General features: G+C 38.6%; 4 long non-coding RNA genes across 7 annotated transcripts; 1 reads left to right on the top strand and 3 right to left on the bottom strand.

Annotated features, from left to right (window-relative positions):
- Positions 1-30,391: 30,391 nt before the first annotated feature.
- LOC111090025 lies at positions 30,392-165,542 on the bottom strand. 3 transcript variants are annotated; one of them, XR_005370453.1, is made up of 7 exons: positions 165,303-165,542; positions 117,269-117,309; positions 115,447-115,494; positions 107,594-107,646; positions 100,995-101,247; positions 34,560-34,698; positions 30,392-33,129 (listed from the first exon to the last, which is right to left on the bottom strand). It is a non-coding gene; the product is annotated as an uncharacterized LOC111090025 (long non-coding RNA). The 3 variants fall into 3 exon arrangements; XR_005370454.1 differs by lacking the exons at positions 30,392-33,129; positions 34,560-34,698 and adding an exon at positions 96,153-97,588; XR_005370455.1 differs by lacking the exons at positions 100,995-101,247; positions 107,594-107,646; positions 115,447-115,494; positions 117,269-117,309; positions 165,303-165,542 and adding an exon at positions 37,199-37,360.
- Positions 47,904-86,298, bottom strand: LOC111090024. The gene is made up of 3 exons (XR_005370457.1): positions 86,231-86,298; positions 85,434-85,477; positions 47,904-48,237 (listed from the first exon to the last, which is right to left on the bottom strand). It is a non-coding gene; the product is annotated as an uncharacterized LOC111090024 (long non-coding RNA).
- On the top strand, positions 119,859-131,270 carry LOC111090026. Its single transcript, XR_005370456.1, has 3 exons — positions 119,859-120,092; positions 127,284-127,344; positions 128,938-131,270. It is a non-coding gene; the product is annotated as an uncharacterized LOC111090026 (long non-coding RNA).
- Positions 165,543-173,315: 7,773 nt separating the features above from the next.
- Positions 173,316-207,020, bottom strand: LOC111090027. Of its 2 annotated transcripts, none has more exons than XR_005370458.1 (4): positions 206,865-207,020; positions 205,294-205,483; positions 173,876-173,984; positions 173,316-173,444 (listed from the first exon to the last, which is right to left on the bottom strand). It is a non-coding gene; the product is annotated as an uncharacterized LOC111090027 (long non-coding RNA). The 2 variants fall into 2 exon arrangements; XR_005370459.1 differs by lacking the exons at positions 205,294-205,483; positions 206,865-207,020 and adding exons at positions 192,068-192,216; positions 193,082-193,925.
- Between the last annotated feature and the right edge of the window lie 81,338 nt (positions 207,021-288,358).

A 288,358-nucleotide genomic window follows, 5' to 3' on the forward strand; every position in this document is an offset into this window, starting at 1 on the left:
AATCCTGATAAATTTGTGTCTATATTTCAGTGTTAAAGTATGGCTAACCCTGTAGTAATTAGGAATTTACAGTAATCTGAATAACCACAAACAGATTCAGAAATAATGATAAAATTCTTTTAAAATTTAACATAAAAAGCCATAAACCTATTCAAGGATTTGAACCTAAAGAAATAGTTCAACAAAAGCAAAATATTGTATCTAGGAAAATGTTTATTGCAACATTATAACATTTCCAAATTAAAGGTTATCTTAAAATCCAAAAAGAGAAGAGTGATTTAGTAAGAAGCTCTACATATTGGCTTCTTTCTTTTTCTTCAAACACATCAAATGCATTCCCAGGACAGCCTTAGCCTTGAAACATTTATCCACTAACTCTTTGCATAATCAGCTACTTTTCATTCATTAGGACTTAACTCAAAAGGCTACTCCTCAGAGGGTATGTCTCTTATTATCCAACCTAATTTCTTATCACTGTATTATTATCATATCACCCTTTTAATTTCTTTTCTAGTATTTTTCATAATCTAGATTATCTTATTTGTTTACTTCTTATTGCCTGTCTCTTTCCCCTGGGATATAACTATGAGAAAAGGCATTTGCTGAATGATCACCACTATATATTGAGGGGCTAAAATAGTATCTGGCACACACAATAAGTGGTCCATCAATATATGTTTTTTAAAAAAAGAAGAATGAGAAATACCTGCATCTAAGAAAAATTTAAAAATTTAGTAGGGAATATAAAGAAATTAAATCATTATCTTAGCTAGATGAGATTCTGATTATTTAAAAGTGTATTGCATATATTTGCTATATTATTTTTATAATACCTTTTCTTTCTAACTTAAGCCTCTAAAAGGTAATCCTCAATGGAAATTGTTGGTGCCTTGGTTTTCTGTCATCATACACCCAATTCAAATATGAGGTCCAGTAGCCATATTTCCTCATTATCATTCCTCTAATTTTTCTTACATGCAAGCAAACTGTTATATAAGAATAGCACAGGATTTATAATATTCTTGGAAGTACCATTTTATCAGCTCTATGATCTTGGACAAATTACCTAACTTTTCGGGGCCTCATTTTCATACTTCATAAGGTCCAGCATCTCATAAGGTTGTTGTGGGAATTAATGAGACAGTATATGACTCACTAAGCACAGTTCTTAACACATTGTAGCTTACTAAATTGATTTCTGTTACTACCACTGTCAGCCTTTTGTAAATCATCAAATTGATATTGAATCCTGTTTTCTGTACTTGGAGTATGAAAAGCAGAAACATGAAAGAATTTTATTAATATTCCCATTTTTGAGTTGATTCCCTCAGCTCCCTTTGTTCTACCCCAAACCTAAGTATCAGATTTACATGAACAAGGACATTTTCTCTGAAATCCAGTAAATTAAGCACAGGGTTTTATCCATGCCTGTGCTATGCAATTCAGATGCAACATCTTACTATTCGAGATCGGACACATCCTTATGAGGAAACAGAGCACCACTGGCCCGATGTTTTGATCTCTTTTATCTGAATCAAAGAACCAGTAACATGATAAAAAATTTTAAAGCTGGATATGTCTTTTACTTCACTTGATCAATGAAAATAAGAGACACAGAATGGAAAAGCATCTTGCCCAGGGCTTGCCTAGGGTAGCCTAAGGCTCCCCAGTCAGTATCAAAATTGGGAGCATAGCCCACCCAACTCCAGACCAGGCCATGGTTCTTTTTACCATACCACCAGAACTTAATATTTACAACATGAAAATGAAAGTCAGTCAATCAGTCAGTCAATCAATTCTGCAATTACTTGAAAAAAGACCAATGCCACCAGATATATGGCCTAACTAACTGCTAAACATTTTGTTTTGGAGTGCCTGGGTGGCTCAGTTAGTTAAGCATCTGCCTTCAGCTCAGGTCATGATCCCAGATTCCTGGGATCCAGTCTGACATCAGACTCCCTGCTCGGTGGAGAGTCTGCTTCTCCCTCTACCCCTCCCCACTGCTTGTGCTCTCTCTCTCAAATAAAAAATTTTTTTTAAAAAAAGGCATTTTGTTGTGATGCTTGTTAAAAGGCTAATCTGACTTGGCATGAAGACAACATTTTGAAGCTTTTGAGTGGGGAAAAAGCTATGCTTCTTGATTTAATTTCAACATTTTCTGTTGTAATCATTCTGAATTTTCAGAGATTAGAATGGCTCTGGTCTGAACTCTATTAAAATGCCTAGCAAGTCAACTTCGTTCTGTCATGATGGGCTGTGACCATCACCATCTGACATTTAGGGTTCTTTCTGTCCTTTTTTCATCAGTTTAAAGAGAGTTCTTTTGAAAAAAATAATCTCAAACTCATCTTCTGTGTTGGTGGGCACCCTTCAAAGCAGAATATCTGTGGGATTTCATATTCTTTGGCTGTTCTGTGGAGTAGTACCATTCATAAGTAGATCATGAAGAGCGACAGATAGGAAACATTAAAACAAACATAATAGCATGCAATTAACAGAGAAGACAACTTGTCAACCAAAGAATTTTTTGGCTCTTCCCATTAAAGAACTTGCTTGTGTTTCTCTAATTTTATATGCACTTATTCGAATATACAGAATCTTCCCAAAGAAAAGCTCTCTGGGAATTTCCAGGATAGTGATAACACTGAGCCTTTGTATGCTGTGACTTCAAAGTCTAGCAAATTGAAGATTGAGCCAAAATTCCATAATTATTTTCTTCTCTAATTGAGGCCAAAGTCAGGTTATCTCTGGTTGCCACTAAATTAATTTAGTAAATATATTCTTGGCCTCATATTGATACTCCCAAATTCTTGGCTCATGGTAAATTTTCAGGCATGCCAATATTGACAAATACATGATAATCTATCATTTTCTTGAGACTTTATTTTCCTTAAACTATATAGGTTATTACAGTTGAATCAGTTTTACAAAAGCAAGCTATGTGTCCTTCATTTTTTGTCAGTATCTACTCAAACATGCACCATTTCATAGGTTTTTTTCTTACACATTTTTTCTTATTCAAACATCTTGAAGCGTAAATCATAATTTTTTTCCTGAGAAACCATTTTTGTCAGTTCAGAAGTGATGGAAAAGACCTACTTTCAGCATGAAGTATTTTAATCTAATGAAATTCCAACTAATACAACTCGAAAATTCTAGAATTCCAGTCAATATTTCTGATAAAGCCTTTTAATTCTATGAAAGGAAATATGGGGAGGGAGGTGAAGCCCTCATTGAACATGTTTATATTTAATCCAATTTTGTGACACTCCTTGCTAATTCTCAATTCAGAAAGATGTATCTTGGAATGCATAGGTACAAAGATTCAGAATTATTTTTGTGGTTAAAAACTGAAATCATTTTAAAAATTAGGTATAATTTACCTTTTGTAAAACCTATGGAGTATTAAGAAGTTATATAAAATTGATCCCTGTCTTGCTGACACATAAGCATAGACTCTCTGTTTTCCAAGGATACCTCTTACAAGTAATGAGGCATTGAGTTATCTAGCCATTGCTCAACACAAGTTAAACATTTATAACTAGCCAGAAACAGTTCTAAGCTTCTAGGACACAATAGTATCCCCACCCTCTGGGAGATTACATTTCTAGGGGAAGGTGATATATAAACAGAAACATTCCATACAGTAGGAAAGGACTGTATGATGGAGATAAGTGCAATAAACTATGGGAATACATAGAAGGACCTCTAACTCAGTCCTAGACAATCAGTATATTCCTGCTGGAAATGACATATGAGCTGGAACTTTAGGATGAATAGGAGTTAGCCAAGGCACAAGGGACTAAGTGAGTGTGTACATGGATGTTTAGGTGTATGTGGAGAAGGAAGTTTTCCTGAAACTAATAATAGTTCAATATGCTTGTGCATAAATTGGCTTGAGGTAGCATGCGTATGTTTGTTGATAGGGTGGGAGTTAGAAATCATAAGGCTGAGTAAGGAGTTAGGTAATAAAGTTTTTTCTATTCCATGACAAGCAATTTGGATGTTATTAAGTGGACAGTACGAAGGTGAAAGGTCTTAAGCCTTTGGAGGTGGGGGGATGGGGACAGAGGTGAACAACACTGTCAGGTATGAGTTTTAGAAAGATCAATTTCGAGCTACAGAGAAGAGGCTGGATTGCAGGGACACATGAGATATGACACAAAGCTGGTAGGTACTTAACATCACTAAGGTTAGTTCTGAGGTTGCTCCTCTGTTCCTCCAAATCTGTCTCTTGTTTGCTACACATGAGAAGCAGGAATATTTTCAGATGATTACACAAGTCTGAGGAGCACCATTCCCTTCCAGCCCTGTTGAGTTGTCCTCCCATACAGGCAGGATACAGTCACCAGTGTAATTAGGGCTCAACAAGCCTAACACGTTCACCTGTTCGCAGCCATTTCTTTCTCTGAGGCACCTAAAAATGAGCATTAGTTTTTTTTTTTTTAATATTTTGGGTTGCTGTAATTTGGGGAACAGACACCTTGATTTTACTTATATCACAAGGCTACTGGGAGACAAAACTAAGGATACACATGTAAACATAGCTATGTAAAAAAATAAGGGATGGGGAATATGTGGGTGGCTCAGACAGTTAAGCATCTGACTCTTGATTTCTGCTCAGGTCATAATCTCAAGGTTGTGGGATTAAGCCCTGCCTCAGCCTCTGTGCTCAGCCAGGAGTCTCCCTGAGATTCTTTCTCTCCCTCTCCCTTTATCCCGGCCTGCAGCTCTCTCTCTCTCTAAAATAAATAAATCTTAAAAATGGAGGTGCAAAGTACAAGAGAATATTGTTAGGGGTTATACTTTTTGGAATATATATTGTCAGCATTTTAAAAAATTAAAAGTATATAGTCAAAATCAGGATTAAATACAATTTATAGGCCCCAAATTTTTCTCTTCATAAAATAAAAGCATTTTAAGTCCCAATAGAAAGATATATTCTTATAAATGCATTATACATTAATGCCTCAAAATATCCCCTTAAGGTAAGAATTATTATATCCATTTCCAGTGAAAATGGGTTTTGGGGCACCTGGGTGGCTCAGTTGGTTAAGCTTCTGACTCTTGATTTTTTTTGGCTCAGGTCATGATCTTAGGGTTGTGAGATGAAGCCTCGTGTCAGAGCCTGCTTAAGATTCTCTCTCTTCCTCTTCCTCTGTGCCTTCCTCTCTGCCCACTCCCGCAAAAAAGAGAAGCTGGGTTTCATTAAGTTAAAGTGAGTTGTCCAGGGTACGTTGGGGTAGTACAATTAATGACAAAGGTGGGCTAGAATTAGTTCATTTTGCTCACCACAACAAAATGCTTACTCAGTGCATGACACCATAAAAGGTGCTGAAGATGTAAAGGTAAGTGGATCTCCGCCCATCATTATCTTGGGCTTCCTCCTATGTGAGTAGGATTTTCTCTCTGTTTCGCCCACAGTGAGCAGGAAAGTTGTAACTCCAAAACTGTACATAGGGCCACTACATTCCTAGATAGTGAGGGATTCATTCTGTGCTAATTCGTTCTGTTGATTCACTCTGTCCTGATCTCAATGAATCCTCAACCTGCTGCAGGACTCAGTATGGGGCTGACTATCTTACCTTGCAATCCCCTGAAAGCTATAGCTTCTGAGAAAAAAAAAATCATGAAATTAATTTCTGGAATTTTTATTATACTATTCTTAATCTTATATGTGATAAAAGTTTGCAATTAAAATTTGCTAGGTGAGTCTTGGTTTGCTTATCACTGATCTAGACTTTAGACTCTGAGGCAAAATGTAAACTTGATTATTTTGCCTATGATCTACTCTCCAAAAGCATACAAACCCAGTCAGGGGTTACTTGAAATACATACTGAATAACATGCAATTTGGATATATGAGTATGGGAAGTATTGTTTTATATTATCCCTGAAGTAAAAGGCATATTATGGTCCCAAAGTGTGCTCAGGAAAGCCACTCATGTGATGATAAGAGATGTAACATCTTTAAAAAACTCATGCATACCATTTAAAAGTGATTGAGATATAGCTATCAATCATCAAACAGGCTAATTTGGGGGCAAAGTGAGTTTTGAAAAAAAGACGTATCAATCAAAGATTGCCAAGATTTGTCTCCAGCCACAACTTAAAATTGATTTTATAAAATTAACCCGGTCAGCAACAATTTAAATAGCATCTTGTATACAACAACCTGTGAGAGTATATGTCAGTAGCTTTTTCCTAAGAATCTGACATAATAGAGCAATGAAGTCAAAGGATAGTTTTCATCTGATGATCACTTAGGCTTCAGAGTCTATGAAATAAGTACCAAAAGCAAAAAATTAAAAACCACCACTTTTGTAGGGTTTAAAATATAGACTGTCTTAGGCTATGATGTACTAAAGTTAGCAAACCATATTTTTACATCTTCTTTTGTACAGAGAAGCAAAAATGACACAAAATCTACTCTGTGATAATAATATATTTCAACCTTTCCATTATTCCCTGAAGATCCAAATATCTGTCATTCTCACACTCTCAGAATCTCTCCATCAAAGTAAAACTAAGAAAAATGCATGTGTCCCACTTTCTACTTTATAATATTGCTCCTGTCAGTCAGATTTACCTGGGGAACACACAGAAGTTAACAGGAGTGTGTGAAACAAATTAAGTCCTTCAGATAAGAACCAATTGAAAAAAATGCATAAATATGTAATACAAGAATATCTTTAGGGTGTTTACATGCACTCCTTATGAACCTCATTGGAAGGATTGATGCCTATAAAGTTCTAATCAGAATTGATAAAAAAAAAAAGAGCAATGTTTGCTTGTAAAGTTATCTTCATGCTCAGGGCTGGCAGGTGCTCTTATGCCAAATCTATTAGATAGTTCTGATTTGACCCAATAGATAGCATCTATAAGTTCCAAATTTCATTACCACTTAAGTGATGAGGAAAAGCATCTAAATTGTTGAGTTCGTTAGAGGTCTAAAAAGTAATATGATAAATCTAAACTCCCCTCATAATTAACAAGTAGAACAAAAGGAAGGTTAAGATTCTACGTTAAGCTAAATTTTTCACATTTTACATTTCTAGCAAAGAGTTAAATTAATTGGAAAATTAAACTAGTGGGAATTTTGGCAGTAGGACAATTAAAAAATGACAAAGAAAGGAGAGAAAGACTGAACGATAAAAATGGGGAAAACAAGGAAATGGGGAGAATATGAGTATGAGGGATCTCTGCATCGTCACGTAGTGAGATTCAGAAAGCTGCTTCTAAAGCCATTTTCTCATATATTGATTATGCAAGATTCCAGAGACAGGATATTGATTCCTTGATGTGGACACTTCTGATGCTTTCCTGAAGCAATAAGACACACTCTAGAAGGCACTTCCTTCCGCCAGTGTCAGAAGGGGACAAAGCGTGCTAAAACAATGCTTAGTTGTCTTACAGTTGAGTGAGTTTGGGGAAATGTTTCAGAATTAAAGGCGGGAAACGCTCACTGAAGGGAAAGCTTTAAATTCCACCTGCCCTTGTTGAAGGAATAAAATGCTTCGTTGAAGAGAAGAAAACGTTCAGAAATAGAAATAAGCAATTTCAAAATAGAATGTGATGAAGGAAATGGTAGAATGGAAGACATCAAAGAGTCTAAAAAGGAAAACAAGAGAATATTTTGCAAAGCAATTTCAAAGGGGGTCTGTATTTCCAAAATAAAAATAATTGGTTTTGAGGATGAGCTCATCCAAAAGATCCTTAACTAGCTCCTGGAAAGAGAAGCCTCAAGACGAAGCAGAGAAGTCAGGAGGAATGTTTCACAAACCAGGCAGCCTGTGAGAGAGAATGTAAACTCTCAAGGCAGAGGTGAGAAAAGAACCAGGAAAGTGGCTGGGAGTGGGTAGGGCTGTAGGGAAGGAATGTTTGGGGTGGAGGAACGGAGGGGGCCACCACCACTTAATTTCCTAATGACCACAGTAAAAGATTTTGCAAACTATTTGTCACAAATTATAGGTGGCAGTTTGAAGTGGAGGAGGGGGATGGAAGACAGCCAGGCAACTAGAGCTATAAAGCAAGAGCCCATATAAGTTCACATTCTTTACCTCGGCGCATAAACTTCATGATCTGTCCCGCCCAATGTTCAGGCTCTTCTGTTTTTCCCCACCTCTCTGCATATTATTTGTCCCTTCCCTATGCCAGTTTGCCCTTTGCCTTGAGTACATTTCCTTCTCTCCTGTCACCTTTTTGGAAAAAAATTTTCCAGATGTTTTCTCACTCCAAAATGACTTATTCTGAGTTACTGTAGCTTGTCCAATAAATATCATAATATAATAAACACCACCACCTCTATTAAGCATGTATTATGTTTTAAACTGTAGTTGTTGCTTTATACATGTTATGCCTAATACTCATAAAAACCAATAAAGTAGGTACAATAATCTTTAAAGATAAGCAATCTGGGGCATAAGGAGCTTTTGTAAAGTGCCTGAGGTCACACACCTGGTAACTGTTAAGATTTGAGCCCAGATCTGTTGGGCTCTAGAGAACATTCTTTTCCACTTCACTCGGCTACCTTTTGCACTAGTCTTACATATTGTAATTTTTTCTACATGTCTGTATCCCTTTCCAGACTGTGAGTTCTTCCAAGCTGAGATAAGACTACTCATTTTTGCCTCTCCAACACCAAATACAGTGTCTACTCAGTGTTTAATAAATGTTTGGTAATATACAAATGAAAGAATAAATGAATGCATGAATGAATAACAGAATGTCCATGGTGATTCTAAAAGGAAACTAGTGGATGTCAGTCATGTAATTTAAATATATAATGGTATCCAGCTCTAAATATCTAATTAGTGTTTAACTCTTTTTAAAAACTAATTTTAAAATAGAACATGCAAGTGTGTTATTTATCAAAATTCAAGACAATGTAAACCGCTTTTTATAAACATATGTTGCCAATCTGACTCTTTTGACTGAAACTTTGGCAGAAAATTTCTCCTGCCATGTCTGTGCCTATCTTTGAACTTTACTATAAATGTGTCATTGATTCTGAAGAGGATTGCTTGGCATATTTACACGATATTTCTACTTCAATGAAAATTCCAATCATTTAACATAGCTCTAAATGACAGGAAAAAAAGAAGAGAATCGCTGGGGCAATGAATCAGCAATTTTGGAAAATATATCAACATGATTCATCCAGGGAAACAGGCATAATCCTATATAGATAGAGACTAGGCTTTTTCAAATGAGCCGCAAACACCATATGATAGGCTGTATTATTGTTTTGCAATTATTACATTGCAATATTTACCTCCTCTTTCCCTATTTTCCCTCTTTTGAACCATTGCTACCCTCTTTGTAGTTATTTTATATTTTCCTGCCTTTTTGATATCAGGCTTAGCCGTTAGACTTGCTTTGACCAGTGACCTGTTGGAAGACACGGATGTTTGCCACATCTGAGCAGAAGCAGAAGTAGATATCACCTGTCTCCTCTAGCTTTCTTGCTCTTCTCTCACTGCTATGAAAATGGAATGTCCCATACAGGGGCTGAAATAAGAGGATACATAGAGCTGAGCCAAACAGAGCTAAGCAGCTGCAGCTGACCCACAAATGCGGACATGTAACTTGACCAGGAAATAAATGTTTTTGTGAATCACTGAGATTTGGGGGATGTTTGTTACTGAAGCAAAACTAACTAATACGAATTTAATGGAAATAAAAGAGCAATGTTATCTTGCTTATGAAAGTGGGAATAGCCCTCTCCCCAGGGCTGCATAGAATTTTGCCCTTGTGTCCCAAAAGAAGACTGCCTGTACCCAAAGTCTCAAAAAAAAAAAAAAATCACTCAGTCCCTTCTATCAGGTCTTTATGCCAATTCAAGGTGGGGTTAGCTCCTTTCTTGTTTTCAAATGACAAAGCTCAAAAGTCAAAACCAAAACAAACAACAACCTTCTCTTTTACCAGAAAATACTGATGCATGTCAATTTATGCAAGTAGAAAATAGGAGTAGTCACCAGCCAACTAGTCCTGCAAACAGCCAAGTTCTGAAACCCATCCAGATATACTCTGGGATGTCCTGCCCTATCTTGGTTGTTTTAGTTTTTGATGAAGAAACTGAAGCTCGAAATGATTACCATGGTAAGTTTCCAAGGTCACTGTTATGGGCTGAATTGTGTCCATCTGAAACTCATTTGTTGTAGCCTTAACCCCCAGTACCTCAGAATGTGATTGTACTGAAGATAGGGCCTTTAAAAAGATGATTACGTTGAAGTGAGGCTATTAGGATGGGCCCTAATCCAATGTGACTCGTATCAGATTCCCTTTAAATAAAGGGAATTTGGACATATAAAGAAATACCCTGGAAAGACCAGGTGAGAACACAGCCAGAAGGCACACATCTGCAAGCCAAGGAGAAAGGCCTGGGAAGAAATCAAGGCCAGTGACTAAACCTTGATATTGGACTTTTAGCCTCCAGAACTGTGAGAAAATAAATTTCTGTTGTTTTAGCCGTTTAGTCTGTAGTATTTTATTATGCTAGCCTTAGTAAATTAATACAATCACAGAGTTAATAAGTAGCTGAAGTACATTTCAAATTTGATCTGCAAAACTCCAAACCTTTGCTCCTTCCACACTAGTGATTACCTGCCTTCTCCTAACCAATATTCATTTATTACTTGTGTATGTCTATAGAAAGCCGGGAGTCTACTGATAATAATAACTAAATCACTTCTTATTGAGCTCTTCCTCTGTGTTACTATGTGAAGAGCAATGCATGAAAACAGGCTGGGCTGGATCATGTTATGAGAAGCAAGTAATCTATTAAGTAAGGAAGTCCAACTGTCTTTCCAAATCCAGAAAATACCAATGCATATCAATTTATGCTCACCAGTCTCAAAATCCTCAGACTTAGTTAAACTGTACTCACCAATCCAGATTCAGTTAAACTCTACTTCCTTTTGGAAAGATTCATACTCTACTCTAATGTAGATACCCATTGAGGATTTCCTACAGGGTCTTGTATTTACTTACTTAATCATTCTCCTCAATTTTTTTAAATTGCTTATATTTGTCCCCTTACTGGGTACTGATTTCTTAGATATCAAGGTCTGTTTTCATTTCTTGATTACACTACTTTGCATAATATTTGGCATATCACAAGCACCACTTTTTTTGTTTTTCTTGAATTGAGGCTTTATGGCTGTTTATTACCATTTCTTATCAAAGAAAACTGACCTGATAAAATATTGTCTAACTGACCTGAAATAGTTTTTACATTTATCATCCAAAAGTAAGCAAAATTCTTTTCTTTCCTTGGAAGGAATGATCCACTTCAATGTGTAGCAAATAATTTTGAGCCATTTTGAGGAAAAAATTTGCAGAATACAAAACATTATAAATCAGATAACAATGACCTCATTTTTACCACATTTTTGCTGCCTTTGTAGACTTTCTTTAATCATTTTTATTTCCATTTAAAAACATACTATCAGGGATCCCTGGGTGGCTCATTTGGTTAAGTGTCTGTCTTCAGCTCAGGTCATGATCTCAGGGTCCTGGAATGGAGCTCTGTCTCAGGCTCTCTGCTCAGCCAGGAATCTGCTTTCCCCTCTCCTTCTGCTCCTAACCTCCCCCACCACCACCACCACCCCTTGTGGTCTCTCTGTCTCTCTCTCAAATAAATAAATACAATATTTTTAAAAATGTACCATCATAACATCTTATTGGGAAGCAAAGAATTGTAATGATAGATTTTTAATTTTTTTTTCAAGGACCAAGATAGCTTAACATATAAATCATCCTTTGATAAAGATTTGATGAATGAATGATCAGAGGTAAATACAGATATCCCTTACTTCTCCTTAGGTACCATAATCACCTCCAGCAACCATCGTATTTCTTTACTTCACAGAAAATCTTTTTAAGTAAGTTACTACCTTCACTGTCCCCATCTAACCACCTCAAATTTAGTGTTTTTTTCATTCCAGATAGACGTCCAATCTTACTACAGCGCTAACACCTTTGAAATCCTCCATGTTGCCCAATCCAAACAATAACTCTCGTTTTTTTCAACTTTCAATGGCTTTTCACACAGGTGACCAATCTATCTTTCTTGAAACACCTCTCACAGGCTTCTATAATAGCCTTATCTCTTCTGCTTGTAAGTAATAGGAACATAACTCAAACCAACTTGTTCAAACACAAAAGGAATTTATTGGCTCTTTTATCCAAGAAGTTTAAGAAATAATCCTGGCTGAAGGCCTCATTGGATCTAGAAGTTCAAACAAAACTATCAGAAATCTGTTTATTTTTCTCTGTCTCTCACCTTGTATTTCCTCTGTTATTTTGTTTGTTAGGCAAGTTCACCTCATGTGGCAACAGAGAAGTCTATTGGCAGTTCTAGACTTAATGTCAATTTTCTTCTCTTTGTTGGTCTTAATTAGGGGGCAGAAGAACATGCTTCCAAAGTCATGGGAAAACTTCAACTGAGCAAGCCTGGTGCCATATCCAATCTAGAATTGGTAAGGATAGTCAAGTGTGTTAGGAAAGAATTAGCCCCACTGAGCTGCACAGATTGAGATGCAGGGGAAAATATTCAACCTACAAAAAAAACACATGATACATAGATTCTATAACAGATCTCTTTCTCTTCTGTTTCTTATGATTCGACCCGTTCTTCCTCAGTCCCCTTTGTTGCCTTTGCTTCCAGTGTCCAAACTGGAGCTTTGTTCTGGGTCCTCTATTCTTCTCTATTCATCCTCTCTTCCTAGCTGTTGACTAAAATTCTTCTAGATTCAAAGTTTAAACTTACTGATGAAGTTGATAACTCTTCAAATGTATGTCTCCAGAAGCAATCTCTCCTCTGCATAGCAAATACAGGCTTCTAGCTGCTTTCTTAGAATTTCCTCAGAGATATCTATGTGCATCTCAAAATGGTACGCTTTCCCCTCTCATAAGACCTATTATTTTCTCCAGTCTTTAACATCTCATTAAATGCCACCAGCATCCATCAGTTCAGTCTAAAAATGTAGGAAACACTCTTGCCTTCTATTTTTCTGTTAATTCCCATATTGAATTCATCAGGAAATCACACCATGTATGGGTCCAAAATGCACTCAGATTCATTCATCTAAGCCACTCTAATTTCTCACTTTGACAATAGCAATAGCCTGCTAAATTAAACTGCCTTCTTGCTTCTAACTCTTCCCCCTCTATAAGCCTCATTTTCTACTGAGCAGTTTGAGTGAACTTTTTCTCATCTCTGACCTCATCTCATTAAACTTTCCATCTCCTTCACTATACTAGAGCCATGCTGGTCTCCCTTCTATTCTTCTGGGAAGCTAAGCCATTTTCTGTTTCAAAATCTTTGCATTTTTCTTCCCTCTGACTGGAATGTTCTTCCCCTAGCTCTGAATTTTTCAGTTCTTAGCTTAAATAGCCTCTCCTTAGAGAGACCTCCTTTTGCCACTTTATCTAAATTTATTTTCTTAACTCTCTTAATTCATCACTCACTGGAAGGAATGTAAGCTCAGGGAGCATAGGGACCTTGCCTATTTTGTGTGTCACTAAATTGCCAGAACCTAGGATAGTGTTTAGGCATTCAAAATCTATTTGAATAAAGATTCTCATTTATTTCCTTCATGGAATTGATTACAGTTCCTTTTTTGCTAACCTTTTTACTTGTTCAATGACTATTTTCTCCACTAGAATGTAATTTTCATCAAGGCATGGTAATCTCACTGTATCTCTAATGCTTTGTGCTTATTAGCAGGCATTAACTGAAATGATTCTTATTAGTGATTGCTTTCTGAACTTAAGCAGAGACCATCACTAATAAGGCATTCATCTTGAATCTCCCACCTAAAAAGAAGACATTATACTAATTATGATTTAAAAGGAATACCTATGTGTTTGCCAGTATTTGCCATTTTGAAATAGTGACTGGAAGTGTTAATAATCACTAGAATATGTTTCGGTTCAAAATCTGTAAAAGAGCACACAGGGCTTTGTAATCACATTCTTGCCTTCTTGGTCTCTGTGCTCCTATAGACACCGTATATATTCAAAAAATACCAATCTGTCATTTTTCCTGTATCTCTCACACCTCACTGTCATTTTGCATTTTGTTCTTTCCATTCCTGTAGTTTCTTTCTCCTCCTTTCTTTACCTAGTGAATTCCTGTTTACTTAAACATGTTCATTCTGTGGAAACCCTCCTCCGATTTTTTGCTCTTCCTTTCCCTGTTTCACAATATTTTTGCATATACTTATGATAATACTTATTAAATTGTATTTTTGTACACACATATATGCATGAATGTGTGTGTGTGTGTGTGAATGTATCTTGTCTTTTAATTTTTGTTAACTTTCTTCACCTCCTAAACTCTCACTTCTCAAATTCTGGGCCCCAGATTCACTCATTGTTTTTGTTTGTTTGTTTTTTGTTTTGTTTTGTTTTTTTGAATATCAATAACTACTGTGTCTCTGACATGTAGTTGGTACTAACAAATGTAAGTGAAAATAGAATTAACGTGGCTGTCCAATTTTATCTAAAATGGTTCAGTGATACTTGTTGTAATCAATAATTAAAGAGGCAAAAACATCAATTTATATTTCTAAGTCATTTCTAATTTTTCATCCAAACACTTGCACATCAATTCTTTTATTTTCCCCCTTTATAGCATCTATAATAATAAATCATTTCCATGTTATATTGTAGCAAAGACAGATTAAGTCCTTGGTCTGTGGTCAGTAGCTAATAACTGGCATTAAAGAAAAAGACTTTGGTTTCTTGACTCCTAGTCACAGATTCTTCCAATTGCACTGAGCATTCATTTTCAATGTTGGCTCAAGTCAGAATTGTTAGCACTTGTATTGATATTACAGTGATTCTAAAAATGGCAACTGGTTACCAAAGAGGGAAATAATACTTAATTGGAATACTAATCAAAGAAAAAATCAGTATTTTTTTTCTTATTAAATTAGCATTAAAATGATACTATTGTAGAAGGATATGGTAAAATGAGTATTGCTTTTTTTAGTGTTAGTAATAAAAATTGATTTAAAAATATCCTTTGGGAAGTAATTGACTATGCTTTGTAAGAACCTTAAGCTATTGGAAAGTAATTGACTATGTTTTGTAAGAACCTTAAGCTATTTAAACACCTCATAAACCCACTTCTTGGAATATATATAATGATAATAATATGAGACATAGTTTTATGTACAACTTTTATTATAGATAATATGGCATTGTTTATAACCACAGTAAAAATGGAAACAACCTAAGTATACAACAATGTAGAATGACTAAGTGATTTGAGTATAAGGCAACGTTATGATGCCAGTAATTATATTCACAAATCAATTTTAGTAACGGGAAAATCCTTTCTTATAATGTTAATTTTTTTAAGACTTTTATTTATTTATTCATGAGAGACACACAGAGAGAGGCAGAGACACAGGCAGAGGGAGAAGCAGGGTCCCCGCAAGGAGCCTGATGTGGGACTTGATCCCTGGTCTCCAGGATCATGCCCTGGGCTGAAGGCAGATGCTCAACTACTGAGCTACCTAGGTGTCCCTTATAATGTTAATTTTAACATGATATATGTTTTAATAATCTTATACTGTAGAAATATTCATAGAAATAAAATTTAAAATAGATTTCGAATGCAAATAGTGGTTCTTTTGTTGGTGGGACAAAGGGAATTTTAAGTTATTTATTTGTATAATAGAAAAAGCAAAATAAAAAACAGTTTTAACCTTTTTCAATACATCATAAGGGCTAAGACACCATGGTAGCATACCCACTACAACTGAGAAGAAGGTGTGATGATAAAATTTTAATCTCCCTATTGTCTAAGAAATTTGTCCATTGAAACATGGTCATTTCCATGTGAGAAAGAAGGGTCAGATCATGCAACCAGCTGTGAAAGTCAGGGTTACTCCTGAGACACAAAAGGCATGTGGCCATGGAAAGACAGATAAGAAAGAGACTTTCAAGCTGTGGTGTAAAACAAGCCCGTCTCCCCAATGATAGGAGGTAACAGTCAGAGCAAGATTGTCCACCTGAATTATATAGAATCCTGTGCCTTGGACAGCTAGGGTGGCTCAGCGGTTTAGCACCACCTTCAGCCTGGGCCATGATCCTGGAGACCCCAGATCAAGTCCTATATCAGGCTCCCTGCATGGAGCCTGCTTCTCCCTCGGCCTGTGTCTCCCCCCCCCGCCCCCCGCCGTTTCTCATGAATAAATAAATAAAATATTTTAAAAAATCCTGTGCCTCTTTTCTTATCACGTTCTGCCTTCTGCATTGTTATTGATGTTCATATTAAACCTCCTAAATTTTCTGTCTAGTGACCAAGTAATATGATCTTTGTAACTTCTCAGTGCCCAAAATGGTTGGTACCTCTCATATAGTAAGCTCTTGAGAGTTTATGGAATTGAATTAGATAAGCACTCCTATAAAGTTTCAAAGCAAGGGAGATTTTTAGGAAGGGGGACGTGGTAGTGGTGCATAAAACAATTAAAGTTCCGAGAGGCTGGACTTAGGAAGCTTAGACAATTTACAACTACAGTATTTTAGGTACAAAGGGTTATTTTAGAATGGGCTTCAGGAGTGAAATAGGCAACAGTGATAACCAGCGCATTTAGCAACCTGTGCAGCAAAGGTACTGACAAGCCAGAAGAGAGGCTGGCAGAACAGGGGTTCTAAAGGGTCCCTAATCAGGGTCAGGTATAAACTCTGGGGCTGCTGGATTATGCAAGGTTCTTGGGGGGGTGGGGAAGGGCAATAGAAAGGACAGAGTGGTGAGGTAGGGTGAGCATTTGGGAGATTCAGGGCAAAAGTAGAGGAAAACATTTTAACACTTCAAGGTCAATACAGCCATTCAAGTGCACATCACCTGATGTGTGCCTGGGATAGAAAGGAAGATTGCAAGGAGCATTTGGGGAGAACGAGTTAAAAGGACTTGACAACTGGTTAGAAAACAAAGATGTGAAAAACAGAAGTATTAAAGAAGTTTTTAGCATATATGGGAGAGAATATTTTTCCTTTTAACAAAAAAGAGGAATGGAGCTAGTTTTGATAATAAATAGTTTTATACATGTTTAAGTTTGAAATGATAGTAGGACATCTGAGTGGAACTAATCAAAGGAGAAGATATATGATTTAAAGGGAAGGCTAGCATTTGAACATACTAAAATGGAGAGTAACTTCCACCCAGCGGTGCTAATTGGCGAAGCTACTAAGGAGGGAAATCCACTGGAGTTTGCAAAGAGAGGGGAGAGAGATCTTAGCAGACAATGTTAGGGAATGCTCAAATTAGGGGCATTTGAAGAGTTGTTTTCTTCCATTTTTCTGAAGCTTCCATATTTTCTATAATAGTCATGGTATTCTCTTTATAAATGGTGGGATGTTTACCTTTAAGTCTGATATTATTTTCACCATATATATTACTTAGAGAGGTATAAAGTGTGATCTAAATCACAGATCTAGCTAATTCAAATTATTATTCTTTTTGTTTCAGGCCTAATGAATCAGGACTTCAGTGGATGGTGCCCAGGAATCTGAATTGTCAACAAACTTGCCAGGGCATTCTTAAGCACACCGAAGTTTAAGAGCCAATGACCCAGAGTACAGCTGCATGGACCCTAGGTACGTTTCCTTATCTCTCTTGGCATTGATGCTAATCAGTCTGCATTGCTCCTATCTGGAGTTTGGGGCCTGGCTCAGCTTCACTGAGCACAGAGCTTTCTTGAGCTCCCAAATTCTTTTCAGAATGTCTACTGTGTTCCTGTCTGAGAGAGATTATTCAGTAAACCACCTTGGTTAATGTGTTCCAGGTAGGCGTAGATAAATCAATTGGCCCATTAAAATCTTTTGCCCTCTTTAAGGGATAGAATTTTGAGATTTTTTTGTGACCAGTTATCCTTTACCTTAAGTCTCATCTTGGTACAAACTGAATCCTCTATTCTTTGATTTTCTCCATTAATAATGGTGATAAAAAGTGCAAAAACAAGCCTGGCATACAGACACATGCATCATCGCAAACAATGAGATGACCTCGCAGTTGGGTCAGGCCTGCCTTTGAGGAAAAAAATGAACAATCAGTATTTAATGACTTTATTTACACACATACACACACTGCACATGGCCCTTGTCCAGGACCTATTATCCCTCATCCTAATTTAGAGGACAAAAATGTAAAAGATAACAAGAATCTTTCATTCTAACAGTTGTGATAAATTATTAAAAGCAGTGTAATTCCTGCTTGAAAAAAAAAAGATTTAAATTTGAATTATTTGAGAGGGTCATTAAATGTGTAAAATCATTCTTACTGGGAAAAAACATTTTAAAATCAGGTTTCTTTTTTTCTCCACTCAAATGTAGATATCCTCTTGAAGATTAAAACACTTTTTGAAAGTGTATAGTTGGGGACTAAAGGGCAGTTTTGAAATCACACATTGAGCTATGCTAGCAAATAGTTGTAAGGGTTATTTTCTCACATCGATGCCCTCCAGCAAGATCAGAGACAAGGTTATATATTCCCAAATGGAACCAGTTAGCTGCGGTATCCAGTGTGTGGTACTAATGAAGCTAAGGTCAGGGTTCAGTTCCAAAACAAGCTGGTTAGCGTGACAAGAGTGATGGCCTTCTCAACCTGGCTACGCCAAGCATTAGTCACCTAGGGATTTCTTTTTTTTTTTTTTTAGATTTTTTGTTTGTATTATAAGTTTCTGGGCTTTATTCCAGATCAACCAAATCAAAATTTCTGGGACTGGGGCAAGAAACCTATACTTTTAAATAAGTACCCAGGTAATTCTTTTAACAGTCGGATTTTGAAATTAATAAGCCCAAAAGAGCCAGCCCAAGCAAGAAGTAACCCAGCGTGACTGCTTGGTGTTCCTTACTACTCAAAGCTGCAAATTCTAAAACTGTATCAATTGAGAACTCTCAGAATTTCCAGAGAATTTTCTCTTCTGCAACCAAGGATTGAATTTCTCTGGATAAGCGATGAATACATGAAAATTTCAAGTCTTAATGACAAAGAGCAGGCCTGGAATCTTAAAAATAGTCCTTTTACATACTTTTGTTTTCATGTACACTTCACTGAGCTTTTATTTGCAAACTGACAAAACGTACCTTTCCTCATCTAACCTAAGGCATACAGAAGAGATGCCCCCCTCCTTCCCACTCCGTTCTGGGAAATGGACACTGATTGCAAATTCAGCTCTCTAAGATAATCTGCTCTGAGAGTAGTGACCACTTTTCCTGAATCCCCAGATATGCTTCTGGAGAAATGAGAAAGAAAGATATCTTTTCTGGGAACTTGGAAAGTTTTTCATGGCTGGAGTAGTTCCAAACACAAAAATTAGTCCCTGGCTAACACCAAAACAAATCAGGGTGGGCTTGAGGGCAATCGTGTGAAAACAAATCCAGTGATAAATCCATGTCTCTGAAGAGGATTTGTGTTGGAACAGAGGGGAAAGGTTCTAGGGCAGTGGATAGAGAATAGGGCAATAGGAGGTAGGTGCAAAGAAAATCCAGAAAAACTGGTAAATGGAGTAGAAAACAAAACACCAGCAAAATAAATGATTTTTTTTCTTTCTGACCAGCTGTGCTGAGGAAAAGTATATGTAATCTGTGTTTGTTATATTCTTCAAGTCCAATAGATAACAAATAGCTATCAGAATTATACACAAATGCATTGAGATGAGGAAACTGTGTTTATCTTAAGGCACAAAATAAAATTCATCTTTTTTTTTTTCAGTTTTAAGGCAATTTTTTTTTAAGTTTAGTTTTGGAAAAGTTCAATTTTAAAAGGTTCCTCCCACCTTTGAAGCTGATATTAACCTCCTCTCTGTCAGAAACTGGATGTGTAAACTCCTCACCAGCAAAACCTTCAGACCTAACCCAACTGGCTCAGCAAATACTTGCTTAAATTCAAATAACACCACCCATTTCCACTGTCATCTAGCACGCTAAAATCCAAAGCCAATAAGATCTGCCTTTGCAAATTTTGGCAACTGTAGTCGACATTTATCCACCATCCTGTCTGTTACATATTTGGATACTTAAAGAAAAAAAAAACGATAGACTTTTTCTCAATGCCTCCTGTTCTAAATATTCTCCAAAGCTGGAATGGGCCTGGAAGAGAGAGCTGGCACACAGCATTACACGCTCTGAAAGTTGCCAGGCACCTATGCTTCTCAAGAGTCAATGCTTTTAATACGATGTTCTTCTCTAGAGAATCTTAACATTAAAGGAGTCTCCACTCTGTTATTAGAGTAAAATGATGCATAAAATCATCTCTTTCCTGAATTCAGTGGGCTCTTGACCTGTCAGGCTACAAAGAGAAAAGCTTGGTTGCTGTCATTTCAGGACAATCAGCCAAACTGTTTTACAAAAAGAAGGAAGCTGTGGGTAGATGAAAGTTCTGCCTATAAAGTGGATGTTACTACAGTGCATTGTGGTTGTGTTATGTGTGCCCAAAGGATAAAGAATTCAGGTGTGAAGTGGTGTGGCAAGAGTTGCAAATTAAATAAGCCGTGCTTCGGGGGTTTCTTCCTTTAGTGTGCTGCGGTAACATGCCCGTGGCTCCGGGGAACTGTATGATTAAGTCCAAACAAAGCACTCATGCCTCATGTTAAATGTAGCAGAGGAGAGGTTATTAAATATTTCTCGGCAATTAATTACCTGAGATACGCCCTTTTTTCACAGCTTTGGTTTCAGGTATGTGGGAAAGTTGAAAATCTTTAATTGCACCTAATTTGTTCTGCAGTTTTAATCATTGTGCTGAAGTCTGTAACCTTTGTGAAGAATTTGTAAGGGGGCTTCATTTTGACACCCCCAGAGGAAGGGATTTTTTTTTATTTTTGTGCAATAATCATACCTCATCTTTGATCTGCTTTATTTGAAATTAAGGAAATTTTGAAAACCCGCCAAATGTGTAATGAGTTAAGTACAATTGGGAAAGAAAATTCTTCCTACTGTTCCTGCTGTCTTTCCTTAATTAGACACAGCCATTTTCCTCGTGTCCACCAACCTGGCCCAGCTCTCACAGAAATTCCTACCCAGAAAGAAGCAAAAAGAGAGATTAAGGGTAAGCATTCCTTTGCACCTGGCCCTTTTGGAGGTATTCTGTTGGCCAGTCTTTTATTATCAATCACTTGAGATCTAATTATTCCTCCAAATCTTGCTGGCTTCCTATTTTCTAGACCTTTTATTTAACTACTGCTTTTAAGAAATTTCACTTGCTGGCTTCAAGACATCCTCTTTGGACCCTCTACTTTTCTTCCTAGCACTTAGTAATATCTAAAATCATATTATTTATTTAATGACAACTTTTTTCTCATTCAGTCTCTCATTAGAATTCCTGTCAGACACCCAAAACCATAACATACCAACGAATAAACCTAACCAAAGAGGCAAAGGATCTGTACTCAGAAAACTACAAAACACTCATGAAAGAAAGTGAGTAAAACAGAAAGAAATGGAAAAACATTCCATGCTCCTGGATTCGAAGAACAAATATAGTTAAAATATCTATGCTATGTAGAGAGATCTATACATTCAATGCAGTCACTATCAAAATACCATCAACTTTTTTCACAGAGCTGGAACAAATAATCCTAACTTTTATATGGAACCAGAAAAGACCCCAAATAGCCAAAGGAACGTTGAAAAGAAAAACCAAAACTGGTGGCATCATAATTCCAGACTTTACAAGCTCTATTACAAAGCTGTAATCATCAAAACAGTATGGTAACTGACACAAAAACAGACACATAGATCAATGGGACAGAAGAGATACCCCAGAAATGGACCCTCAACTCTATGGTCAACTAACATTGGACAAAGCAGGAAAGAATATCCAATGGAAAAAAAGAGAGTCTCTTTAACAAATGGTGTTGGAGAAATTGGACAGCCACATACAGAATAATGAAACTGGACCATTTTCTCACACCATACACAAAAATAGACTCAAAATGATGAAAGGCCTAAATGTGAGACAGGAATCCATCAAAATCCAAGAGGAGAACATAGACAGCAACCTCTCTGACCTCGGCCACATCAACTTCTTGCTAGACACATCTCCAAAGGCAAGGGAAACAAAGGCAAAAATGAACTATTGGGACTTCATCAAGATAAAAGCTTTTGTACAGTGAAGGAAACAGTTAACAGAGTAGGAGAAGATATTTGCAAATGACTTATCAGATAAAGGGCAGTATCCAAATTCTATAAAGAACTTACCAGGGGGATCCCTGGGTGGCTCAGCGGTTTGGTGCCTGCCTTTGGCCCAGGGCCTGATCCTGGAGTTCCAGGATCGAGTCCCACATCAGGCTCCCTGCATGGCGCCTGCTTCTCCCTCTGCCTGTGTCTCTGCCTCTCTCTCTATCTCTCTGTGTCTCTTATGAATAAATAAAATCTTTAAAAAAAAAAAAAAAGAACTTACCACACTCAACACCCAAAGAACAAATTATCCAATAAAAAAAATGGGCAGAAAACACAGACATTTCTCCAAAGAAGACATACAAATGGCCAACAGATGCATGAAAAAAATGCTCAACATCACTTGGCATCAGGGAAATACAAATCAAAATCACAATGAGACCTCATACCAGTCAGAATGGCTAAAATTAATAAGTCAGGAAATGACACATGTTGGCAAGGATGCAGAGAAAGGGGGAATGCAAGTTGGTGCAGCCATTCTGGAAAATAGAATGGCATGAGTGGTGCTGCTCCTTTCACCATCCTTAGAGCAGATATGGCCAAGCTCACCACAGATCCTGCTATAGTCTCGGAGTGCTTTTTCAACACTGGTCTTGAGGCTGAGTCAAAGTAGAGCTACCCTACAACCCAGCAATTACATGACTGGGTATTTACCCCCAAGATACAAAAGTAGTGATCCAAAGGGGCACATGCATCCCAATGTTTACAGCAGCAATGTCCACAACAGCCAAACTATGGAAACAGCCCAGATGTCCATCAATAGATGAATGGGTAAAAAAAGAGGTGGTGTATATCCACATCAAAAATGAAATCTTGCCATTTGCAACAATGTGGATGGAACTACAGGATATTATGCTAAGTGAAATAAGTCAATCAGAGAAAGACAATTACCATGTGATCTTAAATCTTAAATTCATTGTATGTGAAATTTAAGAAACAAAACAAGATTGATCATAGGGGAAAGAAGGAAAAAATAAAACAAGACAAAACAGAGGAGAACAAACCACAAGAGACTCTTAACCAAAGGAAACTGAGAGTTGCTGGAGGGGAGGGACATGGGGAAATGGGGTAACTGGGTGATAGACATTAAGGAAGGCACGTGATGCAATGAGCACTGGATATTATATTAGACTGATGAATTACTGACCTCTACCTCTGAAACCAAAATACATTATATATTAATTGAATTTTAAAACCTTTTAAATTGCTAAAAAAAAATTAAAAGAAAAAAAAGCCCCATGAGAGAACAAAGCTTATTCACTGTTAAATGTCCCCATCTGTTCCAGGATCTAACACAGAGTTTGTGCTCAATAAGTATTGGATGGATGGAGGAATAGGAAGCTGACTTTTTCTACATTCTATTCAAGACTGGTTCATTTCCCTGATCAACTCCAATAGCATTTTTCATAGAACCCAGACTACAAGGCATCTTTTAGGCACTTGCCAGTCTTTGTATATACAGTACAGAAAAGAGATAGAGAGAATTAGGAAATGTAAAATCTGCTAAGAAGTCTCAAGATAAATAACATCTAAATGATAGTTGGCCAGAAAGGAGTCACAATGACAATCACCAATATGACAGGTGATGAGACTAACTCAGATCCATGAGTTTTGGGAGAGCAAATTAAGCATCAGGACTGCTCCTAGTGCCTTTGTCCTAGAGGCAACAGAGAGAAAATAAGTCACTATTTTCCAGATCAAACTGAATTAATATCTTTCACTCAGTGGTACATCTAGACCAAGCATAAATAAGTGCAAAATAATAGAAAGCACTTTAAGTCAAAAATTTTAACTGTATATAAGCAAATGTAGAGAGATGATGAAGGGCTCTTTCAGCCAGGGTAAGATTTCACCCATTCTTCATAAGAAAACTATCAATGAGACAATGCCCAATTTTGTAAAAAAAAAAAAAAAAAAAAAAAAATGAAAGCTCAGATAGACTTATTAACCTGTCCCAGGTCACATGGTGATAAAAATGTGATTCAGACTCAAGTAAGTGCTCTTTTTTTTATTATACCAGGAAAGGCAAATGGGTATCATTTTCCCTTTAATACTGGCTGACTGGTAGCAACAGCCTCAAGACCAGTGTTGAAAAAGCACTCCGAGACTATAGCAGGATCTGTGGTGAGCTTGGCCATATCTGCTCTAAGGATGGTAGCAAGGAGCAGCACCACTCATGCCATTAGCCATTTTTGCATGTTATTTCATCATAAGAGATTCCAGACAGCGTTTCTAAGCTGTTTGGTAATTTGGAGGACAAGGATACTCTAGGAAGAATGACTAACAGGCTAAATATAGGCAGTAAAATTGATGAGACATTTCTTCCATTTAAATAGGTCAACTCATGCTTTATGGGGCAAGTAGCAGGAACCTCTGGCTGGGTATAAAATGAAGTATTTATTTTAAAATTCCAAAAAATAAAATAAAATAAAATAAAATTCCTTCATTTTTATTAATTATAAAGAAGTATATGCTTGTAACAAGTAAAAAGTTACAAAGATCTATAAAGAGTTTAAATAATCTCCCTCCATTCCACCAATCTCCTTTTGCCATTTTAACAAATTGGTGCATTTCTTTCTGCACACATACAACCAGCATGTGAGTGAAACAAACAAAAATATGTAGGCTTTGTTCTTTCCAAGAGCTACAGCTTCACAACCTCAGGGGTACCCCAAGCTCTGCTGACTTTAATGTATTATGTACACTCTGCCAGATTTGTCATCTCCCTTTCTTAATCAGAACCTAACTGTGGTACTACCCTATTTATCTAATGAATTAAATTTCAAACTTCTAGCCTGATTTTCAGCACTGTTAGTGTTTTGGCCTCCAACTGCCTTGCCAGCCTTATTCTCCCACAGCCTACGAAGGTTAATCCCTTTAGATATCTAACAGAATGTCTTGCATATCATATACCTAATAAATATTTGTACAATGGCTGAATGAATGCCTCTTAGATAGGTTTGGATATGGGAAAAAAGAGAAGAGTGCCATGTTATATAAGATCTAAATTGACCAAATCCTAGAATAAAGAAAAAAGATCCTGGACATTATTCTAAGGCAGGGTGTGTAGTGAAAAACATACAAGATTAAAAATCAGGAACCCTGAGTTTAAATCCAGCTCTTCCATTTTTAAATTGAGTGGTTTTAGATAAATAACTTACTATTAATCAGATTAAATTTCTTCATTTATAAAGAAGAAATGAAAGACTCAGAGAGCATTACAGTTTTGGGTTTAGGAGATAGGAAATAGCTTAAAGACAAGGACTAATAGGCCATGTTAGGACATTTATTAATAACCATACATACTTAAATAGAAGAAGCAGTAAATGTGAACTGAGCAGGAAACTTTTAACCTTCTCTAATCCTTTCTATCCACCCTTGGGGAAGGTCTCCAAGCAAAATGACTAAAAGGTCAGAAACTTCATCATGGCTTTCCTTCCCACCTAGATTTAAAAGGCTTCTATTAAATTAATATTCTCCAGATCTTTGACTAGAAATATGAGGGCCACATGCTTGTACATACATCACTTCTAAAAACATGTCACTGCTGTAAACATGTGTGTCAAATATATTTGAGATTTTTCTGCATTATGCATTAAGACAACGCTGAGAAGGGAACATGTGTGTCAAATATATTTGAGATTTTTCTGCAAATATGCATTAAGACAACGCTGAGAAGGGAAGCTATCAGCAAAAAGAGATTAATGCTGATAGCTTCCCTTCTCAGCTTTGTTACAGTCCTCATGACCACCTTCTAGTCAACTGGATCTGAATAGTAGCGTTATTGAATCAAAAAGGAAATGCAAATGATAGGAAGGGACTTAGAAATTTAATGTTATTGTGTAGCTTAAAAAATCTTGGTGAAAGACTCTCTAGAACTACATCATTCAATACAATAGTCATTAGTTGTATGTGGCTATTGAGCAGTTGACAAAATATGCTATTAAAACTAATTTTAATAAAAAAATAAAAATAAATAAAAATAATTTTAACTGTTTCTTTCTACTTTTTAAATATGGCTCTAAGAAAATGTAAAATTACATTTATAGTCTATATTTGTGGCTCACATTTCATATCAATTGGATGGTGCTAATCTAGAAGCCAGGTTTATTCAGTTGATGGCTAACTATCATGATGTGGGAGCTGCCATGTGCCCAAATTCTCTAAACTTCTGTCAGCCAAATGGTCCCTGCTTCCTATTTTCTTATGTAATTAACTTCCACATCCTAGAGTCTAAGACTACAACAAGAAAATGGGTACTGATATCATATACATTAATGTCATACAGAGAAAGAATCATCCCCGTTCAAGAGAAAGATGAGGAGTTTTGTTGTGATCATGCTGAGTTTGAGGTAGGACATTTCAGAAAGAATGTTAAAAAGAAAAATTGAAGATATAGAAATGAAACTCTGGAGTGAAGGTAAAAACCTGAGAGGTCAAATTATGGAACAGAAGCAAAAAAGGTTAAGGACTTATCAAGGCCTGTGTTTAACTATCAACACCTCCCAATATTCAATGTTTGGTAATATACAAGTTCATTTTTCAAAAATGTAAATTCTAGTGTCCTTATTTTAATTCTAGTGTCATACAGTATTTTATTAATTTCAGGTGTGCAATATAGTGATTCCACAATTCCATGCATTATTTTGTGCTCTTCATGACAATTGTGCTCCTTAATCCCCATCACCTCTTCAAACCATCTTTCTATCTCCCTCCCTTCTGGTAGGCATCAGCTTGTTCTCTATCATTAAGAATGTTTCTTTATTTCTCTTTTTTTTTCCCTTTGTTCATTTGTTTTGTTTCTTAAATTCCACGTAAGAGTGAAATCATGTAGTATGTGTCTTTCTCTGACTAACTTATTTTGCTTAGCACTGTACTCTCTAGCTCAATCTATGTCATTGCAAATGGCAAGATTTCACTTTTTACGGATGAATAATATCCTCTTATTCATACATATATATGAATATATATTATACATATGTATATATGTATTGTATATTATATATAATAATGATGCATATGTATACATATACAGGTTATATATATACACCACAACCTCGGTATCCTTTCATCTATTCATGGACACGTGGGCTGCTTCCATAATTTGGATATTGTAAATAATGCTGCAGTAAACATAGGTGTATGTGTATCTCTTTGAATTATGTTTCTGTATTTTGGGGATAAATACCCAGTAGTACAATTACTAGATCATAGGGTAGTTCTATTTTTAGAACTATTTTGAGGAACCTCCATACTGTTTTCAATAGAGGCTGCACCAGCTTGCATTCTTACCAAAAGTGCAAGAGGCCTCCTTTTTCTCCACATCCTCACCTGTCATTTCTTGTGTTTTGAGTTTTAGCTATTCTGACTGGTGCGAGGTGATATCTCATTGTTTTGATTTGCATTTTCCTGATGATGAGTGTTGTATGAATTTATTTTTCAATTACTGAGACTCAGTTTCTCAGTGATAAAGTAGGAGTAATAATCTCTATCTTTCAGTAATTATTACTGAGCCCCGGTGCTAAAGATGCTATAATGAACACGGCTCATCCCTGACCTCCAGAAGTTTTTGATCTAGTCAGAAGCAATTTCCTGTTTTTGTGAAGGGAAATGGGTAACAAATAGCAAGCTACTGTCAGAGTTGTCGCAGTCTGGGTAAATACTTAAGAACAGCAAATTCTGTATTGAGAGGTCAAACTTCTTCACTCTGATAATTTATATTCAGGTTTCTTCTTTCTTCTGAAAAGTCTTCACAGTCGCCTTTCCACATCCCAAGTATTCACCTTTTTCCCCCTGTACACACTTCAAGTAGCATCTATGATCTATAGAACCATTATTTTTTCTTTCTTTGTTTCTCTTTCTCTAGTAGACCAGAGGAGAGAGCTATTCTAGATTCTTAGAATACTTTGAGTGCCAAGTAAATATTTTCTCTTTTTCCTTTCCTTTTTCTTCAATTAGAAGTAAGAGTTGAAGCCTTAAGAGCAGGAATGGCTGTAAAAGAGGATAAGTAATGCAAAATATAGAAGGTTTAGGAATGTTCTTAGGGAGAATTTTCATTTTAGGAGAAGAGAGTTCCATGTCATGGAATTTCTCAAAAAGATTGTGGCAAACAACACTACCAAATGCTGCAAAGGTATCATGAAGAATGAGATTGCAAAATGACTGTTGGATTTGGCAGTTGAATTTTATTTATTGTCTGAATTCAAATCAAAATACTATAGAACAATTTTCCCAATGACTTCTTCAGTCCATCAATGATAACTCTCTTTCTCTGCCCATGAGCATTATGAAGACCTTTTGCCCAATGAGAACAAAACTGTTTTCAAGTCTTGTAGATGCCTATGGTTAACACACAATGAACTCTCAGTGGCAAGGGAAGTGAGGTGATTCTGTTGTTAGCATAAGCCATGACATGACTGAGCACTATTAAGAAAACAGCTTCAATTTCTTCTTTTAGTAATTTCTAGCAGATGACAGAAGCAAAGATTCAAGAGTATGGGAACCTCAATGAATCCTACATCCTCTCTTGTTTCCCCTAGACTTCGTACTGACCCAAGGATCTTCATGCATCAAACAAAATGCTATGATGGGGAAAAAGGCCTAAGCTCACAGAGACCTTATTCCAAATCCTGACTTTGCTATTATTTAACCAAGAGCAAGTCATTTCTGAGGGTCTCTGTTTCTACATCTGCAAAATAGGTCTTCCCAATAAATCATAAACCCTTTGAGATTAAGCACCAACTTTTGTCTCTTCTTATCCTCATCCCTTAGATAGTATTTTACAGAAAGTAGACACTGAATAAGAATTCAAAAATTTAGATTCCTGGTATTAATGTTGGGTATCTGAAATTCAGGTATTTACTTAAAATTTTTAAATGTCTTTTGACTTTCAATAATAGGTAGATATATTTCTTTAATGCTATAGCCTCAACAAACTATGGCCCAAGGGCCAAATCTAGTCCTTTCTTGTTTTTGTAAAATTATACTAGAACACAATATCACCCATCACTTACATATGCTCTGTAAGTGCCTTTAAGCTACCAAGCAGTGTTGAGTAGTTGCAGTGGTGACTGTCTAGCCTGCAAAACCTTACATAATTACTATCTGACCTTACAGAAAAAGTTTGGCAACCCCTGATATAGACTGTTGTTGACTCTGAATACCTAGAGAGCATGTTGGACAAGATCCAGGTGAGCCTCTGAAGACTGTCTTACACCCATGGGTATCCTTCCTTTCAGAGGATACTCAAGTCTATGTTTCGAGAGAATGATCTGTGGTGGTCAGTAAACATAACTTTATTTGAGGATATCCTGTATCCATAGGGTCTGCATGCTCAAGAAAGGTGCCCAAATAGGACACTAAAAAGTAAAAAACAAACTTAACTCTTAAGCAATAGCAATCCAATAATGTCTGAAAAGTAGGTCAATCAACATACGGTGCAAAAGCTATTTTTGCCTGGCTAATTTCTCTTCACATTGAAGAGCAAATGATAATCTCAGCAACTCTAGGAAGCACTATTAGAAGCATACCTGGCATATTTAAATTGTGTATTTTCATGACTGGCTCTCCTTAAGACAATTCGATCCTCAAGGGATCATTTTTCTATTCCCAGCATACAGCACTGGGCTTGGCAGAGCATGTGATAGATGTTCAATAAATGCCTTTAAACCAAACTGAACGTATGGGTTTCAGGTGGGACATCTACCTTGGCCTGAGTTGTTGAACTGATAGCAAACAAATTGAAATATTTATTTCCAAAATTAGGGGACAAATACTAACTTTCCCAGATTTTTTCCCATGACCTGTCACCACTTCGTAATCTGATAACAAAATAATAATGAAACCATACAAAAACCAAATATTTGCTGGGTACCTACTCTGTTCAAGGCAAATGAAAGCAGATATAATCCCCTTTGGTCTCATTATATCATTCATTTTCCTCTTAGATTCCCTTGAGGTCAGTTAAGTCTCCCATTAAGCTGAGGGCATGAAGACCTGCCAACATTGACACGGCCAGATTAAAGTATAAGCTGAATAGCCATGAAGGAGAGAGGGCAATCAGAGTCCATATCATGCAGTCTTCACCCAAGGAATCAGAGTAAAACACCCATTGCTTTAAGTTGGCTGGGTGAAACACACACCAATGAACGATGGGACAATTGGTTCAGATAAAAGCTTTTAATTAATGAATCATTAAGGCACACACTTTAGGAACATGGAAAAATCATGAGCCATGCAGCATGCACAGAAGCAATCTTTCAGTTATGTGGCTGTGCTTAAATGCAATGCTAATTTCTGATCACCTGCCATTTGTAATAGCACTGAGATAAATCACGACGAATTTATGAATGTGATCCTGCATCGCCCATTACACAAGCCCTCCCCTGGGAAAATGAACCATCCTGACAGCACCTCCTAATAAGTAGAAATGAAGTGTTACTGTCCCTTGCCACCAGGAAAAAAACAAAAAACAAAAACCAATAAATATGTCTAGGCAAGGGGAGAAGGGATGCATAACTTGGTTGTACATAAAATAGTAAGAAGGGAGAGAGACCTGCATCTATTTTGAGCTTTTGTGGCCTGACGAGCCACATTTCCACCTTGCTCAAAGCCAGGAGCCCTCTCACACCGTAAATAATTCAAAAACCCCACAGCCAGTGCCTGGAGAGGAGGCCTGCTTCCTGAAAGCTGCCTCCTTGGCTAGTCTTGGAGAAGCAATGGATCACCCTGTAGTTCAGACAGAAATCCTGCTGTCCACCTCAGGATTCTGAGCAAGACCCTTAGCCAGGGTACATCAGGAGGAAATCAACCCAATCCTGTCATTGTTTGTGTTATTTATAGCTTATTGTTTGAAAAAAATGGAAATAACTCCTTATGGCACACTTAAGATCTTGTGCATGAACTCGGCAGGCACTTTAACTGAAGCAAATTTAAAAAACAAGTTCAATGTATCGCACACTGTTCCAGAGAAATGGCAAACCAGAAACCATTCCTTTCCAGTATGATTTTCCGTGTCTCTCCAGTGTCTTCTTCTGACTTTTACCCAGAGTGAGTTAAATGAAAGGACAGTAGGCTTTCTTTTTCCAACTAATCCCCAATTTTTCTGTGCAAAACCCAAGGAAGCAAAAAGCTCAAATATCTCCTGTTTGATGATTAATCTCTGAGTTTAGCCTTATCCCTGTAATGCTGAGATATTTATATAGAAGATTAACGAGACATGGTCAATATATAATGGACAAAATACAATTTGTGATTTATACAATACCACCAAGACAAGATACTCTTACCTCAAGCAACCAAAACTACATTTTTGAGTGGGTGAGGTGTTTTGTGTTTGTAACCCAGATCTCAGCCCACAGCCCCTCAAAAGCCTTATTTTTCAGGGTGTTTTTAATTAATAAAGGACATTGGCAAAGGTGATAAGAAAGATGGATTGCCTGGGAGTTCGCCAAGAACTTGAAGTCAGTAGTTACACATGTAGTTTAGTATGAAGGATGATTTCTGCAAACTTTTTAAGCTATCCAAGGTTGCCACCACATACAGTTGAATATCAAGATGCTACTACATTATTTGCTATAGAACGGAAATGAGATCAAATTCCTTTGGGCCTGAAAATGTGTGTCCCACCTGAAACGCCTCTCTAAATCTGCAAAGCAGGTAGCAGGTGTTCTGGCCCCATCCTGACTCCTCTACACACCACCTTAAAAAGAACAAGCAGGAAATATTCTTTTATACTTTGTATTTACTGGTTCTGCCAAATGGTTATTTGCCTCTAAGGGGCATTTCTAAAGACTGCAAAACAAAGTATTTCAGCTCTTATGGCTGTCAAACCAGATGGCTCTGAAATAGGAACAGAAAAGAAGAAAGGGAAAAAAAGGTCACTTTGATCAAGTCAGCTTTTATTGCTACAAGCAGAAAAAGGTCAAAGTGGTTTCTGAACTGAACTGAGAGATGAGAAAGAATAACTTTTTTAAATCAATCATTAAATCGTGAATCATTTAATTCATTCATTGAAGAATTCTTATCTAGCTAATTTTCTTGGATAGACAGTCTGTGATCTTTGACCTAAGACAAACACCATAAAAACAAAAAAAGTATTATTAGAATAGCACTGTCAATGCCACGGGTTAGTATTACAAAGGTCATATCAATTCACGGAAAAATATAGGAAAGACTTAACCTTGATTGAAAGAAGCACCTCCCATTTTTTTTAAAAGCCAGTGTTCATTTTGAAAAGAAGGAAGGTGTTGCAATACTTGGAAATTCACTATTGTATGTCAAAAGACATATTATTTTGAACAAGCTCTTCAAAACACTAGTATTGATATTATGACTTAGTGTTACAGCAACTTTATTATCTTCCAGGTTCTGTTGCCCAATCTATTAGTTCTGTTGCATTGTCAGTCACTTTTAACATCTTACTTTGTTCTTCTTTAATATACTTTATACTTCCATACTGCCTTTTATCTCCCAGCATATTGCAAACGTCAATTAACTAAGCTACCTAACACCCCTGTGTGGGTAGAGGAATACTATTATCCTCATTTTGAAGCTGGAAAGAGCAGGTTCAGTGAGGTGAGGTGACTTGCCCAGCCGGCCAGTTGTTGGAGGCAGAAATGGCCTCACAGTTTGTGATGCCTGGTTATCTGCTTTAACTAGTAGACCATGATTGCTTCTCACCTCTAATCATCTCATGGCTGCCCGTTGTGTGGGGTGAGGACATCAATACTGAGGTCCATTAGAGGAACCAGTCAGATTCTTGCAAAACACATTCACTTCTGCTTTCCAAACAAACAAATAAACAAACAAACAAAAAATGATTTCTGTTGAAAAACTTCAAGAGCCCCTTCTACCATGTGAATCTTAACTCTGACGTCTCTGGGTAACTCGGCACTGAAAAGTGATTTGGTGAGGACAAACTGGTTCTACTCACACCTGTGAACAGATCAAAGAGCAATGAGTTTTTACAAAGAAAGATCCAATGAAATGGACTCTTTGCTAATAATAATAAAAACCACCATTTATTGAGTTCTTAAGCTGGGGCCTACATGCATTTTCTCATTTAATGCTGACAACTCTATAGGGGAGGACTATTCTTGTTCCTACTTGAGAAATGAGAAAATTAAAGCACATAGAAAGGTTAAGATGAATTGTACAAGATCAGACAGCTAATAAGCAAGGGAGTCTGGACTTGAATTCAGGCATTCTGTCTCCAGAGTCCATGCTCTTAACTATTTCACTGTAATTATCCTGTTGCCTGGGTGTGATGCCATTTACTTTTTCCTCCCATTAAAAACTGCACATTCTCTCTGGCCATACAGTAAATGTTAGTGGGCATTGTGCCTGCACTCTATATCACACTAGGAGCTCTAAGGAACATAAGAGTGAGGTGCACCATTTCTCCTCAGTAACTATATGCCCTTCGGCTGATGACATACTAATTTTTGTTTTTAATTATTACTCCCATATCATAATTTTGAGGGAAGGGATTAGGTCTCCTCCCCCCCCCGCCCACCAAACTCTCAAGACAGCCCCATACAGTACGATGCACTGAACTGTTTTCGATTCATTTGAATTTAATTGTTTTTTTTTTATTTTCTCCTAATGCCCCCTGTGGATGATCTTGGAATTCTGAATGTGTTTCTTTTTAATTTCGCATTTTACTGACATTGGCAAATAAAAGGACCATGCCTGATACCTCCAAGTTAGAATTTCTGTGCCTCTTGGAACCACTCATGGATCTGCCTCTACAGCTATGGCAGGTACAAAAGCTACTAGCACTAGCAAGGACATCCTAGCTGAGGATAAGTAGCTGAGACCACTAGAATTCCTATACTCTGATTCAGAGCCTACCTCTTCCCTTTCTAACTCCCATTCCAATGGCCAAGATAATCGTCATTCCTATTGATTGTTTATATTGAGTTTGGCCTTATGCTCAGTGCTTTACATGCATGACCTTATTTACTCCTTCTCCAAACCCTATAACATGAGACCGTTATTATTATTTAAGTATGAGAAAACTGAGCTACAGAGATAGTAAATAACTCTCCCAAGACAGCATGGCTGTAAATGTTGATACAGGCATTTGACCCAAGCAGTCTGAGCCTAGAGCCCAAAAGTAGAATCTGTATAGTATTGTTTCCCATCTTTTGATTCCTAGAAAGCATCCTACCACTTAAGACATTTGTATGCCAAGATTCTTTTTATAATACCTTAGACTAACTAAAAGTATCCTAGGCATTTTCAATTAGTAGCTAAAGCAAACAATAAGAAAATAGCTTTTAAAGAGGCACAGGGCTTTCTTTTGCAACAAAAGGTCATTGGGTTGCATTGTGTTTGCAGCTAGGAAATGAAAGTGGCCATACAGAAATCCCATAGTGCCAGAGAAGAAGGTGAGAGGAATTAGGTCATCTTAGTTGGCATCTCAGGAACAATCACAGGCAAGAAGAAGCTGATCTATATTTTCAAATTGATTCCAAACTCTTTGTAGGTGAAATCCAGTCTCTGAAAGACAAGGGGAAAAAATGAGAGGGAAGCTGATTAAAATTTATATATCTAAGATGTGTGGGTTCACCCGATTAGCGACTAAAGAGATGGCTTTTAAGGCCCCTGGGGGAGGTTTGAGTTCATCCTTGGTTATCTTTTACTCCCGAATAGCTGTATAAATTCCTGGGGAGCAGAAGAAAGCTGCCCTACAAGACAAAGGCACAGGAGTTGCTTCTTTTCTTTATCAGATGGAAGAAAAGGAACTCTAGGAATCCTTTATAGTTAACTATTAAAATTGGTCTTTCCTTTTTGCTTTTTAAACTTCTTTAACCTCAGTCTCTAAGAGCAATCAAGCTTCTAAGAGCAATCAAAACTTCTCCCTAGGTGAGCCAGAAGCACCAAGGTGGCGCACCTTATTCTCTCCTCTTCTAAAGCCTGTACCCAGAACAATGGCTTAAAAGAAAGCTACCTTGCATTCATTTGCTAAAAAAGGATCTCAGGATGAGGTTATATTTTTAGCTTTGGTGTTGACCCCCAAATATAAGGTATTCTTCAGGGTCTATGAAAGAGGGGTCAGAGTAAAGAGGATAAGACATGTATGAACTGCTTTATCCCTATCCAAAGACTATACCTCCTTCCAGATCCCTGCAGTTTAGGGGAAATTACCTGGGACAACAAAGAGATCTAGGGATAGGAGAAATAGATGTGGGGGAGGGTAGGACCAAAAGAAAACAGAAATGTGTAAAGGTGACTAAAGGGGAAAAAAAGACACAATTTTGGCAATCATTTCAGAAGCATGGCAAATATAGAAAAGGCAAGAGGAAGATAAAAAGAAATTAGTTACTTTAGATAATAGTACACTTGTGTCATGATTTTATTCAGCCAATTATCTAAAAAAGACCACAGTCCAGGAGATCTTCAAAACAATAGAGGTTCAAAGATGAGTGGGATATAATCCTAACCCAAAAGAATTCACAGTTTAGGTAGGAAGATAAACATGGAAATAAATAATGACTATACATATCTTAATGATAGTTGCACTTTTTGTCCTTCAAATGCAACAACCTTTCATGGATTCCATGAAAGGGCTTTTGCACCTCTGGTCCTTCGGTTTGAAATGCTCTCCACACTAATTTAATGTGCTTGGCTACTGACTATTATTTCTCATCTCCAACTGAGTTGAACCAGCACACCCAGTCCCTTTCTACACTAACCCACTGTGTCTTTTCCAAAAGTCAAATGTAACATCTAAAATTATCTTAATTTTTTATTTTTGAACAGGTTGAAAATTTATCATTCTGCACTAGTACTTAAGCTCCTCGGGAAAAGGGGCTCAATGATAGGTCATATTTAATACCTTATAAATATTTATCGATTGTCTAACAGATGGACATAGTGTAAGGATATTATAAAAGAGATAAGCATATGATTCTGCAGTGGTGGAAGATGTAGAAAATTCCATCATGAGCACATTAGGGATGGCCTCTCCAAAGAGGTGATTTTGTTGTTGCTGAATATTTAAGGTGGAATAGTGTGTTCAACAAATAGGCAAGGGAAGCAGAGCATTCCAGCCAAGAGCTCACATAATGACAGTCACAAATGAGCTTTGCTCTTTCTGGGAACTGCATTCCATTTAGTGTGTCTAGAGTACAGACGATGATGGAAGAATGCAGCACTAATGGCAGAGTAGTTAAAAGCATGAGTTTTGAAGATAGACTTTTTGAAAGTGAATCCTGGCTCTTCTAATAATTAGGTAATATTAGGCAAGTTATCAGTCTTCTCTGTGCCTCAGTTCTCTTATCTGTAAAATTGGGATTCATTTGATTTATATCACATCTACCTCAGGGGATTCTCAGGAGGATTAAGTCAGCTATTTAGAGGAAAGTAAGTACTCAGAAATGTGATAGGAAAAGGTAATGATATCAGTGTGTGAAGGCCCTATTTCATTCTAAACACTATGCAGATTAACTAATTTAATACATATACCCTATGAGGTGCCTTGGTGTCTCAGTTTGTTAAGCATCTGACTCTTGATTTCGGTTCAGGTCATGATCTCAGGGTTATGAGATCGAGCCCTGTATCATACTCCACACGAGATGTGGAGTCTGCTTAAGATTCTCTCTCCCTCCCCTTCTTTCTACCCCTCCCCCTTCTCTCTCTAAAAAAATTAAATAAAATAAAATACATATACACTTATGAGGAAGGTACTCTTATTGCCATCTCACAGATGAGGAAACTGAGAGACAGATTGTCAAGCATCACACAGCAGTCAATAGAATGGCTGGATCTAAATCTAGGAGGTCACACTTTTGAATCTTGCCTTTCGCCATTACACTATGCAACCTCTTTGAATACCTAATTCATAGGGATCTTGTGAAGAAAACTGAAATAAAGTATATAAATGTCTCATCATGGGCCCTGGCATGTATTAAACACTCAATACAGTATATTTTTTTAATGTCTGCAGAACAGTAGACCTATAATTAGGATAAGTCAAAATTCAGAAAAATATAGTTACCTGTGGATTTATGGAAAGACCCCGTAGAACCTGGAGAAGACAATTAAGAACATCTAAGCACTCAGTACCTCATCGAATTACTGCCAAACAGGCAGTTGAAAGGTGGAATAGCCAAAATCACTTGCTTGACCTTGATTTCTGATGGGAGTACTGAAGGCTCCTTGTACATCAATCTTTGCCCAGCTGTACTTCTTAACTAATTAATTTTTAAAAGATCTAAGTCAATTAATTATAAAGTAATGGGTTGTCCCTTCCAGCTGCCAATTTATCTACATTGCAAACTGTAGCTAATTAGTTAGCTTATTCTATCTCTTTCATGGAAACATACTCTTTGCCTATTTACATTAATTTATATACATAAGTTCTGTGAATAACAAGTTATATGTTATTCTGTAATAAATTATGTACCTAATCCTTTTGTGGACATTCACCATAAAAACAGTGGAATGACAGAGGGAAAGTACCTCTAACCTACCTAAAATCAAAGTTAGTAAATAAGCAAGCAAACAAATTTGACAGGAAATTCCATAATGGCACATTAATAAGTGCCTTTAAAATGCTGTATAAAACTAACCCCAAACTGGATGATTTGGCGCTATCATGAAACTCTTGACCTTGAGGAAGATGGAATAAAAGCAGACTTAAAGGTGGAATTCCATTTATTTCATGTGAAGCACTGGATAAGCTGTAACACAAATGTGACGAGATGTATTTTCTTTCACAAAGAAGCTATTATTTCCCTTTGTCCCTCTCTTCCTTTTTTACCCTCTCTCTTAGAAAAGGTGTGTCCCTCTTATCCAAGCCTGACAACCTCCATCAAAGCTCTGAATCTCATTCCTACCGCCTCTCCTGAGATTCTGCTGCATAAACAATTTATTTTCTTTTGCATTATCAATTGTTGCCTCTCTTGGCCTCTTCTCAGCCTACAAATGTGCTTACATCCTTCTGCTACTGAAAAAAAGCTTCCCCAAGGCAGAGCACTGCCACCAGCACCACTGCAAACTGCTTCCCTAGTCTTACTTCACCCCCAGGGGAGTCTCAACTCCTGTGTCCACTTCAGAGTTTGTGTAAAGCCTTTCTAGGAAGATAAACTATCATCTGCTTGAATGCAGCACTTTGCTCATAATCCACATGACAGCCTCTGCATAGTAAGTACCAGTAAGAATTAGATGTTGTGACTGTTGTCACTGTCTTTTTCAGTGATGCTATGTCATACTTCTTCACAGTGCAGTTTCCAAAATCAGAACATTGCAGCTCAAATCCTCGCTTTACCTCCTTGAACTGTGACCACAGACAGGTTACTTAATTTTTGAAACTTTGACTTATTAGTTATTTTTTAAAAGATTTTATTTATTTATCTGACAGAGAGATACTTATCTGACAATAGAGCTACCACAAGCATGGGGAAGGACAGAGGGAGAGGGAGAAGCAGGCCTCCCGCTGAGCAGGGAGCACAACATCAGGCTTGGTCCCAGGACCTTGGGATCATGACCTGAGCTGAGCCACCCAGATGCCCCTAAACTTTGGCTTTCTAAATATAAAATGTAGATCATGTAAAGTCAAAAGAAACAAATGAGATTAAGTGCCTTAGCACTATGCTCAGAACATAGCAAATACTTAAATATGCCTTTTAGATAGCCAATACTGTTAGTGTATATTTTTTATTCATTCCTCTCACTTCTGATAAGTACTATGAATTTCCTTCGGGGAATAACTTTTTCTAATGCAGAGTCCAGGAGATTGGCTTCTACCTTTGATAAAAATGATGAAACATGTGACTCAGGTCTGGCCAAAGTACTGAATTCCCTTTCTGGGAATCTTACCCAGATTAACCAGCCTCGTTAATCAGAACACTGAATCCTCTTTCTGGCCATGTAACCCATGCCTGACCAGTTGGAGCCCTGAATTCTCTCTGTGGGTCCTATGATCCAGCTTCACCAACCATCATAATCCCACTACTGTGGTGTCCTTGTTCGGTTTTTGAAAGGGACTTGCCAAATTGTTTCTATCAGAACGGATTCCCAGGTTAGGACAGGAATTATCAGTAAGAAATATTGTCTCTTTACCCCACCCAAGAGGATGTGATATGGAGAGCTTCTGGACCATCTTGCCATCGGGTCAGTCTAGAAAGGAAGTCAACTCACAGAAAAGAGCACAGCTAATTCAATAGACCTGACATTGTTTGAGGCCCTAGATCCAGCCAAGACTGATCCCAGTCTGCCTGTATAACTTTCATTCATTCATCAATAGATTTACTTCTAGTGTAAACTACTTTACATTGTTCTGTCACTTGAGACTGAAACTGGTATAAATGCTTATCATGTTTTCCCCAAGCTAGCCATATTTGCATATTATCTTGGGGCATAGTAGAGCTCAGTGGATGCTCAATAAATAGATGTTGCACCAAGGTGAAAATATCCTGTTGATGGTGATAGAGGCATATAGTATACACGCCAGCCTCATTATCATGCTCACCATTTAGACAAGGCACAGACTGCATGACTGCCTGGATTGATAGAAAGATCAGCCTAAAATGGTAGTGGTCACAGAGACCCACAGGAAAAGCTATTCCTTCACTGAGAAGATTATAGCAATACAGTCCTTCCTCCAGAAGCAAGAAAAATCTCAAACAATCCAAACTTACTCTCCATAACTTTCTGAGGGCCTGGAAATTTTTTTGCATTTGAAATGCCCCCTCTTTCAGCAGCTATAAAAGGAAACAAATAGTCTATTGAACAAAGTCCTTCACTGAGCACCCTAGAGGACTATGTCAATAATAATCTTCAAACAAGGTAACACTTCCCTTGACAATGGAGAACTGTGTGCTTCCAGTTTTAAAAATCTGTCTTCCATGACTTTTTAAAGACTATCTTTCAGGACTGATCATTTTCTTCAAAAGCAGCATTTTCCCCAAGTTTATCTTGGGAACCAGTGGAGTCAAAGAATAAAATTTACTTTTCAATCAACTTTTCAAATTTCATAGTTCTTGTGGAAATTGGGAGACACTTTTAAGGTGGTCCTGTCTAGCTAAACTGCACCTAAAAATAATTTAACAATCCTGTACCTTGGAAAGAAATAATTCTGTTCCCTCTGCTAGATGTCAGGATGAGAAGGGAAGGAGGCAGGCATATGGACAAGTAAAAAGAACAAAGGATTTAGAGAACACGTATTTAGGTGAGGAATATGGGGCAGCCAGGGGGAGGTTGAAAAATGAAGGACATTAAACTATTTATGTGAATTGTTTGCGTGAATTGAAGGCACTCAAACTGAATGTTAAAAAAAAAAAAGTTATTTTGATGCAGATGGCAATAGAAATACATTCTGAGAAAAAAACTCCCTGCATGCCATCAAAAGCCCTGCAGGCATATTCCCATTCCTTCTGTTGCTTTTGCAACACAAGAACACAACAAAAAGAACTGGACCCAGTTAGAAAATCATGGCAACCAGTACAACAGCCACGGAAGGCACCTTCCCATGTTCTGCTCAGTCTCTGGGATCTAAGAGGGTTTTCATTCCCAAAAGGGCTATATGGTCAAAATAATAAGCCCACCCCTCAAGGGTAAAAGAGGTTGTTGTCTTTTCAAATTGGCATGTGCAGCTGCTGGTCTTTTGAGTCTTTGCTAGTCAGGGCCCCTCCTCTTTCTTGTAAAAGCTGGCATCATTTTAATTATTTTTGTAAATTTCTCCCTTCATTAACTCCACCGTGCTGGGATAGAAGGGGGAAAAAAATCTGTAATTTGAGGATTCATTAAGCAGCTGTTGTTACTTATTTGGGGCAGTAACTGCCCAAAGTGTGCTGGTTTGTTGCATTGATGTAAGAAACCATAATATCTCAGCCAAAGGGGTTTTGATTTGTTACACTTTGAGGTCAAGCCACTAGGGAACATAGATATCCAGCTGGAAAATATATTGATATTTGTTTTTTTTTTTCTTAGAAGGGTATACATTCATTCAACAAATATTATGGACTACTCTATGAGAGAACTCTTGTGATACTGCATAACTGCCATTTCATGGAGAAAACTTTGCTGTGAGAAAATTTTTTTTTTTTCGAGGATAAGTGAAAAAGGCTCAAAACTGGCCCCTTTAAGTATACTGATTTTTATTTATAATCCACATAAATACATACCATTTCTCTCCTTTTTACTTTTAAAATCTTTCTTTCTTTTTTTCTTTCTTTCTTTCTACTATATACATTTTTAAATTTAAATTCAATTAACATATACTGTATTATTAGTTTTAGAGGTAGAATTTAGTGATCCATCACTTGCATACAACACCCAGTGCTCATTACTTCAAGTGCTCTCCTTTAATACCCATCACCTAGTTACCCCATCCTCCCACAATCCTCAGTTTGCTTCCTATTGTTAAGGGTCTTTTACGGTTTTACTTTCAAAATTTTAGCAAGGAGAGAGAGGCAAACCATTCTTCCAAACTGTATAGCTACACAGTGTTGTGTCCCTTCTGCATGTAAGTGCAGGAAGTCAAACATAAGCAAGGACAGTGGCTTGTAGGAAGTGGGAGGTCAGACATCCCTTCCTCAGGACTGTGCAGTTCTACGTCTAGGATGAGTACCTAAGATCCCCTCAGAGCCAACCTCCTCCTCCTCCAACTGAAGCACAGGAGAACTCTTCAGCCAAAAACGCCATCAAAAAAATCATTACCCTCTGCCCTCGCTTTGAAGAGTAGTCTCTGTGGTCCATTTTTGATGGATTAATCTAATATTTTGTTAAAAAAGAGATAAAGCTCCTTTCTGGTTTTTAAATATATACAAAAATGGCAGCTTCATATTGTGTGTCAGCCTTCTAAAATATTACAGATTCGATTCAATTCATTTATGAAGAAAAAAATAGCAAGAGGGAGCTTCCCAGGTAAGATTGACTACTGCGGGCAAAACATTTGCTCTTAAACATCAAGTGATCATCCCTACAAAAGACGCTAAAAGGAGTATTCAATCAGGGAGCTGGAATTCTCTCCATTGGCGAGAAATTGGCACAAGCTGGAGGAAAAAAAATCTTCTACAGTTTCGGTCTCCAAAGGTCACTCTTGGCCACATTTTGTCTCTGAAGGCAGAGAACCGAAATATTATTTGTTCTTGTGAATTATTTTTTGTTCTTTTATTGGAATTCAATGGAGTAAAAATAACCGCTGCCCATTATCCGTTGCCTGTCAGCTCTACCTGGGCTGAGGTGGTGGGAAAGGACAGGAAGAGCTTTTACAGATGTTGAATAGAAGAAAGCTTTTTGGAATGTGTTTGCATGACTCATAAAGAACAGTTATTCTTAGCCTTCCCGTCACAAGAGATAAAGCTCTTTTGTCCCATAATACAGGCTCCTATTTAAAAGGAAAACCCAAGGTCCATTCAAAGCTAGAGCCCAATAATAAGCTCTCCTAATAGTACCTGCCCCAAACCCCTGGAGTTATATTGTATTACTCTTTACAAGCGTAGAATGTAATGCAAAATTTTATTGTGCGTGGCTTTTTCATTTGTTAGAGTTGTGCCACCTGGAACAATGGGATATACTTAATGTAGTAGCAATAATTTTAATTCAGTTATAAGAATCACCAGTTTAGCAGTACAACTCAATACAATTAAACATGCTATCCTCTAGAGAAAACCCATCACCTTTTTGGATCACTTCTTTAGAATCAGATCTCCTACTCAAACTTCAATCTAATATTATTTTATGTTTTGGGTCAGCCTATCTTGCTTCCCAGAACCAATAAACCAATAAAATTTGGAAGCCATTTGCTAAAGGAGAGAACCACTCTTTGAAGGATTTAATAGCACGAGGTCAAAGGAGACTAAAAGGACTTTGTTTGAATTAAAACATATTTTATTTCCAGTTTGCTTCTGAACTGGTTTCTTGCACATTCTTAGACTTTTTTCCAAAAGGAAAAGTGTAAGCTGGACCACTGTACCAGGTCACTGGTACCTTTTCCCCTTGATTCTTCTAACCGGTTTTTTTTAATTATTATTCTTTTAACATTTATTAAACATTTTTTAACACTTTGTGCAGTGCTAGCCGGGCATTATAGACAAAGTGATAGAAGTATTCCAGGAACTGTCAACCTAGAAGGGAGGACATGATGATGTTACAATAAGATGGTGGTAAGCTATGAGAATGGGAAGCTCACAGGATTGTATGAAACTCGAGGAAGATGCCCAGAGCGCCCCTAGGTCATAATAAGCCTTTAGTAAAGGACTACCACTCTAATTCGTAGAAAAGTAGGGCAACATATGCATCCATCAATTATTCCTGGAGTCAGTCAAAAATAAGAGGATGGTTCTTATATGTGCTTCTCTTTCTGACTAGGAAACTTCCTGGACTATTCCCCTTGGTCTCACTTCATCAGCTCTCTGAGGAAGCCGTGTCTGACCACCTCTTTCCCAAGTCTGGATTAGGTACAGTTTCCTTACCTCCTGGAATACCACCTTGAACTTTCTCCTGCAGTACTTGTAATGCGAGTAAAACAGGGTATACCCAATGACTTATCTGTCTCAAAACTATAGTTTTATTTTATATTACCTCTGGAATCCCTATTCTTGGGATGGGATGGGATGGGATGGGATGGGATAGGATGGGATGGGATGGGATGGGATGGGATGGGAGGAAATTTGTCAATTGAAGATAATTCAGCCTCTTTCAGGTTGAAACAGTTTTCTACGTGAAAATATTTTTGTCAATCCAAAGCTCCAATTCTACACTAGGGCTGTGTCTGCCTTATCCAAAGAAGGAGTCTTTCTGGACTTCTCCCCCCAGATGGCATATGAAGGAGAAGCTTATTATGTTCATAGTGACAGAGCAGAGCTCTTGTCCACATGTCCTCTGGGTCTTCATTTGCCTGAAAGAAAAGTCTGTCATCTCGTTAGGTCAACATTCTGGTGTCCCCTAACATGTGGCTAATTCTTCTGATTCCTGCGTTCTTCATTGTTGTTTCTTGATGGAATATTGAGTAGTTACAAAATGTTTATATATATATATATGACAAAGATTGTCTATGTATATATATGACAAATCTTGTTCTATTTCATATATATATATATATATATATATATATGAAATAGAACTCCCATTTACCCACCACCCAATTTAATAAAAAGAACTATACCTTATTTTTGGCATTGTTGTCTGCCATTTGCCTTTCATCTTACCCATTTTTTCCCTAGTCAGGGGGAGCATGATGTTGAATTTTGTTTTATCACTGGCTTATTTTTATTTATAGTTTTACCACATATGCTGGCATCTTCAAATTTGTTTTTTCACTAAATGTTACGTTCCTGAATTCATCCAAATTGTTGTGAATAACTGTAATTTATGAATTTTTCTCAAATACATAGTACTTGATTACATGAAGATATCAGAATGTGTTTATCACATCTACTAATAATGGGCAATTGGTTAGTTTCTAGGCTTGAGTTTTTGTTGTTGTTTGCTTGGTTTTTGGTATCTATAAACAGTATCTCCTAGTGAATATGTGTAAACCTCTTTTTAGAATACATACCAAAGAGTGAAATTGCTCTATTATAGGGTATATACATTTTCAGCCTACTAGAAAATGTTACTTTTCTCCCAAAGTTGTTATACCTATTAATATTACCACTATCAGTGCATAAATGTTTTGGTTGTCCCATAGGTATCTCATTATGGATTTAATTTGCATTTTCCACATTGCTAATGAGGCTGAATATTATTTTTTAAGTTACTGATCATTTATAATTCCTCTTGTGTAAAGTCAAGTATTTTGAAGTCTTTTGTCCACTTTTCATTTCTTTTGGATTGTTTTATGGGATGGGTGATATGTAGAAATTCTTTATATTTTTGGTATACATCCATTTTGCATTTTGTGTTTTGCAAATACATTTTCAAACCTATGGGTTTTCTCTTCTTATGGTATGTTTCAATAAGCATAACTTCTAATTATAATATAATCAACTTTGTATTTAATTTGGTAGGCATAATTGGAATATCTTATTTAATATATTTCTTTTTTAAAATTTTTTAATATATATTTCTTAAGACAAGAGTATCTTATTTGGTCTTCTCAATGTTGTATTGTTCTTTTACATTTAAATCCTTAACTCACATAGAAGGAAATGAATTTACCTTATCTACTTAATTCCTATTTGGAAGGAGATGACTTTTGTAAATTTCTTTTTTTCTACATGAAAAACCAATTGTCCAGCCCTACTTAATAAAAAAACATCATATTCTTTCTCCAGTGATCTCAGTACAATCCTTACTATAAATCAGTGTTCCATACTGTCTGGGATATGTTTCTGGAAACTTTTTTTTTTCTATTCCCGTGGTTCATTTGTCTGTCTCTGCACCAATGTATACCATCCTAATTATAAAGGTTTTATTGGTTTTCAAAACTTATAATGGATGCTCGATTTCAATCATTGATCCTTTTCTTCAGGAGAATTTTGGCTATTCTCAGGCTTTTCTTTTCAATATAAAATTTAAAATTAATTTGCTAAGTTTCACAAAAATATCCACTGAGAGGCACGCCCGGGTGGCTCAGTGGTTTAGCACTGCCTTCAGCCCAGGGTGTGATCCTGGGGTCCCGGGATCGAGTCCCACTTCAGGCTCCCTGCATGGAGCCTGCTTCTCCCTCTGCCTGTGTCTCTGCCTCTCTCTCTGTGTCTCTCATGAATAAATAAAGAAAACCTTAAAAAAAAATCCACTGGGATTTTGAAATTTACATAATATTGAGGCTTTGAAGTCATAAAAGTGGTCTGTCAATGCAAATTTCTTTAATATCTTTCAACAAAATTGTAGTTTTTTTTCTATTATGGTCTGACACATCTTAAGTTATACCTATGCCTAGATATTTAATGTTTATCAAAGATATTATAAGTGGCATGTTATTATTACATTTTCTTCTTTCTTGTTGCCTGTGCTTAGAAAACTATTTTTTTATTTGATTTTGTATCCAGAAATATTGCTAAACTCCATGTTGCAAATAATATATTTTTTTCTTTCTTTGCAATTTTTATAACTCTCACTTCTTTTCCTGCCTTATTGCCTTAGACATGAAATTGAACAGAAGTGGTGCTAGAAGTGGTCTTTTATTATCTGAAAAGGAACATTTTTAATATTCTACTCTTGAAATATTTGGGAAGAGTTTTGTCTAGATTCTATTTATTTGTTAGAGTTCTTTTTTATTCCTTACTGGGTGTTTTTATCAACCAATGTTCAATTGCATCAAAAGCTTTTTATGAATCCATTGAGATAATAATCTAATATTTTATTTTTTAATTATTTTTTAAAGATTTTATTTATTTATTCATGAGAGACACAGAGAGAGAGGCAGAGACATAGGGAGAAAGAAGCAGTCTCCATGCAGGGAGCCCGATGTGGGACTTGATCCTGGTCCCCAGGATCATGCCCTGGGCCAAAGGCAAACGCTCAACTGCTGAGCCACCCAGGCGTTCCAATAATATATTTTAGATTTAATATTAAAAACTACTATAATTGACTTGCTAATGTTTTTTAAATATTTTTACTGACTTGCTAATGCTAAAGTTTGATTGCTAGAATAAACCAAAATTGTTCATGATACATTTGCCTTTTAATATATTCCTAGTATTTTTTTGCTAGTATTGTGCACAGAATTTTTGAATTCATGTTCATGAATAAGATGATTCTATAGAGAAAATTCTTTCTCTTTCTGTTCTTTCCAGGTTTTGTTACCCGAGGGTAATTTGGCCTTCTAGAATTATTGAGGAAGATACTTTTTCTTTTTCCATTTTGTACTCTCTGCAATATTATGTGTGGAATCAAAGCCTTTGCTCCTTGAATGTTTGATAAAACTTGCCTATAAGACTGGATAAGCTGTTTTAACTTAGAGAAGGTTTTAATTACTAATTCAATTTATGGTGTTTGCATTCTGTACAAATAGTTGGAATTTGCCACATATTTCTTCAAGTTTATCTGTATTATCTAACATTTCCAATCAGATTGTTGCGATGACTCTCTTATTTTTTTGTAATCTTTGGTACATCTCTGATTATAGCTTCCTTTTCCATTTCCCACCTCTTTTATTTTATTTGACCAAGCTTTCCAGAGGTTTCTCAGTTTTGTTTTGTTTTTTAAGGATTTAGTTTAGTTAATAATTTTTGATGTTTGTTTCCTATTTTTTTAAGTTTTTCTTTCCATTTTTATGAGAGTGGCTTATTTGTGTTTTAAATCATTTAAGGTGGGATTTTTGTAGTAAATTTTTTTATTATTTGCAACCATTCATATCCTCCTTCCCTATAAAAGGATTGTATTTCTTTGCCCACTGATTGTAGTCTAAACTCTGTAACTTGCTTTGAAAAATGGAACATGAGCAGAAGGGAGAGGGTGCCAGTTCTTTTACTTCCAATTCTGTGTGGAAGCTTTAAGAGGCATTGAGAATTGCTGGCACAGAAACCAAACTTTTAGTCACAGAATGGGAAGACAGCAGAGCAGAGCCCATCCTATTTAAAGCGTGTAGCTGAACCGTGGGTGACTCAACATTCTGTGTAACATGAGCAAAAAATGAATTTTTGTTGGTATAAGCACTAAGATTTTGAGCTTATTTGTTACTATATAGCAAAGTTGAGAAAAACAGATATTGGTATCTTAAGGTGACATGCTCCTGTAACAACAACAACTAAAATCTATGTATTGACCTTGGGACCAAAGGACAAGTTATAAAGGAACCATTTATTAGAAGATGGAAAAGGAGCCACAGTATGCAGTGGCAAAGCATTTAGCAAACTGTTACCTGTAGTAACTTAGCAGATGATCTACCCAATGAATGAGTGGCTTTGGGAAAATAGGTTTCAGGATTTCTTCTTTAGAGGTGGTGATGAATATAGTTTGATTCCAGAAGGGAGGAAACTGAATATTTTTGATCAAGATAGCAGGCGGTAGTATATTTCCTTGTAACACATCTCAATCCACTGACTTTGAGCTTGGGCCTGGACTTGCTTTGACAATGTGCCAATTCTGAGTAAAAACTGTGAGGTGCAAATGAGTTTCCACCAGCTCTCTGGTTCTTCACCTTAGCTGTAAAAACAAGAACAGACTGGTCTCCATAGAGGGTCTTTCAGCCTAGATCTTGGAATAAGAAGACACATGGAGCAGAGCCACAGGCCAGAGCAACATTGGGGCCAAGCAGTAGCTCATATCCAACTATATGTACTTTGAGAAAGAAAGAAATTTTTATCATTGTAGAATACTAAGACTCCTGACTGTTTTGTTACCATAGAAAAACTAACCAAAATAGATGCTTAGCTCATTATTTTTCATACTTTCTTCTTTCCTAATTAAAAAAATTCAAGTTATAACATTTTTAAGTATTGCTTTAACTGCATTCTATAAGTTTTGATATATATAGTATATTCATAACCATTCCATTCTATTTCTAATTCCTATTTTCATTTTTTGTTCCATATCTAATTTAAGGTGAGTTTCCTAATGTTCAAATATGTGGGAGAGTTCTACTCATTTTTTTATTGATTTCTAATTTGACTATATTTCAATAAGAAAAGGTATCCCAAGGACGCCTGGGTGGCTCAGTGGTTGAGCATCTGCCTTTGGCTCTGGGTGTGATCCTAGGTCTCGGGATAGAGTCCCACATCAGGCTTCCTGCGAGGAGCCTACTTCTCCCTTTGCCTGTGTCTCTGCCTCTCTCTGTGTCTCTCATGAATAAATACCTAAAATCTTTTTTAAAAAAGAAAAAAGAAAGAAAGTAAAGGTAGCCCATATTATACCAATCTTTGAAATCTCTTGAAGCTTTCATCAGGGCTCAGTGTGATACAATTTTAATAAATGTCACAAGTGCAGTAGGGAAGAACATATGCTGGTACAGAGGTCAAACCAAGCAAGCAAGCAAAAAAAACCAAACAAACAAACAAACAAAACAACAACAACAACAAAAAAAACCGAACCAAACAAGCATACAAAACAACAACAACACAACAAAACCCGTTTGTATCTTCAAAGTGATTGATACATATGCTTCACCTACATTCTCCAGTGTGCATCAAGGAAATTTTCATCTGGAACCAGTGTGTAGAAAACCCTCTGCCAGGAGAAAGGTTTAGTGCTAATAAAAATTATTAAAACATTTATGCACTCCAACAAGGGGTTGGATGGGCTGGAGGGAGAATGGTGGGAACAACCACTGGCTTGGATAAAGAACATGGACATATTTGAAAGAAATATGGATTTGGAGATGTTACCATGCCTCTCCCTCATCCATCCTCCTCTCACCAATTCCCTATGCAGTAATTGAAACACTGCCAGTCAGGAAGAAGAAGTAATCATGTGATTTTCCTTCCTTCCCTCTCTCCTTTCTTCTCTTTCTTTCTCATTTATTGGATATCTATTGTATACTAGGCACCATGATGGATATGAAGATGAATGAGTCTTAGCTTCTACCTTCAAACTGTTATACATTTATTAAGACACCAATAACAAGCATACAAGGCAAATTTATCGCAAGGCACAATGTTTTGGGGAACAGATGAGAATCCAGCCAGAATGCCCCAGATGGAGAAAGGGTGCTAAATAAGAATTTGCCTGGATCCTTAAGAAAATAATCTTTCCTAGAGGAAGGAATAGTTGGATAATTATAGTGTTTTGATATCTGCCAATGCCGTAAGTTTTCCTATAGATAATTACACAAATTTTCTTTTATTCATTAACTTTCTACTCCAGATGTGACATATATTAAAAATGATCTGTATTCTTTATAAAAGTCCTTTGCAATAGAAGTATATAGTGAGCCACATAGTTAATTCAAAACCTTCTAGTAGAAATATTTTTAAAAAGTAAAGAAATAATTAAAATTAATATAAAGATATATTTTGTTGAACTTAACATGTTCCAAATATTATTTAAATGTGTAATAGTGAACACGAAAATAGTAATGATAGTTTATGATCTTTTTTGTTATATTACATCTGATATTCAGTGTATATTTTCCATTTACACTATATTTCAATTCACACTAGCCTTATTTCAGGTATTTATTAGTCACATATAGCTAATGGCTAGCATATTGGATAGCCCAGGTTGAGTAATTAAATCATGGCTAAATAGTTAAATATTTATATTGTTTATAACAGAGGTAGGAAGGAAGAAAATACAGTAATCAGGAAAACAGTTTGTGAAAATCAAAGAGGTTTGTACATTAAATGTCTAAATAAACTTGAGAACAACAACAAGAATAAAGGCTATATATAAAATTCAAGTTCAGGTTCAGAAATAAACAGATCTCTTTAAGAAACTGATAAATTATTGTTTCTCCTATTTATATGAGATGACTTTTGTTTTTTAATTTACGTCAATGAGTTTTAAATTGTCTTGTTTACAGGGTGGAGAGTTCTTAATATAATAAGTCATCACAATAGCAAATGCAATGACTTTTTGGCCTTGCAGAGAGGAAATCCTATACTATAAGGGACTGCGGGACTTCAGGGTGGAGCCCTGTTATTCTGCAGAATAAACCAGTCAGGTTAATCAAGGCCTAATTCAGAGCCAAAATGAAAATAATGACTGCTTGGGTTGAACCCCGTGTGATGTTCTGAGAATAGGGCACACATTTGATCAAATCCTAAACTTCATTAATTGAGCAACTGACATATTCAGTGCACTTTGTTATTTCCTGGGATTAGTAGTTTTATAAACCAGTTTCTCATCCACAACTAACCAAAATATTCCAGAATGTTAGCAGTTTGTGTTTTTGTTTTTGTTTTTTAGGGAAGACTCAAGAATAAATCAAATTTCTTTGGTGATCAGCATACCAGACTTCAATGAATGCAGAATTATTAGAAAAGAAGTAGATACAGGTAAAAGGAACATAATTTTCTGATCTCTGCACTATGAATTTTAAAGCAAAGTCAGACTACTAACAGAAGATATGAGAAAATTCTGGAATGTATGACTAAGGGGTAGACTGAGGAGATAAATTCATGTGAGCCATGTGACAAAGGAAAATTTAAATTGAGATTATTTGAGCTTTGAGTTAATAGTCCCAGTATATCCTAAGATGTGATTTTATTCACAGTCATTCTCAATTTATGAACCTAAACAAGAAACACCCAGACTTCATCTAGATATTCTGAAACATCAACCTAAAAATCCATTTGCCAACTCCTTCTGGGGCTCACTTGTTCATAGATTCAAGAATGACTTTGATTGGAGATCAAAGTTTCCAGGTTATTCTTGTTTTCTAATAAAAGTCATAGTCCGTGATAGAATCTTGGTACAACACTGCCAAATTCTTCTGCATCTCAAATAGAGCAGAGTGTGAGATAATCACCAGCATCACCCAGATGGTCCTCAAGGAGCCCTAATTAAATGCCAAAACACAAAAGGTCATACGCTAAGCAGATAGAAGATAAATATCATCACCTCATCCTCATAGTGGCCTCCCAGGCTTCTGTGACACACTAGCAATGTTTGAATTGTTGTCATCAATATATATTAAAACAACAACAACAACAAAACTTTGCACAGGACTTGGTGTCCTTCCAAGTTTCATGTAGTATGCAGTTTGCAAAGTGAGCCCAACCTTAACTGTACCCCCCAGCCTCTCTCACTAATTATTCATTAAGCTTATTTCCCAGCCGACTTCTCATTTCCATAACCTATTTTCCTCTTCACCTTTCTACCTCTCTGCTCTAGTTTTAAATTTTTTTTCCTTTCTTACTTTCTAATGCAAAAGTACATTATGTCCCTAGATAGCACATTTTTTATATTCAGGTTAATATTCTTAGACTAAAACATTTATCTATACCACCAATGGTCCCTGAAGCAATCTTGAGATGGCAATCCATTTAAAGCAGAACTCCAGTCTAGATGCAAAGGCACCATCCCTCAGCTATAAAAGGGGTCCAAATTGCATTGTAGTTCTTGTTCATGTTATTTATTTTAAAGACTATGGAGCTCCTTGCTTAACATGTAACCAAAAAGGTCATCTTTGCCTTTACATTTTTGGTAAATTAAGTGGTTGAGGAAGGTAACCACCTTGGACAGGGAATCTTGTCCTCTGGTACAAGCCTCCAGCATATTATTGGCTGCTGGATCATGAAAAATTCATTCACCTTCCCCAAGCCTCTGTTTCTTCATATGTAAAATGGGAATAATAAAGTACCCACATTAGCATTCTTGGGAGCATACATGAAATAGTATGGAGTTCCTCAGACATGAGGAGGACTCAAGAAATTAGTTGTGTTATCCTACCATCATTACTATCATTAATAATACATTGGTATTATTGTAATGAGCACATCATCATTGGGAGAATAAATCTCCATGGAGTCCATTCAGTGTCCAAAATACAATCTTGAAAAAGGATGATCAGATGGTGGGAGCTGTGACTGGGGGCTGGAAAGAGGCTATCCCAGTTTGAATAGAAAATAGAATATAAATGCTTGATTCTTTCCCCTTATTTACCACCTTGCACGTTACGTTTGGTTAATCAATCTCTTAAATCTATTTTAGTTGATAGCCTTCTCCATTTTATCCTCTTGATATTTATTTGTTGGAAAAATTGAGTCATTAGATCTTTAGAGTTTCCCTCAGTCTGTATTTTGCTAATTGTATCCCTATGGTATAGTTAGCAGGTTCCCGTGTTCTCTATCAGATTTAGATTTGATCTTTTTTTACAAGACTTCTCTATAGGTGATGTTGAATTGTTCCATCAGGAGGTACACAGTCTTTCTTTTAATTTTATAAGCTGCCAATGATGCTCAATGTCTGGATCGCTGATAGGGATCAGTGGGGTGCAAGGGGCAGTGAAAAGGTAATGCTGCAATTCTTACCATTCGTTTATTTATTTCCTAGAATATTTCAAAAAAGAGAAATGGTCTCATCTACCACTTGGTTTCCCAAAGGTACAAAATAGGAAAGGCACAGTATATGCTTGATCCCTAACTCCTCTTCTATTTTTTACCAGTCCTAAAAATAATGAGGCTTCCTAGCATTCTGGGACCAGTAGATTTTGCTTATCATTATTGACTTATTTTTTGTAAGTATTATCTGTAAGTATTATTATGAACCTGTTGATTTAAGTATATTTGGTAATTAAAGTTATTGCAGTTTGCATCCTATTGTTGATCAAATTGTTTCATCTTTTTTCTGATAACTGATTTACTGTAATATATGGTTACTTGCACAGTAACTAAAAAATCAGAAAAAAATAAATATAAAGAGACTTTGAAAATAACAGAGTTTACATAGTTGTATATGTGAAACATTGTTCAAACAACTATATCATATTTTTTTCTAATATTATTAGAATTGTTCCATCTTTTGCCAATGGATCCTCTTTAGGTTGATTCTTGAATCCTATTAACATGACCTTCATAGTATTTGATAACTTCCTTGCTAATTAGTGTGGTAAAATATTTCAAACTCATGCAGCACATTTTTTTGTTTCAAGCACTTTGGTTTGTTTTTGTGGGAAACTGTATTTCAAGACAAAAGCCTGGGGATCCCTGGGTGGCGCAGCGGTTTGGCGCCTGCCTTTGGCCCAGGGCGCGATCCTGGAGACCCAGGATCGAATCCCACGTCGGGCTCCTGGTGCGTGGAGCCTGCTTCTCCCTCTGCCTGTGTCTCTGCCTCTCTCTCTCTCTCTGTGACTATCATAAAAAAAAAAAAAAAAAGACAAAAGCCTGAGTGCAAGGGAGCTCATTGCTCTTTGATTAGTCATGTCTTTTAGGCCTTTCCATTAGACTAAATAAAAGTTCTGCACTCAGTATCACCATGGGGGTGGGAGGTGGGGCATGGGTTCCCCCACACATCTAACAAAGCAATTTTTAGACACCATATGGATGTCTTCAATTTGACTCAATTCTGACACCACCTATCCAGAGATAGCATCAGATTCTACACTACAAAATTGTACCTCAACACAAATACTTCAAATGCCAGTCACAAGCCCAGGTTGTTACCTGTGCTCCTGAATCACCTGCTACAGATTAGAGGTTCCAACAACTCCTTCCTTGAGTTTGATTAATTTCCTAGAGTAGCTTTTATCCTACTTACTTACTTTTTAGTAAGAGAAACATTTTACTTACTAGGTCACTGGTTTATTATAAACAGATGTAACTCAGGAACAGCCAAATGGAAGAGACACACAGAGTGAGGTACAGAAAAGGGCTTGGAGCGTCCATGCCCCCCAAGTGCACCACTCTTCCAAACTTGCACAAGGTCACGAACCCAGAAGCTCTTTAAATCCTGTCCTTTTGGGGGTTTGTAAAGGCTTTATTATACAGGAGTGATTGATTAAATAATTGGCTATTGGCAGTTGTTTCAACCTCCAGCCCCTCTCCCCTCCATGGAGGTTGTGGTCAGGGTCAGGGAGTGTAATTGAATGTTCCAACCCATTAGTCACAAGGTTGGTTCTCCTGGCAGCCAGCCCCATCCCTAGACGAGTTCCAAAAGTCACCTTTACCACAAAAAATGCCACCTTTCTCACTCTCATCACTTAGGAAATTCCAAGAGTTATAGAAGCTCTGTGCCAGAAACAGTGGACAAAGACTAAATATATATTTCTTATTATAAATTACAGTATCATACAGAACTAGGATTTATTTTTAAGATAAATTACGTCAAGATCCCTACTGTTAGAACTGAATATTTGTGTCCCCAAAATTCAAAAGTGGAGATCCTAACCGCCAAGGTGATGGTTGTAGACAAGGGCAGATCTTTGAGGTGATCAGGTCATAAGGATGTGATTAGTTCCCTTGTAAAAAAGACCCCAGAGGATTCTCTAGCCCATCTTCACTGTGTAAGGATACAACTAAGACAACCATCTTGCACATGAAGAAGTGGTCTCTCATCAGACACCATATCTGCCAACATCTTGATCTTGGACTTCCCGGACTTCAGAACTGTGAGAGATACATTTCTGTTGTTTAGGCCACCCACTCTGTGTATTTTAAATAGCAGCCTGAACAGACTCAGATACCTATTGTATCTTCCTATTTAAATTTGAGATTGTAGGGTTTGTATTTAACTTCTCCTGTCTTATACTTTTATTTCCTGTCTCCTATTATGAGGATGGCGGTCTGACTCTCAAGGACACAGGGTTAGCTGAATTAAATCATCACGTAACTACTGACTTGTCTATTTCCAGATTAACATATAACACTCTTAGAATAAAATGCCAGCAGAATAAAGCCAGGGGTTTTAAAGTCACATGAAATGAAATACTTCTTCACTGTGTGGCTGTGCCACAAACTGAATATACATATGCAAGTTTGTGTATGTGTGTATGCCTTTTTAGTGAATTTTTAACTCGGTCAAAATTTTTAACTCGGTCAAAATTTTTAATAATGCAAAATGTTTATGTAGTTCCAAAATCAAATCTATGAATAAGGTATATTTAAGGGTTTTATTTATTTACTTTAGAGAGAGAGAGAGAGTGCTTACAAGTGGGAGGAGGGAGAGGGACAAGTGGACTTCAGCTGAGTCTGGAGCTCAGTGCAGGGCTCAACACAGGGCTTGATCCTATGATCCTGATATCAACTCTGAGGTCATAACCTGAGCTAAAATTAAGAGTTAGAAGCTCAACCAACTGAGCCACTCAGGTGCCCCAAGGAGTCTAGATTTTATCCCTGTTTTCTCTAATCTATTTTCTCCTTCCTCTTAGAGGTAACCTTTTTTTTTTTTTTTTTTTTAATGTTAGGGTTTTTTGCTTCATTGTTTTATTTACATAGCATACTATACTTAGATAAATGTAGTATACCACACACATTTTCTCCATCTTGCTTTTCACTTCACAGTATATTCTAGACATATCCATAATACTGTATGGGGATTTTCCCCATTCTTTTAATAGCTGCATAGTGCCCTCATTGGATGGTTATGATATAGTCTACTCAACCACTTCTTTTTTTATGTATACTTGAGGTGGTTCCAGGATTTTGATAAGATAAACAGTCTTTCAATAAACAGTCTTGAGCAGATGCCTTTTTAATTTGTGCTAGTGCAACTTTAGGATTGATTCCTAGAAGTGGAGTTGCTGGGTCAAAGGGTAAACGCATATGTGATTTCTAGATGCTTCCAAACTCCTTGCCATAAATATTGTACCACTTTGCATTCACATTGGCAATGTATGAAAGTACCTATTTTCCCACAGTCATGCCAACAGAGCACATCACCAAACTTTTGGATTTTTGCCAATGAAGCAGGTGAGAAATTTTATCTTGATGAGTTTTAATCTGCATTTCTCTTACTATGATCAAGTATAATCATCATTCCGTGTTTTAAAAACCATTTGCATTTTTTAACTATTCATTTTTCTAGCTTATTTTACCTATAGAATCATTGGTTTTTTTAATTCTGTGGTTATTTAAGTATTAGGAATGCTTGTGAGATAAACTGAAAGTATTTCCCTCAGTTTGTCATTTTTCTTGTGTCTTGCAAAAATTATGTATGAGTGTGTATGTAAAATATATATAGGCATGCATATATACATATGTAATACATGTGTACAAACACACTGTTTTATCTACTCTATCATTTTTGGATTTAGAGTCATATTTAGGAAAGTTTTACCCACTTCTATTTATAAAGGAATTCACACATATTTCCTCCAGTATATATATGGTTTCAAATTTTTATATTTAAATCTCATAATGTGGAATTTATCCTAGTATATGGTTTGAGGAATTAATCCAGATTTATCTTTTTCCATAAACTATTTATCTTGATATCATTTATTTTACGAATTCCTCTTCTTCTGTTATTTGGGATGCCATGTGTAGTAGGTAGAATAATGTCTTCTCCCCACAAAGATATCCATGTCCGAATCCCTGGAACCAAAGAATGTATATACATGGCAAGGGATAATGAACTAACAGATGGAATTAAGCTTGCTTATCAGCTGACCTTAAAATAAGGAAATTACTCTTATCCAGGTTGACTAAATGTAATCACAGGGTCCTTTAAAGTGGAAGAGGGAGGCTGAAGAGGAAGTCAGAGTAAGAGAAAGATTTGAAAATGCTACTCTGTTGGCTTTGAGGGTGAAGGAGGTAGCCAGGAGCCATGGAATGCAAGAGGTCTATTGAAGCTAAAGAAAGAAGGAAGTAGATTCTCTCCTAAAACCTATAGGAGGAATGCATCCTTGCAGACACCTTGACTTTAACCCACTGATAACCATTTTAGACTTCTGACCTACAGAACTGCAAGATACTAGATTTGTATTGTTTTTAAGTTACTAAAATTGTGGTAATTTGTTACAGCAGCAATAAGGAACTAGTACATGCTCTTTATCAGAAACTAAATTTAGGAATCAATTTGGTTTTATTTCTGGATTTTCTATTCTGTTCCATCATTTAGTCTGTTGTTCCATGTGCCAATATAACACTATTTTAACTATAGAGGCTTTATAGTAAGTCTTAATATGCACTGGAGATGCCATCCTCTCCCTTTCTTCCCCAGTGTTTTCCTGGCTATTCTCACTTGTTTATTTTTCTAAGTAAAGTTTATAATCAATTTGTCTAACTCCGGGGGTGAGGGACTTAATGGTAGTCTTAGTATCAATAGCCTTTTAATCTTGGAAAATCACATACTTGATTTATCATGGAGACTTAGTGATTCATACAATGAAAAATAAGACAGGTGTACCTGGCATAATATGCCAGGAGCTATGGTTGAAAAAAGAAGTGTTAAAAAAAATTACTTGAAATTAGATGTGTAAACAAACAATCCCTTTATTATCAAGATTTTTTAAATGCCAAGTGACAGAAAACACATTCAAACTAATTTAAAGGCAAAAAATATTAATTGGCTCACACAACTGAATATTGCAAATGAAGTTGGGAGCAGGTATTCAAGTGACATCACAAGCAAGTCTAACCTCCTACTTTCTCATTGCTGTCTTCCTGCACACACACACCCCTTTCATGTCCTGGCTGCCTGTAGCTGCAGACATGTACTTTACCAACTTAGCAACTCCTGAAAAAAGAGTGTCTATAGTTTTAGCAAAAATTGAAAAATTGAATCTGTCTAGCAAGGAAGTGCAAAAAGATTTCAAATAATGATATAAGAATCTTAAAGATTAATGATCTTTCCAAGTAAAGAGAAGAGGAAAAGACTTTTCAGGGAAAAAAAAAAAAAAAAACATGGCAGAGTGAAAGAACGTGTTATGTCTGAGAAGCTCTGAGAATTCCATGCAGCTGCTACAGAGCTTGTGCAGGGAGATGTCAGGACTCAAGCCCGGAGAAGTAACAGATGGATCTTTCATGCCAGGTTAAAGAGTTTGCACCTGATCCTGAGTATTATCAGATGGTTTTAAAGAGGAGAAAGTTATGATGAGATTTTGTTTTAAGAGAACAGCCATATTGATTATTTCAAACTGGATTGAGCAGGAGGATAAAAGCAGATGACCCATGGGAAGGCTACTGGAGTAGTTTTCAGCAACATATGGAGAACAAGAGTTAAGGAAGAGTCACTGTTGTACACCTGAAACTAATGTAATACCAAGTATCAACTATACACCAATTAAAAAAAAAATGTTGAGGAAGTGAGAGGATTAGGTCATCTTTGTTTTCTCTGGAGAGTTTTCCAATTCAGCTAAATATTAAGGTATTATGTAAAACAAAACAAAACAAAACTTGTAGCCAAATAAACTGAGGTCACTTTGTTTACCAGGACTTTTTAGAACATTAGATATATTAATGTGTAAAATCAACCATTTCAAAACAGTAACTTTGTCAGTTTCATTCTTTTTGGTCATCATGCTAACCAGCTGTCTTTTTCAGCACTCTTTGAAAATATTGGATTACAGAGTAGAGAAAAAGGTACTAAGATATAAGATATATATGATAAATAATATAAGAAATAATATTAAAATAGGAAATAACAGAAATAGAATATGTAATTTATAATATATTAAATATAAATAATATATTTTAGCATGACTCTTCTCACTAAAATGTTTGATTGGATAATGTATGGCAAGTGTGTCAAAGAGCCTAAAAGTCAGATTGTAATAATTTTAAGTTGTAGCTCTTGACAGGATGTTGGGTAATAAAACATTTTATTTAGGAAAACTCATCTGTTTTTGCCAGAATTCTTTCTGTTCTTCAGTGTCTAATGCCCTAGTGCTTCACCAAATGCTATTGCTTTTTAAAAGCATTTACAACAAATATTTTTTAAGAAAAACAATATGATATAGTACCACAGCCCACCTCACCATCCCAAATAGGTAAGATTTCTTACTTTGCACTTCCATGCAGCCAGTGATAGCCACCCTCCAAGAGGGGCCTCCTGGCAATGATACTCCAAGCAAGAGCCAATGAGGAACTAAAGCCTCTTACCAATAACCATGAGTGAGCTTGGAAGTCCCAGTCAAGCCTTCAGAGTCTGTAGCCATAGCTGGTGTCTTGATGGCAACCTCATGAGAGACCCTGAGCCAAATCAGCATTGCCTCATGTGGTTCCATTTCTCTTACTCATTCTATCAAATTTCTAGTCACTGAGTTTTAAAGTGTTAGAGTCAACTTTATTCTGTTCCTTCATGCCCATGTCCATCATAAGGTATAGCTTCCTACTCTCTTCCTTTGTATTCTGGTGGCCTCTATTCTAACTGAGCTCTTAATACCTATTAGCCTATCACAGTAAATCCGCAGATCCCTTCCCTACCCCTCATGACCCTTCATTATCCTTTTCTCCCCATTTCTTCTGCACACAAATCCCAGATTAGTCATATTTACTTTAGCTGAGTCAGCATTTAAGGCCACACATGCTCTTGCTCCAGCTAAATTCTCCAGATCTGGCAATGACAAAAGCTAGCTTTGCAGGGTCCCTACGCATGTCTGTTCATTGGCCCTTGCCTGCCCCTACCACTGCCACCATGCCACCCTAAAGTTAATAATAAGTTAAAAGGGAATGCTCACTATGTAAATGAAACACGAAGATGAGATCTTAGCAACTACTTCACCAGATTTCCACTAAAGTTTTTTCTTTGTGTAGAAATTCTGTATCTATCCTTTTTTTCTTTTCATTACTTTTCTTCTTGTATACATGTTTTAAGTAATCTGGATTCTTCAGGGTATAATGAATTGAGTTCCTTTTTCCCCATTCCTAGAATCATTTTCTCATATTGATTCCACATGCAGTACTGTGGTGAAGAGCGTGGGTATGCTGTTCACACTGCCTGGAATCAAAGACCTGCTCTACCATGTACTTATTTTATGGCCTTGGGCAAGTTAATTAACATCTTTGCACCTCTGTTTCCTCATTTGCAAAAAGAGGATAATAAAAAGACCTAACTTACAGAATCTTTGTGAAGATAAGCCATTAGTTTCCAAAATATTTAAGGAACTCATACATCTCAAGAGGAAAAAAAATAGTTCAATTAAAAAGTGGGCTGAGGACCTAAATAGACATTTTTCCAAAGAAGACCTACAAATGATCAATAGATACATGAAAAGATACTCAACATCACTAATTGTCAAGGAAATGCACATCAAAACACAAGGAGATACCACCTCCCACCTGTTAGGATAGCTGTTATCAAAAAGATAATAAATAACAAGTGTTGGCAAGGACACGTAGAAAAGGAAACACTTGTATACTGTTGGTGGGAATTTAAATTGGTGCAGTCACTGTGGAAAACAGTATTGGAAGTTCCTTTAAAAATTAAAAATAGAACTACCCTATGATCCAGCAATTCTATTTTTGGGCATTTAGCTGAAGGAAATGAAATCAGGACCTCAAAGAAATCCACATGCATATTCATTGTAGCACTGTTCACAATAGCAAAGATATGGAAACAATTTGAGTCTTTACAGATAAATGGACAAAGAAGATGTCACACACACACACACACACACACACACACAGTGGAATATTATTCAGCCATGAGAAAGAAGGAAATCCTGCAATTTGCAACAACTTAGATGGACCATGAGGGCATTATGCTAAGCAAAATAAGACAGAAAGCAAAGAGTGCATGCTATCACTTATGTACAGTTTAAAAAGCTGAACTCATAGAAACAGAGCAGAATGAGTTTTGCCAGGTGCAGTGGGGAGGAGGAATGGGGAGATGTTGGTCAAAGTACAGTCTTCTAGTTATGAAATGAGGAAGTTTTGGGGAATCTAATGCACAGCATGTTGATGATAGTTAACAATGCTCTGTTATATACTTGAAAGTTACTAAGAAAATAGATCCTAAACGTTCTCACCACAATAAAGACATGGTAATTATGATAGGGGATGGAGGTTTTAACTAACCCTACTGTGATAGTCATCTTGCAATATATGCATATCTATCAACAGTTGTATATCTTAAATCTATACAATGTTATATGTCAATTGTATCTCAATAAAGTTGGAAAAATTAATGAAAAATCTATATTGACTAAAGCAATATCTGAAAAAAAGACATAGAGTGAACAGAATGAAGAATAAAAGTAACAAGAAAAGAAAGTGAACCAGGAGATCACAATTTAAATCAAGGGCAAACACATTACATGGTCCTTGAACTAGTGACACAGAGGGTCCAGAAGTGTGTCTAGAGTAAGGATGTAGACCCCAGAGAACTGAGCAAAATACATGTTGACTGTTGTCAGACTTTCATACTGGGTACACACAGCTCTGCTTCTATGTAGGGAAGCAGTGGAGTATGGTGGAAGGGGCTCTGGCTTGGAGCAAATTCAGTAATATAGGGCCCAGACTCTGCCACTCACTAGCTTTGTGATCTCTGATGACCCGTTTCCTCATCCAAGAGGGGGTAATATTACTGTCTTCAGAAGATGGTCATAAAGATTAAATAACTCTTCCATCGAGAGGGAGGATAACTAGGGGCACCTGGGTGGCTTGGTTGGTTGAGCGACCAACTCTTGGTTTCAGGTTATGATTTCAGGGTGGTAGGATCGAGCCCCATGATGGGCTCTGTCCTCAATATGGAGTCTGTTTAAGATTCTCTCCCTCTACCCCTCCCTAATTCCTTCCCCAAAAGTCAATAAGTAGATATTAAAAAAAAAATCACAATCAATCACAGACAATTATCATATGACCCCACTCATATGTGGAATTTAAGAAACAGAGGATCATAGGGGAAGGGAGGGAAAAAGAAAACAAGATGGAATCAGGGAGGGAGACAAACTGTCAGAGACTCTTAATCATAGTAAACAAACTGAGGGTTGCTTGAGGGAAGACGGGTGGTGGGGTGGGGAACTGGGTGATGGACATGAAGGAGGGCACATGATGGAAAGAGCACTGAGTATTATAGGAGACTGATGAATCATGGACCTCTACCTCAAAACTAGTAATGCATTATATGTTGGTTAATTGAACTTAAATTAAAAAAAAAAACAGGGATCCCTGGGTGGCGCAGCGGTTTGGTGCCTACCTTTGGCCCAGGGCGCGATCCTGGAGACCCGGGATTGATTCCCACATCGGGCTTCCGATGCATGGAGCCTGCTTCTCTCTCTGTCTGTGTCTCTGCCCCTCTCTCTCTCTCTCTCTGTGACTATCATGAATAAATAAATAAAATCTTAAAAAAAATAAAATAAAAAAAACAAAAGAGAAAGAGTATAACTAGTAATCTCTAACTTCCATACTAAGACTCAGATTGTACATATATTATTAACCATAACCCTATTTTTTTATTACTATCTCCCTACCATTAGAAAACTCAGAAGTCTCTCACACAAGTTGCTAGGCACACAATGTTTTTAGTGAATTTATTATTATATAAGTGATAATGGCAGCCTAATAATTAGGGGTGGCAAAGTGCAGGTAGGTAACCTCCACTTGTCATGAACCAGGCAGTGCTGTCCTTCTTACAACATTGTCATTGAGGGAGAAAATCGGCCTGATTTCAACACAAAAAGAAATATTTACTTGAAAACCTCTTAATGTTTAAATGTTGGCAATGATTCAAATATTTAAACACTTGTTTAGGCCACATGACGCCTCTCTGCAGGTCCAATTGCTGCCCCTAGCCATGAGTCTTTTTCCCTTCCATCTTCACCTTAATCCTTCTAGGATTTCAAAAGAGGACAAAAATATCCTTTAAAAGACTGAATGGTAGACTTCCAGGTAATCCTCCAGTGAAGAACTTGAGACACATAGAGGGCAATACATTTTCAGCACCCTCAAACCAGTTATGTAGACTTTCTTTTACTTTGCCTATTGTATATATGAAAGGTCTATTTTGGACCAAGAAGGCCTCTCTGAGGAGTTGACATTTCAACTGAGATGTCATCACGTAAAATCTGGAGGGAGACGACTGCAGAAAGAAAAACCCTAAGGTGGAAGAAGCACAGAGCATTCTAGGAAGATGAAGGAGGCTGGTGAGGCTACCATACAGGGAGTGACAAGGAGGGACAGGTACAGGGCACCTCTTGTAGGGCCTGGCCTGGAGGAAGCTTGGATTATAGTTTGAGTACAGTGGGAAGCCGGTAGCAAATGTTAAAAAGGTAAAAATATGACATAATTTTAATTTTGGAAGATCCCTTAGGCTACTGTATGAAAAATGTGCTAAAGAGCAGCAGGAGCAGAAGCTCCTGTGTTTCCAAAAGCAGTCAAGAGAAAATGATGACTTTGAGTAGGGTGGGATGATCGGAGCTGGAGAGAGGTGGATCAATGCAACTGCATTTTGGAGAAAAAGTCCCAAGATGTGACATGTGCATGAAACCAAAGGGCAGAAAAAAAGAAAGGAGTGTTGCCAGGGTCAAGTACATTTAGGAATGCAGGGGTGTGTGAGCATGTGTGTGTGTGTGTGTGTGTGTGTGAAATGTCTTCAGAAGCTGGTGGCAAAAGGTTGCCCATGGAATCATTTTCCCCAGAAAATGTCTCTTGGGATTTGTGTACCCCAGAATATGCTTTTTTAAACATCTAAGTATAATTTCAAAAAGTTAAAAAACATGGTGTTTATATATTCAACTCATTAATTAAGGAAACAGTAGATGGCAAAATTAGTTTAAAGAGCTTTTGAAATAGGTATTTTTATTCATGTGAATACAATTTCTGGGGCATCTGGGTGGTACAGTTGGTTAAGCATCCAACCAACTCTTGGTTTCAGCTCAGGTCCTGATCTCAGTGACTGAGATCCAGCCCTGGGTTGGCCTCCAAGCTCAGCAAGGGGTCTGCTTGAGATCCTCTCTCCTTCTCCCTCTGCTCCTCCCCTGCTCATGTGCACGTGCTCTCTTTCTCTCAAATAAATAAATCTAAATAAGATAAATAAATAAATTTGCTTGGATACAAAACCAATTAATGTCCTTACATTAATAATGTAGTCTTTGGGATTTTCAATTCTGTGACTCAAAAATCATTTGCTTCTCCACCAGACACTATTGTCCGAGTGTAATGATTAGTAGCATCCTGGTTTTGGAGACAAATTATATGGTTTTTCTATTTACTAAGTTCACATGTAAACTCACAAAATCTGGAGATTTAATCAAAAGTAAATAGCAAGTCCAACAAAGGTGCAGCTCCCTAAATATTAGGTAAATAATGTTTGGGTAGGCCTGTTAAAGAATGTTCTCTTATAACATTGAAAAGACATGCTGCTCTCTATTTTTCTTATTTCCAAGTTTGGGATCATTTATCTTAACAGACACTTTTATGATCATGAATAATCTCCAAAGATTATCCATGATTTACCATGAATACAACACACACACACACACACAAATGATGGTCTTAATGTGTTCTGGCTATCTCATTTACATAGATACAACACAAGATTTTAGCCTCCTTGAATATATAAAGCCCTGTGGTGTTAAGAAATTACTGAATTGTCAAATCACTATGCTGTACACCTGAAATAAAACACTATATGTCAATAATCTTCAAGAATAAAAAATTAAAACTAAAAATTACTAATGTCTGAGAATTATCTTTCATGTGGAAATATGTATAAGGAATCTAGGATTGTACTTTGAAAAGCTTCTGTGTTGTTAGTTCTCAGTACAGAGGCTACAAAACCAAGCCTGAGAAAATTATCTCCATAAATTTCACCTGCAGTAACTATCAATGTGGATGAATTCCTCTCTCGTCAAGGGTCCCAGTATCTGTTACACTACTAGCCTGACAGAGACCCAGGGAAGCCTGGGATGGGCTTCTCTGGTGTTGATAATTCTTCCCACTTAAGACAAGTATAGCTCTTACTGAAATGTTGAGCTATTTGAGAAATATTGAATGTACTAAACAAATATAATGGTTTCCAGCATCCCTCTTATTATAAGGTGAAAGAACAAATTTCATGATTGCTCTTGTACTCTCTGGGAGGACTCAATAATAATTTCAAGTATACAAGATATATTTAATTCTTACCCCCTCCCCCAATTTAGGGTCTTGTCTTGGAAGACAAAACCAAGGCATTAAAATATATTTGATCACTTAATTAACATAGGATCATGGATACCTAAAAAGAATAAATCATGTAATATTGGCTATGTATCAACAATAATAATAATAATAATATAATTTTAAGTACAGAATTGTAAGCAACATTAGCTTTTTTTAAGTAAGGAGCTCTTTGTTTTTTTTAATGATAGCAAGATACAGAATATCTACTGAGGAGATTACATAAAACATAAAACATAAACTTTTATTACATCTGCAAAGAGTAAAATATGCCAAGTCACACTCCATCTTCATAGAGAAAACCAGATTTTAGTGTTGCATGAATATAATATTTAGCAGTAAAAGATACACAAGCTCCTTTTTTTATAAATTATCTTCTGAATAAGTCCTTCAGTACTGAATATATTTTGCTGAAATTTAACATGTTCTATTTTCAGAGTCATTATTTTTAGAGATTATAAACTAAGGGAGTAAAATTTACTTTCTACAAGCCTTTTACAACTTCCTGTAGCCATACAAGTTATGTCTTTTACTATCCTCTTTCATTTTCTGAATAACCTGACACTTTACTTTGAGTCAAAATTATAGTCCCTTACCCTTGATAAGCCAAGGTACATCCATTACATTGATACACAGTTGTGCTCCTTTGTCATCATTGTTCCTAACATAATCTCCACCATTGTGCAATAATAGAAAAATATTTAGTGGTCTCTGCCACTGGTTCCTGGCACAGAACTTCTAAACCCCTTTAATTTCCTAAATGATAAAAGCACTAAAGCATCTTTTGTTCTAATATTTGGTCTTTGACCTTCGTTCCTGACACAGAGCTCCTAAATCCCTTGAAATATCCTGGATGATAGGAGTATCTTTTACTCTAACAAGCTGTTTCTTGGTGAGGTCCTAAATGAGAGCTGGTCACCAGAAAGACCAAGCCACGATTATAAGCTTGAAATTTTCAGCCCCAACTGCTCATTCTCCAGACACAGACTAGAAGTTAATGACCCATGATGCCTATGTGATGAAGCCCCCATAAAAATCTCCAAGGTATGGAGTTTGGAGAGGTTCTAGGTTGGTGTACACATCCAATACCAGAAACATGGAGCACCCCTAACTCCATGGGAACAGAATTTCCTGTGCTTGGGACCCCTCCAGACCTCACCCTATGTATCTCTTCATCTGGCTGCTCATCAGTATCCTTTACCATGTCCTTTATTATATGATAAACTGGTCAATGTAAGCATTTTTTGAGTTCTGTGAGCTGTTCCAGCAAATAATTGAATCCAAGGAGAAAGAGGTCATGAGAAACTGATTTGTAACCAAGTCAGACAGAAGTTGTGGGTATTCTGGGGACCTGCTACTTGTACCAATGGGCCAGTCTGTGGGAATGAGCCAACTCCAGTGATATGTGTCTCAACACCAGATAGTGTCAGAAATGAATCGAACTATAGGATGCCTCACTGATATCATGGAGAATTGCTACAGTGTAGGGGAAATTCCCCATACATCTGATGTCAGATATGGTGTGAGTGCAGCAGTAGATACGAGAGTAAAGGAGAAACACAGGCCAAAGGGTGACATTGTCCTTTACAACTGCCCATATTAATTATAATTTTGGCCAGATTAACTACCTTTCCATAGAAAGACCAGGGAGATAGGTAATTGTGACTGTGTGTCATCAACAAGCATTTTAGCATATTAACAAGTCTCGTGAATGGAAAGGAGTAAGAATTTCTGTTGGACTGTGGGGTGCCTGGGTGGCTCAGCCCATTAAGCACCCAACTCTTGATTTTGGCTCAGGTCATAATCCCAGGGTTGTAAGATTAAGCCCTGTCTTGGGCTCCAAGCTGGATGTGAAGCCTGCTTAAGATTTTCTCTCTCCCTCTCCTTCTGCATCTATGTTACTTAAAAATTATCTATATATCCAAGATTATCCATTAATTACCTTGATATAATAGTACTTCAAGAATTTTTGAAAGAAATATTTACCAATTTTGGAAATTTTTCTTAAGCTGACACATTATAGAACATAACTACTATTTATATAAAAACATTTGTCAAAAGTGTAATTTAGGGGCAGCCCAGGTGGCTCAGCAGTTTAGCGCTGCCTTTGGTCCAGGGTGTGATCCTGGAGACCTGGTATCAGGTCCCACATCGGGCTCCCTGCAAGGGGCCTGCTTCTCCCTCTGCCTGCGTCTCTGCCTCTCTCTCTGTGTCTCTCATGAATAAATAAATAAAATCTTTTTTAAAAAAGTGTAATTTAATGTAGTTGAACACATGATTTTACATTTTTTTCCTAATTTTCAATGTTATATGGAAGAAGTAGTAGGAAGTAATGTTGGCTTATCTGACTGGTAAAAATAGATTGGAATGTTAAAGAATTCAGGTTAACTAATTTCTTCAACTAAAAAAAAAACAACTTTGAATGTTATATGAAATAAAATATATGCTTGTATTCTACTCCACGTTGATAAAGTCCAGAAAAGACATTACCTTTTATAAAGAAAAATAATTAAATCAGCATATTTTGTCCTAACATTCACTTTATTTACAAGAACTTGAATTATGATTTAAAATATAAGATAAAAGACTACAAAAATATGGAATTACATATTATAAGAAACTACAAAAATATGGAATTGGATAATATTAGATTTATGTAAACATTCATGAATTTCTATTAGCCAATCAGAACAGGACTCTTTTATTTTGAAGCTTTATAATTTTCTAGAGACAGGAGAAAACTTCACATTCAAAAGATGAAAGAGGCTTCTGTTATTTATTGCTGCCTAACAACCCACTATAAAACAGAGTAGCTACAGACAGTAACTATCAGTTATTTGGATCACAAATCTACAATTTGGGCAGAACTTGGCATGCAGAGTTGGTTGGGGTAGCTTGGCTGAGGCTTAGAGGAGGCACTTCCAGCAGGTCTCACTCTCGTGGCTGAGAAGTGGGTATTAGCTGTTGGCTGTGAGCTGGGACCTTGTTTCCTGTCATGTGTGTCTTTCTGCGTGAGTAGCTTAGGCTTTCTCACAGCATGGTGGTGGGCCCCCATCATAAGAACAAATTGTATCACCTTTTGTGACCCAGCTTTAGAAGTCAGATAGTGGAAACACTGCTCAAATTTAAGACTGCAGAACACAGACCCTGCTTCTCAATAGGAAGAGTGGCAAAGTCATATTGTAGTAAGAACCTGTTGGATGGGAGAAATTGTGGTGGCTATTTGGGGAAGATAGAATTCGTCAAAAAAAAAATTCAGGCTTTTCTCAAATGCAGTCACATAGAAACACAGAGAACTTACTGTACGGCCTCAGCCATGGGTCAAAGTAAAAACAGAACACAAAAACACACTCGTCCAGATCTCACTGTTTTCTCCTCCTTTCCAAGGGGCCTGAAATATTTCTTAAATAACTTGAGTTCACATATAGACAACCAAACAAACACATTTTAGAAAGGTTAACAAATCAGATTCTCTGTCCTTTCTTGCCACTTACCTGAGTGGCAAGATCATAAAAGCAGATTCCTCATCATTGCTGCCACCAGTGGAGAATAACTTATCAGCCATGTGCCTCTGACTGTCGAAGAGTAATTGTTAACTTGTATGGACAAAAGTTGCCTTAAGTGCAACCCTCAGGAAAATAGAAGATGTTTGAATTTCACAGTTAAGTCTTTTACAAATGGTGTTTTCTAACAAGAATCCAATATCAGCGAATATGATTTTTAAGCCAAAACTTTGAATCAACACAAGCTATATCTGGTCAATAAAAAAACAAAAGAGAAATAATGTTTAAATTATTTTTCCATCTTTATGGCTACTGATAAACTTTTGATCATTAGAAATAAAGTGTGGGCTTTGGAGTTTGGGTATGGATGCAAGTACTGGCTCTACTACATACTAGCTACGTGTTCTCGGGATCCTCTATAGTCCTTTCCTCCTTTTGGTGCTCAAAAAGGGAACAATAACTATATCTCAAAGACTCAGCATGAGTATTAAGTAAATCATTTTGGGTAAAACACTTAACGTGATACTTGGCACACAATAACCTGAGGAAATGCTAAATATGAGTACTATATAATTACGAGATGATAGTAATATAATGTAGTATATATTATACACATAGTATAGCAGATAGTATATTATATACCATGTACATAACCATGTATACTATATGTATGATATAGTGTATATTAATAGCTATATTAATATGTCTATAGTATTATAAGTATTACTATTGCTCCCCAGTATTCATATCCCTATATAGAAGCTAGTGTGACATCAAGAGAGCTATTAATCTGACCCTTGGATACTCCAAAAATTAAAGTGATAATAAGAAGTCTCCACAGACATTTAATATTTCAACCAGAAAACTAGAGAAGAGGGAAGCCCCGGTGGCTCAGTGGTTTAGTGTCACCTTCAGCCCAGGGTGGGATCCTGGAGACCGGGGATCAAGTCCCACTTTGGGCTCCCTGCATGGAGCCTGCTTCTCCCTCTGCCTGTCTCTCTCTCTCTCTTTCTCTCTCTCTCTGTCTCTCATGCATAAATAAATAAAATCTTAAAAAAAAACTAGAGAAGAACACACTGTCATTCAGTACCTTTCATCTAAATTTACATGTGGTACAAGTACGTTGTGCTTTTGCACGAATTTGAATCTCTTTAGGTTTGAAACTACATCAGGAAGAGCAAGTTGTTTTTGCTGCTGGGAATTGAGGAATCCCTATTGCATGAAAACAGAAACCTAGATACAGTCCCTTATTAGACATGTCATCCATTCACTCCAAAAGCTATTTTGAGGCATTGAACTTGCAGTCACATAAAGGTGAGGCTGATCCCCTGCTCCTACAAGCAGCTGCAAGTACAAGCAGAATTCTAGCTCTTTCTCCTTATCGTTTTTCTCTTATGCCTTGTGCCCAGAAAGGGGACACATGTGTTCCCAAGCAAAGGCAGCATTTTAAAAATTTCCCTCTTTAGACACTGTAGACTCACATGTCAAAAGCCTGTCCAGAACCCCATAACCCTTCACATTGAGACTAATGAAAACTCCCCTGTGAGAAACTCAGTGAATAGCTAAATACACTGCAACCACGTCACTAGCTTATCCCAAGTATTGCCTTCGTTATAACACAGGGCTCTGGATCTGTAGGCAAAGAACTAGAAGAAACATAATGATAATAGGAAACAAAACACCAGCATTTTGAAGGCATAGTGTCTTCTATTTTTAATAAATGACCACTAAACTTACAGCATGTCAAATCCAGCATCCCCATTTTCTGCACGAGAAGGACGACTAGTGGTGAGAAGAGGTACTCGTCACTTAATTTCTCACGCCTTGAATTCATAGTCAAGTATTTTGAAATTAAATTTACAAATCATTTAGTTTAGGTTTATCATGGAGGAGACATGAGGCCATGAAAAGGAGAAGTGGAATTACTTACTCAGTGTGTCCTGTGTATTAGTGCCAGATCCAGGTCTCTATTTAATACATAGCCTCTCTTAGATCAAGTTTTGTCTATGAATATGAAGTATAAAGTAATTAGCTTGGTCTCCTTTGGTGCAGTTCAGAAGAATTTGGTTCTTTGTGCAAAGACTAGCTATAACCTGGATTCTCGAGCACCAGGAACCTTACATCCTCATCTTCCTAAAGAATTCCAGTAGAGGTTTGTCTTAGATTCCACCTGGTTTTGAGCCTTCTGAAAAGGAGTAGGTGTTATGTATTTATGATGGCCATATGCGTGCATTGAAAGTTTTCTAACAGTGTTATGGTTGAACAAGTAGATGGAAACCTGCTGTGCAGTACCTGGATATAGCTCCTTGTCCCTCTTAAAAAAAAAAAAAGATTTATTCATTTATTTGAGAAAGACAGAACACAAATGGGAGGGGCAGGGAGAGGGGGAAAGACTCAAGCAGACTGCACACTGAGTGCAGAGCGTGATGGGGTGAGGGGGTGCTCAGTCTCATGAACCAGAGATTAAGACCTGAGTCTCCAGCAACCAAGAGTTGGAAGCTTAACCAACTGCATCCCTAACTCCCTGTCCTTCTATCCACAAACCTAAACATCTCAAGAACCCAGTCACCAGGGCCATGCATTCCTCAGGCTATGACCAAATGTTGACACTCTTGCCTGAGTGTGTGTGTCTCAGAATAACCAGAATAATTTGTGTACCAACAAGTTCATAATTTCTAGCTAAATTTAATTGTGTTTTGGAAAATTGGAACAGTAAGTAGGAAATTGAGTGTGTCTGAAAACAGTTGTTTTCAATTCCAAACCTAAAGAAAGGTCTCTGCAAATTATCTAGACATTTTCTTTTCATACTTCAATCAAGGTATTTCTTAATTTTAACACAAAATTGTCCTGTGGGCACAAGACTCCCATACAAGAGGAAAAAAATCTTGGAGGTAGGTAATATAAAAACAATACAGATTCAAGCTCAAAAAACAACAACAACAAAAAAAAAAAAAAACAAAAGAAAACAGAAAGAAAAAGGAAGGAGAGCTAAGAAATATTCTGTTGAAAGTAAACTGGCTGCTAAATTGGCAGCCAAGACATGTGTGGGTATGAAGTAATTATGGCATTTCTGATGCTCATAGATGTTCCACATTTCACATTTTCTTGTGTATACAATTGATCTCAACAGTGTTCTCTCCACAGTGACTACATTCTCTGGTATAACCAACAAATATGGGGGGGGGGATGAAATACAGTTGATCCTTGAACAACATGGGTTTGGACTACTCACATGTAATTTTTAAAACATAAATACAGTACAGTACTTATGTATATTTTCTCTTGATTATAATTTTATTAATAATGTTTTCATTTCTCCAGATTACTATACATTACTATACATTATACTATACAATTACATTGTATGTAATACATACACCTACAAAATGTGTGTTAATTGACTGTTATCAGTAAGTCAGTAGTAGACTATTAGCAGTTAAGTTTTATGGGAGTCAAAAGTTATACATCGATTTCTTTATATGTATAGTGGGGGTCAGCATCCCAATCCCCATTTTATCCAAGGGTCAGCTATTTTAATGTTGGAAGACTGTGGGATATCACAAAGGTTTAAGTAGATAAGAGGAAAAAGAACCCTCCTCAGGAAAGACAATCATATGAGGAAAGGTTAGTGGCAGAAAACACTATGGTTCATATGACCCCTTCTATAAAAGTATTTTCTCATACATGATACTGAAAGTGCTCTTTTTTTCTTATTTGAATCATCAGTCTCTACCAATTTCTCTTGTACAAAAAGGGTCAATGCTTTGTCCAAGGTGGTAGGTGGTAGCATGTCCTGATTGATGTACTTTGAAGCACTTAACTGTGTGCCCTGAACTATTCTGGGTGCTGAAGTCATTAAGTAACTACAAGCTTAGTAAGGGAGCCAAATTTTTAAAAGTTCCAATGCTATGGTGTATATACTCTGACAATGTATACATACCAATCCAATGGTGTGTATATATATCAAGCAGACGTTTATTGATAGGAAGATCATATGTTCAGTTTGCCCATCTTACATGTGTTGTCCCAATGGAATGATTAATAGTGTTCCAGTTTGGAAGGCAAATTATATAATTACCCTATTTATTAAGCAACTCATGCATGCTAAGCCCTAGAGACACAAGAGAATCTCTGCCCTTGAGTTCAGTATCTATTAGAAGAGATAGATAATTATAATTCCTATATTTCCACATGCTTTTCTAGATAAACAATTTTAATAAGTGTGATAAGTGTTATATATTGTGTATATGTACATAGAATTGTCTTCAAAGTTTATTCATGTCATACCTGGTTCAGACCCAAGGTAAGGAATATTTTACAGAGCTCAAAGAGTATATAGTAGGTAATCCTAAAGGAAAAAAAATAGGGGTTAGTTAACTGAGGAAAGAATGCTCCAAACAGAAGGAGGTATAGTTTTGCCAAGGCAGTGGAGCAAGAGAGCAGAGCAATTTTCAGGAGCTAAAAGCATTTGATTGGTCTAGAGCATCTGCAAGCAGGGCAGGAGCTAGAGCTGGTGAGGATAATAGTTGTATCATGAAGGAACTCATATGCAGATTTAAGGTCTGAACTAAATCCTAAGGGATGGGAAGTTATTGTTACATAAAATATAGGACAGTTCTGGCCACAGCATGGAGCATAAAATAGAGGGTGCAAGACTAATAGGGAGAGGTAAGCAGGTGTTTTGGGGTGGGATTTACATAAAATCACATTACTTGAGCTTAAATTTGGCATGGGCCTCTTTCTTCCTTTCCCCTTTCCTGTTGCTTTCTGTTTGGAATAAGAATGTGATGGCTGGATTCCAGCAAACATCTTGAGACCTTGAGGAAGGAAGTGACACATAGGGTCTAAGCAAAAGCAGAATAATGAGCCTGGATTTCTATGACTTTGTGAATTCATCTTACTAATTTTAGATCACCTCCTTTGCACTACACCATCCTTTCTCCTCTGTCCTTCCCCCAGAGTTAACCATGATCCTAAAATTGATATGTATCACTTCACTAATGTTTTATATTTTACCGCATAAGTATTCAAAAATAAATTTATCACTTTGTATTATATTAATTAGGATACATGTTAAGCTGCTATAGCAAAAGAATTAGCAAAATGCAACGGCTCAAAAATGCCATGGAATCCAATGATGGACTTAGCAACCCAGGCCAGATGACCTTACCCACAAGTTTATCCAGGACCTAGGTTCCTACTCTTGGTACTGAATCATCATCTTAGGTGTCTATATCGGTGAAGCTGGTATCTGCATTTCAGCCATCAGAAGGAAAAGAGAAGTAGTGGTGGGTGTGCAACAACCTCACACATTTAAGTATGTAACAATGATATTGCACACATATTTCTACTCCTATCATATTGGGCAGAATTTGGCTCATGGCTATACCTCACTTTAAGGGAGGCCAGAAAATATCTGGCCACATGATCATATACTCATATACTCTGCCAAATCTTGGGTGAGGAGCTCTTCTTTTATTAGAAGAAAGAAGGGTAAACTGAATCATGAGTAACAATTAGTCACTGGTATGTTTTAACATTCATATAAGTTGGTCTTGTGTGCATCCTTAAGAAATTTAAATATTTTAGGTTTATCCCTGAGGTAACATAAAAAAAAACATTTTAGTCATTTTAATAACTGTATGGATCCCATTATAGATATAAATGGCACTTTAATTTATTTACTGATGAAAGTTTAGTTATAAAAATCTAGGAAATAACACTCATTGTCTAACCAAATGAACCAATTGAGAATTGATTTTATCATGTGGGAAGTTATCTTCTTACATGAAAGACTCCAAATACACCCCTAGCAGAGCTATCCCAGAGGCCATGGAACAAAACCATTCACAGACCAAGTTAAGTTGTTCAAATCACATGGCTTACTAAATCAATATGAAACACACGATGAGAAGCAAGGGCAAATTTTCTAAAAGGGTAGATTTCAGGTACTCTTATCACAAGCACACACACAAAGGTATCTATGTGAAAGAAAAAGACTGCATGACTTCACCTGGAGAATTGAAAAGGGTTGAATACATAGAAGCAGAGAGTAGAATGGTGGTTTCCAAGGGCAGGGAGGTGGGGGAATGAAGAAATGTTGGTCGCAGGGTACAAGGTTGCAGTTATGAGTGATTCTAGAGATCTAATGTACAGCATTATGATTTTTGTTAATAATACCACATTGAGGGATCCCTGGGTGGCGCAGTGGTTTAGCGCCTACCTTTGGCCCAGGGCACTATCCTGGAGACCCAGGATCAAATCCCACGTAGGGCTCCCTGCATGGAGCCTGCTTCTCCCTCTGCCTGTGTCTCTGCCTCTCTCTCTCTCTCTCTCTCTCTCTCTCTCTCTCTCTGTGACTATCATGAATAAATAAATAAAATCTTTAAAAATAATCATAATAATAATACCACATTAAATTAGGTTGGTTTTTCTGAAATCTGTGCCTATAGTGACATAGCGAGGCCCAGGAACTCATGTGATCCCGAGGGGGATGTCTATACTGTTTAAGTGTTCTAACCTTGAGTAGCATTTGTTTCTGCTTGTGCGTGTGTGATGTGTGGGTATGTATGTAGGGGGTGTTGTAATAATGGATAATACTGTAATGCTTAAGTTCTTTTTTTAAAAAGATTTTATTTATTTATTTGAGAGAGGGCATGCAAGAGAGAACATGAGCAGGGAAGTGGCAGAAGGAGAGAGATAAGCAGGTTCCCCACTGAGCAGGGAGCCCAAATCAGGGCTCCATCCCAGACCCCAGGATCATGACCTGAACTGAAGGCAGATTTAACCAACTGAGCCACCCAGGTGCCCCTATAATGCATAATTTCACTTCTGGTACATCTTTGTGGAAGATTCTAGAGGGTGTGTAAGCAGCTTGTTTGGCTTCTTAATCATTCCTTTTCCTCGTCTACTTCATGAAGGACTATAATTTTGCTAGCCCTGAGTGTCTTTCACAAATTTGTGGTTTAATTTCTGACACAGACATTCAGTTTTCTAGCATTTTCCTGCAGATTTGGTTTTGCATTTTTTTCTTGACAAGAGATATGAAATCAATTTGTTCTGAACCTGCTGAAACAATCCACTGTTCAAAACCTTGTCCACTTTCACCTTTCCTGGTTGAATAATCTCAACTGGAAGATGTCTCCTTTAGCTCAACCTTCAACCAGGGCTGGACTCAGCCTATCTTTGCACTGCCTATTGTTTCTTTAAACTTTTATCATGTGGGAAATTATCTTATCTGTGCCTTCCTTTACAGTGCTAATTCCCTAATTTTCTCAGATCCGTTTCCTCTTAGAAGACCTTATCTTTGCCTTCCTTTAGAGTGCTAATTCACTAATTTTCTCAGACCCATTTCCTCTTAGAACAAGCAATTCCTATATTTCCACATGCAGAAACTGGCACCTGGAAAACTCTCCCCATAATTATTTGAAATACTGATCTTTCTCATTTTCTTCTCTGGAATCTGTCCAGACAGTTCTGCAGGCACTCAGGAGAGCTGTTCCAGTCCTTAAGGGGATCTCATCTTTAAGTTTTCCAAAGTAATATTTCAAATGACTTCATCTAAGGGATAAGATCATAACAAGTTGCTTTTCTATACAACTTTAAAAATTTGCCTCTTGACAGTGACCTAAATCCTGGCCTTTCCTGGGGCCACTATTCATTTGTTCCTTAAGTTTTTACTTTCTTCCCTGGGTCCCAGTTGATGCTTCTGACTGGGCAACAATGAAGGTGGTGCCTCCCCAGCCCCCGCAACCCCTTTTCAAGGCCTCCAAGAGACTGAGTTTGAGATACATCTCCATTTTCTTTTAATATTTTCTGTAAGTTCCACCCTTAAAATCTTAATTTCTCTTTTATATAAATTTGCCTATTCTGTAGAGTTTCTACTATTTTCCTAAAGAAATTTCTCTTCTCCTAGTTCAATCACCCTGTCTTTCTGCTTATTGTTGTATTTTTCTTTTTTACTACACTGTGTTTCAAACTTCTTCAGTTTCTTGAATCCATAAGGAGATTAGTCTATGAAAGACAGATTATTCCAGGCATAGGATTCTTTTGTTGTCTTCCTAATTATTGGGTCTGCAATAATTTCATTGAGTTCTCTACTTCAATCTCCCCCACTCCAAATGGCATATCTCTTTATAACTGGTGCCCTGGTCCTTCTCTTGATTGAAAATAATAGCATCTGCCACAGATTGGATCTCAATTCAGGTCCAAATTTCCAACCCCAAAGTGAATATGAAAGCACATGGTGGGAAAAGTAACAATTGGCTGGGGGTAGGGATGAGGATGAACCCTAATAGGGATTACTGATTTCAGAAGCATAAATGTTCCCACCATTGTGACATCAAAGCCTAGTAAAATTAATGAAAATTTAACAATCATTCTCTTGAGTGGTATTAGCTAGCTTTGGTGTGCCACTGAGTGGCCCCTTTGCCTGTGAATACTCCCAATAAATCCAAGATATCCAGTATGAGCTACTCTAAAGTTCTATAGTCTTGGAAGCAAAATGGAATTTGAAACAGTGATCCGGGGCTACCTAGTTAGGTCTAGTTGTAAAAGTTTAAAGCTAGACTCTGCTAGTGTTCCATAATTCTTGTGGAGTTCAGTCTGCCTTGCACTTTAAAATCAGCAAATGCCATTATGTTCAAGAATGGCTTAGAAGATTTAATTTTGCCTCAGCTTGACCTATGATAACTGGCCCAGATACAGGTACAGGTCAAGCTGGCAATCTGCATTTTTAAGTCCTCATCATTTGATTAAGATGTCACCCTGGCCTGCACTTTCTGAAGCTGATAGCCTGCTGAACAGTTGCTTTTGCTCAGTGGAGGGTAGAGCTACATGATGTTTGTTTCAGGCTTCATGGGTGTAGTCTTGCCTTTCTAAAAACAGTCATATGCATGGCATGTACAAAGCCACTGTAAGCTGAAGAAAACCACTAAGGTAAAAATCCCCCACGGCCACAGCCTACTGTAATATCCCCAAAGCATAGATCTGTCTGCCCTGGTCATCTGAGAGCCTCTTTATTCATATATCCTTTGTTCCCAAATTATATTTCTTACTTGTTTCCAGTGTTGAGATTCAAGTGGCCCAATAAATAGCATACATCTATACTGACCCATTCAAGAAATGAAATAAAGGAGGATGGCAGATGGAGATCAGAATGTCATCTTTTTACTGATAAAACTGAACTGAAGACTATGGCTTATATCTGTGAGCCAATGGACTTCCTAATTCTGAACCCCAGAACCTAAGTTACGGGCAGCAATCACCTAGCTCCATCTTTCCTACACCACAGTGCAGGACTATAAATCTTTTGGAATGAAGCAGAGCTTATGCACTTTTGCATGGAGAAATATTAATATTCCCAAGAAAAGAGAGAGAGGAGCCAAGCTTTGCAAATTCACTTCCTTATATCAGACTCCCCAATAGTTTTTTCCTCTTCCTGTGCAGAGAACATGAGAGGCTGTGATAATTAACGTTGCTCTGTTGGAGCAAAACATCTTCCTAATGGGCTAAATGTTGATAACTTAACAATAAACAATACATTGCCTCCCACTTTTTTCACTATTAAAAACAATGCTGCAAAGTAAACCTTAATACTTATATTCTTAAGCAATGGGAACAAGCGTCCTGGGAATATACCTAGGAGAGAATTTGCTGGGTTATATTATAGTATCATGTGATATATACTATTAAGTTGCTCTCCACAATAGTTGAGCCCGTGTATACTTCCACTATCAGAATATAAGTTCCCATTGATCTATATCTTTGCAAAAGGTTGATATTGTAAAAAACAAAACAAAACAACACCAAAACAAAAAACCAAACCAATAACGAATCCCCCTCTATTGCCCCATACACACCAAAGCCAGTCTCCTGGGTTTAAATGGTATCTCAGTATAAAAATAGTATCTCAAGATGACTTTGATTTGTATTCTCATTTTTCCCCATGAAGTTGAAGTTTACGTTTACTTGCCATCCATATTTCCTTTCATATGATTTCCCCATTGATATTTTTCCTCATGCTTCCATGCCTTACCCTTACTGATTTACAAAGGGTTTTAAAAACAAATTCAGAATACAAATCTAAGATCAGTTCCATATGCTGTAAATCTCTTTCTTTTGTGTTTTTTAGCCGTTTGTCTCCCTATAATGCATTTTGAGGTGGGATTTGGTGAGGGGAGGCAGTGGGTAGGGCTCTATTTTCCTGTTGACTCTTTTCCTGTTTGTAATCTCTGTTTAGCCCATCAATCAGGTTGAAACATCAGCCAGCATGGGAAGAAGAAAGACAAACTTCAAGTCAAATGCACGTCATAGCAAAAACTACTTTATAAACATCCCTCTTTGGCTCAAGCTCATCAACTTTATTACTTGGCCACAAGTCTCTGAGTCTATCTATTCCTTTTTAAAAAATTCTTTCCATATTTAACCTCTCCTAATTGCTTTTAATTCTCACAAGGAACTTCTCTCTGCCCTGACCTTATGTTGTTGATTCTGAAAAGCAAAAGTCATGAGGTTAACTAAACCCCAATGCCTTAGAAGGCAACTTGATGACCACATGTCCTCTGTTTTCAAGCAGCATCTCAAAATATTCATTCAGCAAAAGAGAGGGTTCTGCTGTAGGGTGGTCAACAGCAAGTCAGTAAGGACTTGCCCAGCACTGAGTGAATGACAATGCCATAAGGGAGGGGGGAAAGTCCCCAGCCAGACAGGACACTCAAGTCACCCTATTTTGTTTCAAGTGAAACTATACGTATTTTCTCCATAACAATCCTACTTGTTATTTTTCTAGGATAAAATTTCGTATATGGAATGACTAGGTCAAAGAGCATTCATTAAGGATTTTCACAAGTATTGAAAAAAGTAGCCTTCGAATATAATTTAACCTATGTTCAATCCCACGGGCAGGAGCAATGACTTCTAGAGTTTTTCAGTGTGTCAGAAGAGAATCCTCAGCATTGGAGAGCCACAGGATATTAGAGACTATTCAACTGAACATATGAGAAATTCGACAAGACTGTCCCCAACATTTGTTTAGGACATTTAGCATCCTGACCCCAAAGTAGAACCTCCACTCACACACACACATCATTAAGATCATTCCACAAATGTCTCTAGGGGGCTTGCAGGCAACACTTGCCTTGAAAAATATCATACTATAGTAGTACCATCTCCAAAGCCATTTACTTAACAGTTTTCCTGTGCTAATTATTCTGTACCAGGTACTGTGTTAGATATTAGAGATCCAAGTGAATCAGAAAAAGTCACTACCTTCAAATCTCATCTGTCTGGGGGAGACAAGCATATAAAAAATACTTAAAGTATCTATCATCCAAACTTTAACTCCCAGAAACAATTACACACTTTCAGAACACTGAGGAAATAAGTAATAATAGAGATTTTTCTTTAGTAATTACAATAGAAAATTATGTGTTTTCTTATTCCAACTCTAACTCTCAAATTTCTTAATTTTCTGGTTTGCATTTCTAGCAATTATATCCATTGTGAACCCATTTTTCCATAAACTCAAATTCAAAAAAGAAACTGAATTTTAAAATGTAACCTATATTTTATAAGAAATCATCTCAATGGTGATGCTGATAATGATCCTAATGGTGGGCTATAGACTTTTTATTAAGTAAGTGGCTTTTATAGTTAAATTATGAAGGCTTGATATAAACCAAAGAAAGCAGGTCTGAGTACATTTCACCTTTTAAACTGGTCAGAGAATAAGGCTCATGATAATTTACACAGAAATTGAAAAATGGATTTAAAAATTAAAAAAAGAGGTAGCCCCCTAAAGGAGTAATACAAACTCAGTGATTAAATTGGGAAGGAAAAAACCCCACAAAAGTACTGTGTGTTAAGTGATGCACATCTTTACACTATTTGAGCAGTTGGGTTTTATATATTTTCTACCACTATCAGTCCTTTCTTTTCACTTAGCTTAGATCCTCCTAGAAGGTCTGGTTTTCTCAACTGTGGCTGAGCACCTACCACCCAAATCTGTGATTACTGGCAGGGTGGATATCAGTTGAATATGCTAAGTAGCAGTCCTGATATTTTCATCTCAACTCTTGTAGTTGGCGATAATTCTAAAACATGCTACTCCTTTTCCTGTGAGGAAAAGCAGCCTTTCTGAACACAATTGAAACTTTCTTGAGTGATTATGAAGATTGGTGCCTCAGGGACATCCTCTGGAACAACAGTTTCCTTTGCCCAAAACCATAACTGTCAAAGGTGTAGGAGGTTGACCTTCTTAAACTTAATTCTTTGTTCCAGATGGTTTTCTTATCTTCCAAAAGAGGGGTACAAAAAAACCCCAGACTTTCCAGAAGCATTAAGCCATGGTCAATTATAACTAAACATTCCATAGAACCCCAAATTGTAAATGCTTATAATCTGTTCGTTCTGGGAATTAGAGTTGCAAGCATCGCCTTTGTTAAAGGATTACATTTGGGAATTAGAGTCGCAAGCATCGCCTTTGTTAAAGGATTAGCTTGTCTATTCTAGGCAACCAACTTCTTTCCTAATATGGCCAGTTGCTTTGCAGAAGCATGAACTAGACTCAGCTATGGATGGATTCACACACATCCATCTTTGCTGAAAAAATTAACAGCTCAATGAGCATGTACTTCCATTGCTTTTTCAACATATGAGAGATTCCACTAAATATTTGGCCATCTACCTGGCACTGGGCCATTAGGTAAACAATTCAATTCAACCAACATTTATCAAATACTAACCTACCGCAGCAAGTACCAACCATTTGCTTTCAGTGTGCTTGAGGGAACTGAAAAATTAGATCAAAAACATGTTCCACAGCCGTAAATACCTGTACATCTTGTGCTGGAGCAAGGAAAGGGAGCTAGTGCCATTATTGGAGAGCAGGGACAGCTTCCATTGTGTGTTCTGAGGGATATCCCAAGGTCTCTCCAAAACTGTCTTCTTCCTTAGTATGAAATTCCTACTAATAAGGTTTACTCCCCTGGGACAATCAATAACTATGCATCCATGTACCTATTCACCTATTCATTTTTTTTATTTATCTGTCTTCCTCTAGGGAGATTATAAGCTGCTTAATAGCTGCATGAAAGGTATTCATTAATGGTTGCTTAGGCAATTAACTGAAGATGAGGAAGTGGAGAATAAAGGAAATATTAAAGTTCATAGTCTTTCTTTGTCTCTCCCTCTGTGCCTCTTGAACTTTTGATACTTCATAGCCTAAGAATCTGTTGTTTACATTCATATCCCCTGCAATCCCAAAAGCAGGAATAGCCATAAGCCCAAACCATGATGTACATAATGTGTGTCTAGGGCAATAGTTTGCTTCTTTTCTCCTTCACTGTTTTCCACCAAAGGTTTCCAGAATTCTTTAAAATTATGAACCATCAACCTAGCTGAACAAAAAATTATTGGCTGAGCAGCTACTATGTATAAGGCTGTATTGTATTGGTAAGCATTCTATTTATGTTATCATGAGTCTTAATGACAATTTAGGAAGGAAGATGTTGTTAATCTTGTCCTACATATGAGAAATGTGGAGGCTCAGAGCAAAGTTGACTCACTCACCCAAGGCCACAGAGTGGAAAAATGACAGAGCCTGGCTTTGAATCTAAGACTTCTGACTTCAGAATTCTTTGTAACTTTCATTGTTGTAGCATCCTTGCCAAGGCCTCACTCAGTCACCTGTACCTTGTGGGTTTTATGTTAGATAAACTTGAGTTTTCTTTGAGTTAACCCTTCAGGGTCTGCATTCTGTGATCTCATGTATTTGGCCCATGGATTTAACATGTATTTGGCCCATGAATAGTAAATTGAGATCCAGAGGGTGAATTAACTTGCCCAAGACCAGTAGGCTGCTCAGTGTAACCCAAAGACCAGAGCCTAGGTTTCTAATTTCCATCCTCAATGTGTTTAACATGGGATATACTTAACCTAGTCCCTGATTTTTCTACCTTGTCATCTCTTTCTAGCATCAGCAAATTCCACCCCTCCCTCTACTCATTACATTTTGCCCACAGTGACTAAAATTACCAGATCTTTCCCACTTCATACACATGCTATTCCTTTGTCTGTCTGGTATACTTTTGCCCTCTGTTTTCTTCCCCACACCTCTGAACCTGGATAATATCGATTGTCCTCCAGGTCTAAGTTCAGATATCATTTCCTAAAAGTAACTTTCCTTAATTACTCCCTCCTCTAGTCCACACACATAGGGTTGCCAAATAAAATATAGAACCCCAGTTTAATTTGAATTTCAGAGAATCAACAAATAAGTCTTTAGTGTAAGAATATCCCAGATACTCTATGAGGCATACTTACACTGAAAGATTTGTTGTCTCTCTGAATTTCAAATTTAACTGGATCTCATATTTTATTTTCTCAGCATGGCAACAATACATATATACTCCCAGATGAGGTCTGTCCCTCTTACGATACACTCTTAAGAGTGTAGTTGAAAAAAATAGGCAAAGAACTTGAATGATATGTCTCCAAAGAAGATACAAATGGCCAGCAGATATATGAAACAATGTTCAACACCACTAATTATGAGAGAAATTCAAATCAAAAACCACAATGAGCTATTTACCTCCCACCTATTAGGATGGCTACTATCAAAAAAACAAAGGTATTGATGAGGTTATAGAGGAAAAAAACCCCTTTTGTACACTGTTGGTAGGAATGTAAAATGATGCAGCTACTATGTGAGATAGTATGGCGGTCCCTCAAAAATTAAAAATAGAATGACCATATGATCTAATAATCCCACTTCTGGGTATATGATATGTAGTTATATGAAACTGGGATCGCAGAGAGATATCTGCACTGTCATACTCACTGAAGCATTATGTAAGATATGTAAAAAACCAAAATGTCCATAATGAATGAATGAAGAAAATCTGGTATGTACATGCAATAAAGTATTTATTTAGTCTTAAAAAAAAAAAAAAAAAAGAGGGGCATCTGGGTGGCTCAGTTGGTTAAGCATCCAACTCTTGATTTTAGCTCAGGTCATGACCTCAGCATTGTGGATCAAACCCTGCATCAGGCTCTGCATTGGGTGTGGAGCCTACTCGAGATTCTCTCCCTGCCCCTCTCCTCCCTCTAAAAAAAAAAAAAGGAAGAATGAAAAAAGATTATGCCATTTGCAACAACATGAATAAACCTGGAGGACATCATGCCAAGTGGAATAAGCCAGGCACAGAACAAATATTGGGTAATTCTACTCATACAAGATATCTAAAATAGACTCCCAGAGAGTAGAATGTTGGTCGCCAGGGGTTAGAGGAGGTAAACGAGGAGCTGCTATTCAACAAGTAAAAAGTTTCAGTTATTCAAGACGTATTAGTTCTAGATATCTGCTGTACAACATTGTGCCTGTAGTCAACAATTTTGCATTGTGTTTCAAATGTGTTACAACAGTAGATCTTATGTTAAGTGTTCTTATCACAATAATAATAATAAAAGAATACCATCACCATCTCCTTCACAATACTTAAAATTGTACTTAATAATTTTTTTATGATTCTTTGTTTCTAAGTAGTTTCTTTTTTTAAGATGTATTTATTTATGATAGACATAGAGAGAGAGAAAGAGAGAGAGAGAGAGAGGCAGAGACACAGGAGGAGGGAGAAGCAGGCTCCATGCCTTGGAGCCTGACGTGGGACTCAATTCCAGGACTCCAGGATCGTGCCCTGGGCCAAAGGCAGGTGCCAAACCGCTGAGCCACCCAGGGATCCCCTCTGAGTAGTTTCTATGCCACTCTAGATTCTGGGTTCTGTGAGAGTCAAGACTGTGTCTATTTTGTTAATTAACTACTATATTTCCTGCATTAATATAATGTCTGCCTCATAGTCAGTATTCAATAAATACTTGTATAAAAGAACAAAGGAAGAAGGAAGGAAGGAAGGAGAGAGAAAAAGAAAGGAAGAAAGAAAGAAAGAAAGAAAGAAAGAAAGAAAGAAAGAAGAAAAAAGAAAGAAGAAAAAAAGAAGAACGAAGGATTAAGGAAGTGGAATTCCTTCCTTCCGGCCGTACTCCCCATCCCTCCTAACCCCCCTCCCGCCCTCCCCTCCCTACTCCCTCCCTCCATCCCTACTCCTCCCTCCCTCCCCTCCCGCCTATCTAAAAAGAAGCATTATCTCAGTTTTCTCCTGGGATGGGGAGAGTTCACATTAACATGTGTGCAACATCATGATTGTAGTAAATTATTACAACAATCATTCAGAACCTGCTGCACTAGAGCCCAGGCACAGTGCATATATGCAATATCTTCATTTCTTCCTCACTTTTTCTTTCCCTGCCTTCCTTACATTACCCCAGGACCTATCTGCATGTGTTGATGTGCTCAGAAACTTCTCTCAAACAGAGAAATTTTGGCACATCAAGGTATAGCAAGTTATCACCATTCTGCTCTCACCATTAGGCTTCATGGGCAGAAGATCGGACAAGTGGGAGCCAGATCTGAAGAGGAAGTATAAAAAAAGGTCAATGAGGTGGCTGCAACTGACTAACCTACTTGTGGGCAAATGAGAGGCACCCTTCTGGGGTACCTAGAAATAACTGAGAACTCTTTATGAGTGGCGCTAATGTAAGGCAAGCAATCTTGAAATCTTTAAGAGTGTTCAAAACAATATCATTTGATTTTAAAAAGAAAAGTAACCTTTTGTAGCCTCACACTAATGAAGAATACTTCTGGTTGAGCTACTGGCGTAAATAACATTTCTAGCATTTTCTAGGTGTTTCTTCTCACCATCTTCAGCCTTATTCTGTTAAAGTTGTCTAATTACCAAGAATAGTTTTCTCTTTACACCTAAAGCTTTCTAGGAGGTTGGGTCATATAATGAGTCCCCTGTATATCCTCTAATGTTTGCAAAACTCATAAAATCCCACTAAACTAGATCCTGCAAATCTAGTCATTTCTCTCCCACCTTCATATTTTAAACACTTTCCCCTACCCCCTGCCCCAGAATTTACTTATCAGCCAAGTTTATTCTGTGTGATTCCTAATCCTTTGGCTTCCTGATTTTTCCTCACCCTGCCTCAGGCATAAATGATCATAGGTTTGCCTGAACAAATGCAGTTGCTCTTACTTTCTTACACAACCAACCAAACCAAGCTGCATCATGGGACGCTAGGCTCTGAGTTACATTGGGAAAGACAAATTCCAAGAGGTTAGAGACCAAAGAATAACAGCAGGGGTAGGAGGAAGCATACCAAAAACAAAATTTAATGTTCCAAATTACAAGTTGGGCTGGCTGTTCTCTGTCCACCTGGAGACCAAGCACAGTCACTTAATTCCTCAATTGTTTCCTTTAGAAGGGAATTGGCTCCATGGCAACCAGGAAAACACAGCCTGGGGAAGATTTTGCAAAGCTAAGCCCAAGAGAAGCTGTGCCAAGAAAACACCAGATATTTGCAGAAGCATTTTATTCTACCCATGACAGTTTCCTGTGTATATATTGGAAGAACAACGCCCTCTACACCTCTTCCAAATATCCTTGTTGTGTTCCATTGCGGAAGAACCTTTGGTCTTATGAACCCAAGACCCTGTTTTATAGAACATTGACATCCACAGAAAGATGTGTGTGTGTGTGTGTGTGTCTTTTTATAACTATCTATATCTATCTCTATATCCATCTATCTTTACCTCATTTCAATTTAATTCTACCTGCCGGTCATCTAATGAACCTTTAGTGCACACCAGGCACTGACTGTCCTAGGCCTGATCATAAAATGATTCAAATCCTGGTCAGCAGCCTTAATCAATTTATAGCTTGGTAGAGGAGATACACAAGACAGTGGAAGATACCATGCACAGTGATAGGTGCTGTGATAATCACAGCAGAACAGAGGAAGTGATTAGCTCTTCCCGAGGAACTAAAGAGGACTGACTACTCAGATGAGGACAATCTTCAGTAGAGATTTCAACGGTGGGAAGCAATTTGCCAGGTAAAGCATGAAGGAATTCCAGGTAGAGACAACACCTGGTCAAACACAGAGACGTGTGAAAGGGCATGGTGATTTGGGACATGTTTTGGGGAGTTTTGTTTTATTTTTTTATTTTTTTATTTGAATTCAATTAACAAATAATTTATTATTAGTTTCAGAGGCAGAGGTCAATGATTCATCAGTCTGATATAATATCCAGTGCTCATTACATCACGTGCCCTCCTTAATGTCTATCACCCAGTTACCCCATCCCCGCATGCCCCTCTGCTCCAATGTCCCTCAGTTTGTGTTCTATGATTAAGAGTCTTTTGTGGTTTGTTCCCCTCTCATATTTCATCTTATTTTTTCCTCCCTTCCCCAGTGATCCTGTTTTGTTTCTTAAATTCCACATATAAGAATTTAGGATTGAAGGGCAGCCCCAGTGGCCCAGCGGTTTAGCGCCACCTTCGGCCTGGGGTGTGATCCTGGAGACCCGGGATCGAGTCCCACATCAGGCTCCCTGTATGGAGCCTGCTTCTCCCTCTGCTTGTGTCTCTGCCTCTCTCTCTCTCTCTCTCTCTGTGTCTGTCATGAATAGATAAATAAAATCTTTAAAAAAAGAATTTAGGATTTAAGATCATATGATAATTGTCTTTCTCTGATTGACTTATTTCACTTAGCATAATACCCTCTAGTTCCATCCATGTTCTTGCACATAAGATCTCATTTTTTGATGGCTGAGTAATGTTCCGTTGTGTATATATACCACATCTTTATCCATTCCCATTCATCAGTCAATGGACATCTGGGCTCTTTCCATTGTTTGGCTATTGTGGACATTGCTGTTGTAAACATTGGAGTACAGGTGCCCCTTTGGATTGCCATATTTGTATCTTTGGGGTAAATACCCGGTAGTGCAATTGCTGGGTTATAGGGTAGCTCTATTTTCAGCTTTTTGAGGAACTTCTTTACTATTTTCCAGAGAGGCTGCACCAGCTTGCATTGCTACCAACAATGTGAGAGGGTTCCCCTTTCTCTGCATCCTCGCTAATATCTGTCATTTCCTGACTTGTTAATTTTAGCCATTCTGACTGGTATGAGGTGGTATCTCATTGTGGTTTTGATTGGTAATTCCCTGATGCCAAGTGATGTTGAGCATTTTTTTCACGTGTCTGTTGGCCATTTGTAGGTCTTTAGAGAAATGCCTGTTCATATCTTCTGCCCATTTCTTGACTGGATTATTTGTTCTTTCGGTGTTGAGTGTGTTAAGTTCTTTTTTTTTTTTTTTTTTTATGATAGTCACAGAGAAAGAGAGAGAGAGAGAGAAAGAGAGAGAGAGAGGCAGAGACACAGGCAGAGGGAGAAGCAGGCTCCATGCACCGGGAGCCCGACGTGGGACTCGATCCCGGGTCTCCAGGATCGCGCCCTGAGCCAAAGGCAGGCGCCAAACCGCTGCACCACCCAGGGATCCCTGTTAAGTTCTTTATAGATTTTGGATACTAGTCCTTTACCTGATAAGACATTTGCAAATATCTTTTCTCATTCTGTTGATTGTATTTTGATTTTGTTAACTGTTTCCTTTGCTGTGCAGAAGGTTTTTATCTTGATGAAGCCCCAATAGTTCATTTTTGCCTTTGTTTCCCTTCCCTTTGGAGACATGTCTAGCAAGAAGTTGATGTGGCCGAGGTCAAAGAGGTTGCTGCCTATGTTCTCCTCTAGGATTTTGATGGATTCCTGTCTCACATTTAGGTCTTTGATCCATTTTGAGTCTATTTTTGTGTATGGTGTGAGAAAATGGTCCAGTTTCATTATTCTGTATGTGGCTGTCCAATTTCCCCAACACCATTTGTTAAAGAGACTGTCTTTTTTCCATTGGATACTCTTTCCTGCTTCGTCCAACGTTAGTTGACCATAGAGTTGAGGGTCCATTTCTGGGATCTCTCTTCTGTCCCATTGATCTATGTGTCTGTTTTTGTGCCAGTACCATACTGTTTTGATGATTACAGCTTTGTAATAGAGCTTGTAAAGTCTGGAATTATGATGCCACCAGTTTTGGTTTTCTTTTCAACGTTCCTTTGGCTATTTGGGTTTTTTTCTGGTTCCATATAAATGTGAGGATTGTTTGTTCCAGCTCTGTGAAAAAAAGTTGATGGTATTTTGATAGGGATTACATTGAATGTATAGATTGCTCTAGGTAGCATACACATTTTAACAATATTTGTTCTTCCAATCCAGGAGCATGGAATATTTTTCCATTTCTTTGTGTCTTCCTCAATTTCTTTCATGAGTGTTTTATAATTTTCTGAGTACAGATCCTTTGCTTCTTTGGTTAGGTTTATTCCTAGTTATCTTATGGTTTTGGATGCAATTGTAAATGGGATCAACTCCTTAATTTCTCTTTCTTCTGTCTCATTGCTAAATGTAGAAATGCAACTGATTTTTGTGCATTGATTTTGATCCTGCCACTTTGCTGAATTCCTGTGTGAGTTTTAGCAATTTTGGGGTGGAGTCTGTTGGATTTTCCACATAGAATATCATGTCATCTGCCAAGACTAAGAGTTTTACTTCTTTGTCAATTTGGATGCCTTTTATTTCTTTTTGTTGTCTGATGGCTGAGGCTAGGACTTCTAGTACTATGTTGAATGACAGTGGTGAGAGTGGACATCCCTGCTGTGTTCCTGTTTTCTTAGGGAAAAAAGCTCTCAGTTTTTCATCATTGAGAATGATATTTGCTGTGGGCTTTTCGTAGATGGCTTTTATGATATTGAGGTATGTTCCCTCTATCCCTACACTGTGAAGAGTTTTAATTAAGAATGGATGCTGCAGTTTGTCAAATGCTTTTCTGCATCTATTGAGAGGTTCTTGTCCTTTCTTTTATTAATGTAGTGCATCACATTGATTGATTTGCAGATGTTGAACCACCCTTGCAGGCCAGGAATAAATCCTGGTCATGGTGAATAATCTTTTTAATGTACTGTTGGATCCTATTGGCTAATACTTTAATGAGAATTTTTGCATCTATGTTCATCAGGGATATTGGTTTGTAATTCTCCTTTTTGATGGGGTCTTTGTCTAGTTTTGAGATTAAGGTATAATGCTAACCTCATAAAAAGATTTTGGACGTTTTCCTTCAATTTCTGTTTTTGAAACAGCTTCAGAAGAATCAGTATTAATTCTTAAAATACTTGGTAAAATTCCCCTGGGATACCATCCCATCCTGGACTCTGTTGGAAAATTTTTGATTGCTGGTACAATTTCCTTGCTGGTTGTGAATCTATTCAGGTTTTCTATTTCTTCCTGTTTCAATTTTGGTAGTTTATACATCGCTAGGAATGCATCTGTTTCTTCCAGGTTGCTTAATCTGTTGGCATATAGTTGCTCATAATATATTCTTATAATTGTTTGTATATTTTGTGTGGCTCTTTTTTCTTTTTTTTTTTAATTTAAATATCTTATTTAAATTCAATTTGCCAACATATAGTATAACACCCGTGCTCATCTCATCAAGTGTCTCCTTTTTCATTCATGATTTTATTTATGTGTGTCCTTTCTCTTTTCTTTTTAATAAGTTTGGCAAGGGATTTATTGATCTTATTAATTCTTTCAAAGAATCAGCTCCTAGTTTCGTTGATCTGTTCTCTTGTTCTTTGGGTTTCTATTTCATTGATTTCTACTCTAATCTTTAATTCTCTTCTCCTGCTGGGTTTAGGCTTTATTTGCCGTTCTTTCTCCAGCCCCTGTAGCTGTAAGATTAGGTTGTATATTTGAGAACTTTCTTGTTTTTTCTCTCTTAAGACCACCTTCACTGCATCCCAAAGGTTTTGAACAGTTTTGTTTTCTTTTTCATTTGTTTCCATGACTTATTTTTAATTCTTCTTTAATTTCCTGGTTGACCCATTCTTTCTTTAGTAGGATGTTCTTTATCCATGTCTTTGAGTTCTTTCCAAATTTCTTCTTGTGATTGAGTTCAAGTTTCAAAGCATTGTAGTCTAAGAATATGCAGGGAATAATTCCAGTCTTTTAGTACTGGTTGAGATCTGATTTGTGACTCAGTATATGATCTATTCTGGAAAATGTTCCATGTGCACCTAAGAAGAATGTATATTCTGTTGCTTTAGGATGGAATGCTCTGAATATAGCTATGAAGTCCATCTGGTCCAGTGTGTCATTCAAAGCCCTTGTTTCCTTGTTGATCTGCTTAGATGATCTATCCATTGCTGTGACTGGGGTGTTTAAGTCCCCTACTATTATTGTATTATTATTGCTGTTGTTGTTGTTGTATTATCAATGTGTTTCTTTAATTTTGTTATTAATTGGTTTATATAATTGGCTTCTACCATGGTAGGGACATAAATACTTACAAATGTTAGATCATCTTGTTGAATAGATCCTTTAATTATGATGTAGTGTCCTTCCTCATCTCTTATTACAGTCTTTGGTCTAAAATCTAATTTACCTGACATAAGGATTGCCACCCCAGCTTTCTTTTTTTTTTTTCTTCTAACCCAGCTTTCTTTTGATGTCCATTAGCATGATGAATGGTTTTCTACCCCCTCACTTTCAATCTGGACGTGTTTTGGGGTCTAAAATGAGTCTCTGGAGGTGTTTTTTTGGGGTCTAAAATGAGTCTAATATGAGAAAGCATACTGATGTGTCTTGCTTTTTTATCTAATCTGATACCCTGTGTCTTTTTTATTGAGGTATTTAGCTAATTTACATTCAGAGTAACTATTGAAAGACAATTTAGTGTTGTTGTATTACCTGTAAAGTCACTGTCTGTATATTATCTCTATTCCTTTCTGGTCTATGTTATTTTTGAGTTCTCTCTTTGCTTCAAGTATCCCTTTTAATATTTCTTGCAGGGCTTGTCTAGTGATCACAAATTCTTTTATTTTCTGTTTGTCCTGGAAACTTTTTATTGCTCCTTCTATTTTAAATGACAGAGCTTAGCTGGTAAAGTATTCTTGGTTGCATATTTTTCTCAGTTAGCATCCTGAATATTTCATGCCAGTCCTTTCTGGCCTGCCATGTCTCTGTGGATAGGTCTACTGTCAGTCTAATGTTTCCATACTTATAGGTTACTGACCTCTTGTCCCGAGCTGCTTTCAGGATTTTCTCTTTGTCTCTGAGATTTGAAAGTTTCACTATTATATGTCCAGGTGTTGACCTATTTTTATTGATTTGAGGGGGGGTTCTCTGTGTTTCCTGGACTTGAATGCCTTCCCCAGATTAGGAAAATTCTCTGTTGTAATTTGTTCTGGTGTACTTTTTTTTTGTATATTTTTTTATTGGAGTTTGATTTGCCAACATATAGCATAACACCCAGTGCTCATCCCGCCAAGTGCCCCCCTCAGTGCCCATCACCCAGTCACCCAACCCCCCTGCCCACCTCCCTTTCCACTACTCCTTGTTCACTTCCCAGAGTTAGGAGTCTTTTGTGTTCTGTCTCCCTTACTAATATTTCCCACTCATTTTCTCTCCTTTCCCCTTTATTCCCTTTCACTGCTTTTTATATTCCCCGCATGAATTAGTTGTTATACTTTCTCTCTCTCTCTCTTTCCTCTTCTTATGGGATCTCAATAATTCTAATATTGTTTCACTTTATGGTATAACTTATCTCTTGAATTCTTCCCTCATGATCCAGTAGTTATCTCTCTTTTTCTCAGCTTCTTTGTTCTCCATCATTTTGGCTTCTATATCACTAATTCTCTCTTCTGCCTCATTTATCCTAGCAGTTAGACCCTCTTTTTTTTTTATTGCATCTCATTAATAGCCTTTTGATTTTGACCTGATTAGATTTTAGTGCATTTCTCCAGAAATGAATTTTCTAGTATCTTGTGTGCTTTATTCAAGCACAGCTAATATCTTTATAATCATCATTCTGAATGCTAGTTCCAACATCTTACTTATATCCATACTGATTAGGTCCCTGGCAGTCAGTACTGCCTCTCGTTCTCTTTTTTGAGGTGAGGTTTTTTGTTTTTTGTTTTTGTCTTGTCATTCCTCCAGAAGATGGTCCATTTTCTATTTGTAGAGTCACAACTTATTCTTTTCCTAGCCCTCTAGTTGAGTTCACAGGTGTTCAGAATGATTTGATAGTTATTTACCTAATTCCTAGGACAAGAAGAAAGTAAGGTCTTCTACTTCTCCACCACCTTGGAATCCTCCCAGGACATGGTTTTGAAGAGTAATTAAGAAAATCCAGGTAAAGCTATTCACACAGCACATGATACTCAGTCATGTGGCACTTTTCTGGAGTGAGTAGGGTAGGTAGCAGACTAGGAGAGAGGTAGAGGTCAGATTGCACTCACTATGCCATCCTGATCTGCTTGGACTTCACCTCGAAAACCACAGAGAACCATTGGAAGGTTTTAATAAGGGGAGTAATGTGCTCAGGTTTTTGTAAGAATTTTCATACTTTAGGGAATCCCTGGGTGGCTCAGCGGTTTAGTCCTGCCTTCGGTCCAGGGCATGATCCTAGAGTCCCAGGATTGAGTCCCACATCAGGCTCCCTGCATGGAGCCTGCTGCCTGTGTGCCTGTGTCTCTGCCTGTGTCTCTGCACCCCCCCCCCTGTGTCTCTCATGAATAAATAAATAAAATATTTTTTTAAAAGTTACCTTAAAAAAAAGAATTTTCATACTTTATTAGATATAGACAGAAGGTCTTGACATTAATATTATAAAAATACATCTAAAATTTATATTTTAATGCCCAGATTCAAGATTGCAAAATAAAAGAAAACAAGAGAAAAGATAGTGCAGAACATCCTCCATTAAGACAGCTGTTCATGTTGCTACTTAGAAACATGCATTTAGGATCTTCCCAAGCATCTGTAGCTCTGGTCACCACCCAGAGAACACTAGTGTCCCAATTTCTGACCCAGAATGCCACAAATTCTCTCCAAGAACCTGAGACCCACCTTTACCTCAGGTCCATAAGCCTTAGATGAGAGCCCCTGTTAGCCTTGCCTCTTCATAAAGACTAATATATTAGTGAGAGAAAATACCAGATACTTTGAAGTTATATTTGTACTAGCATAAATTTCTCATCAACTACTCTTCTTTTTTAGGCCATGTGTGTTCATGTCTTTATGTGCATCCACATGAACACGGAATAGGGCTAGCATAAGAGAAAACTAAAGAAGGTTATCAGAATGGTCTTCAGGATATTATATACACAAATGAATAGAAATAATTTCAGTTGATTTCAGCCAAACAGATAGTTATTTTGGAAGAAAAAAATGAATTTATTTAGTCAATAGCTAGATAGTGGGTTGGCTGCATTTGTTTATTAAAATGAACAAACATGCCCACAATAATTAGTTTGCAGATAATTGGGAGCAACTGCACCACTTAAATGGGACTTAATTTTTTTGGTCATGCATCAGTACATGCCTTTAAACCTCATTGAGCAATGTGATTCCTAGATTTGGAAGTCTGGCACTTGAAATAATACTTTAGAATATTTGTTTGTCATAATAGCTTCCTCTTTGATGAATGGCCTCATTTTAATGATATTGGCATGTTAACTGGGGCTGAACTGGGGCTTGGCTTGCCAGCTCTTGCTGCCAATGAAATACTTCTCATATGATAACCTCAATTTGCAAGGGTTTAAAGTTCACAAAGCTGACTTTTGATGGAAATGGTTGTGTTTTCACATGGCTCCAGGGTTTATTTACCCTTTAGACCTCAGCTTATATTTTATTTCTTCAGAGAGGCCTTTCATGACCACTCCATCTGAAATAGGTCCACCTTCGCCCCAGTCCATTGTTATCATTCTACTCTGTGCCTTGCCCAAACAAAACTATCAGTTTATTCATTTACAGACGTGTGTAAATTCCCTGAGGCTGGCACTTCCTCTATCCTAATTCAACTGTTTTCACAAGAAAACATAGAACAATACCTGGCATAGCTGTTGGTCAATAAATATTTCTTAAATGAATGAACGAAAGGTGAAGTGCAGGAATGAGTCAGCTGATAAAGGGGCCAGAATTGTTGCTACCAGGAAGTAAAAGAGAAATATTCCCTTACGGGAAAGGGATCAATCACTTCAGAATAAGTAATTTAGCACGCAAAAGCAGGCCTAAATGGGCATTTGTAGAATGAGGTCTCATTTGAACTTTTTTGAAGAAGTTCCCTCAATAATTTTTATTTTGACATTTAACAAATGTCATTACACATGTTTTGTGTAAGGAAGAGCCAGATTGGATTTCCCAAGATGTAATCTTCATAATGCAAATGAACCTTTTGGGGAACACTTTTCTAAAGAAAAGAGAGATCCTCTTACTTGCAAATGACAGAGATTAAACAGATTGCTTAGCCCCCATAAATCAATCCTTTTCATATTTATTTCTTGAAACTAGCGAATAGTAAATCTTAACTCGAGAGGACTAATAAAATAATAAAATAGCTCTGAGTTCTTCAAAACATGCCCCAATTTCTGACCCAGAGAAATGAGTCTCAGAAGCTGACATTTAGAGGGCAACCCCCAGTGGCTCAGCAGTTTAGCGCCGCCTGTAGCCCAGGGTGTGATCCTGGAGACCCTGAATCGAGTCCCACATCAGGCTCCCTGCATGGAGCCTGCTTCTCCCTCTGCCTGTGTCTCTGCCTCTCTCTCTCTCCTCTCTGTGTATTCTCATGAATAAATAAATAAAATTAAAAAAAAAAAAGAAGCTGACATTTAGGGCACCCGGGTGGCTTAGTCAGTTTAGTATCTGCCTTCAGGTCATGAACTCAGGGTCCTGGGATAGAGTCCTGAGATGGGATCCCTGCTCAGTGGGGAGTCTGCTTCTGCCTCTGCCTCTGCCCCTGCTCATGCTTTCTTTCTCTCTCTCAAATAAATAAAATATTAGAAAAAATAGGGATCCCTGGGTGGCGCAGCGGTTTGGTGCCTGCCTTTGGCCCAGGGTGCGATCCTGGAGACCCGGGATGGAATCCCATGTCGGGCTCCCGGTGCACGGAGCCTGCTTCTCCCTCTGCCTGTGTCTCTGCCTCTCTCTCTCTCTCTCTCTCTGTTACTATCATAAATAAATAAAAAATTAAAAAAAAAAAGAAAAAATAAGAGGCTGACATTTTATGAGTGATTGCTCTAGCATTAATAACCACAATTGAGGATCAGAGGCTGCACAGTAGAAGAAAAGAAATGGCAAAACTTGCCCTGGGGAAAGTAATTTATTACAAGGACACTTCTAGAAGATTATGCCCAAAATACAGTTTGTGGATATTCCAAACATGGTGGATAGCTGAAGGTAGTACAGATCAATCAGAAGTAAAGCCGTGGGAGTTGGATTTCATCTCCAGTTTGAAGAGAGCTAATCCGTGGGAGTTGGATTTCATCTCCAGTTTGAAGAGAGCTAATCCTAATCCTCATTTCTAGCTTGAAGAGAGCTAATCTCTCCTGATGTTGTATTTTTTTAGCCATTGAACTTGACCCTATCTTTTTGGCTTAGGCCTAACAGCTGGATCCTTGGCCAGCAAGAAATTCTTGAGACTATCACACCAGAAGGTCAGGTGTCTTTTCAAAGGAATTTCAGCAAGGCTTTAGCCACTTGTCAGGAATAGTTGTAGGCAAAATTAAGACATTTGGACTAGGGATGTATATTTGGGCTTGTTTCTGTTGAATAAATTAAGAGATTAAACAGATTAATTAAAAACATTAGAAACAAAACACATTAAATAATGTACTAGGTACTGAAACATGGGGAGATTTCTAGTAGGGAGCCTCAGCGTTTTGAAGTTAACCTTCTTCTAGCCAGCATTTTCAATGAATATTCAAATTAAGACACAGAAGCAATTTTTAAAATACCAGAAAATCAGAATGATTTCTTTGATGAAAATTTGAATTTAAAAACTGAGAAAGTGTCAAAACCAAAAAATCCAGTGCTTTAGCTCAAGAGAAAAGTTTAACTGCAGCATTTAAAGAATATAAGAGACTTGACAGCAATTATGGTTGTAGAAATAGATTTTTTTCTTCAAAGTTAGTGTAATGTATTATTACCATTCTTCACTCTAAGAATGCAAAAGATACCCTACTAACCAGATCTGTACACTGAAATAAGAATATATTTCTAATTAAGTAGTCATTTTCTTAAAAAAAATCTTTTATTTATATAATGTTGCATATATCTAGAGAGAGCAGGTTTGTGCTGAGCCACAGAAGTTCCTTCTAGAGCTATGTCAAATACTACTGTACTTTAAAAATGATTGTAAAAATGAATTTGTCCAGCATTTGGGGGGCTTTCTGTTCAATTTCAAGCAATTTGATGAGACACATACAAACAAAACAGGTTTGAACATAATTGCATTTGAGGAGGGACGGAATTTCATTGAGGGTAGGGTTCATCTTTTCTTCTGTCTCTGTTAGATGGAAGTTCAGAAGACTAAATCCAATCTTCACATTCATAAAAGTTTTCTTTTTGGGCTCAGGAAAGCAAAGGAACCACTACAAATGTCCTCATTCATGGCAATGAAAAGAACATCATGTTTCCCCCTTAACTCTTTCTTAAATCGGATGTATTAGTTTGAATGGAGCCAAGTTTTGTCGACTTTTAACATATTGAAATTCTGGATTTTGTTTATTTCTGAGGAAACAAGAGGTATCCTTTTTTCAACCAGAAGGAAACAGGTGAGTTGTTTCCTTCCCCCTAAGATGAAAAAAAGAAAGCACATTGGTTAAGAGTCAAAATGCCTCTGATAAAATGTCAGCTCTTCCACGTGTAGACTTTAGGCATGCACGTTAAATCTTTCTAAGCCCCAATCTCCTCAGCTGTAATTTTTTTTAATTGTTACTCTGATTTTTTTTAAAAAAATTTTTATTGGAGTTCATTTTGCCGACATATAGCATAACACCCAGTGCTCATCCCACCAAGTGTCCCCCTCAGTGCCCATCACCCAGTCACCCTATCCCCCCGCCCACCTCCCCTTCCACCACCTCTAGTTCATTTCCCAGAGTCAGGAGTCTTTATGTTCTATCTCCCTTTCTGATATTTCCCACTCATTTCTTCTCCCTTCCCTTCTATTCCCTTTCACTATTATTTGTATTCCCCAAATGAATGAGAACATACAATGTTTGTCCTTCTCCGATTGACTTACTTCACTCAGCATAATACCCTCCAGGTCCATCCACCTCGAAGCAAATGGTGGGTATGTGTCGTTTCTAATGGCTGAGGAATATTCCATTGTATACATAGACCACAGCTTCTTTATCCATTCATCTTTCGATGGACACTGAGGCTCCTTCCACAGTTTGGCTATTGTGGACATTGCTGCTAGAAACATCGGGGTGCAGGTGTCCCGGCGTTTCATTGCATCTGAATCTTTGGGGTAAATTTCCAACAGTGCAATTGCTGGGTCGTAGGGCAGATCTATTTTTAACTCTTTGAGGAACCTTCACACAGTTCTCCAGAGTGGCTGCACCAGTTCACATTCCCACCAACAGTGTAAGAGGGTTCCCTTTTCTCCACATCCTCTCCAACATTTGTGGTTTCCTGCCTTGTTAATGTTCCCCATTCTCACTGGTGTGAGGTGGTATCTCATTGTGGTTTTGATTTGTATTTCCCTGATGGCCAGTGATGCGGAGCATTTTCTCATGTGCTTGTTGGCCATGTCTATGCCTTCTTTGGTGAAATTTCTGTTCATGTCTTCTGCCCATTTCATGATTGGATTGTTTGTTTCTTTGCTGTTGAGTTTAAGAAGTTCTTTATAGATCTTGGATACTAGCCCTTTATCTGATAGGTCATTTGCAAATATCTTCTCCCATTCTGTAGGTTGTCTTTTAGTTTTGTTGACTGTTTCTTTTGCTGTGCAGAAGCTTTTTATCTTGATGAAGTCCCAATAATTCATTTTTGCTTTTGTTTCTCTTGCCTTCATGGATGTATCTTGGAAGAAGTTGCTGTGGCCAAGTTAAAAAAGGGTGTTGCCTGTGTTATCCTCTAGGATTTTGATGGATTCTTGCCTCACATTTAGATCTTTCATCCATTTTGAGTTTATCTTGTGTATCGTGTAAGAGAATGGTCTAGTTTCATTCTTCTGCACGTGCAATTTTCCCAGCACCATTTATTGAAGAGACTGTCTTTTTTCTAGTGGATAGTCTTTCCTGCTTTGTCAAATATTAGTTGACCATAAAGTTGAGGGTCCACTTCTGGATTCTCTATTCTGTTCCATTGATCTATGTGTCTTTTTTTTTTTAAGATTTTATTATGTATTCATGAGAGACATAGAGAGGCAGAGACACAGGCAGAGGGAGAAGCAGGCTCCCCGCAGAAAGCCCAATGTGCGACTCAATCCCAGGACCCCAGGATCACGACCTGAGCCAAACACAGAGGCTTAGCCACTGAGCCACCTATGTGGCTATGGGTCCCTATGTGTCTGTTTTTGTGCCAGTACCACACTGTCTTGATGACCACAGCTTTGTAGTACAACCTGAAATCTGGCATGATGATGCCCCCAGCTACGGCCTTCTTTTTTAATATTCCCCTGGCTATTCGGGGTCTTCTCTGATTCCACACAAATCTTAAGATGATTTGTTCCAACTCTCTGAAGAAAGTCCATAGTATTTTGATAGGGATTGCATTAAATGTGGAAATTTCCCTGGGTAGCATTGACATTTTCACAATATTAATTCTTCCAATCCATGAGCATGGAATATTTTTCCATCTCTTTGTGTCTTCCTCAATTTCTTTCAGAAGTGTTCTGTAGTTTTTAGGGTATAGATTCTTTACCTCTTTGGTTAAGTTTATTCCTAGGTATCTTATGCTTTTGGGTGCAGTTGTAAATGGGATTGACTCCTTGATTTCTCTTTCTTCAGTTTCATTGTTAGTGTATAGAAATGCTACTGATTTCTGGGCATTGATTTTGTATCCTGCCACACTCCTCAGCTGTAAATTAAGGATAATCTTACCTACTTGACTAGGTAATGTCCTGACTGAAGACGATGAAGAATATAGTGACTGGCATAAACTACATGTGCAATACATTGTGGCTAATGTTCAAGGTGGAACATAGGTGTTTACACATAGGCCAATGCTGCATCCCTGGAGGGAGCCACGTGTCTCTTGCCCTGCCCTTCTAGAAAATATATCAAATTTCATTTAATTATTCTATGTTTTTTACAGCTTCTTGTATTTACTTTCTTCTTTCTAAACTAATGGTTTAGCTTTTTTCATTTGCCACTTGTAAAGGCACTGATCTTTAAGATACAAATATACACAGACAACCACACACACACACACACACAGATATTTATTTTTATGAAACTCTGAAGTTAATTCTATTTTGGAAATAAGCGTGTTTACCAAGTCAGTTCAGTCACAGATAAGCATTTCCCTGAATCATTTACAACTATAATTTTCTCAAACTGGGAGTCAGACCTATTTGCTCAGCTGTGACAATATGATTTCTTTTAAGGCACATAGATATCCTAATACAGAAAGAATTCAAAGGAATATTTAAAAGTTAACATCTGGAATACAGTTTTGCATTCCCTTTACGTGAACATTACATTTTTAAAAACCAAGATCTGCAAGTTTGATATGTAAAAGACAAAAAACATTTGCACTTTTTAAAAGTTTCTATGATGCATCTCAGAAGAGCCTCTGAGATCACCTTCAGAGTGATGGGGAGTGCCTCCTGAGGCAGAAAAGATAGTCATCTTCCCAGGGATGAAACTCTAAATTCTCATTCACTGCAGAGAGCCACAGAGGAGAAAACATAACAATGCTGCCATTACACTACTAAGCCCACACACTAAGCAACTGCATACATCAACACTCCATCCAGATCCCCTTTCTTACTCAGGGGCTGTTTTGTTGTGAAATCACACAAGTCTCCCCAAATCCCAGGGAAATAGAATCAGCTCTTCTGATAGGCACAAAGGAGAATATTGATATTTATCAAGCACTTGACCTTCGTTGGCACTGCGCAATTTGTCTTGAAGGTTAAATTAGAAAGCACTGCTAATTTGCAGTGCTTAGAAAGCAGTGCTTTCTAATTTAACCTTCAAGACAAATCTATAAGGTAAGTTACACTGTCCTCATTCTAAACATAAGTTACCTGAGGTTTCCTGAGGTCAACTGATTTGCCCAAGCCATGCAGCTAGTGAGTGGTGAACCAGTGCTTCTCAAGGTGTAGTCTCAGGGACCCAAACACTTGATCACAGAAGGCATCTTAAAACAACAGATTCCTCCCACACCCAAACCTGCTCCATCAGAATGAAGGCTGGCGATGGAGCAGAAGCTGCATTTTAAAACAAGCACGTCAGGTGATTCTGATCCTTTTTAATTAATCACTATGGTGGGCCAGGTCTCTGAAAAAAAAAAATAAGAAAATGTCCATCCTTAGATCCATCAGTGATTTTCTTTTCTTAGATTGAAATAATTTGTTTTACTTTGCATTAAACAACAGCTTTAGGTCCATTATCCATTATTGCTAATGCAATACCTATCCTAGGTATTTTCTCAAAAAAGAATTAAAAGCAAGTACTCAAGTACATGGACATTGGTGTTTGCAGCAGCATGATTCACAATTGCCAAGAGGTGGAAACAGCCCAAATGTCCATCAACTGATAAAATTTAAAAAAAAAAAGAAATTTTAAGATTTTAAAAAAAGTGGTATATACATAGAAAAGAATAAAGTACTGATACAATAATGTGATGAACCTCCAAAACATTATGCTAACACAAAAGAAGCCAAACATACAATATGTGTTTGTGATTCCATGTATATGAAATATCCAAAATAGACAAATCCATGGAGACAGAATTCGGGTTGGTAGTTTCCAAGGGTTATAAGGAAAGGTGTAACACGGGGAAAATGCTTAATGAGTACTGGGTTTTGCTTATGAGTGATGTAAATGTTCTGGGACTAGATAGAAAGGGTAGTTGCACATCACGAATGCACAAAATGCCAGTGAATTATTCGCTTTAAAATGGTTAATTTTGTGTTATGTGAATTTCACCTCAAAATATTTTTTAAAAATCAGGGATAATACTATTAGCTCCCAGTTTCCTCTCATATTTGTCCAAGTTTGCTAAGAGCATTGTCTTTTTTTTGGAGAAAGCAATAGTGATGATAACCTTTAGAATAATAATAATCTTATATTAAATGCCTGGAACTCTATGGCCAACAGATGGCGCTCCAGCCTCAGTTGTCACAGAAGTTCTCTGCAACTTTCCTATAAAGGACTCCTCGGTTTCCATTAGCTGAAAGAGAAGGCATGTGCTCAAACTCTTAGGTATAGAAAAACTAATGTTTCTCCATTTTCCTTAGAAATTGCTTTCAACCTAGTCATAAGTGAATGTGCCCAAGAAAGTGAATATAAAGCAACAACTTTGAGTACAAAAATCATACATGAAAATTTTAAGCATGACCAACAGCAATGATGGGTAGAAAAGCAGCAGTTTTACAAGCAGGCAGACCTAAATTCTAACTCAAATCCCGCCGTTTGCCAACCATGTGCCCTTGCTAAGCCAAATTGCTGAGTCTCTTAGAATCTCAGTTCTCCTTTGCAAAATGCTGATAACGCATAATTCCAAAGTTGGTTGTAACAATTAGGAATAATGTATTTGTCAAGTGCTTTGCAAAACATTTAGTATATAGTAGGTACTCAATAAGATTTAACCATTCTAATTAGTGGCAGATTTTATATATATTTATATATTTTTTAAATTTTATGTATACTTTTGTAATATATATTATTAAAAATGTGTGTATATATATAATACACATATACATACACACACATACATATATATAAAATATATACATATAGGATTTCTTTGCCTTGGGTCATATGTATTTAATTGAATGCAATTCAATACTATTACTTGGATATTAAAAGCATAGAGTTTGGGACGCCTGGGTGGCTCAGCAGTTGAGCATTGACCTTCAGATCAGGGCGTGATCGTGGGATCCAGGATCGAGTCCCACATTGGGCTCCCCCCATGAAGCCTGCTTCTCCCTCTACCTATGTCTCTGCCTCTCCTTCTGTGTGTCTCTCATGAATAAATAAATCTTAAAAAAAAGGAAAAAAGCATAGTTTGACACACCAGAGATCCATTTGTAAATTATCAGAGTCCACTGGAAGTCTCAAATACTTACGCTTTCTCTAAATCAAATATTAAACTGACATTATATTGATGCAGCAGAAGGTTATTAATATATTTTTAGGTGGAGAGAGAAAACAGATTATAAAATGGTAGTAGAGTTTAATCCCAATTTGTTTAAAAACTGTATATATAGTAAGATAATACATCAATATATTAATGTTGGTTATCTCTGGGTCATAAAATTGTAGCTATTTTCAATGTTCTTAATAACTTTATATGTTTTTTAAATATTTTCTATAATGAATATGTATTAATTTTTAGTCACACAAAAACCCCTTTTCATGTACTACTATGAAGCTAGGAATATATCAGATATGGACACTACAAGGCTTCCTCTATGAACCAGTTGAATTCATAGAGGAATCACTCTCAGAGCTTAGATATATATAGTGCCCTGGGAGCGCCCTCTTAGAAATCTCCATTGGGGGAAAAAAGAAATGGAAAAAAAAAAAAACCCAGCTGTGTTTCTCTTTGCCAGTTTTTCAGCCAACATACATAAACAGTATCTGTAAGATGTTCAACAACTGATTGGAAAGTAGAAAATTCAGTTCACCTCAGAATTTGGAATCAGGTCAAACACCCTCTTAAAAGTAAACAGACATACCAATGTCAAAATTTCTTACTAACCTTAACTCATAAGATAAAGTTTTGTATTCATAATGATTTGGGAATATTCATCAAAAATTTTAAATACACAAATACTTTTGACCCAACATACCCCTTTTCTAGGACCCTGTCCTATAGAAAGACATATACGTGTACCAAGAATCATGGTCAAGTATTATACAGGGCAGCATTGCTTATAAAACAAAAATTTCCACTAATGGAATGATTTTTACATTATGAGGCATTCATACTACAGAATGCTATGCAGCTATTAAATAGAATGCTATAGATTTCTAAATATGGTCAGGAATGATCTCCCACACACATTAAGTGGAAGGAGAAAGAGTAAGAGAGCTATATAAAAAATAAGATACCGTTTATGTTAAAAAAAATTCTGTGTGTGCACGTATATGTATTATGTATACATATTTAAATATGTAAAGACATATAAATATAGATAAAAGTCTAGAAAGGTAAATATCTGATTATTGACAATGATTTTAAGGAAGGTTTTTTTTTTAACTTTATATTTTCTAAATTGTTTTAATTACTGTCTCTTCTCTCTCTCTCTCACAGGCACATACACACCATGCATACACACACTAATACATGTGTTTACTGTGTGCTAGGTTCTGATGTAAATGCCAAGGATATATTAGCAATCTACACCAAAAATAGCCCATTCTTATGGCAGCTCTCAATGTACAGGTTCATCCCTAGGGATTTTTACAAACGACTGGCTATATGGTCTCGTCAATGAATAATTGTTTCTCCGGGTTGATAGGACAACTTGTGCTCCAGGGCCCTCTCTCTCCCTCTCACTAAGGGAAAAAAGAAAGAAAAAATGAACCCAGATTAAAATATAAGAAATAAAACTTTGAAATCTTTGGAAGAAAATATGAGTAGGGGCACCTGGGTAGCACAGCGGTTGAGTGTCTGCCTTTGGCTCAGGTAGTGATCCTGAGGTCCTGGGATCTAGTTCAGCATCAGGCTCTCCACAAGAAGCCTGTTGCTCCCTCTGCCTGTGTCTCTGCCTCTTTCTCTGTGTCTCTCATGAATAAAATCTTTTAAAATATATATATATTCTTGAAGTTTCCTTTAAAAAGATACCCAAAAAGCATGAATCCATAAAGGAAAGTGTTGATTAATTTGACCATATTAAAATTTAAAGTATATTAAAAGCATTAGGAAAAAAAGGAAATGTCACAAACTTAAAGAATGTATTTTCAACACACAGAATCAGTTAGGTAATAGAAGCCAGAATCTGTTTAAAAACACCTGTAAGAAATAAGAAAAAAAAACAAACAACTCATGAGAAGAAAAAAAAAAAATGAAGAAAAGTCATAAAGATGTTTTTTATGGATGGGAATCACAAATCCTGAATACACATAAGAAAAGACACTACACTTTATCAGTTATTACAGAAAGGAAAATTAAGACCACAATGAGATGCAATTTTTAAAACCACTAGTGTACAAAAATACAGGTCTGATATTGAGAAATACTGGTAAGGATTTGAATCAACAGATATTCATACACTGCTGGTAAAAATGTAAACTGATTTTATCACTTTGGAAACAGGTTTGACACCTTCATATATTTTTTTTTAAGATTTTATTTATTTATTTATGAAAGACAGAGACACAGGCAGAGGGAGAAGCAGGCTCCCTGCAGGAAACCAGATGCAGGATTTGATCCCAGGACCTCGGGATCACCACCTGAGCCAAAAGCAGATGGTCAACCACTGAGCCACTGGTGCCCTGATGCCTTCATATTAAGTATTCTATATTCCCAAACGAAGCAATTTCTCTTTTAAATATACACCCTAGAAAAATTCTCATATATGTATGCAAGGTAAAAGATTACGAACATTTAAGACATTATTATTCATATATGCAAAAACATGGAGAAAAACCTCAAATTTCCGAAAAGTGAGTAACTAATCAAATTAGAGAAGTCACGTGATGCTCTATTAGGCAGACTAAAAGTGAACGAACTGTAGCTCCTTGGGAGCGTGTGAATACATTGTAGAAATGTAATGGGAAATGAAATAAGCAAGTCATAGGAGGTTACCTATAACTTATAATATTCAAACTCAAGAAATATCAAACCATGTATTGCTAGGGAAACTTCAAATTAAAAAAAATAGACTATTTTTTAAAACTAGAATGGAAGGATTTCAGGAAAGGAGTAACCTCTGAGGAGGATGCATGGAGAATGTCTCTGCTATATGCAGTCTGCTACAAGCAATCAAATTCTCGTTCCTAATATCAGTGGCAGTTTCACAAGTACCCATTTTATTACTATGCTACTCGCTTATATTAAATGTTACTGTGATTTTTATGTTTCAGTTGTTACATCTTTTTAAAAAAATGAAATAGCCCTATCAAAAGAGAAAAATAAAATCCTGCGGTGGGGGGCGGTATTCGGGTAGTATAGTGGGTTAAGTGATGGCCTCTTGGTTTTAACTCAGGTCATGATCTCAGGGTTGTCAGATCAAGCCCCACGGGGAGCCCAGCATTGGGTTCCATGCTCAGTGCAGACTCTGCTTAAGTTTCTATTTCCTTCTCCTTCTGCCCCTCCCGCCTTGCGTGCACAGGTGCTTGCTCACTCGCTAGCTCTCTCAATGTAGAGGTTCATCCCTAGGGATTTTTACAGACGACTGGCTATATGGTCTCATCAATGAATAATTGTTTCTTCAGGTTGATTGGACAACTTGTGCTCCAGGGCCCTCTCTCTCCCTCTCAGTAAGGGAAAAAAGACAAAGAAATAAACGAACCCAGATTAAAATATAAGAAATAAAACCTTGAAATCTTTGGAAGAAAATATAAGAGTAGGGGCACCTGGGTGGCTCAGCGGTTGAGTGTCTGCCTGTGGCTCAGGTAGTGGTCCCGAGGTCCTGGGATCGAGTTCAGCATCAGGCTCTCCACAAGAAGCCTGCTGCTCCCTCTGCCTATGTCTCTGCCTCTTTCTCTGTGTTCTCATGAATAAAAATTTTTTAAAAAAAGAAAATATAAAATATTATATTCTTGAGGTTTCCTTTAAAAAGATACCCAAGATCTCTCTAAACTAAATAAATACATTTAAAAAGAAAGAAGGAAAGAAAGAAGAAAGAAAGAAAAGAAGAAAGAGAAAGAAAGAAAGAAAAGAAAGAAAGAAAGAAAGAAAGAAAGAAAGAAAAGAAAGAAAGAAAGAAAGAAAGAAAGAAAGAAAGAAAGAAAGAAAGAAAAAGAAAATCCAAAGACTAATCATAGTACATATTCAGGCATGTTTCCCAGTTTGCTTTTCACCTGTACTTAATGTTTTTTCTTTTACTGCTTTCTTAAATAGACACATTTCAGACCTCATGCTCTTCAGATTCTTTTTTGTAGAACAACATTTTGTCAAAGGACAGCAGTAGAATAGAAATAGGTGAGAAAAATCAAAGAACACTTCTAAGTACAATAGGAACCCAAAGAGTCAACTTTTAATTTGTCTCTAGATGGCAAATCTAGTGACAAATTAATTTTACTTTGCTTGGAAAACAATCATAGGTTCTGGTTGTTCAGGCTAACCTGCCATTATGAGGTTAGGCTCTAAGGTCCTGCAAGTTCTAAAATTTTAACTTGAAACAGGAAATCTTTGCTAGCCTTCAGAACATTATCGTAGACTTGTACACTATGATGGAGTTTGTGTCTGAATTTTCTACTCCCTGTGATTAACAAAACTCACTTAAAATGATTAAAGACTCAAACAAAATGTGCTTATCTTTGCATAATATAAGGTTTAAATTCTAATTTTATTTTTGGTACTTAGCAGATTCACTTTTTATATTTGACACACTAGACTCTTCAATTTATGCAAAGACCTCTGTAAATTTGGATCAAAAGCAATTTAGCTATAGCTTTGTATTTCAGTATAATATCTTTCTCAGCCAGCCATATTTGATCCATTTCTTACATTACTTTTTCTCTGGATGTCAGACCTCTTCTGTCAGACCTCTTCAGTAGATGCTAAAGAATAACAGTTTAGGAGAAAGAATACAGGATTTAGTGTATTAGTACATGAGTTCAAGTTGGATTTACTTAGTAACTAGGTCAAGTTATATAACTTTCCTAAGCTTCAATTTACTCATCTGGAAAATGGAGAAAATGATGGTATTAGGCTCTTTTGTCTGCAATTCACGTTTTCAAACTCAATTCAAGATAGCTCAAAGAAAAAAAAAAAGCTCAAAGGACATATTCAGGGACTTGGCATTCTGAAAGTTCAAGAGTCAACACAAATTAGATCCAGAATGGCATAAGCCTTTCTTCTGATCCCTCTTTCCTACCTCTCTCCAAAGACTCGCTTTCTTATGCAAACAAACCTTCATCATTTGGTAGGAAAAACTATTTCCTATTGACCCAGAGCCACATTTTTCCAGTTTAGCAAACACAGAAGGGATAAAAAGAGGAAGGAGGAGATTTTATCACCCAAAACCATATTAGTCTTTCTTAGGCCTTATGCTCACTTCTCAGCCAATCACTGTTCCAGGAATGACAGGCTGTTATAACTGGTCCACCTGGGATCACGTGTTTATCCCCAAGAACAAAGGAGAAGAACAGTGATTGGCAAAACCAGGACCACTTGCATTAGATAATCACAGATTTCCATGGCACACAGGAGTGGTGCCTACCCAAAAATAACAACTTCCCAGTGCAATAATAATTCCTCTAAGTAGGATCTTACTAGAATTGAAAATTGGGGACATAGAGCTTTGTATATTGTAAAATACATTAAATCTTGGGTTAAAATGATTGTTTTGTAGAAAAAAAATTACTACGAAGAAGTTAAGAGTACCATAAAATTGGATTAGAATGAGGCATCTGTTCAAAACAAGTCATTTCTTGTGTTAAATTAGGAAAATTGTTGTATGTCCTTTACAAAGTAAATTATCTACAAAATGAAGGAAATAAATATTAGTTTTATGTGTAATATAGATTTTTTTAGAAATGAGAGCTGCAATAAAATCTCCAATGTCTTTATGTGCCCACAATAAATGTCTCATTTTCTATCAAGAACTGAATGTGCTCAGGGGTGTGAACATGTCATGATCGCTTAGCTTAATGGGTGTGAAGTAAATGCGCTCTTTTCTGGAGGGAAAATCTTTTCTAAAGATCATTGTAACATTTACAAAACTAAGCACATTTTTATAAAATTGGACAGTTGGAAGTGACCTGCAAAGTTCATCAAATCTATGCCATGGCTTTAGAATGACAATCAAAACACCCCAGGGAAATAATATCTTGAAATAGGTTTTTAAAATGTCTTCCAGGGAGAGTCTCTCTGGGGAATCTATGTTTCTCCCAATAAATCAAGATCTACCTTCACCTCTTTCGTTCATGCTGCCAGAAAATAATTGGATTACACTACAGCTCCCCTGGGCAGTGGTTCCCAAACCTGGTTATTCATCAGAACCTCCTAGGAAACTTTGTAAAATACAGATTTGGGGGCCCCACTCTAGACTTATTGAATCAGGGCCCCAGAATCAGTTTCTTGTTTGCTTGATTTTTTTAAAGCCTCTCCCAGGTATCTTTATTCAGTCCCGTTGATCTGTGCACTGACTTTAAGGAAATCACAGAGTTCAGGAAGAAGATGATATTTAATCATGACTCTAATGCCATTGCAAAGAGAAATATTGTAGCAGACACTGGAGGATAAACAAGTAAGGTGTTTTAACTCTTGAAGCTCTAACTGCATGAAGGAAGTTTATGAATTTCTACCTTTCCTCATTTTATTTTTGGAATATTGATGCTTATAACTCTGAATATTGACTATTATATCCAGTTTGAAAACATCTGTAAACAGAGGCTATAGGTTCCCTAAACATGCTCTGAATGTTGGAAAGTGCTAGAAAAAAAAATGACATTATGATAGGAAGAAGAATGAAGAAATAGACAAGCTTCTATCATTTTGTATTAGTTTTCTGAATTCATTTAAGAATGGCTCCATTCTTTCTGAAAGGGTTATCAGTTCATATCCAAATGATGAACTATCATGCAGTTAGTTATTAAGTAGCACTTGTACAGAATTTAATGAGACAAAACTGTATAAAGGTTTTGCATTCTGACCTTTTCTTTTTGCATTACATCATAAGTATCTTTCCATGCAGTTATAATTCTTCACATATATGTTGGCAAACACATGGTAAGTATGAGCATGCATACACATAGTCTGTTTATAAGTGCTTTCCAATGGCCTTCACTTATTTTTTCAACAAATACATTTTAAATGCTTCTTCTGGCACTTACTAATTAACAGGAGAGAAAAAGGAGCATCAGGAAACAGATAAATAACAATGATTGGCAGATTGGGATGCAAAAGTGGGCCAGCACATAGATATTTCAGCTGTTTAGAAGATGAAGTAGTTAAATGAGGAATAAGGATATTTGACACGAATTTCTGTAGGAGAGGAAATTTAAATTCATCAAAAGGGATGGGACTCAGACAAGAAGAAAATGAAAAGAAATTTTCTTGCAGGGGATTGGAATTAGTTAATACTTGAAATTGGAAATCTGCATATTCTTTCCAGGAAATGATAAAACAAGTATAAAGAGAAATTTTGGATTCCCAGGTAGCAGTGAGACAGTAGATTTTGCTTTAATTCTCATTTAATTTGGTTTATGTTTCATCAATATGAAACATCAAAAATTATGTAATGTTATATAATAGACATCTCTGTCTCCACTGCAGACTTTAAGCAGATGCTAAAGTTTGACATATGTACTTGATTCTTGGGCATTTTTTAATGCCATGGGTTTGAGTTTGGTGCTATAGGCTTAGCCTGGGCTTATCAACCTGGAGGCAGTCATCAAGTTGAAGAGGATCAATGTGAGGTTTCTTTAACTCTAAACTATATTTTGAGATTGGGGAGGTAGGAAAAAGAGAAGTATAGTAATTTTCCCAGGATAATTTTAAACATTTTAACATTCTTTAATACTGATATGTTCTGGAGGTAAATAAAAGGCTGATGTGAATGTTTAATTAAAATTAAGAAATCAAAGGAAAATTTCACCTGCTACAAGCAATCAAGGGGCACATCCCTAGAGCCCATGCCAAGAGTGAGACCCTACTTCCCACAGGGATATCCCTCTCCCCATCTTTGGCTGTTAGAAATGCTTCTCTGATATAAGTGTCAGATGTTCTCTTCTAGATTATAGGAATCCACTGAAGTTTAACCTAAAATAGGGCTTGACATTCTCAATAGTGAAATTACACTGTTTGCAACTTAAATGGACCACTGTCAATTAGTTCATTAAGTAAAAATGAACAGAAACCATGGGGCCTTCTGCAGTTTTCAAGGAACAAGGAAACATTGCCTGTAGTGAATCAAGTATAAAAGAATTGTGGAAGATAAAAAGAATATTGAATGTTCAGTTTACTAGTTATTTACATGAAACAGTCGTGACCCCTGGTCTTCTTCCTTCTGTGTGTGGGTCCAGTTCTCCAGGGCGGTGTAAAGGACAACTGGCGGAAATCTAAGCAAGAGACTCTCCACATGCTCCAATACTGAGCTGGGTTGCTCAGGACATCCTATAGATGAGCCTGAGTTTCTGACTTCTCCCTCTCCAGAGTGTCCTCCAGACCCTGATGTCAACCATGCAAAAATAGATTATACAATGAGAAAATAAAGTCACGTAATTTATTAATGGTGATGCCTTCACCAGAATCAGCGGGAGAATAACCCCAGAAGTTATCCAACTCTCATACTTTGATTTACAGGGATCATGGTGTAATGCTTAGGATTGTAGACCTGGAGCCTAAGTACAGAGACCCAGTTCTGCCACTTACTGTGTGCCTCAATATCTCCTTTGTAAAGTGGATATATTTTATCCTATAAAGGATTGCTTTGAGGATTAGATAACTTAATACATAGAATGTACTTAGAACAGTGCTTGACATTATGTGCTCAATTAATGCTAGTTTTGTTATATGTTTATATAAAACCAAGACCTCTTCCTTCCAGTCTCTATTTGTTATTTTGAATCATTTCAGATTCCTGCCCACAACCACCCTTTGAGCACATTGCCTACTTCCAGGCCCATACTAGGCCTATGCCTCCACCTCCCAACATTTACAAGTCCTTCTAATACGTTGGGGTGATCCAGTGGTCCAAGCTGTCTTGTTTGATAATGCCCTTGCTGTTTTTCCTTAGTGATAACTCTAATAGTAATTGGTTTTCTCAAAAAAATATCATAAATATCTATTCCATAATAAGATTATTTTTTTAACTGTGAAGTCTGATTGAGAAGGGGTTGTGGCTAGACATACTTAAAGAGCAATTAGAAAAACCACATTTGTGGGAGGGGGGTGGGGGTGACTGGGTGACAGGCACTGAGGGGGGCACTTGATGGGATGAGCACTGGGTGTTATGCTATATGTTGGCAAATTGAACTCCAATTTAAAAAATTAAATAAATAAATAAATAAATAAATAAATAAATAAATAAATAAAAAGAAAAACCGCATTTGAGACCAACTGATCTCTAATGCTCCTTCTAGGCCTTAAGTGGAACACAGCAAACACTCCCTCCACATCTCTCAAGACCTAATCTTGTTTTACCACTTTTTTTTTCCTTTATCTCCCACATATATTTATTTAAAAAATATGTAAACCATTTCATCTTCCAAACTGAGATCTTTAAGAGCCAGCATCAGAAAGAAAGACAACAGCCTTACAGAAACTGGCTAACCAGTCTCTACAATCACTTTGGTCAAATTCTTGCAATAAATCATTTACTGTGTGCTTGTGTAGGTGGGCATGTGTGTGCATACTTTTCATTGACTGAATTCTTCTCTGTTTGGGCTCTGACTGATACACAGTACTATCCCTGGACTTTTCCATGATACAAATCAAAATGTTCCCTTTAATGTTTAAATCAGTGTGAATTTGGTTCCTGTCAGTAGCTGCTAAAAAAATCTAATATGCAAACTTATCATATTTTAACCAAACAGTTGATACCCTGGGGGCAAGATCTATGCTTCTTTCATTCTTATGTCCCTAGCTTCCAGCGAACTGGCACATATACAGTAGGCACTTGACCAACACATGTTGAATGAACTAACAATGAATGGCTACAGAATAAAAATGCTCTCCTGGGGACCCAGAGTTAAAGCCTCACACAATGTGAATCATGCGGAAGATGAAAAGCAGGATGAGAGGAAACTCCAGGCCTCTGGATAAAGCCACGAAGATCCTGGGTCTATGGAGCAGCTGAGTCTCCCACCTGGCAGCCAGGGAAGGGGCAGCACCTGTTAGACATCTCATGTTCGCCACCAGCACAACAGGTGTCCCAGGGCTGGCCAGCCTTCGCACGGAAGTGAGCTTCCTGTCACTCCTGCCCAAGATTCACTACATGAACATAACAGAAGTGGCACAGGGAGGTATTTTTTAAATAGAAAATCTGAAAGCATATCAGTTTCCTAGAAAAGAAAGCTTCCGAGAAAGGTGGTTTTATAGTAAAAAAATAAAAAATAAAAAATAAAAAAATAAAAAAAATAAAAAAAAAACCCATGAATCATCTAAAGAATTTATATCTGAGGTAAAACATAAATTCTAACTATCCCTTGTGACTGCCTACAGCACTTTGACAGATCCTACATAAGTAAGGAGTTCATGGGAACTACAGAGACGGAAATTTTTGAGCAGACATTTTCTGAATGTTTTGACTGATAATAACCAGAAGTGAATTAGGCAATGAACCAGTTTATTTCCAAGTCGAAACCTTCACAGGCAAGAACATATTGAATTAAACTGGTGAAAGGATAGGATAGGCTCATAGTGGCCCCAAAGATATCTCTTTTCTCATCCTGAAACCTATGACTATTATCTTGTATGGAGAAAGTGTCTTTCTAGATAGGATTGTGTTAAGGATCTTGAGATGAAAAGAGACTATCCATTTGTAATTATGCAATCACAAATGTCCAAAGGGAGACAGAATAAGATTTAACTGCAAAGGAGAAGGTGATGTGAAGAAGCAGAGAGAAATTTGAAGGGTTGGTCCTGAAGATAAGAGCAATGGGGCATGAGTCAAGTCAATATAGCAACATACAAGATGGAACGGATAAGGAAAGGGACCCCCCCTCAAGAACCTCCATGGAGAGAACCTCAGTTTCAGTCTCATAAACCCTGTTTTGAACTTCTGAGCCCTACAAGTGTGAGGGAATAAATGTTGCTATTTTAAGCCATCAAGTTTGTGGTGATTGGACCACCTAACGTGGTCTCTATTTGGACATCTTGAGCACATCTAAGGGAAGCCCAAGAAATATGTGAGTGAATCAGAACAGATGAAAAACTCCAATTTGGGTTCCTTGTCTGACCATCTGAGTGGATTAGGAGAGTAGACTATGAAGTCAGATGTCCTGGATTCAAATTATTGGAAAAAAATTGTTTTTCCTCTCTGTGCTTCAGATTCCCCATTGTCAAGTGGGGATAATAATAGCAATGAACTACCTAATAGAAAATTGTGGAAAACAGCTGAACACACACTTCACAAGAGAGCATATCTAAATGGCAAAAAAAAAAAAAAAAGGAAAGAAGAAATGTTCCACCTCATTGATCATCAATTCAACCCACAATGAGATGCCACCAGTTACCCAGTGGAATGGCTAAAATAAAGAAGACTAACAATACCAAGCCTTGATGAAGAAGTGGATATTCTGGGACTCACAATATTGTTCCCAGACCCAGTCAAGAGGGATCCACTCTTGGAGTTCCATCCTATGGAGTAAGGAGTCCATGGAGCCCAAGAACATACCCAACTAGAACCTGTGTCCCTTCCTCCCCTAGATAACAGTCCAGACACTCAAGACTTCAGAATTTCCTGCCTGAATGGTCCTTTCTTACATCCATTTTTCAAGCGGATCACATTCCGAGCATGTGCAAATCTTGATCCTAGGGGTGGCCAAGGGGTGATTGTATTTACAAAGCCTACATATGCATATTAGGCTTGTTGCAATGCAGGACAGAACCAAGGGCAGGCTGGACTAGGGGATAAGAGAGAAGTCTCGTCATGCCAAAGATAACTGGCACAATCACTATGGACAATGGTTTGGCAGGGTCTGCTAAAGCTGAACATAAACATATCTTACAATTTGGCAATCTCACCCCTAGGTATGCAAACCAACAGAAATCAACATACTATATATTATATATATATATATATATATATATATGAGCTAAGTATATAATCTCACATGTATATTGTTAGACAGAAGTAGCATCACTATTCGTTATAGCCTCAAATGAGAAACAGCTCAATTTATTTTTATTTTTTATTATTATTTTTTTTTAATTAAGAGGTGTGTAAACAAATTTCAGGGTAATCATACAATGGAATAGTAACGGCAATGAAAATGAATAAATTACTGCTCCATGCAACACTGTAGAGAAATCTCACAAATATAAAATGTTGAGCCACAGAAGCCAGATGCAAAAAGAGTATCAGATTCATTTATATAAAGAGTATATGATTTCATTTATATAAAGTTGAAGAATAGGCAGACCTACTTTATGATAACAAGTCTAGAGAGTGATTAGCTTTGTGGGGGGAGGAGATAATAATGAGGTAGGGCTGCCTCTGGGATGCTACCAATGTTCTACTTCTTTATCTGAGTTAAAATTGCACAAGTATGTTTAATTGATGAAAATTCATTGAAATGTACACTTAGGACTTACGCCCTTTTCTGTATGTGTGAGATATATATAGAGATAGACATAGTTATAATTTTTCTTCAAAAAGAAATTATTTAAAAAAAAGAAAAACTGTAACTTACCTTGTAGTCTTGTTGTGGAGATTAAATAATTCAATATTCACCAAGCTCCTAGGACAGAATACGATAGAGCAAATGCCATGCTGTTGCTGTCATCATTACCTAAGATGGCAGTGCTTTCTTTGTAAAACCAGCCCTGATTCTTCCACTGTTCAGTTTCAAGCACCTGCTGATGATCTCCACTTGGTAGAGTGGCTCAGCAGATAACTAAGAGTAGCATTTGATGAGCCCCAACTAGTTGTCAACTACTTTGCTTGGGTTCATGCATGAAACATGGTAGTCATGGACTCCAGTCTAAATAGGAAGGGAGCTCAGGACCTCCCGACCCCCACTCAGTACAAAAGCCACACACCCTAGAACATCTACCCAGAATCTCTAGAAGCATTAGCACCCTTTCTATGTGCTCCTGTTGCTTTGAGTGTTCTCTAATAGCGATTGTTGCCTTTTATAGGTGTCTCCCCTGTGTACCATAGGCTATGTGAGGGTAGGGACTGCCTTTTTTATTTCTGTCTACCCAATGCTTGGCATTATGTCCGGCACATGAATGACTCTCAATAGCTCTGAATCAAAGAAAGAATTCCTGACCCATGGCAGGCATGTAATACATGTTAATACCATCCCTCCCCATCCCTTTCTCTCCTGCTCTTTTTAAACTCCTTCTATCTGCCTCTAGTTTTTCCTTCCAGCCAGAGGAACCTATATGAAACAGAGACTTTTGAGTCTTTTCAGATGAGACCCTTTATTAACAGTCTAAATGGCAAAGTCTATACAGTTTAAAGCAATCTAGTGACTGAGCCTGCCTGAAAGTGACTGTGTACCCCAAGTGTGTACCATGATTTCATTCTGTAATTGGACAAATGTGTCCATGAAAGAAATTCATCACCGACTTGTTGCTTAAGCAACAAACACCTGCAGTTTATGGAGTCTTTTAAGACAGTGGGTAAAACTTCCAAAGAATCCTCCATGCTATGTGAAGTAGAAGATCAACAAATTCAACAGCTGGTAGCAACACAACCCACTTCATCTGATGACAAACAGGTACAGCTAATGCATTTTACAGGCTGCCACAAATGCCTTATAAAATGTTTCCAACAAGGGAAGGAGGATCAGGAAAGAGAACTCAGTATCCGAGGAATACTTGCTACTGGTGCACAAGTACTGGTCTACATTTTTTAATTTATTTTTATTTTTATTTTTTTACATTTTTTTTATTTTGCGCACAGTATTTCAATTAAACAACAAAATTATTAACACTAATGTGTAATTGGCTGTGAACAAAATTAATTTCTAGGAATCTTTCTATATGAATACATATGTGCACAATGATAAATGACAAGAAAGTTCATGGAATAATTGTTTCGAATAGTGAAAAATTAGAATCAATTGAAATGTTTATCATTAAAAGAAAACTCAAATTCTGATACCACCATCATATGGAGTGATGTGCAGCTGTTAGAAGAGCAGAAAGTGCCTCTGTATGGATTGCTGTAAAAGGATGTCCAAGTTATCCAAGGGGAAGACACTACAGAACAATAGGTAATCTCTTTACATGGAATTTTAATAAACATGTTTGAAAAATGCACAGAAAATCATCCAGAGGGATTCATGCCTAAAGAGTAATAGTGATAACCTCAGAGAGGAAGAATTAGAGAAATGAGAAAGTCAGGGAGTGGGGGAGAGAAGAGGATGGCATTTTAGTTTTCCTTGTTTATATTTCTGACTTGCTTAAATCTTTCACAGTCAGCTTGTATTAGTAGATAACTTTTTAAAACTTCAGCGTATTGGATTATGTTGGAAACAGATTTGAAATAGCTCTACTGTTTACCTTGGGCACTTGCTCCATCTTTCTATGTATCAGTTTCCCAACTGTAAAAGAATAACAAGTGTTACTTCATGGCATGGTAGCAGGAGCTGATCTATGTAAAACTTTTATATTTATTTATTTATTTATTTATTCATTCATTCATTCATTCATTCATGAGAGACAGAGAGAGAGAGGCAGAGACACAGGCAGAAGGAGAAGCAGGCTCCATGGGGGGAGCCCGATGTGGGACTCGATCCCAGGACTCCAGGATCATGCCCTGGGCCCAAGGCAGGCGCTAAACCACTGAACCACCCAGGGATTCCCTATGTAAAACTTTAGCCCATTGCCTGATACGAATAACACTGAATTGTGTAGGTCAACCATTGCTGTGTTATAAAGCATGACAAATATCAGTGATTTAAAATAACAATTTATTATCAGTCATGCAACTATAGCTTTGCTGTGGATAGGCTGATGTAAACCAGGCTTGGCTAGGCTGCTCTACTGAGTTTGGTCTCCCCCACACACCCCTCATCCTCCTTGGACCAAAGGGATAATCAGGGTGTGTCCTTCTCATAGTGATGGCAGAGGTACAGACAGCGCAAATATGTAATGTCTTAATGCCTTACGCTCAAAATAGACACACTGTCATTTCTCCTTCATTCTATTGGCCAAGCAAGTCACATGACCAACCCCAATGTAAAAGGATATAAAAATATACTTAGCTAAGGGTGACCAATAATCCCAGGTTTCCTGAGATGAAGGAGCTTCTGAAGACAGAAATTTTAATGCTAGCACCAGGAAAGGCCTAGGTTAACTAGGACCAATCGGTCACTCGATGTCTCTCTACTCTTTCAGTAGGAGGAACTTCAAAGTCATCCAACAAAGGGTATAATAGGGACAAGATGAAGAATTGGGACCAATTATGCAATTTACCACACTCTTAATAATGTTATCATATTCAAATACTAGACAAACAGTAGGTAGACAAAATTATATTTGGTAGATTTGTTTAGGTTGGCCAAACAAAATCAGATCCTCTCACAGTCTCCATCAACAGAGTATTTTCCAAAATATTCTCCTCAAATAAAACTGAAGATGTTTCTGTAGCAGTGTGTTATAGCACCTATCTGAATAGGTGAGTAGGCTAGATTCTCAAAAAAGCTTAAGTCTCTTCCAATCCGATTCTAATTTCATTTGACAGATAGTAAGTCTGCATAAGACCAATAGGAATCCCTAATACAAACTTCTTTCCTTTTAGAGAAAATGCTTGGCTTATAACAGCCTCTTAGCAGGAACAGCTTGTTTGCATGTGACCATTAATATTTATTTAGCTCCCTCAGCTTTACTAATCTTTTTTAAATGCCAAGACCCATAGTATGTGGTTGTCTAGAGGTTAAATCCACAGAACCACAGGGAGCTCTGCTCTGCCTGTTGTTTCCTGATAGCTGTCACTTCCCTCTTCCTGTCTAGACTGTTTCTCCTCTGAAGTCAGGCCCTTACTGGATGAGATCAATGAGCAGCCACAAATCATAAAGAATGATTTCTCTCTCCTCAGAGCCATTTTCATTACCTGAAACACACCAAAGAGGGAGGCCTATTAGAGCCCACAGGTGTTTAGGTTTTTAAATCTTAAAAAAAGAAAAAAAAAAATTAAAGGAAAGCAGAACTCTAGACATTCCCAATAGGAGTTAACTGTTAAAATCCCTCAGGGTTCATTTTCATATGAATTTAAAGAATAAAACAAAGAAATATTAATATGCTAACTAAAATGTGTCCAACAGAGACAGCTGGGAGCGGAAAGAAGCATTGGAGGGGCCAGCATGTCAGGATGTTTTGCAACTGCGGAGAAATCAATTAGGGTTGAAGTGACTGGAGCAAGTACCTGGACACTAAACACTTTACAAATTCTAATCCAGGTGCCAATGCAAGTGAAATTAAATTGCTTAGACCACTTTTAATGACCAAGAATATATATATATATTTTTAAAGATATTATTTATTTATTTAGACAGAGAGAGAGGCAGAGATACAGGCAGAGGGCGAAGCAGGCTCCATGCAGGGAGCCTGACATGGGACTCAATCCTAGGATCCCAGGATCAGGCCCTGGGCCTAAGGTGGCACTAGACTGAGCCACCCGGGCTGCCCAATAATATATATTTTTTAAAGATTTTATTTGTTTATTAGAGCACATGCACACACACAAGCAGGGGAGGGGTTGAGCAGAGGGAGAAACAGACTCCCCACTGAGCAGAGAGCCCGATGTGGGGCTCAATCCCAGGACCCCAGGATTATGACCTGAGCCAACATCAGCCACTTAACTGACTGAGCCACCCAGGTGTCCCAAGAATGTGTTTAGATAGATAGTTTAGATATATTGCTTTAAATTACAGTCAGTAATTTTAAAAGGACCCAATAATTGGCTTTAGTACTCTACCAAAATTAAGTAAGTGGGGTCAACTAAAGAATAAAGGACTTCTAAGCTGCCCACCTGCTTTCACAAATAGACATTTCCCCTCTCTGACGTTTACACAAGCCTATAGCTCTGAACAGACCACCTGCTCTGAAAGACCTAGAAGCAATTTAAAGATTTCAGATTTGGTTAATCACCTGATAGATACAACATCTTTGCTTTGCCTGAGATTCCAGCCTAGCTGAACACCCAGGCCATTCCCAGTTTACAAATAGAGGGCAAAGAGCAAAATGATCTCTGAGATGAGTTTCCGCTTGCTTCTTCTGCTGGTGTGTTGGCCTCTGACCCCATCTATTTTCATTCTTGTTTTAATTTGATGAGACAGGTGGTCAAGACATACATCATTCCAGGAAGCTATAAAAAGGCATGGGGGTAAGTAATAATCAGCAGTGTTGTTACGTTCAGCCTTTTTAAAAATGATCGCATACGGCATTATGACTATAACCATTAACCAGGATACCGAGTTTGTGGGACAGCCTATCAGTTAACCCATGACTGTCTGAGAAGCTTTGGCCAATCAACATTTTATTAGAGCAGACTGAATAATAAACAGGGAAGAGATAAGATAAAGTGATAATGTTTCTTCAGTTTTTTTAAATCATGAAAGGAATAAAAAAAAAAAACTTGCAAGACAAATATCTATCCTGAATTAAAAGCTACCCAGAGGATAGGAAATAAAAAAGAATCTATTACGCCTTACAACAGGTCTCCAGAGACCTGGGGCAATTTTTTTTTTTTTTCTACTATGAGCCGTTGATTAATGACTTGGGAAAAGGAATGTTTAGGGAGTTAGAGACTCATAATTTTATATCCTTCTGGGAGTAGAAAGTGCAGAAGCAGGAAGAGCCATCTGAGTAATTAGAATTGGAAGATTTGAGTTTGGGAAAAACAGAGGAAATGAAATTAATGTAAGGAATCCTATAGAAAGAGTTGAAGGCATGTAAAATAAACTCTTCATAGAAATGAGAAGGATAACTAACAGTTACTGAGGGCTTGCTTACTATGTGTCAGGAACTTCCTGTGCCAATTGGACTCTAGGGGGCAGACACTACTACCTATTCCATCAATTCTAAATTGAATATATACACAGATTTCATATATTTAAATTTAATACACACACATGCATGTATGTAATATAATACCAGATAGACAGTGCTCTCGCTCTCTCTCTCATACAGACACACATAAAACATTTTCTTACAGGATTGATGTCATCTTACAATCACTATGAACCCAAGGACAGACACGCTATAATTCTATCACTGTCCGTGAACGTGTAAACTCACGTTACTATCACATCCCCTGACCGATGCACATCATTGGCACTTCATGTGGTTTAATTGCCGTGTAAAAATCTTTAATGCTATGACCTGGTATTTAAAGATTATTATGCAAGCAGAATGGCATGAAAACCAAGCAAAGAAGTCGATTCTATTTGCTATTAGTAAAGCAAATATACATGCATCACAGTAAGGAAAGACCCTGATTCCATGTTTTTTTAAAGCAGCAATCGAGTGCTTTATAGAACCCTAAGAAATTAAACTACCAACAAATAGATGAAGTTGCGCTTTGTTTCGTCACTGAAATATATGTGAAATATTACACGTCAAGGAATGCGAATAAAGCCAGAACAAATGACCAAATTCCCAAGAATATCTTGAAGACATTTCCAAACTTGGAAAGCCTAGTTTGACTGACTCATGCATGATTCGCAGTGCTGTTTTGTATTTTCTTAGTGGGACATAAAGTTCTGGTGCATCTTATGTCTCATCACACTTAGATTCAATTAACCAGGATATTACTGCCTCTTTTCTACAGATAAGAACCCAGAGACTCAGGTAAGTTAAGTTATTTGCCCCTAAGAACCCAGAGACTCAGATAAATTAAATTATTTGCCCCTAAGAACCCAGAGACTCAGATAAGTCAAATTATTTGCCCCAAAGCTCACAGGGAGTGAGTTCTTAGAGACAGAGGTCCTTTAGAATGAGGTCAGTCTTATTGCAGAACTTGCGGCCTTAACCAATTTGAGAAACTACTTCTCAAACAGGGAAAGAAGATTGGCATAGTTCTTTGAAAAATTAAGTTAGATCATGGCACTTCTCTTTTCAATAAATTTTCACTTCAAAGTAAAAGCCAAGAATTCGTTTTAGAAGGGCCTTTTAGACCTTAGGGCATCTGGGGCCCGCTCCCTCCCCTACCACCATCTCTCTCTCTCTCTCTCTCTCTCTCTCATCTCCGCCTCACACACTGAGCTCTAGTTCCACTGACTCTTTGCTTTTTTCTTACTATGCTAGCAAGCTTGTCACCACTTCAAATATATTCCTGCCTCAGGGCCTTTGCACTTGCGGTTCTACCTGGAGCACTTTCCCACCACATCTCCACTTGGCTTACTCTCCTGTTCCTTTATTGTCTGCTCAGATGTCACCTTATCAGGGAGACCCTAGCCAATCACCCTACAGAAAATAGCAGCACTCTACCCCACCTGAGACCCTCTCTATAACCTGCAGCATGTTTTATTTTCTTTACAGCACATCACTCTATGAGATATTAGACATGCTTTTGTTCATTTGCCTATTGCTTGCAACAATGTAAGTAAGTGTCAGAAGGCAGGGGCTTCGAGAAGGCAGGGGCTTCATTATATACCTCTGTGCATCTGTAGAGAGAGAGGGCACTTGATGAATGAAAGCACAAATAAATCTTCCTGACAATGTCAGCATACCATCTTTCCCTTCTGTTTTGTCAGGTCAAAAAATTATCATAAATTCATTTTCCATTAATTTTCCAAAATAATCCATCTGTGGATTATTCCATTTTGCACTCCACTTGGGGGGCTTAATAAGGAGTTATACTTTTGTAGCAAAGCATTTTCAAATGTAGTTTCCAGAGCCACGCTACCAGGATTTTAATGCTGGCTCTACCACTTGCCTATGTGATGTCATGAAAGTCACTCAAATCTCTGAGTCTTCGTTTCCTCTTCTGTGAAATGGAGAGAATAACAGGACTTATTTCTGAGGATTCTTATAAAGATGAAATTAAATAATACAGGTGTGTGGCTTGTCTCCTACTAAAGTCATATTCAATGAAATATTTATTTTGATTGGAAAGCTGTTTTAATTTACCTAATAGGAATTGTTAAGATGATTCTTAGTCAGAGGAAATTATTCCCCCCAGAGGACATTTGGCAATGCTGGAGATGTTTTTGGTTATGATAACTGGGGATGCTACTGGTGTCTAGTAAGTTAGAAGCCAGGGATGCTGCTAAACATCTTATAGTGCCGAGAGGGGGCCCCTACAACAAGATTTATTGAATTCAAAGTGTCAACAAGTCACTGATGAAAAACTCTGATAGAGAATGTTTGTTTCAAGATAACTACAAACTCCAACATTCCAGAAGTTAAGAATTTAAAAGGGGAAACTTTTCTTTTTTTAAAGCCGCCACCACTCCTCCGTCTGTCATGTCTATTAAACAGCTTAAAGATCAGAACCCAAGCTTGCACTATCCATCCCCCTCTAGAGACCTGGCCTCTGATGGATTCTTTCCGTTGCTTTTTTATAATTCACGGCCAGGTAGATGCAAGTGCTGCTGTCCAGACCTCAGAATCGCCAGCCAATTTTCCTTGGACATTCGTGGTTTGACCACTTTAGTTCTGCATCAGACCACTAGAGGGTACAGAAACACTATCAATCATTCAACAGTTGGGTGCCAGACTCCTCACAGTTTTCAGTAGTGAAAATCTTCATAAAATGCTAAATTATTTCTGAACCCTATTAAAAACCTAAAAGTTTATTAGGCACCTCTGTAGGTACACAGTTTTAAAAGCTGATTCAAGTAATTACTCTAATTGCCCTCACCCCAAAAATGTAAGCTATGGTAGTAACTTAATTTAATGTCATATGTTAAATGGAAATCTAATAACGACTATTGGTCCTGTGAATAAAAGTATGAGACTGTTATAATAATATTCAGTTTACTATATTGGTAAAACTCTTTCTTTGATGAAGGTTTGGTTATGCTGTGACTTAAATCATGCCAAATAGTTATATATGATCTCACCTACCAGGAATTAAGCAAAAATTAAGCAGGAATTGGAATCCAAACATGACTTCAAGTTGGAAGAAATAGTGTTACTTTGCTGAACAATGAACCAAACACAAACCAAAATATAAATGATCATTGTCCTAAATATATTGCCTTAGGACAAACCTGAATGACTGAAAAAAATATAAAGGCATCAATAAATATTTAGACCTATCTCACTTTCACATATCAGATTTGGAATAGAGGCACTGAAGAAAAGTTATAGGGAACTTTCCAGAAGAATTCCAGAATTGTTTTATTTTTTTTTCCAGAATTGTTTTAAAGAGCAGAGTGTCCAGTTGTTTTTCCTTTCAACTAAAAATTAACAAATTGTGAATACAAGTATCCTGCAAGTGATTCAACTACTTGTGGCATTCTAAGTTGCATCTAATTATCTCTGAAAAGATTGCACAATTCTGTTAAAAAATGATTTTAATTTTCTTTAACTTACATGTACTCACACACACAAACATAAACAAAAATGCCGTGTATTTTGACTTAGAGCGGAAGAGCTACATGATGCTGTCAAATCTAATAAATGAGGATAAAGGTCAATGATTCAGAAATGTTTAGGTATCACACTAAACTAAATCAGTTTTTAGGATTCTGTAGAGAATAGGGTTAACGCCATAGCTCTGATATCAGACTATTTGGTTTGAAAACTGTCTCAACAGGTAATAGTTTTGAAGCTCTGGCAATATTATTTTATATCTCTATGCTTCAACTATAAAATGGCTGTAAATATCATAGTTTTATCCCATAGGGTTCATGTTGGGATTATATGAGTGAATATAAGGAGAGACCTTAGAATAATACCTGGCACAAATTAACTCTGTATATGTGTTTTCTATGATAATTGTAATTTCTTTTAATAGCTAGACCAACCCAAGCAGTAATATCTATACCTATTCTATTTTCGATTGGACATACCCTCTCTTCCTAAAGTATCACTGAGACATTTTTTCTTAAAAAAAAAAAAAAGGCAACTGACTGAACATATGGATTTCATGGACCTGGAGAAATATGGAAAGTTGGCTCAGTATCTGAGCCATCCCACCACAATCATCCTAATACAGGCAGCCCCTCATTCTTTGCTTTTCCTTTTCTCTTTCTGTCCTCCTACTATATTCTCCCTCCATCTTTTTTAAATCAGCACAGACCTAAGCAAAAGGTGCAAATGAGGGAGAGTAGACGTTATCATTCTTTTTTATTTTTATTTTAATTTTTCCATCTAGTCACCAACCCTCAAGCCAGGCATGAGGATAGTCATACTCTATAACAGAAGAAGCCTCTCAAAACCTTTGTGAGCCACCATTTGAAAAGGTCAAGTGAATTAATGGGAGCAACATTTTTTCCTTTTATCAGGTTCTAGAAAGGTTGGCCGGATGCTGATCTTGTTTCTTCCTCCTGTAACAACTGGTTATCATTAGCTTGTGATAGGACCAGATGCAAGAGGAAATATATCCAGGAAGTTGAGAATATGAGAAAGGGAAGAATGTAACATAAACCCAGAACCCAAATCTTGCCATCATGTCAGCCCTGCAACAGTTAATGCCTTGACCTGTTGCCATGGAAACAGTCGTCTGTGTCAGACTCCCAAGGGTTCGGGGCATGCAGCATATCTCACCCTGCACTTCATTCAGCTTCAATCAATTACATTTCATTCAGAAAAATCCTCATTTAGGGAGGTCAGTCCCAATCTTAAAAAGCCCAAATGTCAGATGCTCAAGATACTGAGGTGTGTTGCTATTAGCGAGAACTCACTAACCTATGCCACAATCAGCCTTATATAATCAGCGTACCATCAAAGCAAGATTAAGCTGCCCAGAAATAAAAATTTAAATATGTATTAAACTGAAAATAGGTACCACTATGCTTATTTTTTTTTTTTTTTTTTTTTTTTTTTTTTTTTTATTTTATGTTTTATGATAGTCACAGAGAGAGAGAGAGAGAGAGAGGCAGAGACACAGGCAGAGGGAGAAGCAGGCTCCATGCACTGGGAGCCCGAAGTGGGATTCGATCCCCGGTCTCCAGGATCGTGCCCTGGGCCAAAGGCAGGCGCCAAACCGCTGCGCCACCCAGGGATCCCTAGGTACCACTATGCTTATATTAATGTTATTTCCTTTAGATTTCCTTCTCTTGATATCTAGCTCAACAGGGCCTCTCTAGCTGAAAAATACTTAAAATACTTATTTACATGTTCTTTATATCAACTTTTAGAGAATAGTTGTGAAGTGACCAGACTCTAGTCCACAGATGGACTAGGTTTGGATCTCGACCTTGCCTGTTATTATATTACCTTGGTCTAAATCCCTAACTCTCTATGCCTCAGTTTTCTCATTTGTAAAATAAGGAAAATAGTAGATCCTACCTCATAGGGATCATTGTGAGAAATAAAATATTGGTGCCTGGCACATTACTAACATATATAGGTGTTTGTCACAATAAAAATCATTATTTTGCTAAAATTACTTAATGAAAGTCTTAAATGCTCAGTCTTTATTTTAATTAATTTTGAAAAATCCTGTTTGCAGTGCCTTAGGCACTGAAAAATTCTACTTTCATTATATGCAATGGCCAAATGAGTAATCAGAACATTAAAAGAAGGAAACGGTGAATTCACTTAGGAGGATTTTCTGTTTTCCTTCATTTCTTGTTTTTGGGACTCTGTGCAAAGCATGTTTCCTACATCCAATCACAGTTCAGGACAACCCCGAATGAATGAATGAATGAATGAATGACAAACAGAACAGTTTCCTGACCAACCAGCAACCAGGCCCATTCAATTCTAATCTTGGGACTGGATTGGAAATTACTTTGCAACTATTTGAATGGTGGTAAGTAGTGGGGAAGACTCTACACAGCAGTTTCCATGGAGCAGTTTGTAATTAAACAAATGTCATTAAAGACGGTCTCCTGGCCATATTTCCTCAGCTCTGCTTATCTGCAAGTCATCAGAATAAACAGGTCCAATTAAAAAAAAAACAGGGACATACTCCCCAGATCATGGATGCTGAGAAACATGTGATCTTAAAGCCCTTGGGAGAATGCTTCATAGATTCTTTGACTCATATGAAGACATATATAGTATTACAAAATGGAATGTTCGGGTTGTAAATCTTTACCAGGACATAGGGTTAGTATCATGTACACGTGTATTTAATTCCAGGGTAGGCCTGGAACTTGAATATTTCTTTCCTATGCCACCCTGTGACATAGTCCTGACTCAGTTCTACCATTTTCATCTGACCTTCTGAGAGCCTAGGGTCAGAAGGATCTGAGCAAGTGAGTTCAGCCTCCCAGTGGTTTTTCTTATAGAGAGTCGCAGGCCGCACGCAGCATGAACATTTCCAGAGGTAAATTCCAACTCCCCTTGAGACGGCTCATCCCCTCCATACACATTTATAGAGCACCGACTATGTTACATATATTGGGTTTTGTGTTAGGAATACAACATTAAATAAGATTAATTCCTTGTTTTCCAGAAGCATGTTATCTGCTGAGAAGAAAGGCATGAGAAAACACACAACGACAAAACAGCATGAGGTATTTGTAGGGAAGAAGCACAGCATGCTATGTGATTATATAATAATAATGGTTATCATAGTTCACATTTTTTTTTAATTTTTATTTATTTATGATAGTCACACAGAGAGAGCGAGAGAGGCAGAGACACAGGCAGAGGGAGAAGCAGGCTCCATGCACCGGGAGCCCGATGTGGGATTCGATCCCGGGTCTCCAGGATCGCGCCCTGGGCCAAAGGCAGGCGCTAAACCGCTGCGCCACCCAGGGATCCCGATAGTTCACATTTATTTCTCATCAAGCACTGTTCTAACGTTCTGCATGTATTAACTCTTTCATCCTCATGACAGTCTGCAGTAAGCTGAGGTGCCAAGAGGCTAAATCATATAGTCACATAGTAAGTGTTATAGCAAGTTGAGGAGAAACATGCAACCCACCCTGGGAAGATTGAGAGGAGTGCTTGGAGGAAGGAGGTGGAATATGAGATGATCCCTGAGAGATGAATATGAGTCAATCAGATTCAGGATGAGCATCCTAAGAGGATGGGGAATATATGTGGCCAGTACCACCCTTAGACCCAAAAATAGGGCCTATGCTCTGGTGCTCTCTAGCTGTGCCCCTCCACGTGGGGATGGAGTCTGTAATGCCAAGAGGTCATGCCCATTCAGAGCCCTTTCCCACTCCTTCCAGTTCAGACCATGCTCTAGAAACTAGGACCCCAGAAGTCCCTGCCCCAGTGGCTCCAGGCTCCCCAGCAGAACTTGTATGGCTTCTTCCAAACTTTCAGGGGTGGGCCAACCTGCTCATGTGCTTACTGGTAGGGAATGTCCATTTGTAGGTAGTGTGGGCACACCTGGATGTGCAGTCTGGGGTGTCCACACACCCACCTGCAAAACCCATGGTGCAGGACAGATCAAGGGGTAAAAGAGAAGATGGGGGCGGGGGGGGGGGCATTGTGTGCTGGGAACACTTCCTGTGCTGCACCATTCTGATGTAGAATGCTGAAGGGTCTGAGATTCCAAAAAAACCTCTAACTTTCCAGGTAGTTACGAAGGTATTTTTGTCAAAGGTAGAGGATAGAGGGATCCCTGACTGGCTCAATCAGAAGAGCATGTGACTCTTGATCTCAAAGTCATGAATCTGAGCCCCACATTGGGTGTAGGAATTACAAAAATAAATAGATAAACTTTTTAAAAAATAGAGGATAGAATATATTTTAAATAACATGGTGTTATCTTAGTCTATACATTTTAAGAATTCAGAAATACAGCCTTCATCCTCTGTTTGTACCCAAGCCCTGGGTCCTACAAATGTTAGAGGCAGATCCATTCTGTGTGAGGGATGAAGACGTGAGAAAACACAGCTTGCTTAGGAAGCTAAAAGTAGCTTGGCAAAGCCTGAGCCTAGATTACAAAGCAAAGGGTTCAGGAAAGCACTTGCCTGCCTCGCAATTGATCTTAATGCTGAAGGCACCAGAGACCATTAAGGATTTTGAGGTGGGGAGTAAGCCAGCTGTGGGTTTGGAGCCCTCTCATCACGTGTGGCAGTCTGCTATGTCCCCTAAAGAAGTACATGATGATTTTTCTATTCTCTCTTCTTGCCTTTGTCCCTCTCCAGAAGCAGGAAAGAAAAAGAATGGTGTTACCTGTTATAGATGTAGGAGTCCAAATGACAAAGCCTGGTGCAGTCAGAAGAGCAAACATCTGGGAGAAAAAATAGCAACCCCATATCCTTATCTGGCCTCCTCAGCTGGACAGGCCTGAAATCACAGACCCAGGGAAGCCAGGTGGCCAAGCTGAAGCCCATGAGCCCACAGACATCAAGGACACGACATCTGGGAATGGGACAAGAAAATGGGTCAGTGCTAGGTAGGCAGTCAAAGATCCAACATAGACAAGAGACACACAGAGTCCTTGGAATCCGGCTTGCTTGTCTCCAAGCCTTGGAGCTGTCCCGGGTACAGCAGAAGACTCTCAGTTACTGATTATTTCCTGAGCAGGATCAGCTGGGCCCGGTGTTCAGATCTATCTACAGGGCAGGTCTGTCATAGCATCGATCATGCATGACTGCATGTAACCATAAACCACAGACGCTGGACAAACAGAATCCACTGTTTCTGTAGGTCTCTACAGTGGATATTTATCAGATTTTATTGCGAGGAATAACCTGGCTTCCTCATGGGGAATTATCCTTCCACTACTGTCTGTGATTTGGAGAAAAAAAATCACGAACTCCAACTGAATTTCCCACCAACAGGGCCGATCTTGTGATTACCGTCCTCACTGCACTTACAGCCCTGGGGGTAGTGATGTGACCTCAGCTCAACCTATCAAACACTTGGACTTGAAACTGTGAGCCGGTGAAGTGAGAATATGAGAACAACTGGGGTGCCACTTATTGCAGCAGCCGCCTTTGGGGCACCAAGAGACACAGCTGTGATGCCAGCAACTGCTCCGAAAGAATGATCTTGGAGGGGGAAGAGGCTGCCCACACTTTTGCAAGCCCCCTGTGCACTCCCTTCATCCTGCCAAGAAGTCCCTAAGCGCACCCATCAAATCAGCTGACTTTCCTTCCGTGTCGTCAGTACATAGCTCTTGCCCGCAGACCAACAAGTCAGTCTGAAACCCTGGAATGCTGCCCTGAAGTATCTGTGAAGACACAGATTTTCACACAATCGTGGTTTGAACTGGCAAGCCAGTGGCTCCTCCATTTTTCAGCTAAGTGTGTTTGACACAACACTACATTCTGTGTCTATGCTCCCTCCCCACATCCCAGGGCGTGCTCACCGTTACAGATCCACTGGACTGTTGACTCTTCTGGGCCAGTGGTCCCCAAAGGAAGAGGAGTCATTTTTCTTTCCCTGGGGCCCTGTGATTCCTGCCACTATGGTGAAAAGTGGGGGGATGCTGACCTAAAGTCAATTTGCTGAGACCAAGGGGAACTACCCCAGTGGCTCTGCTCCTTGCACTCAGGAACACTCTTGAGCTTGAGCTGGGAGAGAAGTCAATGCGTGGTGGGGGCTGGGCTTGAGCTACTGGCTAGTGAGCACGTTTGGGCAGATAGATTGCCATTAAAAATGTCATTTTGAAAGTTAGGAAAGCATACACACATATGCAACTCAACAGATGTTCCTATCCGTCCTCCTCTTCCTTCTAGAGCACTCACAGGAAACACATGTCTGTGTTGTCCTAAGTCCAGTTACTAATTAGCACGTTTCAGTAGCACATTTCACGGAGGATAGGGAGGATTTCAAAGGGATTCCTTCCTTTTAAGTTGAGACAGCTGGTGCTAATTACCAAGCAGGAAAAGAATGTGCAAACAGAACATTGAGAAGCCCTCGGTGAAGCAGAAGGCTGAGGGGTCTTTTGGTCCTACTGTAGAACTTTCCTCCAGGGGTTGGAAGGGGCTGCAGATTACCCACCTCTTCACCTTACCCCCAGGAAGCAGCTGCCCAGTTTCATCACCCTGCAAAGAGGTGGGAAACACAGTCCAAGAACATGGGCTCAAAAGTCATCCACAGTCTTCACGTAAATTTCACAGAGATCTAGTCAGAGCTCTCCTGGTAAACCAACTTCCCCACTGTCGAAAATACACAGTGAAATAAAAGCTAAGCGTGGCCATTCCCTTTTTCAGTAACTCAGGGGATTATCGATTCCAAGTTCATCTTTGTAATCAAGTGCTATGAACTGAAAGCAATCCAGACTCTCCAGATGACGTGTGGTAGGGAAAGCAGGCCTCTTGATTCAAATTCACTCATACCTCGAATGGAAAGAGCACTACAAACACCAAGAGATCTCTGACACACACTAAGTATAAGACTTTGGGAAAGTACGACCCAACAATTGCACTGCTGGGAATTTACCCCAAAGATGCAGATGCAATGAAACGCCGGGACACCTGCACCCCGATGTTTCTAGCAGCAATGTCCACAATAGCCACACTGGAAGGAGCCTCGGTGTCCATCGAAAGATGAATGGATAAAGAAGCTGTGGTCTATGTATACAATGGAATATTCCTCAGCCATTAGAAATGACAAATATTCACCATTTGCTTCGACGTGGATGGACCTGGAGGGTATTATGCTGAGTGAAGTAAGCCAATCAGAGAAGGACAAACATATATGGTCTCATTCATTTGTGGAATATAAAAAGTAGTGAAAGGGAATAAAGGGGAAAGGAGAAAAAATGAGTGGGAAATATCAGAAAGGGAGTCAGAACATGAAGACTCCTAACTCTGGGAAACAAACTAGGGGTGGTGGAAGGGGAGGTGGGTGGGGGGTGGGGGTGACTGGTTGGCGGGCACTGAGGGGGGCACTTGACCGGATGAGCACTGGGTGTTATTCTATATGTTGGCAAATTGAACACCAAGAAAAAATCAATTTATATAAAAAAAAAGACTTTGGGAAAGTTGCTTAGTTTTTCTGAGCCTCAGAGTTTCATCTATAAAATGAGAATAATGGAATCTTCCTGTCGACTTTTTGTGAACGTTTTAGAGTATGATGGAAGAACAATGCGTATTTATGGGAATCTCTAGATAAAGGTGAAATTAGTGTAGATCTTTGGAATGTGATTCCAGCCAAAGCCAATCAAAGTAATCTCAGTCCTGGGGAAGTATATGAATATCTCACTGTGGGAGTTGTTGGCCTGGGTCCTCAGGCTGTCCAGAGACTTCTATAGAGAAAGCTTGTAGCATGATTAACTAGATATTGGCAACTACCTTCACGATCAGGAACAGTTATACAAAACCAGTCAAGCAGAGCGACTCCAGGTCAACTAGCTACAAGTTCTGAACTTCCCCTGCCCAGTTTCAAAGTCTGCTCTATCACTTCCCACCTGTGTGATCCTGGGCAAACCACTTGACCCCAACTATAAAATAAGAGCAACAATAATGACACCAACTCATGGATGGCTTCACTGTGAGGATTAAATGGAATGTAACATAGGCACGATGCTATGACTTTTGTCTCAAAAAATACCAGTCCCACTATTTCAAAGACAAAGGAATAATTACAGAGCTGAGTAATGAGTTCATTTCGCTTTATTTTTATTTTAATGATTACTATTAGCTAACATGTATACAATGCTTACATTATGCAGCTTTTATGCATGTTGATTCATTTAGTCCTCATAGCAACCCTGTGAGATATGCTCATAGTGAGTAGCAGGGTTGGGATATAAACCCAGGCAGAAGGCTTGCTCTTAATCACTGCACAAATTAATGTGGGCTGGTGATTAAGGCCGGGGGTGGGGGTGGGGGTGAGGGTGGGGGGCGGGAAGTATAAGAGTGAACTGCTTGTTGCAATGGTAGTTTGTACAGCTGGATTTGAATATGAAAATATTCCACATGCTTGCTGGGCTGAATGTCACCCCTGCACACCATGAGGGCAAGTATATTTAGCTGCTTCAGCATCATAAAGTCCTCGTGCCTTGATTGACTGAAAGCATCACCTTATTCTTTTATCTCCATTATCTCTACGCTCAGAAACTGAAAACACTCTGAAAGATAAAAGAGGTGTTCCCCCCATTCCAAATATTCTACTTTTTAAAGACAAAAATAATAACTCAGAATAATGGCAAGATAAATTTGAGAACTGAATACCATTGAAAACCCTTTTAACACCCACATTCACTGTCTATCTGAAAAGTTCCAAGTTCTATCATTTTCAACAAAGCCCAGAGATTTCACTTGGCTCTTTTTATATCAAAGAAAAAGAAATCTCTGAATCATTATGAGTGCTTTTTATAAAAAACCTAACTTTTAGGAATAGTGCCTAGACCCATACCCTGCGCATCAAGGAACTCACTAAAGGCTTGATTGCTCAAGTGCTGATGAACAGTGTCTGGTTGATATTACATGATATTGCCATTAAGTTGGAAACGTACCAGTTTTTGTGCAGAGACTCCTTTGAACCTGGGAAGGCATACTTGGAAGATAATTAGGTAGTGGCTGGCAGTGAGGGCTGTGGATTAAATATAAGCCAGTTGTGTGAGACCAGAGGAGAAAACAGCTTCATGTTTGAGAAGATGTACAGAAAGCCTGAGAAGTAACACAAAAGAGACAGTGACAAACAAGATCATCAGACACTGCCGTGGGTCATTTACAGACCAGAGCTCCGCCGAGAACTCTGAGGTCATGCCAGCTTGTCCAAAACCCTGCTCTCTTCCCTTCTCTGCCTCTCTAGCATAGATTCCGGTTCTCGTCATGCTCATCGCTTGCCAACCAAGTTGCTACATCCTGCATCTGTGCTTATTGACGCTTGGCTTCCTCTCCAACTTCTCTTCCCTTTCTAATAATCTGCATCTTACAATCTTCAGACACCTGACCAAAACTCATGTGCCAACTCCTAGAATATAGTTCTGGGGTTTCTTTTTCTTTTCTTTTTTTTTTTTTTTTCACTCAGTAGACCTTTCTACATTGAACCAGTACTACATATTCCCTTGAAATTAACTTCTTGCTGTTTAATTATTTACCAGGTCTTCCACACTTACAATATTTTCTTACTAAACTGTTTGGGAATAGGATCCATGATTCCCACATCTTTTCTGTTTGCCAGTGAATTGCTTCTTGTGCAATGCATCATTCCCAATAGATATTCCATTACCGTGGTACATTGTCCATAAATCCCCCTACCTTCAAGTTGTCTGCCGTTGAGATGACTATATGAAAAAGGTATAGTTCTTGGTATTATGACAAGAAAGTGTAGAAACATCAGTTAAGTATTGACTCTGCCAAAATCTTCAGATAACATCTGTTTAAATTCTAGAAGCAGGTGTAAAGCTTCAGGATAACGGTTGATGTATGCAAGGTCAGCTAACATGGTGATTATAAGCATGATTTGGGGAGTCCAACTCTCCATCCTCTACCATTTGATAGCTGGATGAGCCAATTAACCTCTTTAACCTCAGCTTTCTCTTCTATAGGATAAAGATAACCTAGTATCCATCTCACAGAGTTTTTATAAAGAGGATAATACAGATAGCATAGAATCTGGGACAGAGAAAGCCCTCAATAAATACATGCTATTAATGTCATGATAGAAATAATTAGCCAAGAACTCAAAAACATTTGAAAGACACAAAAGACTATTGCTAATGATATTCAGTGTATCCAGTTTTAAAGTCTAAATTTTACAAATACATATATTGAGTATTTAAGTTACTCATAATTAATAGTCCTAAATCTTGAAAGCAATGTGGCATCCAGGTATCGCCATGGCTTTATAGTCATTCAGGTATGAGTAAGAATACTAGTTTTTCACCTACTGACTAAATGGCAGAGGACAAGTTGGATAATATCCTGAAATTTCAGTTTCCTTATCTGATATGAGAAGAAGAGGTAATTCCTACTTTGCAAGCTGGTTATAATCTCATATAAATCCTCTGGCAATCAGTGAATGACACCTGTCATTCTTTCCGAGCTCACTATTTTCCTGATTATTGGAAGGGACAGCAGCTAGGCAATTTTCAGAAATCTGTAGGAGAAAGCTATACACCAGGATGTTTCACAGAGCGTTGCCTCTTCATCTCCCTAGTAGCATCCTCCCAGAATTAAGAGGCGAGTATTTCTTTGGGAACAGACTCATGTGGGAGAGCTTGGAGTAGGCAATTTGCGGACTCATTTTCTATAGTGTTGGCAGAATGTGGGTTGTCATCACAGGCTGGGTATTGTCTTGCTTCCTGCAGTCTTACAATTGCCACACTGTGGCCTGGTGTTATTTTCATCTCCATGATGGGCTGATTATAAGGTAAAGCTGCACTGCCTGACCAGTGTGCCAGGTGTCTCCTCTAATAACTCCAAGTGTTATTACTTAAAAACAAAAAATAGAGATGTGGAGGGAAAACAAGGAACCACCAACCAGCAGGCCTATCAAACCTCACCACTAACAGACCAGATGTTGCTAGACTATATTTTGTTTGGATGAGGAATTCCACCAATGCCTGCCCAAGGCAATTAAACTGACAATTATTTAGCAACATCTGGAACTGAGGTAGGTTCCTTTTCCTTTTCTCCACTGAGGAGGCAGTGAAAAGGTGGAGAGGAGGTATACACAAAGCTATGAAACAGCCAAACTAAAATGATGGGTAATTCAATTCATGCTTCCCCTACATAAAGTATAGGATTGGAGCTGTTCACTCACTAATCCCAACTTCACTAGGAACTGAAAATTTCAGGGGATATAATTATGCCAAGGACAAACATACAAACTTAGTCCTTGACCTCAAGAAGCTTATATTCTAGGGATTTAACAAACAAACAAAAAAAGCAAAAGACAAACAAGTAAACCACACTTGATGATAAACTAAAATAATAGCTTTAAGAGCTAAAAAGAAAACAGAGAGGGAATCACAAGGAAAGGGTACTTATTGCAGGAAAAGTCACCCGCAGCAGTAGTCATTTAAGCTGAGCTATGAAAGGTAGATAGAGGGATGGATGAATGTTCCAGGCTGAGGGAAGAGGATGTGCATATACCCAGAGGCAGGTGGGAACTAAATGTAATAAAGGGCCTAAAGAAGGGTGAGTAATGGGGAGAGTAGCAAAGATGAATGTAGAAAAATAGCTAAGGGCCTTCTCACGCAGGACCTTTAGGTCATGATTCATATTGTTATTGAATAGCTTTTAGAAGGGGAAAGACATGACGTGATTTAGTGACTTAGACAATTTAACATAACAATCAGGACAGGTTCATGAGACAGATTACTGTGATTCAGATGCTGACTCCATTAGCTGGGTGGCCTTAAGCAAAGCGCAATAAGAACATTGTTTATTCCCTTGTTTTGAGGTTTAAATGAACTATTTCATGGGAAACTCATAGAACAGTGGCTAAGACTTAGTAAGTACTCAATAAAAGTTACATATATCACACTATTTTATATACAAAAATTCCAAAGTTTAATATGTTGAAATCTTAATCCCCAATATGATGGTATCAAGTGCTGAAACCTTTGGGAAGTGATTAATTAGGTCATGATGGTGGATCCCTCACTAATGGGATTAGCACCCTTATAAAAGGACCCCCAGAGAACTCTCTCTCCTTTTCACCAGGTGAAGATACAATGAGAAGGTGGCAGTCTGCAGCTCACAAGAGGGTCCTCACCGGAACTTGACCATGTTGGCATCCTGATCGTGAACTTGCAATCTCCAGAGCTGTGAGAAATAAATTTGTCATGTTTATAAGCCACCAAGTGTCTCGTAATTGCAGCCCAAACTAGGACAATATACAAAATAATTTCATTTTTTAAAGGTAATTGCTCTTGTTGCTGTGTGGACAAAGAATGAAACACAAGAAAAAGTATAAGCAGGGAGACACACTGCGAGAGTGTATTTGGGAACACAGGCTGGAAATACTGAAGGCCCGAGATAGGAAGGCAGAAGTAGAGATGGTGAGAATGAGATGGATACCAAGATAGTCCGGGCATGAATAAATCGGAACTTCTGATACACTAGATGTAAAAATAAGGGGAGGAGCACCTGGGTGGCTCAGTCAGTTAAGCAACCAACTCTTAATTTCAGCTTAGGTTGGGATCTCTGGGTCATGAGATAGTGCCCTGAGATGGGCTCTGGGTTCGGCAGGGAACCTGCTTAAGATTTTCTCTCTCTCTTTCCCCATCTGTCCCTCCCCCTGCTCACACGTGTGCATGTACTTTCTCTCAAGTAAATAAATAAATAATTTTTTTTAAGTGAAAGGAAAGCGAATCAAGGATAGACCTTAGACTAGTAATAGTAGCCGAAAGGTGGCAATAATTCAAATATCCATTATAGATGAATGGACAAACTGTGGTATATACATGTGATGGAACACATATAAAGCCATGATATGGCTTTATCTAGCCATAGAAGGAATGATACACTGAAACACTCTACAATGTAGATGAACCTCCAAACATTATGGTCAGTGAAAGAAGGCAGACACAAGCGATCACATATTATATGATTACATTTATGTGAAATATATAGAATAAGAAAACCCATAAAGACAGAGTAGATGTTAGTGCCTGCCAGGAGCTAGAAGGAGGAGAGCATGGGTAATAACTATTTAATGGGTACAAGGTTTCCTTTTAGGGAGCGGAAAATGTTTTGGAACTAGATAGAGAAACATCATGATTATTCCAAATGCTGGCAAACTGTTTAAAGTGGTTAATTTTATGTTATGTGCATTTCACCTCAATACAATTTTGAGAAGAAAGAATAAATCTTGGGGCATATGTCTGGCTCAGTCAGAAGAGCATGTGACTCTTGATCTCAGGGTTGTGAGCTCTAGCCCCACATTGGGTGTAGAGATTACCAAAATAAATAAATAAGCTTTTTTTAAAAAAATAATGCTCTTTAAGGAGCATCTGAGTGGCTCAGTCAGTTAAGCATCTGATTCTTGATTTCGACTCAGGTCATGATCTCAGGGTTGTGAGACTGACCCCCACATCAGGCCAGGCTGAGTGTGGACCATGCTTAAGATTCTCAATCCCAAAAAACAAAACAAAACAAAACAAAACAAAAAAAGATTCTCAATCCCTCTCTCTCCCTCCACCTTTAAAATTAATTATTAATGAATTTTGAAAAGACATAATATGCAAATTAAAAAAGAAACAATAAATCTTAGATTTTGTCTCATTAACTGGATGAAAAATTGCTCAAGTCAAAAAAGATTGAGGAGCTCAGTGTTCTGTTGGGGGCATTGGAATATTGATGTTCACAATTTATACAAGCGACAGTATAAGAATTAAGTTAGATATCCAATTCTGGGGATCAGAGGAGATGTTAGACCTCAATGCATAAAATTAAAAACAGTGGAAATGGAGGATATAAGTGATACAATTTAGGTATAAGACAAGATAAAGCCGTAGGGCAAGTCCTGAGAAACGCCAACATTTAAGAAGAGACCCAACAAAGGAGATTGAGAATTAGAATAAAATTAAGAAAAAAATCCTGGAAGCCAAGGGATACTTAAAGCAATAGAGTGCCAACTTGGACAACTATTGCTGGAAAGCCAAGTAAGATGAGCCGGGAAGAAGTCCATTAGATTTGGAAATCTGAAGTTTACTGTTAGTCTTACCGAAGAGGGTTACAGAGAGAAGTGTAGGTTGAAGAATGGAAGAAAGATGAGGAGATAGAAGCATTTTGTCTGAATACCCAGGAATAGTGTCATTGTTGTTGTTTTAGGAATAGTGTTATAAAGGAGAACAGAAAAATAGGGCAGGAACTGAAACAGTATGTATCGTTACGTGAAATAAAATGTTTTAGAAGATGGGAAATACACTGAGGGGGGCACTTGATGGGATGAGCACTGGGTGTTATACTATATGTTGGCAAATCGAACTCCAATAAAAAAAATACAAAAAAAAGAAGAAGATGGGAAATACTAGAGCATGTTTATATGATGATGAGAATGATTAAGTAAATAGTCAGATGTTACTGTTGAGGGAAAGCATGAATGAGGCAAGGAGCAAAGTCTTTGCTAACCCAAGAGGTGATGGGATCCAGGGAAAAAGGAGAGAAATATTCCTTCTTGGAAGAAGAGGAACACCTCCCTCAATGTGGAGGAAGAAATATTCAAACACAGATGTACCAAATCGACAGGTTTTGTGGTGGGAAGATGAGTGAGTTCATTTCCAATGACTTCTATTTTCTCAATGAAGTATGGGTCTGGGTCATTAGTAGGAAGAGGATGTGTGGGAGGTTTGAGGAAAAAGGAGATGATATGGTACAGTCATCTCATACAGATGAAGAAATTTAATAGAATCCCTGAGTAGTCCTGCGTTCCTGCTTGAGGTTTCTGAATTCTGAATCAGTCATCTTGGCTTTGTGATTTTCCCCCAACGAAGTTGCTTCTTGGGTTTGGGCAAGGGAAAAGCAGGGAAGAGTCCTGCAACCTTAGAATAGCCTTTATGATTCAACCCAGACCTATCATCTTCCATTTCCTGCTCATTGGCTAGTGGGCACTGAAGGAAGTTCAATAAGCCCATCTGTTAAATATAGAACGGGAGAAACATCAGCATCAATGTATTTTGTGCATGGACAGCTGCCAACAGTAGTAACAAGGTTATGTCCAAGTCCTTGGTCCAGTTAGCCAACACATCCAGTAAGAAACAGATTTGTAGCCGTGTAGCCATACGTGCACTGCTGATTGGAAAGGTTGCCATGAAAATCACCATATTAAAAAGGGGAAAGTTGGGGCAGCCTAGGTGGCTCAGTGCTTTAACGCCACCTTCAGCCCAGGGTGTGATCCTGGAGACCCGGGATCGAGTCCCGTGTCAGGCTCCCTGCATGGAGCCTGTTTCTCCCTCTGCCTGTGTCTCTGCCTCTGTGTGTGGGTGTGTCTCTCATGAATAAATATAACAGTTAAAAATAAATAAATAAATAAATAAATAAATAAATAAATAAATAAATAAATAAAAAGGGAAAGTGGTTTCAGGAGCTAAAGTGAAGGTTCATTAATTCAGTGTAGGCTATGTTTGGATTAAAGACAAATGATAGAACAAATGGAAAGAATCGCAGTTGTGTTTCTTTCCAAATATACTTCGATCTATCTAGGTGAGCCTAAATTGTGTCAAAATAATTTCCAAAGAGTAGGGTCCAAGTTAATTACCTGATAAAGGAAAGTGAGAAAAGAAAAAAATACAGAGCCTAGAGATCCCACTGAAATCACTAAAATAAAAAATAGGATAAGAAGAAAGGGTGGATTTTAATGTCAGAAAGGACTTTTATATGGATTCATTGAAGAAGAAAGATTGTAGCAACTGATGCTCTTGTTATGGACCAGATGCCTCTTCGGTGCTATCCTTTGGGAGTTTTCCTGTCTTTGTCTTTCATCACATCATTTAGCGAGGCTCCCCACCATCTGTCCACACCTACTCCTTCAGGAATCCATTCTGTCTTCTCCTACACGTGCTTCAGGTGTTGGCTTATCAAACTCTCCGGGAAGATCTTCCTATACGCCACTCAGCCTTATGCCCTGCCTTCTATGGAGTATGTTTTCTTGAGGACTCTTACTACTAGTATAATTATGTTGGGGGGGCGGGGGTAATTGTTTAAGACCTGTCTGCTAACCACTGTTTTCCCAGCTCTTGGCATATATCCTATCCCACAGAGACCAGGACATAACTGTGGGAGAAAAGAGAAGGAAGGAGTTTTTGAAAAAGGAAGGGAAGAAGAACAACAGGAAGGATATTCGTCAGCCTACAAAAGTTTCTCCTCCCTTTGAAATCATAGGAAATTGTTTCTCTTTAATACTTCGATATATACTATTCTGATACTTCTCTTGTATTTTCTAACATGCAAATACTGCACACATAGTAAATGTTTAAATGAATAAGACTCATACCATCTATATGTAAGGATGTAAGAAATGCCATTAGCTATGAATGGCATCAAACAGGCCCTCAAACATGCTACTGATTTATCATGAATTCTTCAGAGTGTTGTCTGAAGTATTCTTGACTGTGGACCTTTCCATGGAATAATGTAATTCTTAAATGGCCTTATTGGCATGTAAAAGTAGCAAGGACTTCCTACTTACTTCTCCACCTTCACCGCCCAGCCCACTCTTCTTCATGTTTTAAGCTCTAGCAATTCTGAATTATCCATAGTTCTTTAGAGGCTTATTCCTTTCTTCTGACTGCAGTGTTTCCTCCTCAGGACCAATTTCTAGTCACTCAAGACACACGACATTCTTCACATCATCCAGATGCTCTCCAGCATTCCCAATACCACCTCTGTCCTACCTGAATTTCTGTATGAGGCCCCGGTTCAATGCAAGACTATGTTTCTTTCATCTTTGTATTTCCAGGGCTTAGTGCATTGATCTAAGTCTAGTAGCTACTCAGTAAACACACATGAGTTACTGTTCATTCTGAAGCTATAGCTTTTGGGATTTCACAGATTTCTCTCAGCCTCCCTGAATGTTCTTTCCAGGTCAGTTATTGTAATTTATAAGATGCCCCACTTTGTAAGAGGTATAGTGGCTACCAGAAATAGATTTTTCACATTAAACAGTTTTTTACTTTAAGTTGATCTTGATTAAGGGTGACAGAAGGTAGCTACGCTTGTGGTGAGCATAGCAATAACATACGGACTTGTCAAATCACTATGTGGGACACCTGAAACTAATGTAACATTATGTGTCAAGTATACTTCAATAAAAAACAAAAATAATCTTAAAAAATTAATGTATCTTGGTTATACAAGATACATCAGATATTTTACAAAATTATCCACCCCTGTAAAAATTACATTCAAGAATATCATACTAATTTTATCCACAGAAAATGGAATCAGCTTCTACCACACAATAAGGAAAAAAATGGCATTAAATGGACATCTTGAAGCTAATGCATGCTTTTAGTACAAGATAAGGTGGACATATTTTATTTCTCACCACTCTCTTTCTTCATCACTCCATTCCTCTTGTCCTACTATTTTTCCTTCCTTTGTTCTTATTTTCCTTGTGTTCTCCAACTGCCTGTGACATATAGGACTTTCTTAGATCCACTTAGAGCAATCATGGGTATTAAGTTTACTAAATCCTTTTTTTGCCTGAGGGCTTAGGCAGCAGGTAGTATAGATTAGAAATGCAGGTTTGTGTTCCCAGGTCCTACATGACCCCGAATCAGAAAAGAATTGCATTTGTAAGGCTGGAGACTTTATCTTTCAATAACCCCCTATCCCATTCTTAGCTAACAAATGCAAAAAAAAAAAAAAAAAAAAGAGAGAGAGAGGAAGAGGGTAAGTGAAAGCACAAGGAGAGGATTTTTTTTCTGGGACATCGTAAATAGTATGAAGGAGGAGTGAATAAAATTTCAGTTGACAGTGGAAACTGACAAGGAGAAGGATGGGAAAAGGAAGTAAGAGCTGTGACAATGTCTACTGAAGATCCAGTGAAAGGGCAGGTTGCCCTCCATCTGCTTGGATGGTGTAGGCTAAGCCATTGCTGGGGGGAGCCATATTCAGGGAAGCTGTGACTCAGTGACTCTGCCTGGAGTGATGTGTGGGCTAAGCGAAGAATTACAGTAAAGAAAATGACTACTCAGAATATTGTGGTGACAGCAGCACTTACTGGCACCTGTAGTCAGAAAAACTCATTCATTCACCTTTTCAAGTGTTATGAGGCACCCACTCTACCAAGTCCCTAAATAAGTACTTTTTTTTCCAGATTCTCATAACCTTATATTTAGAGTGTTCCTAAATGGTCTTTTCCCCTCTAGTCTCTCCCTGTTCCAGTCTATCCTGCACATGAAGTCCAGGAAATTCTTCCTCCTACACAAGAATGGCTATAAGCATAGGTTCTAGAATTAGACTTTTTAGATTCAAATCCTAGCTCCAGAACTTTTTACCCTTATATCTTAGGCAAATTAGCTAAACTCTCTGAGCCCTCGTGTATCAGTCAGGTTGGACAAAGTAGCAGAAACAAATGTCCCCAAATCTTCATTGTTTTAGCAATAATAGCTTGTTCCTTGCTCATGTTCGTATCCATCATAGGTTTGAGGCTATGCTCTGCAATCTCCTTGTTTTGTGACTAAGGCTCAAAGTGCAGTGTCATCTAGATCATGCTGGTAGTGGCAGAGGAAAACCATGCAGTGCTATGAAAGTTTTTGTGGATTCCTTGTCTGAAAAATAACTTCTTCATTCTTTCCTCCTTAATGCCGTACTCACCACCACCACCACCCCCATACAAACATTCAGGCCAACAAAACCAAAGTACCATTTGGCATCTTCCACCCAGTAATTGTTTGATATTTCATATACAGTTGGATCAATTAATATAGAGTAATGAATCCACCCAGGGAAAACAGGGCTTTCTAAAAAAAAAAAAAAAAAAAAAGGTGCTGCTTGTAAGATGGAACTAAGATACCATGACCCCATGGTTACCTCAACATCAAACAAGTTACCTCCAACACAGGAATGATATGGGTGGGGGTGGGAAGGAGGGAAACTATCTAAGAGCCTTCATATTCTCAATGAACATACCCATACATCTTCACAAATCCTCACATTTCCAAACACCTTTATAGCATATCATCTATTCCAAAAAATACATTTGAGTATAACATCTTGAAAGCAACTGCATTTGTGAATATGATAAGTAAAAAACAGCACTGTCACATAGAAGAATGACAGCCAGTCCATACACCGGGCTCCAAACCCCAAAACTTCACACAAGAAAAGTTTTTCTGTTCTCATCATTATCCAGTGTGGCTTGGTGGTGGCAAGTGACTGGATCTATTGAGTTCTGCCCATTGAACTCTTTCCATTTTGCCACATTACTCTCTTTTATCCTTGGAGTCCTCTCCATTTAGTGGTGAGATAGAAAGTGCCTAAAGGATCACATTTGGGACAGTGTTAAGACCTACATCCCCAGATTCATTGACCACAACTCTGACACAACATTGCTTCTAACTGCAAAGGAGACTGGGACACATGGTTTAGCTAAGTGCCAAAAGGAAGGTAAGTGGGGAAAATGCCTAGCTGAGTGCCAAAAGGAAGGCAAGTGACAAAAATAATCTGTACCAAGGGACCTAGGCTCACTTTCTAGCTAGGTGACTTGAATCCATACACAAGCCTTAAAGTCAATGATTCAAATATGCAAATTTACAAAATCACAAATTACAGCATGTTCTATACATTTGTCCTCATGTGCCATGTAGCTTTGGAAATGGCAAATACCTGTTTTGCTATTATAAAGCACCATTCTGATACAAATTGCTGATTCATTACTTGAAAATGAGGAGTCTGATCACTGCATTAGGCTACTTACAAGCCAACAGGTAGAAGAAAATAGCTATTCAAATGCTCACCCACAGAACAAACACACAGACACAGAGCACCATCATGCTATGCTTTGTACAAACACATAAACTCCTCCCACAGATGCTGATATAATGGAGAAAAAAGGAAAGAAGTGAAAGGATGTGTACACAAGGAATTGAACCAAATCAAATATTTTGGGATACGCTTGACTACCTGCCCTGATAAGGAATAAGATGAATTCATAAGATTTGCCTGGCCTCACAGTCAATAATTGTCATAAAATTGTCAGACCCAAGATGGATGACATCATGCAGGGTAAATAAAGATCATTTCCTTCTACATTGATTGGTGCTTGGGTTTTGTTTATACCCTCGCTGCCTGGGCCTTGTAAGTAACCAGATATTGTAGATTTGAAACAGGCTTTCCATTTGCATCACTGGGCAATGAGTGCAGCCAACAGGAAGCCCAGTGATTCAGATAACTTGTTTTAATTGAAATCAATACCAACATAAGCAAAACTGCCTGGAATGGCAGTGCTCTGATGGAATATTTTCATGGCCCCTGCCAATAACAACTGTTATCAAGAATGAACTATTAAAAAAAAAAAAAAAAAAAAAAAAAGAATGAACTATTAACTTCAACAGTGACTCATAGTGCTTTCCAGAAGGAAAAAAAAAAGTTTTGGACCAGTGACAGTTTTCAATTAGGAAAAAAAAAAATGAAATTTTACTTCTTCACGTCCCTATTAAGTTTCAATCATAGACTCAAATTCAATTCCATTTGGAGCTTCCATTGAATGGAAAGAGACCATTAGCCACCCTAGTCCCTCTCCTGCTAGCTCTTCTCCATCCTTTCTTTTCCACTCTCACCCAAGCCTAGTGAGAAACAGAATAATTATAATAATATTTATTGAGTATCTTCTAGGTGTGGGGACATGTTCTAGTCCAAGGGTTAGCAAAATTTGTTTTTAAAGGGCTAGATAGAAAGTATTTTAGGCTTTGTGAACCATACTGTCTTGATCGTGACTATTCAGTTCTGCTGATGTAGTGCGGATACATAGACAATACGTAATGAATGAGTGTCCCTGTGTCCCAATAAAACCTTAATTACAAAACAAGCAACAGACCAGATTTGACCTAAAGGCCATAGTTTATAGACCCTGGTCTAGACTTCATATTTATCTTCACTGCGGAAGATATTACTATTCTTATTTTAGAGATTAAATTGACATCCCTCAAAGCTTCCTTTCTAGTTATGGGTAAGGTTATGCCTAACATCAAAAGCAGCCTATACTCTCTCCACTTTGCCACTCTACTGCCGAAAGAAGGCAGCCAGACCACCTGCGAGAGAACAAAAGCTACACTCCTGGGCCTGATTATTTACAAATGCAGCTACTAGTTGGAAGAGATATCCAGTTCTTTTCTCTTGGTGATCCAGTGTTGATATGACCAAATTGTCACGATGCAGGGGCCATGAAGAGTCAGATTCTACCTAAGATAAGCTCTGTAAGAGCATGTAAATTCCTAAAATAAGTTTCCCCCCTAGGGGCCCTGGAACCTCCAATTCAACATAAAAAAAAATCAATAATTGGGTCAGATTTGAAGGGTACTTGGGAATTAGATATTTCACAAGTACCGTATTTATAGTATTCACATGTTGAATGTCTATATCTCCAGGACCTTGCATAGTACCTGACACATAGGAAGTCCTCATGAAATACCTGTGTTATGTCTTCATGGAATATTAGTGTAATAAAAGTAGACATTATTTCTGCTCTCTGAAAGCTGATACAAATACTGTACAAATACACACACACATACTATTGTCTGCCCTGCATTATTGCTTAGAATCAAAAGAATTTAAAACTGCTATCATTGTTCAGAAGAGTAAAGAGAGTTTAACTCTTCTCAAAAAGCATATCATCATGGAAGAGATGGCATCAAAGCTGGCTCTTAAAACCTGAGTAGGATTAGGTAGGTGGAGATGTTGGAGGAAAGGCGTCTCAGGCAAAGGAGATGTGGTGAGCAAAGACAGGGAGATAGGAAAATGGTGGCACATTTTAGTAGAATAAAAGCTGCATGGTTTGACTAGAGCATTGAGCAAGACAAGGGGGATAGTGTAAGAAACGACCAGAAAAGTAGGTTGGGAGAAAGTATGACTTGAATTGTAATAGTAAAGTTTTGAAATAAAAACTAATGATGGGAAGTATATTTCCAAACGGAAATTATTTTAAAGTTTTCCATCTTCTCCAAAAGACAAAGTTATTTTCTAATTCAAAAAGAAATCAATAAGGGGAAAAATGATGCTGTAATTGTAATAAGGTAGACAAAATTGTAGTCTTGAGGTGGAATAAATGATGTCACTACCAATTATCTGTAAAGTTAGGATATTTGTTATTTGTTAGATGTGTGAATTTAAATCTCTTCTAATTTAACTTATTATATCTCAGGAGGTACTACCACCTCATGAGGTAGGAACTGACTGTTTTTCTTACTTTTATGTCCTCACCACCTAGCATGGTGCCTGGTATGAAGGAAATGCCCAATAAATGTTTAAGGAAGAAAAAAAAATGTTTAAGGAAGAAATGCATGAAGTAATATTGTCCTTCACATTGATAAAAAAAAAACAAGTGTTTTTGTTTATTTCTTGGTGTGGGTAAATAAATGCCAGCTATTTGAAAGCCAACTAAGCAAATCAAAAATATAAATTCTATTTAAACACATAATAAAACAACAAACATTACTTAGGTTAAGACACTTACCTTGATTTTAGTGTTGATTGATAAAAGAATCACTTAAGCCTGGGTTTTTATTTTATTTTATTTTATTTATTTTATTTTATTTTTATTTTTTATTTTTTATTTTTTTGGTTTTTATTTTAAAATCAAAACGCAGACCGGGTGGCTCAGTGGTTTAGCACTGCCTTCCACTCAGGATGTGATCCTGGAGACCCGGTACCGAGTCCCATGTCGGGCTCCCTGCATGGAGCCTGCTTCTCCCTCTGCCTGTGTCTCTGCCGCTCTCTCTCTCTCTCTTTCTCTCTATGTCTCTCATGAATAAATAAATAAATAATCTTTGAAAAATATAAAATCAAAACCCTTTGAATTTAGTCATTTGTGAGAAGTTCATATAGTTCATTATTTTCTTATAGCTACAAATAATTTTAACACAGAATCCTATGCTTAAATCAAAATAATGATTATCAGCCTTCTAACTGGTCTTCCATCCCACCATCATCACCTGCTCCTATCTGACCTAACTCTCAAGTTTTCTTCAAATATGATTGTTTTTAGCACTTTGTAATTCCAGACAAATGGGTCATTTTAAATTAAAATATTTGCAAAATCTTAGTTAGCAATATCCTAGCAAAAATATGACAACAACAGAAGGTAAATTATGGCCTGCAGTCTAGAAGGTTTTCATGGGAATTCCTATGTCTGCCTGAGCTTGTCTTTGGGGTCTAGACTGAGGGAAATCACTGCCTACATTCCTAATTACTGAAGCTAAAGCAGGATTTCCGTGCCAAGTAGGCAAAGCATAATCCTTAGAGACACTCCTGCTGCAGAGTAAGATGATGAAACCCCCAGATGGTGGCTTGTTATTTCCATACAGCATAGGCAAGTGTCCAATGTCGACTAGGAATGAAACCAAAGCACGAGGATGGTAAAGAGCAGTGCAAATTTCATGATAAATTCAGGGAACTTTTTCTTTTTCTTTTCCTCTTTCTTCTTCTTCTTTTTTTTTATTTGTATCACCTATTGCTGTGTACTTAAGAAAACATTTCTTGGTGGTAATGGTTACAATGGTGGTGGATGTCATCCCACAGCCCTGCAAGCAACAGCTAGCTCCTGAGATTATTACAGTGGTTGTCTGAGCAGTGTGGCTTCCAAAACTGGAGGTGGAAATTAAATGGCATTTATGTAGTAGAGCTGTAGGGATAATTAGTAATTCGACACACAGCCATTCAGGGCAAGGTCAACAGGAGGAGTAACATAGCATCATATGATAACTGTTTAATGGGTGTGTGAAATGAGTGGGTGGTCTAGGCTCAGCTCTGACCAGGTACTGGTTCCCACAGTCCCAGTCTCGGGAGAGGGTCTAGAGTTCAACTGCATACAAAGAGTCACACAGACAACTCTGGCTGGGTACAGTTAGCCACAAAACTCCATTAGACCGGAGGCTGGAGCTCCTTCTGGATAAATAAAGTCATTCAGTGAAGCTACAGATGTGTGACATTTTAAGTACACTGACCTAACTAAATTATACCAGTTGGTATAATTTTTCAACTTGAATAGTTTTTCCATTTCTATGCCACAATATTGTGAAATGGACTGGGCAAGACCCATGTTAATCCTAAGGAAAATGAGATGTTTGGATAGAGGAAGGACAGGAAGGCTTAGTGTTGAAGTTCTGCTAGCAGGAAAAAATAAAAACAGCTTCCTATTCATTAGAAATGCCTCAGAGTGGCCTGACATCACAGGAGTTCATGAGACTGCTGGGCCAACCTTGGTCATTTCTAGCTATGATGTTTTCACCCTTCCTTTGCCCCAACTAGATTCATGAAGGTATCCATTTTCAATAATAATAATAATAATAATAATAATAATAATACCAACCTTTCTTTAATGATAGAGATCACTCTTAAGTGTTGAGGGCAAACGAGCAGAAAAAAGCAAAAATTTATGTCACATTACATCAAGAATTGCTAATAACGTTTTTTAATAATAATGTTTTGTAGATATTTAATTCAGTGGGCATTTGTCACAGGCCTACTGTGTGCTATTCTAGACACCACTCACCCTATGCTCCAGGCTCTATCTAAAGAGAATCCACACATAAGTCGACATATAGACACTTTTCAAATTCTTTATAACAGGGGTCAGTAAACTTTGCCTCCAAAAGGTCCGACAGTAAATACTTTTGGCTTCACAGGCCATCTGTTACTCTTTGTCATACTATTTGGCTCTTCCTTGGTGGCCTGAAAGCGGCCGTGGACACTATGTCAGCGAGTGATGTGGCTGTACACCAATCAAATTCTCTTTTTAAAGCAGGCAGCAGATCTGCAGACTGTAATTTGCCAATCCCTGCTCTAGAACATGTAAAGTCACCTGAATATCAAACCGAGAGGGAAAAGAAAGAACAGCCAAAGTTCACTACTCTTTTGAAACTGCATTCTAACTTCTCTTAGTCTTGACTATGGAGACATTAATTGAGTCCCTTAGCCAGATGCAGAAGCAGCTTCACTGTCAGAATGTGTGATTAATTCATGATTTATGCTTCATCTACTTTCAAAGAGAACCTGAGCTGGCTATCACTGGGAATGCATACCTACGGGCTTACCTACATGGTGTGATTGAAAAGCCTTCCCTAACCAGTGCAATTCTAGGGAAAATTATACAACATCATGTAGAAATCCATTTGAGGCAACAATTTGCCTTCCTCTGAAACTTAGTTAAAAGGGGCTGTGCCAAGATTAAGCGAACAAAGCCAGCAAGAAGAGAAATTACTGTATGCCAATCTCAGTATTAAGTATTTTAAAATGGGCTATCCATTCCATCTTGTCAGTGTTTCAAAGTAGGTATGGTTAGCCACATATTACAGAAAAGAAAAAAATGAAAACATTTTCCCCAAATTTACAGTTAGTGGCTTCTGTAGTTGGAAGTTCCCTCTAGTTCCAAAGTATACAGTTTTCTGTTACACAGTACTGCCTCTTGAACTTAAAAGACCAACATTTTGCCCATCTCAAGAATTCTCTTACTTCCTCCTAATTCCGTTTACCTATGACATGATCTTATCCTCTGCTCATGGTTGAATCAAATTGTAATCAAAATGACCTTAAGCAAAAGCCAATACTATGATTGTAATATAGTTCCTCAGGTTCGAAGATACTTGGCCACTGGTAATCTAAGAATAGGCCATATGTCAAAAACATTTCCTTGTCTTTTCTTATTCAATTAAAAGGCCTCCAAATAGTCCATAACTCTCATGTATTTAGCTGCAATTCAGATCTGATAGTATAAGAAAAACAAGCAGAATAGATAACATTTACTGCATGTATAGATGCACCAGCGACATCATTCAGAATCCTTTGATAATCTTATGAAATGGGTACTATTAGAGCTCCAGTGTATGGAAAGTTTCTCTTAATAAAGGCTAGAATAGGGCAGCCCAGATGGCTCAGTGGTTTAGTGCCACCTTCCGCCCGGGGCATGATCCTGGGGACCCAGGATTGAGTCCCACATCGGGCTCCCTGCATGGAGCCTGCTCTCCCTCTGCCTGTATCTCTGCCTCTCTCTCTCTCTCTCTCTCTCTCTCTCTCTCTCTGTGTGTGTGTGTCTCTGTCTCTCACAAATAAATAAATAAAATCTTAAAAAAAATAAAGGCTAGAACAATTTGGTTTAGATCACCCAATTAGTAGGTAGCTGAACTGGGATTCAAATTCACATCTTAAATGATTTTTAAATTCAAATCTTAGAGAAAAATTGCCAGAATATTTTTCCTGCTAATCAGCCATAAGACCCCAAATGGGGTAGGCACTTTCTTTCCTACCACTACCTGAGTACACTTTGGAGCCCCAGAAAAGGAGTTTCAGGAAGAGTAAGCAGCTGCCTTATTCCAGTTTGCTCACTCTTCCTGCTAGAAGAAATCTTCTTCAGAAATTGGGGCCCAAAAGTAGTACCAGAAGAAAAGGAGAGGGGACAGACATTTTTGAAGAAGGAACAGCCTAGTCATAAAATCCTTTCAAAAATATTCTCTGGAGGATTTATATGTGTATATACCTTGGTCCAAGTGTGATCACAAGTAAAATTCAAATACTGCACTTGTCAGAACCTTTTAGTTACAAAGAGACAGAATTTGTACAAAACACAAACAAGTAAGAGTTCTTTCCCTCTGTTTTATTTTCCAATGACCAGCTCTCCAGACCACTCTACGATAGGTTCCCAAAGTTACAAATCCATGACTTTTTACTGAATTTCAGCAAGCCCACATTCTATATGCATTCACCTAAGGCTATGAGGCAAAGGACAAAGGGTACACTTTATTCCCAAGTAAGAGCATTCCAATTTCTCTGAAATTGTTTCACATATATTGTCCTTTGAGCCTTTCGTTACAACAGAGTACAATGATAAATCTCTTTGCTTATGTGGAATCAAGATATAATTCTTAAACAACAAAGACCGTAATTGTATTAGCAGCACAATGAGTCACCCTATCACTTATATCCTGAATAAATGTGAGATGCATCTGTTGAAATGGAATCCGTGGGCTCCCTTTAATGGGCCAAATGTCTCCAAGGACAGAATAGTGGGAGGAAGTGATCCAGCTGCTCAGACTACAGATCTTTAGTCCTTGAAAGAAAAATCAGGAAAACATTATATAAAAAAATAGATGTACGCGCTTTACCTTGGGAAAAGATTAACAAAGCTTAATTGGAACACTGATCATTTCACTGCTTATGTTTCTATTTATTCCTCACAGGAGGTCTGGCAAGAGTGAATTTTCCTCCCTGGAATGTTTCTCAAACTATGATTTTCAAACTATTACAAGATCATTTCAGGGAGGCAAGAGATCATTTAATCTACCTGTCCTACCTACTCTGATTGCTTATTGGAAAGAAAGAAACAAACAAACAAAAACAACTTCACCAAATGAATGGAAAAAAGAATATTGCTGCTAATAATATCAAGGGAAGACATGAACAAAATGTCCTATAATGTAAAAAACAAAAATACAGCACAAAAATTATTGTATTGGTGGGGAGGTATCTCAGCTATCTACTACCACTCAGGGCACACACGAATGGCCTTGGGTGATCTGCAAATGCCCAAGGACCATGACAAGACTACTTTGCAAAAGGAAAGAGAAATTTCCTCATGAGAAAAAGTTGGCTTAGAACTTGAGGGTGAAAAAAAAAAAAAAGGATACATGTTCTAGAAAGCAAATAGTTGCTCCAAGTCTCCCGGAGTCGATGGCTTCTGTGGGTCACTCTCACTGCCCCCTCAACCCCCCTGTCTCACCAATATAGGGTGAAATGGTCACCATCTAGAATCTGTGAGAATACCACAACATTGCTTACCCCGATCCTTCCACATACGACCTGGAGAGAAGGAACCTCAAAGCACAAAGGACATATTAGACAAGCTACGCTTCACGGATCACTCATCTTCTCACTCCGAGGGGGTCAAGCTTAATTTCTTTTGTTTTCATTCTGCCAAAGGCAATAAAGAAAAGAAAGGTCCCAACCCTGCTGAGGAAAGGAAGTGCCAGGGGCAACACCACAGAGTAGTTCTGGCAAAGGCCAAGGCAATTGATGAATGTGCATAGAGGTGCATACCTTGTGTGAGCCACAGAAAACCATACCCGGCAAGCTGAGCAGCTCAGAGCAGCTCAGAGCAGTGGCAGACAGCAAGACTAGGCAAGGGAGTAAAACAAACTCTGACCGCCATGTGCAGTAGACATCTGAGGCACCTTATTCTCCTTGCTGTGAGTAAAAATGAGGTGGGAAAGGATTGCATTGTTGAAATTAGCCACTGAGAAGACTGGGGACCTCTAGAGAGTTTTGTTACCAGAAGGAGGGTCCTTATCATTAGCATCATAATAAATATGTATTAGGTATTTGCTTTGGCCCAGGCCTTGTGCTAAACTTTCCATATGCACTATCTCTTTAATCCCTGTAACAACTAGTTTAAGGTCGATACTGCACTTCCCTGGACTGGTTTGGCTCTGTTCCAGATGAGAAAAAGGAGTGCTTTGGAAAGTTAAGAATCTTGCTCAAGATAACACTGCTGGCACATGGCAAAATGAAGACTGGCCCTTGAGTCTGTCTTACTTCAGACATGGACTCTTTAAATAATGCTGAAGTACGCCAGGCAGCCGTGCTCTGTCTCTCTCCCAAGGATTTTCATGTACATTCATATTCGTTCATCATTCATGCAACAGAGAGCATGTGCCAGGCCCAGCACTCAGCACTAGAGAAACATTTGTGGACAAAGATCAGCAGTCTCATGGCTGAGATAGGCATTTATCAAATAGTTGTACTGATAAGTGTAAAATTGCAACTGTAATCAATGCTTATGCAGGATTTTTTTTTTTTTATGCAGGATTTTAAAGCAGGTAAAGGGGGCCCTTGCTTAACCTGAAGCTTCCCGACAAAAGGGACTGGTGGGATGACAATAGAAAAATGAATAGAAAATAACTAGGCTAAAGGGTGGCGTTAAGAAAAGCATTTCATCTTGTACTAAAGCCAGGGAGGGGAAAGGGAACTGGACTTGTTGGAGAAAATAATAAAAAAAAGGAAGAGGATATTGTTGTGGCTCCAAAAAGAGAGAGATAAAAGGGTATTTTTTTAAGTAGGAGTCTTGCTTGTGTTTCAAGGTTGATAGGAAGAATTCAGTAATAATAACAGTCACACATATCCTGTTGGTCATGTGCAAGACAATGTTCTAAATGCTTTACATAGATTTACCGATTTAATCTTTCTTACAAGGCTCTGAAGATGAGCCATTTTTATTATTCTCATTTTACAGGTAAGCCTATGGAAGCACAAAGTTTAAGTAGTGAGCAGCTAGTAAATGCCAGAGTCCTTGATCTTGACCAAGATGGAATCCTACTTCTATCTTTTTGTTGGGAGAGGTTATCAAGAGGACATAACTGCCACTGACTGGTAAACTGGACCCTGGCAATTGGAGGCCCCTCCGTCCCTCCCCTGCCCTTGGAATGTGTGCTCTCCTTGCCTTCCCTGCTCCCACAGCTGCCCCAAAGATGTAGCCTTGAGATAATGATGTGGTGTTGAGACCATCTGGATGAACCCAGTTAAGGCTTCTTTATAAACTTTTAAGACTGGCAGATGGGTGCAGGAATCTGCTCATTTTGTGGCCTCCCAACACCAGTCTTATAAGTAAGTTCCCTTGTGTAGTAAACCTGCTCCTTGCCGATCTGGACTGGCCTGTCTCTCTCTTCAGTGTCTCTCTGCCCTCTGTTGGGCCTGTTTCAGATTACTCAGAATCAGTTTCGGGAGGCTCCTGAGGAGCTTGTGAATGAAAATTCATAGAGAAGGAGATGAATATATTAGAGAAAATATAATCAATAGGTTAAGATCGTAGATCTTAAATATCAGGAGAATGTACATGAGAATCAACAGGTGTCTGCTCATTGAAATTCAGATTCCCATCTACACACTGGGTTTCTGAACTAGTAAGTTCGGCTTTTTTCAGCACTCAGTCCAAATGATTCCAAGGCAAGTGATCCAGGGACACAACTGCAAGGAATACTGCTTTGCTTTAACAACTGGGAAAAATAGGCATAGATGCAGGTAGATTGGTATGTTTGGTAGGAGCTTGGAGGTTCCTCTCCAATGGCTTCTGTGAGGTATGATATATCACATGCAATTAGAAAAAGGCATACCTGGGTGTCACCTGAAAGATCCTCATGAACCATAGAAGAATTAAGAACCCACCCCTGACTTTGAGAACCATTGTCCCAGTGGATTACTTTGTGATTTGTCCATTCCTGCCCCCAAAGTGGTTAAGGAACACCTTATGTCTATTCCTCATGCAATTGCAGGAAGATATATACATATCCTAAGACAGTGAAAGGAAAGCCAGATGACTGAAGAAAGACTAGATGAAGAACAGAAATAAACCAAGTCTGCCAAGGTTGCTACAGGCTACAAGTCCTAGAAGAGGGAACCAGTAAGATCCAGAAGAAGAAAAGTTCTATTTTTGGCTGAAGAGGAAGCAAACGGGAGACTTGGTTTATTTACAGTGTCCTCCAGTTTGCAATGAGCATTGTTTAAAACTTAACTTTATTCCAGAATTATTTCCCGGAACTTCCTACCAAGCCTCCTGAAACACTGAAAGTCACATATGAAAAGTCAACCAGGACAGCAGGGGACATCTGTGGTCTTCAACTTACAAACCTAATGGCCTTTCCCTGATTCTTACCCCACCAAAGAGCACCAGCCAACACATGCTGTAAGGATGTGACCAGCTGTAGGGAAAACATTTATATCAAGGAGAATTGCCCAAATCCTAAGGACTCTGCTATGGAGGGAAAAAAAAAATATCGACAATGGAAATATTAAAAGTTGACTTCCCTTAGTTCTTTCATGGGTCATTGTCACTGCCTAGTTCAGTCACCCGTGAGAAGCAAATCCACGGGCTTGAAGTCACATTTGAACTCTCAACTATCTGTGTATTTCACAATTTACAATCCACCTATAATCCAAACGCTTCACTTAGCCAACAATTTCCTCTGTTCCCTCCTCCTCACCCATAAATAACCTTCCCACCACCTTTAACTTAGAGGAAAAAGCCTAGTTTAAGTTTAACCTTGTCCTCCTTCAGCCGGCTACCTGGACTGAAATAGTCACCGTTCAGGTGTGTAGCAGGGAGACTCCTGGCTTCTGGGTCACCATGCAAGGAGCCTGCAAGTCACCGTTTTGCCCCCACAAGTAAAAAGCTAAACAGGCTGTAAAATCTCATCTTGCGCCTGAAACAGAGTAGAGAACATAGGGCAGACCACCGGCCTCGGAAGGGGAGAGATGCACAGGGGCTTGGGCGGGGGGGTGGGGAGGCTCCCAGCTTACAGCAGAGAGGATCTTGAACAGAAACCACCTCGGGAAACCGTGCTGGGCCAGGAAAACCTACTTTTGACAAATTGCAGGAGGCTCAGTGTGGTCAACTCTGAGAGAAAAACTCTGGAGAGGCGCAGTCACAGGGTCTTACCATGTCCACGGTATTGTAAGAAGTAGAAGGAACCCCTCCTGCCCCATGAACTGGGTGCAAAATGTAGCACCCTCATCTTCAACGCCTCATGAGTGTGTAACTCATTTGCTAGAGTGAACGGGAGGCGGAGCTTCGCCAGGTAAGCAGGGCAATAGGGCCGTTAACTCAGGCTAGGCCCACGCCGCAGGGCCTGCCTGGTGGGCAGCCAGCCGCCCCCTGGGAAGCGCCGCAGACAGGCCCGCGCTGGGCTCCTGAGCCTGGAAGCTTCCTGCAGGTCCAGGGGTCTCCTGCCTGGAGGCTGGGGGAACAGCCCGAACTCAGGATCTGTGCCCCTCATCCTGTCCAGGGCCACAGTCAGAGAAGCCCCATCCAGATGACCTCAGTGAGCTGATGGAAAAACAGAGGAGAGAGAGGAAAACTGCAGGACAGTCCAAAGGGTATGGAGAAGCATTTAAATGCATGTATACATAATACATAATTCGTATAGACCTGTGACAGAGCTATGTACCTAATACGTAGCTACAACATATCCTACATGTGTGTGCGTGCGCTCACGTATGTGTGTGTACGAAGGTGCATGCACTTTACACATGATCTAGAGTTTGTCCATAGGCACACGCATATAAAAATGCAGGTATATACACACATATATGCATATAAAATAGTGCCCTTCCTTGTACCCAACACATATTGGCTCTGATTTCGGTGTCTCAGAGCATAACCAAAAGACCCAAGAGAATTAGAATTAAAAACACAGGGCAGGGCGCCTGGGTGGCTCAGTAGTTGAGCGTCTGCTGGGAGCCTGAGATGGAGTCCCACGCCAGGCCCCCCACAGGGTGCCTGCTTCTCTCTCCCTCTGTGGCTCTGCCTCTTTCTCTGTGTCTCTCATGAATCAATACATAAAATCTTTAAAACACACACACAGAGCAGGTTTCTAAGCAGGAGTTGTCGAAACTTGATTTGCAAGGCCAGGCCGAAGAGCTGATCCGGCCCACGGGAGACGGGTGCCTGAGGAAAGAGATGACTTGGCAGCCTCCTCCAACATCCTTCCATCTCCAAACATACACGTTCAACAACCCACGCTGTTCCCTCGTTCTTCCTCCAAATAGGAAGAAACACTTCTGGCAAGACATCTGTTTTAGCTCCCAAATGCCCTCCAAACACCCGGAACAGCCTAGGACCTGCCGGCTGGGAGGAGGACGGAGGTTGGCGGGAGGGGAGAGGGGACAAGCTGGGGACCACTTGGGTGGCAGGCATTTCCTTCTGTGCAGCAGGACACCTGGCCTTTGAAGTTTGGAAAACTTCATCCATGGCCCATTGATTTTCATACACTGTGATTCTTCGGGACATTAAGAGACGTGGCAAGGATCAACTTGCCTCCTTGAGGGAAGAGGGGGAGCAGAGGAAGGAATTAGAGATGCGCTTTCCTGTCACCACAAACAATCCCGCAATGGTCAGAGTGGTCTGTACTGCAGGCCCAAGGCTGCACAGAGAAAACTCTGCTTCCTTCATGACACCACTAATGGGAGTGTGTTTGTGAAGCAAAAGTCTCCTTAGACTAGGATCCTTGTTTAAACCGCAGAACGGCGTCGCCTGGCCCAAAGCAAACATGACAAGCACACTGTGGTTCCTCTCCCAGCTGTTTTTGTGATTTTCTGTCTCAGAGGAGCTCAACCTGGCTGCTGTCTCTACTGGCTGGACTGCTCTCCTACTGTTAGAATGCAGATTTAACTAAAGGTAAAAACCACCAATGCAAACTGTGAGTATTGGAGCAATTCTAAATGGAAGGCTTGTCCCACGGGATCGCATGTTGGAAGCTCAATGTGACATCCCTGAAGCCAGCTGAAACAGAGAACGGAGAGGCCCTTTGCCATGAGGAAGCTGAGAACTGCCTCTGTCAGCATTTGAGGCTCCCAAGGACCTGTCTCCAGCTCCCTGTGTAGGTGTTACACTCAGTTCTTCAAATCAGGTTGTGCTCTCCCATCATATTAAGCTTCTTCTTAACTCTTATTAACCACGAGTTTACTGCCTCCCTGGCTCTTCCTGACCTGCCTCCCTACCCTCACCGTTGCAATCCTAAGTAGCCTAAAGAACCTGGCTCCATGTGAATGTGAGACCTCAGACGCATGGATTTTCCCCTTCTCCAACTGTTCTAGTCTCTCTTGCATATAATTAACTGACCCATCAAACTATCCTGTTTCCCAGTTATCAGCACCATGCAAGCAATTGTTTTCTCAAATATATGTAAACAAATATGTGGATGAACAAAAAATATTGTATGTGGTCTAAACAAATAAGACACGCTAATGGCTAAGAGGGAGACCAGGGTGGGAGTGAAATTTTAGTCAAAAAGGCCTAAGAGGACACTCGCAGTGATTCTGGGAGGAACAACAAGAAGGCTGGTGTGTGATGGAGAAAGTGGTAATGATGAGAGCAGAAAAGAAGGCGGCAGGAGATTGGTGGGGTCATGTTGGCTGGATAAGGAGTTTGGGTTTCATGCTAACAGCAACAGAAAACCCCTAGAGGACTTGAATAAAGGAAGGAACTTAAGCTGGTTTATGTTTTTAACAGATCTCTCAGTTTGCAGTGTGGTGAGCATATCGGAGACTAGAAGCTGACTAGTTGGGATTCCAGGGGAAAAGTGAGGCTTGCCCTAGGGTGGTAGCCATGAAGATGAGAAGTGGTCCAACTTGGGGACATATTCTGAGGATAGAGCTGGCAAGATTTGGTAATGGATCAAGTACAAGTTATGAGGGGAAGAGAGCAATGAAAAACAGTTGCTAGGAAAAAAATAATCATCACTAGATTTGTGGTCTAAGCAGTTGGATGTCACATGACCCTGATGGACTAATGTTTTTATTTCTCAGTCAATAAACATTATTATCTACCATTTAGTACCTATTATTCAATGTTTTTTATATGTTTTAGCCACTATTTATAAGTGCTGTGTAAACTTGTGAGGTAGGCACTGTTACCAGCATGTAGCAGATAAGGAAAGTGAGCCTGAAGAGGTTAATTTGCCCAAAGTCACACAGTGGAGTCAGGTTTCAAACAATGCCTGATGTGACTTCAAAAATCTATACTGGTTCCATTCAATTGCAACTCCCTTTACTTTTCCACTGAGTGCTAGACGTGCATTAGCGTAGAAAGGAGCCCAGACAGAAAGACAGTAGAAGTGAACTTCATTTCTCTCTGGATAGTGAGATTACATAAGAATTTTATTTTTCTGTACATATTCCTCAGAAGTATTTTTTGTTTTGTTGGTTATTGGTTTTGTTTGTTGTTTTTGTTTTAGTTTTCTGTGAGGAAAGTTGAGGAATCTAAAGCCAGATCTGAAGACAAGCAGATTCAAATTCCAGCACTACATCTTAATAGTTATACATCTTCCCACAAAGTTCTTAGCTGCTAAGAATGTTAATTTTCTTGACTACACCGTAGGGGTAGTTCTATTTACCTTGGAGTAGTATAAGGATCAAATGAAAAATGTAGGGAGCATTTAACAGAATATCCAGCAAATAGCAAACTCTCAATAAGTAAATGGTATTTATTTTAGTGGTAGATTCCCAAAGTAGACACAAACAGGACAATTATGCAAGTCAGTATTTTATTCTCTGTGATTTATTTCTATCTCACTAGATGAGGCAAATCTGACAAAAGACAAAGTGACTTGCCTAATAGGATAAATTAGAGCTAGAATAAGAATTCTCATTTCTCAATTCCTGAATATATCCATCAAATCACCCAGTGTCTTGGATATCATTTATTTTTTTATAGATTTATTCATTTATTTATTCATGAGAGACAGAGAGAGAGAGAGAGAGTGAGAGAGAGGCAGAGACACAAGCAAGGGAGAAGCAGGCTCCAGGCAGGGAGCCCGACATGGGATTCAATCCTGGATCCCCAGGATCACGCCCTTGGCTGAAGGCGGCACTAAATTGCTGAGCCACCCAGGCTGCCCGGATATCATCTATTTTTTACACTACTACCCAATTAATTGCTTCTGGATAACTGCTGCTTCAGACTAGCCATTCTAGTGAATAAACCATAAAGTCGTGTAATCATGCTTGAGGAAGCCTTCTACATCAAATTTCTACCAAGCATAGGTAGAAAAATCTATGCTAGCCAGAAAATTATCAAGGTATTTTCACTTGGAAGATCTACAATCTGTTAAATACGTGTCCTAGAAGAAATACATTTTCTAATTTGCTTTATCAAGTCACGTGATGCAGAGAATTCTGAAATTTGTGACACACAGAGATCACTTTCTTTTAAGTCTGAAACAATTCCCTTGAGGTAATTGCTAAAATGGGAACTGGTTCTGAAGCTGGCTAATTATCAAAATCACCTGAAGAATTTAATAAAAATTACAGATTTCTCCAAATCCAAATTCTCAGAGATTCTGATCTAGTGTACCTAGGGTGGAGTCGAAGAATAAATGTTTTTTAAAATCTAATTATTGGTTACCAGAGAAATGCAAATCGAAGTTGCAATGAGATACCACATCACAACCATTAGGATAGCTATAATCAAAAAGACAAGTGTTGGTGAGGATATAGAGAAACTGAAATCCTCATATGCTGCTGGTGGGAATGTCAAATTGCATAGCAGCTTTAGAAAACAGTCTGACATTTCCTCAGAAATTTAAACATAGAGTTACCATATGACCCAGTAATTCTGCTCCTAGGTACACACACAAGAAAATTGAAAACATATGCCCAGATAAAAACTTGTTTATGAATATTCATAGCAGCATTATTCATAACAGCCAGAAAGTGGCAACAACACAAATGTCCATCAAACAATGAAATGATTACTAAAATGTGGTCTATTTATACAATGGGATAGCATTTGTCGATAAAAAGTAAGAAAGTACTGACAACATGCATGAATCTTGTGCCAAGTACATGAAGCCATTCACAAAAGACCACCGATTTTGCCTAATCCCATTTATATGAAGCGGCCAGAAAAGGCAAATCTGTAGAGGCAGAAAGTAGATTGATGGTTGCCTAAAATCTGGGGATGTGAGGGTGGGAATGCCCTTCTGATGGATATAAAGATTTTGGGGAGGGTAATTAAAATATTCTCCAATGGCTTGTGGTGATGGTTGCACCACCCTGTGAATGTACTAAAGCCACCGAATTGTGTACAGTTTAAATGAATGAAGTGTATGCAGATTAATTATATCTCAGTAAAGGTGTTATACCACAAAAATTGTTGCCCAGGTGATTTCGATGTGTAGACAGGTTTGAAGACCACTGTTCTAAATCCTTGCTATTCAATGTATGGACCATGAACCAGCAGCTGCATCCCCTTGGGGTTTGTTAGACATGCAGAATCTCAATGTTGGGGTGAAACCTGAGATTCTGCATTTGAGCAATAACCGGGGATGATGGGAGCACATATTAGGTTTGAGAAGCTCCACTCTAAGGTATTATTTTGAACCTTCTTAAATCATGTCTATTCAGTCCAAATAATAGACCGAAGCCTTTGACCTCCTTAGTGCCTAAACTAGATAAACCTAGCATGCAAACATCAAGTTCATTCACTTCTTGGAAAATTCACCAAAACATCCTTGGTAAAGTGAAGACCTTCTCAACTAAGTCTCCTTCGTGTGTCTTAGGAATTTTAAGTAGTGTCACTGTCCCACAGGAGAACATAATGGTCTTTCTGATTGCAGGGGAAGGGAGAAGAGGATTATGTTAACTTGATAGCCAACCAGAGCCAAGGCAGAGAGGTGTATGTAGGTGGTGAGAATTGAGGGTAAAAAGAGATGCTTGCATAATTCAACATATAACATAAGTCTCTCCCTCACTGCTTTTTGTTTGCATTCACTTATTGTAATGAGAAAATTGTGACTTTTTTCATACTGTCGCAAAACAGCTGTGACTTTTCTTTCACCATTGATGTAGGTCCTCACATGTTTTATCCTCTCTCCACCAGTTAGAGCGCCTTTTTCTTTTTCTTTTCTTTTTTCTTATATCCTTATTGAGGACATTATGCTAAGAGATATAAGCCCGACACAGAAAGACAGACACTGGATGATCTCCCTTATATGTGGAACCTTAAAAAGTCGAACTCCTAGAATCAGAGAGTAGGGTGCTTTTTTAAAAATTTAATTCTGCATCCCTGAGATGTTATGTTGGCCCCCGGGGGGAAGTATTTTTAAGCAGCCAGGCACAACATGTTCACTTGACATTCCAATTAACACTACAGGGTCAACTTACTTCAAATGCTGGTCATCACGCACTCACACAGAATTATAAAAGCCACAAAACATTGCAGTAAGGAACCATTTTTATGTCCTTATTCTATTCACAGTGGCTGTGTTGCACAGCTAATGGATGAGCAGTTGATAGATCAACATAGTTTGAATCTGAGGAATACCGTTTAATCGCTGTATGATTTGTGCATGATATTTAAGCATTTTAAGCCTCGATGTCCTCTTCTGTAAATTGATATAATAGCTTCATGAAATTGTTGTAAGGAAAAGATGGCACATAAAGTACTTAATACACTTCTTAGAACATAGTAAACTCACAATAATGTTAGCTTATTACTATTGTCATTGTCATCTAGATTCTAAACGGGACAATCAGCAATGTATGACAGTATATTTGCTTATAAACCATTTTATAATCTGACTATTATCTAGTTTAAAAGGATGAAATGTGTTTCTGGTAAAAACTGAGAATCTGTAAGGCAAAATGAGTTCAGACATAGGCTGTAGGACATCAGGTAAGATGTCTGAATGCCTGAGTTAAAAGACATAGAAGAATAGCCAGCCTGCGCCAATCTTCTATGTCCACCAGACGAGTCAGTTATTGGTAACACTGCCTGTTATGGGTCAATGGGTTGACTGTGTCCCCCTCAATATTCAGATGTTGATGTCTCAACACTAGTACCCCAGAAAGTGACCTTATTTGTATATAGGATCACTGCAAATGTAATTGGTTACATTAAGATGAGTCATACTAGAGTTCATAAAAAGGGGAAGTTTAGACACAGACACGTGAGGAGAACAGTATATAAAGATGAAGGCAGAGATTTGGGTGAAGCTGCTACAAGCCAAAGAGTGCCAAAGATTGCCCAAAAGCCTCTAGGAGCTAGGAGAGAGGTATAGAACAGACTCTCTCTCACAGCCTTCAGAAGGAACCCACCTTGTCACACCTTGATCTAGAACTTTTAGCCTCCAAAACCATGAGACAATACATTTCTATTGTTTGAGGCATCTGGTTTGCGTGCTGTGTTATAGCAGCCCTAGGAAACTGACCAAGCGTCAAATGAGTGGCCTGGTAGCAAATAATGTGGGCCAGTGATTCCACATGTTTTGTTTTGTTTTTTAAAGATTTTATTTATTTATTCATGACAGACACAGAGAGGAAGAGAGGCAGAGACAGGCAGAGGGAGAAGCAGTCTCCATGCAGGGAGCCCGACGTGGGACGTGATCCCAGGACCCCAGGATCACACCCCAAGCAGAAGGCGGCATTAAACCGCTGGGCCACCAGGGCTGCCCTCACATGTTTAGTCTAATTTCAAATCCCTTGGAGGGCTCCTTAAGACATAGACAGCTAAGCCTCCCCTCCAGACTTGCTAATTCAGTAGATCGAGGGCAAGGATGAAGAATTTACATTTCCCATCAGTTCCTAGATGATGCCCAGGTTGCTAACTTAACCTCTCCATGAGTCAGTTTTCTCTTTTATAGCATGATAATAATGGAAACTACAATCACAAAGGTGCCAGATGTATTAAATGAGTCAGTATATGTAATGTTATGGTAAAACGATATCTAGCACTATGTAATGACTTGCTTTATTATTACTGTTGTTGTTGGTTGTTAAACATGTCAGTATTAAGGGGATGCCAGTAAGAGATTGTTGTTGAGAAATATGAAAAGCTCTTAAGAGAAAAGTGAGTTTTGAACTGTTCTCATATAAAGAAATAAAAGTCAACTTGTTGATTCACACACTGGAAATTTTTCAGTCATTGTAGTAACCGGCAGGGAAAGTGATTAGGAAATCAAATCCTCTAACGAGTCTAGATGATCACACTGTGACATGTGCCCCAAATCTGTATTCTAAAATAAATTAAAATAATACAGATCAGAGAGCAAGAAGAGCTGAGACTGTCTTTCTTGGCCAAGTAACCACCATGTTCTTCAATATTCATCTGGATAAGAACTGGGTCTGTGTCAGATGGATGAATATTTACAAGTTACCTCAATATCCTCGTTTCTTCAAACACAACAAAGCCCTCCCTGGTTTAATACTGTTCGTTGCACCATGGTTTGGAAATATTATTTGGCCTATTTGGACTCTCTTGAATTAAATAAGAAAATATATGGAAAACCTCTGGTACTGTAACAAGCACATGAAGAATACTCAATAAGAGTTACCAGATCTGGGCAGCCTTGGTGGCTCAGTGGTTTAACGCCGCCTTCAGCCAAGGGCCTGATCCTGGAGACCCAGGATCGAGTCCCACATTGGGCTCCCTGCATGGAGCCTGCTTCTCCCTCTGCCTGGGTCTCTGCCTCTCTCTGTCTCTCTCATGAATAAATAAATAAAATCTTAAAAAAAAAAAAAAAGGAAACTGCATTTCTAACATGAAAAATTTTATGAGTTATGGAGAAATCCCAGATTTTGCTCAATTTATGCCTTTTATCTAGAAAAACCAAGATGAACTCTGAACCTGAGCTGAGTATATGCACAATCTCAAGGAAGGTGTGTGGGCTTCTCTTTACCCTCTGGCTGAAGATGAAAGTCTTATTGAACCCAACAGAACCGGGTTTGGTTCCTGGTTCTGTCATTCACTCTGCCATCTTGAGCAACCTCGCCTCTCAAAATCCCCATCTTCCCATTACTAAAATGGGACTAATAAAAGTATTTGCTGGATTCTGTTGGTTCAGGGTCGGCCTTCGCTCTCAGAGTCCTGATCTCTGTTGGTTCAGGGTTGGCCTTCGCTCTCAGGGTCCTGGGACCAAGCCCAACTCAGTGGGGGGGTCTGCTTCTTTTGCTCCCTCTGCTCCTCCCCTCTGCTCATGCACTCTCTCTGTTTCAAATAAATAAATAAAATCTTTAAAAATAAATTAATAAAATTAAAAGTATTTACCTCAAAGGATGTTCATTCACTCAACACATACATTTTGAGTGCTTACTTTGTGCTAGGTGATATCTGAGGCCCCGAGAATAGAGTGGTGGACAAGGAAAACAGAATCTCTCCCCATGATAGGAGACAACATGGAACTCATGGTCTAGCCAGGGAGACAGTGCAGGGCATCCTGTGCGGGGTCCAGGCCTGTTGCAGAACCCTGTCTTAATCTGGACCCACTGAAAACTAGCAGCTTCTCAGGTGATAGACCACACTCAAATGAGGTCTCTATTGTTGCCATTAAGTCACTTTTTTGTGACTTATCACAATGAATGGAGAACTTAACCCTAGAAGGGGCAACTTGATGTGTCTCAGACCATTGCACTCCTAGAAGTTTCAGAGTTGGGGAGTAAATTCTCTGGGATTTACTTCCTACCTCCTAGCCGGCAAATGTCTTTACCAGGTGGCTGAAAGAGTTGCTGTTTCTCCTCACTAGGTGCCATCAGCAAAATCTCATCACTCTAATGAGGCCCTGTGGAAGCGATTCCGATTGCATTGTGACATCAGGGTGAGTATTTGATGATATAACATGCAAAAGGTGCTTAATGCAGTTCTGGGCCTGAACAAATCCTTGACAAACGCTCCTTATTGTTGCTCTGCTCACAATAGATCCCACACATCAGGATGTTAGACAAGGACCAGCAGCCCCAGTGGCTGAAGAAAGCCAATCATGGAATTGGCTTCTCGTCTACAAACAGCTCTTGTTTGTCTTTTCCTTATTTACCATTAAATTGTTTTTCACAAAGATATGAATGAATATTTTACACTACACCCCAATAAATATTTCTAAAATTAAAGCACCACTTAATTGCATCTCAGCAATGCTCCCTTGTGACTACCCCATTAGGCTTAATGAATAATTCACTGGCTTCCTGGGGTATGCTGTGTTCAGCTAAAGAGCAAGAAGAAATCATTTACTGTTTGCCTTTTAGTCCCCCCTACTCTTGCCGCTGGGCAAATGTATGCAAACGGATGCCCAGCAGGACAGGCCAGCAGGCTATGGAAGGTACAGATCACCCACAGGTTATCTGTTATGTTAGGTAGGGGCCTAGACCGCCCCCAGCCCCACCTCATCCTGGCACTGCAAGGCTGTTCTAGGGTCTCTGCCTTCCCCACCCACTTGAACAGCCGCTCCCTCCTAGACCTTGTGGCTTAAGCCATGCTGGGCAGAGGGCAAAATAGACCTCAGGTTGGGGGGGAGCTGCAGGCAGTCGGGGATTTCACTCAGTGAACTGCAGGCTAATGGAGGATGCTCGGGATCCACAGGCTGCAACTGCCCGGTGCCAGAGGGTTGGGTGATCACAGTGGCAGCCAGAAGCCTCCTTTCTCCCAGTGGAGCTGCCAGGAGGGCGATGGGAATGATGAAAGGACTTTCCTTCTGACATCTTTCATCCACCCCGGGGCATCACCTGTTTGGCAGCAGTGCAAGTCAGAGCCATATGTCCATCTGATCCTCTTCCTTCTCCTTCTCCTTCTCCTTCTCCTTCTCCTTCTCCTTCTCCTTCTCCTTCTCCTTCTCCTTCTCCTTCTCCTTCTCCTTCTCCTTCTCCTTCTCCTCCTCCTCCTCCTCCTCCTCCTCCTCCTCCTCCTCCTCCTCCTCCTCCTCCTCCTCCTCCTCCTCCTCCTTCTTCTTCTTCTTCTTCTTCTTCTTCTTCTTCTTCTTCTTCTTCTTCTTCTTCCATTAAAGGCAAAGAATTTCCTTCTACTGTGATTTCCTCCGCCATTAAGCCCTTAGAACTTGCCTGTAAGACTCCAGTGTACCAAGATGGGGAAGAGGGCAAGGACCGACTCTTCCAATCAGAACCTGCCTGCCCCGTCATATTAAAATGATGATAGCTGTCGTGGACACAGAGTCAACTCTATGTCTAGCAGGATTATTTCATCCAATACACACAAAGTAGATACTATTATTATCATAATTTTATGGATGAGACCACTGAGGCTAATAGAGGTGAATCAACTTGCCTAAGGCCACATGGCTAGAAAGCAATGAGGCTGAGTTTGAAACTCAGGTGGGATAGCTTCCCCCACTTCTCTGCTAGGGATCCGTTCCAAGACCCCAAGTGGAGGTCATGCCTGAAACCATGTATAGTCCTGAGCCTTATATCTATTATGCTTTTTCTATACTTATACCCTTATGATAAAATTTAATTTATAAATTAGGCACCATAAGAGATTAACGAGAATAACTCGTAATAAAATAGAACAATTAGAATGTACTGTAATAAAAGTTACATGAATGTGGCCTATTTCTCCCAAAGTATCTTTCTGTACCCTATTCATCCTTCTTGGGATGATGTGGAGCGATCAAATATTTGCATGATGAGACAAAGTGAGGTGAATAATAGGCATTGTGAAGTGTCAGGTTACTATTGACCTTCTGACTATATGTCAGGGGGATCATCTGCTTCCGGAATGGTTGACCACAGGTAACTGAAACCCCAGAAAGCAGAACTTCAGACTCCTGTCATCTGATGCCAGAACCAAATTCTCAAATTTCTAATTCTCCAACCCCATTCCACCCCCTTTCTTTGGCTGGTTTCTTCTCTTTTCAATTATTTTTTTTTTAATTTTTATTTATTTATGATAGGCACACAGTGAGAGAGAGAGAGAGGCAGAGACACAGGCAGAGGGAGAAGCAGGCTCCATGCACCGGGAGCCTGACGTGGGATTTGATCCTGGGTCTCCAGTATCGCGCCCTGGGCCAAAGGCAGGCGCTAAACCGCTGCGCCACCCAGGGATCCCTATTTTTTTTTTCTTTTGAAGTTTGGACCCTAATTTGTGATTTAACCTACATGAATGACAAGCCCTCTGTCTTTGTTTGCTCAGTTTGGTGATAAGAATAGTGAATGGATGGGAATTCATAAACTTAGTTCTTTTACCCTTTCAAGTTCTCCTTGTTTTTTGAAAATTCCCTTGAAACTGTTTGAAATATAACAGCACAAAAACCAATATGGTCCAGATTGCCAAAACTGGGTAAAATCCTATGTAAGAACTGATGTGTCACCAGATGATACACTGGGGACCTTTGGACTTGATGTTGGATACCTGGGTTTTAGTGCTGCCTCTCTTCCCTGCAATATAGGTGACCCCAGGCATGTCACTTAACTTTCTGAGCTTAGGTTCCTTTTCAAGAAAATGAGGGAAAGCTGTAATATCTACCGCAGGCATGCTGTTTAGAGGATTACACACTGTGAGGTATGTACAATTGCTCATAGCTCTCACTTTGACCCTTCCTTCTGGGGCCTTTCATCAATTCTGTGTAACCAAGCAGAGGAGGTGGCAGTATGAGGGACGAGGAGTGAGACAGATAAAGCTGCTGCCAGCAAGGAAAGCAGAAAACTCTTCTCCCTTCCTCTGGGACCCTCCTGGGAGGTACTTCTCTGCCCAGCACTGGCTCCAGGTCTGAAGGGCCCAGCTTTGGGGGAAGGTCACATCCTGGCTCCCACAGTTTCAAAACTCAGCTCTAAATCATAAGCGTTCTCCCTCCCTTCCTCCACAAGGTCACCTACAGCAAGAACATCAGAAAATGCCCATTGTAGGGGCACCTGGGTGGCTCAGTTGGTTGAGAGTCGGACTTTTGATTTTGGGTCAGGTTGTGATCTCAAGGTCGTTGAAATCGAGCCTCCCCCCCACTTCGGGCTCTGTGCTCAGCCTCTCTCTCTAAAATAAACAAATAAAATAAAATCGTTTAAAAAATAAAAATAAAAATGCCCATTGTCAGTTCATGAGTGACATGAACAAGAAAAGAAAAGAAAATGTGCATTTTTGATTGAGCAATAAAGCCAGATTGGGGGTTCCCGTGCATTCCCCTCAGTACTCCACACATAATTAGAAATGGAGGCACACAGTGAAATTATGCATTTATGGGTTAGTTTGTTGTAGGTAGGTTGGGGAAAAAAAAAGACACTTAAAACTTCTGGAAATGATTATGGCCAAAGAGAACTTCTCAGTTTGTCTCTGGAGAACGACTTTGACTTTTGTTTCTTCATTGCACTCCTTCATTGCACCCCTGCCAAGGAGGCATGCATTGTCCTGAAAGTCAATACATAGGTATGGCCATCTTTCCCTTTCCTCTCCCGGGTGTGACTACCTGTGTGTCAGCACTTCCGCCGAGCTCCCGACCTCTGTCCCTCTCCTCCTTCTCCCCATACTTCGTTTTTCTCACTACTGCACAGCTTCCCCATGTTATACTTGCACTGTTTCCACGTCTGTCTCAAAGAAAGAGACATCTCAAGACTTACCACCTTCAGCACCCATAATAGGACCTTCTTAGGTCTTTTCCTTTTTTTGGACATGAATACCTTTTTAAGTGGAGGAAAGAGGAGAAAGAAGCCAGGCAATCTGTGACAATCAACACACACTGCAGCGGGACAGGGTAGGGAGGGATGTGGGAGAGAAAGCCTAAGGCCACCTGTTTGGAATAGATTAGTGAGATTTAAACAAAAACATCCCTAAGTCTCCACTCAACCTCCAGGACAAGGATGTATTTTCCAATTCTTTACTCCCACACTTTATCCTGACAAGGGAGAAATGAAGAGATTGGCTTGAGACCAAATGGGACAAGGCTCTCTCAGAGCAAAATGGAGCCTTGGACAGGGGCTCACAGGGTGGTCTACGCTCTTGTACACAGAGAGTGGGAGAGGAAGCAACAGCTGCAGGAGCTTGCCTCCCCTGAAAAACTGCCAGATGAGCCAGAACAAGAGATTCTGTTTCATGAAGGGGAGTGCCCAACCTTCCCGAGATAGGACATTATTTACTCTTTTAGGACAGTAGCTATGTGTACCACAGTGATGATATTTCCTCAATTGAAAAGACAAAACAAATAAGCTAACCAAAGATTTTGTAAATCGGTAAATGCAATTATATAAGTCAATTCTAGGGGCACCTGGGTGGCTCAGTTGGTTAAGTGTCTGCCTTCAGCTCAGGTCATGATCCCAGAGTCCTGGGATCAAGCCCTAAATCAGGGTCCCTGCTCAGTGGAGGGTCTGCTTCTCCCTGTCCCTCTGCCTTCCATTCCCCTGCTTGTGCTCTCTCTCTCTGTCAAATAAGTAAATAAAGTCTTAAATATATATATATATATATGTCAATTTTATAATACATCTTATATAAATACATGAAGATTTAAATCATTTTATTAGAAAATAATTATTAGGATTGTCTTAGAAGAAAAAACTTGAAAATATATATGTACTGTACTCATACTTGTAATCACTCCCTGTAGGGTTCCTTTTAGGTATATGCCTGAATACACACACATACACACACACACCCTATACACATGCATGTTTGATATGTGAGTATTTTGAAACCACTTAGCCTGATTGATCTTTGATGCATTTCAATCATGTTTTCCTGGAGGAAACGCTAATCCCTGAGAAGGTCCTTATTAGTAAACTTGTAATGCCTGGCTGATGGGGAAAATGACCATACCAGGTAATGGTTATGGACATTTAGACAGATTGACTTGACCTTCAGAGTTCACAGTGTGGACCATGGCATCGGGACTCATTGTTGACTGAAGTCAAAATTAATACAAACTATTTGGAGATATTATTAAATGTCTTTTCCTTTGATCCAGAGGTTCCATTTTTATTTTTTTATTTTTTTAAGATTTTATTTATTTATTCATGAGAGACACAGAGAGAGAGAGAGGCAGAGACACAGGCAGAGGGAGAAGCAGGCTCCATGCAGGGAGCCTGACGTGGGACTCGATCCTGGGTCTCCAGGATCAGGCCCTGAACTGAAGGCAGCACTAAACAGCTGAGCCACCCAGGCTGCCCTAGAGGTTCCACTTTTAAAACGTTTGAGGACTTCTGTAACAGTACTGTTTTCAGTGTGAAAATTGAGCACCTAACATCCACCAATAAGAGATTGGTTAAATTATTTGTTATTCCCATTAAAAAATACGATATAGATCCATATGTACTGATATGTAAAGATGTTCACGATTTATAGTTTAAGTGGAAATGGAGATTGCAGACAATACACAGAACATGATTGGATATTGTTTAATGGAAATGTGAATTATATATATGTGTATACAATATATAAACATGCAAACATCCTGGTTATTCATGGCAAAAAATCCACAACAAAATATTAACAGGGTTATTATACATGGATTGTATGATAGTATCTCATACTTTTTAAACATTATTTTTTGCAATGGGAAAATATTATTTTATAATCAGAAAACATAACAAAACTATTTTAAGTGAATCACTCTAGGAAGAGCTTCTTTACCTATATGTGCCTAGCCAATCTTCTCCTAAGTACCTGACACTAGTTCCTCAGGGATGGCCAATTGTCCTCTGGGGCCAGTGGGGAATGCTGTGGTAGGGACTCTGCAGGAGCCTCAGCCAGACTGGCCTCTAAGATCTGTTTCAAATTGAGATTCTGACAATTTTGTCAATACTGCAAGCCAAGCTCCAAGATGGCGACCAGGCAATTAATTGCACAGATTTATCTATGTCTAGCTTGTAATAGATGAGTTGGCTCTTCACCTTGAAAGTCTGGGGAATTCAAAGGGCAATTCACTGAACATCGACTTGGGATCATCTACTAATACTTGGATGTGCATGTCTGTACATAAGCCAATGTAGCACAATCGCATTTCATATATTCGTGGATGTGTTGTTCATTCCCAGCAACTTCTATTACTGTGTGTCAGGCAGCAATTGGGGGATCCAAAGCTTTTGTGTGGGCAATGATTCTTGACTTTTGAATTTAAAAAAAAAAAAAAACAAACATGTTTGACACAACAGGGACAACAGTATCAGAGGAGGAAAAATCAAGCCGCTGAAGGACTCTAGGCATGATACTTTTAGCTCTTAATGAAAAGATGTATGTGAATGATCCTCTTTATAAGAACAAGTCATCCATCCTAACATCTACCCCACTTGAATGAGAGAGAGAAGCCTACAGAGTGAGGAAGGTAAAAAAGAAGAAGGAAAGAAAAAATGAGATATTTCCACGCTGTTCAGTGCCTCTAAGAAGAGGCTATGCATTTGACCCCTTCCCACAACCCAAGTCAGGGAAAGGACAATAGAAAAACCTGAGGTCTGTTTGGGATTCTGAGAGCAGAAGAGAAAGTTCCTTGTTTCCCAGGTGAGGCTGGGGACCAAAAAGGACCTGCCCCAGCATAACATAAGAACTGCAGGCAATCAGTGCTCACGGAGATGTAGAAGCAGAAGAGTCTAGAGCAGCTTCTTGGAGGCCCTCAAGCCCCGATGTCAGGGTGTACAGCCGAGAACCACACGGAGCTGGTGACAATGGGCTAGAATAAACCCCGTGGCTAGAGTAAAGGAGGCATGAGACCTGCATTGATATTATGCTTGACTCCAAAATGTAAATGCAAGGTCAAGAAGAAAACAGGAAGGGAAAAACACACATGTACTGAGTCTACCTTGAATTACTAAGCTTAAATTGCTTGAATTACATAAGCTTAAATTGCCACCACTTGGGAGATTTTATTAGAAATAAGTTCAGTTGCAGGAAACTAAAAAAAAAAAAAAAAAAATTAGTGTACAACCTGAGTTGTGCATGATATTGTACTCGAACCACATAAACTGAGGATCTCAACTGAGGGATCCTTCCCCACCCAAGGAATCCTTGACATCAGCCTAGGCCATTCTCATTGTCATATCTAATCTTGCTGACCAGCCCCCACTATGCTATGCTGATCATTCTGGCTGGCTATGCACCACGGTAGCCTCACAGTCAAAATGGGCCTCATGAGGACCACTGTATTTTTCTGGGACCAGCCCCACCCCACCCCCAGTACATGTGTCCTTGGGTAGAACCTCTTATAATTTTAAGGACCTTTATTTGCAAAGAAATTATTTGGACTAGAATGTCACTATTCTGAAGGACTTTTTCTATTTCCTTTAAAAAAAAACCCTTTCCAACACACACACACACACACACACACACACATGCACACACACATTGCTTTCAACACACACACACACACACACACATTGCTTTCAACATGCATATGTCTTTCCAACAACTAGACATAAACATCCTGATCTTGGCTGTTTAGCTGAAACCAGGAAAGGCAAAAACAAAACAGTCATTTCTGTATCCTGGTGCAAATTCTTTAGTATTCTTTACACCCTGTAGTCTTACATCACCTTTAGATGCACACAATAAATAAGAAAAACAGAATTCTCTAGCCCATTCCTGTGGAACACAAGAAAAAGGGCTGCCAGAGACCATACTAGTGCTCAAGTTTGAAGATAATATATAAGAATGACCAGTGGTCCCACCATAAACCTTTAAAAATGGTTAGCTCAAAAGATTAGTTAGCTCCAGCTGGTCCAGTGAAAAAAGGTGTGGTGCAGAAAACAGAAAGGGCTACCACTTAGAGCCGACGTCGAGAGTGATCATTGGAAGCAGCCAAAATATAATTTAGACAGAAGTAAATTTGACTTGAATAGTGCTTTTGAGGACTTCAATTCCGCTGAGTGCCCAGAGGTTTGTATAGCTTTTATCTTTGATTAGCAATTTCACCCTGAGAGGGAAGAGACACAAAGGAGTCACATTATTTGGAAAATGCATCATTTTTATTCTCCTTCTTACTCCAGGGGGACACCTGATAGTTTGCAAAAGAATTACCCCCATGCCCCACTGGCTTGTCCCGTGGACGCTTGCCCTGCGCTCATCTTGCCCACGCCTTCTACTACCAGGAAACTCGCACCCGTTTCAATCCCAGGGCAGGGGCGGAAGGGGCAAGGATGGACGAGCGAAAGGGGTCTGGGGCTCTGTCCACCCCCTCCCAGGATCCACAGAACGAAGCCACGGATTCCGTTAGCTTCCTCCAGTTTCGTTCCTTCTCCAGCCTGCGTCCCGCCAGGTGCCAGGACGGCCCAGGGGCCCAGGGAGTGGGGAGTGGTCAGGCCGGGGTCCCTGAGGCCACGGAAGCTCTGCCCCACTGCGTCTTACCTCCCCGGGCGGTTTTCAGGGATTAAAATCTTGCCACAGTCGAGAAATTGACAAAAAGCTTCCATGCTGTACATGGTTCTTTCTCTGTTTTACTTTTAGAAAGAACAACCTGGAAAGATGCATCAGATTTGTGTAAATGAGAGTATGCCAGGAGGGTGGCCGGTTTTGCTTTATGATCTTATGAAGGAAAATTTGTGACCCAACATACGTGTATACACACACACATACATACATATATATCCCGAACCAGCAACGGGACTTTGTTTATATTGCAAAGAAATATTATTGTTTCTTTAAAAAAAAAAAAAGTTATCCCCTCCATAGATAACTAGTCAGGAGTTTGATTTTTATTATTCCAGGCCTTTCTATAATTTTCATTACATGTTATTATTTTATTATTTCATTGCTTTATGTTATTTTATTGTTACTTTTGGAGTTTGGGTTTTTGCTTGGCTTGCTTTGTTTTATAATTGAAGTATATTTTCCATGCAGTATACAAAATTATACATGCGGTATACAAAAAGTATACACAACTTTAAGAATTCAACTCAGTGAATTTTTACATGCATGACCACTCTAACAATTAATATGTTAAAACCTTCCACATCCTGGAAATCTCCCTCATGTCCTTTCCAAATCAACATCCTCCAGCCACAATTCCCATTTCTGTTACCATAAGTTGGTTTTGCCTAAGGCCAGATCCAACTCTTGGGCTTAAAGAATCCCCTCATCACTGCTGTTTGTGATTATGGATTTTCAGACCATTAGAAAATGGACAATAAAATAGACTGGTCGCAAAAGATATGGGACATATCTTTTGGTTCAAAAAATCTTTCAGTCATTTCTTTTGCTTCAGGGTCAAAGTGGTAAGGAGCTAGGTACCAGAGATTTCCTCAATTATTAATAACCTCATTCTCTGACCCACAGATGAGAGGCTGAGTTGACTTAAACCCAAAGAGAGAAAAATCCTCTGTAGGTTTCTAGAAGACTAGGAGAGCCAACACTCATAAAGAGAGGCCAGAGGAAAATAAATTAAATTAAATTTAATTAAAAAAAAAGAGAGGCCAGAGTTGGGGAGGAAGGGTACTGCCTAGGGGCCCCCTATCATATGTGCATCCAGAGGAATTGAAAAGAGACTGCTTTTAATTACCTGGACTGCATTATTAGGTGTATAACATCAGAGTCTAGGAGTAGGTCTGCCTGTAAACTCTCACAGAGAGCAAAAGAGACACACCAAAGATCCCACCATGCTATGGTCCTATTCCAGACACTTGGGCATGTTCCAGCTGCATTCACTTGAGACACAATCTTTCCAAAAATAACTAGCATTTACTGAGCATCTATTCTGGGTCAGGCACAAGGAGCTACTTTATATAATCAATTGATCCTCAACAACTATCTCATGTTGTAAGTATTATTGTTGTTACAGTTTTGACATTTACTTTACAGAGGAAGAAATCATGAATCAAAAAGATAGTAATTGTTATAAAAATCACATAATAGTAAGTGTTGGCTGAACACTGGACCAAAGTCTCCCAAACTCCAAATTGTGATTAATTCATGCCTGTGGTAAATTAATTATGGTAATAATTTTTGATTAATTATTAATCAATTCCTTACCCATCCCTAGGTCTATGTCCCTGCCATGTACCTCTACAGTTCCTGCCTATTCTCACTCTGCTCTCAGACACATGTGTTTTGTATTTGGCCAAGGAAATGCCACAAACAGACTTGAAAAGCACTTTCCCAATTGGGTTTCACTGCTCTAACTCTTTTATCATGGCCTGAGACCGTGTGTGCTAAGTAGGAGCAGTACCATCTCAGTGGGCCCCACTGAGGCCGTTGCAAATCAGCTAAAGCCAACCAATTCCCCAGCATGAGGGAGTCCAGCCTAGATCAGCTGAGCCCTGTAAACTTGTGAGTTAAACAAAGGCTTCTTGTTGTAAGCCACTGGGGCTGTGTGGTTGTTAATGCAGGACTGTTGTGGCAGTCGATAATGAACACACCACACTGCTTTCTAGTTAGACTGTCTGGGTTTGAATCCTACCTCCAATAACAGCTGAGTGACGTTGGGACGTTACCCAACCTCTGTCTCGGTTTCCCCACCTGTATAACATGGATAATAATAGTATTTCACGGGGCTTTCTAAAAGGTTAAATACTTGTTTATGACATTTAATTACATAAAACACATCACATAAATCTTTAGCACACACCTTAACAGATTTTTACATATATATGTATGCATATGCCCATATGAAGATATTTCTAGATCTCCAAAATGTCCCCTTATCCCCTCACTACCAATAATACCTTAAAAGAAATCACTAACCAAACTTTTATTATCATAAATTAGTGTGACCTGGTTTTGAAATTCATATAAATGGAATCATCATTTTTGTGTTTATTTTCTTTGGTTTAATATAGCCATGAGACCATCCATACCTTGTATATGGTACTGGTTTGTTCTTTGTCATTGCTATTTAATATTTCATTGTACAAATACACCACATTCTATTATCCATTCTACTACTGTTAATGGACATTCAAGTTGATTCCAATTTGGAGCATTTGAAGCATCATAAATGTTCTTGTATGTGTCTTTCAGTGGGTATTAGATCTCATTTGTGTTCCACTCATACATCCATGAGTAGAACTGCTGGATCATAAGACCTACATGTTTTGCTTTATGAACATTGCCAAAACAGTTTTCAAAGTTCTGTACCATTTTACAACCCTACTAGCAACACATTAGAGTTCCAGTTAATTTGCATTCTTGTTAATATTTAGAGTGAATAGTCGTCATAGATTGAGGGAAGATTCTATAATTACAAGTAATTGACAAAAGAGTTTCTGGAGAGAGAACTTCGAATCAATTCTATGATCAAAGATTTCTACCAAAAAAAAAAAAAAAAAAAAAAAAGACAACCCGACTAAGAATGGGCAAATGACCTGAGTGACTCTTCATAAAAGAAGATATCCCAATGGCCAATAAATAGGTGTTCATCATCCTCAGTTTAATGCAAATTAAACCACAATGAGGCAACATTACCACTAAGAATGCTAAAATTAAAAGGACTGACAATGCCAAGTGTTTTCTTTTGTTTTTAATAAATGGCATTTACAATGGCATTTCAGTAATGGCTTTTAATAAAGGAAATCTCTCTACACATCATTCAGCAACTTGAGTCATTCACTCAACAAAAGGGCTTAGAGATCTGAACATGTTGTTGCAAATATCACTAACTCATCCCTTTTAATTCTTTAGAATTCCATAGTATAAAAATACCATAGTTTGTTTCAACATTTCTACTTCAGTGGAAATTTAGGTTGTTTCAAAAATTTTCACTGTAATAAAGAGTACAACAGTGATCATTCTTATATGTTCCTTCTGTGCATGTGCAAATGCTTCTCCATGATAAGACAATGAGAGGTAAAATTTGGGTGTCACGGGGACTGCGCATGCTGAGCTTTAACAGATACAAATTACCTTCCTTATCAACTGTACTAATAATTATCACTCTAATCAATAGTTAATGAGAATATTTTGTAATACTTCCTTACCAGTATTTAATTTCATCAATTTTTAAAATTATTTCATTGATATTCAAGTTGATGTTATTCAAGTTGATGTCCAACATGGTCTATTATCTTAATTTTTATTCCCTGGATCACTAGCAAGGTCATAACTTTTCCCCCCTCCCTTTTTTCTATCATTTCTTTTTCTTTTTTCTTTTCTTTTTTTTCATTTATTTTTCTTACTAGTTTATATTTCTACTATGTGTCCCCAGACTGCTACAACGTGTGTTGCAAATGTTTTCTTCCAATCTACTAGTTGTTTTCTAACCTTTTTATTGAGCTTTGTTGTATAGGGGTTTATAAATTGTGATTAATGAAATTTAACATTATTTCCTCTTTTGGTTTTTTGCTTTTATCTCTCGCTTATGAGTGTCCTTCCCATGCTAAAGACGTTTTTGTGTTACATAGGTTGAGTGTTCATGTTTCTAATCCACTTGAGTTTATGGTATGAGATAGAAATCTAATTTTTTTTTTCCAAATGGAGAGCAAATTTATTGAATAACCGATTCTTTCCACTTTGGTCTACACACCAGAACCATAATAAACCAAAATTGTTTGTAAGATGATATATATTTCTAATTTCTATTCTGTGTCATTGCGATCTGCTTATCTATTCCTGTAGCAACAACACATTGTTTCAATTAATAGAACTTTATTTTCTAGCAAGTGCTGTTGGCAAGACATCACTCTGTAATTCCTTTTCAAAATTGCCTTAGCTATTCTTGCACATTTACCCTCATAAAACTTTTAGAATCATCCTGTTAAATTCCATTTAATATCCTTTTTATATTTTGATCAGGATTGCATTGAGTTTGTAAATTATTTGGAGGAGAATTGACATTTTAAAATACTATTTCTTAATCCTTCAATGGTCAATCAATCCTTCCATTAATTTGGATCTTTTTTTTATATTCTTCGTAAAGGTTTGCAGTTTTCTCCACAAAAGTCTTATGGAGTCTTTTTATATTATTTGAATTTTTAAATGAGATCTTGTTTCCCTCTATTTTATTTTCTAATGGGATATTACTGCTGTATAAGTAAGTGTTTTGTTTTTACATAGCATTTTCTAGAAAATGTCTTAATATATTTTTTCTATTTTCCTGATATTGCCAGTACTGGTAGGAAAGACGAAGGAAATATGCCAATTAAGAGTATCCCACAAAATTAATTACCTGTCAAGAATTCATGAACATCTTAAAATAAGTGTGACATAATGAATTCAGTGTAAAATGAGTGCCTATTAAACCCTGTTCAGGAAGTGTAGTTCCCAAAAATACATCATGATAATGTAGATATTATCACCCATGAAATCATCCAATGTGAACCATTCCATCCAATGTGAATCATTCCATGTGAACACCACCTCTAAGCTTCAAAAGCAAGTCCTTACTGTCATGACTTCTTTACTCTTCCTAGTTAGCTCCCCCACAAATGTCTTATCTCAATTGCATGAATCACCACACTGCTTCCTGTCCCTTCTATTCATCTCTCCTCCTCCCCAAGGTCAGCATCTCATTAATCCAGTAAGAAACTGTTCATTTTTTCAAATGAGCAAAGCAAGAGAGAAAAGTTACATTGGCCTTTCCCATCCTAACAGTGTCTACGTGCTGGCTGCAACTTTTTAAAAGAGGGACAGGGAAGAACCAGAGATATAGAAAAGTTTAAAGATCCTTTCCCTCTGATTGACTCTGGTTTCATCTTCAGAGGAACAAAATCCACTGTAAAAACTAGCAGGTGTTGAGCATGTGCTAAGTGCTAGGGCTCGTGCAAAGCATTTAGCATGCATCATACTTAAGTTCCCCAACAAGCCTGGAAGGTAGGGGTGAAGTAAAGGAAGTAGAAATCCTGTGTAGGATGAATAACTTTCCAAATTGCATTAACAAGTAGAGTTGGCTAGGAGTTAACTCCAGCCTTCTGACTCTAGCCCCTCCTCTTAACCCCCGACTCTAACCCAGTAATGGTGTGGGAAGAAACTATGGTGCAAAATAATAGCAGTGCTGATTCTATCTGCCACTTACATGCCTGCATTTATGACACTGAAGCCTGAGAAGTTTTAGACATTTCTTTCTTTTTTTTTTTTTTTTTTTTAGGTTTTACACATTTCACTGCTCACCACAGTATTGATGGTTTTAGCCATGAAGTATGCCCATATTTTGGGCTAACTACTGGATAGAAATACACAGCCCCTTAGTTACATGGAAACACAAATTGGGAGTTGCTATCCCCCAAAATGCTCCTGGACCCGTGATTGCCAAGAAAGAAGAGTGCAAATGGAATTATGATATTTAACCACTACTATCTTTTGCAGGATTCTGTGAGCTTCCGACTATGTGACCTTGGGCATATCATTCCATTTCTCTCTCTTTCTCAGCTCAGCAGTAATACAGTGATATACCAGGACTGGTAGGGTTACCAAAAGGATTAAATGAGCACGTATATGGTGCCCACGAGAGCAGTTGGCACATTTTAAGCACCATATGGGGGTCTCCACCATCCTTGGAGCTTTCCTAATTTGGGGCAACAAACTCAAATTTATTTTTCTTCCAACATCTCAAACTGGTTTCCATTTGGGGGAGTGTCTAGAAATCCAAATATCCGGGTTTTTCAAAAGCTTTTATTTTCAGACCTATACACTTGTCAAAGACACTGTGATGTATGTTTCTGGCTCACTGAAAAGGATGTTTGTTTTGCTTCATTCCCCACCACCTCCCTAAAAGCCATTTCGTTTTCATCTACCATGAAACTTTTAGGAAAATAAATATTTTTTAAAGGCTTTTCCTTTGAAGTAGAACATGATGCTTTAGCCAAGGACAAATCTTCAGCAGTATATGCATCCTTCTGAGGCCGGCCTCATGGGGCTGGAGGGGCTCTGCTCCCATCTCTACATCTGCCATTGACTCCCTGGGTGCCCAGCTGCCCCTCTGCTAGCCCCCCTCACCACCGCAGCTCGGGGCCACACCGCCGGTTCTCATAGGCACAGTCTAGACCAGCTGTGACCCGTTGCCACCAAATCACTGCTGAAGTAAGCCTCAGAGGCAAGAACAGGAAGCCTACTCGGATGGAATGTCCCTGATTACAGATCTGTCCTGCACTGCCCGGCCTGTTCCCTCACCCACCTTTTATTTTCCTACTCCCTCTGGACTTAATTCGACTCTGACTCTGACTTTGGGCTAATTTCTCTCCCTGAAGTTGATTTCTGGTTTTCCTGATGCCCAACCTACACCTGTGACTAACGCCAGCCTGTCCCAACTGCCTGCCACCTGTGCTCACCTTTGGCTTTGGACAATTGTCTTTGGCCCCAATCCCTAAATAGTGATTTTGGACACCTGTGCCACAGGGTGGACATAGTCCAACCTCTTCTCTTTGTGTTTCTGGGAAAGGCCTTGGCATCCTCACCCAGGAAGCTCTCTGGCTAAGGAGGCTCAGAAAGATTCGTTTACCAGGATGTGGGTGATGTATTGTGGCATTGCAGAGCCAGAGAAAACACATTCAGAAAGCCCTGTTTATTCTTTTTATATATAATCTTGGTATGTTGGGGTTTCTAAAACCAAAGCATGCAATTTTCTTTTCTTTTTTTTTTTTCAAAGTATGCAATTTTCTAATGTTATTTTGAGGAAAAGAACTCAGATATTCTGTACTTATTAGTGGATGGCTTCATCTGGTTTCAGGACCATTGTATATGTGATGAATGTACCAAAACCTATACGTAATCCAGGGGCCAGAGTTCATACCGTTTTTGTGGCACCAGCTATTTGCCTTTGGGAAAGTCTTTTAATTCCTCCAAACTTCAATTTCTGCTTATATAAAATTGTGACCCAAAAAGTCACTACACTTTACTCTTTGATCTTATGAAATATGTCTTATTTTTACGAGACTCTTTCCCTCACAACTGACTCAAAAAAAGCGTTCCAAAAATTGATATCATAAGCCTTATAAAAGATTCAAATAAATTAAGGTATGCATAATCACTTTGAAAATTGCAAAGTACAGGAAATATGTTTTTGTGATTGTGAATGAGTTTTATGCCAAAAGTTTTTATGGAATTCAGAAACGATTTGCCCCCCAAATCCATGCTGCAATCCTTTCATCCCTCAGGGCTCAAATCAGATGAGACTTGAATCCCTTTGCTTCCCCTCCTTTGTGCCTTCATCAGGCTTGTCCCGTCCTCATTCTATTATCTCCTTGTCTCAGCTCCCTACTAGACTATAAACTCCTTGAGGGCAACCCATGTGGCCTATGCCAGAGTCATTGTACATACTAATAATATAAAAAGCTTTCAGTATAATTGAAGCTTCATCATAAGTAGTTTATATATATTAACTCATTTTATCCTCACGGATTCCTATGCAATAGAAATTACTGTGACATCCATTTTATAAATGTGGAAACTGAGGCATGGGAAGATTAAATGAACTTCCCAATCATACACATCCAACAAAGGGCAGAGCTGAGCTTTGAACCCAGATAGACTAGTCCCAGCAGGGTTCATGTTATTAAATGCATTATATTGTCTTGGTTGGTTGGACAGGTAGGTAAGTAGACTGGCAGGCTATTATATTTATTATTGTCCTTTATTATCTCAAGTCACAGGCAAGATAGTAATGCAAAAAGCAGGAAGATATAATGAAATACATATGAGGTATCAGAGTTCTCCACTCAATACACAAATGTTTTTTGGTGGGCATCAAACCTGGATGGTTATCTAACCCAAACTTTTTTTCACTTGCAATCAACAAAACAAAAATTATTTAATTTTCTACATCTAAACAGCAATTATTGCTTACATTTAACTATACCTTTTTCCTGTTTTTAAGTAGAATGTGAAATTTACTATAAAAGTGAATGTTAAGATGCGCAAATGTCTCTGTGGTTATATATAGTGATGGAGAAGGGGGATATGAAAGGATTATATTTCCCCCTCCCCAGTTTATTTGAAAACTAACTGCTTCAAGGCTGAGTTTTGGAATCCCACCCTAACGAGGGTACTCAAAGGATTCTAGTGAGCCTGGAAATGATAGCTTTAAAGCAAAAATGACTCCTGCAAACACAGAAACATTCACCCCTCCATCCTGGCCACTCACATAACCCGCAGGTTCACCCCTACCCCCATACATGTTAAACTGGTCTAGAAACACTACCACTGCGGTCTAGTTGGTTTGCTTGGTACTTCTCTCCCAGATAGCTCGTTCACTCTCATGTTTTAAATTTCTTCTAAAAAACATAAATTCCCAAATTCTTTGTCCAGCTCAGACCCATATATTGAACTGTTTACTCATCAAACACATTTATGTGGATGCATTAAAGGCATCTCAAAGTTAATATATCCAAGCCAGAACAAGTGAGCTTTCTCTTCAAGTGTGTTCCTTCTAAGAGTAAATGGTACCACCATGACCAGGTACTCTAAACAGAAACCTGGAAATCACATTAATCATTCCCATCTTCACATCGTATACCTATTCAATGATTCACAAAACACCACCATTCAATCTGTGAAGTATCCTAAAGTTCCCTTCTCACTCTTCCTCAGCTCTGAAATCTAAGCCACTGTATCTTATCTACACAATTCTGGGAGCCTCCTAACAGATAGCTCTCTTCCATTCTTTCATTTCTCCAATCTATACTAGTTTCATTTCTCCAATCTATACTAGTTTCAAAAGGAAAATCTAACTACAATTGACCCTTGAACAATGTCAGGGATATAGGCACCAACCATCATGCTGTTGAAAATCTGCAAATTACCTTCGACTCCCCCAAACTTAACTACTAAGAGCTTCCTGTTGACCTTACAAATAACTGTCAGTTCACACATATTTTGTAAGTTATGTGTATTATATACTGTATTCTTAGAACAAAGTAAGCTAGAGAAAATAAAATGTTATTAAGAAAATCCTAAGGGAGAAAAGATACATTTGCTGTACTGTATTTATTGAAAAAATTCTGTGAATAAGTGGACCTGAGCAGTTCAAAACCGTGTTGAGGACCAACTGTATATCATTTCCCAGCTTAAAGTCTTTCAAGTACTTTGGGAGAAAGGACAAAATCCTCAACATTGTTGCAAGATTTCCTTTTCTTTCAGTGCCCATGGTTCTTATAACGCTTCTTCAAAGAATGAAGAAGGAGACCAGATGAGGAGTTGTGGGCAGCAAAGCAAAGTATATTGAATGATAGTAAAATGTATTGAATAATAGAGGACAAAGCTCCTGAAGAGAGAGGGGCCCTGAAAGGGTTGTTACCAGCCTTTCTAAGACTAGGGGGTTTTAGGGTCTGTTGATGGGCTATTTTAATCTGATTAACCCTTCATATGCCTGTCATCCAATCAGGTTTTATCATGTGGGCAAGGGTGGAGAGCTCCTTCCAGGGTGGGTAGTCAATCCCACGTTCATCTTTTGGACCTGTTTAACTGTCACTTCAGTGGAGAAGCCATGCTTGATCACCCACTCCTGGAGGCTAGGTCAGATCCCCCATCATACACTATCATGACACAATATACTTTTCCTTTAGTAAATTTGTTGTGCAGTCTATTTTCCTTTGTTGTCCCTATTACAGTGTATTGTTTCCACAATTATTTGTTTTGGCCTATCTTTTCTGTAAGTCCATGAGGTCAGAGACCAGTGTTGTTCATTATTCCACTTACCGTGACTAAGGCACATCCTTAAGTGAGTCAGCGAATGAACTGGGTAGCTTAGAAACACATAATAACAGACAGCTGAAGCATACTTTTTCATTCTGTCCTCCTAGCAACTTGGTAAGGATATATAATCGTCACCTTTTCATAGGCAAAGAAGCCAAAGTTCATGGAAGGAAGGTTGCTTGTCCAGGCTATATGGGACAATTCTTCCAGGGAAGAATCTTTGAGCTACTCTAACTTTAAAAAAAAAAAAAAAAAAAGTAATTGCCCACTAATAGATTTCTCCAGCTGCTTTGTCCTTTATAAATGTTAAATAGTATTGATATCTCTTTGCCATTTCCAAGGAGTTCTTCAGGATAAGCAAAACCAGTTACCACCACTTCTCATTTAGGGCAAAGCCCACTAAAGCCTCCAGGGAAAGTCCTGATAAATGAAGAAAGCATTTCTCATTCATTGAAATGGAAAACACACAGAGAAAGGAGCTGGGTGGATTAAAGCAAATCAGGTAAAAAAAGAAGCTTGTGTGATAATGGCAGGAACAAAGCAAGTAGGCGAGATAAAGAAAGAGGAGAGATAAACACAAGGACACGGGAAACAAAGAAAAACAGACTTCTCAAGTCCTTGGGAAAGTCTAGAAGAACATACGGTGAGGAGGATGCTCTTTTGTTTGAATAAAACTAGTAGCATCTCTGAATTACCCAAGTGTTTAGTAGCAAATAACCAGAGCACCTGATGGCTACCTGGATTGTTCACGCCAAGATTTTTGGTGGATCAAGATTAATGTAGTATTTTCTATTTGCTCCTAATGTATGTTTCAGTATAGATGAAAGTGAGAGGAAATTAGAAGAATAAGGTTTCCTCCTCTATCCTAGAACAAAATATATAATGTGTCCCCGTCTCCTATGCTCTGTTCCCCCTCTGGCACCACTCTGAGGTTTGCCCTGACCCCCGTTAAATTAACTAAACAAGGAGGCCATTAGGCTGACATGGCTCTCAAGCCACGGTGGCCTATTTAAGCAAACCAAAATCTAAGCTTATAAACACCTCAATGTTATGAAATCAAAATCTAAGGGAAACCAATCGCAAACAGCCAATGAGGATTTAAGCTCCAACCAATCAAATCATTTCCTTTCTTCCTCTAATTTCCTTTCTTTCCTTTCCATACTTTCTCTATAAAAATCTTTCTCAGGTCACCTAGTGGCTGAGCGGCTGAGGATCTGCCTTTGGCTCAGGTCGTGAGGTCCTGGGATCAAGTCCCGCATTGGGCTTCCCGCAAGAAGCCTGCTTCTCCCTCTGCCTATGTCTCTGCCCCTCTCTGTGTCTCTCTTGAATAAATAAAATCTTAAAAAAAAAAAAATCTTTCTCTTTGCTCCTGTTGGCAGTGCGCTCCTAACCACTTCCAGTGTGTCACTGCCAGATTGGAATCCATCTTTTCTCAAATAAACTCTTAAAATGTGTAATATGCCTCAGTTTATCTTTTAACACTCCCTCACCCGGTACTTCCATGAACCAGCCATGGGAAGATTATTTTACTCCTCTAAATCTCTCTTCTTGTCTTTACAATGAAAAGAATCATTCATGGCTCAGGATGGCTCACAGAATCTCAGTAGGGGGAAGCACCTGAGGAGACCACTTCTAGTGCAGCCTCGATCTGGATGTGTGAATCTCCCCACTGCATTATCCTACTTATCCGCCAAATTTATTCTTCACCCTTCCCTCAATTTCCACCACTTCAAATATTAGACTTTTGATACTTACCTATGAAACAGTTTTTCTGGAATTATTTCTATGAACGGAAAAATTTTGTGGCTTTTAAAAATTAAGGTGATATAGTTTCTCTTTTATGCATTATATATTGATGAAATATAAATTGAGGGTAAATGACAGTGACATCAAGTGTGGAAAATATTTTTAAAGGAAATATGGATTTTTTTTTAGTGTTGTTTTGGAACCTAATATGGAGGGAGAAGTAAGTCTTAAAGGTGCATTCTTGAGGATGTTACCCTTCTATACCAGTAGATCCCAGAACCAGTGTGATCTTGGACCAGCAGCAGCAGCAGCAGCAGCAGCAGCTGGGTATTTGTTAGAAATTCAAAATCTCCCAGTGCCTGGGTGTCTCAGTTGATTGTATCCAACTCTTGGTTTTGGCTGGGGTCATGATTTCTGGGTCTGGGGATGGATCCCCATTGAGCCCCGCATCAGGCTCCACACTCAGTGTGAAGTCTGCTGTATATTCCCTCCCTCCCATTCTACTTCCCTCACCCACTCATGTCCACTCTCAACTCTCTCTCTCTCAAATAAATAAATGAATAAAATCTTATTAAAAAAATTCAAAATCTCTGGTCCCATCTCAGACCTACTACACCAGAAACTCTGCGGTTGAGGACCAGCAATCTATTTTCTAACAAGCCCTGCCCTTTAAAGTTTAAGAACAATTGCTTTATGCTATAAAGTGGGGAGCTTGAGTAGGAAGCTGGGGCAGTAGATAGAAAACAGAGCAAATGTGTCTTGATGTGTGTTCATCATTAAAAATGAAGATAATATTAGGTTGAAGCATGTGAAATTGCCAGCGGCCGACTATTTTTGACCTACATAGAAGCAAAAATGTGTATTTTGGGGGTATTATTATGAAGATAGGATAACTTATGTGAAAAAAAACCTTGCACAGAGTCTGGATATGAAAGTTCAATAAATATTAGTTTCTCTTCGTTTTTCTTGATGCTTGAAAACATACTGATCAGGGCCTATATTCTCAGAAACAAACTCTAAAGTAATTATCAGGTGTGCCTTCCAGTGCCAAGAAAGATGAAGGGCAGGCAGCTCACCTCCATACTCACCGGAAGGAACTCTGTTGTTAGATGAAGAATGTGCCCCCAGCTCGTGTTCCCTCTAAGAAAGAAGTAGTTTTCATTGTCCAGTAATTAAGACAATATGAGTAATAAAAAGTCTAGATATTTGCTTACACATATCTCCAGACCAATATAGCAACTAGATTTCCCCTCATCTACCTGCTTTTTTCAGGTTTTTGTATATGCCTAGTCCTTCCAAAATGTTTCCTTCCAGCTGCTTGCCTGCAATTACATTCTTGCCAAATAACTGGCTCCTAGGAAGAGATGGAAATAAGCACAGAGCCCAGAAGCAATTCTGAGTCTTGGCTGAGGTCACTACAAGTCAGGAAGAAGTCCCAGGTGTCTCTCATCGTGCTGGGTTTGTCAATGTGGTACCATAGGTTGTGTTAATTGGAGATGGCCAAGAAGGATAAAAGAGCACACCTTCTAACCAATCTATGTTAACTAGATGAGAAATGATAAATCTGGATGTTTAACCTAAATGCATCTTATAATCCTTGATAGCTTCAAAGGAAAAAGGTGAAGATGAGGTTGGAGGAGGAGAAGGAAGCAAGAAGAGGAAAGGGAGAGAGAATGGAAAGCTTTTCTTGGGTAAGTACGCCCTTTCCCCGAATTAAAGTGCATAAAGGATCCGAATTCTCTCATATGCATCTTTAAATAGTGCCCTCCCCAACGCAGGGGAGGGAGAGACAGTCAATAAATAGTCAATACTCATGAATGAAGTCAGGGACCGAAAAGAGTCCCTGAAGGGGACTACAGATTTCCATATAGAAGGTTGGCAGGATACACACCTTATCAGGTGCCTTAGTCAGTGAAGACTTACTGTGGATTGAATGTCTGTGTCCCCCCAAATTCATATGTTGAAACTCGAATCCCCAAGGTGATTGTATTTAGAGATGAGACCTGTGAGGTGTAATTAGGTCATGAGGATGGAGCCCTCATAAATGGAATTAGTGTCCTTAGAGTAAGAGACCAGACCTCTTGCTCTTTGTCTGCCAGGTGAGGATATACAGTGAGGACGTGACTGTAAACCAAGAAGAAAGTCTTCACCAGAACATGACCATACTGACACCTTGATCGTGGACTTCCAGTCTCTAAGACTGTGAGAAATGCATGTTTATTGTTTCAGCTCCCCAATCTCTGGTATGTTGTCATAGCAGCCTACACTGACTAAAATAAGACTTTATTTGCCATTCAGATTTTGAAATAATGATGCCCATCCTTACCATCTGCCCCCTACTTCAAACTGATGTATTATTATCAAAGCACCTGTCCAGGTTAGAAATAATCCATATGCTCAAGAGACCCCCCCCACCACCACCTTTTTTTCCCTTTGGTAGAATATTAGTGCCCTGCCCCTTTGTTGGTGCTCACTTAATTGTTTGGGGAAATGAATCTGCCCTTCTCAGTTCATTCCCAGAGCACACAGCCAGATGGATAATAACCTTCTAGCTCAAATGTGAGGTTATGGTGCACTTGGGAGTTTGTAGTTATGTATTTTCTTCCTAATGACAGTCTATCTTGCTTTCCTATCCAACGCATCTGACCTCAATCCTTCAGATTCATCACCTGATAGCTTAGGGCAGGGCCACTCTGCAACCAGATTGGGGTGTGATATAAACACTACAAGTTCTAAAGAGCCTGACAATCTTGAGATAATTGGAACTAGGTAAGGACAATCTGTTATGTATTCTGTTCTTTCTTAATTATTCTTGTACACCCTCCTTTCACACACAATTTTGTTTTGAATATTTATGTGTTTCTGATCATAAGAGGAAAAAATAAAACTCGTTGCATTTTACTGTGAACCACCTTCATCTGATCAGTTTTCTCTGCCACCTACGTATTAAAATTCTAGTCCCCTCGAAATAAGACAGAAATACTTCTATTAACTACAAAAGCCTGGGAGTAATTTTTCTTTCTTCAACTTGGCCTTTCTGACCTAGTCAAAGAAAATGGTAAAAAGGATGAAAAAGTACTTAACTTGAAGTTACATAAGATCAACATATTTTACACACACACACACATACACACACACACTCACGGCTTTATGTCTCTTGAGAAGACTTTTTCCTTCATTTCACCTTACTCTTTCCTCCCACATCCAGGCCCCCAGAACTTCTAGCCCAAAATACAACAGAAGAGGATCTTGTCAGAGAGGTTCAAGAGAGCACCTTCCCTGCCAGCTCTCCAGCATACAATCCATTCTTCCTGCTGTGTCAAACCCATCAACATGTAGTTCTGTTTAGGACTTCCCTGTCCTCCTCCCGTGTGAGTTTTCTAGGACTGCTATAAAAAAAAGTACCAAGGACTGGGGGGCTTAAACTATAGCAGTTTATTCCCTCACAGTTCTGGCGGCTAACAGGTGTCAGCGGGGTTGGGGGCTTCTGAAGGCCTCTTTACTGTGTCTTCACCTGCTCTTCCTCTATGTGTATCTATGTCCACATTTCCCCATTTCATAAGACACCAGTCCAACTGGATTAAGGCCCACCCTAAGGGTTTCATTTAACCTTAATTACCTCCTTAAAGACCTGTCTCCAAATATAGTCACTTTCTGAAGTACTGAGGGTTAAGATTTTAAGATATGAATTTGAGGTAAGGGGTGTGAAATTTAGCCCATGACAACCCCTTATAATAGCCAAGATATAAAAACAACCTAAGTGTCCATTGATAGATGAATAGATAAAGAAGAGGTCATATATATATGCATAATACATGTGCATATATATGTATATATATACTATGTATGTGTGTATATAAAATAGAATATTACCGAGCCATAAAAAAGGAAGAAATTTTGTCATTCATGGTGACATGGATGGACCTAGAGGGTATTATGCTAGGCGAAATAAATCAGAGAAAGGCAAATACCATATGACTTCACTTACACATAAAATCCAAAAAACCAAAACAAATGGACAACCAACAACAAGAAAATAAAAATAGACCAGGGTCATAAACAGAACAAACTGGTGGTTGTCAGAGGAGTCGAGGGTAGAGGGGATCGGTGAAATAGGTTAAAGAGATTAAGAAGTACAAAATTCCAGTTATAAAATAAGCCACGAGAATAAAAAAAATACAGCATAGGAAATTATAGTCAATACTATTGTAATAATTTGTAAGATGACAGATGGTTACTTATCGTGGTAAGCATTTCCTAATGTGTATAATTATTGAGTCACAGTGTTGTACACCTGGAACTAATATAGTATTATATGGCAACTGTACTTAAGCAACAACAACAACAAAAAAAAAAGTTTTTTACAAAAACTTTACAAAAAAGTAAATCCTGCCGTTTGGGACAAGGTCAGACTTTGAGGACATTATGCTAAGTGAAATAAGTCAGAAAAAGAAATACTGTATGATATCACTTACACGTAGGATCTAAAGAGCTCAACTCATAGAAACAAAGCAGATTGGTGGCTGCTAGGAGTTAGGGGGAACGAAATGGGAAAGGTATAAACTTTGAGTTATAAGATAAATAAGTTCTGGGGGTCTCATGTACAGCATGGTGATTATAGTTAACAATGCTATATGACATACCTGACAGTTGCTAAGAAACACGGCTGACCTTTGACCAACAGATTTATAAATATATTTTCTCTTCCTTATAATTTTCTTAATAACATTCCATCTAACTTCGACTTTAAAAGGTCTGTTCTGTTCTGGGAACAGAATGTAAGTGCTGTTTGGCACAGATTGTGGGTATAATTTTATTATGTTCAATAATATATGGACTAGATCCTTTATAAGTAAGCATACCTAATATCTAAAAACACTTTAAGTGGCCAAAGGATGAGGAAAGGCCAGTGTAGATAAGCAAATGTAAGAATGAAGGGCAGCCAGGAGTTAAGCTGGCGTTGCAGAATAGAAGAGAATATGAGATTTCAGTGAGTCGGCATGGATTAAGATCTTGGACTATTTTGAAAGTTTGAGAGCAAATGAATAAATGTTGACCCTGTATCAAATAAGTAGGATGCTTAAGTTAGATTATGACGGATCATGGCTTTGTAGTGTTCAATTACCAAATGTAATATAATCACCCCGAAATTAGCACTTTAAAATAATAACAAAATGTATTTTGCCCATGAAACTGCCATTTGGGCAGAACTCAGCAAGAACTGCTCTATTTTCCACACAGCATCGGCTGGGAAAATTCGAAGGTTAAGGGCTGGAGTCATCTGCAGTCTTTCTCACATATCTGATGGTTGATGCTGGAAAACTCAAAGAGAGCTGGCACAATTGAGCTTCTGTGATATTGTGATTTATAATAAGAAATATATATTTGATTCTTATCCAGTTCTTTCCTGGCACAGAGCACCTAAAACCCTTAGAATTTCCTGTGATGAGAGCGATCTCGAGGTGTCTTTTGTTATGCTAATGAGGTGACTTTAGAGAGGTGCCGAAGGATGGGAGCTGGTTGCCAGGGGAACCAACTGTGATTAAAGGGTTGGCAAGTTTCAGTCCCCCCCAGACATCTGGGGAGGGGAAAGGGCTGGAGATTGAGTTCAATCACAAATGGCCAAGGATTTAATCAATCATGCCTATATAATGAAGCTTCCATAAAAACCCAAAGGATAGGATTTGGAAAGCTTCCAGGTTGGGGTACACAGGGAGATTTGGGAAGAGTGGTGCACTTGGAGGGGGCACGGAAGCTCCACACACCCTCTCGCATAACTTGCTCTATGTGTCTTTTTCCATCTGACTGTTCCTGAGTTATATCCTTTTGTAATAAACCAGCAATCTAGTGGGCAAAATGTTTGAGTTCTGTGAGCTGCTCCAGCAAATTAACCAAACCCAAAGAGGTGGTCATTGGACCCTCAAATCTATAGCCAGTTGGTGAGAAGCACAGGTAAGAACCTGGACTTGTGGTTGGCACCTGGGGCGTGCAGGGCGGAGGGCAGGGGGCTAGTTTTGTAGTACTGAACCCTTAACCTGTGGTATCCAAAGCTGTCTCTCCGTAGTGTCAGGACTGAGTTGAATTGGGGGACACCCAGCTGATGTCACAGAATTGCTAAATGGTATGGAGGGAAAAATAACTCGCGTGTCAGAATTGGTGTTCAGAATCTTAGCTTCTGTATGTCTGTGTGCACTCTTTACACGGTCTCTCTAGTATGGCAGTTTCAGGGTTACTTACACATTAACTTGTGAGTCCCAAGGCAAACGTCATGAGAGATAGAGAGAGCCTGGTAGGAGCTGTATCACCGCTTATGATCTAGCCTTGGAAAACGCACAGCTTCACTTTTGCTACTTTCTATTTGCTACAGGCGAGTCTCGAAAGCTAGCCTATATTCAAGGGGAAGAGATTAGACTTCACAGTTACACAGGGAAAGTTTCAAATAATCTGTGTACATGCTTTAAAACTACTACATAGATGTCTTCCTTACAGCTCTGTGGATACCTAGAACAAAATTGCATAAGCCTCTGACCCTGATGTTGCCAAGCCTTCTGAGCGTGGCCCCCTTCGTAGGTGTGTTAGCCCCTGCTAATCCTCATTCTGGAGAAGAGGTCTGAAAATAAATGACCCTCTAGGGGTCCTCCTATTTATGCCCACCAAGGACCAAAAGGCATAATTAAGTTCCTAGAAACCATTTGCTGTTGTTTGTAATGATATAGAGGAGGTCTGATGGGAGAAGATGAATAGACAGCTTGGAATGGCAATCAAGCAATAAAAAAACAAACAAACAAAAAAAAAACCTACTGACTTCTGGGCATTTCTACCTAGATATCAGGTCAACACCCTGAACTCAATATATCCAAGGCTAACTTCACATCTATCTTTCCTCAGCTCTACCCACTTGGATTCCTTATTTTCATTTCCCTACCCACCATGCATTCCTGTTGCTCAAATTAGAAATCTGGTAGTCAAGTGACGCCCCCTCCCTCTCTTCCACTGCCTATATTCAAAAAATCCACCCTCTAAATATCTCTTGAATCCAGCTCTTCATCTCTACCTCGATTGTTTCTGCCTTAATTCAATCCTCTATGTCTCTCATTCATAGTAACCAATAATAAACTAGCTATTTAGCCTCTCCTATCATTTCATCTTCTACTGACAATTTCATCTTTCTATAAAACACAGATCTAATAAGAACATTGTCTTGAATAAAACAATGTTTCTTCATTACTCTTATGGTTCCTTATTACTTACAGGATGAGGATTCCAGTTTCAGCAGAGCGTGAAACACCAGGTTTCATTTTTCATCTACAGTGCACTCAACACTTCGATCACTGCATCCTTCTTGCCTTTCTCCACACGTCATGTTGTCTCTTGCCTCTCTACCTTCGGTGTGGTATTTCTTCCAGGAAAGCTCTTTATGCCTTGGATCCATCAGTGAAAATCTTTCATTTTTCAAATCCCAGCTTCAATGTCACCTCTGTTGTAAAATCTTCCCTCTAAGACCATGTTAATTACTTTTCTGTGTTCCACAGTATCTCGTACTCACTTTTCCCCCCATAGTCTTACCATATTATTTCATAACTAACAATTCTCACACCACTACCCCATGAAACCTGTAAGTTCCTTAAGCATACAAAACATTATCTTGTCCATCTTTGTGTCTTACCTGTCCGGCACATAAAATATAGTCAATAAATATGTATTAAACTAATGAATGAATACATTAATTAGAATTAGCATTATTTTAAGCTAACACAAACTGTATACTTGCCCAAAACTTTCAGTGATTTCTACCCCCCAGATTATTTCCCTTGTAGGGGATGTTTATGGTGCCATTCCAGGAAATATTGGATCTGGCAAGGGATTCAGAGAATACTTAGTTCATTTGTGTCCATTTTGAGATAAGGAAAGCAAGGCTCAAAGGAGAAGGAAAGGAATAATTTACTGACCCAGCCATATCTGCACATATATATATATATATCATATTTAATCTTCATGTCAAAATGTACCTCAGATGTTGATTTTTCTGTAAAGAAGATATGCTTCAGAGAGATTGTTTAATTTTCCCTTCTGTCACACAGTGAACTGGGCTTCTTTTTTTTTTAATAATAAATTTTTTATTGGTGTTCAATTTGCCAACATACAGAATAACACCCAGTGCTCATCCTGTCAAGTGCCCCCCTAATTGCCCACCACCCAGTCACCCCCATCCCCCCCCCCTCCACCACCCCTAGTTCGTTTCCCAGAGTTAGGAGTCTCTCATGTTCTGTCTCTCTTTCTGATATTTCCTACCCATTTCTTCTCCCTTCCCCTCTATTCCCTTTCACTATTATTTATATTCCCCAAATGAATGAGACCATATAATGTTTGTCCTTCTCCGACTGACTTATTTCACTCAGCATAATACCCTCCAGGTCCATCCACGTCGAAGCAAATGGTGGGTATTTGTCGTTTCTAATGGCTGAGTAATATTCCATTGTATACATAAACCACATCTTCTTTATCCATCATCTTTCGATGGACACCGAGGCTCCTTCCACAGTTTGGCTATTGGGGACATTGCTGCTAGAAACATCGGGGTGCAGGTGTTCCGATGAGAGAGAAGTAAATGAGAGATGATACGTTTCACTGCATCAATATCTTTGGGGTAAATCCCCAGCAGTGCAATTGCTGGGTCGTAGGGCAGGTCTATTTTTAACCCTTTGAGGAACCTCCACACAGTTTTCCAGAGTGGCTGCACCAGTGAACTGGGCTTCTAACACTGTTTGCTTGTTGTTCTTTCCAATACATTCTAATATCTATTACCTGTTTTTTTTCTTCTTATTTATTAGCTAGATGTAATAAAACCTCAATTAATTACTAAAACCATATTCAATTTTCTAATTCACCTGGATCTCATTTCTAATGTTTTTTAAAAAAAGAATGATTTGATCTTCTCCCTAGAGACAAGGATTTGAGTAAAGGTATGATATCTGCAAAGAAAAGGGACACAGGAGTAAATCACAAGAGACAAAATAGGAGAGACAAGAGGTCATAGGCTTTGGAATCCAGTGGAAATGAAGTCAATTCCTAACTCTATTTGATTGGACCATGACTCTGACCAAATTCCTAAAAGGAATAAGTGTACCTCAGAAGATTATAAAAAGCATCAATTATAATTACTTTTATAGATTCCTAGTACCTCTTACAATGGTTACATAAACTCTAATTTCTTCATTTCTTCTTGAAGTCTTAGAACACACAATCCAATCCAATGGCTAGATAAGCATTAAGAATCGGCTAGGTAAGCACTAAGATGTATCCTATCTTAGAGACCTAATAAGATAAACTAAAATAGATATTCCCATTAAATATTTTTTCAAATTAATCTTCTATGTAGGATTGGTTTCTTCTTTACTAATCAAAAAGAACCATGTTTTCTCAAAGAAGTTTGAACTATATAGTGACCATTTTAATAGAAGAGAGAAGTAGCAAACTATCCTTGTAAATAAAATTCTTTTTTTAAATATTTTTATTGGAGTTCAACTTCCTCATAAATAAAATTTTCCTCATAAATAAAATTCTTGTAGATAAAATATGGAAAAGTCAGATCTAAATAAGTGTAAAGATTCCAAGAAATCAGTCTTTTACAAAGAGAAATGAGAGAGAAGTAAATGCAGATGATGGATGGAAGGATATAGCCCTAGGTACCATAAGCCATAACTAAATGATTCTGCCCAAGAAAAAGTAACTCCTCTACCTGAAACTTGCCCAGGAAAGTGAGCTACAGGAAATGTAATAGCCCTTCTACCCACAAAGTTTCACAGAAAAGAGTAGTGTCAATAACAGAAATGACTGGGGCCAGCAACATGTTCATCAGCACTCTGTCAAAATATAACCAATTCTTTTCATGACAGAATGATTGTAGAATTTAGTAATTCTGGTGAACAAAGGAACCGTCAAAAATGTACAGAGTTTCCCAGAACTTATGTATTAGATTTTCAAATAAATGTCTTCTCATTTTCATCACATAAAATGTGACTAGTTTCATTGTAGCCACCTTTCATGCTACACACATATGGAAGGTTAATATCTTTAAAGTAGTAGACTAAGAAGAGTATACATATAATTTCTCAGCTCCATGTTATCCAAAAAAGAGGAGGTGAGCATTCATGAATACCAAGTTTTGGTAACCTGGAAAGAGAGCTTTTTTGCAGAACTGAGCAGAAAGGTGTGATCACTCAAACTAGAGGATCAAACAGAAAACTGCATCTCCATGTGCTCCAGATGCTTAACCAAATGAGCCACCCAGGCACCCCTCTTTCTTTTTCTTTGCTCATCTTTCTCTTATCTTTTTCTTTTTCATCTCTTTATTTGTTATCCTTTCTCCCTCCTTTCTCCTTTCTCTTTTTAAAAAATTTCACCAGTAATTTTCCTTATTCACCTGTCAATTTCTGCCTTTACAAGGGGAGCCTCTATTTCCACATGATGTCACAGGCTCAGAAACTTACATTTGCCAAATAATTGGGCGGGGCGGGGGGGGGGGGGGAGCTGACAAGTCCTGGCTGCAGAAATGATGAAGAATGAACCTTTCTACGGGAAAAGAAGCACTTGAATCTTCCTCACATTCCCACCATCTGTGTTGACCTTTAGTCAATGAAAATAATATTGGGTTACACAGGTGGTTGACTTCTCAAAGAATTTCAAAGTGTATTATGAGGAACAATTTTGGATTGAGTTTTTCCCCCCTCGAAATAATGAGTAATTAACAATTATTGCTTTTTATTAACTGAATAGGAATTTTTCATTTCTGAAGATTTTCAAGCAAAACCAGGTAACTGCTAATGAAAGATATTTTATAGGGGATTCTACTACAGAGATTTTAGCAAAGTGCCCCTTAAGACTCCTCCAAGCGTGAAACTGAATTGCTTCACATAATCTATACCATAATGAGAGTACAAGAAGTATTGCAAACCCCACTTAAACTGAAACATGAAGAGGCTATTTGTCCATTGATTTATGGGGCTACATTCCAGATCTCCAGATGCCTTGTTATATGTTCTTTCTATTGCAAAAGAATAGTACCTTCATGCAATATTTTCCAACTCAGAAAATACAAAAGAATAATGACAAAGGAAATGTGGACAAGAAATGCAAATAGAAATCAAAGCTTTCCAGTTCATAGAGCCAACAAATTTTACTGCAGGACCTGGTGATCATTTACCCCAGTCAGGAGGAAAACTGTTGGCTGAAACAAATGAAAGAGATTGAGAAATCCTCTGGTGAAATTGATGACATTTCACCCTCTCCAAAGATTAACTCAGTAAATGGTGTAACGGAAAGGATGTGACTTGAAGATGTGCCTTGCAAATACTGAAACTCAATGTTTTCCAAAGAGATTATGCCTAATAGCATGAGGATAAAACATGCTTCTAATTAACAAGAAAAAAAAAAAAACTAATCTGAGAGAACCTTTTGATTAGATTGGCCATTCCATGCAAAATGTCACAATGACAATCAGAAATGCACAATGAAGGGTTTTTTAAAGAAATGGTTTGCCTGCAGAGAATAGGGAACAATGCAATTGAGTCTTTGTGTAAAAAGTCTCAGCCAGAGGAAATGATGGGGTGTCTTTGAGCAGTTCCAAAAAAATTGAACAAAGAATGTGAAACAGATTATGTTACTGCTTCCTTCAATTCTTATTACCTCAATGACTACTCATCCTTTTTCCTACTCCTCACAATCATGAATAATCTGGAACCCATGACAGAAGATGAAACAGTCATCACCCTAAGACTGCCCTGATCAAGTCTGGTCTGGTATTAATTTGAAGTAAACAAGGCATGTAATAGGCGAGAGTGGATATATTTTCATAACATAAAAATTAGTAGGCATCAATTAAAATCAAAACTATTTTATCAGTAAAGTTAGAAAGTACTTAATATATATCAGTGGGGTAGATGTGAGGTTAGACAAGAGCCAAGGGAAAGGAAAATTATTTTTAAAAAATACCTGACAAAGAAAATACTAATAACATATTAAAATTCAAAAAGATAAATATTTTGGTTACATTATAAATATGAAGAATATTTGATCAAGTGGAAAGCTATAAAGGATGATAAAACTGTTCTTTTCTGCTCTAAGGCTACAGTTTCCAGCGAAACTGGATAATGTTCCAAAAGTAATTTGAAAGATACTTATTTGAAGTTCAGAATATATGTTCCCATAGAAACATTTTTGAAAAGTGTGAAGTAGGTTCCTAAGTTACCTATGAATTCTGTCTAAACCCGATATGCAGCAAAATCATATTAATTTATATTTTGAGTCAGTAGAAAAGAAAACTGTTGCACTGGAACACAAATTAGGTGCAGGACCATGAAAAATTTCAGGAAATAGTTTAACGGAGCTCCTGATAAAGGGCTTCTGGGAGATATCAAAGAAATTGGGTGTTGATTGCACCTGGTCATTATTCAGGTCCGTTTTCCCTTCTTTTCTAGCTATATCCTCTCCCTTAGTGACCATAACCAGTATGTGGCTTTATATATTACCTATACTCTAAGCTTTCCCAAAGAGAACTCTAGCTCAGATCTTTCTGTTAAACTCAAATATATCCCAGTTTCAAAACCCCCTCTTGTCTTAAAGACATTTCAAACTTAGTATGTCCCAAACCAGATTTCTAATCTCCCCACCACCAAACCAGACCCACCTTCTGTCTTCCATGGAAGACTAGAGGCAATGCTAGTCTTCCATTTCTGACTTCTCTCCTCTCATACCTAAATCCAACCCTTTACTGTATCCTGTCAGCATTACCTTTAATGTACATCCTGAATCCTCCTTCCATTTCTCATTTCTTTCTTTCTTTCTTTCTTTCTTTCTTTCTTTCTTTCTTTCTTTCTTTCTTTCTTTCTTTCTTTCTTTCTTCTTTCTTTCTTCTTTCCTTATTCATGAAAGATACACAGAGAGAGGCAGAAACACAGGCAGAGGGAAGCAGGCTCCCTTCAGGGAGCTTGATTTGGGACTTGATCCCAGGACCCCAGGACCATGTCCTGATCCAAAGGCAGACGCTCAACCACTGAGCCACCCAGGCATCCCCATTTCTCATTTTCTCTGGTCCAAGACACCATCATTTCTCAGCTCTATTATGGTACCTTCCTCCTCACCGATTTCTCTGCCTGACTCTTGCTCCCAAAGGTCTATTCTTGCCACAGTGGCCAGAAAGACCACGTGAAACCATAAGTTAGAGCCTCTCAACATCCTCCAATAACTCCCACCTCACTCAGGGTAAAGCCCAAATGTTTGCACCGCTCTGAGCCTCATCATCAACCTTTCTGAGCTCATCTTCTAGTCCTTACCCCTCCAGCCTTATTGGCCTCTTTGCTCTCTCTTGAGCATTCCACTTCTGATGCTCCGTTGGAGATTCTGATTCTGCTGTTCCCACTGCCTGAGATGTTCCCTGGGTAACCACACAGTTAACTCCCCCACCTCACGTCTATTGGGTCCTTCCTGAAATTTCACCTCCTTAGGCCTTCAATGGCCATCGTACCTTTAGAAAAAAATCCAACCTCCTCAGCTACTCTGCATGCCACCTCTGTTTTATTTTTCTTTTTAGTCTTTATTGTCATCTTACATGCGGTATTTACAACTTGTTTATGGTCTGTCTCCTCCATTCTAGAATATAAGCTCAACAAAGTCAATGGTTTTTGTCCCCAGTACCTAGAACAATGCCAGACATATGGTAGGCATTCAAATATTTGTTGAGTAAATCAAATAGAATTAGCAGATTAAATACCTGAATGACTAAGTAGATGACTTTATTTCACAAGTGCTCTGTTGGCACTGTTCTTACTTACCCTTATTGTCCATCACAGGGATACATTCTTTTTATTATTATTATTATTACAAATAGGGAGAAAAGAAAACGTCAGTAACATCGTATTTGTCTCTCTGTCTCCAGGCTTGCCCACTTCTCAGTCAATTTTCCACCCATCAGCCACAATGATCTCTGTAAAACTCAAACGTGCTGCAACTGCATCTACAGAACTCCATGACTTTGAAGATAAAATCCATCCTTTTAATCTGGCTTATAGAACATGCCATTGTCCACCTCTTGCATTTCTTTCCAGCTTCATGGTCGGTTAATCATGTTTCTGATAGGGAAGAACCGAGGCAGTCAAGAGATTTCGAATCAGAGATTTCTCCTGTAGGTCAATGGCTGTTGACACTGGAACAGGCTGGCTTGGTGACTGTGAAGAATTTTTTTATGAGTTGGCCACCTGCCCTTCGTGTGTCTGAGGTTGTCTGTCATTCATTACTCACAGAGGCTCTATGCCTTTTAATGTTATAGTGCAGTAGGTTTATCCACTCCTTTTTTTCTTGAATTAAGTGTTATGAAACACTCTACTAATAGAAACAATTGAAGTGAAACTGCTCTACCGAAGATAGGGGGCACTCTAGAGAGTAGTTTTAAGCCCTGACCCCTGTCTGTGCAACTCCCAAACACCTGGTTGGCCCCCGCAGTGCCTTTGAGCAACCACTGCTAGTGAGGCTCCGAGCCCCAAAGTCCCCAAAGTCGGGCAGCCTGGCCTTACACCGACGCAGGAGAAGGAAGCCTTTCAAAACAGCTGCATCTATTGGTTATTTGTAAAAATTGCCCAAGCAACTGAAATGCACTTTGCTCTTCTCTCCTCTGTTTGGCGTGTGACAAACAGCAACATCTCCAAATGGCAGGAAACAACAAAATGAGAAATATGTCAGCGTCTGCATGGTGCAGGAGATAGAACATTATGCAGGTTTTCGCCTAATGATTGGCTCCCAAGGGAGTAATTAGGATTTGGTGCACTTCTTAACTGGCGCTACCTCGCCTTTCTGCCAGAGGATTCTGAGAAAAGATTTGTTGTTTCAGTTTCAAAACTGCATTTTAGGCCGACTCTTGAATAGAGTGCATGTAGGGACACATGGCTCGACTGTTTAGCAATTCTGTCTCCCTGCCTCGGGTCCAGAGCAGGCTTATTTTTCAGAAGTCTAATTAAAAAAAGCAATATTAAAAAATGGAAAGTGGAGTTTTTAACTGCCAGAAGATACGATTTTTATGTTGGGCACTAAGATGAGGCTTCAGAGGAGGCTGTGTGGTGGGAAGGGGGAGTCTTTGTCATGCCATTTGCCGCTGAGCAGGTTTATTTTCAGATTGAGAAATAAGACCCTATCCAACTTGGAAGACCCAGTTTGAGCCAAACAAAGGCAACTTGAAGTAATAGTCCACTTGCAAGAAGGGCAATGGCTAGTGCAAATCGAATGATGTCTCTGACTTGCAATGAGACACATATACAAATCAATGAATAATTGTATGGTTTTTTTTTAACACTTGCACACAGCCCTCTGCTTCTTCCACTTCCTTGCAACATAAGCCGGCTCCCCAGAGGATCGGGGGCGAAGGAGGCCTATTGGAAGGAACTGGTTAGTCATTCCTGTCTGCAACCTATCATGACTTGGGAAGAACCAAGAAAAAGGAGCAGCTATTTCTGTTACTGTTGTATTTAGCTTCTTTCAAGACAGAGCCCATTGCAATAATGATTTTGACTAGCTCTTCAATGAATTTGGAGCTACTAAAGGATAAATGGCCACCCCTAGCTATACCACACGCCCCTGTCTCTCTCTCTCTCTCTCTCTCACACACACATCATACAGACACGTACACATAACGCACATACTACATACAAACACATCACACACACACCGATAGATAGCACACACATATATACACCACATGAAAACACCCCCCCAAACACCACACACATTATATATATATATATATATATACACACACACACACACACACATGCACCCACCTTGCATACACAGGCTACATATACACATCACACACGCATGCCATATACAAATGTACACAAATATACATCATACACACACCATGTATTTCATACATCTATGTAGACACAATGTATATGAACATACAATTCTTGCAAACACTACATCCAAATACATACACACTACATAAATTCACCACATATATATTCACCACCTCAAATGTAAATGCACACCCCAACATAATCACACACACATATCACAACTATACACATGCACGTCCAGAACACACAGAGACATACCTCCCTACCACTTAAATGCACATCTCACATTCACACAGCATGCATACACCACATGCAAATTTACCATACACATATGCACATATCCCATGCAGATATGCATACACACACATCACAAGTATATACACACTGTGCACACCTATATATCACACACACATAGCACATGCTCATATGTTACAAACACAAATACACAAACATCACACACATACTGCATATGAATACATCACATGAGCATAATCCACATGACACAGACACCACGTATATACAGATACCACATACATATACATACCACACTCATAGCCACGTACCAACGTACCATGTGCAAATACACATATCACACAACACAACACACACAGCACACATGTGCACACCCCAAACCACTTACAAATGCACACACCACACATATACACACGCTTCATACATATACCACATACAAATTCATCTTTGTCTTCCTATGGAGGTTCTGGGGAGCCTAGGAAAGAAAATTTAGAGAAGAGAACTGGGACTAAAGAGCACAGTGGGGAAGCTGGAGTCAGCTTGGCTTTCTTGGTCCTTGACTGAAGGACCATATTGCACTGCTGCCTACGCATCATTGCTGTTGCTTTTACCCACGTAGGTAGTTGTTCAGAAATCAGATCTTTTAGCATTTTCTATGTCACTGAAACATACCAGCATCTATGAAGCCGGCGCCTCTTGTTTCATCAGCTCATGTGTTGGCGTAAGAAATGCACCAGCAGAGAAAGTTTAGAAAAGGGATTTACCCCCCAAGAAGATGTTTTTATTTTTCTTACAAATAACTAGATCTTACAGTTCAAAAAAAAAGGAAAGTAGCTTTTAGTTTCCAAACCATTATTGAATCTGCAAAAAATAGTCATTTCCAAGATGTCCATATTACCCTTTTCACAGGCCATCCTCAAGGCCTTAATACATGGAGCCATTAATTACTCCGGGGGCCTGGTCCTGCCACTGTTCAAGCATTAACAAGGATGCCTTCCACCTATGATGACTGAGCCCAGGTCCAGCAGCAAAAAGTGTATTTAAGCTGAGAACAATCGCTTCCAGGGAAGAGCCCTTGTTTCCTTTAACAGCAGGTCTTAGCCAAACACTAACCTCTTCCTGTTGATGATAGTGAAGTTATTTTCATTCTTATGGCCATGAAAGGTCTGGCCATCCTTTTTGGCTTTTGGGTACCAAAGAAAATGTTTGCCCCAAATACATGCTACTGGGAGGCAGTGTGTATGGTAGTTCAACATGAGAGTTCTAAAACAGGCCTGCCCAAGGGAAGCTAAAGCCAGTTCTCCTGCTGAGCTGCCTACCAGTTGGATGTCCTCAAGCAAATCATTGAAACCCTTAAAAGTCACAGCTTTTCACTGGCCAATTAAAAGCATAGCTAGCTCATGAGATGGTAATGAAGATTAATTGAACAAAATGCTAATACTAGCTGGCAAAAATTAAGCCCTCAATAAGTGGTAGGCCAATCAATAGGAAAAAGGATTACAAGAGAATTAGAAGGTTCTACTGTTCTAGTATCAGCAAGGAAATTGAAATGTTCACATTTATTAGGATCTTCTCAAGGCAAGGCTTTGGCCTTCAATAATTCCATGATGTTAGTGCTTAGTGCCTCAATTTTTCAGATACAGAAACTGATGTTCAGAACAGTTAGAGTAACCTTCTTGTCACACAGGTGACAAGCTTGAGATTTGAACCTAGGGTAGAATAATCCCAGAGCTCTCTTTCTTTCTACCCCTCTCCTACATTTTGCATGTTCTCAAAGCCTCCTCTCATTATCCTACAGAATCGTTACCCCACCTCCTAAAAGTCAAGTTGATAATATCAGTTCATTCCTAGCAAAATAGACCAAATATAGTATTGAGCTGTGGAATTTCAGAGATCTGGGAAAAGGATCCAAAGCCATCCTGATTATGGGAACTTAAGTTCTACCACAAAGGAGGGAGGGTCTTGCAGACAGCTTAATGCCTGAGTTGCTTCATAAAAACACATCTTCCCAGGGTTGTTCTGAAATGTGCAAGGACCTCAAGACAATCAAGACTTTTTCCTGGTGGCATGTTCAGGAGGAAAACAAAGGAGAATCTGAGAGAAAAATACACTGAAAGAGAGGAAGGAAGGAAAGAAGGAAGAAGGAAGGAAGGAAGGCAGAAGGAGGGAGAGGAGGAAGAGAACAAGAAAGAAGAATCACTACATCCTGAAAGAATTACAAGGGAAACACAAGGCCCCACATATCAGTGGTACATCTGAAGGATACTGGGAAAGGGAGTGATGTCCCTCGGGAGCCAGGATGCCAACAAGCCCAAACACCCCATTACCACAACACCAAAGCCCTGTCATCTTTTTCCAGTTCTCTCTGTCTAGCCCAGGGTGAAAAAGTCTCAGAAAATCAGGCTCTCAGCGGAGGATGGCTCTGACAGTCTATTTTCTAGATGTCCGAGAAGAAAGATAAGTAAAGTGGTGCCAGAGGTTGTGATGGGACACCCCCTCCTCTTATGTGGACTACAAAGGCTTCCACCTCTTCCACAGGCCTGGTAGTAGCCTTGGGAAGTGGGGGAGGGGGTGGCATGAAGATTGCTAGGAGGGACTATAGAGAAGCTGCGGTGACAAGGGCCCAGCTGGTCCCAGGAATGTCACCCTCTTGGCAGGACCCTGAGATTTGAGGGCATCTCCCTGCCACCCCCACTCTGAAAGTCACTTGACCTCTAATGCTTTCACATCATAGAAGAATCCTTGTTTTCAGTTCCAAACAGCCAGCGTTCTTCATTTGTCAGTCTCCCACATTCTCATGGAAATCAGGCAAGATGCTGATAGAGCCATGTTCATGCTTTTGGAAGAGGTGCTGCTTTTTCAGGAGCCAGAAAAAAAGTACCATGGAGGAAACACTATTTACAAGTGATCAAAATGCGTGTGCACAGGCGAGCAGAGAAGCAGAGACAGGCTCAGTCTGTGGACACGGAGCCACAGCAGTGAACACGACCGACCGCTGAAAGCCAGGGAGGTGAACTCACCTTTGGAACCAATAGGAGCCATTGTTCAGCTTTCCTTTCTTCCTCCTTTTGATCTCAGGCTGCCTCTCCTATCACTTTCTCCTCTGACACTGTAGCTCATTGTCAGCACTGAGACTAAAGAAAATTGGTCATTCCACGTAAGAGCCATGAAGTCCCCTCTTTTCGTCTTTTTCAGGAAATTAGTAGCTTGTGTTCCACTAACTGGAGTGTTTTTTGCCTTATCTCATTCCTATAAGTAAAGTGGAAATTTCGAGGCCATAATTTAAAATTATTCTGTCCAATTCATTCTAAATGCTCTCAATTGCAACCTTTATCTCTAGACCATACTAAAGATTATATTCAGACTCACCTGCAGGCCCACAGTTGTCTTCTTTTTGGAGCTGAGGTCTTTAGAAATGTAATAAAACGTGACAGCCTTTTGAGTTGGGTGCTAGAAACTGTCCGTTTCATGACCAGATAGATTCTTTGGCATCTTAGAAGCCGGTCTCTACATTGTTGTATAATCTATTTTACAGAAGGACTTGAGAAACTCTGGTTTCCTAGAAGGCAATACAATTTCATTGTTCCAGAACAGTCTTACAGAGATTTGTTGCTGTTTCTGATATTCATTTCAATCTTAAAGTTGAAAAAATAGTCATCAGACAGAGGCTTCAATGTACCCTTTGTCATGTATTACCAACGGTGACGATGAGCGCTAATGGTGCAGGCTAATATGGCAGCTTTTTACTGCGTGCAATTCAATTTCAAGAGAAAACCTATAGAGCTAAAAGCTGGATTACCATCTTCCAGAATGCACCAGCTCCCCTCGTTGAGTTTTTCATGAATGGCATCTATTCTGATTGGTGGGAACCTAAGTTATGCCATCTCAGTAGTTTACCATCTAGTCTAATTTCTTATTTTAAAAAATAAGTCAGGTCTCAAAGAAGTCAAATGATGTACTGAAGTCGTATAGATAGTAGATAGCTAAGACGAGCTCATGTCATTTGAATTCCACTCAATACCCTTTTCACAAACTTGTATGGGCCTCCAAAGATGTGTAATCATGAACTGTGTTCTAACAAGACTCCACTGTTTCAATAACTGAAAGGGGGCCTTGCAATTCAATATACTAGCTCAGTTATTCTACAGCACTTAACAGAATTCTAAAAATACATAGATTGTTGTAGCTTATAATTAACACAAATATCTCTTCTCTGACACCACGGAATGATAGAAACAGAGCTCCAAAGGGTTTATCCAGGAGCAGTAGAAGGAGAATAAAATTTATCATGTTTTCTGGATTCTAGAACTGATTGTCACCACTAATTCTGTGACTCTGGGTAAGACTTTAGTTTTCATATGTAAAATTGGGCAAGTCTAGAAGATTTTGCAGGTGAATGGTTGGACCAGGTGAAGAGTGAGATTTCCTTTCAACAATGAGGTTCTATTATTCCCTGATCTGTTTACCAGGCAATTAGTTGAATGCTCTCCCCTTACTCACCCCTCCAAGAGCTTCACTTTCAGCATAGGTGGCACAGCATAGTCTACCCATAAAGCAGCTCTGATACAGAGAAAACCAACCTACAATTTCAGATAAGCCACTGTAGCAAAGATAGCTAAGCATCCAACCAATATTCACTTCTTCTTTCTGGTATTGAAATCCCACACCCACCAACCAAGATTTTCCCTGGGTTCAAGCCTTCCAACTACTGATGACAGTTCCTGGCTTCACTTGCAACTAGGTGTGGCTCTGTGACTAAGTTCTGACTCATGACAAGGGAGCAAGAGAAGTGGTGTGTATAACTTCTAGGTTTTACCCTTAACTGGAAGGGATGTGTCCCCTACTTCCTACTTTCCCTTCCCAGTGTCAGAGGGAGAGTCACGATAGCCAACGTGGACAGAGATAGAAGCTGTGTGTTATATATAATAGAATTAACATACCTATTTTGCATTGTCTACTTCTAGACAGACAGAGAAGAGAAAAATAAAATCTAATGGCATTGAGAAGAGTCTCTTTGTTTTAACAGCTTAGAGGGTTCACCCAGTAGCACAGCCACCAGTGAATGCTGCCACGGAAGAAAGATGAGGAGTCCAAGCATGATGCTCTATTGGATTCTATTTGGAATAGAATAGAATATTCTATTTGGAATAGCCTTGGATTCTATTCGGTAGTGACCTAGTAGTGAGTAATTGTAACCTAAGGCACCTCGAGTTTCATAGTTCACAAGAAGACCTAATGATTGCTAAGGCCAATGATGTTTTTAATCCAGTATATTCCATAAAATAATGGTATAGTGAATCATCATCCCAAACATATTGTGGTCAAATATACTTTTTAAGAATTCCAATTTCAGTAAATAGTCTCATACTACAGAAACAGCATAAACTATAAACATAATATAAAATATAAACACTAGGGCCACCAGTAATGAAGTCATCGGTATGTTGTTTTTTTTTTTTAAAGATTTTATTTGTTCATGAGAGACACAGAGAGAGAGAGAGAGGCAGAGATACAGGCAGAGGGAGAAGCAGGCTCCCTGTAGGGAGCCTGATGTGGGACTCCATCCGGGGACTCCAGGATCAAGCCCTGAGTCAAAGGCAGATGCTCAACCACTGAGCCACCCAGTGTCCCAGTATTGGGCCTTAATAGCCACCAGGTCACCTTTAGAAAAGTATTTCTTTACATAAATAATCTCTGTGAATCCTGAAGTCCCAGGAGCCCAAGGACCAGAAATCCCTACCCTGCTGCCAGTATACTAAAAGAACTGTTAACAAAAATTTTAATTTACTAGTCAGTTCACTGCCACATCTCTTTTTCAACACTGGGTAATTCACACACCATGATGTGAGTATGTAAAAACAACCTGATATCTTACCAGCATCTAGCTTCAGAATAAAGAATGAACCACAATTTGGACACGATAATTGTGGCAGATACTACAGACCAGTTCACTCAACAGCCATTCCAGCCTCCCTTCCTGTAGAATAAATGGCTGGAAAGCTAAACCCCACACTCCCCAGAGAGCTCTGCGTGGGACCCAGGTTCTTCTAGTCCCATTCACATTCTATAAGCTACCTGATACCTTACTAAATCTCTTTCTGTTTACACTGGCTAACCTCGATTCTGTTTCTGCAACTGAGAGTCCTGACTGCTACAGTGGTATTTTAATTCTCTACCTCTTCAAGGATTGAAAACATGAGGTTCTCAGAACTTGAGTTGGCTTTCTTCCTATCACTGGCACACTTAACATTAATTATTTTCATAAAGGAAAGAGAAGGAAACACCAGTCAGGAGACGGTCATAGGCGCTCTTTGTGCTAGTCAGAAAAGTCACATAGCTGCCTTTTTTCCAGATTGACTCACTAGCCCTCTGCAGAGACACATAGTCACTCTCACATTGGTCTCAATGCTCGGAGACTACAGTAGGCAGCTGAGCTTTTGGATGGGATTCTTACATTTCCAGAAGCTAAAGGTGTAAGCAACAGGAGCTAGTCCTTAGAAACCCTGTGGATAGAGGAGTTGTTAAGCCTGTTTCAGGTAGGTTTGTAGTTCTCAAAAGGGTGGTCCCCAACAGGCAGCAGCAGCACCCGGAAAATTCCCCAAAATAACAATTCTCACCTGTATGCACACATCCCAGACCTACAGAATCAGAAACTCAGGGTGGACCCAGGAGTCTTCTCTGGCAAAGCATCAAGATAATTCCGATGTGTGCTTAAGTTTGAAGACCACTGACATAGGTTGTCTGACCCTAGCAGAGGTTAAGTGGAGTCGAAGAAAAACAGTGAAACAGTGGGAGGGTAAGAAAGAGAAAAGACAATTGAAGAAACTGGACTTTAATCTCAAAGAAGGCTGTTTGACTATAACGAAATCTCTTCCCATGTGAAATGAAAGCATCAGTAGAAAGAGCATTGCGCTGGGAATCTAAGTTATTGGATTGGAATTTGGGATTTCTAACTAATAACTAAGTAACATTAAACTAATCACTTAACTTTTCTGGGATTCCATTTCCTCATTTGTAATATGAAAAAAAAAGGGATAACGTGTTCCCCAACACTCACAAATTCTGTTTTCTATCAGTTCTGGACGAAATTAACACTATTATCCCTGACTAGCATCATATTGCTTCCTGAGTATTGTGCCCTTTTTTGTATAAACCTGATAATAGAAATTTCCCAGTATTCTGTTTCTCAACTCAGGAGCCGTACCTGGAGGAAAATTATCAAAAGATACATGCAGTTCTCCACCTCAAGTCAATGGTTCAGGCATCTACTCCAGCTTAATTCAGGACTGATAAAAATCCACTGCGTGTCTGAAACGCCATATTTAACACATAAAAAAATATTGGAAAATAGTATTTTAAAAATATGTACAAACTCCTTATATATATCTCTTATATTATTGATGCTCTTGATCATATGTGAGATTTGAATGTTAAGGACTAGATTTGCACAGTTCAAGATACTCAATGTATATGTGTGTGTGTGTGTGTGTGTGTGTGTGTGTGTGTTAATTAAATGCTTTAATCTACTTCCAAATTTAAGAATTGAGAATCACTGGCATCCAGCCAAGGCTGAGGCAGGTAGTAATTACACTTGGGAAAACCACAAAATTACATCCTTTAACCACATGGAAACATTGCAACACTGACAGGAGATTGTGTCCACTCGGTGAACTTGGGAATCATAGAAGAAGAAAAAAAACAACCCTCTGTGTAATTGAGGCTTGAGTGCACAAAGGAAAGGAAGGCCTGGCCTACCTTTGAAGCAACAGGGACCAAGAGTTAACCAGCTAATGAATTGGCTGAAGATGGAAATGCAAACACATCACGTAGCTATCAAATAATAAATTGATAAAGAATGCTAGAAGAAGGCACCGCAAAAACGTGTGATCCTTAAGGCTGAGACTCTATCTTTCTTCCCACCACCTAACTTGGCAAACATTAGGTACTTAGTAAATAGTTGAGGTTGAATGGATGGATAACCATGGAGAACAGGAGTATTTTTTAACTCTTTGTATATAATTACAAAGAAACACAAATTTTAGCCATGTGTTTCAAGTAGCAGTAAGTTGCAGCGTCAATGGGGTGGGTATGAAGATGTAAGTTATATTATGTTGAACCTTGTGAAATTACAGAGCTTCACTGCTTTTGGCCTACAAAAATGGCAAATTTAAATGGTCCAAAGGGTCCAATTTTTGTCTTTTTTTTTCTGTCTAGGAGATATCATCTACACTTTAAAAATTGACTAATGTTCTATTTGTAAACACTGAGTCACACAGACTCGAACCTGGCACCAGCAGGGATGGTCCCCTATATGTTAGCAAGACTTACCCTCCCTTAACATGTGTGACTGCCAATTATCTGCAGGGATAATTTCAGAGCACAAATCTTCTTTAAAAAAAAAATAAATGAAACAGTGCTGTTCTGGAGCTAGTAGAAGAACATAATTAGAAAAGACTCTTAAGAAGGTCTTAAAGTGAGATTATGGTGATGGTTGTCCAATTCGATAAATAGTGAATAAACTATAAACCAGTGAATTACACACTTTAAAAAGTTGAATTTTATGGTACATCTATTATATCTCAATAAAGATGTGTTTTGGGGGGTTTTGTTTTTGTTCTGTTTTTAAAATAAGAGACTAGAGCTACAGACAGTGGAAATACAAATGCACTTTGTGGACCTTTCTGCAACTCTGAGGAGGAGGAGGAGGAGGAGGAGGAGGAGGAGGAGGAGGAGGAGCTCATTACTTGCCAAACCCCAGACATCTGCCTGCTTGCTCGCCAACCCTCACGGTATCATCTCTTAGAAGATTGCATGTCGCAGCTCACATCCCTGCCAAGTCATGAAAATAAATATACACGCGGTATTAATAGCCTCTGGTATTTTCAGCGTGATGCTTGAACTCTGGAAAGGGATCCCCCGAACATTCCTAAGTGAAGCATGGTGAGAAGTGTCATCTTTGCAAATGCCATTTGAAATGTCTTTGTGGGAAGGATCTTTTTCCATCTATTTGTCCAGTCAAGTTCATATGGCTGGTTCCAGGACACAGAGTAAATGTAAGAGTCCCCTGTAAGCAGTGATTCTTCACCTGGGGGAGATGTCAGGAATCCTAGACAAATGGCCAGAACACTTAGAACAATGTAGACAGGCACAGACTTGGTTTTCCAGACAACATCAAGGGCCCAAGAACCTTTGAGTCCCTTTCATGGTCTCCAGATTAGGAATCCTTGTTCTGTCTTCTATAGCACGTCCCCACTCTATTCCAGAATACTGTATTCCATTAGAGTATTTTAGAGAAATTTAACATTGAAAACTAAATACTAGAATCTGAGAGAGACTCTCAGGCGGCCATCCCTTTCCTTCACTATCGCAAACACTGGTCTTTAAGCTCCTGGCTAGAACCTATGGCGCCTTCAAATGGGATGGAAATGGCAGCTGACAATGAGGGAAAGAACCTGGTAGATTAAACTCATCATTCCTGTATGTTTTCATTACCTTTGGTTTCTCTCTGGGTTTTCTTTTTTTATTTTATTTTCCACTTGTAATCACATACATTATTATTCTATTCCCAGTGTCTCTTTGACATTGTGTTGTTCCTCTACCCTGCAGGCTTATATAGTTTAAAAATGGTTTAGAAGGCCTATTTTTATTTAAGCTTTTATTCAAATTTCAGTTAACCTACAAGGTAATAGATATAGTGTATAGTTTCTGGAGTAGAATTGAGTTTCATCACTTACATACAACACCCAGTGCTCATCACAAGTGCCTCTGTAATGCCCACCACCCATTTAGCCCGCCCACCCCCACCTCCCCCCCAGCAACCCTCAGTTTGTTCTCTATAGTTAGGAGTCTGTTTTATGGTTTGTCTCTGTCTCTCTTTTCTTCCCCCACCCTATGCTCCCATGTTCATCTGTTTGGTTTCTTAAATTCCACATATGAGTGAAGTAATTATGGTATTTGTTTTTCTCTGAGTGACTCATTTCACTTAGCATGATGCACTGGCTCCATCCATATTATTGCAAATGGCAAGATATCATTCTTTTTATGGCTAAGTAGTATTCCCTTGTATATATACAGCACATCTTCTTTATCCATTCATCAATCAAAGGACATCTGGGCTCTTTCCATAATTTAGCTATTATTGCTACTGCTGATATAAACATCAGGGTGCATGTGTCCCTTCAAATCAGTATTTTTCTATCCTTTGAATAAATACCTAATACTGCAATTGCTGGATTGTCTTCTTAGATACATCTCTAGAGGCAAGGGAAACCAAAGCCTTATTTTTAATATTAATAATAGCCATTATTATTAAGAATTGATTTTTAATACTAGACATTAACCATTACAATCTGTAGCAAAAGAAGCCTGGAGAGACCAAGAACTCAGTCATTTCTTACAACTTACATAACCTGACTCTGATCATGCTGAGCATGGGTCTCAAGACAGGTTTTGAATGTAGTTAAAAGCAGCTATTTTTAAAAAGGGGATGGAATCTAAAGTGGTAAGAATTTACTAAGCACCCATTGTATTCTCAGCACTGTATATAAATGGCATGGAGAACACAAAGGAAAAATAGCTTCTTCTGTCAGAGAACTTACTAGAAGAACTTCTAGAGAAGGCAAGGTAGACAAATACAAGGCAATGAGAAAATAACAACTGGTTCTAAGTATTCAAATTCATAAGCCATTTTTAAAAGTTTCAAATAAAAAGAAAAGTATTTTATGTTCTACAACTTGCTTTCACTGAAAGCCAAAGACTTTATAAATATTGCAATGAAATAGACAACCTTGAGGAAGGGGGCAACATAGGTCAACAGTCACCAATAAGCATGATTTCCTGGCACTCTGCACAACTCCATGCCATACAATATATACTTAAAAAATTAACAAATCGTGGCCCTTGTGCATAAGTCCCTCATGAGCCAAGTTTGTTTTCCAATTGATGAGGAAGAAAAAGCTGCTTTCTTTTTTCCTACTTCAAGTTCCAACAGGAAGTATCAGAGGAGAAATCTGTTCTTGCAAGTCTTTCAACCAGAAACAGAAATGTTTCCATCAAAAATATAGCAAATAGGACTGTTCTCCTGAGATTTCTAACCTAATTAGTCAGATGAAAACACCTTTCAGATATTCCTTTGCTAATGTGTTTAGAGATGATAAAAAATTGTGGAGTGCATTTTCTCCTTTGCTATCTATGGAACACAGGCTGTGTCACTTGAGGTAAAAGCAGGCTGACGAAAATGAATTTGTGGGTCATTTAGGAAGAAAGCAGGACTGGAATGAAAATAAAGGAGCCCAGGCTAAGTCCCAGAGATTCCCAACCATTCTCATTTACTTTACATTAATGCTTAATGGTTTGTATCTCCAAACCAAATTGCAAGATCGAGTGGGTAGTTACGAGTTAGTTGAATAAAGTCAATCAAATCAAATAGGCTTTTGTTGAAGGATCCTTTGTGTCAACAGCCCAACCCAAGCCTGGACCACAATCAGCCAATGATGTTATGTGAAGGAGTAGCATTTTGAAGCCAGTGCACACTTTGCTCATAGGTGCCAGCCTGGACTCCCCTCCAAACAGCCAGGCCCACTTTAGCCTATTAGGCATTATACAGACACAATGGTGGTCTTGAAATTTGTGTGTGTATCTGTGTGTTTTACTTTTTATTGCAGCATAAAATACACACGCAGAAAAGTATCTAAATTGTACCTGTACTCTTTGACAACTACTTAAACATAGTCTAGTCCAGGTTAAGAAATACAATATATTAGCTCCCCAGAAGACCTGTGTGCACATCTCCCCGAGAGATAACTACTATCTTTACTTGTGTTTTTTTTTTCTCTCAAGATTTTTGTAATTTATTTGAGACAGAGAGGGAGAGAGAGAGAGCACAAGTGGGGAGGAGGGTCAGAGGGAGAGGGAGAAACAGACGTCTCACTGTGCGCAGATCCCCATTAGGACTGGATCCCAGGATCCTGAGGTCATGACTTGAGCCAAAGGCAGACGCCTAATGACTGAGCCACCCAGGCACCCCATCTTTACTTGTGTTAATCATTTTCTTGTTTTTCTTTATAGTCTCTACTGCTTATTTATGCATTTCTAAACAATATAGTTTGATTTTGTCTGGTTTTGAATTTTATTGGAAGAGAATCATAGTGTAGGTGTTTTTTATTCCATGATTCCTTTGTTTCACCTTAACAATTGTGACAATTCCCATAGTATTGCCAGTAATTGTTGTTTGCTCATCTACAGTACTGTTTAGTATTCCAATGTATTTATCCATTATCCAGGGACCCACAGGCAAACATTTCCTGAGGGTATATTCCTGGAACTGCTGGGCCATATGGTACATATATCTTCAGCTTTCCTCTATAACTCTAAGCTTTCTTTCAGTGTGATTTACATCTTAATTTTAGCCCATCTGGTCAGTATATCTGTCATCTCAATTTTCATTCTTCTAATTGCTAATGAGGTTGAGCACCTTTTTCTACATCTACTGGCCTCCATCATTTCTTAACAATCAACATCTGACTAATTGGGACTTTCCTTATTTTAGTGTGCCACATTCATATGCAGCAAGTACCCTGACCATTTTCCAACCAATGTGGAATGACTTCATCGCTGTGATTAGAAAACTATCAACCAACTTTACTTCAGTTTTAACAGTCATTGAAACAGCCTTCTAAAGATAGAATGTTTTGAGGATTTTTGTTGTTGTTGTTGTTGTTACATCTACTGCCTGACATGATAAAGAAATGTTTTCAAGTCCCAGCCTGTATCTACTCCTTAAACTAATCATGCTGAAGTTGTACAAGGATAAATGATGAACCTTGAACTCGTCTGCCACAAAAAGAAGACTGTTTAGGACAGAAATTGAGGACTTAAGATCCATCAATGCAGGGTATTATGATAGCTTATTGAGTTGGTTTCTGTTTTCTGAGTGGAATTACAGACTTTGATATTTAGGGTAACACTAGTATTCTCTTCTTCTAACTGAAAGAGCCCTAGAATGTCAGAGTAAGAGAGATGTAATGTGCTATTCTGTTTCTTACAGAGGCATTCATTAACTATTTACCTCATATGCCCCAAATGGTAAAGGGCAAGCTGCACTGTCACTGAGAAAGAGCATTTTCTGAAAGAGTCTCTATTTTGCAGAAATGTGGCCGGCTCTGCATCTGCATAACCTTGAGTGTGTGTAGAGTGGAGCCTCCCTGTGCCTGGCACTAATCTTTTAATCCTCTTAGATTATTTGGTTTATTGTCCAAATCTACCTGTTTTCGTTGTCTTTCTGTTACAAATCAAAAAGAATCTAGCAAGTACCAGAAAATATTTTTATAAAAGGAATTTTAGATTGCTAAATTCGGTAGATCTAAACTTAAATGAAGCTGTTTTCATGTCTTTCTCAAATTCCATGGATGTATATCCATCTACTAGGGTTTTTTTTTAACTCCTTTATGAAAAAGAAATTTCCAAATCCTATGCACCGAATAAATATGCTATTAAAGTACATAACTATAGAGGATACACATGAAAGTCAAACTATTCAAAGTGCCCAATTGCACAAACAGCAAAAAACTTGTTCAAAGCCCTGTATCTTCTGGAGGCTTTTTGTTTATTTTGCTTTTTTTCTGTCCTTTTCAGAGTGAACACCAAACACACCAGGAAGTACTAAATTCAGTATGTAAAGGAAAAATAATTTGTGTGAAATGTGAATGTAAAAGCAAGTAGCCAATCGTCACTTAGATGAAAATAAAATCAATTGTTTAGCCCGCATTGAATAATAAAGTTAGGACAGGGGATCCCTGGGTGGCACAGCGGTTTAGTTCCTGCCTTTGGCCCAGGGCACGATCCTGGAGTCCTGGGATCGAATCCCACGTTGGGCTCCCGGTGCATGGAGCCTGCTTCTCCCTCTGCCTACGTCTCTGCCTCTCTCTCTCGCTCTGGTGTGACTATCATAAATAAATAAAAATTAAAAAAAAATAAAAAAAATAAAATCACTTTAAAAAAAAATAAAGTTAGGACAGTTGCTTCATCTAGCTGTTGTCTCAACATCTTAAAAAAGCATATTAGAGAAGTAGAATTGCCACAAGTATGTTAACACATTTACTCCTTATCAGAGGTGTCTGCGTGAGGCAATTTTCCTAAATGGGTAACTAGTTTTAGATTTCTACTGATTGTTTCTGACAAGGAGAGTTTTACGTTATTTTATATCACAATATGTTGAATTATTCATTCGAAATCCATTTCACATTTATATGAGACATGATATTCAATACAACTTTCCTAATACCTAGCACAGTGGTAAGTACTTAGTACCAGCATTCAAATTTTTGTTGAATAAATAAATGAATTTTGTAGCCCACAATGTACTTCATTGTGAAGGTTTAATTTGAAAAGTATGATATATTCATTGTTTTAAATAAAGGTATATCACATTTTCAGTTGGGTCAGGTTAAATCTAGTTTTCTCTCTGATAGCCAGCATAGGCTTCAACAATCCAGTCAGTAGATTTTAAATTACAAAAATAAAGACTGAAGCCTGTCTCTCTCATTTATTTGAGGGGGAAGAAGTCTCTATAATAACATTTACAGAAAGGAAAATTTAGCCCCCTTGTCCAAATGCAGATGGTATAATGGAAAGAACATGGACACTAGCTCCATTCACATTTATTCAACAAATATCTATTGAAAGCTTATGTCAGGCATTGTGTCAAGAGCAAACAAAGTAGAAAAAACAAACAAAAAAAACCCAATTCTGGACAATCTTATATTTATTTTGAGTGTTCCGTTCAACCTTGTGTTCAAAATTCATTTTTACCACATGCATGACTTTTACACAAAGTTCTCCAAGTCTCGACCCAACCTGTCATTTGCCTGCTTTTGTAAACATAACAGATTTTTAAAATATTGCACTGTATCTTAACTTTACCATATGAAAAACAACAGTCCAACCTGGATCCTAAGTGGCAACTCACCCTCAGTGTCAAGGAGAAATTTGAGAATGGTGAGAATTGTGTCAGATACTACAGTTCATGTCCCATGTAAATGAGGTGGGAAGCTCACTACTTAGCTCCTGCCACATGGATATTACAGGTCCAGCACGACCAATCCTCTCCATTTTTCAATTTTTCAGAAATTTAGATTTTTGCTTTAGCATGGGAGAAAAATTTTTTTAATTTTAAACACTCTGCAAAAGCAAACAAAACACATCTCATGGTCAGACGTGGCTTGTGTACTCCCACTTAGACTTCCACTAAACGTCTAAAATAATTCTGCGTGTCTGTATATGTGTGTTTGCGGGAGGAGGTGGTGGTGGTGAGCAAATCAAGGGCATAATGTTCTGTAGAGTGGAGAAGTAGAAAAGAAAAGAATGTTAAAATTTCGTTCTACTAAAATTTGAATTCCCATGTTTCCTTGCTTTTTTTTCATTAATGGAAATGATTTATAACCTCTAATTATAAATTAATTGAGATCATTTAAGGCTTTTGTAGTGAATTCCCTTCTTTATGAAAACTACCATGGTAGATTTCATTAATTTATTACATGTTATCTAACAAAGTTTTGGCACTTCTGAACTTCTCAAAACCACCAGAAGAACATTACAAAATTGCTTCCGTAGGCCCCAATTCTGGTGTCAAGCTTAATTGTCTACTTCATAGAAGGGGCCCTATGCCAGTTTTGTGTCAACTTGACTGGGCTAAGAGATGCCCAGACAGCTGGTAAAATGTTATTTCTGGGTGTGTCTAAGAAGGTGTCTCTGGGAAGAGATTAAATTTGAATTAGTAGATTGAAAAGCAAGACCATCTTTACCAATGTGGGTGGGCAACCCTGTGAGCCAATTTCTGAAATAAATATATAAATCAATGAATAAATAATAAATAAATCTTAGTTGTAGTTTTCTGGATATATTATCTAATACAGATTTTGGTATTTTGATGAGACTAACATTTTAAATGGTGGGCTCAATGACTCTTCCCAATATGGGTGGGCATCATCCAATCCATTCAGAGTCTGAATAGAACAAAAGGCAGGGAAGGAGGAATTCATCCTTTTTTTTCCTGCCTCACTGATCAAGCTGGGACATTTTATCTCATCTTCTTCCCTTGATTCCACTCCCCAGGTTCTCAAGCCTTCAAACTGAGATTGAATTACATCATCACCAGTTTTCCTGGGTCTCTAGTTGTAGAGGGCAGATCATGGAACTTCTCAGCCTCCATAATGATATGAACCAATTTCTCATGATAAATCTAGATCTACATCTACGTCTACATATCTACAGATACATATATGTGTACATATATATGTATGTATAGGTGTATAAATCTATATATACATATAGATAGATAAATAGATGTAGATCTAGATCTCCTGTTGGGTTTGTTTCCTTGAAGGACCCTGACTAATACAGGATCTTCTCTGAACTAAAGTTAAGATGTTGCACATCAGACTGACTCTGGCCAGCCTAGGGAACTTGCTGATTTCCTGTCTCCCAGATTGCATTGCCTCATAGAGTGACTATCAAAATCTCATCTTCACCAGTGTTTCACTCTGAACATTCTACATTTTGAAGTCTTTAATTAATTTTTTATTTAAAAGGAGCTTGTTGAGGGGCTCAGTTGGTTCAGCGTCTGCCTTCAGCTCAGGTCATGATCTCAGGGTCCTGGGATCGAGCCCCAAATCTGGGCTCCCTTGCTCAGCAGGAAGTCTGTTTCTCCCTCTTCCTCTACCCCTCCTCCCTGCTTGTGCACACACGCTCTCTCTCTTTCTCTCTCTTTCTCAAATAAATAAAAATCTTTTTAAAAAAGCATGTTTACTATTCTTCTTTATACACATGTATTCAACTAAAACCTGGTACTGAACTTACCGTTTTTTCAATTTCAGTTGGTCCAATACTTACCTAAACTTGATTACTGAAAGAACAGCTCGAGCAAGAATAACCATTCCTAATCACTGCCAACTGTTTAAAAAATATTCAAAGTATTTCAAATCAATGACCTGAAAAGACACTTAATAACTAGGATTTCTGACAGCCTGCAAGAATGAAAAGGTTTCTTTTCTTGATAATTACACCACGTCTGTCTGCATGGTGGCGAAATGGGAAGGGTTTCAATGACTCAGTTTTGTAAAACACCAAAGAGGGCCGGGGAAGACAAGCAAACACAAGGAAACTAAGAAAGAACAATGAACTTCCTTATTTCAAAGAAGCAGAAGCATTGAGAAATGGAAGCTAATCTCCATGTTATCCGGAGGGGGCTTTCAGCTCTCTCATCTTTCAAATCAGTGGCAATTTTTTGATATTGATGAGATCATTTATTAATTTCCAGAATAGCAAACTCTCGGGTATATACTCTGAAATGGAAAGATGGAGGGGATATGGATAAACCAAATGGGAAAGAATCAGTAGGATATTTTTTTCAAGTACATATTTGGCTTTGGCAGGAACCTCAAGCTTTCATGTAGTAACATTATATTTCTTTTCCTAATCAAGTCTGGATTAGTGGAAATGAAAATTAGTTTCTGCTTCCTAAGCCACTGAAAACAAGGGAGGACAGCTTAGAGCATTCTTCTGACTAAAGTGATTGCTGTTTAACCAAGGGCAAGCCACGAAGCCGAATCCCACACTCCAATAATCTAGAGCTCAATTTAACACACATTCTGCATAAAAGAAATCCAACATTCATGACTAAGAGAACCCAACTCAAAAGCAATAGCATCACCTTCCTTCACTCCCACCAAGTGAAAATAAACTGGAGGGTGGCTAGGTTCCAAAACAGTGAGTTGCTAATCATCATGGTTTTTGCCTCTTCCAGAGGAAATGATATGTAATCCAACGCCTGCATGTGCCTTTTCAGGAAATTGCTCATCTGTCTAATTAAGCTCTTCTTTCTCCACAGGTCTGTGGATACATTGAACAGACATACAGCTTCCAGAAAACCTTCTTGCCCTCTTTCTGTTGGTCACTGGAAATTTCTGATGTGATGGACTCTCCTTAAAATGGAGATTTTTTTTTAAATCTCATTTTAAAGAGATTCCATCACCTTGTATCAATCACCAGCTATGCTTCACTGACACTTCATTAGAAAGTGTCATTTCCTATCGGGAAGCACTTTTGAAAAAACATAAATTAAAAGGCCAAGGAAACTATGCAGATAGCTTCATAAACCTTGTCACTAGCATGGAGCCTCTAACTGCTCACAGACTCCAAGTTTATATGTGCTCAGGCAAGAATGTTCCAGCTTGTTTATTTGTTTTTCCAGTGGAATAGTTATTGTACTTTGGCCTCTGCTCCTTTCATAACACACTACTGAGAACCTGTCCTCTGTCCTACCTTCTACCAATTAACCTCGCTTTATTTCCTGTCCTTGCAAAGTCAGTGCAACCTACTTCTGCCACAATAATTTACCATTTCCTTCCTTCTAAGTCAGCTTCTTCATTTCAACTTCAATTAAAGAACAATGTAACAGACATTTATGGAGTTCAATGTCAGATCCTGGGGACATGAAACAAAATAAGATGAAGGTTTTGTCCTCGAGAAGCTTGCAATCCACTGGGAAGAAAAATGCAGAATTAACCCCAAACCTCCCATCCAACTACAACAGGTGCAAAAAAAAGAAAAAGGGGGGAAATGTCTTATAAATAGCATGCTAAAGAAACAAAGAGGAAGAAGCAAGATGTCATTATCCTCTCTACTTACGAAAAAAACTATCATTACTTTGAAATGCTTTTATACGTTGCAAATAATACTGTTTAAATATATATATGGTCATACGTCTGTAATTAGAGAAGGGGGCTTAGCAAGCATCCTCTGCCACCGACCTGTTGCATCTAAAATACTTATAAGAAGGAAAACTGATTCTTATTTGTAAGTTACATTCTCACAGAAAATAATGATAAATGAAGTTAAAAGAAACAAAGATCATAGCATTGAAGTCTATTGAAGCCAATAACCCCCCACTACCCCCACCTCAAAAAGCATACTATAGCATAATAGTACAGGACTAGAACCTAAGTCTCCTTCAGTTTTACCCTCCCCTTAGCCCACCTTGAATCAAAACTACACAACTTCTTAGATCCATTGAAAGGCATCACAATAGAGATAATTATGGGCCTTCAAGCAAATCTCAGAATTTGAGATTTAACATTCCAATAGTTCTGGAATGCTTTCGGCTCTATTCTTGCACACCAAAGTAGTTGGCAAAGATTTAGTTTATCTTGGAGCAACCCAAGCCTGTAGGTTCCTAACATCTGCTACATTTACAGGGTCAGAGCAGATCCAGGAAAAGCCAGTTCCATTCCATTCAATGAGTATTTGAGCCCAGGCAGTCCTTAGGATTTGAACCCGCATTACGCCCTATCTCACAATTACCTGGTTGCTTAGGGAAGCAAAGAGGTACCGTAATACAAAAATATTCACAAAGGGGCAGACTGATGATCTCTTGTAATACTAGTCACCACTTACCCTTCACTTGGCCCTAGGTGCTGTCTCTACCCATCACATCAATACCAACTCTGATAGTGTAGATGTTGTAGGCATTTACTCAAACAATGCAAACACAGTGCACTAGGTTGCCAGGCAAAATGGCAAACATTGCAAAAGTTGTAGTATTTCATAAGATGGATGAAAGTGATGTTGGAAAACTTCTTGGATCACACACACAAAAATGAATTGGCAGAGGCGAACCTATTAAAAATTAATGAAGAGAGGGGCAGTCCGGGCGGCTCAGCGGTTTAGGGCCGCCTTCAGCCTGGGGTGTGATCCTGGAGATCTGGGATCGAGTCCCACATCAGGCTCCCTGCCTGGAGCCTGCTATCCCCTCTGCCTGTGTCTCTGCCTGTGTGTGTGTGTGTGTGTGTGTGTGTGTGTGTGTGTGTGTGATGAATAAATAAATAAAATCTTAAAAAAAATTAATGAAGAGGAAATCAACAAGGATACTGGTCTGATAGGCATGGCAAAAAAGAATGATTTGATAAGAGGCACTAAGAGAGTGCTTTAGGATAATTGACAAAACCTTCACTTAAGGCAAAATAACCTCAATTGTAGTAACATTGCAAAACGTTATACAACATTAAGTGAAGACTTCCCTACTGCTGTCGTATAATTTTATTAGGAAAATTAGGCTGAAAAAGAAGGATCAGCATTTGATTCATCTCTGTTTTCTTAAAATGCTAAATATAATTTTTTCCCGGGAACGGTTATGATTTTCTCTTTGTTTAACTGGCCGTGTCAAACTTAAAGAAAATGGGACGCAGTAATGAAGTTGTGTAGGTGGACATTATTTTCAGGAGACTAGTTTGACAGTATCCATCAAGGTTTGTTTTTTTTAATTGAAGTTTAATTGACACACAACAGTTACCTTAGTTTTAGGTGTAGGACATAGCAATTCAATAAGTCGATATATTATGCTCTGCTCGCAAGTGCTGGCTACCATCAATGACCCTACAAGGCTAGTGCAATACCATTGACTATTTCCCCCATGCTGTGCCTTTTATCCCTGTGACTTACTCATTCCACAACTGGAAGCCTCTATCTCCTACTCCCCTTCACCCACTTTGCCCATCCCTCCATTCCCACCCCTTTGCCAATTCTCTTTGTTCTCTGATTTATAGGTCTGATTCTGCCCTTTTTTTAGTCACTTGTTTTTTGTTTTGTTTTGTTTTTTGAGATTCCACAAATGAAATCATATGCCATTTTCTTTCTCTGACTTATTTCTAAAGTGCTAAATACAATTTAAGTTTATTTAAATATAGTAAGAATAAACAAATTATCAGCAGATCTAGTTTCCCTTTGAAGACATGGAACCAATCACAGTTCTCTTAATCATTCAAAAAATATTCTAAGTAGGTTTATTTTCAGGAGCTTTGAATATATAAATATTTAAATGTACATAGATACCTATTTGCCAATTTTCCTTGGATAACAAAGACCCATTCACTGTTGCAGGCATGGCCCTTCCCCTGAAGAAGCTTCTAAAATTCTGCCAGGCTGTCTCACTAATCAAGTCACAGGTGAGCACTCTAACAGCAACCAGTGCAGAGGGATTCATCGGAATGTTGCACACACATACCCAGGGTCAATTAACTTAGTGCTGATGGGAGGGTTTTGCTCCTTATTTTAACTGAGGCTTTTCCTTTGATTAAAACGAAGGACCTGCACACTAAATTCATTTTCCCAGGACTAATGAAAGAACATCCATCAAAGAAAAAAGTCTCTAAGTGTTGAATTCCAGTTTATGAACCTCAGGTGGCTAAGGATGCTTTATTGGCGAGTTCAGGTGCAATGCTATGAAGCTCATGGAAGCACAAGAGGATCCTGCCCCAAATCAGCCTGTGGGTGGAGAAAACAGCCTCCTCCACCCCAAATGCCCTGGCCCTCTGGTCATGGAAATTTTTCTGGAACTCTATTAGAAAAGCACTGCTCTCTCTACCATAAGCCACAAAGCCCTCCATGGGAATCAATTTTGTATCAGCCCTTTCCTTCTGAAGAGGTATCCTTGTACAATATAAAGAGCCCAGATGTTTGGGAGTCAGATAGGCTGAGCTTCAAATTCCACCTTTGTATTTACAAGCTGTTTTATTTGGACACGTTTCCTACCCTTTCAAAGCCCTAGTTTCAATGTCTGTGATAGAACAGTATCTATCTCAGGGACACCTGGGTGGCTCAGCAGTTGAGCATCTGCCTTCGGCCCAGGGCGTGATCCTGCGGTTCTGGGATCGAGTCCCACATCAGGCTCCCTGCATGGAGCCTGCTTCTCCCTCTGCCTCTGTCTCTGCCTCTCTGTGTCTCTCATGAATAAATAAATAAAATCTTTAAAAATAATAATAAAAAAATATCTAACCTACAAAACGACCAGAAGACTACAGATGAAGCAATGACTGGATGCCCAACAATGTGCAAGCTTCACAGCAGGCACATTTTTAAAAAGAAGTTCGTTCCTACCACTTCCCCCATGACAACAGAGATCATGGGGAAGCACAAGCCCTCTGGCACCTGGTGGGAAAGGAGGAAGTGAAAGGCGATTAAGAGAGCAAAGAGGAGATAGAGAGGGTGAGGCCAGCTAACTTCACTGGCACCACCTCTCCAGATCCCCCCTCCCCCCACTGTCCTGCTTCACCCACAACTGCTTTTCTTCTCACATTGATGAGGGCTGAAATATCTATGTGTCAGACAGAAAGGACAGACTCAGTGCATCTGACTCAGAAACTGGGCCAAGCTGCCCTGAGCCGATAATAAATACAATCACCCTGATCTAATTCAGAGGCCTCAGAGTCCAGCCACTCCCCGCCCAGAGGTTCTCCTGCCACTGGCAGGAAACCCACTCTGGCCTGCAGGTGACCGTTGCTAATGGTTTTCTAATCTCAGTGTCAAACCTTTCATGAATGAGGTTTGGGGTGTGCGTGTGTGCATGTGTGCATGTGTGTGTGTGTGTGTGTGTGTGATGTTTTAAGATGGTATATAAAAGGAAGTAGTCTTTTCCAGAACTTGAAAAAACAGACATTCAACAAAAAACTGGCCAATGTTTATGTTAGTCTTTATCCTCAAGGTCTGAGCACTTTCATCTACAATCAGTCAACAAATATTTATTAAACCCTGAAATATTTGCTGTGCCAGGCACTGTAACAGAGAAGAGGTGGAGGGTGAGAGTGCAAACTCTACTCTCAAGAAAACTGCAACCAGCATAGGCGCACAGGCCCTAATCCTGTGTGAAATGACTGGCCCATGGGACAAAACAAAAACATCTACCATCTAGGAATGGTGTGCAAGAATGCCCCCTGCCTCAGAGAGTTGTCATGAGGCTCAGATACAACGACACACTGAAGGCTCCTAGCAGGAACATGTGCGTTTAACGAGTTCATTTTCCCTCCCCCCAGGAAAAAATCTAGGGCAGAGCAATGTCAAAGCCAAGACAGCGGGCAGTTACAAGGAGGAGGTTATCAACAGCTAATGCTACTGAGAGATTTTGACAAAAAGGAAGTTACAATTGACCTTTCAGAGAACTGTTTCTCAAGTGTGATGAAGATTGTCAGTGAAGGGCAAAGAGCTGGGAAAGGAAGGCATATCTAGGAAGTGTAGCCAACAGGCATCAACTATAACTTTGACAGGTTTGGAAGGAAAAGGAAGACAAAAAACCATAGGACCTAGTGAGGGTCATTCAGTTTCTTTTCTACATTGTGGAGCTCAGTTTAAAAGGTTTTTCTACAGGGCACCTGGGTGGCTCAGTCAGTTAAGCATCTGCCTTTGGCTCAGGTCATGATTCCAGGGTCCTGGGATGAAATTCAGCGTCATGCTCTCAGCTCAGCAGGGAGTCTGCTTCTCACCCTGCCCTTTCTCCTTGCTCATGCTCTCTCTCTCTCTCTCATTCTCTCGAAAAAAATAAATAAAATCTTTTTTTTAAAAGGTTTTTCTGCAAAGGGAGAAAGAATTAAACTATTCTAGAACTTTCCACAGCTCCTATCTGAAGCCAACAAAGCAACCACATGGCATCATGCCTCCAAGGAAGTCAAAATAGATGAAATCAATTCCTTTTTTTCTTTTTAATAAAAAAAGTTCTAAAAAATAAAATAGCTTCCCCAGGGTTTTTAAAATATATATATTTATTTATCAAACAAAATTCAATATTAGCAAGGCAGACAAAGATAGAGGTTAATTAGTTTTAACTCCAGGAAAGTTAAGGGACTTTCACCCAGAATCTTACTAATCTTTATTAAAATTATTAAGATTTGGTTTATATTTTAAGTCAATAAACAGTGACTTATTATTATTGTTTTTTTAATAGCCCTTCTATCACTGAGTAAATGTTAAAGGAACTATAAAGCTATTCATGGAAAGCCTTTTGCCCTCTGGAGACTTCAACTCCATAGAGACAACAGAAAATGTATACGTAACTTTTGTATAAAGGACACTGTGAACGATTTAATAAAACACTAAAGATATTAGGAGGAGAAAAGAGAAAGCAGTTAATTCTGGGCTGGGGAGATCAGTGTTTTCCTGAAAGAAAGATGGATTTAAGCTGGGTTTTGAAGATAGCATGAGAGTTTCTAAGGCAACTATGGCAGAACCAAAAAAGGGGTGAGGGGAGGGGCATTTCCACCAGAGTCTAGGCAGCAGGAAGGAACCAACAAAACCACTGGTAATGAGGACAATCAGGAACAAGACACTGTTAGCATGAAGGGATAGTTGAAATCCACTACACCCATACGGACCTGCCTACATGCAAGCCCTCTGTGTGGATTATCTGCACCCCTAGGCCTCTCTGTCTCATTCGTTATTGCATTATTACTCATGCCACTGTTTCCTAACTTCACATTTCAGCTCTAGGGTCTATTTTTTTTCCCATTGTACTCATACAGCAAAAAGAGGAAATAACTCATCCAGCAGTGGGGATTTCTTAGTAGGGGTTTGAAGAGAGATGCTGGGGGTGGCTGACTCTGCCAAAATGTTTCCTTTTTCTCTTGCTGTTTGTCAGATATTGCTGTTGAGCAACCGTGGTGAGTGTCATCAACATGCAATCTCATCTGATTTATCTTCCTTTACTCACTCAAACTCAGCCTTTGCCCCCTTTTTTTCGGGCTCATTTAGAGTTTCACAACCTCTTACCTTTAATTGCTGAGTAAGTGTAATGCATTGTGTATCTGGCATCAAATATTATAAGCTCCAAGGAACAGGACTCATGGTCACAGACATGGCTGTGGCTATCCATTAGGCCTTCATCTTTTGCTTGGCCTTTATTTCATTTTAAAATTACAATTCTATTTTTCTCATAGATTCCAATTCAAAATAATAAATTTTTGTGGCTGTTTTTCCCTCCAAATCCCTCCCTTTTGAAATGTGGATGACTGAAATAGACATTCTTGTGAGCTCCAGAGAGCCCCTAGCTTCGGTCCCTCCCGAGACCCATAAAAAAAATTCCACACCAATAAACCATTGATACAAATACATAGGCAATGGAATATTTGGGTCTAGTGGGATCCTAAAACTGGCTTTCAATCACACAGATAGAAGAAATTAACCTCATTTGTAAGTCAAAAGCTTTCACAGTGTCCTAGAGGCAGTGCCCACCATAACTACTTCCTCCACCCCACTAGCAAGATATGGGGCCTTTATCCTTTAACTCCAGAAGAATCTGACTTTCTATGGATCAGCTAAGAACACACTCCCTTCTCTTCCAATTTCTCCTCTATGCACCCATCTTGATAGGAAGAAGAATGGTTTGGGCTTTCATAGAGGTTTCTAGAGCAGAATTCCAGATCTGATTGTTAAATGAATAAAAGAAGTTTGAGCCTAGTGAAAAATATGGCTGTGCTAAAAATGGCTAAAAAAAGCAGGAAAGAAAAAACAAGACAACATGCTAATACTTTCAACAGTCTAGAGCTTTTATAGATCCTGCCACTCCATGCCAGTGTCTGGACTCACAGACTCAGGGGGGACAAGCACTTTTAAAGCATTCAAAGCAGGAAGGATTGTAAACGCATTACAACGTTTCCAGGACCTCCTTTCACATCCCTGGATGCAAGTGGGCCAGTCTACCTATTATCTTTTTATATAAATATCTTCTCTTGCCCACAAATCCTGAAAGGGTCAAGTTCTGGGAAGTCACTTGTCTCTGTCAACATACAAAGGAAACACCTGCCGTGAGATGTTTCCTGCCTGAGGCCATCTTTGCATCCAAGTTGCTGCTTTATCCACAAAGCCTTCAAGAGCACCTGGAGCTTAGTAGGAGCTCAGCAAATATTTGTCAAATACTGAATAAACTGACAAATAAAAAGGTCTCATTGTTGTTGAAGTGTTCTCTTAAGTGCCTACCAGGCCACAAGTGGGGACAAGTGGCTGCAACAACCAATCTCTATTCTCTCTGAATCCTTTTGCCATTTGCTTTTGTTTAGGCTTCCAAGTGTTCCTGACCCTTTGGATTCTAGCCTGGATTTGGCCCACAGGCACTAAGCAGATGAGCTACTTTTATGGATGCCTTAGAATTAGACTGTTTAGGGATCCCTGGGTGGCGCAGCGGTTTGGCGCCTGCCTTTGGCCCAGGGCGTGATCCTGGAGACCCGGGATCGAATCCCATATCAGGCTCCCGATGCATGGAGCCTGCTTCTCCCTCTGCCTGTGTCTCTGCCTCTCTCTCTCTCTCTCTCTCTATCATAAGTAAATAAAAAAAAAAAAAAAAAAAGAATTAGACTGTTTATTAAAATGGCTTCCATACTTCACCACTTGGTTTATCTTGGTTCCCAGAGACCTCGGTCCTAAGTTCCAGAGCTACATGGATAGAAATCCACATATAGCATGTTGATATAAAGAGTGATTATGCAGAGATTTAGGAAATGTGACAGCCAGGCTCTAAGATGTCTTCCAATGGTCTCTGCCTCCTGGGCTCCAGGTACTCATGTGATCCTCTCTTCTTGAGGATGGGCTGGACTTACAGCTGGCTTCTAACAAATATGTAGAAGTTATAATGTATCAGTTCCAAGATTTGGTTATAAAAGAGTGCTGATTCCATTTTGTTCTCTTTCTCTCTCTCTCTCATCACCTGCTCTGGGGAAAGCCAGCTGTCCTGTGGAACAGCCCCATGAAGAAGCTCATGGCAAGGAACGGAGGCCTCCCAACCAACAGCCAGTGAGGAGCTGAGATCTGCCAATGACCACCTGTGTGAGTTGGGAGGTGGATTTTTTGACCCCAGGAAAGCCTTCAGATGACCTTGGTCCTGGACAACAGCTTGACTGCAACTTTATGAGAGACCAAGTGCCAGAATTACCCAGCTAAGACAGCCCAGGTCTCTGATCCACAGAAATGTCAGAAAATAAATGTTTGTTGTTTAAGCCAGAATGATGGGGGGGGGGCGGGGGGGGGGGCAGTGGTGACATAGTTATAGACAACGAATGAGTACATTAAACTGGAAGTCAGTGATCACTTCCTTAAAGCACCAGATAGTAAGTATCTAGGGATTTGCAGGCTATAGTGTCTGTTGCATTCCTCGGTTCTGCCATTGTAGCCCAAATCAGTCAGAGACCATTTGTAAATGAATGCATATGGCTGTATGCTTATAAACTTAATTTATAAAAACAGTCAGCCAGTTTGTGGTCTATCATGTGCCAGTCTATGCATGAAATCAAAGTATTTTCAGCCTTTAGAGTTTATGTTTCATTGTCCTGAAGCTACCCTATCAAGAAACAAACATGGTCAATTCAGATCATAGAGTTTCTTCTATAATGTGAAGGGGATACCCTTCCCTATTACTACTTTTAAAATTACTATAAAAAAATGAGGTTGAGGGATCCCTGGGTGGCACAGCGGTTTGGCGCCTGCCTTTGGCCCAGGGCGCGATCCTGGAGACCCGGGATCGAATCCCACATCAGGCTCCCGGTGCATGGAGCCTGCTTCTCCCTCTGCCTATGTCTCTGCCTCTCTCTCTCTCTCTGAGTGTGACTATTGTAAATAAATAAATTAAAAAAAAAAAAATGAGGTTGGGATACTCTGCGTAAATTGAGTAAGATGCAGGGAAAATCCCTTCCAGAGTAGGAAAACAAAAATCCAGACATTTTATTTAAGTCCCAAAAGAGTTTAGAAGGAGCCTAAAGAGAGGTGGTCTGACCAGAGAAGATGCCAAGCTTCTACAAATCCTAAACAAATACTAGGGACAGAAATTGGGGAAAATGCTTCAGATACATCTGGATAAGTACAAGAACCCTAAGAACTTTAGAACTGGTCGCCCAACTGCCCGGATATAGTGGAAGGCTCAAAGGTGCAAGAAGAAATCCAAGCCATTGAGAACAAAGTGGCATAATACTGATAGCATTGGTTAAAGGAGACTGAACTAAGGTTTACAGCCTCCTACGGACTTGGCAGAGAATACAGACTACTCAGAAGTGCTCACGTGGCCCTCCAGTAGTTGCAGAAGTGCTAAGACCACTTGGTCAGCAGAGTCCAGGGCTGGTTAAGGATGGGACCTCAGTGACCAGGGGCAATAGTAGGTCTAATATAGGCAGTAAGGGAAGAGACTATTATTTTTTATTTCTTTTTTATTTCTTTTTTTTAATTTCTTTTTCCTCTCTGGAAAAGATTCACTCGCATCTTACCTTTCTTTTCCCCAAAGTGCCATTCTCCCAGTGCATGCCCATAGTTCAGAAAGACTGACTATAACACCAGCACATGTAGCAGAGGCCAACAAGCAAAGATTAGTGGAACTCGATCCATAATCAGAGGATTATAGATAAGCCACCTTGCTCTCATTCCCAAGAAGATATATAAGCCCCTTCCAACCCATTGGCCTATGGGCCACTTTGAGTACCAATAAAAAAAGAAAGGGAAAATGACTCTGGGTGTGCAAACATTTACCCAAAAGAGACCGAGTGACCTCAACACATAACACTTTAAATCAAAAGGGATTGAAATACTTCTACTTGATGAGTTCACATTGTTTTTCTTAATAGGCAGAGAGATGGGGGTCTCATGAGAAAGTCTATCTCAATTATTATATTAGTTTTCTGTTGCTGCCATAAGAAATTGCCACAATCAAGGCAGCTTAAAACAACACAAATTTGTTACCTTACAGTTCTGAGTCAGAAATCCAACATGGGTCTCACTGAGCTAAAATCAAGGTCTCAGAGGCTATTTCCTTTCTGGAAGTTCTATCCTTTCACTTTCCAGCTTTTAGAAATGGCTTGCATTCCTTGGCTTCTGGATCCCTCCTCCCATCTTCAAAGACAATAATGTAGCATATCCCTGACCATATATTCATCATCACATCTCTTTCCGTCACCCAGCTTGGAAGAGTTCTCCATTTTTAAGGATTCATATGATTAAAATGGACCCACCTATGTAAGGTAACAAATGGACAAGTTCCCTCTGGACATGTTCAGAGAGGAGGGCAATATTCTATCTACCACAGCTATGGAAAACAAAAGAGTGACATTCCATTTCAATTTGTGCTATCAGTAAGTTTGGGACCCTGATGATGATAGCCCAACATTTAAGTATAATTTATGTCCTGCACATATTGTAATGTAGGAACTTTCCAAATACAACACATTCTGCATGAGGAGCTAACGGAGCTAATCCCTTACTCTTCTCTACTAACCTTGAATTAAAAATCTAGTGAAAAAATATATGAACTATGTCTATTGGAAGCAGTATCCTCACTCAAAAATAAAAACAAAAACAAGAAAACCAAGGTCTCTCACAAATGTTCACCTAACCAAAAACACATTTCCCTGTAGAATTCCAAACAAAAAGGAATGATGCCTATGTAACCATTAAGAGATAGACAAAAAAAAAAAAAAAAAAAAAAGAGAGAGAGAGAGAGATAGACAAGACTTTTCAGGGAAAGAGTCTTTTTTTTTTTTTTTTTTTCAGGGAAAGAGTCTTAAAAAACCCCTAAAGCCCTAGTTTGCTTCAATTAAAACCTAATAAGCCAGTATGACTTATCATTAAATTAGGCAACCTAATTAATTACTGAATGGCATCAAACATGTAAATCATATGATTCCTACCAGAATAATACATAGTGTTAAAAATAGCAATTATTATAAGTTATTGCACTCTGAATGAACTAATGCCATTATTATAAACATTAATACATGTATGTTGCTTGAGAATTTTGTGTTAGTATGAGTTAGAGTGCTTATTTTTTGTTTTGGGGGTTCTTTTTAGTTTGTAGATGAAGACTACTATCTAAATTGAAGGTATATTATGAGAATTATTGTTATTTTTTCTAGCATCTCTTATTACTAGAATTTTTTAAAAGATATTCAATAATCAATTATTGATTCAAATAAAACACATCCATGCTGTCTATGACAGCCTTATCTCAGATAAGTTTTTAAACATAGGGTTTTCCATAAGTTAGACCGGTTCCACAGTGATGTTCCAAATATAGAGAAGGAAACAATGTCTTTGGCAGTGAGCGTATCTAGAAATTCCTTTGGAGAAATTAAATGTTTTGGGTTTATATTGGTTGTGATCATCATCATTGGTGTCATATACATTGACAGACTTATGCTTTTCTGAGGTCTGACAGGGGTTAAAAATAAGCACATTTTAAATTTATAAAATATTCAGCCTAATGCAGTTGCATGAAAGCCAGTTTTCATTGTTGTTTTGTTGTTTTGTTCTTTAGAAGTAGGAGGAATTCCCTTCAGTCTTTTCCCAAAGCTTTCTTTTCTGGCAAGCTTTTATCCATTCTATAGAAACTTTCCTCAGGAGAGAAAGGATCAACACATCCTTTTTAATTATTACCTACATTTCTGCAATTTTTCATCTTCTTTGTCCAGTCACCTGAAGACACACAGAGATTGATGCGATCAGATCACTGGACAAAAACTAGCCACTTAACAATGAATGAGGCAACATCATGTGGACATTTACTGTATATAAGATACCTTCAAGGAGCTAAACCAAGCATGGACACAAGAAAAGAGGAAGGTTACAAAGGAACAGAGGAAATGTAGAATTAAATGTTGAGGGAATGTCAGGAAGGAGAAATGGTTCAATTGGGTAGATAAAAGAAAGCTCAATGAAAGGCTGTGGCATCTGAATGAGCCATTTACAGACAGGAGGCTGTAATGATTGAAGGGAAAGATTTATCAGTCATCAGGAACAGCAATATAAATTCTTCATTTTGCATAGAATCAGAAGCAACACACATATCCTTGTCTTTAGCAAAATGTAGCAGATACGGATCTTAAGGACCACATGGGGTAATAGAAAGAGCACATGGTTTGGGTATAAAAAGACGTGGGGAATGAGGAGTGTGGTCCAGTTACCATGTGATCCCTTACAGTCTTATTACCTTGGAGAAATTACTTCGGCTTGGTAAGCCTCAGTTTAACATTCTATAAACATGGAGAGAAATAAAAAACAAGTTGGTAACATTTTTTGTATTTGTAAGCAAGAAATGTAGCTCCTGGTATAACATTTATGTTTGGAAATAAATGTCAATTATTTTATTATTATAGAGTTTCTCCCTAGCAAAGATACCACAGACCTAAGTACTTCCTTATATGTAGATAAATTTCCTCTTTTAAGATTACTCTGCATCTAACTTCTAAATTCTCTTTCTAAAATTAACTCTGGGATCTGGAGACTAGAATAATAGGAACTCTCACATGACATTTTTCCAGGAGCAAGCTACTGAAAAACTGCTAAATATAGAAATGCAAAGAAGAGGGATATGGAAAATTATGGATATATAGGAAAATTGTGGCTATAAAATTTCAAAATCACATTGCAAAATGCCAAATGCTGGAATTTTTTTATAAAGCTTAATTGTGTTTATTTCAAGGAGACATATTTTGGAAAGCTGAGTTTGAGAAGTTCCTCACATTTTGGCCTACCAATTCCAGTTATGCTGGAAATTCACTATCAGTCCTCACACTAGAGATGTATCATTATCTAAACAATCATTTCCATTTCACAGAAATCCCAGGACTGTTTTTCTAACAATTGAGCCATAACAGTGCTGTTCCCATGGTTACCAAGAGTTCTAATTTCGGTTCCTCAATATGCATTTTATCATGTGAGATTGTACAACACTTCAGAATAGGCCACTGTTAGTTCCACATGCTCTTTCTATTATTTTTCCCCAAGTTTCTCACACCCAATCCCCACTTAAGCTTCCTGTTTTGCTCATTTTTTGACTAAAGTTTGTATAACCAACCTATATAGTGATCATGTTTCTGGCCAATAAATTCAAAGCAATGGAATAGTTCAGGGACAGAAATTGGACAAAGATTACAAGAATCAGCTCCTCATCAGTTCCTATAGCCCTAGATTTAGCCATAATCATGGTGGAAAGGGAAAGAACCACATGAATCTCAGACAATGGGATCCTCAGTGATTCAGTGACCCCATTTTATCTCAGTTTTAATTTCTTGACAAGAAAAGGGTTTGAAGCTCACAGCTTTGAGAAATAGTTACTATAGAGATTAGGGTCTTACACCAGAGTCCAGAGAATGGACTTCAAAGGTGTTTAAGTACCTGAAATTATGTGTAGAGGGGGAGGTGTGTGTATGCATGTCACACCATGTAACTGAGGGAATTTAGCTGGGGGCGAGGATGGGAAGGTCCATAGTCTTCATCAGATTTTCAGACATGTGTACAGCAAAGACAGTTTAAAAGAACACTTCTCTTGAACAAGATCTGTATTTTCTTCTTGGATCCAGTCAATGTATGGTAAGGAATATGTTTTTAGGGAAAAATTCAAGAAGACAAAAAAGTAAAGAGATGTTCATTTTGATATTATGAATGATAAGAAAAAATTAGAACCTAACGTTAGAGACTAGTTGAATAAATAATGTGACATCAACATAATGAAACATTATAAGGCTACACCTAAGAAAATTCTATAGGAAAATATAAAACACTCATGATGAAATACTAAATGAAGCCACAAATACATGTATAAGTAAAATGGCTATAAAATATGTAAGCATTTGAATAATCATTTTCAAAATAGTTGTACTAAGGTACTGGGATTTGTATGATTTTTTAATTTTAAAATCCTCCCAAATTTTGATAAGCCATTAGGCCCATGTTGAATTAAAAATAAAACAGAGATAAGGGTGCTTGGGTGGCTCAGTTGGTTAAGTGCCTGCTTTGGGCTCAGGTCATGATCCTTAGGTCCTGAGATGGAGCCCTGCATCTCACTCCCTGCTCAGCAGAAAACCTGTTTCTCCCTCTCCCTCTACCCATACCCTCCAACTCATGTTCTCTCTCTCAAATAAATAAATAATCTTTAAAAAATAAAAATAAAATAAAACAGAGACTTCTGTTTAATCATGACAATTTGAAGATACACTCTTAACCTTTCTTCACTCCTTTGTCACACTTCACTAAAATGACACTGGAGATATATACAAAGAAAATGAGGACAGAAAAAAATGGCAGGATCAGAATTTTGGAATCTATGAAGTCAACAAATGAGGATGACTAACATTTAAAAAGGGGAAAAATAAACACACACTAGCAATGGAATAAAATCAGGAATAAGCTTGAACCCTGGAACATTTCAAAATCAATGACATCTTTTATATCTAAAAGAGAGATAAAGATAGTGGTTGAAACAAATACATATTTGAAAGTAACTTCTGGATCAGAGCCAAAAATAATTAGACCCATTCCCTGACCTTTCCTAACCTGCTCAGCCAGAGAACTTTCCCTACCCCACACAACAACAACAACAACAAAAAAACCCCCTATCTTTTAGAGGAATTGAAGCAGAGCAATCTTATATTATGAACAGTTGAAGTCAGAGGTAATATACTGAAAATAAAGCATTTAAGTGACATATTAAAAAGTAGGGTCCTTTGCCCTATCTTCACTCAAACTCCAGAATGCACCAAGAACCAAGTTAGATCCCTAGATGAGAAATCTTAAAATGACCAGCCTGTGAGAAGAGATCTACAAATATTGATGGTTGTGGTTCCCTCAATGAAACAGCCCAATTGAATTGTGCTGGAATAAAGGCAATCAGAGCTTCCAGACAGCTTTTTGGTGCATCAAACTTCAGTATGAATGGACACCCAGAGGACACAAGACATTTGAGGAAAACTTTGAGTATAAGGGACAGCAACCAAAACAAACAATAAAAAGGACTGGGAAGGATGAGACAGGGTAGAGACAGAAAAATTCTTCTCCAAACAAATATCCTCAGAGAGATAAGAAAAGACATTACAGCCATGGAATAAAGAGGAAGATGCTATTTTTAACAGAACATTAAGAATATAAGCAAGAGCTCTTGAAATTGCAAATCTAGTATTTGAAGTTTAAAACAGGAGTAGGATTGGAGGGTAATGTGGTGAGCCATCTAGAATGCAAAACAAAGGACAAAGACTTAGAAGATAAGAGAACAGGCATAGATCAGAATGTCCAACATTTAAACAAGAGAAGCTCTAGATAAAAAGAAGAGAGAAAAGAAAGGACAAGATTTTGTTAAAGAAATAATCCAAGAAAAGTTTCCATGAACTGAGTTTGAAAGTGCCCATCAGATTCTCAATATAAGGGCATCTGAGTGGCTCAGTGGTTGAGTGTCTGCCTTTGGCTCAGGGAATGATCCTGGGGTCCTGGGATTAAGTTCTGCATCAGGTTCCCCACAGGGAGCCTGCTTCTCCCTCTGCATATGTCTCTGCCTCTCTCTGTGTCTCTCATGAATAAATAAATAAAATCTTAAAAAAAGAAAAAGATTCTCAATACAATAAATAAAGAAAAATCCACATTAAGGTGTAAAATCATGAATTTTCAAAATACCAAAAGTGAAAGGATCTCAGATCTTCCCACAAAGGAAAGCAGATCAGAAGCCAAGAATTAAAATGACATCAGCCCCCCAAGGGCAATCCTGGGGCCAAAGTAATGCTTTCAAAATTCTAAGAGAAATGACATATAATATTGAAGTCTATACCCAGATAAATTACTTATCAAGAGTGGGAATAGGCTTGAAAGATATAAAAAATGTACTTCCCATGCTCCTTTTCTCTGGAACTAGCGGAGAGGATAAAACAAGAAAGAGGAACGAGGAGATGGGAACCAGGAAACAGTGTCCAACACAGGAGAGAGTTGAAGGGAATTTCCATGACCATGATGGTGAAGGGGGATCCCAAAGACGCAGCAGTGCAGCTAGACCGGCAACATCAAATCTACCCATCCAGGAGGGATAACTTCAATGCTTTTAAAAGAATTTAAGAAATTTTTTGATATGTTTAAGTGTATTGAGAGAGGATTTATAATCCTGGCAAAAAAAGTGTTGCGTTGAATTGAGATAGGTGCTTGGGAAATTAAACAAAAGGAAAAAAATTAGATAGCCATGACCCCAAGAAAAAGAAAATTTACATGTAAAAAAGAAACAAAATGAGAAAGCACTGAATAGTTCATCTGTGAATGAAGTCTATTTGGCTATAGAAATGTAAACATTGAATATTCATTTAATTTAAAAGAATGATAAGATTGTGTCTGGAAAATGGAGGAGGAAAAATGTTTCAGTAGTAAGGGAAAGGAAGTACATATTACAAAATTAAATCCTTGGCTTCAGAGAAAAAAAAAATAGCATCATTTTATAAAAAATAGTTACTGTAAGCATGTTATTAGAAATGTGGAAGCAAATACTAGAAGTAGTAAGTAGAAGCTCTTAAAATAGAAATGAAAATTGAGACTATAGAGAGTTGAGGAGGTTTCTGATGTTTTCAAAAGTAAGTCTTCCTGACTTTTTAAATCTATTTACGTGTATAACATGTCCAAAATGAAGAAAATAAAGTCAAGAGAAAAAAACAATGATAAAATGGGTAAACTAGAATGTGAAAGGAAAAACGAGTGCTTTCCTAGATTCAATTTTATAGAGGTTGACTGTTCCAGATGACATTCAAATTACAGCTTCCATTAATACAATAAAATAAAATCAGAAAAAAAAAGGACGAAAATTATTAAGAAAACAAGAAGGCTCATAAAAGGGATTTTCCTGGGCTAAGGACATGAATATCTCAATAAAAACTTCTGTTAAGTGCCCCCAGACAATGAAGGAAAAATACTCCAACTTAGATGCATCATTTAAAGATTTTTTAGAACACAAAGTATAAAGGAAAATCCTTAAAGTATTTATGTAGAGAAAAACACAAATAAGACTAAGACTATCAGATATCACATGAGCAACCCTGACTTTGTTTATTCTGCTCTCTTTAGATTGCTTTGTTTTTTTCCTCCTAATGTTAATATAATGATTATATTTTATCTTTCTTTTTAATTAATGAAAACATTGAGAAGTTATACATGTAAATATGTTTAAAAGTCAATCATTAATAAAACACTTTAAAAAACAGCAGTCACAATGAAAAAACTGGCTTCAATGTTAGGGAAAATAATTTTAAAACTACAGTTCTGTATCTAGCCAAATTAGCAGTCAAATATAATGTAGAATAAAAGCCTTTCAGACATACAAAGACTCAGAATGTTTACTCCCTACACATCCTCTCTTAGGAAGTTACTTAAGGGAGTTTTCCAGGAAAACAAGGGAGGAAACTAAGGAAAGCTTCAAGTCAAGAAATGGGGCTTGAAGCCAAGAACCATGCCAAAAAAACAAAAACAAAAACAAAAAAAAACAAAACCAAGAATTATCACTACCTGGATGAAAACTGCAAAAACCTCAAAAGATCCATCACAACAGAGATACCTAGACAAAATAAGGACTTAAAGTTGGCACTTGCCTTAGAAAGTTGAAAGACTAAGGGTTTAATAAAGGGAGACAATGTAAATTAGAAACTAAGAAAAGCAAGGAAAAAAATCTATATAAGAATGAAAATTAGCACTTGATATGCTATGAATGTTTTCTGAAAACTATAAAAATGCAAATAGCATTTATTTATTTATAAACTGTAAATATAGCTTATACACTGGAAGTCACAAATCAGTAGCCCAATGGGCTACATCCAACAGAAGTGTTTTATTTGACTTAGTGTGTGTGTATGTTGTGTGTGTTTTCATTGAATGAGGTTCCAGTATTTTTAAATCAGAAGATTTCACATAAAAATATGGATTATCGGGGATCCCTGGGTGGCTCAGCAGTTTGGCGCCTGCCCCTTTGGCCCAGGGCATGATCCTGGAGTCCCAGGATCGAGTCCCACATCGGGCTCCCTGCATGGAGCCTGCTTCTCCCTCTGCCTGTGTCTCTGCCTCTCTCTCTGTGTGTCTCTCATGAATAAATAAATAAAATCTTAAAAAAAAAATATGGATTATCTTAAAACACTAGGATATTCTGCATCACTGGGTCCACATTCATCCAGGCAACATTCAGCATGCACTCACCAGTGAGGCAAAGTTTACCAATCTCTTTCACTCATGCCTGCCTGCTCTCCACAGCATATGAAGTTTCGGCACCTCCCATCTACACTGTACTAATGGTTCAATTATGGTCACAAAATAATAAAGAAATATTATCAGTATTTCTTGACAATATGAAAACTACCCATGCCTGAAGCTAGGGGATGAGTGTGAGAGGAAACTAAGGCAAGAATAGAAAGGCTAACAACCTCATCTTTCAAATTCAAAACTCAGGAATTAATAGAATAAACTCCAAATATTGAGATACATTATTCAAAGTTATAAAATCACAACTAGAGGAATTAAAAAATAACATAACTATATTAGGATGGGAAAAGGAAAGTGAGAGATTGATTTACCTGCCATAGCAGATTGTGCATAGATGGTCTCAAATTGATAAATGAAAGGCTAGTCATATAAACATTTTAAAGATTTTTTTAAAGTTTTTTTAAAATTTTTATTTATTTATGATAGTCACACAGAGAGAGAGAGAGAGGGAGAGGCAGAGACACAGGCAGAGGGAGAAGCAGGCTCCATGCACCGGGAGCCCGACGTGGGATTCGATCCTAGGTCTCCCGGTGATTCGATCCCTGGTCTCCAGGATCACGCCCTGGGCCAAAGGCAGGCGCTAAACCGCTGCGCCACCCAGGGATCCCCATATAAACATTTTAAACACTGATATGCTTCTAATCCTTAAAAAAAAACCTAAAAGACTAGTTTCAGAGTTCGCAAAATTCCCTCTAGGACACATACTATGTATGTATGTATGGTGGGGTATGGCAGGAGATTATTGTTTTTATTTTTTTATTTATGTTTTTAAAGATTTATTTATTTATTTATTTATTTATTTATTTATTTATTTATTTATTTATTTAAGAGAGGGGGAGAAAGAGTGGAGGGGGGAGGAGCAGACTCCCTGCTGAGTGGAGCCCAATGCAGGGCTGGATCCCACAGCCCTGAGATGATGACCTGAGCAGAAATCAAGAGTGGATGCTTAACCATCTGAGCCACCCAGGCGCCCAGGGGATTGCTGCTTTTCACTAGAAGACAACTTTTCTTCCACCAGTCATTTGGAGTCAGAAGTGAAAATGCCAGAAGATTTAGATAATCAAATGAGTAATGCGTTTAATTCTAAAATTTGTAAGTTTTTATTTAAGTTTTTACATGTGCATATAATACTTTGATAGTGGATGAAACACACATACTTTACACATGAAAGAATGCACAGAACAGTTAGAAATTTTAGAAAAAATGTGGTAGCAACATCTAAAATAATGCAATTGTGCAATATTGACTCAAAAGTCAACATGCAAAATGCAACAAAAACACCAGCATGTATGTGAAGCAGGATTTTTAAATGTAATTTCCATGTTATTACAGTTTCAACTAACAGTACAGCAACACAACTCATCCAAAACAATTCCAGTGGCTGCCATGGCTATGTCTGCTAAAAGATTTCCAAAGGTTGTGGATTAAAACCAGATCCGCCATCATTACTATGTGAGAGGTGACTAAAGAATCAGTTTAGAAGACTAGAGAGGGGGATCCCTGGGTGGTGCAGCAGTTTGGCGCTTGCCTTTGGCCCAGGGCGCTATCCTGGAGACCCGGGATCGAATCCCACGTTGGGCTTCCAGTGCATGGAGCCTGCTTCTCCCTCTGCCTATGTTTCTGCCTCTCTCTCTCTCTCTCTCTCTCTCTGTGACTATCATAAATAAAAAGAAAAAAAAATAAAAAAAAAAAAAGAAGACCAGAGAGGGAGAATTGGGAGAGGGAGGATAAATTTGCTCTTGTGCCATAGCATTAGGCCTGACGAGCATGAGTGTGTCTTTTTCCTATTAGATTGTAAGCTTATTTTATCAAGTAAGTGTATTCTTGCACATGAAGCTACTTGTAATAGGAACTGAAATACATTTTTTTAGATTTTTTAATTTATTCATTTGAGAGAGAGAGAATAAGAGCACAAGGTTTAGAGAGAGAAGCAGACTCCCCACTGAGCACAGAGCCCATCTCAGGGCTTGATTTCAAGACCCTGGGATTGTGACCCAAGGCAGACAATTAACTGACTGAGCCACCCAGGCAACCCTAAAATACATTTTTAAAGTCCAGTTCAGTGTTGACATCAAAGATCTAAAGTTTTCTCCATACGAAGTTTGTTTCCTCTTCCCAACATAGGCCTGAATCAGGCTGTGAAGCCTGTACAGAAGACCTAGGGTCTGGCCAAGTTCTTCTCTCTCCCTCACTCAACCTCCTCCACCTTCTTTACCTGGTATCTTTGACTTGGTCTAAGATCAAGCTTGGCACAAAGACTTAAGAGAAAAAGTCAGTCTTAGGTGGCCCTCTTGAAAAAATTGAAGAAAAAATAGGTTAGCTGGAATGGCCTGCTTAGTGATAGAACAAAGAGAGAAAGCTTTATTTTCACTGAGAGTAGTGCCAAATATGGGTTTCCCAGAGTTCTGTGATGTGGCACAAATGTGGACCTTGTGAGGGGAACCAGCCATGGGCATCTTGAGAAGGACTCCATACAAAGAATGTCTGAATGAGCAGAGCCAACCAACAGAGTGGTGACCTGCAAGAAGCTGAGGCACCAAAGGGAAGTCAAAAGCAGCAAGCTGAAGGATCTTGCCTAGATCAACAGAAATGGAGCTGAGTTTCTCAGTAATAAGATCTCTGAGGAAATCAATAAAAGTGACCTACAGGAAAAATATCTTAGAGGTAATATTTTTCTTAACATTTTTACATATATATTATGTATATTCATTACTTGAATCTTCACAACTCAACATGGTAGAAATGAATATTACCCCCCAAATAACAAATTATGAAACTAAAGCATGTAGGGGTAAAACAGTGTGGCCCAGAATACAGTTAGCAACAGCTAGAGCTATGATTTGAATCCAGGGGCTCTGACTCCAGGGTCTAGCTTTTAATGGATTTTATTAAAGGATCCTCTTGAAAAATAGACACCAGTTGTTTATCAACCACACAGAGGCCTCAAGGCCAAGTTAAACTATCCCATACACCAAAATTCTTAGGAAGTTCCACTAGTTCTTACACATTTTCCACATAAGGAAAATAGACCTATGATAGTGTGCTAGAGAATGACAGTGGCCCAGTTGCTCAATCACCCCCAGCTAACGGCCAACCAACCATCACATGTGAGCAAATTTAATAGAAACCAGAATAACCACCCATATTAAACCACTGGCCCATGAACTCATGAATTAAATAAATGCTTATTGGTTGTTTCAAGCCACTGAGTTTCTGGGTAATTCATAGCAATATATAATTGATACTCTCTCAAGTGAAGATTTCCTTCTGCAGGAACTAATCAAGGACTTAGCTCGGAGCAACAGTAGAGAGTTGCTTTCCAGTGAGTGGTCACCAGTGATACCTAGAATCCAGGGATCTATTCACAGGGAAGATACAGGATCCATAGGCTGGTCAGTGGCCACATCTGCAGGGAGGGCTGCCCCAAGGAAGGAAGCTACATCCTCTATTATGGCTTTTAGACTAGATCATCCATGAAGGTACTCAGCATGTGCTTTTATCCAGGCCTAGCCGATGGTCAGTTAAAGAATCAGTCTGCAATTCAGTGCTTATGAGCAAAAACCTAAATTGTATCTTTAATATCAGTCTGGCAACATAAGCCTTAGATGATGCTCATGGAGGGTTGAGTATATTGGTAAAGGATAACCTATTTGAAAACAACGTAGTCATGTATTAAGAACCACAGACATAATCAATAGCCATTGACCCAGAAATCTCAATTCTTTTTTTAAAAAAGATTTTATTTATTCATTCATGAGACACACACACACACACAGAGTGAGAGAGAGAGAGAGAGAGATTGAGAGAGAGAGGCAGGGAGCCTGACGTGGGACCTGATCCCAGGACTTCAGGATCACGCCCTGGGCCAAAGACAGGCACTAAACTGCTGAGCCACCCGGGGATTAGAAATCCCAGAAATCTCAATTCTGATAATTTATTCTAAGAAAGAAAATTTAAAGGCTTTTTTTTTGGGAGGGGTTACATGTATGTTCAAATTCTCAATGACACACCACTGTCTCTCAACAGCCATGCAAGTATAGTCCATTATCAGACAGAGAACATTCTCATTCTGTTAGCTGATCATAAACAAATTTATAGAAAATTAATATGGTGACTTCTAATGTCAACTTTTTATATTATATCATCTTTTAGTCAATAGATTTACATGAGTGAGTGGAAGCCTCATTTCCTATGATCTGCCTCCCTTTTCTTTTTTTAAGATTTTATTTATTTATTTATTCATGGGAGACACACAGAGAGAAGCAGAGACATAGGCAGAGGGAGAAGCAGGCTCCCTGCAGGGGAGCCTGATCTGGGACTCGATTCCAGCACCCCAGAATCATGTCCTGAGCCAAAGGCAGATGCTCAACCACTGAGCCACCCAGATGACTTCTTTCTCTTTCTTGTTGATTTTTAAACCATCCTCCAAACCCTCCACATATATCCATAGTACATACTCCATTCTGGTGACATTCCAGGAGGTCAAGGCCATGAAGCCCTTTGCCTCAGGCTTCATCATTAAAAGATACTTTTTAATAAATCATCATCAAGCCACGTGGAATTATTATATAGTTAGTTTAGTGTTCCTGTCCGTACTTCATCGTGGAGTTCAAAGCCTGTTTCTTTGGAGGACTACCATGGGTTTCTTATTTTCTCCCAAGATGAAGACTGAGTGTGTTTACAACAAAGGAGCACACAAGAGAATAGTGGATCATGATTCAAAATTTCTAAAGTCAGGGAAAATTAAATTTGAATATATAGTCAAAGCAAGGCCAGTGATAAGAACAAAGGGAATCTCACCTCTACAGACATAAACGGCAATGTAGTGGCTGTAATTGAAACTCGGATTTGGTGTTGATATTCCTGGTAGCAAAAGCAAAAAAGGAACATAAGAGTTTTTGGTATTGTAAAAATCAGGGAAGGAAAGGAAGCATTATCTAGATGTAGGGAAAGAAACAAATCATTACCTAGATCTTACCTATGGAAGAAATACTTTAGGTAGAATATTGGCTGATCATAGGAATAATATTTCTGTGTAACATCCCCAGAGCAAATGAAAAGCAAAATTTCATAAGGTTGTTTCTCAACATCTTCCCCCATGAAAGCCCAGATGTAACCACCACAAGGTAACTCCGCAAAAGCAATTTATTAACAATTCATTCCAAGACAACGCCATCCAAGGATCCATTTCTCTGTCCTTTGAGCCAGAGGTGAGCAAACCACATTGTAGACCAAATTCAACCCACTTCTAGTCTTATAAATAACATTTTATTTGAAAACTACCACAGCCATTCATTTGCTTAGTGTCTGTGGCTGCTTTCAGGCTACAACAGAAGTTTAAATTTAAACATTTAAAATGCCGCTACATACTGTATGGTAGGTCTACAGAGCCTAAAATATTTATTTACTATGAGCCTAAAATATTTATTTACTATATGACCCTTTCAGAAAAAGTTTGTCGGCCTCAGCTTTAAACCAAACCTGTATTATTATCACTTCTATCCATAGAGCTTTTGATGAGACTTGGGATAGAAACAACTTGTTGATTTCACTGAATTCATACACTAGGCGGAGCTACATGAAACTGCTAATTTTCAATAATCTTTTTTTATCTACAAAACATCCAAGTTATATAGTTCAACCTAACACTTTAGAAAAAAATAAAATTGAAATCATGTTATGAAAATTAAAGAGCTGAACAAGTCTTTTACTTGGATGGGTAATAACGCTCTCACTAGGAGTAGAACATGAAATATTGTGAAGCAAAGCGAGGACATTTCTTAAAGATTTTATTTATTTATTCGTGAGAGACACAGAGAGAGAAAGAGAGAGAGAGGCAGAGACACAGACAGAGGGAGAAACAGGCTCCCTGCAGGGAGCTGGATGCAGGACTCATTCCTGGGATCACGGGATCATGACCTAAGCTGAATTGAAGGCAGATGCTAAACCACTGAGTCACCCAGGTGCCCAAAGCCAGGACAGTTCTGAAGAAGAAATTTTAATATTTCCACAACATAAAATCAGACCTAATGATATTTCACTTTTTGACTGCTAGCATTCCAAGTAAGAGAAGGAGAAAATACCCATCATCCTAATTAAAAACCCAATTTAATGTCAAATTCAGCAATAATGGCTATTCATTTGGCATGTTGGCTTCTACTGAACAACTGCTTGTGTTTACAGTATGTGAAATGGTTGCACAAAAGACTTACCATCATCTCCCCAGAATTATACCAGCCCTGGGGACATGCACGACATTGTTTCATGAAATTTTAAACAAAAATGTGGATAGGGTCATCTATGCACTGAAAACGGCACAGCTTGAAATGTCAACAGAACACCTCACAATCAAGGAAATTATCAATAATAGATGTTTATATGGGAAGTTTTTACATTTCTTTAATTCATACTTAATATCTCACTAATATCTTACTATACACACACTAGCGGGCTATAGAAAAATATATGGCTTAGTTCCTTTGGGCAAGGGACTTTAAATCTAGCTGGTGAGACATATAAAGATGGAGTGGGCACCCATAAGGCATGCCCTAATGAAGTGCTAAAGGGATAAAACTGACAATAAGTGAACCATTACTATATCATGTTGAATTCACTCTCCATGAAAATCAAACAGGAAAAGAGTCAAGAGGCCCAGAGTCTAGTTTCAACTGTGACATTTCCCAGCTAGAATATAAATTATTTTATTTAACAGTGTTGCGCTTGTTTATTTTGCTGGATTGCACACACTTCAGTTCAGGAGAAGCCTGACATAATTACCACACCACCACTAACAAATTTTGAGCCCTTAGGTTTCTGTGGAAGAACTTCTGTGGAAAGGGCTCAACAGATATTGGACTCGATTTGCATTTTAAGGAGTTTGGAAACATTTAAAATGCCATAATATTTAGAACACTCAAAGGAATTGTATGCCAGATGTCAGCACGTTGGAAATCACCACTGTATTAACTTGTGTTTCCAGTTTGACTCATTTTTGAATGGACCTCAGAATAAAGGGTCCTCCTACAAGAATATCCTGGGATTACAAAGCGATCTGCTAAACCTCCCATCTGCAACTAGTTTTATGTGTAAATCAAGATATTTTAATCATACTCAAACACACAAAAATATTAAAATAAGTGAATGCTAAGGACGCTACGAAATCACAAGTGTCCCATAGTAGCTCTGATTCCAAGTTTTTGCACTAATCAAAGCAACTCCTTTAGTTTCATTTAGTCACTATCTAAACAATAAATACGTTCAGTTTAACTTATAATATCATTTTCACTAATAAAGTACTATCTGTTTTTATGTAGCAGAGTTCAATTTAAGATTTTATTTGAAAGGAGTTACTTCTGCTAAACAAACTAACTAACAAACAAAAAACCCAAACCCACCAGAAGAGATGATCTGAAAAGTCTTTTCCAGATCAAATAGTGTATGAGTCTGAGTAAAACTCTGTTTTACAACAGAAATATAAAATAATTACCTTGTACCTTAAGATTTTATAATCTCACACGCTATATATAAGGCAACTGCCGCAATCTGCTTACTAGTTATAAAATATTTGCTCTTCCCACTTGGTTTTTGCACAACACCTGCAATTTAATCAGGATGTTTTTGGGTGTGCCCACACTTCCCTGTCAACATTACAGTTTTGGGCAAATGCCAACCTGTAAGAGATTTTCATCTTGAGACTGTTTCCCTTCTTGCAACATCAGTTGTACTGTTGCCAAAAACATCAACCTACTGAGGGAACATCCCCTTTTACCCACTCCCATCCATTTCTGGACTCAAATAAAAAACACTTAATAGCTACATCTGGATCAAGCTTTCCTTAGTAACTGACCTAAAACAATCCTCACCAACCTCATGGGTCAATCTTTTTTTTTTTTTTTTTCACACGTTCCTAAAACCCTAAGTATTAGACTACTCCCTATTTTAAATTTTTTGCTTCTGGTTCTTTTTGTCGAAGAGAATTCTTGTAAGATTTGAAACTCCCAAATTACCCACTCCTTCATCCTAAAAGAACTCAGCTCTCTAATTCTACACAAGAGAATAAAAGTCATTTCTATTTCTACCCATCGTGGTATTTTAGAATGTTAACTTCCTTGGTGGCACCAACAAAGAACTGTATCCTTTCTTACATGGTGGACGTTACTTGTTAGGTGTGATCAAACCCAGGAGCCAATTTCCTAGTGAGATGCAATGCTAGAGAAGACAGGTATGATCACCAAACAATGACTCAGTGTGTTAAAAGGACAAACCTGAACTGAAACAAGGCTATTGAAGACAATGCATAGTTTCTGAGAAAGAAGTTTGTAGACAAGAATGCTGTATTTATCTAGATTTGGGTCTGTATTCTGTTAGAAAGACTTTTCCTTCATTGCTATTGCATTTTTAATATCAGAGCAAACTGTAATTGCTCAAATCGCTCAAAGATGTTAAATATTTATACTTTCTTGGATGTCTTAAGAGGAAAATGCACCTGATAGAAACAATCCGCTAGAGTGGTCAATTGGCCTGGTTTGGACTATCGTGAATGATATTACTCAATCTGGTGAATTATTTAGACTTCTATGTTTTAAGGAGTAGAAATATTTGTTAGCTAAATTCTGTCACAATAATTATCTATATAATATTGAGGATAAAATACTATGAATTTTTTAGACTATCTTGTGTCTGTTCTGATATGCTCAGGATTATTGCATAGAGTACAAATTAAAAGCAAATTTACCCTAGAATTTCTAAAACAGTGAATGAGATAACAAATCCTAAGAATAAAGTATAAAATCAAAATTCTTAACTGTGGTTTCCAACACACTTCTCCATATATATAACATTTCTCCCCCCTAGCTCATCCTACACAAGCCACCCTAGACGTCTTCCCATTCTTCAACATACTTGGCTTCATACTGGCTTACAGACTTCCCACCCGCCATTCCTTTTTCTGAAATTGTTTTCACCAGTTCTTCATAGGACTTAACCAAAAGAGCAGAGACTTTTTAAAGCGGAAAGCTGGGAGCACAAATCCCAGGACACAGTGAATTAATGTATGTAGATGACTAGAATATAATTAAGTGCTCAATAATCCTAGATCATTATTGGTTGGGGTGTCACTGTTACCCTTCTGTTCTCAGCTCAAATATTACTTCCCCACACAGACAGCCTTCCTCTGAACACTGAATGTAGAGTTTCTTCAGCCTCCCTTCTCTACACGCTAATTTCTCTCACATAATCCTTTCATTTCCCTCCCCACAAATGAGGATTGCCTAGTGAGTAGCATTTTAGAGAAAAACTAAACTCTGGATGGATGGCTTTATTTTTAATGGTCAGGAATACTTTCTCTGGTTTCTGCAGGTAAGAAAATATATTAAACCTATCACAGTGATAGTAATGAAAAGTCAGTACCTATTTTTAAATGAGTGGAATGACAGTGTAAGTGGCCTGAGGCTTGTTATTTATGGGAGAAGGGGCTAGTCTCCTTAAGGAGACTCATGATTATATATAACATGCTCTCTTGCCTTCTGAGCAAGTCAAAGCAGTAATATCTCAGGCAAACAATGACTAGGAAGTCTTCGTTCTTATTTTTTTAAAAGATTTTATTTATTTATTCATGAAAGAGAGAGAGAGAGGCAGAGGCACAGGTAGAGGGAGAAGCAGGATGGGACTCGATCCCCGGTCTCCAGGATCAGGCCCTGAGTGGAAGGTGGCGCTAAACCGCTGAGCCTCCCAGGCTGCCCTTCATTTTTTTTTTCTTTTTTTTTCTCTTTTTTCCTTTTTTTTTTATTTTTATTTTTAGATATGATTTGAAATTACGTTGACTAATTTACACTAAATTTGTGTAGGGAGGATAGGTTGAGGAGAAAAGAGTGCTGAGAGTGGTATTCTAGCAGAGATCATAATTCTTCTCTATCCCTTATAAAAATTACGAAAGTACTGCTTTATGAAGAATCACCACCAAAAATATAATGTTGGCTTAAATATAAATCTATTCCAGAAAGCATTGGATAAACTCTTGTACAATAGATCTAATGAATCATTAAATATGGTGTTTATCCTTTAACTTTGGGAAATTGTCTTTCCTGGGGGCAAACAAGGAAGACAATGTCCTTTGCTGTATATATGAGGTTGAATTGATGGTTAGTCTGACCACTCCATCCTCAACACAAATTTCTGATATTCCTTCTTCCCATTCCTTTCTCATGTCATTTTTTTACTCTTCTCCATCTTTATACTAAATGAGAAAGAGAAAACACTTCCAGTTTAAGATCCATTAGTGTCAGAATATTCTGGAAAAGTCAGTTCTTTCCTTTTCTTCCCGTACTTTTATTTCCAATCTGAAGTCAAGAGTTTGGATCTCTTGATTTCTCTGACAGTGATCTTTTCACCAGCACTTTCCCAGGGCTATTCACCATAACACAGCTCCAGTCATCAGAGGCAACCCTACCTTCTCATTTCACAATCCACTGTTTTACAAACAAAAAAGCTGAAGCCAAGAAACAATGAACAACTTACCAAGTTTATTTCAAATCAGTGAAGATGATATTGATACACATGCCCGTAAACTTCTTGACTCATGGATAAAGCAAGAGACAAGTTTCCTCATTTCATGCTTTGAAATAACCAGGAATTTATCCTGAATTTTGCTCTATTATTGTATATTCTCAAGAGCAACCTGTTCTTGCATAATCATTTGGAGCGGGAGAAAGGGAAAGTCCTGTGAAGGCGGGTAGGAAGCAATTAGGAGGGAGAGGAAAGGGTGGAGTGGATTGGAGGCTAAACCATGGAAGGGTGCTGCATGGGCTGTGTAGAAACACTGGGTCCTTGGTCCAACAGGTCTGACTCAGCCCTAGGAAATAGATTATTATCATCAACTTTGTCTCCGCAAAGGAAAGATCGGAGCCACAAATGAATATGCAAGCATTAGTTAGACAAGTGGAAGAAATCTTCATGTTTATATGTATGCATATGATTTATTAAGCACTCACCATGTATAATACATGTGCTAGAAGCTTTGACTATATTATCTCATTTAATTCTTACAACAACCCTAAGATGAAGGCATCACTAGCTTCATTTTGGGACTAATGCAAGTAAGGCTTAGAGAAATTAAGTATGTTGCTCAAGATCACATAGTTGACAGCATGGAGAAGCAAAACTGCTAATCTGGATTTCTGAAGTCTTAAATGCCAGTAGTTATGCCTCCTATAGAAAAAAAAAAATCTCTAGTACCATAGTGAAAAGTTGTATGCCTGTGGACACACTTGACCTTGCCATTGCATGCTCTTTGGGATCATAAAGTTTTTGGTTTGTTTCCATATCAATGTCTTCAAAGCAGCCTACCCCAAATCCTGCCATCATGAGATGTTCAGTTAATGTCTTTGATTTCCATGTAAATGCTCACATTAGCAAGGAGCAAAGTATGATTAATAATAACAGCAGGGGCTGATAGATAAGTGGCAGCAGTGATCATCTGTCCACACCCTCACTTAAAACTCCGAAGGATAGTGGACAAAGGAAGTTGTAAGGGGCTGCTTTACAAGCAGTCTGACATGAAGGAGCATATGGAGATTTGGAGAAGTCCATCAAAGAGCCACAGGGTCAGGGTGCCTTGCCCCACATTCACCGTTAACTACAAGACATAGAAGTTAATGAGTGTGACTTGTACCATTATGGGAATCATTTTAGAGAGTTCTTTGGACTTCTGAGGTTGCAAGATTTCTCATATGTTACACAGACACACATTTTGTGTGCATTTTAGTAAGTCTTCTCTCATCTCCCCTCCCCGCTCCCATCCCCACCATCATCATGTTTTTCCAAATGCAACCTCCAATTCATAACAGGAGCAATGAATTCAGAGACCTAAAAAACAAATATATTGAATTCCCTCAATCTCTCTTTATTAAGCTTATATATTACAATAAACTATAGCCACCATAAATAATTATATAGTTTTTCATCAGCCATTCTCACAAAGATATTTCAGGAATTAAATTATATACATGTTCTATTTTTTTCTCCCTGAACAGAATATGGGAGAAAAAAAATCACTAACAATAAAAAGTGCTTTTCAAAATTTCTCTCAACATGGTAATATTTCCAATTCTTAAGTAGTCAAAAAAACCTTTATTGAGAACCTACTATGTACAAATGCTTATAAATGATTTTGAGGATTCAAAAAAATATAAGAACAGATCTCCTGCCACTGAGTTTAAAATGTAAGTGTAAAAGGAAGAGCATCACATATAAAGGTCAGGAGAACAAGGAACAGCACGTGCAAGTGGCATGCTTGTTACTGCAGGCAAGTAACAAGTACGCTGGAAGATGAAAGGAGATAGCCAACTGACTTGTGCCACAGAGAAATTTTCACGAAGACAAGACACGATCCAGAACTTGAAGAACTGACTAACAGGAAAAAAATAATTACAGATCTTCTTTGATTCACTGTGGCGTTACATCCCAATAAACCCATTGTAAGTCGAAAATATTATAAATTGCATGGCTGACTGGAAGCTGTGGCTCCTCATTGCAAGCATCACCAGAGTATCCTATCACATATCACTAGCCTGGGAAAAGATCAAAACTCAAAATATTCGACATGGAATTTCTATTGAGTGTGTACTGCTTTCACCGAACCAACCTAAATGAGAGATCATCTGTATTCACTGACTGCTCTTAATAATTATGCTATGTTGTTGTTTCTTCCCTGACTCTTGATACGTTTCTCAAACCTCTTCTCAATTGCCCTCAGAAATCCATAGAAGTCATCTATGACATCTCCCTCTCCCCCCATTTTCTCACATCTAATCGGTCAAGTAGTCCAGCTGATTTCCCTTAAAAATGAATGTCAAATGCAACCCCATTTCTCTAGTCCCACTGCTAACACTCTAGCCTACAATAGCTCCCTACCTCTCAGGAGGCTACTCCTGCTTCTTTCCAAACATCTCTCTTTGCAGTAGCCCATGTAATCTTTTATTTAACCTAAATAGGATTATTTCTTGGCTAAGGTCATTTAATGGCTCCTCATAGCCCTGAGAATAATATAGAATGCCTTTATGCTTCTCAAGGCTGTGCCTATTTTTGGTCCTCATTGGCCTCTGCAGCCACAGATTCTACACCCTCTCCTGATAACAAACACTACCCTGACAGGACTCTTTAGTGGCCAAACTCACCAAACAGTTCCTTCCTCTTGCATTCTGGAATGTTCTTCCCTTCAGTGTTCATATGATAACTTCTATTCAACCATTGTATCTCAGCTTAAATATTCTTTCATAAGAAAAGTCTTCTCATATCTCAATCTACATTACCAACCCACCCGACCCTGATAATATCTCTCAAATTCCCTATAATTTACAATTGTATATTTAGAGTTTTACTTAAAGACTACTTCTCCATTAGTCTCTAGGCTCAGTGATAGTAGGAACCATGAGTGTTTTATTCACCATTATAGTCTCAGTTTCTAGTCCCTCACCAAAAAAATTAAATGAATAAATAAATTACCCAATTTCAACAGTTAAGCTAGTTTTCCATTCTTTTCCACCAATACTATTCCATGGTTTACTTTTTAGTGTCAAAGCAATTAACATGCTTAAAAGCTCCACAAATTTTCAACATCCACTGATTACATATATTTTCTCATTAGTCAATGCCACAAGGCCTGCCCTTCCTTTACTCTAAACTCAGAAAACTTTCAAAAAATAAAAATCCTGGGATCCCCAGGTGGCTCAGCAGTTTGGCACTTGCCTTTGGCCCAGGGCGTGATCCTGGAGTCCTGGGATCGAGTCCCGCAGCGGGCTCCCTGCATGGAGCCTGCTTTTCCTTGTGTCTCTGCCTCTCTCTCTCTCTGTGTCTCTCATAAATAAATAAATAAAATCTTAAATAATAATAATAATAATAATAAATAAATAAATAAAAATCCCATGCTTCATGTAGCTTTAAAAACCCTTATTCTATACCTTAGCTTAATGTCTTTTTAAAAAATTATTATTCTTTCTGATTTTCCTTCTAATTTTTTTCCAAACAAGCTAAGCTTGAATCATACAAGCCAGGAAATAGCTACCTTTTTCAGACTAGTCCCTGAAGGAAGAAAAGTGAAGCCTCCCACTGTCCTCAGATGGTAAAAAAGAAAATAACACATCATCCTAGAGTTTGGGGAAGAATAGAGCAGGAGTAGTTCACTCTAGAGGCCAGACCCAGGCCCCAGGAAGGTCTTCTCTTCCCAGGTCCTTAAATATAGGCTCTTTCCTCCCTTGGTCTAACTCTTAATATTTTATCAAAAACATTCATTGGTTATGGCAATTCCATGGAATGACAACAACAACAAAAACCAAGAAAAACCTGGTAATATCTCTGAAAACATACCCCAAAATTATTTTTAAAATTAAAATAATAATAGTGAATTGAGTGCTTATAATGAGAGACACTTGGCTAAGTGTTCTACATACGTTTTAAAGTGCTCATTTCCCCTACCCCAATAAACCCTCTGTAGTAGACCTAATGACTATCACAATTCTCAGGAAACGAGGCCCAATGAGAGTAAATCATTTGCTTAACTTCACAGAGCTATCAAATAGGAAAAACATTTTTCTGTGATAAAATATTACTTATCCACTCTTGTACTTTTGTATTTGTGCCCTTGTAACCCACACTAGATATCTACAAAAACACTAACTTGATAAATTCTGCAGATATCTGTTCATTCAACACTGTCCTGAGTTTTGGAGCTCCCAAAACAAAGAAATCATTGTCCTTGCCTTCCTAGAGCTTCTAGACCTAGAAAAAGATAAAACAGTGGAAATGTAGGAAACCATGAGTTGTAAGGAGGAATTGACCCTCTCAGTCTAGGGGTGTCTCCTTGGGGAAGGTCACATCTGAATCATGCGTAATATAATGAGTAGTAAGTGATGTCACAGGTCCGTATAGAGCATTGAATATACATACTTACCTCTGAGTAACCCCTTTAAAATTACATAATGTAAATATTTAACCCTCAAATTTAAAACCAACAGAACAAAGAATTGGTGAGGAAGTGAGAGATGGGCAGAAGCTATAGAGCTGATAAATGGCTAATTTATTGCCTACAGAGGGGGCATCCCAGTGTGAGTCAAGTGGATTTGCCCCATAAGACACCAAAAAGGCTCAGACACTGGAACCAGTACCTCTGGGGCCAATATTCAGAATGGAGCCAAGAATAGGACTGGTTAAAAACCTATCTAGAGCTTTTCAATGTCTCCCATCCTTTCTACCAGTCTATACAGCCAGTGAACTATACTTTTGCAACTCTGAACAGAAGGCAAGAGCTTTACTCCCAGGAAAAGCTGAACCAGAGACTCTTCACTCGAACACCAAATACAGCTAAGGTCAGGAGCAAAATGCCATATTAGAAATAGGAGATTAAGTGAAAAAATCTCCGTACTGGACAGTGAGGCTCTTTGAACCCCTTTCCTAAGTCTGCAGTCATCCCCTCTAAGTAGAAAGCTGCAAGATTCTCCTCTAGAAAAACAGAATGGTCCAAGGGAGAAGACCTCTAGATACAGACATCGGAAGTCTACAGGGAAAGAACTGGGCTCTAGCTCTATTGAAAGCTGGCAGCCAGCCAGTGCTGCCCTGGCACACAGACCTGCTAATGAGCCTTTTAGGGCCCCACTCTTAACTACACATGGACAGGCAAAGATCTCCAAATATTTGAGGAAGTCCTAATATGCAAGACAGACCAAAGCAAACAAACAAAAAAAGCAGGAGACTGGACTGGGCTTAGAAAAATAAAAATCAACACAGTGAGAGGGAAAAGGCTTTGAGGGGAAGAAAGCTAGATAACTTTAGGAAGATAGAATGAGACTCACTTAATAAAGCAAAACTGGGAAACTTAAAAAAAAAAGTTATATTGAAGCCCAAGGATTTTGTTGTATTATCCTTTATATCATTTTGGAAGTCTTAAGTATCCCTTAATATTTTTTTTTGTAAAAAGAGAGATAAACTAACTACATCAAAATTGAAAAGCCTTATTACTTAAAAAATAGATATTAATTTTCATACCTTCAACAGAACTTTTGATAAATGAAGAACAAAACAGAGTTCACAATTCATGTGAATAATTCACAATCCAAAAGTAAAGAAGAGCTCTTGAAATTAAAATGATGGTAGAAAAAAGTCAACAGAGGATTTTAAGACAAAATCAAGGACTCTCTCAAGCAAGAATAAGAAGATAAAGAATTTAAAAATGGAAAATACAAGAAAGAAAATAAGAGAATCAATCCAGGATATTCAACATCTGAACAACCTTCTTTCCCAAAATACAAATAGAGTTCTGGCTACCATCTTATTCCTTTTTCTTTCTTTCTTTCTTTCTTTCTTTCTTTCTTTCTTTCTTTCTTTCTTTTTTTTTTTTTTTTTTGTGAAAAAAATGTATATTTAGATTTAGCCAGCTGGACTCAGTTTAGATGATCCTAATTTTGTGGTAACATCCAAAGCATCATAGTCAGGAGCCAGTTGGATATACACCTTCTTCTCTCCATCCTGCCTGATCAGAGTGTTGATCTTGGCAACATCAGTGTCATAGAGCTTCTTCCCAGCCTGTTTGATCTGGTCCTTGTTGGCCTTGACATCCACAATGAGCACAAGTGTGTTGTTGTCTTCTATTTTCTTCATGGCTAACGCAGTAGTCAGGGGAACTTGATGAAGGCATGGTGATCCAACTTGTTTCTCTTGGGGATGCTCTTTCGAGGATATTTGGGCTGCCTTCAGAGATGTAGTGTCTTGGGCCATTTGGAAGATGGGTGACATGCAGATCTGTTATAGTGACTGTGGACACCTTTCAGCATTGCCTCCTTGACCTTCAAAGCTTTTGCTTTGGGTTCAGCTTTAGGAGGGGCAGTGGTTACTTTCTTCACCTTTGGAACCATCTTCATGAAAAGGTGCCATCTTATTTCTCTTCTTGCCTTTTGGGGAAAGCTTCTTAAGAAAGTTGTATACACCCCCGAATTGCCATTCCTTCCCTCTCTCTCTGAATCCACTCCAGTCTAATGTTTACCTTACCACTTCTCTACATCTATTCTCATCAAGATCACCAAAAAGAAACTCATTTCTTGTCCTCATCTCACTTATCAACAGTACCTGACTGAGTAGATGATTCCCTCCTTCTTGGAAAACTTTTGTTTGTGGAACCCCACACATACCTGCTTTTCTCCTACACCTTGGCCACTTCCTCTCAGCCTTTCCTGCTGTTTCTTACTCATCAACCCGATCTCTAAATGTGGGCAGTGCCTCCAGACTCCATCCTTAGATCTCCTCTTCTTTAGTGAGTGTATAATCTACACCCACGTTCTGGGCTATCTCTTCCTGTCTCGTGGTCATACAGACTACCTATATGCTGAAGGTTTCCACATCTGTATTTCTAGCCCACATACCTCACCTCAACATGAAGACCGAAATGTCAAAATCACAATTTACATCTTTCTGTGGATATGTAACAGGCATCTCATACTGCTAATGCTCAATTCCAAACTTCTAACCCACACTCTCCTCCCTCTCCCCAGAAATAAAGATAAAAACAAGCTTCTCCTCCTGTACTTTTTTCCCCTTTTCAGTTTTTGGCAACTTCTTTTTTTAGGCTCATGCCAAAATCCTGAGTTATCTTCCTTCCTTTTTATCTCACACCTCAGATATGGTCTGTCAGCAAGTCACTTCTACCTTCAAAACATAAAGAATTCAACTGCATCTCACAATCCTCACTGCCACTACTTTGATATAAGCTGCTATTTTCTCTCTTGATTTGTTACCATAGCCTCCAGAATGGTACCCTTGCTTCTACTTTTGCCCTCTTTCAGAATCAACATACCAAAGTGACTGCATTAAGACATATGTTAGATCATATTATTTCTCTGCTCAAAACCCTCCAATGCTCAACTTCCTACCTCCAAGACCTTGGCATGATTTGGGCCCCAATTGCCCTTAATCGCATTTCCTCCCACTCTCCCATTTGCTTCATTTATTTTGGTTACCCTGGCTTCTCACTATTCCTTAAAAATACACTTTTACTCTAAACTTGATATTTTTTCCTACCTAAAGGCTTTTCCCCCAGAGATTTACCTAGCTAACTCTTTAATTCCTATCAACTTAAACCTCACTCTCTCAGAAGTCTTTCTTGACCCCTTATCTAAAATTGCAAATCTCACATGTATATCCCAAATCATGACTTCCTTCTTGGCCTTTTTTTCTTAGCATTTATTTTATATTTAACATTGCCTTCTATTTCACTTATTTAACTTATCTATCTTCACCAGTAGAATATATGCTTCATGAGGATAGGATTTTTAATCTTTGTGTGCACTGCTACACCCCAAGAATTTAAAAGAATTCACAAACATCACAAAGACATTTATCGATGAATGAAATAAACAAGAAATAGGAAACATAAATCTATCAAAGAAATAATTCAAGAAAAGTTCTTAAGACTTAAGAACCTTGGTTTGCAAAATGACACCCGGTACCTTATTAATAAAATAAGACCCACACAAAGACACAGCACTATGAAATCCAAAATGTTAGAGATTTAGAAATAGGAGAAATAGGTACTAAAACTTCCTGTGAGAAAATAACTGATTATATACAAAGAACTGGGAGTTAGATTGCCATTAAGCTCTTTAGAAGTAGTGCAATACACTAGGAAAAAATGGAGTGCTTTTAAAATTCTAATAAAATTGTATTTTCTATAAAAATTTCTTATCCAAATAATGTATCCCTTTAAGATTTTAAAATAAATTACATCCTATGTACCTTTTTTCAGGAAGCTTCTGGAAGATGTTTTTAGCAACCAAGAATAAGACATTAGATCCAGGAAATAGAAAATATAAAGAAATACGTGAAGAGAATTTGGAGAATTAGAGACAAAGGGTCAATCAGCTGAAATTGGAACTAAAGAACACAAAGCTACAGTAGGAATCTCAAAGACAAAAGAACTGCTGGATTTTCTAAAACTCTTTTTTTTATATTAAGAGAACTTCAATGCTTTGGGGAGGTTTCTATATTGACATATTGACATAGGAAATCAAGTGAATAACAACAATCTATGCAATTTTAAACTACAGAAAAAATAGAATGCTTTAGGAGTAGAAAAGTAAAATCGTGTTTGCTGGATTTGCTGGGATATGTAGCATTTATAGAGTCATGATAATTTAAATTTTGATTATTGAATTAACCAAAAGTTGTACACACACACACACATACACACACACACATACACACAGACACTAGGGAGGGAAAGTGTCTTATCATGAGTGCTCTGGAAAGAATGAGGCCTGATAAAAAGATTTAAGTACTGAGACTTTATTGGAGAGGTACAAATCCAGGTCAATGAGAGACAGGAGTAAAAAAGCAAAGCAAAAACAATGCTAAGCAATGAAGGGTGTATGTTATACATTGGCCTCTTGGTCAAAATTCACCCACAGATATAATTCTCCCTTATTTCTGAGTTGGGTTATCTGGCTCCTCCAACAGCCATTGGGCAGCTGAATTTCACATTCTGAGGATTGGAGCTTCATCTGAGTCCAGATGTGGTAACAAGAACCAGAAATGTTGAGCCTTTTGTCGGTTAGCCTACCTGTGCTGTTGGCAGCCAAGAGGAAGGGCCAAGATTCCAGGGCAAATGACTGGTTATCTCCTGGGAGAAGCACCCCAGTCTGGGAGCTTGATATCACCAGGGGAACCCAAGGAGGCAAATAAGACTTGTACCCAATACAGAGAGTAAACCAATATTGCAGAAAGATGTCAAGGGAGCTAAATTCTAACTTTCTATACTAGTATTTTGAAATAATGTCTAAACTCTTAAAATCAGAAAAGTGATACCTAGCTAGTCAGACAGATGGGTTAAAAAAAAAAAAAAGAAATGAGAAGCAACAGAAATACTAATTGAATCTGATTGCCTCTGGAAAGTACACAATTTTCCATAAGGGGCAAAGCAGGGACAAAGTTGTAATGTGGTTTGCATGATTAAAAATTGCAATTAAGTCTAAAGTAGAATGAGTGAAAATTTTATGTGCAAAGAAAAAGAGCAATGGCCTCTCTGCAGAGATTGCAGCGTCCAAGACAGCCACGTACATAAAGGTTTAGCATGTGGATGGGAATGATTGGAGATAAGCCTGAGGAAGTAGGGTGAGGTGATTGTAAGTCATGCTAAAGACTCTGAACTGTATCCTATAGGACTTAAGGAGTCAGCGAAGGCTTTAAAGCAGGGAAGAAATATGATCATATTTGTATTTTAGAAAGAATGTTCTAGCTGTCTTGGAGAGAATACTTTAAATAGAGAAAGGCCTGGAAGCAGAGAGTCCCTTTAAGAAGCTAATGGAATATCCAAATAGGAGGATGCAAGTTCTGAATTAAGTATAGTAGAAATAAGGAGAAGATAGATCTACCAGTTGTTTAGGATCCATAGACTGATTAGGACCAATCTCCCTTATAAGCCATTAAGGAAGAGGTTAAGGATGAGAGAAGCAGAAAGATGCCAATCATCCCACATAGAAATCAAGCCTATAGCATTACTCTTGGGAACACCATCTTAACTCGCCTTTCTATGTAATCTAATGTGAAACTCTCAAAAAGAGGCTTCTATTCCCTTGGCAAATCTATCACGCAGTCTACCAACTGTAGTCATAGTTATTTCTTGAATATTTTAAGTGAACATTTATTATGATTGCAATCATGCATTTCTAAATTACTAAGTGGGAGTAAGTTCCTGTGAAAGTGACCTCTTAAAGGAAGAAATATTTTTAAATGCTAACTCCTCCTCATATGACATTTCTTCCCTTTAAAAAAAGTCTTGCTCTTAGCCATATTGAGAGTGTTTTTTATGGCCTACTCATCTCATTCTGTGTGTCAGTATATGCCTGCCTCTTCCATTCTCAGCAATTAAAGTTCCTTTTCCTTTCACGCCAGCGTGAACAATGCCAACAAGTTTCTCCTCTAAAATCTCATTTTAACCACGTTATTTATTAATTACAAATCTCCAGGCTCTTTATCTACCCTATAGAGTAAATACATGCACACTGTATAGTGTACTTTCTATATCATTATCACCATTGTCAGCTCAAAAATCTAGAAAGTTTATTTTCCTTATTCTATAGATAAAAAGATCAAAAGGGGAAGCAATTTTTGAATTAAAATTGAATGACTTTCCACCTCTATTTTTCCCCCACTTCCATTTAGTCTGTTATCTAAGATCCTTCAAAATCTACATACTCCAAAGCTTTCTTCCCATTAATTTCTCATGAAATGTAGTTCTTAGTTGGAGGGACCACCCCCTGCCCTGGGAACCTCTTCTAGTGTACATGTATATAAGCCCCTAAAAATATATATATATATATAAACTTTTGCATTTATATTTAAATGGTCGTTTTTTGGAGGGAATTCAAAGTATTTATCCAATACTTAAAACAATCCATGACCTTAAAAAAGTGAAGAACACAACTCTGCAGAAAAACTCTGTGCTAGAAGATCGGACTACTCCCTTCCCACTCTGCTTCTCTGCTTCTTTTCTTCTACCATAGTTGATCTCCACTTAACACAAATTTGGCTTTCTCTCTAAGACCAGGCTCACATCTTTCTTCCTCTGTGTGGGCTTTGCAGATCACTGCAGGCCACAATGGCCAAGTTCTCCTCTGAAGTGTTAGCATTCATCTCGTATATAACAAATCTAGTAATTAACAATAGATCACCGTGGGGCATTGCTTGAATTTTTGTATGTCTGGTTTTTAGGTAACTCTATTTTATTGTTATTTGCTTCATCCATTTAGATTTTAAGAATCCAGCATCTTAGACCTTCTCATACTCTCCACAGCATCTTGCCCAGAGCCCCTCAGAGCACGGATGTTCAATAAATATTGGTCTGGAATGAAATTAGCATCTTACTTCACATAAAAGCACAAACATTATTCAGGGTTTTATTAAATACTCATGGTGCACCCAGGCTCTATCATGGAGATGGTGGTTGAGGACAATAAAGGAAAAAGAGTTGAGAATGCCAGGAACAGAAAGAAGCTGACTGTCTCACAAAAGGATCTGTCTTATGGGGGAGGTGAAACCAATTAGTCTTCTCTTTATGACATGGAGACGAATCCATATGCTACATTAGCTTATGATCATTCAACAAATATCTGTATGGGGTTTATTGAAGACATAAAGATACACTGAGAGAACTGAAAGTTTAAAATATCACAATGTTAACTTATTGGTGAACTAAACAAATGAACCTCTGAGAGTTCCATTTCAAACTCTGTGACGGCCACATCAACTTGCTGGTATATCCCAAGCAAATAGCCATGGGAAAGAAGACTTCATGCTCCTTACCTTCAAGTACTTCAAATCTAGTTGGTGAAACAAAGTTAGATACATAAACACAGACCAACAAGATAGCCAATAACAAAATGCTAGACAAAAACTATCTGAAACTGATAATTATGAGTCTATTTGCTATTTCTGAATTATTAAAATTCTGGGGTTTTTTGATGATGTCATAAGAATTTTGTTGTGAAAATAAACTCCAAAATACTTATTTGGTGATACTATACAACTTTCTCTTCTAGATTATATCTGAGAGGAGACTCACCAGAAGCATTTTTTTTTTTTTACTATTGATTAGTACACCATGCATCAAAATGGCTGTAAGATGAAAAACAGTGTCAGATCATTGTATCTATGCAATATCTTGTGCAAAGGACTGAAGCAGATAATGCAGCTTTGATGGAAAATTCACAAAAGAGATTTGCTATCTGCATTGGCCTGGATTAACTAGAAAACAAAGAAACAGGCTACACACACTGATACTTTTTAATGACTTGCAAGACCAGGCAGTGTGAGTAAGGGCAAGGGGGAATGAGACAATGAAGGGCCAAAAGACAAGATAATGCATTACCATGCTAGCCACTCATGTAAACCGCATTGCAAGAAGGCACATGCAGATGTTAGGCAGATGACCCCTTTAGGCCGCATGATACAATGTGACATAATAGGACTTTAGACTATCCAGAGAAACCATGCCTTGGAGTAGTCCACTAGAAAGAAGAAGACAGCCAAAACTTCCTTTTGTAGTTCCTTTCCATCTCCTATCCCCTGATGGACTTCAGGTGTCATCACCCGTCTCCATCCCATGTTTTATCATACATGTATCAAGTCCTGACAGTTCATCAAGACATGGCAGGTTGGCTTCAAGCAGAAGAATGATCTATCCCAAGAGAGGGACAAGTGACAAGAGACTCCAAGGAGGCACATGAGATGGGTCCCACGCGTTATCAAGAAAGGCTCTCAGATTCATCAGTCACACTGGGAGATGAAAATCACAATAAGAAGGAGTGAAATGTATGAGAAACTGGTTTGACCATTTGTCACTAACTTGCAAGGTGTTGAGGAAGGGGTACAAAGCAAAAATCGTAGGCCATGCCAAAGAAGTTGGGTTTAGTGGACAGTGAATACAATGAAAATTCTTAGCATCACAGGTACGGTACTTATACCCAAGGACTCATTTGAGTCAGTGCCCCTTATTGGTTGTCAATGGGACAAACAAGATGAGCCATGAACCATCAGTGCCCAAACTCTAAAAGAACAAAAACGTTGCCATTGCATGTGAATGTGGCCAGGAGATGTGTAGAAGCATTGTATACAAAAATGCAGTATTTTTTCTACCCTAGAAATCCCCTGTGCTTCCTTAATTTATCACTCCTTCCTCAACCCCTGGCAACCACTGAACTTTGTACCATCTTCATAGTTTTGCCTTTTCCAGAACATCATAGAGTTGGGATCACATGGTATACAGTTTTTCCAGGTTGGCCTCTTTCCCTTGGCAAGATGCACTTAAGTTTCCTTTGTGTCTTTTCCTGGCTTTACAGTTCATTTCTTCTTAGCACCAGATAATATTCCTTGTCTGAATGTACCACAGTCTATCTATTCATTCACCTATTCATTCATTCACGGACCTCTTGGCTGCTTCCAAGTTTTGGCAATTATGAGTAAAGCCACTATAAACATATATGGGCAGGGTTTTGTGTGGACACACGTTTTCATCTTCTTTAGGAAAATACCAAGGAGCATAGTTGCCGAATTTTTTTATGATCAAATGCATTTTTAACATGTTACATAGGTTTTTGTAAATACGGCCTATATTTCATTGTTTTAAATAGGAAAAATAATGCATTATGAGTGCATTCTGTTTCTCCAAACAACATTATTATTTTTTTAAGTATTTATCTCATAATGTCTAAGGAATTTCTTGCAAAATATAAACCATTTACAAAACAACTTAACACTGAATTCTGACTCCCCTACTCACTGCGTGACACTCAAGTTCTTAAGAGATACAATGGCTGTTCAATATAATATCTAACTTCTACTTCTTCCATAAAGATTAAAAGTAATAAAGTATGTCAGTACCCTAGCAAAAGGTCTAGCAGATAGTTTGGTAGTCAACAAATTTTAGCTTCCTCTTTGCATGTTCTTAATGACTTTCACTACATAAATTCTTTGAATCTAGAATCAGGGAACACTTATCTTTGCTTTCTCAACATCTATTCTGTAATGAACACTCTGTGAATGTTTGTTCAATACAATGGAGTTATGATGCAGGCTACTGAGAACTAAAGTACCAGTCCCTAAAGGATTTTGAAGTTTTTAAAATTTCCTTCCATGACCTCTGAAGTTAGAGGAGGAACCTTATTTTAGGCTATCTGGGATCCTATCAAGAAGGTATCACAGAGGGGGCACCTGGGTGGCTCAGTTGGCTACACATCTACTTTTGGCTCAGTTGTGATCTCGGGGTCCAGGGATCCAGCCCCACATCGAGCCCCACCCACCCCCACTCAGGCTCTCTCTCACTCTCTCTCAAGTAAATAAATAAAACCATTAACAAAAAAAGATAGCACAGGGAAATGTTTTCCTTTTCTTGGGGTTTTGAAATTTACTTTCTATCTCACAATCCTCTAAAATAAAAGTTACTGCTCTCTGTGGTAGTTTTATTAGAGAGGGACAATTTCTATGTCCCTTGAGAGAGAATAATTGGTTTTCTATTCTACAGGAATAAAATAAAATAAAATTTAAAGCAGATTAGATCTTAGAACTAAGCACAATTTTTCCAATTCCGTCTTTGACCTTTCCAATTAATGATAGGAAATGTTTTCTTATTTTTTACTCAAAACTTTGTGTTAACAATTTTCATCATTACTATTGATTTTTAACAAGTTAGACTTAATTTGTTTTTCCTATTCACTACTCCATGGTGCATCTGGCTTCCCATTTGTTAAGAAAGTGGACAGAAGATGCTATTGAATTATCATATGTTTCCCAAATGGAGGCCTTAATTTCAATTATACCCATGGAAGAACAAAATACAACCCCAGTAAATGTGAAACATCTGATCATTACAGCTTTGAGATCGGCCAGATCGCAATCAACTGGAACTTCCTTCTACCTAATTTTAATTCCATTTGAGAATTACCCATGATAATTCGACCCAGGTCTATCCACAAAGTAACATTATCTTAGAGTTTACAATTTTGTTAACCTCTTGTGATTAGAAAAGGGAGGATTTCAAAACTTCCACTTGATTACCCTGAACTGTGACGGTTTCCTTCGCATGGGTTAAGCTTGTGTTACTTGCATTTAACATGGCAAATTCAGTGTGACCAATGCAACCCGATGCAATGCCTTCCCAGCAAAAAATACTATGGAGAATCTCATTGAAATCATACCCAGCAGCCTCCCGGCAGAATGGTGATTTTTCAAATCAGAACTAAGTACTAGAGACTATTTTGAACAAATTCAAATTAAAAGATGAATTAATTTAGAATCATTTAAAAACCGAATGATACCAACTTACCTGATTGACTAGACCTTAATAGCTTACTCTCTTAATCAGAGAATGAAAAAAGATTAAAACTAAATCTGGTAATCACTTTTAAAATCTAAGCTAGAGCTCAGCATAATGAAGTGGGAAATTTGAAGCATATTTTCTAGTCACAAGAGATTAACCAAATTGCAAACTCTAAAATAACGCTGCTTTGTGAAAAGACCTATGTCAAATTATCATGGAGTGAAATATGGAATTAAAATTCGGTAGAGGCTGGAGTAACATTTTAGTAAGTCACTCTGCATTGTAGTGCATCTAAAAGTTATCATATGTGCTTTTAAATGTGATGCTGATTTACCAGGAGGATGACAACAAATAATTAAAACTGGAAGTCCAGTCACCAGGGGTACGTTTAGAACTCTTTTCTTTCACAGGTCTAAAGAAAAAGTTAGAATAGGTTAATTATACTTGAATTTTTAAAAAAAGTTATAAAATAAGATAAAAACCAAGAGAGAACCATAAAAGAGTTTTAACTCTAGGAAACCAACTGAGGGCCGCTGGAGGGGAGAAGGGTAGGGAATGGGGTAACTGGGTGATGGGCATTAGGGAGGTCACTTAATGTCATGAGTGCTGGGTGTTATATGCAACTGATGAATCGCTAAATTCTACCCCTGAAACTAATAATACACTACATGTTAACTAACTTGCATTTAAATTTAAAAAAATAAAAATTTAAAAAATAAAAGCAAAGTTAAGCAACACAACGGTGTGTCTGATTGATCGTAATCTCATTAAAATTACTTGGCTAAGAAAAAAAAAATTTTCGATTTGTACCTGAAGCTCTTTTTGAAAATAATAATGGCAAATAAATAAAATAAGTTCTCCAAGTTTTAGATCATAATGTTTAAAATTCTGAAAAACCCTAAAGTTCATACTTAAGTATTATGAAAAAATCTTTCACCTTTTCACAATTAGGTATATCTACTCAATGCCATTCTTGTAACACTAAAACCATAAGCTCCAGGAGGGCAGAGCCATGTCTCTCTTGTTTCTGGCTCTATTCCCAACAGCTAATGTAATTCTGGCTTGTATTATGTGCTTAACCAGTGTCTGTTGAGTGGATGAAAAATCATGTACATGTGTTAATACTAAGAGTCCCATTAAATCACTAATAATGGCTCCCATTTGCTCAGCCATTCAAAACTAACCAAACAAATGTGTGCTGAGGGGTTCTATGTGCCAGATTCTGTTCTGGGCTTTTGGAAAATAGCCATGAAAAAAGCAGACATAAAGAAATTCTTATCCCATTGAAGCTTACCTTGTAGCAGGGGGAGACAACCAATCAATGCTATAAGCAAGTGAAATATATAGGTTAGTCAGTGATAAATGATTTGCAGGAAACAAAACAGTTGGGCACAGATGAAGGGTGTTAGGTAGTGGGGAGTACTTTCCGGAATGTTTAAGGCACAGTATAGGGAGGCCAGTGTGGTTGCAACAGACAGTCAAGGGGAGAGAAGAAGCTGAGACTAAAAACATACGAGGGGTGCCTAGCAGGCTCAGTCAGTAGAGCATGCAACTCTTGATCTCAGGGTTGTGAGTTCAAGCCCCATGCCGAGTGTAGAGAGTATTTTAAAAATAAATAAATACAATCTTTAAAACAACAACATACCAGCCATGATGAGGCTTTTCTTCTGAGTGAATCAGAAGCATTAGATTTGGGGCAAAGAAATGACACTGTCCAACCTACATTATAACAGGATCATTCTGGCTGCCATGTTGAGACTAGAATGAGGCAGAGCTGGAGCATAAGCATGGACACCAGCAAAGAAGCCATTTCAATCATCTAGGTAGGAAATGATGACTCTTAAATTTATTGTTCACCGTGTGCCAGATAGTGTGAGAACTGCCTTATATATTCAATACTTACACATTCGATTACCTAATTTTTACAAACTTCCGAGGTAAATATTCTACTGCCATTTTTTGGAGCAGGAAATGGAGGCTAACAATATTTAACTTGCCAAAGTCACGCAGCTAGCAGGTGGCAGTTGTAGGATCCAAGCGTCAGTCTGTCCAAATGTTAACTTCCCCACTGCAAGGAGACTCTAAGTTTTCACACATTTTTTTTTTTCAAATGCTTTGTAATAAGTGGCATCAGTATATCCAGAGATTATAATAGCACTCATTCTAGGAGTAATGTGATGTTAATAAGAAACTAAAACATCCTCCCAGCTCTGTCCTCACCCCCTCTATGCCATGAACCTCTCTACCAGTCAAACCAACTGACCTATTGTCTCCTAAATATTCCTTGAACTTTCCTGATGATCTCACGATTTTAGAATGTAAAGAACCAACCTCACACGGAAGCAGGCGCCCTGTCTACGTAAAGCCTGATATTAGGTCATTTGGTCTCCGAATATTTCTAGTAGTTCTAAAATAAGGAATTCACTGTTGGCTATACCTGTTCGTGTGCTCTTGTGAAACCCCATCTGGGAATCCCAGGGATGCTCACAATAGATCCTGCAAAGAGTTGCCCACATTAGAAGTATGGCTATAGGGTGAGAGCATTCACATTAGAGAACATTCCCCACCACCCAGGCCTCTTATGATAAAGATATGTGACACTAATGAAAACTGGGACCTAGAATAAACAAACAAAATCCTACTTCTATTGATACTAGAATGCTAAGACTTCTTGGATTGAGGTCTCGATTTTCATATTTTTAAATTATAGTTAATTTTCATTTTCATCTCTACCTCATAAAGAAGGCCATTGTATGAGGGACAGAAAATAGAACCATGAGTTATAATATTAGAATCTCAGTCCTACATTTACAACCACCCAGATGTGGGTTTCAGGAAGTGACTGACAACCACATCATATTACCACTGTGAACAATCCGTCTATTCTGTGGCTTGACACTTTAAATTCAACCCCAGGCAATGTACTAGGATGGAGAATTGAGGAGGCAATCTCAAGAGATTGGGACACTTTGGAAGCTCTGCCTATTGACCTGGCACCGTGGGATTCTGCTGGGGTCCCTGGTTGGGGATAAACTCTCAGCTATCAAGACTATGATCCCAGAGTTTGGTAAAAGTACAACACACAAGGCAAGCCACAGGGGATGTGTGGAGATTATTTTTTATTCTTCCACCTTGTATAGTGCTTCAGACAGTAACAGTGGAATTTTTTTTTAATTTTTATTTATTTATTTATGATAGTCACACAGTGAGAGAGAAAGAGGCAGAGACATAGGCAGAGGGAGAAGCAGGCTCCGTGCACCGGGAGCCCGACGTGGGATTCGATCCTGGGTCTGCAGGATCGCGCCCTGGGCCAAAGGCAGGCGCTAAACCACTGCGCCACCCAGGGATCCCTAACAGTGGAATTATGACTGAAAAAGCTCCTTCGTTTCTTGAAAGTTCCATCTTGCTCCCTTCCCTGGCTCCAACGCCTGGATGCCAGAAGCCTAAGAAGAAGATCCAAGCATGAGGAATGGGTGAAGTTTTACACATAAGCTTGGAACTGTCATTTCCATCTGAGCTACACAAGTGACCTTAGGAAAAGCAAATCAACTACCCATTGCTTCAATCCCTTTACACCTAAGATTAAAATGAAAACTATATCTGCTTTGATCTAATGATTTTTGGGAGCATGATTTTTGCACTTTTCCTGTGTGTTAGTCTGGAAAGTTTTAGGCTTACAGAACAGAATTGGGGGTCCTGACTAGAAGTCTGAGCTACTAAAATAAAGAGCTTTGTACGGTGGCTTCTCACATTGTTATTACAATGTCAAGTAACAACTCTCCTTAAAACACCATTCCAGGCTATTGCCTGAGTCATAAGTCAAAACACAAGTATGGTCTTTGGGCCGGCTCTGAAGCAACTTCTTTAGAACAGGATGTGCTTCTTCCTTGAGGTGACAGGTTACATACTGTGAGTTTTTTTCATCCCTATTGAAAACATCTCATTTGCTGCCAAACTATATGGAAGGGAAAGAAGCACAGTCTGCCCTCAAAGGCTCCTTGGAGACTGAAACCAGAGAATAGCCGGACATACACGCAGTATGAAAAGTCTAAATTAAACAATGGCTTTACAAGATCTCCTTCCCATGTGACTTTGAATCAGAGTAAAGGGAAGTTCACAAAAATCAAAGCAGTAAAAGGGATCTTTATTTGGAAAGTACTCATTAACTCGGCAAAGCCAAGCTTTAAGAATTAGATCTGTGAGGAAAATCCTCCTGGCAATGAAACCAGAGCTTTGATTTCTCCTGGCTCATAAAATAAATAATAATATCCACTTACAGTTCTCTTTCAGTGTACAAAGCGCTTTCCCATGCATTATTTTATCTTCACAATGTTCTTGTGAGGTCCTGAGGCATGATGACTCCCTTTCATGGGTTAAGAAGTTGAGGCTGGGTAAGCAGACAGGATTTCCTCAAGGTCACATAGTTACTAAGAGGTAGAGCCCAAACTGAAATTCTGGCCTCCAGACTCCCTTGAGGAGCCCCTTCCTTTCGCATCTCTGAAATGAGTAAACCATCATTCCAGATTACCCTATCTAGTGAAATGTTAATTGGGGAAATTCTAAAAGGCCCCTGGTTACCCAAGAGCTTGAAAAAAGATAGGCCCCACTAGGAAGAAAGCATACTTTCAAGCTGTTTTGTGTATGTTCCCTGGGACAATGGCAAGAACCCAAGGTATATTTTAAGGAACAACAAAATTTAAATGAACCATTTTGAATTTCATAATAGTAATGTCAAAGGCTAAAACTATAGCATATATCAAAAGCTCTGCCAATGAAGTAAGACGAAAGGAAAGTTCCCTAATTTATAAACTTGAGGTAAGTTTTCTAAGGTTCTCTCTCAACTGAATTGAATACAATAATTTGACATGTTGAAAATATTCAAAACTCACTCGAAGTGGGCTGAAATCAGAGGTGGTTTTCAAAAATTTTTTTTGACTGGGTGTTATAGTATATGTTGGCAAATTGAACTCCAAAAAAATATCCAAAAAAAATTTTTTTGAATAAAAATTTTTTTGGTCTGTTTGTTTTACAAACGCAAGACAGCACAAAACAGAGAGCAATGGCGGAAGGGCATTTACTTGGGTGGCTCCGGAGGTTGGGCTTTGAATCCTGGCTTCTGGAGACCTGAGCACTCTATTTAACTACTGACAGGGGCTTTATCTATAAAGCAGAAGCAAAAGTATAATTATGTGGTGGTTTAGTCAGCTTGGGCTGTTCTATGACAGAATACCACAGACTGATGGCCTGCACATCAGACATGTATTTCTCATGGCTCTGGAGCTTGCAAAGTCCAAGATCAAGGCACTACCAGGGGTGGTTCTTGATGAGAACCCTCTTCCTGACTTGTAGACGACCACCTTCTTGCTGTGTGCTCACATGGCCTTTCCTCTGTGTGTGTGCAGAGAGAGAAAGGAAGCAAACTCTCTGATATTCTCTCTCATAAGGGCGCTAATCTAATGATGGGGACTCCACCCTCATGACCTCATCCAAACCTACTTACCTTCCAAAGGCCCCACTACCCAACACCACCACATTGGGGGTTAGTGCTTCAAAATATGAATTCAAAGGGGCAATCATGTAGTCAATGGCAATTGGTTTCCGCCCCAGCATGGCAGCAGACTGGAAAGATAAGGCATTTAGAGCTAAGGAAGCAATATTTTAAATGAGGTTAGGTACCCAAAATGGCGAAGACCACTGGGGCCCAGAAGTTCTGAGTCACTAACATTGGTCACAGTCTGTCAGGTACCCCTTTTGAAACCATCGAGAACACTGACTCAGATGCTAGGAGAGGATGCTAGGCTTGAGACACCAATCATTTCCTGCTTCCCGTGACCTATTTTCAGAGAATCCATCTGTTTGTACCAAATGACACCTGCCACCTAACCTGATGTGTGAACAGCTGCCCTGCGGAGAAGCCATCCCTAATTCAGCTGAGCGAATCAGGTTCTCCTCCACAGGAATGCAGCGTTGGGTTTCATCACGGAGATAGTGAGGTGACAGTTGCCTCAGGGGAGTGGTGGAGAGCCATACTGGCAGGTATAGAATGAAAGTCATGTCCGGACCCACAAGCAAAAAGCCACATGCAAGCAGAAGTTAAGGGGGAACAGGGCAGCCATAAAGAAGGTGGCAGATATGGAGCGCAGAATTGAACAGATGGGCAGCGAAAGCAGGATCAAGAGGCCAGTCACCCCCTGTGAGAGAAGGGAACACACTCAGGTACTGACTTCACAATCCTGGGGCCCCCTATGGCCTGCTCGTACTTTTTTTTTCCTGCCTCCAGATATTTCAGAGACACCCTCATCTCCTTTCCTTAGACTTTCTTTTTACTAGAAATAGTCTGAATGGCTTTCTGTCTCTTGCAAACAGAAGCCTTGAACATAAGACCAGGAAAGGGGGAGATTCACTGGATTAATGCAAGTCTGTGTGAAAAAGCCAAAGAACAATCTGAAAGCCACACAGGTGAGGGCCTGGAGAAACCCAAATTGAGCCTGCAGTCGGAGCCAGGTTGGGTTAACCAGGGAACCCTCTCCAACAACATAAATGGGGTCAAGTCTGGCAAGAAAGGGACACTGCAGTGAGAAAGGCATTTGTCTAGGAAGATTTCTGCAGAGACATTAAAAGCAAAACCACTGAAAAGTGAGTTCCAAAGCAAGCTAAAAAAAAAAAAAAAACAAAAAAAACCAAGCCTGATCTTTCAGAGAATAAATCATTTTTCAAATTAATTTCATTTTTAATGCAGTATCTTCTAACCTAATAAAGATTTTTTAATTATTAGATTGCTTTGAAACTCACCTTTCCTTCCATTCAATAAAAGTGATTTTTTAAAAATTTATTAGTTGGGCTGTTTTTCGTTCCAAAATCAATTGAGTCTTTAGTTCCCGGTCAGTTGCTAACAATTTTCTGTGAATCAAATCTTCACATGCTCAGGTTCTCCTTTATGGGACGGACATCGATTTCCTACTTTGTGGCCTAATTCGGTAAGTAAGGAAACTTCCTGAGGTTAAGCATTCATGTGTCGGTGCTCCGGCTTAACCGTCTCACTTGGTATCAGCCATCACTTCTAGCACGTGTAAAAGTGAAAACACCTCGACATCGAGAGATATGCATATGATTTGCCTTAAATCCCAGTGTTTGCTCTAGCCTCCCAAACTACTAGAAGCCCCTTTTATTAGGAGCACGTCACAACGGATTAGCTGAAGGAGCAAGTGAGAGCTTTCGAGCGCTGACCATGTTTGACACAAATGGTCCATGTCACCAGCATGACCAGAGAGTTGTCAGATCAATCAGTGATTGCTGGCAAAGGAAGAACAGGTGACTCTTAATGGGAATGACAACAAATGGATGGGAACAGCTGTTATATGGCAGCGTCCTTCCCTATGGGGACACGACCAAGAAACCATAAAAGAGTAATAAAAACCAACTACAACTGCTAATACCTTGCTCTCCTACATTTTTTGGCAAACAATTCCAAACCTACTAACTTACTACTCCAGACTGTGCTATTTGAAGCACAAATATTTATTTGAAGCTCCTATGATGTGCCAAGCTCTGGGTGTATATTGCCGAATTGCACGAGTCCTTTTTTGGGGGGGGGCACTTAGGATCTAGGGAGGTATGAGAAGTCTTACATGCAACTGCTTCAGGGTGTCATCCTCACCCAGGCTTCTGTCCTTCCAGGATGCTGTCACCCCTCCACGGAGGATTATCCCCCCACCCCCTCGCCACAGACACACAGGAGTAAGGGCATGCCTGAGAGGAACATATTCTTCATTAGCTCTTTCTTGCTCCTCAAACTGCAGCCCAAATGTCACCTACACTGCAAAGTGTGTTTCTAATTTCCTTTCTTCTGATTTCAAGGTGTCACCCTCTGTGCTCCCATATATCCTGTTTGCGCATCTATGAAAGTATGTATCACAATGTTCAATCTGCTCTACTTGCTGACTTTATTGTGGGTTTCCCCTATAAAGATAAGGGCCCACATCTAGCACAATACTTGACACACAATAGGAGCCCCAGAAACGTTTCTTCAAGGAATACATAAATGAGCTGCTAAGAATTGGTGGTGGCAGATGGGCTAAGAAAGGAAACAATTTTGGACATTGTAAACAGTGGTTCGGGTCAAAATCCAAAAGATTTTGATATGTGAAGGGGAAGAAAAGACTCTTCAGTTCACGTTGTCCTTAAGGCTTGGGAACAGATTCTATTTCATACCTGAGTCTCTTAAGAATGGTACAGCTTGCCCTGCACCAATTCAGCACTTTAATTTAGCAAAAGCCTGGGACTACAGCCAGTATTCTTTGGAATTGCTTGATCTAATACACATGGCAAGTGCTTGCACGCGCGCGTGAACACACACACACACACACAGTATAAGCCTTCTCCTTAAGGTGAATTCATTGGATACATCAATTAACTCTTTGGAGCACAGCGCATACAGGTGTCATATAAGAGATGTTCAACTGGGAAATTTTAAAAAAATAAATAAATCCCTTAATTTCAGAAAAAAAAATCATTTTAACAGTCTCCTAAGTGTGAAATTGTAGCAGATGGCGCTAAAGAACGGATCCCATCTCCTGGACCTGGCTTACGCCACATCGTGTTGGGCCACAGTTAAACAGCCGGGTCTCCTGATTTAACTGCAACCTAGGGATATATTTGGCATTTCGATGGCACTGAGTGAGAGTCTTTCATTCATGTTCAACTTGCTTTTACACCACCTGAACTCTACGTGAGCTAGAGAGGACATGTAATCTGTCACTGTCATTAGAAAGCTGTCTTAGGGGAGCAACTGGGAAAAGAAAGCCCTGCCTCTCTGTCACCATGGGTCTTTTGCAGACTGAGCATTTTGGATTCGGATGATGGGTCATTCCTGTGAAAGGTACAGAGATTGGGAAAGAGTCCTTGTACAGTGGAAAGCAAGCACGACAGGGTTCACTGACCATACATACACTTGGAAGGCAGGGCAATGCCAAATTGCTGTAAAATTTCTGAATGCTTGCTCCCAATTTCCATACTTGTTTTGCTGCAGACAGATGACAAATAGTCCACTCCAGTGCCAGTCTGAAGGCCACACCGTGATTAGCACTCATCCAAAATTCTTGGGGGTTTTCTCTCCATTTTCTTAGGTTCACTACAAGGCCCAAGCAAGGTGGCTGAAGGTGACTGGTGATGATTTGTTGATACTTCTCAGGCAATGGGCAGCTTATGACATTTATTCTAACAGATGCTGACAGCAGAAGATAGTTCAACAAGGAACTGCCAAAAAATGGCCTGTTTGCAGCAGAGTTATCTTTTTTAAGGGTGCTGTCTAGGGAGTTATTAAGAAGGACAAAACAGGGGCACCTGGGTAGTTCAGTGGTTGAGCCATTGGCTCAGGTCGTGATCCCAGGGTCCCGGGATCAAGTCCTGCATTTGGTTCCCCGCAGGGAGCCTGCTTCTCCTTCTGCCTGTGTCTCTGCCTCTCTCTGAGTGTCTCTCATGAATAAATAAATAAAATCTTTAAAGAAAAAAAAAGGACAAAAAAAAAAAACTACAATGCGAGAGATGAGAAAGCCTCCTTAGCAGGATGTGTGCAATTGCAGGGATTACATCAGAGGTGGCAGGAAGTTTAGCTCTCTATTGTTTATCCTCCCTTTCTGAGCCTTCAGGTTCCTGAAGTCAAAGGCTACAGATAATAATCGCTAATTCGCAGGACTTGAAGGAGTATTTATAAAGAAAATGGATTTAGATGGATTTTTCAACCTAGCCCAACTGCCCTCTAAAATACTTAGAATGATACAGATAATGACCAAAGGCAAAAGAAATTACATCTCCAAAAACAAAATTTGTAGCCTATTGCAAGAATCTACTGGGGATCCCTAATAAGTCTAACAGTGGGGCTGAATTTTAAGAAATTCAGAAGCCTATCAATGCTTTATTGGTTGAAAGGGAATATCTCAGCCAGCCAAAAAATATGAAGAAAAAATAGGAGTTCCTAGCAATCCTCTGTTCTTCCTCTCAGCTATTCACTCTCAGAGATCTGTAGACTGTAGTCCCTCTACTGAATGGCAGCTGAGGCAGCAAAAATTAGCTTTTCACCCAGCACCATTCTACAACCATTAGGAGACTAATTCAAAGAGAAAAAAATAGGTGAACACTCTTAAAATGAATAGCTCTAGAAAACATTCTAGCCATTTTTTCCTGGCATTGCCAATTTCCAAACACACTGCTCTAATTACAAAGGAGTTCCCTAAATAAGTTTCACGGAAGAGCTGCACCATGAAATGGCTTTCCAGAAGGTTTTGTGAACAGAGTTTGAGGAAAAGATGCATAATTCTTCCTTGGATGTTCACAGCTCCTATGACCATTTTGAGGCATCCTGCAGGTAATAATCATGATTAAATTTTTATGCGTCGTGTCCTAAATTCTTCTACCTAGCTTAAAAATTTACTCACATAACATTAACACTTAATATCCTACATAACAAATATTTTTCAGAAAACAGGAAGGTATTTTTCAGGAAAGCTTGTTCAAAAATTAGGAGAAGCAGAAGTAGAAGTAGACCAGATCCCTTTTCTGTACATGGAGCAGCCCTAGATGAGCATCTAATCGATTGCGAGTGGTGGACAAGAAGACTTGTCCATCAATTACCCAGTATAATCAAATTATTCTCCAATTTTGATCTGAGGAGAGAATTCATCTAGCATCACAAGTGTCAGAGAGGAAAGGCAAAGACAATCTGCAAATCCTATCTGGTCACAAACTCAGATAAAAAAAGAGACTTCTCTCTATTCCAGGATGAATAAGGAAAACCAAATTTAAGTCTATAAATTAGAGGAGAAATAGGAAAAAGAAACATAATCTGGAAGACTCCAAAGGAGATCATTCCCTAGAACTAATTCTATGTGCCACTCAATGTTTTAAATTGTAGATCATCGATAAAATACACAACTTCAATCAAATGGTAATGTGAAACTTACAAATAAGCCTAAAGAGACTTAATAGAGCTGAAATATATTGAGAAAAAAAATTTTTAAAAACTAATTCTAGAAAAAAAAATCTCTGAAGTTAACCTATTGTATGGTTGCGTTCTTTTAAAAAACAGATAGTAACCGCACTATATAAACAATGTCAGGATATATAGAAAGACACAAATCCTCCTCATTTACTTTACAAAGCTCACATAATCTGGGCACTAAAACCACACGAACCGTACACACACACTCTCACGCTCACAAATTTCTATTGCCACTAACACAGTAAATGACAAAGAGTAATAACACAGAGGCAAACTCTTAAATAAAATTCAAATATGTATGAAAAGCATAATCCATCATGATAAAGTAGGATTTACTCCAGGCACATAAGGATTGTTGTAGCACTGATACCCAATAATTGGCAAAGAACAGTAAAATTAAAACCCTAGCCCTGCATATGAAGAGTGGGTAAATAAGGTCCCTCCTGGCCTGTTTCAAAGACACTTAGGGTCTCAACGACGCTCTCATTTCCAAAGGTTTCTTCAGAGAAGACAGAAGCTGCTTAAAGACAAAGCTACTTCTTGTTTTTTGTTTGTTTGTTTGTTTTGTTTTGTTTTGTTTTTTTGGAAAAACCTGAGTTCATTGCGGTGAAGATGAGGACTTCTGAGAGAGAGGAGTGTCCTTAAGGGCAGAGAAAGAAGAGCACATCAGTTGCTTTACATTGGGTAGAGGCGGATGTCAACTGAGGAGTGATAGTGGAGACCCCCGGACCCCTTGGTGTGCTTCCCCAGGAAGAAGCTGGAGCTCAGGGTTGAGGGGGATCGCATAGGGAGGCTGGGCCCTCAGCAAGGGGCTCTCATATCACGATTCTCATGTGTGAAAAGTGAAACAAGAGCTGCAGAGTCATGAAGAAACCATGCCAACCGGGACCCTCAAAAGGTCTAGACTGGGTTGATGACAAACAAGAACTGTTCGCCAATGTATTGCCATTGCATAAACACTTGCGATCCTTCCCCAGGCCTGGAGTGGGGAAGCAAGAGCCATGAGAGACATGCACAATCCATTAAGAATCAAATTGATTAATTTCCTTACAAATATTTATTATAGGGATCCCTGGGTGGTGCAGCGGTTCGGCGCCTGCCTTTGGCCCAGGGTGCGATCCTGGAGACCAGGGATCGAATCCCACGTCGGGCTCCCTGCATGGAGCCTGCTTCTCCCTCTGCCTGTGTCTCTGCCTCTCTCTCTCTCTCTGTGACTATCATGAATAAATAAATAAAATCTTTAAAAAAAACAAATATTTATTATATTCCAGGGGTTAGAGATTCAGCAGGGATAAAAAGATGAATACCTAGCCCTCTGGAGCTTACGGTCTAAATTGAGGAGCTAGCCATAAACAATTATACAATAAAAAAGTAAGTTATATAGTATGCTAGAGGTTTCAAAAGGCTATGTAATAAAGAATAAAGACAATGTTTTAAAGGTTATTGTAATCTAGTCAAGAGAATATGGTGGTAGCAGGAACCATCATAAGAGGTAAGAAAAGAGGTGATAAGAAATGGTCAGATTCTGGATATATTTTGAAGGTAAAGCCAACATTATTTCCTGCAGACTGGATGTGGAGTGTGAGACTAAGAGTAGTCAAAAATTTCTCCAGAGTTTTCTACTGGAGCAACTGGAAGGATGGAATTGCCATCAATTGTTATCTGGAAAGGACTGAGGATAGAACAGATTGGGAGGAAGAGTTGGAGAGATCTGGACACTCTTTTCTTTACATACTGAGTTTCAGTTTTCTATTAAATATCCCAATAGAGGTATTGGGTAGGCATTGAATCTACAAGCCAAGAGAGTGTCATTTATGTTAACTTTCAGAAAGAGGGATGGAAGGAGGGAGGCAGGGAGGGAGGAAGGAAGGAAAGGATAACGAAGAAAAAGGAGAGCAAAGAAAGAGAGCAAGGAGGGAAAGAAGGAGAGGGGAAGGGAGGAATAGATGTGCTTTTTACACAGTAAGTTTCTGAACCAAAATTCAAACCCACTACATCATCATCGACGACATAACAGTGCAGCGTTCTAAGGCTTGTACGTAACCTCCCCGGCAGATGTTGGGAGCCGTCAGGGAGATTTCAGAGAGAAAGCGAGAATTAAACTAAGCTTCAAGGCGTGTATTTGAGCTCACAAGGCTGACAAGAAAGAGCAAAGCTAAGAAGATCAGGAATGCAATATACGTGAAACTTCGGGCCAGATAGGTAGGTAACCCAGGAGTGGGAAGACTGCACAGAAAGTTGGAAGAGTAAGCTGGGTCAGTGTGTGAAGGCTCTTGTAGAATTGCTAACGGATTCAACTTTCTTTGGAATATATTTGCGTGATTGCAACTGAGAACAGAATCCAAAAAGCCATGACACTGGAAAATTTGTTTTTAGCAGGTGGAACAGAATGATGCTGCACTTGAAAGCCTGAGTAATCACAGATAGACTAGGGAGTTGCTGCAAAATACTGCACATTTACTGTAAATTGAGCAGTCTAGATCTAGTGTCATCAGAGGAAAAGTATGCCCAGGACAGAAAAGAGACACTCCTCTAGACAAATCTGCTAATAATTTAACCCCTGTCCTAGGGAAGAGCAATGATGAGATTACCCCAAGACTGTGCTTTAGTCCTGCCTATAATTCTTTGTATTTAATTTATATGTCCATGTTTAACTTTTTTTTTAAAGATTTTATTTATTCATTCATGAGAGACACACACACACAAAGAGAGAGAGAGAGAGAGAGGCAGAGACACAGGCAGAGGGAGAAGCAGGCTCCATGAAGGGAGCCCGATGTGGGACTCGATTCTGAGACCCTGGGATCACACACTGAGCCTAAGGCAGACGCTCAACTGCTGAGCCACCCAGGCGCCCCTATATGTCTATGTTTAACTTAATTGATAGGAAAATATTCATGTTTATTTTCCCCTTTTTAAAGATTTATTTATTTATTTTACAGAGAGAGAGCGAGAGAGAGAGCTGGGGTGGGGTGGGGAGTGAGGGGTAAGGAAAGAGAATCTTTAAGCAAAGTCCATGCAGAGCACGGAGCCCGAAGTAGGGCTCAATCTCACGACCCTGAGATCACAACACCAGCCAAAACCAAAAGTTGGACCCTTAACCAACTGCATCACCTAGGCCCCCCAAAAGTTTATTTTCTTAGTGCACATTTAGTTCTTCTCAACTAAATCTTTTTCTTCTTCTTTTTAATCAACAGTTTTCATTAAAAACCCTTTTGGTTATTTTTAAAGGTGCTTGAACCAGAAAAAAAAAATCAGTGGATGCCTACATTCAAAATAAACTGTTAAATAGACCAATTAATCTCCTATTGAAGAGACGATTTACATCTCAGACATGCATGACTTTTCTGGATATTCCCTCTTTAAACATACAGGTCCTAATAGGGTGGGACACCTCTCAGCTTGCCAACTATTTACTTTGCCCTGAACTTTAGAAGATTCAAACAACCAGATCCATTTCCCTTGTGGTATGAAAATGGGATTGGGATTCATTTGCCCTTCCGTGTTGACCACATGCTTCTCAATTGCACATCCCACGTGAAGCCATGATCAAGACCACGGAGGTCAGATGCAAGGTCCAAGGACATACAGGGCACCTTCCAGGAGAAGCGTGAATGCATACGGCCTGGGTTTTGCAGTGCTCCCTGGGACTGCTGCTTACTGGTGCATTCAGAACATTGGAATGCTCTGCATTCCACTTTTTAATCCAAGCCCAGAAATCTTTCCCAAATGGCCTCAATATTGCTCTCATTCTTGGACCTGAGCATTTTCAATCATCAGCTAAATGTTTCAAATAATCTTCCTCTGTCCTTTGACCCAGTCTTCTATTCCCACTTAAAAACCTGGACCCCGGAGGGCACCTGGGTGGCTTAACCAGTTAAGCACCCAACTCTTGATTTCAGCTCAGGTCATGATCTCAGGGTGGTGGGATCAAGCCCCACATCGGGCTTCACACTCAGCAGGGAATCTGCTTGAGATTCTCTCCCTCTGTCCCTCTCCCCCTCAAATAAATAAACAAATCTTTAAAAAGAAAAGACCTGGATGTGGCAATACCATTTTTTCCTTCGTGGAGCTAATTAGGGAATATTTTTAGGCGAAACAGAGTCATTAAAACATATAAAGATTAGATAGATGGCAAATAAACATTTAGAATAAAACAGTAAAATGAAATATCATGTTGCCCATTTGTAGGTTTAGTTTTAGGCATCGCACTAGGTGATTAATTTCAGTAAAGTCTTATAAAAGTCCTGAGTGATTCATGCCTCCAGGCGTAAACCATCTTCAGAGAATCCAGAACCATGAGGTTGAGAGATTATCCTTTTCTGGGCATTAGATACTTCTGGATTTAACCCAAAGCTTGCACTGAGTCATCAGAGATCTGCATTTTCTTTCAAAAGAAATCAGCCAAATTATTTTTACTTCGGGACTCTGGTATGGGGCATGAATGTGAGGGAGACAAATCTTTTTCTTTTGTTTTCCACTTCATCATGAACATTCAGTGTTATATATTCCCTCCCACAAGAAAGGCTAAAAGTTTAACTGAAGAGACCTAGTCATAAATTCATACCATCAACTCAAAGTTTAATTATGTAAGTTTATGGTTTTTCCAGACCCAGCCTCAACTAAAATCTGTCTTTTGATATCCTATGATCCATTTTATGTCCTGTAATGAAGACACATTCTTTTATCTTCCCTTTCTTGGGAAGCCTCACTTCCACTCCTATTTCCATCTTCTTTTGGGAAACACTGGTCCCCCACCACACCACAGATGCAGGTGAGAACTACGAACCATGACCATTCATCGGCAGGTCAGAAGTACATGCCACCTGCACCGGTATTTCCTGAAGCTTCTACAAATTGGAACATACGGAAAAGAGACAAACGATCCTTCTCTGGGTCCAGGCTTCTGGTTGAGTCTGAGATCCTAGCGACCTTGTAGAGGAGATCTGTAGAAAAACATTTTGAAAGGAGTAGAAATGAAAGCTAGAAGAGAGACTTGAAAATCTCCGCACCCCTGTTTCCAGTGACCCCAGGGACCAGCTAGGCCCTCTACCATTCCCTTTGGCCTAAATTCTTTCAGGTTGCATTTCTGTCACTTGTAGGATGAAAAGGGCCTTAATGAACACAGCCCCTCTCCCTGATTAACATAATCCCTCCATTAAGGGTAGAACAAAAAGGTGAAATCTCAGCCACATCCATTTCTCATTTGATCAGCAAATCTGGCAAAAAGTGTATTCGTTCTAGGAGAATCTGAGCCACAGGCCAACCGAAATTGAGAGCAAGAGGTGGAAGGAAGAAGTGTGGATCCACTCCTCTGGTGCCATCACAGGGGCAACATGACACCCAGTGGCTACCCTGTGGGCCCCATAGGCAGACCTTCACACGCTGAAGCCCTTCCTTGCATTCCTGGCTCCTGGATCCCGATGAGTTCACCAGGGTGACCTCACTTCGGAGAGCATTCAGATGAAAGGAAGTGCAGTGTAGGTGAGTCAAGGGCAGAGGCGAGACTCCCTCCTCTCAAGTCCAGTTTCCAGGCGGAGGACGGCAAGGAGTGAAAAGATTCCAAAACCAGCTAATTTTTTTAGGCTGGTAACCAATGACTGGGCTCCCTCTGGAAGATGAGCCTTGAGGCCCCGAGGCCAACTCCACAAACAGCTCAGCCACTCCCCCACAGCGCTCATATTTTCACGCTGCAATAACAGCCACTCCTTTCTCTGGTTTGGGTCCAGAGCACAATCCCTCCCTTCTCTAATACCAGCCTCTCTGTAGTGAGCTCATGTCCTCCCTCCCCTCTCTCTCTTCCTCTCCCTCTGACTCACAGTGCTCAAAGCTTCAAGAAACAAAAACCTGTTGGATCAGCCAGGCTAGAATCATCAACTTCAAATGGGCCAACCCTTCTGTGAAAGGGAATCTTACTTTCATTGTTAGCACCAAGGCTCTAAGTTACTTAACTTGGTCGTGAAAAGTCGGGAACCTGACTCGTTCTTTAATGGCAAAAACAATGATGCTATAGGTCTTGAAAAGGAAGAGAAATAGGCTGTTGGGTAAAAACAAAGTAACTCTGCCATTTCGACATTTAAAAAAAAAACGTCATTCATGTAGTTTTGAAATTGGATCACGAGGAGGTGGTCCCTTTACCTTGATCCCAGTTTTTTGACGTGGTTTCTCGACGAAGGTGTAAAATCTTTCAAGGAAGCAAAATGCAAAAAAGGAAGATTCATCAGTCGAGGACTCGAGTACAACTTGACCACACTGATCTTTATATATGAAGCACCAAGCATGGTGTCCAAATAATTTGATTTTTAAAAATAAATATTTATAGAATGTACCATAGAGTGATTTGCCAGTAGAGAACTAAGAATCAGAATAAAGATTGGTCACCAAATATTTTGGAAGTAAGGGAGTCGTGATTACCCACATCAGGAAACAATTGGCTAAATCTGAAATTTCTCAGAATTTTTTATGAAAATCTGGATTTGTAATCTGCGTAGGGAAAAAAAATTTTTTTGTCTTAGGTATCAGGACAAACAGAAAATATGTGGGGAAGGGGGAGAGAGTGTGTCTCCTTCATTTCCAAGCACTGTCCTTAAAATCAGATTGTCATTTTATGGCCAGCCTCTCCCAGACTCTGGCCAATAGAATCAAGCAATTCTTTCTTTCTTTCTTTTTTTTTTTTTTTTTTTTGAATCAAGCAATTCTTGACAAAGGCCAAGATCCAAAATTAAACTCATTTTGTTTCCAACCTAATGGTGTCTTTTGAAGCTTTGGTACATATTTCTTATGATAAATATTCTTAGTTTTATGCAAGGGAGCAGAGAAAAAAGAATTTGTTGGGGAGAAAAAATAAATCCTGGTTCTAATCCTGCATTAATCATCAGGCAGTCTATAAAACAAGGTTTAATCAAATACATTAAATATAGCAATATTTTTCAGCATCATTGTCCTAACTGGCTGGTGAGCTTTGTGGATGGTTTCAAGTGGTTTGGCTAGTTTTTTATGGAGAGTAGTTATCCATGAAGAGATGATTAGCTTTCAATGACATGTAATGAATACTCACGTGGATTTCTTTGCCCCCACCCCTTTCTCCCTTTGAGGGGAAAAACATATTCAATCTTTCAGACATTTAACTCTCTATGAACTGTCTCCATACTCCATCAAAAGAATAATAACCAGGAAACATAATCACATGGCTAAATTCTGTCGGTATTTTGCTGGATTCTTGGGAAAATCATTCCCACTAACTTGGTATTGAACAAAAAAAAGATTCCAAGAGAAAAGTTCGTGGTTCACAGCATATCCTGAGCACCTGAATAAAGATGTAGAAATACACTGTATCAGCCAGTTTACTAAGTGTTGGACTTTCTTATATTATGAAATGAAAGGCTCTTTAACTATCTTTAGCTCTTACTTTATAATGTACTGACATGGTCTTTTCTGAGATGGCTCACTTATAACAATACTGCTTGTGAAAAAAAAAGAGACAAAGATAAAAAAAATCAAGATTGAGAATCAGAGGTGTTCATGTAATTAACGGAGATTGGGTAGGGAGTCAAAAATGGCAGAGATGGGGTTTTATTTTTTTTTTTTTTTTTTTTTTTTTTTTTTTTTTTTTAGAGAGATGGGGTTTTAAATCAAGTCTCTCTGATCTGAAAATCTGCAAGTTATTTTTCTGTGTTGTCTCTCATCAGATAACATGGATGAAATATGTATGCAAGATCTCTAAGTGTTTTTTTAACTCTTCTGACACACTTTTTGTAAGACTTGTGAGCATTTCCACAGCCAGTGCTTGGTGTCATATTAAGAACACAGTGCAACTCCAGGAGAACCCAAGCAAACGAGATTCCAATTTGTCTTGGGTCATTCAGCTCTCAATTCTCCATATCAGTCTAAAGTGGCAAAAAGCCTGACAATTCTTTTCTATTCACTTCTGGAATGTGTTTTTGTATTTTGAGAACGAGTGCTTTCCTTGTTCCAGTAATTCACACCAACCCAAATGTTTTCAATGAAGCCAGGCTGTGAAAGAATGCAAAAAGAAGCAAAGAAACTCCCTGTGATTGCTCCTGACGCATCCCTGCTCACTCCATTTCACAAACAGCTGGCCTCAACATAAAGCACCATCCCAAATTTAGTATAAAATTTATTTTAGGGAGTCTTTCATGTCTTATCATAGTCTAGCTGTATAACAGTATGGGCTTTTAATTTCCTTTTCTAAAATATTACACTATTCAAAAATTAAATCAAAATGATTCTTCAGAATCCCCTGGTCTCTTTTTTTTATTTGATGAAGCTAGGAGCTCGCATCCACCCATCAAAAGTGGGGAAAGCAGGATGGGAAATGAATGCAACCTCCATTTATATACAGCATCACAACACAAGTTGTGTCTTCTAAGTCAACTGAAAGGGGTGCCATCTTGGTGAGCACGAAAAATGCCAACTGCTTTCAAATTTCCTGATAAAGTTTTTCCAGATGTGATTGTCTTTTGAAGAGAAAGAGATGGAGAGCACTCCAATCCCAAGAAATGTAGTAACTTAAAATATTTGCATATAACATACTTTCTAAGAAGTCATAAAGGTTAACACGGAACAGTCTACATCAATGAAGAGGAACAAACTATTGATAAAACAGTAACGCAGGGGAATCTCACAGACATTGTGTGTTAAGTGGAAGGAACCAAGGACAAAGAGTATGTACTGTATGATCCTGTTTATATGAACCCATGCAAATAACTCGAAACAGTGGTTTTCATGGTGTAGGGGCAGGGAGGAGTACTGACTAGGAAAGGACAGAAGGAGCTTCTGGGTGCCAGGAGTATCTTGTATTCAATCTGAGTGATGGTTATGTGGGAATTAATATGTATTACGTACATAATAAGATATATTTTATAATATAATTATATAATAATATATATTTTATATAAATATTTCATATATATATGGAAAGTCATTGGGCTGTGTGCTAAAGATCAGTGTTCTTTAAGTTCTTCCTCAATGTATTTATAGTTCAATGACAATGTTTTTTTTTTTTATTTTATTTATTTATTCCTGAGAGACACAGAGAGAGAAAGGCAGAGACACAGGCAGAGGGAGAAGCAGGATCCATGCAGGGAGCCCGATGTGGGACTCGATCCCAGGTCTCTAGGATCATGCCCTAGGGTGAAGGTGGCACTAAACCGCTGAGCCACCCAGGCTGCCCACAATGTTATTTTTTTTAAGTATAGCCCAGCAACATATCTGAAAGAAAAGTTAAATTCACATCTTGAACATTACTGATGATTTGGTTTTTCTGCAGCCCAGACTTTATTCAATGGTACTTACCATAATTCCTTATCTACAGTTATGAAAAACAAAAAGCTATAAAAACCAAGGTTTTCCAACTGACCTGAATTGATATGAAGTTATTTGACACCTCTATTCCACATTCGACCTAGTGCAAATATCCATATCCCTCGTTGTGGAAATGTTTGATTATACAATGCTACCCACACCCCTATGGCGATGCTACACGATATAAGTACATGCAAGAATGTTCTAAATTTCTAAATGCTCATGAACCCAGTGGTTTCAGATAGGATATTGTGAAGCTTATGTATTTGAAGCTGTCTTTGGAAAGGTTTAACTAGCACACCAGACCTGTGACTTCAGATGTTGTTGCTTAAGGTGAGGCTAAATTTATTCAAGTAACCTATGGGCTAAAATAAATGAATAAATTAAATAAACAAATAAATAAAAAGTGGTTCACAGCAGGAACTGGAAAAGTGGCATAGGAGTGACTGAAGTTTAGGAAATATCTTTCCAGCATGTTCACAAAGATTTCAACATGTCTATACAGAAGACCAAATCGTCTACCTAAGACAAAAGATGAGGACATTGGCTTTCTTTGTACCTTCCCAGCACCAAGCAGGAACTTGCACGTAGCAGCGCTCAACAAGGGGTTGCTGGGTTGAACTGAACTTCCAACACCCCTCATGCTTTGACTTCTGTTACATACCATCCCTGAAAAGGAAAAGAGAACATTTTGAAAAATAAAGCTGAAGACCTAGCACTTTGGTTTTTGTGGTTGATTGTAAGAAAATGTAAACCCACATCTTGGTTTCTACCTTTTAACTTTAGAGCACATCTCTTATCTGAAGCCCTCAACGACCCAAGTAAATCACTAAATCCCTACTGTTTATTTTGTCCTTCCAAGAATAGAAATCTTGCAAACCAACCACATGAAATTCACCACTGACTCTAGGAAAAGACTCGCGCTTTTTTTTTTTTTAATGCTGAACTTTGCACTGTAACTTCTGATCGGCTGCTTTTGTATTTCTTCCCTTTATTCCTCTATGTTTTCCCCATGGCAAAGAACTCATCATCTGTATTATGCCCACATGTATTCTGGAAGCACTGAAAATGTTTGCCTCGTGCTTCTGTATCAGTTTCGGGACCATCATAAATCAGCAGCCTGTGGACTGAGGTGCTCAGACCGAAATCGTGCCTTTGAAAACTGCGTAGCATCACTCTCCGCCAGCAGCTGCAGCCTTTTATTAATGGCTGAGGAGCCTTTCACACCTCTTTTTAAATCCAGTGCATTTGAAGTAATAAAACAGAGAGCAGTTTATAGGCAGGAAATATTAAAATATTTAATTGCTTTTTTTCTTGGCAGCAGGCAGACAGCCTTAAGCTTTGCGAGCCACATGCAGAAAGGACACCTGCCCATGCTTGAATGGACATGGAAGAGGGGATTGCTAAATTGGATACATCTGTGACCAAAATGCCTTTAAACCCACATCAAGCCCATTTTTATTATTAGTTCTAGCCGTTTCCCATCAACTACTTTTCATTTTCTTTTTCTTTTCCCTTCTTCTTGTCTAATTACAACAAAACACGGAAGAGCGTCAATTAGTTTTGTGCTCAAGATAATCATCTTAGATTCCCTAATCTATCTTGAACACAAACAATGCACAAATTATACTTGAAAAGTTTTCCCATTGTCCAGTCCTAGAGTTTATAATCTAGAGCTATGTAGATTATAAATCCTTCTCAGAGAAAATGGGATTTAAATGTTGAAGTACAAATGGGGTGGATATATCTTTTGATAAGTTGGTCCATATGGTGGAATAAGGCAGCCTGAGATCAAGTTCTCACTCTGCCAATTACTAGTTGAGTGCCTTTGGATGGATTCCGTAGCTTCTCTAAGCTTCTGTTCATCATCTGTAAAAATGGAGAGAGTCAACAGTGCCTCTTACATGAAGAGGTTGTAGGCGTTATAGGCGTTAAACGAGATGTCAAGCGTTCGGTACCATGTTTGGCACTCTGGAAGGCTCTAGTGTTAGCTATTACTCTATTACAATTCAGTTTACAAAGAATTGTTCCCAAGGCAAAAGAAGATATGGCTAAAAGCTTCCGTTAACAACTGAGAGTAGTACAAGAGTACTTACCAAATTTTGTGTTGGGTTTCTGTTGCTACCTAACAATTTTCACAAACTTAACTACTTAAAGCAACATTCATTTATTAGATCACAATTATACATTCAGAAGTCCAGCAAGGTGCAGTTGGGGTCAAATTAAGGTGTGGGTTGCGTTCTTGTCTAAAAACTCTAAGGGATAATCTGCCTTGGTGTTCACATGACTGTGGGCTGAATTCATTTCCTTGTAGTTGTAGTTCTAAGACCTCGTTTCCTTGTTGGCTGTCAGCACGGGGCCTCTCTTATCTCTCAGAGGTCATTCTCAGTTTCTTCCCTTGAAAATCCCTCCTTCTTCAAAGTCAGCAACAGAGAGTGTCCTTCGTGTTGAACCCCTCTAACGCTTTCATTCTCTCTGACTTCTGCAACCAGCCACAGGCGACTCGGCTTTTAAAGAGGTCCTGGCAATCAGATTAGTCTAACCCAGATAATCTCCTTATTTTAAGGTAAACTGATAAACAACCTTAATATCATCTGCAAAAATCCCTTTGGCCATGTAATCTAACGTCATCATGAAGTAATACCAGGGAACAGAAATCATGGGGCCATCTTAGAATTCTGACTGCTATAAAAATGTAGTATTAGGAGTTGAGATGAAAAACCATATTTCATATTTTAAGGCAGAGCTGGGAAAGAATGTAGCCGTCTCCTAACCACTCTATCTGGTCTCCATGGGAGAATATGGGTGGAGGAGCGGTTTTGTGGGGGAAGATAATTGTTGCCAAATGGCTTCTGGGATAGCCAGTAATTTACAGAGACTATTTTAATTCCTCCTAGCCCACCTGTATGATTCAGCTACATTAAGCAAGAAAAGAAGCCCGGTTTGTCGAGTAGAAAGTTAAGAAAGAAAAAAATATAGAAATGGCACCAGTCACTTGTTCCCTCAGTTATCCACCACTCGTCCCAAGGTAGAAGATTTTCTTCATCTGTTATTTCTTATTCAGTCTAGTCCAGGATGATGGAGGCAGATAATAATGACCATTTTCTCTGTCAGTTGAGCTCTTCCTCCCAGATATCTGTATGGCTCACCTCTGCCCTCCATTCATTCAGGTCTCTACATAAATATCATCTAATTACAGGGGACTTGCTGGCCACCCTTAATAAAAAACAAAATCTCCCATCCACACTCCAGCACTCCTTGGTCTGCTTTCTTTTTCTACACAGTACTTTTTGACAGAAAGTGTGTGTGTGTGTGTGTGTGTGCGTGCGTGTGTGTATGTGATTGTCTTTTAAGTAGAATATAAGCACCAGAAAATCAAGGACTTTGTTTATTTACCGCTGAATCAATCTCTTTCTCTCTCTCTCTCAGTGTTTGGC

Source organism: Canis lupus, chromosome 15, assembly GCF_011100685.1.
Source record: "Canis lupus familiaris isolate Mischka breed German Shepherd chromosome 15, alternate assembly UU_Cfam_GSD_1.0, whole genome shotgun sequence".
NCBI classification, from domain to species: domain Eukaryota; kingdom Metazoa; phylum Chordata; class Mammalia; order Carnivora; family Canidae; genus Canis; species Canis lupus.